Source organism: Natator depressus, chromosome 2, assembly GCF_965152275.1.
Source record: "Natator depressus isolate rNatDep1 chromosome 2, rNatDep2.hap1, whole genome shotgun sequence".
NCBI lineage: Eukaryota > Metazoa > Chordata > Testudines > Cheloniidae > Natator > Natator depressus.
Genome location: NC_134235.1, coordinates 174,116,166 through 174,404,523, shown reverse-complemented (window position 1 = coordinate 174,404,523; position 288,358 = coordinate 174,116,166). Strand labels below are relative to the sequence as shown.

Genomic DNA, 288,358 nt, shown 5'->3' with positions numbered 1-288,358 from the left:
GTAAGTTCTTGAGGAAGGTACATGGGTTTGATTATCCATTGCCTTGCACGTTGTATAGCCATTTATGTTTCTATAATTGTGGGGGGGAAATGGGTAAAGCCTCTATCTCTAGTGTGAATGAACAATCAATTTCTGTTTACACGTGGGCAAAGATGTTGTGAACAATTACACAAGGTACAGGGCAGTGAAGAATCAGACCCTGTATCTGTGAGCATCCAGGATTAATCTGTCATCCAGGATTATGATTTCCCCATTTCAGTACACCAGTTTATTTCAGTGCAATGCCATTGGCTTTATTTGGATTACACGAGCATCGAGTTGTTACATTGGACTCGAGATTCAGGCCCATGTTGGGTTTTTTTTGTTTTGAATAAATACAGAATAAAATCACTAACAACAGCTAATGTGTCCAGTAAACTTACCAGGGAAGAAGCAAGCAAAGAGGGCTTCCAGACATCCCACCATGTCTCCTTAACTTGCTGCACCTTTCAGGAAGGAGAGATATCAATGTTAATGGTGCTCAATTTGGTCAAAAGAAAAATACTGTTACCCAGTCCTGACTGAAGAAAGCAAGAAATGAGAATATTGCTGCTGTTCTTACTGTACTGGCTGGTTTCCTGTTAGGTTGGGGGTGGAGGGAAGAGGGGGAAAGTGTGTGTGTGAGAGAGAGAGCGAGCCACTAACCATTTTAGGTTCTTAGGTCCAGATCCTAATGCAGTGGTTAGGATGATTTCAATGGAAGTTAGGAGACTAAATACCGCTGAGAATTTCAGCCTTAGTGCATTCTCCTTCCAGGAAAGGGAAGATCCATATAGCGAATTGTAGTGTACTTTCCCACTATTAATGCTCTGTGGTTAAGGCACTGAACTAGGATACAGGAGGTCTGAACTCAATTCTCAGCAACGCCACAAATGCCATGCATGACCACACGCAAGTTACCAAGAGCCTGATTTTCAGAGGTGCAGAGTACCCACTTGTTCTGTCGATTTCTGCTGGAGGGAGAAGTGCTCAGCTCTTCTTGAAAATCGAGCCCATAGTTCTCTTTTTACAGCTGGAGGACAGGAGATTATCGTTTCTTTTTATGTCTTGTCTATTTAGACTATAACCTCTTTGAGGCAGGAACCATCCCTCACTGTGGTCTACAGTATCTAGCACAGTGGGACCGGGGACCCCTCTCTTTCAGTTGGGGCCTGTAGGCCCTAAATCATGAAAATAATAATTTTATTATTATAATGGAAATCAAAGGCCCTAATCTGTCTTTGGAGTTCCGAGAATTAAACCCAGGAATCCTGAGTTTCAGTATTTCTCTTCTTTCAGCAAATACCTGTAACGTGTATATCATCCCCCTTTAGTGCCTGATCCACATAGAGGATAACAGCCTAGTAGTGATACCAGTTACTCTGTTAGTAGAAGTGACAGAGGTCTATGAATGGAACCTCTATTTTTGTTTCTGTTTTTTAAATTAGGACACTGTATAAAAAAAGACTACTTTAATAGACTATTAAGGTTGCAAAATCAAGCACTCCGAAGTTAGCAAAGGCCAGACTTAATGTTGCCCAGGCAACCTTAATTTGGTCCCCTTATGTATATGTGTTACGATACAGTCTTTAATTACATGATCACACACTTTTTCTTCCGCTGGACTCCTGTTTCATTTTGTGCACAGGGTGGTTGGTGCTCTGGGGTTGAATCAGGGTTGTGTACTGGAGGAGGCTGTTGTATGTAGGACCCTGGACTCATTTGCTGCAGAATTTGGAAGGTGTCTGGTGGATGAGGGAGGGGCTTGCAGGAAAGGGAAGGCTGGTCTCATGATAAAGGCAGTTGGGTGTCAACAGGGATAATTGGATTCTATCCCTGCCTGTGCCTCAGAGTTCCTGTGTGATGCTGGGCAAGTCACTTAAAGCAAAATATTCACAGCTGGACACACATTATGTGCGTCTCCTTTTCTGGGTGGCCTCCTGGGACCTGATTTGCAGAAGTTCTGAGCGCTCATGACTGCAACTGAAGTTGGTCGGAGCAGTGCTTTGAACATATCAAGTGCTATGAAAATGTGAAGTACAGTGGAAAATCAGGCAGTAGATGTCTCAGGTTGAGCACCCAAAATTAGTGGACACTTTGACAATTTTGGCCACAATCCTTCTGTGCCTCAGTTCCCCACAGTAAAATGGGGTTAATAACACCATTTAATCTCACAGGGCTGTTGTGAAAAGAAATTCATTAATGTTTAAGTACCCAGATAGTACAGTGACCACACCATAGAAATGCCCATGTTTGGATGGTCTGCATTAAATAAGGCTTCGGGCCACATAATGGATGTAGAGGATAAAGAGAAATTCTGAATAACTACTGATTCACTGAATGAGGTAGGGATCCTATCCAAAAATAGCATGTGATCATGTAAGTAAAGACTCTATCATAATACCAGGAAGAGGCAAGCATATATTTCATATCACCCACATGCAACCTAGTTTTACTCTCACGTCCTTCATGTTTTGGGGTGAATATTGTCAAGCTTGGGGGTAGGTCTACACTACCGCTTAAGTCAAACACACCCCGAGCGACGTAAGTTAGAAAAAGCCACCCCCCTGAGCGACGCAAGTTACAGCAACCTAAATGCTGTCCACACCAGCGCTAGGTCAGCAGGAGATGCTCTACCGCCGACATCTCTTTCGCCTCTTGCAGAGGTGGAGTAATTATGCCAACAGGAGAGCTCTCTCCCTTCGGCACAGAGCGTCTTCACCAGACGCACTCTAGCGGCGCAGGTGCATCAGAGCATCTGCACTGATGTAGTGCCTCTAGTGTAGACTAGCCCTCAGATCTTAGCCTCAGTCTAGGGCTTTTATAAACAAATATGCCGTTCTACCAGCCAACACTCATTTGCACAAACAGTTATACGTATGCAATGTTTTGCTGCCATAGGTGACTGTCTGCTCTCCAGAGATGGTTGACTATCCAGATGCTTAAAGTTAAGCATGTGTGTAAGTGTCTGAAAAATCCCTTCCAAAATTTGTTTTGGCTCAACCCAAAATAAAACCTATTTTGATTATTCTCCCCAAAATGAAAAACTGAAATATTTTCATTTCAGATTGAATGAAACATTTTGTTCTCACCAAAACATTTTTTGTTTGTTTTGTGTTTCATTATGTTTTATTTTGGGGAGGGTTGTACCTTTTAGGTGTTTTTTTTTAAATGGTAAAATAAGTCTCTGACTAAATTTCAATACAAAATGTTTCAGAATGAAAAGTCAAAATGTTTCATTTTGAAAATGTTGAAATTTCAACTTTAAAAAAGTCATTTTTTTTCAGCAAAACTATTGGTAAATTCAACCCAAATTTGCAAATAGTTTTGGTCAAACTGAAATTGCATTTTTGAGGGGGAATAAACTATTTGTCAAAACAACTTTGGTCAGCTCTGAATTGTGTCGTGTTGATTTGTAACAAAATATAGTTCAAAACTGCAATTCTGTGCTGTTGTTCTTCCTGTCATATTGCAGAAACCAGTCAGGAGTTTGTGCAGCTGGTTCCAAGTTGAGAGGAAGGACAAGGGATGTGTCTGGTTTCATACACTTGGCTCAGAGTGCAGAGTGGGTTTTTGTATAGGCTGTCTATGGCTTTCTAGTTCTGTGCGATCCCAGGTGGCACAATAATAGGTAGCAGCATCCTCTCGGGTTAGTTGGTGTACTGTGAACTTAGAGGTGGACGCAGAAACATAATTATCAGCTTGAAACTTTTTTCTGTCAAAGCCTGTATCCATAGTAACTGATTCTGATCTAATATACAGAATCCTCTTTGGAGCTTCCCCAGGGGTCTGTCGATACCAGTGTATATAAGCACTGTTAAAATTAAAACTTTTGCCAGAAATTTTACACCACATATATGCACTTTCAGTTACCGCTCTGGTGACAGACAATGGAGTTTGTATCAGAGTTATTTGCGAATATCCACCTAAAAAGAAAAAGGAGAAATGATATTATAAACCTGAAGCCGAAGGAATTTGGAACGTGTCTGGTAGCTGAAGGAATGTGTACATGTGGGAAAGAACAGAATGGAAAAATGACTTACAAGACCATGTTGAAGTCGCAATAAGAACCTGCAGCAGTAACATTCTCACTGGTTGGGTTGAACTTGAAACAGAGGACTCTGAAGTAACCCCTCAGTTGGAGAGACAGGGAGAGAGGTGCACGTGGGGAGAGGAAATGGGTTGTTTAAGCCCAATGATAGCTCTCCTGGCTGCAGATGTGTGGGGGTAAGTTTTCAGAAGAGTCAAACTATGTGTGTAGTCAGGTGGTCAGAAGCTAAAATCCCAGGAGAGGGGAGGGGGCTGAAGTCTCATCTGTTTCCATAAACCAACTGGAGGGGTAAAAATGTTTGCAAATCAAGGATTGTGTCCTCCAGGTAATGCAGCCACATATACTAAAGCAGAAGTGAATGCAAGTACAGTAAAACTTGTGTAGTTGTTGGAAATCAGATGGGATTCTATGCAATCTGTCAGGTGTTTTATTTTTGGTTTGTTTTATAGGCACAGGAAGCAGGAGCATGCACAGGAATTTAAATTTGACCACTTTTGGATGGGCACATTAGAGCAGTGTCTGGGGTCTTGGGGCTGGAGCAGGGGCCGGGTCAGGGGCCAGGGCTGGGGCTGGAGCAGTGCATGGCCAGGGCTGGGGCAGTGAACAGTGATCAGCCGCAAGGGCTGGAGTAGCGGCCAGGGCTGGAGCTGGAGCTAGAGCAGAAATGCGTATTTTTTTTTTTTAGATGAATACTGAGGGGCGGCTGTGCCCCTGCTTGCCCCCACTTGTGCGTGCCCCTGAGCACAGGCATATTAAGAGAACATTAATGTGGTTATTAGCATGCTGAATTGCTGCTAGTGGTGCCTGAATCTGTGCTCAGTTGCTCACGTGGGCCAGCACCGATGTCCATGCTGGCTGGGCCGGAGCACGCTCCCTCCATTACAAATCTGAGTCTGCGTCTTCTCTCAGGCGTACACATAGTCACTGGGGTGCAAACCGGCCATTGTCAGTGCAACTGTGTGCTATTGGTGCCCTCTACTGAGATATGACACGTGCTCGTGTACATTAATAACTGACTTTATCCTTGCATAATGACAGGTTTCAGAGTAACAGCCGTGTTAGTCTGTATTCGCAAAAAGAAAAGGAGTACTTGTGGGACCTTAGAGACTAACCAATTTATTTGAGCATAAGCTTTCATGAAGTGAGCTGTAGCTCACGAAAGCTTATGCTCAAATAAATTGGTTAGTCTCTAAGGTGCCACAAGTACTCCTTTTCTTTTTGACTTTATCCTGGCTTCCAAAAAAGGCCATTTGTACACTTAACTACTGGTATGTAATTTTATTTCAAATGTGTAGGTAAAATGTTGCCACAAGGTTTCATTTTAAAGATATAATATAAGCACATACCTATGGCCTATTAAATAGCATATGTGATGGAATGTGTACCGCACACTGGCAAAGAAAGAGTTAACCTGGGCCCCTGCCAGACAGCAATTAGTGCATCCAGTTGCATCTGGAGGGTGGGCCAGGCCTAACTTAGAATTTATGCTCAGCGGGGTAGGTCTGGGTGGGTGAATTAGGGATGAATGAGATAAGCGGTATAAGGGTTATTGAGCCCCCAAGTTGGGCTGAAGATCTGTCATAAGGTCATTGGACTGTTGTTTTGTGTGACGCTCTGTAACTCTGGAAGGGGTAGGACTGAATGTGACCTGGTGGAGGGCTGAGGCACAAGGAGTAGACCACAGCAGGGCTGAAGTGGCTGTTGGTAGGGGGCACCACAGGAGAAGACTTTGCCAGCCGCATGGGGGCATTTTAATGGTGAGTTACCCTTTTACAGCATATTTAATTATTACTAATGTTAAGACATAGGTATATGTCGCACTTTAGAGAATGTATAAATTATTGTAATACAGTGGCAGAGATCATCTGAAGATTCACTGTTCTCTTTTCAGCCTTTGTAGCTGAAATACCAACATGAACTTCTTTCCCTACCCCACAAAGAGGTGTTGGGAAAGGGGTTCTGGAGACTGATTATAGAACTGATATGGGTTTGTAGTGGAGGGGACTCTGGGGATGGGTTTGGAGCTGGTAAGGGAACATATTATTCCTGGGTAGGGTGGCTAACATATAATGAATTCTTTTAATCTCTCATTATTCTCCTAACCAACTCAAACCCACCCTCAAATCTTTACACCCTCTCTTATAAAACTCCAAATGCACAATAGCTTTCCTCCAAGAAACTCCTTTATCTGTTAATGAGTTACAAATAAGCTGTGCAGGGACTGGGTAGCAGTTTCTCTATTTAAACAGCCTGTTTTGGAAAGTGTCATCTCTGGATCCACTTGACCTTTAATTCTGCTTGATTGCATTTGCACAAATTATTGACTTGTGCTACTGGGCCACCAGACTGTGGTATGAGAGTAGGATTTTCCTTCTCTGTATTCCTCCAAATGTTCTTAAAAGCCCTTGATAGATACTGTGATACCCTGATTAGTGTATATGTGCAAAGAACAAGGATGGTTCCACACAAGCTCAGCTATGTGGTATAAACCCAGTCCTGCTCGCAGCTAAAGAAAACTCTTCCTCAGCCCAAGTGGAGGGGGCTGTGCTTTGGGAGTAGAAGGATCTGAAATGTATACCTGCTGCTGCCAGGGAGTGCCAAGGCCACAGTGAGTAGCATCGTGACAATTTCAGTGGTCATGGATTTCTTTCTTTTCATTAAATGATGGAATGGAACTTCCACTCGGCTCTGCCCGGGACACTTTCCAAATGTCAGTTAGCCTCATCTGTCTACACTAAACTTTTTTCCCTAAAATTTCTCTCAGTTTCTACCCCTGGGTCAGTTCCACTGGTGGAAGCAAGTACGGGAACGCTGCTGTAGAAAGGTACCTGTGGCTGCCTGCAGATTTATGTCTTTCAGGGTGTGTTGTCACTCTAGATTTACGTTGGCTCTTACCCTGGTTTTAGCCAAAACCCCTCTCTCCTCACACAAAACCCTTATGCCCAGCCTTTTATGACTTTTGAACCTGGGCTTGCTTGCCTGGCTGGGAGTGTAGATTTACAGCCTGGATTTTGCTCTAAGGTAAGACCAAAGCTGCCCACTTTTCAGTGGGGATGCAGCTGAATGCCAGGTTGTGGAGCTCAGGTTTGATAGTCCTCTAATGCCATCCCACAATTCCCCGGGGCTGCATTTTCTGGCCTTCTATCTACAGTACTAACTTCCCATTCACCTCTACTGGCTTTTATACCAAGTCAGCATTTAACCCCTCATTTCATCCAGCCTGCTCCACCTCTGCCCTGCTCAGCTCAGTTGAACAGCTTGAGAAGATGCTGTCCCAGCATGTCCTAGCTGGTCAAATCATCGTTGCTCTCTGGTGTGAGCACGGCAAAGAACATGATTTTGGGAGGTGCATCTAAAACCAGCATCTGTGCGAGAGCATCTCGAAGAGGCTGGCAGAGGAGGGGATCCAGCAGACGGCTCTCCAGTGTTGGGAGTGAATCAAAAACCTTCAGGGTGCCTATCACAAGGCAAAGGATGCCAAGCAAAAGTCCGGCAGTGGCCTAATCTACCTGCCCTTACTCTGAGGAGATTAACTGGGTGTTCACCACCACCCTGAGTATGGATCCCTCCCTTCTTGCATGACAGGCTTTTTGAGCTGGGACAGTGTGAGTTCTAGACTGGTGCAGAGGGGATGAGGACAGCACCACAGGGTTCTCTGACGGCAGAGGAGCAGGAAGAGAGCCAGGACCTGGACTCGACCCTGGAACAGACTCTGTGGCTAGCGGGGCTGGGGAATGTCCTAGGTCTATGTTTTGAGGATCTGTTTGGGGCCAGGGAATACAGTGGAGAGGAAGCACCAGTGGAGCCAGAGCTGCAGCTGGGAAGTGGCCACTGCTGCCACCTTTGTTGTCACTATGGGGGGAAATTGCAGCATAAGTGGGATAGAGTTTTGGGTTACAAGCAATAAAACTATTGTTATGGAGGATATTTATATGGTATAGGGTGGCCTTAGAGTCAGTTGCAGGTGGAAGCCATGCCAGTTCCCTGCTCCCCCTTCCTCCAACCTTCCCACCCTCCCCATCATGTGTGATCAAGCGGGGGTGGAGGGGGATTTAAATGTGCAACTTTTGATTTATTCTAGCAACTGTTGCATTGATGGTGGGAGGAAATCTGATCTGGGACTACAGGTTTAGCAAGCTTAAGTACGTATTTCCACATATTCTTCTTTCTATTGCTGTCACACTGTAGTACAGTTATTCCAACACTAGTATTACAGCGCTATGGCAGGAAGACTGCATTATAATAAATCCCAGTGGCTGTACCATGTGAAAACTCTCCTGGTGACAATGGCATCTTGGTATTGAGCATGCGTGGCACAATGTCTGTTGGGTTGGGGTGGGGGTGGAGGCAGTTCCATTGTCAGCAAGTTTCTGCACCCTAGATCAGAATCATGGTGATGTCTGTCTGAATTTTTTCCCACTCCTGGTTAGTGATTTTTCTCCTCTATAAAAAATTCTTAAGCATCAAGACCATCAGGGATATTCCTGGGCAGGGCAAACTTCCAGCAGTCATCTCTGGGGGTGCTGGAACAATTTGTGTGTAGTCAGGGTGCTGAGAGCCATTGAACCGAACTGTAAAGCCTGCATATAATGGAAACCACTTCAAGCCAGATGGTGCAGCAGCATCCCTAGTTCCAGCTTTCTCTTCCAATCAGGGATCTTCTGCAGACCAACATCCTCCAAAGGTTGTCCCTGCCTGTAATAGTTTTAAAACCAATATTGCTAACAGCCCCCTGGTCTGAGTGTCCCAACCCCTGTATCGAGCCCCAGAAATGGTAGCAAGCATGTAGAACATTCAAGGAGGGACTTGATAGGAATGGCTTTCTAAAGATGATTAACCAGAAATGAAGGAGGAATTGGATATCTGACTTATACTATAAGTATCTCCAGGATGTGGTCAATGAGATGCTATGCTGTACCTATAAAAGTTAGCTTTTATTACACCCTTTCAAATTTATGCCTGCCATACTTAAAAACATCACTTGTATGTGATGGTCTTGTATCTAGCTCAGAGGAAGTGAGTATCTATTTGTGCTTTCAGGTGATTAAGATTAAGAAGGCAACTATGTATGTGGGTTGGTTTTTTTTTTCATTTGTACACTTTTGAAAGTCTGTGACTCAGAATACAGAGTGAGGTTATTGCACAGCCTGTCTATGGCTTTCTAACATTGTGTGATCCCAGTAGGCACAGTAATAGGTAGCCATGTCATTGTAGGTTAGTTTGTCTACTGTTAGGGTACAGGTGGATTTTTCAGTTGCCTTGTCAACGCTAAACTTGTTGTTGTCAAAATTTGATTTATCAGCTTGTGACTTAAAGTAGAGTATCCACTCCGGAGCTTCTCCAGGTCTCTGTCGATACCAGTGTATATAAGCATCACCAAAACTGATGCCAGAAACTTTACAGTCAATTCTTACTGTTTTCATTGTTTTCCTTGTGATGGATAACTGAACTTGTGTCAATTGTACTTGTGCAGCTCCATCTACAAAGAAAGGAACAAAAAATATCAGAAGCATGAATTTGGAGGCTCTCTGGTTGTCGCTCAGTAATCTGCATATTTGTAGGAAACTAGAGTGAAAACCAACTTACATGACCAAATTGAAGTCACAATAAGAACTTGCACCAGTAACATTCTCACTGACTTCAACTGAGCCTGCATGTAAGAAACAGAAGGCTGTAAGTTAGGATCTCGGATGGAGGGCCAAGTGCTTTTGGGGAGAGGAAATGACTCAGTTAAATAGCAGCCAAGAACAGTTCTGTTGGTTGTAGGTGTGTCATTTGCATGTGAGGTTAATTTGACTGACAGTCATTAAGACAAAAGTGAGCCATCATGAGTTTCAGCAATAAGTCTAGTGTGAAGCGGATGCTCCAGAGAACATAGGACCATATCCATTGTTTCTTAAGACGATGGACAATGAAGGGTTCATGTTGATTGGTGCAGTAGACCCCACCTTTCTTATTTAAGCCTTTATTCAGGAAAGCATCTGCATTAAGGCCATGTTTAATCTTAAGTGCTTTGCTGCCATCCCATTGAAGACAAATCACTGCCTGTTTCTATGTTAACGATTATTCTTTTCCTAGAATGAAAGCCTTCAGCAGTATTCCCTGTGTGGTACAGGGGACTGTGCCTGTAAGGTCTGAGATTCCCAGACAGAGTCTGGATGGGGCATTGATGCGTTTGTTGCTATGACTAGCCAGTTGGAATCTGGCGCAGAGAAAAGCAGATCTTCTGCAAACCCTTTAACACTGAGTGATCACTGAACACTACACTTACCTCCACCCTCCCTATCAGGGGTATTATAGGAGCTGTGGTCATGGTACTTGGTTTTTCTGGCCTTGAATCAGGTACGTTATATGTGTGGTAGCCTTAACTACTTCATAATAAAGATTTTTATTAATAATGTTGCTTTTTTTAAAAAACCTTTTAAAATAAGCTAGTGGGGAGTTTCTACAGCTGATGGCAAAATCAGGGACGTAGCTGTAGTTTCATTCATTTGATGGGATATAGCTCAGTATTCAGAGTGAGGTTTTTGTACAGGCTGTCTATGGCTTTCTAACACTGTGCGATCCCAATAGACACAATAATAGGTAGCTCCATCGTTAGGAGCTATTTCATTTATTACTAGGGTAGAGATGGGCTGGTCAGGCTTCTTTTCACAGTTAAACTTGTTGTCATCGGAGTCTTTGTCAAAGAGAGGTTGTTCAGATGAGATGTACAGAATCCGCTCTGGAGCTTCACCAGGTCTGTGTCGATACCAGTGTATAACAGCACTCCTAAAGTTCTGAATGCCAGAAGCCTCACAGACTATACGTGCAGTTTTAGTTTTTGCCCTGGTAACGGACAACCGAGATTGTCTCAGATGTATTTGTGCACATCCGTCTAGAAAGAGGGCAAGAAAAAAACCCAGAAATTAGCATGAATCTGGAGCACGGTGACTCTGTAATCTACACTTGTGTAGAAAAAAGGTAAAAAAGAAACTTACGGGAGAAAACCGAAGCCAGAATAACAACCTGAAGTAGTAACATTTTACAGGTTTTGCTTGGTGCTGCATCTATCAGAAATGTGACTGTTGTGTTGGGGTGGACAGAGAGCTACATTTGGGGACAGGAGGTGACTCATTTAGTTAATACGGGATGAGGTTTTGCTGGCTGCATATGCTAATTTAAGATAAGGTTGAGTTATGGTAAGTCATCCAAAGTTACTTTTATCAAAGAGCATTATCTGGCATGAAGCAAACTCTTCCGCTATCTTTAGACCAGTGTAGATTGTGGAAGTCTGGGTAATGAAGGATTGGTCTTTTAATTATTTATATTACAGTGGTTCCCAGAGGCCTCTGTGTGGATGGTGTCCCCATTATGTGAGATACTACACATAGCAATGTATGGATTGACTGTCCCAAAGATCTTCAGTCTACAAGGGTATTTGCACCAGTAGAGAATTTTTGGTACTTCATGTTTAAATATACCTTATCCCCCTGCCTTCGCCAACCAGAGTCATTATTTGCCAGTGGATTTCTTGTAGGAGTTGCAGCAGGAGTGTGTCTTGAGAAGGATTCGAAGAAGAAGAGGCTAGTCGTTTAGGGATTGGGGGGGGGCACTCCACACATAAGTGCTGGAAGAAAGCACGAAGATGTTTGTGGGCAGGGATGCAAACTTGCTTGTTGGATTGTACAGTGCCCTGTGCAGTGTGGACCAGATCTGTGACTGGGGTTCCCAGCTATGACTGGTTTCAGAGTAGCAGACGTGTGAGTCTGTGGCACCTTAGAGATTAACAAATTATTAGAGCATAAACTTTCGTGAGCTACAGCTCACTATGACTGAAACTAATAAAAAGATGAAGAGACTGGCAGAGCCATGTTGATGGCACAGTGAAGACTAATTTTCTTAGAGGTTATTTTCTTTCCCTGTTGGAGATGGGAGGTGCTGCCCTGAGGGGTGCTGTCAGCAGTACAGCACTCGGAACCCTTCTGAAGATATTAAGCACTTCCCAGGATCCTGCTCTCGCTGAGTTTCCCAGATGTGAAGTAGTGGAATATCGCTTCCTGCTTCAGTGTAATACTTTCCCTCTGTTCCATAAATAGAGTGGTGTACAGTGGCTATTATATCTGTGTACTAATGCCCTCTACTGAGATAGGATGGATCTGCAATTGTATATTTGCAGTCAATTTTGTCCTAGTTCTGAAAAAGGGCCAACTCTACACTTATGTTTTTGTTGAATTAATTTACCAGTAACCTTTCTTTCCTCAGACCGGTTTCTTCTTTAGCCGTTTGGTGCACTTCTGCCCAAGTCAGCTGAATCTTTCTAAATGTAAGCGGGGGAATAGTCCCGCTGTTGTGGGGAACTTTCCTGGCTTCTGCACTACCCCGGTGAAGTGGGCTAGCGAAAGGATCTGAGTCCTCGCTCCCACTTCCTTTACCCAGTGGCCTCCCTGCCCTTGAGGACTCCCCTTCCACTCTCCTGTCTGGCAGAATCCTTGTAACCCCAACAAGGCTGGGCCCAGGATTCCTGGGGGGCTCAACCCCCAACCTTGCTGTGGTCACCTAAGACAGGGGCTAGGGTGTCCCCACTCCGGGGTACTCTCTCTGCACTGGGCACTTCTCTGACCCACTGACAATTACATACAAGTTAAAGCAAATGCAAGTTATTTAATCAACAATTAATTTTAAAAAGAATAAGGAAAAATGGGACAGGTTAAAGGAAACACATCACCCCGCTCTGTGGCAGGGAACATCACAAACAGTGTCTCTGGAATGTCAGGGCAGTTCACAGTCTGTTCCTTGTAAGTCCCAGGCCTTCTTCTCAGGCCCTGGCTGTGCTGTAGGGATGCTGTGGGTTGGACACTCACTCTGGTGGTGGCCACACGCTCTCAGGCTCTAAGTGGTAGGATCCTTCTTCCCAGTGTCACCCCCGCCCTGTCGGGGTTACAATCCAAGCCTGGCCTGCACAGCCTCTTGGCTGAGGCGTCTCCCTGTGCTGGGCCTGCTGCCCAGGGTCCCACTCGCTCTCCCCAGTGGCTCACCGCACCCAACTCCGGACTGCTCCAGCCCCAGCTCCACCACTCTGTCTCTGCTGCTCTGCCTCCAGCTCCCTGGGCTGCTTCTTTGGCCCCTCTGGCTCTGGTTGCTGCCGCTCTGCTCCCAGGACAGGTCTGCCCCGCCGCTGCTTCTGTGACTCTGCTCCCAGCACTGACCTGCTTCCTGGGCTGCTTTTCTGGCCCCTCTGGCTCTGGTTGCTGCATCTCTGCTCCCAGGGCAAGTCTGCTCTGCAGGCTGCTTCTGTGACTCTGCTCCCAGCACTGACCTGCTTCCTGGGCTGCTTTTCTGGCCCCTCTGGCTCTGGTTGCTGTAGCTTTCTTCCCAGGGCAAGTCTGCTCTCTCTGGGCTGTGCCTCTGGCCTTGGGGCTGCAGCTCTGCTCCCAGGACAGGGTCTGCTCTCTCTGGGCTGCTTTTCTGGTCCCTCTGGATCTGGCACAGCTCTTCTCCCCAGCTTAGCTTGGGCCCCTACTTTCTCCTTAGCTCGGCCCCACTCTGTCTGACCCAGGCAAATCCAGCTCACACGGAGGATGGGACCTCCCTGGCCTCCTGACTCTCTGATTAGCCTGCCTGCCCTGTCATTCAGGCTGTCCTGGAGCATTGGCCTCTCCCCATCGTTCCTCGGGGCTGGCAGTCTCAGGGTCCTGATTCCCCATCGACCCTTCCCCCTTTTTAGTACTGGGAGCTAGCAACTAAAACACCCCTGCTGAATGTTACTAAGGGGGCAACAGTCCCCTTACATAAACCAAGACCTACCCATTAAGTCTGGGTAATTACCCTCTCACCACAAACAGTGGCAATTTAGCAGCCTGTCTATGCATTGAGCTCCACCTTAACATCAGTAATGCTCAACATGGAGACAGCTTCTCCCGTGTACATCTTCAGAACAGTTTTCATTGCCTTAAGTGGAAGATGCTGTTGCTTTTCTTTATACATGGTCTCGGAGACCAGCGAGACGGCTGCACCGGTGTCCAGTTCCATGCGTATAGGTTTGCCGTCCAACAACGGGGTTACCCAGTATTCATGTGAGCCCACTGCCAAAGACAAAACGTGGAGTGGCAGTTCTTCTTGTGATGAGGTGTCTCCTTGGTCATCCTGGGTCTGCTCTAGGTTATGCAGATTTCCCTTTTCGGTCAGCCAGACCACAGGCCTCTTTTTCTTTTGTTTACAGGCACACTCAAACGTGTCCCTGCTTGCCACAGTGTCGACACACCAGGTCCTTACACCAGCATTCTGATGCCTGGTGACCACAGCGGTAACACTCCTGACTCTGCACAGTTTTGTGGGTAGATTCTTGTGACACTTTATGCACCCTAGGGGATGCACCGATGTATTGCGCCTCCTTTGTAGCCAGTTCCATGGAGACCGCAATATCAACGCCTTCTGTAAGGTAAGTTGAGCCTCTGTCAATAGGCGCTTCCATATAGCTTCACTGTGCAGGCCACACACTAACCAGTCACGCAGGGCGTCATTTAATATCTCCTTAAATTCACAGTGATCTGCAGGCTTTTTCAAAGTTCCTACAAATTGTACAACTGTTTCATCTTCTTTTTGGTCTCTTTTGTGGAACCTATAGCTTTCAGCAATGACCAGTGGTTTTGGATTAAAATGGGACCCCAGGATTTCCACAATGTCACTGTAAGATTTGGTCTCGGGCTTAACAGGATGCAGTAAGCTGCATAGCAGAGAGTAGGTCTTAGTCCCTACAACACTTAAGAATATTGGCACCTTCTTCTCTTCTGTAATGTCATTTGCAATAACAAAAAGCTCAAAACGCTCAGTATATACGTGCCATTGCACTATAGTTTCCCCAAAAGGTTCCAGCGGCTCCGTAAGTGTAGCCATGGTTTTAGTTTCAGTTTGCACACTCAGTGCAAACAAGCCAGTTCTCACCCCCTTCCAACAGCTAAAAGGTGGGGTTTTTTGGTGGTTTTTGGTTTTGTTGTTGTTGTTGTTTTTTGGTACTTTGACTTCTACTTCCTTCTGTTGCTGGGGCAGCACAGACATCCCATCCTCGTTGCCACGTTGTTATATTCTGGGGGGCAACAGTTTTAGGAAGAAATCACTTGAGACACGAGAGCTGTAAACCTTAAAAGCAGCCATTTATTGCCACACACTGAACTAACCAAAAAGCAGCCAAAGCTGCCTGGGCTATCCCCTTATAATCTACCTCAGTTGCCATAGCAACAACAAGATTCTATTACCATGACAACCAAATACACAACACTACTGAGATCCACAACTGGAATCTATAGACACAAACATGAGGCTCTGTACCTGGGGAAGACACTATGCAGGATGAGCCCCAGTTACTAGAGAGTTATAAGTAGGTACATTATTGCACCTGCACACTGGGTCCAACGCTCCTGTTTTACTTTCACTTGCTTCCTGTTTCAGCAGATGAATGACATCTGGATTGGGAGACTGTAGTGTCAGGCAGTTATGGGGGTGAGAGCCTGGCCCCATTTCCTTCTGTGGAGCCAGATTTTTCACCCCAAGTGTTCTGCTCCTCTAGACTGATGACAAATCTCCACCCAGTCAGCCCATGATAACCCCCACAGACAACTACTTACTGTCGGCTTCACCTAATATTCAGCGGGAAGATTTTTATTTTTAAAAGGCCAAGGAAGGGGCAGCTAAACACACAACTCCCTTTGACTTGATTGGGTGCCTAGCTCCCGTTTGTGCCCGAGGTGACCTCGTGTTCTGCTAGACCTGACCCGGTCTTAGTGATTTATGTGGAAAATATGCACTAAATCAGCAGTTGCTGTTCATATCTAGCTGCAGAAGCCAATGAAGAGTTTCTGCCGCTGACTCCAGGCTGAGAGGAATTTTAAGGGAGGTGACAGTGGCCTCATACACGCAAAAGGCTGTGGCTCAGAATGCAGAGTGGGTTTTTGTACAGGCTGTCTCATGTTTTCTAACACTGTGCGATCCCAATAGGCACAATAGTAAGTAGCAATGTCACTGGAGGTTATTTTGTTTATAGTCAGGTACAGGTAGACTGGTCAATCTTCTTTTCAGCATTAAACTTTCCTTTATCCGAGACTCTGTCAAATTCAGACTGCGTTGAGATGAACAGAATCCGCTCTAGAGCTGCACCGGGTCTCTGTCTATACCAGTGTATAGGAGCCTTGCCAAAATCCTCCGATAGAGAAACAGGGCAGTCAATTCGTATGGCTTTATTTCCTTCCCTGGTGATGGACAGTTGAGGCTGGGTCAGACGCACTTGTGAGGAGCCATCTGTGGAGAAACAAAGAAAAAATATCAACATAAAACTGAAATAATGTGAAGGCTCTCCAGCTGCTGCTGTTATGTGACATTGTATGCGGAGAGCAGTGTGAATAGGGTGACCAGATTTCCTGATTTTAAAGGTTTCAGAGTAGCAGCCATGTTAGTCTGTATCCGCAAAAAGAAAAGGAGTACTTGTGACACCTTAGAGACTAACAAATTTATTTGAGCATAAGCTTTCGTGAGCTACAGCTCACTTCATCGGATGCATGCAGTGGAAAATACAGTTGGGAGATTTATATACACAGAGAACATGAAACAATGGGTGTAACCATACACACTGTAACAAGAGTGATCAGGTAAGGTGAGCTATTACCAGCAGGAGAGCGGGGGGGTGGGGGGGGGACCTTTTGTAGTGATAATCAAGGTGGGCCATTTCCAGCAGTTGACAAGAACGTGTGAGGAACAGTGGGCGGTGGGGGGAATAAACATGGGGAAATAGTTTTACTTTGTGTAATGACACATCCACTCCCAGTCTTTATTCAAGCCTAAGTTAATTGTATCCAGTTTGCAAATTAATTCCAATTCAGCAGTCTCTCATTGGAGTCTGTTTTTGAAGTTTTGTTGTTGAAGAATTGCCACCATCTTCAGCGCCCAACTAAAACCTCTCCAACGCATCATCAAGGATCTACAACCTATCCTGAAGGACGACCCTTCACTCTCACAGATCTTGGGAGACAGGCCAGTCCTTGCTTACAGACAGCCCCCCAACCTGAAGCAAATACTCACCAGCAACCACACACCAGACAACAGAACCACTAGCCCAGGAACCTATCCTTGCAACAAAGCCCATTGCCAACTGTGTCCATGTATCTATTCAGGGGACACCATCATAGGGCCTAATCACATCAGCCACGCTATCAGAGGCTCGTTCATCTGCACATCTACCAATGTGATATATGCCATCATGTGCCAGCAATGCCCCTCTGCCATGTACATTGGCCAAACTGGACCAGTCTCTACGTAAAAGAATAAATGGACACAAATCAGACATCAAGAATTATAACATTCAAAAACCAGTTGGAGAACACTTCAATCTCTCTGGTCACTCGATTACAGACCTAAAAGTGGCAATTCTTCAACAACAGCTAATTAAATAGCTTGAATCTTTTTCCTGTTTCCACTCTAGCAGTGTTGCAACATATTTTACATTAGCAGTCTAGTTTCCAGTGCACTTGAGTAACTAACTGCATAAAGATTACTGGAATATATAGGCAGTATTAAAATGAGTTTATGGACCAGGTGTTAGACGAACTAATCCTCCATACTGTCAGTAACCAGGAGATTTTTCATTAGATCTGCATATTGGATTGAACACCCTGGACTGACTTTCTTGTCTTTCCTTTTTCAAGGCATGTCCAATCTTGACCTAATTCAATCATAGTGTCAGGTCCCTTATGCAAACTGGTAACTGTGCACCCATATCAAACCTTTGTCACCCATAGAGAACAACTGAAAATTTAGCTGCCCTGTGAAACTACTTGGTCTTGTTGTTTGGCAGAGACAGGTGGGATCTTATTGTTCGCGAAACTTGTGAGAGCAACAGTTCTGTTGCTTTTTATCTCGTGTTGCAGAAACCAGTAAGGTGTTTCTACGTCTGGTTCCATTATGAGGGGCAGCATTAGGAGGTAGCTGTGGTTTCATACATTTGAAAGGCTGTTGTTGAGAATACGAAGTAGGTTTTTGTACGGAATGTGAATGGTTTAGTAATACTGTGCGATCCCAAGTGGCACAGTAATAGGTAGCCACATCGCTCTTGGTTATTTTCTTTGCTGTCAGGACACAGATCGACTCGGAGAGCTGCTTCTCTGCCTCAAACTTTCTCTTCTCAGAATCCTGACCAAAACCAGGTTTTCCTAATGAAAAATAGAGAATCTGTTCCAGAGCTGCATCAGGTCTCTGTTGATACCAGTGTATATAAGCACTATTAAAGATTATGCCAGAAACATGACAGTCAGTTCATCCAGTTCTATCTTCTGCCCTGGTGATGGATAGTTGAGATTGTACCAGTACTTGGGCCTCTCCATCTACAGAGAAAAGAGACAAATGCCATTTAATTTGAAATTGAATGAACATGGAGGATCTCCAGTCATTGCTCAGTAGTGTGCCTGTGTGTAGAAGGCTAGGGTGAAAAAAATCAACTCACAAGACCAAACTACTGAAGCAACAAGAAAAAGCTGCAATAGTAACATTCTCACTAGGTTATGATGAACCCACTACTGAGAAACAAAGGAATATGAATTCTGATCTTAGAAAAAGGAAGGGGTTCACTTGAGTAGAAGTGACTGATAGACAAATCGTTACTGGATATTTCTCATCTGCAGATGAGCATTTTCAAGGCAATACAGATTTTCATTTGCCTTATATTAATGTTCATGAATCTCCACTTTGAGATATGAACATCTCCTAACCTTCCCTCGTGCTATCCAGCAACTCTTCTGACTGCTCCCTTGTTTAGAACTTTTTTCAAAAAGAGTATGAGATTTTTATAACAATGGTTACAGGTACTGAGGTACTCTGCACTCCTTCCCTCTCCCCCTCCCAACATAAACGTCTGCAGATTTGATCAAGGAATAACCCCACTTAAGCCCTATTTTGAGGGTTATAGTGAGAAGTAAGTGCTGTATAAGCCTCGTCCTTGCCCCTCTACAAAGAACTGATTAATCTTTACAATAAACTATTGTGAGAACTCCTTAAAATCTGGAACATTTTCAATATACTATGAACACTATCCAAAGAAACATAGCAACAAATATACCATATTTCAAAAGCATAGTGATTAAGTATATAGATGGAGTGCTACCAGCACTGTCTCTGCTTTTTGGGGCTGGGATGGGGGATGGGGGGGAAATATACTTTTTCCCCCATCAACACAAACTTCTTTATAACCTTTCTTTGAACAGACCTAGCTGGGGAAAGGGAGTTAGGGCCAGATCCCTAAAGGAATTTAGGAGCCTGAACTTGGTCATCTGGAGAAACTTGGTCTGAATTCCAAGGATTTAAAAATCATAGTTTGTACACAAGCAGCCATTTTCTAATTATGAGACCAGGAATGATCTCACAAAGAGGGCTGTACTGGATGTGGATGAGTGCAGACGTTTAAATGAGACTGAAAGCCTCCCAGTAGAATTCTTGCTGATGATGAGAATTGTCTGAGCCGTGCCTTGTTAATTAAGGGCTAACTTACCTCTGACTCTTATGGGGATGTACAAGGGAGAGGAAGGTTTTGAGTAAGTTGACCCACATTAATAATCCCATTGACTGAAGTGGATTCATTCAGGATAGATGGTGGTTTTCAGAATCAATTCCTCAGGTAGTCTGATAATGCTCCATCTTCCTCTAGCTCAGTTATATTTAAACAAGAACATTCAATTTATAGTAATTCATTTGCTGTGCACTTATTTTCATACACATTTATATCCTGTTAAATGGCCTTGTGATAGAAATCTATAGGGTTCTCTGATTTTAATTTTACCAGATAGTTTCTATAGAAACATGAAGTTCTAGGATGGAAACACTGTAATGACTGCTGTAAATATACAATATTCCTGATCAAACAATCTTGCCCCTGAAGAATCAACATCATCCCTCTTCTTGGCATCTGCAGAGAACCCCTTTACAGATGTTGTAGTGCCTCTGTGAAAGGGTGAGTGAAAGTCTCCAGGGAGTGTGTTGTGGATGTCTGGGGGCCTGATCCAAAGCTCATTGAAGTGGCTGGGAGTTCTTCCACTGACTTCACTGGGCTCTGGATGAAACTTGAAAAGGCCTGTCCTGTAAGGTGCTGAGCACCTGCATCTCCCATTACAGGCAACAGGAACTCACAAGGCCAGGGCCTTATGGCTTTAAATCCCACCAACAGTAAAATGAAAATCCCATTCCTAATAGTAGAATGTGGAAAAAGATTCTTCTGGGTGTACTTGAGGTGTTTTTGTTGTTGTTGTTGCTTACAGAAAAGCTCATTGCAATAATGGTGAAGTAATTGGAATCCAAACCTGCTAGATGTTTAAACAGCAATTTGTTGGTTTCCTGTCTTGATGATGAAGCAGCTGAAAGGTGACACATCCTGTTTTGTTAAAAGGATGTTTGTGTTATGGGGAGGGAGGAATGGGGGGGTGGGAATTTGCTGTATAAACTTTTTATTCTCAAGACATTTTGTAGCTTCACAAAATAAGGTGTTAATGGTTCAATATGAATTCAGTTGAAATTTTTGGGTCATTTTCTCCCTTCACCATTTGCTCCATGTTACAGAAAGGAGCACATTCTGAAAAAGGTAGACTTGAGAAATCTCAGCTGCTAATGCCCAGGTCCATGTTCCAGATCTTGCTACAGCCCTTTGAAAATTCTTTTTTGAGGAACACAGTGGGATAACTTTGCATGAGGACTGGGTCATAACTTTTTAAAATAGATATTATATAATTACCATTCATAGAATCATAGAATATCAGGGTTGGAAGGGACCTCAGGAGGTCATCTAGTCCAACCCCCTGCTCAAAGCAGGACCAATCCCCAACTAAAACCGTTATAGTGTTGAAGAGACCAGGAGGAAAACAGTTACCCGACTCAAGTATGCAATCTTATTATGACTTGATTGAAATCTCCAATGGAAAGGTGCTCTATCCTGCCACATAGTGAGCTACTTCTAAAAGGTAGTGGGTGCTCTCATCATCATATGTAGGCACTAATGAGAGATGAGAGACCTCAGCACTTCCAGGGTTACATAGTACTTTACAGGATAAGCTCTGTCTGAGGAAGGTGTTCAGTTTATTTTTAATAGTTCTGACTTAGGTACAGAATTCAAAGTGCTTTAATTAATCTTTAATGCAAGAAAAAAGAAATGCCAAACATCTTCTTTGCTAATGCAGAGGATGGCATGCACAATACACTTACAAAACTTGCATATGATTCAAAACTGAGTTGAGTTGTAGATAACAATAAGGAGACATAAAATATGGAAAACTTAAAATATCAAGAAAACTTACCGACATTGATCTCAATCAGGCTTGGAATCCTCTCCCAAAGGAGATGATGGAAGCCCCATTTTGGAGACCTTTGAAATTAGACTCGACAAAACACTAGAAAATACTTTGTAGGGAATAGTTCTGCATTGGCAGGAAGATGGACTGGATGCTGTAATAGGCCTTTTCCATTTCAAACTGCTATGATTTTATGAACTTTAACCACATAGTAATGAATTCTTTGGAAATAAATATGTAAGTACCACACTTCTGTAAATGTCCCAGGTTTGTGATTTATTGTGGACCAAATGGTTTCCTTAACATTGATATTAACAGGAGCCCCACACATCCATCAACACTACAATAACTAGTTTCATTTGCTCATTTGTAATGATGATGAAAAGTTCTCAGTCAAAGGTGATTGACGGTGAAATGAGCTATCAGAGGACATAAGTGTGAACCAAAACCTATCCATTTTCAGAAGCGGCTGGAATTCCTGGAACCTAGGATATGGTATTCCATTTCCACTCTGCTGTAATGGACATGGCTAGAGAGAGGTTCTGCATTACACTGATCCCTAACTCCCACAACTCCCATTCCTAGCAGGGCACAACTAAATGTGCTAAGGTGTAGTGGGAGTAAAACAAGCCACGAGCTGACCCCAGCACTATGGAGGCACAGAGATGGCACCCAGCCACCTTTGTCACCAAGCTCAGTCTTGCACCGAGTGCAGTGCATATGAATATGAGCATCGGGCCCTTTTCCATGCGATGAAGCCCCCCACGATTTCCTGTGCCCTTCTCACATTTACAATGAAGAGCTTGTAAGCTATAAATTTTGCTGCTGTTTTCGTCTTAACTCCTCGAGCATGGCACACACGTGCACTCAGAGGAGCCAAGTTAGTGATTTTATGTTTGGCCACTGAAACTGAGTAGAAAACTCCTGTATTCTGTGTACACTACAGCTCCAGCCGTGGAGCTGTCCTGAAAATTCCCAGTGGAGTTGTAAACTGCTGTTTGTTCCAACCAAGAAAATGTCTTTCCCTCATCTTCCCTATTCACTTTACCCTCCCCCCTCCAAGTCTCTCCCCAAGTATTTATTGTGCCCACCCCATTCTCCCCCATTCTCCCACTCCCCAATGTCTCTGGTCACCCATTACTTTGTGAAGTCAAATGGGTAGTGCCTGCTCAATCACTTGTTCTGACTTTAGAGATGGAGCCAGTACTGGCAGGCAGTCCCTGGATCTCAGCTTTACCTAGCGGATGGCGCAAACTCCCACTTCCCTGGCTCAGGCAAATCCCTACACAACTGGGGCTGGCAGAACGGGAGTTCACACTGGCCGTGGTTTGTGGGACTGAGGCTCTGCCTGTTCTGAAGGCTGGTGTTCCTGGGCCAGGGGCAGGGCTCAGCCTGCTCTGCTGCAGCAGTAACATGAGACTTGAGCCCCACACACAGAGCTGTGGTGGTTTTTGTGCAGGGTTGCAGGAAGCTTGTGGCACTGTGTAAAATCCCATGTGGCACAGTAATAGCGCCCGCTGTCTGTCTCTTCCAGCTTGTGCACCAACAAGTTAGAGATGCTTTGTCTCCCATAGGCTGAGAATTTCTCACCAGAGAAGCCTGCCTCTCGCTTTAACTCCGACCCAGAGAGAGTGAGGTACAGGAGCCTGTGTGGGGTCTCTCCAGCTGGGGCTCGGTACCAGTGGATGTAGGTAGAGTCCGATTTACCAAACACCTTGCAAGTGAATTTGGCAGAGCTGCCTTGAAGTGGCTGCTTTGTGAGAGAGATCTGCTCCTGCTCCAGGTGAATGGCCCACAGAACAGCTGGAAGGCAAAAAGAGAGAAAGCAGCCAGGAGGAGACAGCACCTAGACATTTCCCTCTTCCAAGAGCAGTAATATGCACATGGCCTTGCCACCTGTAAGTTCCTGAGGAAGGTACATGGGTTTGATTATCCATTGCCTTGCACCTTGTATAGCCATTTACGTCTCTATAATTGTGAGGGGGAAATGGGTAAAGGCTCTATCTCTAGTGTGAATGAACAATCAATTTCTGTTTACACGTGGGCAAAGATGGTGTGAACAATTACACAAGGTACAGGGCAGTGAAGAATCGGACCCTGTATCTGTGAGCATCCAGGATTAATCTGTCATCCAGGATTATGATTTCCCCATTTCAGTACACCAGTTTTATTTCAGTGCAATGCCATTGGCTTTACTGGGATTGCACGAGCATCGAGTTGTTACATTGGACTCGAGATTCAGGCCCATGTTGGGTTTTTTTTGTTAACAATAAATACAGAATAAAATCACTAACTACAGCTTATGTGTCCAGTAAACTTACCAGGGAAGAAGCAAGCAAAGAGGGCTTCCAGACATCCCACCACGTCTCCTTAACTTGCTGCACCTTTCAGGAAGGAGAGTTATCAACGTTAATGGTGCTCAATTTGGTCAAAAGAAAAATACTGTTACCCAGTCCTGACTGAAGGAAGCAAGAAATGAGAATATTGCTGCTGTTCTTACTGTACTGTTTCCTGTTGGGTTGGGGTTGGAGGGAAGAGGGGGAGAGTGTGTGAGAGAGAGAGAGCCAGCCACTAACCATTTTAGGTTCTTAGGTCCAGATCCTAATGCAGTGATTAGGATGATTTCAATGGAAGTCAGGAGACTAAATACCGCTGAGAATTTCAGCCTTAGTGCATTCTCCTTCCAGGAAAGGGAAGATCCATATAGCGAATTGTAGTGTACTTTCCCACTATTAATGCTCTGTGGTTAAGGCACTGAACTAGGGTACAGGAGGTCTGAACTCAATTCTCAGCAACGCCACAAATGCCATGCATGACCACACGCAAATTACCAAGAGCCTGATTTTCAGAGGTGCAGAGTACCCACTTGTTCTGTCGATTTCTGCTGGAGGGAGAAGTGCTCAGCTCTTGTTGAAAATCTGGCCCATACTTCTCTTTTTACAGCTGGAGGACAGGAGATTATCGTTTCTTTTTATGTCTTCTCTATTTATACTATAACCTCTTTGAGGCAGGGACCATCCCTCACTGTGGTCTACAGTATCTAGCACAGTGGGACCGGGGACCCCTCTCTTTCAGTTGGGGCCTGTAAGCCCTAAATCATGAAAATAATAATTTTATTATTATAGTGGAAACCAAAGGCCATAATCTGTCTTTGGAGTTCCGAGAATTAAACCCAGGAATCCTGAGTTTCAGTATTTCTCTTCTTTCAGCAAATACCTGTAACGTGTATATCATCCCCCTTTAGCGCCTGATCGACATAGAGGATAACAGCCTAGTAGTGATACCAGTTACTCTGTTAGTAGAAGTGACAGAGGTCTATGAATGGAACCTCTATTTTTGTTTCTGTTTTTTAAATTAGGACACTGTATAAAAAAGACTACTTTAATAGACTATTAAGGTTGCAAAATCAAGCACTCAGAAGTTAGCAAATGCCAGACTTAATGTTGCCCAGGCAACCTTAATTTGGTCCCCTTATGTATATGTGTTACGTTACAGTCTTTAATTACATGATAACACACTTTTTCATCCGCAGGACTCCTGTTTCATTTTGTGCACAGGGTGGTTGGTGCTCTGGGGTTGAATCAGGGTTGTGTACTGCAGGAGGCTGTTGTATGTAGGACCCTGGACTCATTTGCTGCAGAATTTGGAAGGTGTCTGGTGGGTGAGGGAGGGGGTTGCAGGAAAGGGAAGGCTGGTCTCATGATAAAGGCAGTTGGGTGCCAACAGGGATAATTGGATTCTATCCCTGCCTGTGCCTCAGAGTTCCTGTGTGATGCTGGGCAAGTCACTTAAAGCAAAATATTCACAGCTGGACACACATTATGTGCGCCTCCTTTTCTGGGTGGCCTCCTGGGACCTGATTTGCAGAATTCTGAGCGCTCATGACTGCAACTGAAGTTGGTTGGAGCAGTGCTTTGAACATATCAAGTGCTATGAAAATGTGAAGTACAGTGGAAAATCAGGCAGTAGATGTCTCAGGTTGAGCACCCAAAATTAGTGGACACTTTTGACAATTTTGGCCACAATCCTTCTGTGCCTCAGTTCCCCACAGTAAAATGGGGTTAATAACACCATTTCATCTCACAGGGCTGTAGTGAAAAGAAATTCTTTAATGTTTAAGTACCCAGATAATACAGTGACCGCACCATAGAAATGCCCATGTTTGGATGGTCTGCATTAAATAAGGCTTCGGGCCACATAATGGATGTGGAGGATAAAGAGAAATACTGAATAACAACTGATTCACTGAATGAGGTAGGGATCCTATCCAAAAATAGCAAGTGATCATGTAAGTAATGACTCTATCATAATACCAGGAAGAGGCAAGCATATATTTCATATCACCCACATGCAACCTAGTTTTATTTTCACGTCCTTCCTGTTTTGGGGTGAATATTGTCAAACCTGGGGGCAGGTCTACACTACCGCTTAAGTCAAACACACCCCGAGCTGCGTACGTTAGAAAAAGCCACCCCCCGAGCGACGCAAGTTACAGCAACCTAAATGCTGTCCACACCAGTGCTAGGTCAGCAGGAGATGCTCTACCGCCGACATCTCTTTCGCCTCTTGCAGAGGTGGAGTAATTATGCCAACAGGAGAGCTCTCTCCCTTCGGCACAGAGCGTCTTCACCAGACGCACTCTAGCGGCGCAGGTGCATCAGAGCATCTGCACTGATGTAGTGCCTCCAGTGTAGACTCGCCCTCAGATCTTAGCCTCAGTCTAGGGCTTTTATAAACAAATATGCCGTTCTACCAGCCAACACTCATTTGCACAAACAATTATACGTATGCAATGTTTTGCTGCCATAGGTGACTGTCTGTACTCCAGAGATGGTTGACTATCCAGATGCTTAAAGTTAAGCATGTGTGTAAGTGTCTGAAAAATCCCCTCCAAAATTTGTTTTGGCTCAACCCAAAATAAAACCTATTTTGATTATTCTCCCCAAAATGAAAAACTGAAACATTTTCATTTCAGATTGAATGAAACATTTTGTTCTCACCAAAACATTTTTTCTTTGTTTTGTGTTTATTATGTTTTATTTTGGGGAGGGTTGTACCGTTTAGGTGTTTTTTTTAAAAATAACTCTGACTAAATTTCAATACAAAATGTTTCAAAATGAAAAGTCAAATGTTTCATTTTGAAAATGTTGAAATTTCAACTTTAAAAAAAATCATTTTTTTTCAGAGAAATTATTGGTAAATTCAACCCAAATTTGCAAATAGTTTTGGTCAAACTGAAATTGCATTTTTGAGGGGGAATAAACTATTTGTCAAAACAACTTTGGCCAGCTCTGAATGGTGTCGTGGTGATTTGTAACAAAATGTATTTCAAAACTGCAGTCCGATGCTGCTGTTCTTCCTGTCATATTGCAGAAACCAGTCAGGAGTTTCTGCAGCTGGTTCCAAGTTGAGAAGAAGGACAAGGGATGTGTCTGGTTTCATACACTTGGCTCAGAATGCACAGTGAGTTTTTGTATTGGTTGTCTATGGCTTTCTAGTACTGTGTGATCCCAGATGGCACAATAATAGGTAGCAGCATCCTCTCGGGTTAGTTGGTGTACTGTGAACTTAGAGGTGGACGCAAAAACATAATTATCAGCTTTAAACTTTTTTCTGTCAAAGCCTGTATCCATAGTAACTGATTCTGATCTAATATACAGAATCCTCTTTGGAGCTTCCCCAGGGGTCTGTCGATACCAGTGTATATAAGCACTGTTAAAATTAAAACTTTTGCCAGAAATTTTACACCACATATATGCACTTTCAGTTACCGCTCTGGTGACAGACAATGGAGTTTGTATCAGAGTTATTTGCGAATATCCACCTAAAAAGAAAAAGGAGAAATGATATTATAAACCTGAAGCCGAAGGAATTTGGAACGTGTCTGGTAGCTGAAGGAATGTGTACATGTGGGAAAGAACAGAATGGAAAAATGACTTACAAGACCATGTTGAAGTCACAATAAGAACCTGCAGCAGTAACATTCTCACTGGTTGGGTTGAACTTGAAACAGAGGACTCTGAAGTGACCCCTCAGTTGGAGAGACAGGGAGAGAGGTGCACGTGGGGAGAGGAAATGGGTTGTTTAAGCCCAATGATAGCTCTTCTGGCTGCAGATGTGTGGGGTAAGTTTTCAGAAGAGTCAAACTATGTATGCAGTCAGGTGGTCAGAAGCTAAAATCCCAGGAGGGGGAGGGGGCTGAAGTCTCATCTGTTTCCATAAACCAACTGGAGGGGTAAAAATGTTTGCAAATCAAGGATTGTGTCCTCCAGGTAATGCAGCCACATATACTAAAGCATAAGTGAACGCAAGTACACTAAAACTTATGTAGTTGTTGGAAATCAGATAGGATTCTATGCAATCTGTCAGGTGTTTCATTTTTGGTTTGTTTTACAGGCACAGGAAGCAGGAGCATGCACAGGAATTTAAATTTGAGCACTTTTGGATGGGCACATTAGGGCAGTGTCCGGGAGCTGGGGACTGGAGCAGGGGCCGGGTCAGGGGGCAGGGCTGGGGCTGGAGCAGTGCATGGCCAGGGCTGGGGCAGTGAACAGTGGTCAGTCACCAGGGCTGGAGTAGCAGCCAGGGCTGGGGCCGGAGCTAGAGCAGAAATGCAACATTTTTTATCAGAATACTGCGGGGGGGTGCTGTGCCCCTGCTTGCCCCCACTTGTGCGTGCCCCTGGGCACAGGCATATGAGGAGAGCATGAGAAGTGGTTATGAGCACGCTTCATTGCTGCTAGTGGGGCCTGAATCTGTGCTCAGTTGCTCACGTGGGCCAGCACCGATGTCCATGCTGGCTGGGCCGGAGCACGCTCCCTCCATTACAAATCTGAGTCTGCGTCTTCTCTCAGGCGTACACATAGTCACTGGGGTGCAAACCGGCCATTGTCAGTTCAGTTGTGTGCGATTGGTGCCCTCTACTGAGATATGACACGTGCTCGTGTACATTAATAACGGACCTTATCTTGTCTTCCAAAAAAGGCCATTTGTACACTTAACTGCTGGTATGTAATTTTGCTTCAGATGTGTAGGTAAAATGTTGCCACAAGGTTTCATTTTAAAGATATAATATAAGCACATCCCTATGAGATATTAAATAGCATATGTGATGGTGTGTATACTGCACACTGGCAAAGAAAGAGTTAACCTGAGCCCCTGCCAGACAGCAATTAGTGCATCTAGTTGCATCTGGAGGGTGGGCCAGGCCTAACTTAGAATTTATGCTCAGTCTGGGTCTGGGTGGGTGAATTAAGGATGAATGCTACCTGGGAGGAGTAGGCTGTCTGTAGCTGCTTGCTACAGGGTTCTTGTATTGAAACCCAGAGTAGAGGCCAGGCCTGCCTGATTGCCCATGTTGCCCTACTGGCTGTCAAGGAAGGTGGCATAAAAGGCCCCTGAGATAAGCAGTATAAGGGTTATTGAGCCCCCAAGTTGGGCTGAAGATCTGTCATAAGGTCAATGGACTGTTGTTTTGTGTGACGCTCTGTAAGTCTGGAAGGGGTAGGACTGAATGTGACCTGGTGGAGGGCTGAGGTACAAGGAGTAGACCACAGCAGGGCTGAAGTGGCTGTTGGCAGGGGGGACCAGAGGAGACGACTTTGCCAGCCACATGGGGGTATTTTGATGGTGAGTTACCATTTGACAGTATATTTAATTATTATTAATGTTAAGACATAGGTATACGTCGCACTTTGGAGAATGTATAAATTATTGTAATACAGTGGCAGAGATCATCTGAAGATTCACTGTTCTCTTTTCAGCCTTTGTAGCTGAAATACCAACATGAACTTCTTTCCCTACCCCACAAAGAGGTGTTGGGAAAGGGGTTCTGGAGACTGATTATAGAACTGATATGGGTTTGTAGTGGAGGGGACTCTGGGGATGGGTTTGGAGCTGGTAAGGGAACATATTATTCCTGGGTAGGGTGGCTAACATATAATGAATTCTTTTAATCTCTCATTATTCTCCTAACCAACTCAAACCCACCCTCAAATCTTTACACCCTCTCTTATAAAACTCCAAATGCACAATAGCTTTCCTCCAAGAAACTCCTTTATCTGTTAATGAGTTACAAATAAGCTGTGTAGGGACTGGGTAGCAGTTTCTCTATTTAAACAGCCTGTTTTGGAAAGTGTCATCTCTGGATCCACTTGACCTTTAATTCTGCTTGATTGCACTTGCACAAATTATTGACTGGTGCTACTGGGCCACCAGACTGTGGTATGAGAGTCAGGATTTTCCTTCTCTGTATTCCTCCAAATGTTCCTAAAAGCCCTTGATAGATACTGTGATACCCTGATTAGTGTATATGTGCAAAGAACAAGGATGGTTCCACACAAGCTCAGCTATGTGGTATAAACCCAGTCCTGCTCGCAGCTAAAGAAAACTCTTCCTCAGCCCAAGTGGAGGGGGCTGTGCTTTGGGAGTAGAAGGATCTGAAATGTATACCTGCTGCTGCCAGGGAGTGCCAAGGCCACAGTGAGTAGCATCGTGACAATTTCAGTGGTCATGGATTTCTTTCTTTTCATTAAATGATGGAATGGAACTTCCACTCGGCTCTGCCCGGGACACTTTCCAAATGTCAGTTAGCCTCATCTGTCTACACTAAACTTTTTTCCCTAAAATTTCTCTCAGTTTCTACCCCTGGGTCAGTTCCACTGGTGGAAGCAAGTACGGGAACACTGCTGTAGAAAGGTACCTGTGGCTGCCTGCAGATTTATGTCTTTCAGGGTGTGTTGTCACTCTAGATTTACGTTGGCTCTTACCCTGGTTTTAGCCAAAACCCCTCTCTCCTCACACAAAACCCTTATGCCCAGCCTTTTATGACTTTTGAACCTGGGCTTGCTTGCCTGGCTGGGAGTGTAGATTTACAGCCTGGATTTTGCTCTAAGGTAAGACCAAAGCTGCCCACTTTTCAGTGGGGATGCAGCTGAATGCCAGGTTGTGGAGCTCAGGTTTGATAGTCCTCTAATGCCATCCCACAATTCCCCGGGGCTGCATTTTCTGGCCTTCTATCTACAGTACTAACTTCCCATTCACCTCTACTGGCTTTTATACCAAGTCAGCATTTAACCCCTCATTTCATCCAGCCTGCTCCACCTCTGCCCTGCTCAGCTCAGTTGAACAGCTTGAGAAGATGCTGTCCCAGCATGTCCTAGCTGGTCAAATCATCGTTGCTCTCTGGTGTGAGCACGGCAAAGAACATGATTTTGGGAGGCGCATCTAAAACCAGCATCTGTGCGAGAGCATCTCGAAGAGGCTGGCAGAGGAGGGGATCCAGCTGACGGCTCTCCAGTGTTGGGAGTGAATCAAAAACCTTCAGGGTGCCTATCACAAGGCAAAGGATGCCAAGCAAAAGTCCGGCAGTGGCCTAATCTACCTGCCCTTACTCTGAGGAGATTAACTGGGTGTTCACCACCACCCTGAGTATGGATCCCTCCCTTCTTGCATGACAGGCTTTTTGAGCTGGGACAGTGTGAGTTCTAGACTGGTGCAGAGGGGATGAGGACAGCACCACAGGGTTCTCTGACGGCAGAGGAGCAGGAAGAGAGCCAGGACCTGGACTCGACCCTGGAACAGACTCTGTGGCTAGCGGGGCTGGGGAATGTCCTAGGTCTATGTTTTGAGGATCTGTTTGGGGCCAGGGAATACAGTGGAGAGGAAGCACCAGTGGAGCCAGAGCTGCAGCTGGGAAGTGGCCACTGCTGCCACCTTTGTTGTCACTATGGGGGGAAATTGCAGCATAAGTGGGATAGAGTTTTGGGTTACAAGCAATAAAACTATTGTTATGGAGGATATTTATATGGTATAGGGTGGCCTTAGAGTCAGTTGCAGGTGGAAGCCATGCCAGTTCCCTGCTCCCCCTTCCTCCAACCTTCCCACCCTCCCCATCATGTGTGATCAAGCGCGGGTGGAGGGGGATTTAAATGTGCAACTTTTGATTTATTCTAGCAACTGTTGCATTGATGGTGGGAGGAAATCTGATCTGGGACTACAGGTTTAGCAAGCTTAAGTACGTATTTCCACATATTCTTCTTTCTATTGCTGTCACACTGTAGTACAGTTATTCCAACACTAGTATTACAGCGCTATGGCAGGAAGACTGCATTATAATAAATCCCAGTGGCTGTACCATGTGAAAACTCTCCTGGTGACAATGGCATCTTGGTATTGAGCATGCGTGGCACAATGTCTGTTGGGTTGGGGTGGGGGTGGAGGCAGTTCCATTGTCAGCAAGTTTCTGCACCCTAGATCAGAATCATGGTGATGTCTGTCTGAATTTTTTCCCACTCCTGGTTAGTGATTTTTCTCCTCTATAAAAAATTCTTAAGCATCAAGACCATCAGGGATATTCCTGGGCAGGGCAAACTTCCAGCAGTCATCTCTGGGGGTGCTGGAACAATTTGTGTGTAGTCAGGGTGCTGAGAGCCATTGAACCGAACTGTAAAGCCTGCATATAATGGAAACCACTTCAAGCCAGATGGTGCAGCAGCATCCCTAGTTCCAGCTTTCTCTTCCAATCAGGGATCTTCTGCAGACCAACATCCTCCAAAGGTTGTCCCTGCCTGTAATAGTTTTAAAACCAATATTGCTAACAGCCCCCTGGTCTGAGTGTCCCAACCCCTGTATCGAGCCCCAGAAATGGTAGCAAGCATGTAGAACATTCAAGGAGGGACTTGATAGGAATGGCTTTCTAAAGATGATTAACCAGAAATGAAGGAGGAATTGGATATCTGACTTATACTATAAGTATCTCCAGGATGTGGTCAATGAGATGCTATGCTGTACCTATAAAAGTTAGCTTTTATTACACCCTTTCAAATTTATGCCTGCCATACTTAAAAACATCACTTGTATGTGATGGTCTTGTATCTAGCTCAGAGGAAGTGAGTATCTATTTGTGCTTTCAGGTGATTAAGATTAAGAAGGCAACTATGTATGTGGGTTGGTTTTTTTTTTCATTTGTACACTTTTGAAAGTCTGTGACTCAGAATACAGAGTGAGGTTATTGCACAGCCTGTCTATGGCTTTCTAACATTGTGTGATCCCAGTAGGCACAGTAATAGGTAGCCATGTCATTGTAGGTTAGTTTGTCTACTGTTAGGGTACAGGTGGATTTTTCAGTTGCCTTGTCAACGCTAAACTTGTTGTTGTCAAAATTTGATTTATCAGCTTGTGACTTAAAGTAGAGTATCCACTCCGGAGCTTCTCCAGGTCTCTGTCGATACCAGTGTATATAAGCATCACCAAAACTGATGCCAGAAACTTTACAGTCAATTCTTACTGTTTTCATTGTTTTCCTTGTGATGGATAACTGAACTTGTGTCAATTGTACTTGTGCAGCTCCATCTACAAAGAAAGGAACAAAAAATATCAGAAGCATGAATTTGGAGGCTCTCTGGTTGTCGCTCAGTAATCTGCATATTTGTAGGAAACTAGAGTGAAAACCAACTTACATGACCAAATTGAAGTCACAATAAGAACTTGCACCAGTAACATTCTCACTGACTTCAACTGAGCCTGCATGTAAGAAACAGAAGGCTGTAAGTTAGGATCTCGGATGGAGGGCCAAGTGCTTTTGGGGAGAGGAAATGACTCAGTTAAATAGCAGCCAAGAACAGTTCTGTTGGTTGTAGGTGTGTCATTTGCATGTGAGGTTAATTTGACTGACAGTCATTAAGACAAAAGTGAGCCATCATGAGTTTCAGCAATAAGTCTAGTGTGAAGCGGATGCTCCAGAGAACATAGGACCATATCCATTGTTTCTTAAGACGATGGACAATGAAGGGTTCATGTTGATTGGTGCAGTAGACCCCACCTTTCTTATTTAAGCCTTTATTCAGGAAAGCATCTGCATTAAGGCCATGTTTAATCTTAAGTGCTTTGCTGCCATCCCATTGAAGACAAATCACTGCCCGTTTCTATGTTAACGATTATTCTTTTCCTAGAATGAAAGCCTTCAGCAGTATTCCCTGTGTGGTACAGGGGACTGTGCCTGTAAGGTCTGAGATTCCCAGACAGAGTCTGGATGGGGCATTGATGCGTTTGTTGCTATGACTAGCCAGTTGGAATCTGGCGCAGAGAAAAGCAGATCTTCTGCAAACCCTTTAACACTGAGTGATCACTGAACACCCTCCCTATCAGGGGTATTATAGGAGCTGTGGTCATGGTACTTGGTTTTTCTGGCCTTGAATCAGGTACGTTATATGTGTGGTAGCCTTAACTACTTCATAATAAAGATTTTTATTAATAATGTTGCTTTTTTTTTAAACCTTTTAAAATAAGCTAGTGGGGAGTTTCTACAGCTGATGGCAAAATCAGGGACGTAGCTGTAGTTTCATTCATTTGATGGGATATAGCTCAGTATTCAGAGTGAGGTTTTTGTACAGGCTGTCTATGGCTTTCTAACACTGTGCGATCCCAATAGACACAATAATAGGTAGCTCCATCGTTAGGAGCTATTTCATTTATTACTAGGGTAGAGATGGGCTGGTCAGGCTTCTTTTCACAGTTAAACTTGTTGTCATCGGAGTCTTTGTCAAAGAGAGGTTGTTCAGATGAGATGTACAGAATCCGCTCTGGAGCTTCACCAGGTCTATGTCGATACCAGTGTATAACAGCACTCCTAAAGTTCTGAATGCCAGAAGCCTCACAGACTATACGTGCAGTTTTAGTTTTTGCCCTGGTAACGGACAACCGAGATGGTCTCAGATGTATTTGTGCACATCGGTCTAGAAACAGGGGAAGAAAAAAACCCAGAAATTAGCATATATCTGGAACATGGTGACTCTGTAATCTACACTTGTGTAGAAAAAAGGTAAAAAAGAAACTTACGGGAGAAAACCAAAGCCAGAATAACAACCTGAAGTAGTAACATTTTACAGGTTTTGCTTGGTGCAGCATCCATCAGAAATGTGACTGTTGTGTTGGGGTGGACAGAGAGCTACATTTGGGGACAGGAGGTGACTCATTTAGTTAATACGGGATGAGGTTTTGCTGGCTGCATATGCTAATTTAAGATAAGGTTGAGTTATGGTAAGTCATCCAAAGTTACTTTTATCAAAGAGCATTATCTGGCATGAAGCAAACTCTTCCGCTATCTTTAGACCAGTGTAGATTGTGGAAGTCTGGGTAATGAAGGATTGGTCTTTTAATTATTTATATTACAGTGGTTCCCAGAGGCCTCTGTGTGGATGGTGTCCCCATTATGTGAGATACTACACATAGCAATGTATGGATTGACTGTCCCAAAGATCTTCAGTCTACAAGGGTATTTGCACCAGTAGAGAATTTTTGGTACTTCATGTTTAAATATACCTTATCCCCCTGCCTTCGCCAACCAGAGTCATTATTTGCCAGTGGATTTCTTGTAGGAGTTGCAGCAGGAGTGTGTCTTGAGAAGGATTCGACGAAGAAGAGGCTAGTCGTTTAGGGATTTGGGGGGGGCACTCCACACATAAGTGCTGGAAGAAAGCACGAAGATGTTTGTGGGCAGGGATGCAAACTTGCTTGTTGGATTGTACAGTGCCCTGTGCAGTGTGGACCAGATCTGTGACTGGGGTTCCCAGCTATGACTGGTTTCAGAGTAGCAGACGTGTTAGTCTGTGGCACCTTAGAGATTAACAAATTATTAGAGCATAAACTTTCGTGAGCTACAGCTCACTATGACTGAAACTAATAAAAAGATGAAGAGACTGGCAGAGCCATGTTGATGGCACAGTGAAGACTAATTTTCTTGGGGGTTATTTTCTTTCCCTGTTGGAGATGGGAGGTGCTGCCCTGAGGGGTGCTGTCAGCAGTACAGCACTCGGAACCCTTCTGAAGATATTAAGCACTTCCCAGGATCCTGCTCTCGCTGAGTTTCCCAGATGTGAAGTAGTGGAATATCGCTTCCTGCTTCAGTGTAATACTTTCCCTCTGTTCCATAAATAGAGTGGTGTACAGTGGCTATTATATCTGTGTACTAATGCCCTCTACTGAGATAGGATGGATCTGCAATTGTATATTTGCAGTCAATTTTGTCCTAGTTCTGAAAAAGGGCCAACTCTACACTTATGTTTTTGTTGAATTAATTTACCAGTAACCTTTCTTTCCTCAGACCGGTTTCTTCTTTAGCCGTTTGGTGCACTTCTGCCCAATTCAGCTGAATCTTTCTAAATGTAAGCGGGGGAATAGTCCCGCTGTTGTGGGGAACTTTCCTGGCTTCTGCACTACCCCGGTGAAGTGGGCTAGCGAAAGGATCTGAGTCCTCGCTCCCACTTCCTTTACCCAGTGGCCTCCCTGCCCTTGAGGACTCCCCTTCCACTCTCCTGTCTGGCAGAATCCTTGTAACCCCAACAAGGCTGGGCCCAGGATTCCTGGGGGGCTCAACCCCCAACCTTGCTGTGGTCACCTAAGACAGGGGCTAGGGTGTCCCCACTCCGGGGTACTCTCTGCCCTGGGCACTTATCTGACCATTGCATGCAAGTTAAAGCAAATGCAAGTTATTTAATCAACAATTAATTTAAAAAAGAATAAGGAAAAATGGGACAGGTTAAAGGAAACACATCACCCCGCTCTGTGGCAGGGAACATCACAAACAGTGTCTCTGGAATGTCAGGGCAGTTCACAGTCTGTTCCTTGTAAGTCCCAGGCCTTCTTCTCAGGCCCTGGCTGTGCTGTAGGGATGCTGTGGGTTGGACACTCACTCTGGTGGTGGCCACACGCTCTCAGGCTCTAAGTGGTAGGATCCTTCTTCCCAGTGTCACCCCCGCCCTGTCGGGGTTACAATCCAAGCCTGGCCTGCACAGCCTCTTGGCTGAGGCGTCTCCCTGTGCTGGGCCTGCTGCCCAGGGTCCCACTCGCTCTCCCCAGTGGCTCACCGCACCCAGCTCCGGACTGCTCCAGCCCCAGCTCCACCACTCTGTCTCTGCTGCTCTGCCTCCAGCTCCCTGGGCTGCTTCTTTGGCCCCTCTGGCTCTGGTTGCTGCCGCTCTGCTCCCAGGACAGGTCTGCCCCGCCGCTGCTTCTGTGACTCTGCTCCCAGCACTGACCTGCTTCCTGGGCTGCTTTTCTGGCCCCTCTGGCTCTGGTTGCTGCATCTCTGCTCCCAGGGCAAGTCTGCTCTGCAGGCTGCTTCTGTGACTCTGCTCCCAGCACTGACCTGCTTCCTGGGCTGCTTTTCTGGCCCCTCTGGCTCTGGTTGCTGTAGCTTTCTTCCCAGGGCAAGTCTGCTCTCTCTGGGCTGTGCCTCTGGCCTTGGGGCTGCAGCTCTGCTCCCAGGACAGGGTCTGCTCTCTCTGGGCTGCTTTTCTGGTCCCTCTGGATCTGGCACAGCTCTTCTCCCCAGCTTAGCTTGGGCCCCTACTTTCTCCTTAGCTCGGCCCCACTCTGTCTGACCCAGGCAAATCCAGCTCACACGGAGGATGGGACCTCCCTGGCCTCCTGACTCTCTGATTAGCCTGCCTGCCCTGTCATTCAGGCTGTCCTGGAGCATTGGCATCTCCCCATCGTTCCTCGGGGCTGGCAGTCTCAGGGTCCTGATTCCCCATCGACCCTTCCCCCTTTTTAGTACTGGGAGCTAGCAACTAAAACACCCCTGCTGAATGTTACTAAGGGGGCAACAGTCCCCTTACATAAACCAAGACCTACCCATTAAGTCTGGGTAATTACCCTCTCACCACAAACAGTGGCAATTTAGCAGCCTGTCTATGCATTGAGCTCCACCTTAACATCAGTAACGCTCAACATGGAGACAGCTTCTCCCGTGTACATCTTCAGAACAGTTTTCATTGCCTTAAGTGGAAGATGCTGTTGCTTTTCTTTATACATGGTCTCGGAGACCAGCGAGACGGCTGCACCGGTGTCCAGTTCCATGCGTATAGGTTTGCCGTCCAACAACGGGGTTACCCAGTATTCATGTGAGCCCACTGCCAAAGACAAAACGTGGAGTGGCAGTTCTTCTTGTGATGAGGTGTCTCCTTGGTCATCCTGGGTCTGCTCTAGGTTATGCAGATTTCCCTTTTCGGTCAGCCAGACCACAGGCCTCTTTTTCTTTTGTTTACAGGCACACTCAACGTGTCCCTGCTTGCCACAGTGTCGACACACCAGGTCCTTTCCTTACACCAGCATTCTGATGCCTGGTGACCACAGCGGTAACACTCCTGACTCTGCACAGTTTTGTGGGTAGATTCTTGTGACACTTTATGCACCCTAGGGGATGCACCGATGTATTGCGCCTCCTTTGTAGCCAGTTCCATGGAGACCGCAATATCAACGCCTTCTGTAAGGTAAGTTGAGCCTCTGTCAATAGGCGCTTCCATATAGCTTCACTGTGCAGGCCACACACTAACCAGTCACGCAGGGCGTCATTTAATATCTCCTTAAATTCACAGTGATCTGCAAGCTTTTTCAAAGTTCCTACAAATTGTACAACTGTTTCATCTTCTTTTTGGTCTCTTTTGTGGAACCTATAGCTTTCAGCAATGACCAGTGGTTTTGGATTAAAATGGGACCCCAGGATTTCCACAATGTCACTGTAAGATTTGGTCTCGGGCTTAACAGGATGCAGTAAGCTGCATAGCAGAGAGTAGGTCTTAGTCCCTACAACACTTAAGAATATTGGCACCTTCTTCTCTTCTGTAATGTCATTTGCAATAACAAAAAGCTCAAAACGCTCAGTATATACGTGCCATTGCACTATAGTCTCCCCAAAAGGTTCCAGCGGCTCCGTAAGTGTAGCCATGGTTTTAGTTTCAGTTTGCACACTCAGTGCAAACAAGCCAGTTCTCACCCCCTTCCAACAGCAAAAAGGTGGGGTTTTTTGGTGGTTTTTGGTTTTGTTGTTGTTGTTGTTTTTTGGTACTTTGACTTCTACTTCCTTCTGTTGCTGGGGCAGCACAGACATCCCATCCTCGTTGCCACGTTGTTATATTCTGGGGGGCAACAGTTTTAGGAAGAAATCACTTGAGACACGAGAGCTGTAAACCTTAAAAGCAGCCATTTATTGCCACACACTGAACTAACCAAAAAGCAGCCAAAGCTGCCTGGGCTATCCCCTTATAATCTACCTCAGTTGCCATAGCAACAACAAGATTCTATTACCATGACAACCAAATACACAACACTACTGAGATCCACAACTGGAATCTATAGACACAAACATGAGGCTCTGTACCTGGGGAAGACACTATGCAGGATGAGCCCCAGTTACTAGAGAGTTATAAGTAGGTACATTATTGCACCTGCACACTGGGTCCAACGCTCCTGTTTTACTTTCACTTGCTTCCTGTTTCAGCAGATGAATGACATCTGGATTGGGAGACTGTAGTGTCAGGCAGTTATGGGGGTGAGAGCCTGGCCCCATTTCCTTCTCTGGAGCCAGATTTTTCACCCCAAGTGTTCTGCTCCTCTAGACTGATGACAAATCTCCACCCAGTCAGCCCATGATAACCCCCACAGACAACTACTTACTGTCGGCTTCACCTAATATTCAGCGGGAAGATTTTTATTTTTAAAAGGCCAAGGAAGGGGCAGCTAAACACACAACTCCCTTTGACTTGATTGGGTGCCTAGCTCCCGTTTGTGCCCAAGGTGACCTCGTGTTCTGCTAGACCTGACCCGGTCTTAGTGATTTATGTGGAAAATATGCACTAAATCAGCAGTTGCTGTTCATATCTAGCTGCAGAAGCCAATGAAGAGTTTCTGCCGCTGACTCCAGGCTGAGAGGAATTTTAAGGGAGGTGACAGTGGCCTCATACACGCAAAAGGCTGTGGCTCAGAATGCAGAGTGGGTTTTTGTACAGGCTGTCTCATGTTTTCTAACACTGTGCGATCCCAATAGGCACAATAGTAAGTAGCAATGTCACTGGAGGTTATTTTGTTTATAGTCAGGTACAGGTAGACTGGTCAATCTTCTTTTCAGCATTAAACTTTCCTTTATCCGAGACTCTGTCAAATTCAGACTGCGTTGAGATGAACAAAATCCGCTCTAGAGCTGCACCGGGTCTCTGTCTATACCAGTGTATAGGAGTCTTGCCAAAATCCTCCGATAGAGAAACAGGGCAGTCAATTCGTATGGCTTTATTTCCTTCCCTGGTGATGGACAGTTGAGGCTGGGTCAGACGCACTTGTGAGGAGCCATCTGTGGAGAAACAAAGAAAAAATATCAACATAAAACTGAAATAATGTGAAGGCTCTCCAGCTGCTGCTGTTATGTGACATTGTATGCGGAGAGCAGTGTGAATAGGGTGACCAGATTTCCTGATTTTAAAGGTTTCAGAGTAGCAGCCATGTTAGTCTGTATCCGCAAAAAGAAAAGGAGTACTTGTGACACCTTAGAGACTAACAAATTTATTTGAGCATAAGCTTTCGTGAGCTACAGCTCACTTCATCGGATGCATGCAGTGGAAAATACAGTTGGGAGATTTATATACACAGAGAACATGAAACAATGGGTGTAACCATACACACTGTAACAAGAGTGATCAGGTAAGGTGAGCTATTACCAGCAGGAGAGCGGGGGGGTGGGGGGGGGACCTTTTGTAGTGATAATCAAGGTGGGCCATTTCCAGCAGTTGACAAGAACGTGTGAGGAACAGTGGGCGGTGGGGGGAATAAACATGGGGAAATAGTTTTACTTTGTGTAATGACACATCCACTCCCAGTCTTTATTCAAGCCTAAGTTAATTGTATCCAGTTTGCAAATTAATTCCAATTCAGCAGTCTCTCATTGGAGTCTGTTTTTGAAGTTTTGTTGTTGAAGAATTGCCACCATCTTCAGCGCCCAACTAAAACCTCTCCAACGCATCATCAAGGATCTACAACCTATCCTGAAGGACGACCCTTCACTCTCACAGATCTTGGGAGACAGGGCCAGTCCTTGCTTACAGACAGCCCCCCAACCTGAAGCAAATACTCACCAGCAACCACACACCACACAACAGAACCACTAACCCAGGAACCTATCCTTGCAACAAAGCCCATTGCCAACTGTGTCCATGTATCTATTCAGGGGACACCATCATAGGGCCTAATCACATCAGCCACGCTATCAGAGGCTCGTTCATCTGCACATCTACCAATGTGATATATGCCATCATGTGCCAGCAATGCCCCTCTGCCATGTACATTGGCCAAACTGGACCAGTCTCTACGTAAAAGAATAAATGGACACAAATCAGACGTCAAGAATTATAACATTCAAAAACCAGTTGGAGAACACTTCAATCTCTCTGGTCACTCGATTACAGACCTAAAAGTGGCAATTCTTCAACAACAGCTAATTAAATAGCTTGAATCTTTTTCCTGTTTCCACTCTAGCAGTGTTGCAACACATTTTACATTAGCAGTCTAGTTTCCAGTGCACTTGAGTAACTAACTGCATAAAGATTACTGGAATATATAGGCAGTATTAAAATGAGTTTATGGACCAGGTGTTAGACGAACTAATCCTCCATACTGTCAGTAACCAGGAGATTTTTCATTAGATCTGCATATTGGATTGAACACCCTGGACTGACTTTCTTGTCTTTCCTTTTTCAAGGCATGTCCAATCTTGACCTAATTCAATCATAGTGTCAGCTCCCTTATGCAAACTGGTAACTGTGCACCCATATCAAACCTTTGTCACCCATAGAGAACAACTGAAAATTTAGCTGCCCTGTGAAACTACTTGGTCTTGTTGTTTGGCAGAGACAGGTGGGATCTTATTGTTCGCGAAACTTGTGAGAGCAACAGTTCTGTTGCTTTTTATCTCGTGTTGCAGAAACCAGTAAGGTGTTTCTACGTCTGGTTCCATTATGAGGGGCAGGATTAGGAGGTAGCTGTGGTTTCATACATTTGAAAGGCTGTTGTTGAGAATACGAAGTAGGTTTTTGTACGGAATGTGAATGGTTTAGTAATACTGTGCGATCCCAAGTGGCACAGTAATAGGTAGCCACATCGCTCTTGGTTATTTTCTTTACTGTCAGGACACAGATCGACTCGGAGAGCTGCTTCTCTGCCTCAAACTTTCTCTTCTCAGAATCCTGACCAAAACCAGGTTTTCCTAATGAAAAATAGAGAATCTGTTCCAGAGCTGCATCAGGTCTCTGTTGATACCAGTGTATATAAGCACTATTAAAGATTATGCCAGAAACATGACAGTCAGTTCATCCAGTTCTATCTTCTGCCCTGGTGATGGATAGTTGAGATTGTACCAGTACTTGGGCCTCTCCATCTACAGAGAAAAGAGACAAATGCCATTTAATTTGAAATTGAATGAACATGGAGGATCTCCAGTCATTGCTCAGTAGTGTGCCTGTGTGTAGAAGGCTAGGGTGAAAAAAATCAACTCACAAGACCAAACTACTGAAGCAACAAGAAAAAGCTGCAATAGTAACATTCTCACTAGGTTATGATGAACCCACTACTGAGAAACAAAGGAATATGAATTCTGATCTTAGAAAAAGGAAGGGGTTCACTTGAGTAGAAGTGACTGATAGACAAATCGTTACTGGATATTTCTCATCTGCAGATGAGCATTTTCAAGGCAATACAGATTTTCATTTGCCTTATATTAATGTTCATGAATCTCCACTTTGAGATATGAACATCTCCTAACCTTCCCTCGTGCTATCCAGCAACTCTTCTGACTGCTCCCTTGTTTAGAACTTTTTTCAAAAAGAGTATGAGATTTTTATAACAATGGTTACAGGTACTGAGGTACTCTGCACTCCTTCCCTCTCCCCCTCCCAACATAAACGTCTGCAGATTTGATCAAGGAATAACCCCACTTAAGCCCTATTTTGAGGGTTATAGTGAGAAGTAAGTGCTGTATAAGCCTCGTCCTTGCCCCTCTACAAAGAACTGATTAATCTTTACAATAAACTATTGTGAGAACTCCTTAAAATCTGGAACATTTTCAATATACTATGAACACTATCCAAAGAAACATAGCAACAAATATACCATATTTCAAAAGCATAGTGATTAAGTATATAGATGGAGTGCTACCAGCACTGTCTCTGCTTTTTGGGGCTGGGATGGGGGATGGGGGGGAAATATACTTTTTCCCCCATCAACACAAACTTCTTTATAACCTTTCTTTGAACAGACCTAGCTGGGGAAAGGGAGTTAGGGCCAGATCCCTAAAGGAATTTAGGAGCCTGAACTTGGTCATCTGGAGAAACTTGGTCTGAATTCCAAGGATTTAAAAATCATAGTTTGTACACAAGCAGCCATTTTCTAATTATGAGACCAGGAATGATCTCACAAAGAGGGCTGTACTGGATGTGGATGAGTGCAGACGTTTAAATGAGACTGAAAGCCTCCCAGTAGAATTCTTGCTGATGATGAGAATTGTCTGAGCCGTGCCTTGTTAATTAAGGGCTAACTTACCTCTGACTCTTATGGGGATGTACAAGGGAGAGGAAGGTTTTGAGTAAGTTGACCCACATTAATAATCCCATTGACTGAAGTGGATTCATTCAGGATAGATGGTGGTTTTCAGAATCAATTCCTCAGGTAGTCTGATAATGCTCCATCTTCCTCTAGCTCAGTTATATTTAAACAAGAACATTCAATTTATAGTAATTCATTTGCTGTGCACTTATTTTCATACACATTTATATCCTGTTAAATGGCCTTGTGATAGAAATCTATAGGGTTCTCTGATTTTAATTTTACCAGATAGTTTCTATAGAAACATGAAGTTCTAGGATGGAAACACTGTAATGACTGCTGTAAATATACAATATTCCTGATCAAACAATCTTGCCCCTGAAGAATCAACATCATCCCTCTTCTTGGCATCTGCAGAGAACCCCTTTACAGATGTTGTAGTGCCTCTGTGAAAGGGTGAGTGAAAGTCTCCAGGGAGTGTGTTGTGGATGTCTGGGGGCCTGATCCAAAGCTCATTGAAGTGGCTGGGAGTTCTTCCACTGACTTCACTGGGCTCTGGATGAAACTTGAAAAGGCCTGTCCTGTAAGGTGCTGAGCACCTGCATCTCCCATTACAGGCAACAGGAACTCACAAGGCCAGGGCCTTATGGCTTTAAATCCCACCAACAGTAAAATGAAAATCCCATTCCTAATAGTAGAATGTGGAAAAAGATTCTTCTGGGTGTACTTGAGGTGTTTTTGTTGTTGTTGTTGCTTACAGAAAAGCTCATTGCAATAATGGTGAAGTAATTGGAATCCAAACCTGCTAGATGTTTAAACAGCAATTTGTTGGTTTCCTGTCTTGATGATGAAGCAGCTGAAAGGTGACACATCCTGTTTTGTTAAAAGGATGTTTGTGTTATGGGGAGGGAGGAATGGGGGGGTGGGAATTTGCTGTATAAACTTTTTATTCTCAAGACATTTTGTAGCTTCACAAAATAAGGTGTTAATGGTTCAATATGAATTCAGTTGAAATTTTTGGGTAATTTTCTCCCTTCACCATTTGCTCCATGTTACAGAAAGGAGCACATTCTGAAAAAGGTAGACTTGAGAAATCTCAGCTGCTAATGCCCAGGTCCATGTTCCAGATCTTGCTACAGCCCTTTGAAAATTCTTTTTTGAGGAACACAGTGGGATAACTTTGCATGAGGACTGGGTCATAACTTTTTAAAATAGATATTATATAATTACCATTCATAGAATCATAGAATATCAGGGTTGGAAGGGACCTCAGGAGGTCATCTAGTCCAACCCCCTGCTCAAAGCAGGACCAATCCCCAACTAAAACCGTTATAGTGTTGAAGAGACCAGGAGGAAAACAGTTACCCGACTCAAGTATGCAATCTTATTATGACTTGATTGAAATCTCCAATGGAAAGGTGCTCTATCCTGCCACATAGTGAGCTACTTCTAAAAGGTAGTGGGTGCTCTCATCATCATATGTAGGCACTAATGAGAGATGAGAGACCTCAGCACTTCCAGGGTTACATAGTACTTTACAGGATAAGCTCTGTCTGAGGAAGGTGTTCAGTTTATTTTTAATAGTTCTGACTTAGGTACAGAATTCAAAGTGCTTTAATTAATCTTTAATGCAAGAAAAAAGAAATGCCAAACATCTTCTTTGCTAATGCAGAGGATGGCATGCACAATACACTTACAAAACTTGCATATGATTCAAAACTGAGTTGAGTTGTAGATAACAATAAGGAGACATAAAATATGGAAAACTTAAAATATCAAGAAAACTTACCGACATTGATCTCAATCAGGCTTGGAATCCTCTCCCAAAGGAGATGATGGAAGCCCCATTTTGGAGACCTTTGAAATTAGACTCGACAAAACACTAGAAAATACTTTGTAGGGAATAGTTCTGCATTGGCAGGAAGATGGACTGGATGCTGTAATAGGCCTTTTCCATTTCAAACCGCTATGATTTTATGAACTTTAACCACATAGTAATGAATTCTTTGGAAATAAATATGTAAGTACCACACTTCTGTAAATGTCCCAGGTTTGTGATTTATTGTGGACCAAATGGTTTCCTTAACATTGATATTAACAGGAGCCCCACACATCCATCAACACTACAATAACTAGTTTCATTTGCTCATTTGTAATGATGATGAAAAGTTCTCAGTCAAAGGTGATTGACGGTGAAATGAGCTATCAGAGGACATAAGTGTGAACCAAAACCTATCCATTTTCAGAAGCGGCTGGAATTCCTGGAACCTAGGATATGGTATTCCATTTCCACTCTGCTGTAATGGACATGGCTAGAGAGAGGTTCTGCATTACACTGATCCCTAACTCCCACAACTCCCATTCCTAGCAGGGCACAACTAAATGTGCTAAGGTGTAGTGGAAGTAAAACAAGCCACGAGCTGACCCCAGCACTATGGAGGCACAGAGATGGCACCCAGCCACCTTTGTCACCAAGCTCAGTCTTGCACCGAGTGCAGTGCATATGAATATGAGCATCGGGCCCTTTTCCATGCGATGAAGCCCCCCACGATTTCCTGTGCCCTTCTCACATTTACAATGAAGAGCTTGTAAGCTATAAATTTTGCTGCTGTTTTCGTCTTAACTCCTCGAGCATGGCACACACGTGCACTCAGAGGAGCCAAGTTAGTTATTTTATGTTTGGCCACTGAAACTGAGTAGAAAACTCCTGTATTCTGTGTACACTACAGCTCCAGCCGTGGAGCTGTCCTGAAAATTCCCAGTGGAGTTGTAAACTGCTGTTTGTTCCAACCAAGAAAATGTCTTTCCCTCATCTTCCCTATTCACTTTACCCTCCCCCCTCCAAGTCTCTCCCCAAGTATTTATTGTGCCCACCCCATTCTCCCCCATTCTCCCACTCCCCAATGTCTCTGGTCACCCATTACTTTGTGAAGTCAAATGGGTAGTGCCTGCTCAATCACTTGTTCTGACTTTAGAGATGGAGCCAGTACTGGCAGGCAGTCCCTGGATCTCAGCTTTACCTAGCGGATGGCGCAAACTCCCACTTCCCTGGCTCAGGCAAATCCCTACACAACTGGGGCTGGCAGAACGGGAGTTCACACTGGCCGTGGTTTGTGGGACTGAGGCTCTGCCTGTTCTGAAGGCTGGTGTTCCTGGGCCAGGGGCAGGGCTCAGCCTGCTCTGCTGCAGCAGTAACATGAGACTTGAGCCCCACACACAGAGCTGTGGTGGTTTTTGTGCAGGGTTGCAGGAAGCTTGTGGCACTGTGTAAAATCCCATGTGGCACAGTAATAGCGCCCGCTGTCTGTCTCTTCCAGCTTGTGCACCAACAAGTTAGAGATGCTTTGTCTCCCATAGGCTGAGAATTTCTCACCAGAGAAGCCTGCCTCTCGCTTTAACTCCGACCCAGAGAGAGTGAGGTACAGGAGCCTGTGTGGGGTCTCTCCAGCTGGGGCTCGGTACCAGTGGATGTAGGTAGAGTCCGATTTACCAAACACCTTGCAAGTGAATTTGGCAGAGCTGCCTTGAAGTGGCTGCTTTGTGAGAGAGATCTGCTCCTGCTCCAGGTGAATGGCCCACAGAACAGCTGGAAGGCAAAAAGAGAGAAAGCAGCCAGGAGGAGACAGCACCTAGACATTTCCCTCTTCCAAGAGCAGTAATATGCACATGGCCTTGCCACCTGTAAGTTCTTGAGGAAGGTACATGGGTTTGATTATCCATTGCCTTGCACCTTGTATAGCCATTTACGTCTCTATAATTGTGAGGGGGAAATGGGTAAAGGCTCTATCTCTAGTGTGAATGAACAATCAATTTCTGTTTACACGTGGGCAAAGATGGTGTGAACAATTACACAAGGTACAGGGCAGTGAAGAATCGGACCCTGTATCTGTGAGCATCCAGGATTAATCTGTCATCCAGGATTATGATTTCCCCATTTCAGTACACCAGTTTTATTTCAGTGCAATGCCATTGGCTTTACTGGGATTGCACGAGCATCGAGTTGTTACATTGGACTCGAGATTCAGGCCCATGTTGGGTTTTTTTTGTTAACAATAAATACAGAATAAAATCACTAACTACAGCTTATGTGTCCAGTAAACTTACCAGGGAAGAAGCAAGCAAAGAGGGCTTCCAGACATCCCACCACGTCTCCTTAACTTGCTGCACCTTTCAGGAAGGAGAGTTATCAACGTTAATGGTGCTCAATTTGGTCAAAAGAAAAATACTGTTACCCAGTCCTGACTGAAGGAAGCAAGAAATGAGAATATTGCTGCTGTTCTTACTGTACTGTTTCCTGTTGGGTTGGGGTTGGAGGGAAGAGGGGGAGAGTGTGTGAGAGAGAGAGAGCCAGCCACTAACCATTTTAGGTTCTTAGGTCCAGATCCTAATGCAGTGATTAGGATGATTTCAATGGAAGTCAGGAGACTAAATACCGCTGAGAATTTCAGCCTTAGTGCATTCTCCTTCCAGGAAAGGGAAGATCCATATAGCGAATTGTAGTGTACTTTCCCACTATTAATGCTCTGTGGTTAAGGCACTGAACTAGGGTACAGGAGGTCTGAACTCAATTCTCAGCAACGCCACAAATGCCATGCATGACCACACGCAAATTACCAAGAGCCTGATTTTCAGAGGTGCAGAGTACCCACTTGTTCTGTCGATTTCTGCTGGAGGGAGAAGTGCTCAGCTCTTGTTGAAAATCTGGCCCATACTTCTCTTTTTACAGCTGGAGGACAGGAGATTATCGTTTCTTTTTATGTCTTCTCTATTTATACTATAACCTCTTTGAGGCAGGGACCATCCCTCACTGTGGTCTACAGTATCTAGCACAGTGGGACCGGGGACCCCTCTCTTTCAGTTGGGGCCTGTAAGCCCTAAATCATGAAAATAATAATTTTATTATTATAGTGGAAACCAAAGGCCATAATCTGTCTTTGGAGTTCCGAGAATTAAACCCAGGAATCCTGAGTTTCAGTATTTCTCTTCTTTCAGCAAATACCTGTAACGTGTATATCATCCCCCTTTAGCGCCTGATCGACATAGAGGATAACAGCCTAGTAGTGATACCAGTTACTCTGTTAGTAGAAGTGACAGAGGTCTATGAATGGAACCTCTATTTTTGTTTCTGTTTTTTAAATTAGGACACTGTATAAAAAAGACTACTTTAATAGACTATTAAGGTTGCAAAATCAAGCACTCAGAAGTTAGCAAATGCCAGACTTAATGTTGCCCAGGCAACCTTAATTTGGTCCCCTTATGTATATGTGTTACGTTACAGTCTTTAATTACATGATAACACACTTTTTCATCCGCAGGACTCCTGTTTCATTTTGTGCACAGGGTGGTTGGTGCTCTGGGGTTGAATCAGGGTTGTGTACTGCAGGAGGCTGTTGTATGTAGGACCCTGGACTCATTTGCTGCAGAATTTGGAAGGTGTCTGGTGGGTGAGGGAGGGGGTTGCAGGAAAGGGAAAGCTGGTCTCATGATAAAGGCAGTTGGGTGCCAACAGGGATAATTGGATTCTATCCCTGCCTGTGCCTCAGAGTTCCTGTGTGATGCTGGGCAAGTCACTTAAAGCAAAATATTCACAGCTGGACACACATTATGTGCGCCTCCTTTTCTGGGTGGCCTCCTGGGACCTGATTTGCAGAATTCTGAGCGCTCATGACTGCAACTGAAGTTGGTTGGAGCAGTGCTTTGAACATATCAAGTGCTATGAAAATGTGAAGTACAGTGGAAAATCAGGCAGTAGATGTCTCAGGTTGAGCACCCAAAATTAGTGGACACTTTTGACAATTTTGGCCACAATCCTTCTGTGCCTCAGTTCCCCACAGTAAAATGGGGTTAATAACACCATTTCATCTCACAGGGCTGTAGTGAAAAGAAATTCTTTAATGTTTAAGTACCCAGATAATACAGTGACCGCACCATAGAAATGCCCATGTTTGGATGGTCTGCATTAAATAAGGCTTCGGGCCACATAATGGATGTGGAGGATAAAGAGAAATACTGAATAACAACTGATTCACTGAATGAGGTAGGGATCCTATCCAAAAATAGCAAGTGATCATGTAAGTAATGACTCTATCATAATACCAGGAAGAGGCAAGCATATATTTCATATCACCCACATGCAACCTAGTTTTATTTTCACGTCCTTCCTGTTTTGGGGTGAATATTGTCAAACCTGGGGGCAGGTCTACACTACCGCTTAAGTCAAACACACCCCGAGCTGCGTACGTTAGAAAAAGCCACCCCCCGAGCGACGCAAGTTACAGCAACCTAAATGCTGTCCACACCAGTGCTAGGTCAGCAGGAGATGCTCTACCGCCGACATCTCTTTCGCCTCTTGCAGAGGTGGAGTAATTATGCCAACAGGAGAGCTCTCTCCCTTCGGCACAGAGCGTCTTCACCAGACGCACTCTAGCGGCGCAGGTGCATCAGAGCATCTGCACTGATGTAGTGCCTCCAGTGTAGACTCGCCCTCAGATCTTAGCCTCAGTCTAGGGCTTTTATAAACAAATATGCCGTTCTACCAGCCAACACTCATTTGCACAAACAATTATACGTATGCAATGTTTTGCTGCCATAGGTGACTGTCTGTACTCCAGAGATGGTTGACTATCCAGATGCTTAAAGTTAAGCATGTGTGTAAGTGTCTGAAAAATCCCCTCCAAAATTTGTTTTGGCTCAACCCAAAATAAAACCTATTTTGATTATTCTCCCCAAAATGAAAAACTGAAACATTTTCATTTCAGATTGAATGAAACATTTTGTTCTCACCAAAACATTTTTTCTTTGTTTTGTGTTTATTATGTTTTATTTTGGGGAGGGTTGTACCGTTTAGGTGTTTTTTTTAAAAATAACTCTGACTAAATTTCAATACAAAATGTTTCAAAATGAAAAGTCAAATGTTTCATTTTGAAAATGTTGAAATTTCAACTTTAAAAAAAATCATTTTTTTTCAGAGAAATTATTGGTAAATTCAACCCAAATTTGCAAATAGTTTTGGTCAAACTGAAATTGCATTTTTGAGGGGGAATAAACTATTTGTCAAAACAACTTTGGCCAGCTCTGAATGGTGTCGTGGTGATTTGTAACAAAATGTATTTCAAAACTGCAGTCCGATGCTGCTGTTCTTCCTGTCATATTGCAGAAACCAGTCAGGAGTTTCTGCAGCTGGTTCCAAGTTGAGAAGAAGGACAAGGGATGTGTCTGGTTTCATACACTTGGCTCAGAATGCACAGTGAGTTTTTGTATTGGTTGTCTATGGCTTTCTAGTACTGTGTGATCCCAGATGGCACAATAATAGGTAGCAGCATCCTCTCGGGTTAGTTGGTGTACTGTGAACTTAGAGGTGGACGCAAAAACATAATTATCAGCTTTAAACTTTTTTCTGTCAAAGCCTGTATCCATAGTAACTGATTCTGATCTAATATACAGAATCCTCTTTGGAGCTTCCCCAGGGGTCTGTCGATACCAGTGTATATAAGCACTGTTAAAATTAAAACTTTTGCCAGAAATTTTACACCACATATATGCACTTTCAGTTACCGCTCTGGTGACAGACAATGGAGTTTGTATCAGAGTTATTTGCGAATATCCACCTAAAAAGAAAAAGGAGAAATGATATTATAAACCTGAAGCCGAAGGAATTTGGAACGTGTCTGGTAGCTGAAGGAATGTGTACATGTGGGAAAGAACAGAATGGAAAAATGACTTACAAGACCATGTTGAAGTCACAATAAGAACCTGCAGCAGTAACATTCTCACTGGTTGGGTTGAACTTGAAACAGAGGACTCTGAAGTGACCCCTCAGTTGGAGAGACAGGGAGAGAGGTGCACGTGGGGAGAGGAAATGGGTTGTTCAAGCCCAATGATAGCTCTTCTGGCTGCAGATGTGTGGGGTAAGTTTTCAGAAGAGTCAAACTATGTATGCAGTCAGGTGGTCAGAAGCTAAAATCCCAGGAGGGGGAGGGGGCTGAAGTCTCATCTGTTTCCATAAACCAACTGGAGGGGTAAAAATGTTTGCAAATCAAGGATTGTGTCCTCCAGGTAATGCAGCCACATATACTAAAGCATAAGTGAACGCAAGTACACTAAAACTTATGTAGTTGTTGGAAATCAGATAGGATTCTATGCAATCTGTCAGGTGTTTCATTTTTGGTTTGTTTTACAGGCACAGGAAGCAGGAGCATGCACAGGAATTTAAATTTGAGCACTTTTGGATGGGCACATTAGGGCAGTGTCCGGGAGCTGGGGACTGGAGCAGGGGCCGGGTCAGGGGGCAGGGCTGGGGCTGGAGCAGTGCATGGCCAGGGCTGGGGCAGTGAACAGTGGTCAGTCACCAGGGCTGGAGTAGCAGCCAGGGCTGGGGCCGGAGCTAGAGCAGAAATGCAACATTTTTTATCAGAATACTGCGGGGGGGTGCTGTGCCCCTGCTTGCCCCCACTTGTGCGTGCCCCTGGGCACAGGCATATGAGGAGAGCATGAGAAGTGGTTATGAGCACGCTTCATTGCTGCTAGTGGGGCCTGAATCTGTGCTCAGTTGCTCACGTGGGCCAGCACCGATGTCCATGCTGGCTGGGCCGGAGCACGCTCCCTCCATTACAAATCTGAGTCTGCGTCTTCTCTCAGGCGTACACATAGTCACTGGGGTGCAAACCGGCCATTGTCAGTTCAGTTGTGTGCGATTGGTGCCCTCTACTGAGATATGACACGTGCTCGTGTACATTAATAACGGACCTTATCTTGTCTTCCAAAAAAGGCCATTTGTACACTTAACTGCTGGTATGTAATTTTGCTTCAGATGTGTAGGTAAAATGTTGCCACAAGGTTTCATTTTAAAGATATAATATAAGCACATCCCTATGAGATATTAAATAGCATATGTGATGGTGTGTATACTGCACACTGGCAAAGAAAGAGTTAACCTGAGCCCCTGCCAGACAGCAATTAGTGCATCTAGTTGCATCTGGAGGGTGGGCCAGGCCTAACTTAGAATTTATGCTCAGTCTGGGTCTGGGTGGGTGAATTAAGGATGAATGCTACCTGGGAGGAGTAGGCTGTCTGTAGCTGCTTGCTACAGGGTTCTTGTATTGAAACCCAGAGTAGAGGCCAGGCCTGCCTGATTGCCCATGTTGCCCTACTGGCTGTCAAGGAAGGTGGCATAAAAGGCCCCTGAGATAAGCAGTATAAGGGTTATTGAGCCCCCAAGTTGGGCTGAAGATCTGTCATAAGGTCAATGGACTGTTGTTTTGTGTGACGCTCTGTAACTCTGGAAGGGGTAGGACTGAATGTGACCTGGTGGAGGGCTGAGGCACAAGGAGTAGACCACAGCAGGGCTGAAGTGGCTGTTGGCAGGGGGGACCAGAGGAGACGACTTTGCCAGCCACATGGGGGTATTTTGATGGTGAGTTACCATTTGACAGTATATTTAATTATTATTAATGTTAAGACATAGGTATACGTCGCACTTTGGAGAATGTATAAATTATTGTAATACAGTGGCAGAGATCATCTGAAGATTCACTGTTCTCTTTTCAGCCTTTGTAGCTGAAATACCAACATGAACTTCTTTCCCTACCCCACAAAGAGGTGTTGGGAAAGGGGTTCTGGAGACTGATTATAGAACTGATATGGGTTTGTAGTGGAGGGGACTCTGGGGATGGGTTTGGAGCTGGTAAGGGAACATATTATTCCTGGGTAGGGTGGCTAACATATAATGAATTCTTTTAATCTCTCATTATTCTCCTAACCAACTCAAACCCACCCTCAAATCTTTACACCCTCTCTTATAAAACTCCAAATGCACAATAGCTTTCCTCCAAGAAACTCCTTTATCTGTTAATGAGTTACAAATAAGCTGTGCAGGGACTGGGTAGCAGTTTCTCTATTTAAACAGCCTGTTTTGGAAAGTGTCATCTCTGGATCCACTTGACCTTTAATTCTGCTTGATTGCACTTGCACAAATTATTGACTGGTGCTACTGGGCCACCAGACTGTGGTATGAGAGTCAGGATTTTCCTTCTCTGTATTCCTCCAAATGTTCCTAAAAGCCCTTGATAGATACTGTGATACCCTGATTAGTGTATATGTGCAAAGAACAAGGATGGTTCCACACAAGCTCAGCTATGTGGTATAAACCCAGTCCTGCTCGCAGCTAAAGAAAACTCTTCCTCAGCCCAAGTGGAGGGGGCTGTGCTTTGGGAGTAGAAGGATCTGAAATGTATACCTGCTGCTGCCAGGGAGTGCCAAGGCCACAGTGAGTAGCATCGTGACAATTTCAGTGGTCATGGATTTCTTTCTTTTCATTAAATGATGGAATGGAACTTCCACTCGGCTCTGCCCGGGACACTTTCCAAATGTCAGTTAGCCTCATCTGTCTACACTAAACTTTTTTCCCTAAAATTTCTCTCAGTTTCTACCCCTGGGTCAGTTCCACTGGTGGAAGCAAGTACGGGAACACTGCTGTAGAAAGGTACCTGTGGCTGCCTGCAGATTTATGTCTTTCAGGGTGTGTTGTCACTCTAGATTTACGTTGGCTCTTACCCTGGTTTTAGCCAAAACCCCTCTCTCCTCACACAAAACCCTTATGCCCAGCCTTTTATGACTTTTGAACCTGGGCTTGCTTGCCTGGCTGGGAGTGTAGATTTACAGCCTGGATTTTGCTCTAAGGTAAGACCAAAGCTGCCCACTTTTCAGTGGGGATGCAGCTGAATGCCAGGTTGTGGAGCTCAGGTTTGATAGTCCTCTAATGCCATCCCACAATTCCCCGGGGCTGCATTTTCTGGCCTTCTATCTACAGTACTAACTTCCCATTCACCTCTACTGGCTTTTATACCAAGTCAGCATTTAACCCCTCATTTCATCCAGCCTGCTCCACCTCTGCCCTGCTCAGCTCAGTTGAACAGCTTGAGAAGATGCTGTCCCAGCATGTCCTAGCTGGTCAAATCATCGTTGCTCTCTGGTGTGAGCACGGCAAAGAACATGATTTTGGGAGGCGCATCTAAAACCAGCATCTGTGCGAGAGCATCTCGAAGAGGCTGGCAGAGGAGGGGATCCAGCTGACGGCTCTCCAGTGTTGGGAGTGAATCAAAAACCTTCAGGGTGCCTATCACAAGGCAAAGGATGCCAAGCAAAAGTCCGGCAGTGGCCTAATCTACCTGCCCTTACTCTGAGGAGATTAACTGGGTGTTCACCACCACCCTGAGTATGGATCCCTCCCTTCTTGCATGACAGGCTTTTTGAGCTGGGACAGTGTGAGTTCTAGACTGGTGCAGAGGGGATGAGGACAGCACCACAGGGTTCTCTGACGGCAGAGGAGCAGGAAGAGAGCCAGGACCTGGACTCGACCCTGGAACAGACTCTGTGGCTAGCGGGGCTGGGGAATGTCCTAGGTCTATGTTTTGAGGATCTGTTTGGGCCCAGGGAATACAGTGGAGAGGAAGCACCAGTGGAGCCAGAGCTGCAGCTGGGAAGTGGCCACTGCTGCCACCTTTGTTGTCACTATGGGGGGAAATTGCAGCATAAGTGGGATAGAGTTTTGGGTTACAAGCAATAAAACTATTGTTATGGAGGATATTTATATGGTATAGGGTGGCCTTAGAGTCAGTTGCAGGTGGAAGCCATGCCAGTTCCCTGCTCCCCCTTCCTCCAACCTTCCCACCCTCCCCATCATGTGTGATCAAGCGCGGGTGGAGGGGGATTTAAATGTGCAACTTTTGATTTATTCTAGCAACTGTTGCATTGATGGTGGGAGGAAATCTGATCTGGGACTACAGGTTTAGCAAGCTTAAGTACGTATTTCCACATATTCTTCTTTCTATTGCTGTCACACTGTAGTACAGTTATTCCAACACTAGTATTACAGCGCTATGGCAGGAAGACTGCATTATAATAAATCCCAGTGGCTGTACCATGTGAAAACTCTCCTGGTGACAATGGCATCTTGGTATTGAGCATGCGTGGCACAATGTCTGTTGGGTTGGGGTGGGGGTGGAGGCAGTTCCATTGTCAGCAAGTTTCTGCACCCTAGATCAGAATCATGGTGATGTCTGTCTGAATTTTTTCCCACTCCTGGTTAGTGATTTTTCTCCTCTATAAAAAATTCTTAAGCATCAAGACCATCAGGGATATTCCTGGGCAGGGCAAACTTCCAGCAGTCATCTCTGGGGGTGCTGGAACAATTTGTGTGTAGTCAGGGTGCTGAGAGCCATTGAACCGAACTGTAAAGCCTGCATATAATGGAAACCACTTCAAGCCAGATGGTGCAGCAGCATCCCTAGTTCCAGCTTTCTCTTCCAATCAGGGATCTTCTGCAGACCAACATCCTCCAAAGGTTGTCCCTGCCTGTAATAGTTTTAAAACCAATATTGCTAACAGCCCCCTGGTCTGAGTGTCCCAACCCCTGTATCGAGCCCCAGAAATGGTAGCAAGCATGTAGAACATTCAAGGAGGGACTTGATAGGAATGGCTTTCTAAAGATGATTAACCAGAAATGAAGGAGGAATTGGATATCTGACTTATACTATAAGTATCTCCAGGATGTGGTCAATGAGATGCTATGCTGTACCTATAAAAGTTAGCTTTTATTACACCCTTTCAAATTTATGCCTGCCATACTTAAAAACATCACTTGTATGTGATGGTCTTGTATCTAGCTCAGAGGAAGTGAGTATCTATTTGTGCTTTCAGGTGATTAAGATTAAGAAGGCAACTATGTATGTGGGTTGGTTTTTTTTTTCATTTGTACACTTTTGAAAGTCTGTGACTCAGAATACAGAGTGAGGTTATTGCACAGCCTGTCTATGGCTTTCTAACATTGTGTGATCCCAGTAGGCACAGTAATAGGTAGCCATGTCATTGTAGGTTAGTTTGTCTACTGTTAGGGTACAGGTGGATTTTTCAGTTGCCTTGTCAACGCTAAACTTGTTGTTGTCAAAATTTGATTTATCAGCTTGTGACTTAAAGTAGAGTATCCACTCCGGAGCTTCTCCAGGTCTCTGTCGATACCAGTGTATATAAGCATCACCAAAACTGATGCCAGAAACTTTACAGTCAATTCTTACTGTTTTCATTGTTTTCCTTGTGATGGATAACTGAACTTGTGTCAATTGTACTTGTGCAGCTCCATCTACAAAGAAAGGAACAAAAAATATCAGAAGCATGAATTTGGAGGCTCTCTGGTTGTCGCTCAGTAATCTGCATATTTGTAGGAAACTAGAGTGGCAACCAACTTACATGACCAAATTGAAGTCACAATAAGAACTTGCACCAGTAACATTCTCACTGACTTCAACTGAGCCTGCATGTAAGAAACAGAAGGCTGTAAGTTAGGATCTCGGATGGAGGGCCGAGTGCTTTTGGGGGAGAGGAAATGACTCAGTTAAATAGCAGCCAAGAACAGTTCTGTTGGTTGTAGGTGTGTCATTTGCATGTGAGGTTAATTTGACTGACAGTCATTAAGACAAAAGTGAGCCATCATGAGTTTCAGCAATAAGTCTAGTGTGAAGCGGATGCTCCAGAGAACATAGGACCATATCCATTGTTTCTTAAGACGATGGACAATGAAGGGTTCATGTTGATTGGTGCAGTAGACCCCACCTTTCTTATTTAAGCCTTTATTCAGGAAAGCATCTGCATTAAGGCCATGTTTAATCTTAAGTGCTTTGCTGCCATCCCATTGAAGACAAATCACTGCCTGTTTCTATGTTAACGATTATTCTTTTCCTAGAATGAAAGCCTTCAGCAGTATTCCCTGTGTGGTACAGGGGACTGTGCCTGTAAGGTCTGAGATTCCCAGACAGAGTCTGGATGGGGCATTGATGCGTTTGTTGCTATGACTAGCCAGTTGGAATCTGGCGCAGAGAAAAGCAGATCTTCTGCAAACCCTTTAACACTGAGTGATCACTGAACACCCTCCCTATCAGGGGTATTATAGGAGCTGTGGTCATGGTACTTGGTTTTTCTGGCCTTGAATCAGGTACGTTATATGTGTGGTAGCCTTAACTACTTCATAATAAAGATTTTTATTAATAATGTTGCTTTTTTTTTAAACCTTTTAAAATAAGCTAGTGGGGAGTTTCTACAGCTGATGGCAAAATCAGGGACGTAGCTGTAGTTTCATTCATTTGATCGGATATAGCTCAGTATTCAGAGTGAGGTTTTTGTACAGGCTGTCTATGGCTTTCTAACACTGTGCGATCCCAATAGACACAATAATAGGTAGCTCCATCGTTAGGAGCTATTTCATTTATTACTAGGGTAGAGATGGGCTGGTCAGGCTTCTTTTCACAGTTAAACTTGTTGTCATCGGAGTCTTTGTCAAAGAGAGGTTGTTCAGATGAGATGTACAGAATCCGCTCTGGAGCTTCACCAGGTCTATGTCGATACCAGTGTATAACAGCACTCCTAAAGTTCTGAATGCCAGAAGCCTCACAGACTATACGTGCAGTTTTAGTTTTTGCCCTGGTAACGGACAACCGAGATGGTCTCAGATGTATTTGTGCACATCGGTCTAGAAACAGGGGAAGAAAAAAACCCAGAAATTAGCATATATCTGGAACATGGTGACTCTGTAATCTACACTTGTGTAGAAAAAAGGTAAAAAAGAAACTTACGGGAGAAAACCAAAGCCAGAATAACAACCTGAAGTAGTAACATTTTACAGGTTTTGCTTGGTGCAGCATCCATCAGAAATGTGACTGTTGTGTTGGGGTGGACAGAGAGCTACATTTGGGGACAGGAGGTGACTCATTTAGTTAATACGGGATGAGGTTTTGCTGGCTGCATATGCTAATTTAAGATAAGGTTGAGTTATGGTAAGTCATCCAAAGTTACTTTTATCAAAGAGCATTATCTGGCATGAAGCAAACTCTTCCGCTATCTTTAGACCAGTGTAGATTGTGGAAGTCTGGGTAATGAAGGATTGGTCTTTTAATTATTTATATTACAGTGGTTCCCAGAGGCCTCTGTGTGGATGGTGTCCCCATTATGTGAGATACTACACATAGCAATGTATGGATTGACTGTCCCAAAGATCTTCAGTCTACAAGGGTATTTGCACCAGTAGAGAATTTTTGGTACTTCATGTTTAAATATACCTTATCCCCCTGCCTTCGCCAACCAGAGTCATTATTTGCCAGTGGATTTCTTGTAGGAGTTGCAGCAGGAGTGTGTCTTGAGAAGGATTCGACGAAGAAGAGGCTAGTCGTTTAGGGATTTGGGGGGGGCACTCCACACATAAGTGCTGGAAGAAAGCACGAAGATGTTTGTGGGCAGGGATGCAAACTTGCTTGTTGGATTGTACAGTGCCCTGTGCAGTGTGGACCAGATCTGTGACTGGGGTTCCCAGCTATGACTGGTTTCAGAGTAGCAGACGTGTTAGTCTGTGGCACCTTAGAGATTAACAAATTATTAGAGCATAAACTTTCGTGAGCTACAGCTCACTATGACTGAAACTAATAAAAAGATGAAGAGACTGGCAGAGCCATGTTGATGGCACAGTGAAGACTAATTTTCTTGGGGGTTATTTTCTTTCCCTGTTGGAGATGGGAGGTGCTGCCCTGAGGGGTGCTGTCAGCAGTACAGCACTCGGAACCCTTCTGAAGATATTAAGCACTTCCCAGGATCCTGCTCTCGCTGAGTTTCCCAGATGTGAAGTAGTGGAATATCGCTTCCTGCTTCAGTGTAATACTTTCCCTCTGTTCCATAAATAGAGTGGTGTACAGTGGCTATTATATCTGTGTACTAATGCCCTCTACTGAGATAGGATGGATCTGCAATTGTATATTTGCAGTCAATTTTGTCCTAGTTCTGAAAAAGGGCCAACTCTACACTTATGTTTTTGTTGAATTAATTTACCAGTAACCTTTCTTTCCTCAGACCGGTTTCTTCTTTAGCCGTTTGGTGCACTTCTGCCCAATTCAGCTGAATCTTTCTAAATGTAAGCGGGGGAATAGTCCCGCTGTTGTGGGGAACTTTCCTGGCTTCTGCACTACCCCGGTGAAGTGGGCTAGCGAAAGGATCTGAGTCCTCGCTCCCACTTCCTTTACCCAGTGGCCTCCCTGCCCTTGAGGACTCCCCTTCCACTCTCCTGTCTGGCAGAATCCTTGTAACCCCAACAAGGCTGGGCCCAGGATTCCTGGGGGGCTCAACCCCCAACCTTGCTGTGGTCACCTAAGACAGGGGCTAGGGTGTCCCCACTCCGGGGTACTCTCTGCCCTGGGCACTTATCTGACCATTGCATGCAAGTTAAAGCAAATGCAAGTTATTTAATCAACAATTAATTTTAAAAAGAATAAGGAAAAATGGGACAGGTTAAAGGAAACACATCACCCCGCTCTGTGGCAGGGAACATCACAAACAGTGTCTCTGGAATGTCAGGGCAGTTCACAGTCTGTTCCTTGTAAGTCCCAGGCCTTCTTCTCAGGCCCTGGCTGTGCTGTAGGGATGCTGTGGGTTGGACACTCACTCTGGTGGTGGCCACACGCTCTCAGGCTCTAAGTGGTAGGATCCTTCTTCCCAGTGTCACCCCCGCCCTGTCGGGGTTACAATCCAAGCCTGGCCTGCACAGCCTCTTGGCTGAGGCGTCTCCCTGTGCTGGGCCTGCTGCCCAGGGTCCCACTCGCTCTCCCCAGTGGCTCACCGCACCCAGCTCCGGACTGCTCCAGCCCCAGCTCCACCACTCTGTCTCTGCTGCTCTGCCTCCAGCTCCCTGGGCTGCTTCTTTGGCCCCTCTGGCTCTGGTTGCTGCCGCTCTGCTCCCAGGACAGGTCTGCCCCGCCGCTGCTTCTGTGACTCTGCTCCCAGCACTGACCTGCTTCCTGGGCTGCTTTTCTGGCCCTTCTGGCTCTGGTTGCTGCATCTCTGCTCCCAGGGCAAGTCTGCTCTGCAGGCTGCTTCTGTGACTCTGCTCCCAGCACTGACCTGTTTCCTGGGCTGCTTTTCTGGCCCCTCTGGCTCTGGTTGCTGTAGCTTTCTTCCCAGGGCAAGTCTGCTCTCTCTGGGCTGTGCCTCTGGCCTTGGGGCTGCAGCTCTGCTCCCAGGACAGGGTCTGCTCTCTCTGGGCTGCTTTTCTGGTCCCTCTGGATCTGGCACAGCTCTTCTCCCCAGCTTAGCTTGGGCCCCTACTTTCTCCTTAGCTCGGCCCCACTCTGTCTGACCCAGGCAAATCCAGCTCACACGGAGGATGGGACCTCCCTGGCCTCCTGACTCTCTGATTAGCCTGCCTGCCCTGTCATTCAGGCTGTCCTGGAGCATTGGCATCTCCCCATCGTTCCTCGGGGCTGGCAGTCTCAGGGTCCTGATTCCCCATCGACCCTTCCCCCTTTTTAGTACTGGGAGCTAGCAACTAAAACACCCCTGCTGAATGTTACTAAGGGGGCAACAGTCCCCTTACATAAACCAAGACCTACCCATTAAGTCTGGGTAATTACCCTCTCACCACAAACAGTGGCAATTTAGCAGCCTGTCTATGCATTGAGCTCCACCTTAACATCAGTAATGCTCAACATGGAGACAGCTTCTCCCGTGTACATCTTCAGAACAGTTTTCATTGCCTTAAGTGGAAGATGCTGTTGCTTTTCTTTATACATGGTCTCGGAGACCAGCGAGACGGCTGCACCGGTGTCCAGTTCCATGCGTATAGGTTTGCCGTCCAACAACGGGGTTACCCAGTATTCATGTGAGCCCACTGCCAAAGACAAAACGTGGAGTGGCAGTTCTTCTTGTGATGAGGTGTCTCCTTGGTCATCCTGGGTCTGCTCTAGGTTATGCAGATTTCCCTTTTCGGTCAGCCAGACCACAGGCCTCTTTTTCTTTTGTTTACAGGCACACTCAACGTGTCCCTGCTTGCCACAGTGTCAACACACCAGGTCCTTTCCTTACACCAGCATTCTGATGCCTGGTGACCACAGCGGTAACACTCCTGACTCTGCACAGTTTTGTGGGTAGATTCTTGTGACACTTTATGCACCCTAGGGGATGCACCGATGTATTGCGCCTCCTTTGTAGCCAGTTCCATGGAGACCGCAATATCAACGCCTTCTGTAAGGTAAGTTGAGCCTCTGTCAATAGGCGCTTCCATATAGCTTCACTGTGCAGGCCACACACTAACCAGTCACGCAGGGCGTCATTTAATATCTCCTTAAATTCACAGTGATCTGCAAGCTTTTTCAAAGTTCCTACAAATTGTACAACTGTTTCATCTTCTTTTTGGTCTCTTTTGTGGAACCTATAGCTTTCAGCAATGACCAGTGGTTTTGGATTAAAATGGGACCCCAGGATTTCCACAATGTCACTGTAAGATTTGGTCTCGGGCTTAACAGGATGCAGTAAGCTGCATAGCAGAGAGTAGGTCTTAGTCCCTACAACACTTAAGAATATTGGCACCTTCTTCTCTTCTGTAATGTCATTTGCAATAACAAAAAGCTCAAAACGCTCAGTATATACGTGCCATTGCACTATAGTCTCCCCAAAAGGTTCCAGCGGCTCCGTAAGTGTAGCCATGGTTTTAGTTTCAGTTTGCACACTCAGTGCAAACAAGCCAGTTCTCACCCCCTTCCAACAGCTAAAAGGTGGGGTTTTTTGGTGGTTTTTGGTTTTGTTGTTGTTGTTGTTTTTTGGTACTTTGACTTCTACTTCCTTCTGTTGCTGGGGCAGCACAGACATCCCATCCTCGTTGCCACGTTGTTATATTCTGGGGGGCAACAGTTTTAGGAAGAAATCACTTGAGACACGAGAGCTGTAAACCTTAAAAGCAGCCATTTATTGCCACACACTGAACTAACCAAAAAGCAGCCAAAGCTGCCTGGGCTATCCCCTTATAATCTACCTCAGTTGCCATAGCAACAACAAGATTCTATTACCATGACAACCAAATACACAACACTACTGAGATCCACAACTGGAATCTATAGACACAAACATGAGGCTCTGTACCTGGGGAAGACACTATGCAGGATGAGCCCCAGTTACTAGAGAGTTATAAGTAGGTACATTATTGCACCTGCACACTGGGTCCAACGCTCCTGTTTTACTTTCACTTGCTTCCTGTTTCAGCAGATGAATGACATCTGGATTGGGAGACTGTAGTGTCAGGCAGTTATGGGGGTGAGAGCCTGGCCCCATTTCCTTCTCTGGAGCCAGATTTTTCACCCCAAGTGTTCTGCTCCTCTAGACTGATGACAAATCTCCACCCAGTCAGCCCATGATAACCCCCACAGACAACTACTTACTGTCGGCTTCACCTAATATTCAGCGGGAAGATTTTTATTTTTAAAAGGCCAAGGAAGGGGCAGCTAAACACACAACTCCCTTTGACTTGATTGGGTGCCTAGCTCCCGTTTGTGCCCAAGGTGACCTCGTGTTCTGCTAGACCTGACCCGGTCTTAGTGATTTATGTGGAAAATATGCACTAAATCAGCAGTTGCTGTTCATATCTAGCTGCAGAAGCCAATGAAGAGTTTCTGCCGCTGACTCCAGGCTGAGAGGAATTTTAAGGGAGGTGACAGTGGCCTCATACACGCAAAAGGCTGTGGCTCAGAATGCAGAGTGGGTTTTTGTACAGGCTGTCTCATGTTTTCTAACACTGTGCGATCCCAATAGGCACAATAGTAAGTAGCAATGTCACTGGAGGTTATTTTGTTTATAGTCAGGTACAGGTAGACTGGTCAATCTTCTTTTCAGCATTAAACTTTCCTTTATCCGAGACTCTGTCAAATTCAGACTGCGTTGAGATGAACAGAATCCGCTCTAGAGCTGCACCGGGTCTCTGTCTATACCAGTGTATAGGAGTCTTGCCAAAATCCTCCGATAGAGAAACAGGGCAGTCAATTCGTATGGCTTTATTTCCTTCCCTGGTGATGGACAGTTGAGGCTGGGTCAGACGCACTTGTGAGGAGCCATCTGTGGAGAAACAAAGAAAAAATATCAACATAAAACTGAAATAATGTGAAGGCTCTCCAGCTGCTGCTGTTATGTGACATTGTATGCGGAGAGCAGTGTGAATAGGGTGACCAGATTTCCTGATTTTAAAGGTTTCAGAGTAGCAGCCATGTTAGTCTGTATCCGCAAAAAGAAAAGGAGTACGTGTGACACCTTAGAGACTAACAAATTTATTTGAGCATAAGCTTTCGTGAGCTACAGCTCACTTCATCGGATGCATGCAGTGGAAAATACAGTTGGGAGATTTATATACACAGAGAACATGAAACAATGGGTGTAACCATACACACTGTAACAAGAGTGATCAGGTAAGGTGAGCTATTACCAGCAGGAGAGCGGGGGGGTGGGGGGGGACCTTTTGTAGTGATAATCAAGGTGGGCCATTTCCAGCAGTTGACAAGAACGTGTGAGGAACAGTGGGCGGTGGGGGGAATAAACATGGGGAAATAGTTTTACTTTGTGTAATGACACATCCACTCCCAGTCTTTATTCAAGCCTAAGTTAATTGTATCCAGTTTGCAAATTAATTCCAATTCAGCAGTCTCTCATTGGAGTCTGTTTTTGAAGTTTTGTTGTTGAAGAATTGCCACCATCTTCAGCGCCCAACTAAAACCTCTCCAACGCATCATCAAGGATCTACAACCTATCCTGAAGGACGACCCTTCACTCTCACAGATCTTGGGAGACAGGCCAGTCCTTGCTTACAGACAGCCCCCCAACCTGAAGCAAATACTCACCAGCAACCACACACCACACAACAGAACCACTAACCCAGGAACCTATCCTTGCAACAAAGCCCATTGCCAACTGTGTCCATGTATCTATTCAGGGGACACCATCATAGGGCCTAATCACATCAGCCACGCTATCAGAGGCTCGTTCATCTGCACATCTACCAATGTGATATATGCCATCATGTGCCAGCAATGCCCCTCTGCCATGTACATTGGCCAAACTGGACAGTCTCTACGTAAAAGAATAAATGGACACAAATCAGACGTCAAGACTTATAACATTCAAAAACCAGTTGGAGAACACTTCAATCTCTCTGGTCACTCGATTACAGACCTAAAAGTGGCAATTCTTCAACAAAAAAACTTCAAAACCAGACTCCAACGAGAGACTGCTGAATTGGAATTAATTTGCAAACTGGATACAATTAACTTAGGCTTGAATAAAGACTGGGAGTGGATGTGTCATTACACAAAGTAAAACTATTTCCCCATGTTTATTCTCCCCCACCGCCCACTGTTTCTCACACGTTCTTGTCAACTGCTGGAAATGGCCCATTTTGATTATCACTACAAAAGGTCCCCCCCACCCCCCCGCTCTCCTGCTGGTAATAGCTCACCTTACCTGATCACTCTCGTTACAGTGTGTATGGTAACACCCATTGTTTCATGTTCTCTGTGTATATAAATCTCCCCACTGTATTTTCCACTACATGCATCCGATGAAGTGAGCTGTAGCTCATGAAAACTTATGCTCAAATAAATTTGTTAGTCTCTAAGGTGCCACAAGTACTCCTTTTTTTTTTATTTTTAAAGGGACAGTCCTGATATTCAGGGCTTTGTCTTATATAGGTGCCTATTACCCCACCCCCCAAACTTGCTGTCCCAATTTTTCACACTTGCTATCTTGTCACCCTAAGTGCAAGCAACACACTTACAGGAGCAAACCATAGCCAGAACAAACGTCTCTAACAGCAACATTCTTCCTGCTCTTGTTAGAACTCCAGCCAAGGTATGTAAATGACGGTCTTGAATGGAGAGAGACATGTAGACGGGGAGAAGAAGTGACTCATTTAGGTAATCTCCAGTTAAGTGGTACTGGCTGAAGAAGATTTATTGCAAGCTGAGATAGTTACTGCTGCTTAGTATGACAACTTTCAGCTTGGGTGAGTGACAACCCAAGCACTGGCGTCAAATAGATTCCTTGGGTGTGTTTCAGGATCAGTGTTCATGATTATTATTACTGGTGTTTATTACTTATATTACAGTAGCAACCTGAGATACTATGCTGGATCTAGGCTCGGGGTGAAAACAAAGAGGCAAAGTCCTGCCTCACACTGCTGACAGCCTATAAAAGGAGTGACCTCTCAAGCTTGTGGGAAAGTGAAACTTCAAAACCCCTTTTTTCTATATTTTTTTTACCATGTCATTGTTTATGCACAAATACACTGTTTTTTGTTTTCTCCTCGCTCACCCCTAAAGCTTCAGTCACTGTGTGTTAGCAGATTTTTTATACATCCTGTGGAATAGAAATCTTGCAGAGGAGAAGGTAGTAATTTTCCATATGAGACAAGGGCCCTGTTCCATGAGTATGTGACAGTATGGAAGAAAGCCTGTATGAATTTGTTGGAGAATTGAATAGGCAGGTGGTGGACACGATGGGGGAGGACAAGAGCTGCTGACCGTGCAGTTAAAACTGTAGTTGTCTTTCTGTCATTCACTTATCACTTGCCCAGAGAAGCTGCTGAGCCTTTCCTGATGGAGAGAATGAGTCAGTGCCCTCAGATTGCATGGATACCAGTGGAAGTTGATGGTGTTCACGACGTTTCTGGAGACACTGAGCATCTGGCAGAATTGAGCTGTAGTGTATTTCTCAGTCTTAAATTCTTCAGTTTTTCTCCTACTTAATTGTGATACTTGGCCATTTTACATCTCATTACTCATAACAGTGCTCATAATATGTGTACTAATGCCCTGTACTGAAATAGGATGGCCCTGTTCATGGACATTTAGTTTCATCCCAGCTGTGAAAGGGGGCCAATTTATACCTGAAGGTGTCTTGTACAATTAATTTACAAGCAACTTCTTTCTTTTATTCAATATTCGTTTTTATTATCTTGCAGTGAGGACTAATCCACTGCAGAGAACTCTGCTTGAAGAAGAGAAGAACTCTGTTCAGCTCTCATTTAGTGATCAAAGGGCCACCAAGAAGGTGATGTTCTGTATATTTCAAGAGCCATTTTTGTTAACCGACAATTCATTTATCTATTAAACACAGAATAAAACAGCATGATCCCCCCCCCACACACAAAGGAATTTGTTTAGCTGTATAGGGCCTAAGTCACATAGTTGAGCAAATCTAGAACCATCCACTAGAGGGTAGTGTGCATGAGCGCACACACACCCCTTCACAGCCTCCAGTTAATTAAAGCATATGACAATTGCTTTTAATGTTCTACACTATAGCACTGCTGGTTTACATTTATACCATTATACCCTGATCCAATCGGTCATGTTTTCACTATCTCCCCTCAAAATTTCTGTCAAAATGCACTCTTTCCATGGGCCTTCAAAACCTAATTCCTCTTGGTGCTGCGTGCGGTGTTTGTTTGTTTTGTTTTGTTTTGTTTTGTTTGCTTTTTTAAAGGGATGTCACATCACTTGCAGTCCTTGTTTTCCTTCCTTCGTTATCCATCCAAGCATTAATGCACATTTCTCTAGTAACTCCTCTCAGTTTAGGGGATCAGCTCTGTGGGGCTGGGACTTTGATCATCTATTTTCTCATAAGGTGCATTCACATGTATTGCTAGATAGAAATATCTGCTCCAGGAGAGCGTAACTTTTAGATTACATCTCATCTAATAAACTGGTATCACAGACTAAGTATGAAACTGTTCTTTAGAACTGAATTTTGTGGTTTTATGAGCAGGCATCTGCTGGACTAACAAGCTCTTCACTGGTAAAATGCTAATTAAATAGCTTGAATCTTTTTCCTGTTTCTACCCTAGCAGTGTTGCAACATATTTTACATTAGCAGTCTAGTTTCCAGTGCACTTGAGTAACTAATTGCATAAAGAAAAGGAGGACTTGTGGCACCTTAGAGACTAACCAATTTATTTGAGCATGAGCTTTCGTGAGCTACAGCGCACTTCGAAGTGAGCTGTAGCTCACGAAAGCTCATGCTCAAATAAATTGGTTAGTCTCTAAGGTGCCACAAGTCCTCCTTTTCTTTTTGCGAATACAGACTAACACGGCTGTTACTCTGATAACTGCATAAAGATTACTGGAATATATAGGCAGTATTAAAATGAGTTTATGGACCAGGTGTTAGACAAACTAATCCTCCATACTGTCAGTAACCAGGAGATTTTTCATTCGATCTGCATATTGGATTGAACACCCTGGATTGACTTTCCTGTCTTTCCTGTTTCAAGGCATGTCCAATCTTGACCTAATTCAATCATAGTGTCAGCTCCCTTATGCAAACTGGTAACTGTGCACCCGTGTCAAACCTTTGTCACCCACGGAGAGCAACTGAAAATTTAGCTGCCCTGTGAAACTACTTGGTCTTGTTGTTTGGCAGAGACAGGTGGGATCTTACTGTTTGCAAAACTTGTGAGTGCGACAGTTCTGTTGCTTTTTATCTCGTGTTGCAGAAACCAGTAAGGTGTTTCTACGTCTGGTTCCATTATGAGGGGCAGGATTAGGAGGTAGCTGTGGTTTCATACATTTGAAAGGCTGTTGTTGAGAATACAAAGTAGGTTTTTGTACGGAATGTGAATGGTTTAGTAATACTGTGTGATCCCAAGTGGCACAGTAATAGGTAGCCACATCACTCTTGGTTATTTTCTTTACTGTCAGGACACAGATCGACTCGGAGAGCTGCTTCTCTGCCTCAAACTTTCTCTTCTCGGAATCCTGACCAAAAACAGGTTTTCCTAATGAAAAATAGAGAATCTGTTCCAGAGCTGCATCAGGTCTCTGTTGATACCAGTGTATATAAGCACTATTAAAGATTATGCCAGAAACATGACCGTCAGTTCATCGAGTTCTATCTTCTGCCCTGGTGATGGATAGTTGAGATTGTACTAGTACTTGGGCCTCTCCATCTACAGAGAAAAGAGACAAATGCCATTTAATTTGAAATTGAATGAACATGGAGGATCTCCAGTCATTGCTCAGTAGTGTGCCTGTGTGTAGAAGGCTAGGGTGGAAAAAAGCAACTTACAAGAGCAAACTACTGAAGCAACAAGAAAAAGCTGCAATAGTAACATTCTCACTAGGTTATGATGAACCCACTACTGAGAAACAAAGGAATATGAATTCTGATCTTAGAAAAAGGGAGGGGTTCACTTGATTAGAAGTGACTGATAGACAAATCGTTACTGGATATTTCTCATCTGCAGATGAGCATTTTCAAGGCAATACAGATTTTCATTTGCCTTATATTAATGTTCATGAAGCTCCACTTTGAGATATGAACATCTCCTAACCTTCCCTCGTGCTATCCAGCAACTCTTCTGACTGCTCCCTTGTTTAGAACTTTTTCAAAAAGAGTATGAGATTTTTACAACACTGGTTACAGGTACTGAGGTTCTCTGCACTCCTTCCCCCCCCCCGGCCCCCCCCCCCAACAAATGTCTGCAGATTTGATCAAGGAATAATGTTGTCAGCATGAAAAAGCCAACTAATATAACTTTTTCAAGCAGTGATGAAAATAGATCACTAGGGGTCTGATGCAAAATCCATTTAAAGTCAATGGGAAGTTCTTCAATTGATTACAATGAGCTTTGGAATAAGCCCCAATTCCTAGGGAGAATTTACTCAGGAATTCTTCATCTTGTCTTAACTCAGAGTCCCACCAAGTCTACAGATCTGATAAAATTGTCAAGAAAAAAAAATCTCTTAACACATTTTCCTTGCACTAAAATCTGGCTCTTGTGTCCTCCAAACTCAGAGTTGCTTCAAGGATTAACTTTTTGTTTTCACCTAAATCAATAGTTTCCCATTGTTTCATTAGGGGTTTCATATGCTGTTAGTGAATTCTGTTGCTATATATACCCTGTCTGTGAGTTTGCCTTTGGGTATCTGTTGGTGTCTATTCCCCCTCTCCACAAGAGTATGTAACTTTTATTGGGTGACCTTCATCTCTGTGCAGAGAGCCAGAACGAGGTCCTTACACAGTTTTAACCCCACTTAAGCCCTATTTTGAGGGTTATAGTGAGAAGTAAGTGCTGTATAAGCCTCGTCCTTGCCCCTCTAGAAAGAGCCGATTAATCTTTACAATAAACTATTTTGAGAACTCCTTAAAATCTGGAACATTTTGAATATACTTTGAACACTATCCAAAGAAACATAGCAACAAATATACCATATTTCAAAAGCATAGTGATTAAGTATATAGATGGAGTGCTACCAGCACTGTCCCTGCTTTTTGGGGCTGGGATGGGGGGCGGGGGGGGGAATATACCTTTTCCCCCATCAACACAAACTTCTTATAACCTTTCTTTGAACAGACCTAGCTGGGGAAAGGGAGTTAGGGCCAGATCCCTAAAGGAATTTAGGAGTCTGAACTTGGTCATCCGTAGAAACTTGGTCTGAATTCCAAGGATTTAAAAATCATAGTTTGTACACAGGCAGCCATTTTCTAATCATGAGACCAGGAATGATCTCACAAAGAGGGCTGTACTGGATGTGGATGAATGCGGACGTTTAAATGAGACTGAGAGCCTCCCGGTAGAATTCTTGCTGATGATGAGAATTATCTGAGCCGTGCCTTGTTAATTAAGGGTTAACTTACCTCTGACTCTTATGGGGATGTATAAGGGAGAGGAAGGTTTTGAGTAAGTTGACCCACATTAATAATCCCATTGACTGAAGTGGATTCATTCAGGATAGATGGTGGTTTTCAGAATCAATTCCTCAGGTAGTCTGATAATGCTCCATCTTCCTCTAGCTCAGTTATATTTAAACAAGAACATTCAATTTATAGTAATTCATTTGCTGTGCACTTATTTTCATACACATTTATATCCTGTTAAATGGCCTTGTGATAGAAATCTATAGGGTTCTCTGATTTTAATTTTACCAGATAGTTTATATGGAAACATGCATTTCTAGGATGGAAACACTGTAATGACTGCTTTAAATATACAATATTCCTGATCAAACAATCTTGCCTCTGAAGAATCAACATCAGCCCTCTTCTTGGCATCTGGAGAGAGCCCCTTTACAGATGTTGTAGTGCCTCTGTGAAAGGGTGAGTGAAAGTCTCCAGGGAGTGTGTTGTGGATGTCTGGGGGCCTGATCCAAAGCTCATTGAAGTGGCTGGGAGTTCTTCCACTGACTTCACTGGGCTCTGGATGAAACTTGAAAAGGCCTGTCCTGTAAGATGCTGAGCACCTGCATCTCCCATTACAGGCAACTCACAAGGCCAGGGCCTTATGGCTTTAAATCCCACCAACAGTAAAATGAAAATCCCATTCCTAATAGTAGAATGTGGGAAAAGATTCTTCTGAGTGTACTTGAGGTGTTTTTGTTGTTGTTGTTGCTTACAGAAAAGCTCATTGCAATAATGGTGAAGTAATTGGAATCCAAACCTGCTAGATGTTTAAACAGCAATTTGTTGGTTTCCTGTCTTGATGATGAAGCAGCTGAAAGGTGACACATCCTGTTTTGTTAAAAGGATGTTTGTGTTCTGGGGAGGGAGGAAGGGGGGGAAAATTTGCTATATAAACTTTTTATTCTCAAGACGTCTTGTAGCTTCACAAAATAAGGTGTTAATGTTTCAATATGAATTCAGTTGAAATTTTTGGGTCATTTGCTCCCTTCACCATTTGCTCCATGTTACAGAAAGGAGCACATTCTGAAAAAAGTAGACTTGAGAAATCTCAGCTGCTAATGCCCAGGTCCATGTTCCAGGGCTTGCTACAGCCCTTCAAAAATTCTTTTTTGAGGAACACAGTGGGATAACTTTGCATTGACGACTGGGTCATAACTTTTTAAAATATACATTATATAATTGCTGGTGTAGTGGTTAAGAGACTGGAAGGAAAACAGTTACCTGACTCAAGTATGCAATCTTATTATGACTTGATTGAAATCTCCAAAGGAAAGGTGCTCTGTCCTGCAAGATACTGAGCTCTTTCTAAAACCTAGTGGGTGCTCTCATCATCATCATCATCATCATCATCATCATCATCTGTAGACACTAATGAGAGTTGAGAGACCTCTTCCAGCATTACTTACTGCTTTACAGGATAAGCTCTGTATGAGCAAAGTGTTCAATTTATTTTTAATAGTTCTGACTTAGGTACAGAATTCAAAGTGCTTTAATCAATCTTTAATGCAAGAAAAAAGAAACACCAAACATCTTCCTTACTAACGCAGAGGATGGCATGAACAACACACTTACAAAAGTTGCATATGATTCAAAACTGGGTTGAGTTGTAGACACCAGTGAGGACAGAGAAAATATGGAAAAATTAGAATATCAAAAAGACTTACTGACATTGATCTCAGTCAGGCATGGAATCATCTTTCAAAGGAGATGATGGAAGCCCCATTTTGGAGACCTTTAAAACTAGACTCGACAAAACACTAGAAAATACTTTTGTAGGGAATAGTTCTGCATTGGCAGGAAGATGGACTGGATGATGTAATAGGTATTTTCCATTTCAAACCTCTATGATTTTATGAACCTTAACTACATGTTAATGAAAACTTTGGAAATATATATGTAAGGACCACACTTCTGTAAATGTCCCATGTTCATGATTTGTTGTGGACCAAATGGTTTCCTTAACATACATGCCAAGAACTTGAATGGATATTAATCAATATTGGATATCCTGAACAGTGTCTATAAGTGACATGCATATGTATTACTCTCTAAATTATATGTGAGTGAGTACCATATACAATCCATTGATATTAACAGGAGCCCCACACGTCGAATAACACTACAATAACCAGTTTCATTTGCTCATTTGTAATGATGATAAAAAGTTCTCAGTCAAAGGTGATTGACGGTGAAATGAGCTGTCAGAGGACATAAGTGTGAGCCAAAAACTATCCATTCTCAGGAGCGGCTGGAATTCCTGGAACCTAGGATACGGTATTCCATTTCCACTCTGCTGTAATGGACATGGCTAGAGGGAGGTACTGCATTACTGTGATCCCTAACTCCCACAACTCCCATTCCTAGCAGGGCACAACTAAATGCGCTAAGTTGTAGAGGGAGCAAAACTAGCCACTAGCTGACCCCAGCACTATGGCAGCACAGAGATGGCATCCAGGCACCTTTGTCACCAAGCTCAGTCTTGCACCGAGTGCAGTGCAGATGAATGTGAGGATTGGGCCCTTTTCCATGGGAAGGAAGCCCCCCAAGATTTCCTGTGCCCTTATCACATTTACAATGAAGAGCTTTTAAGCTACAGATTTTGCTGCTGTTCTTGTCTTAATTCCTTGAGCATGGTGCACTCAGAGGAGCCAAGTTAGTGATTTTATGTTTGGCCACTGAAACTGAGTAGAAAACTCCTGTATTCTGTGTACACTACAGCTCCAGCCGTGGAGATGTGCTGAAAATTCCCAGTGGAGATGCAAACTGCTGTTTGTTCCCACCTAGCAAATGTCTTCCCCTCACCTTCCCTATTCACTTTACTCCCCCCAGTTATTTATTGTCCCCACCCCATTCTCCCTCATTCGCTCACTCTACGGTGTCTCTGGTCATCCTTTGCTTTGTGAAGTCAAATGGGTAGTGACTGTTCGATCCCTTGTTCTGCCTTTAGAGATGGAGCCAGCACTGGTAGGCAGTCACTGGATGTCAGCTTTACCTAGTGGGTGGCGCAGACTCCCACTTCCCTGGCTCAGGCAAATCCCTACACAACTTGGGCTGGCCGAACGGGAGTTCGCACTGGCCGTGGTTTGTGGGACTGAGGCTCTGCCTGTTGTGTAGGCTGGTGTTCCTGGGCCAGGGGCAGGGCTCAGCCTGCTCTGCTGCAGCAGTAACATGAGAGTTGAGCCCCACACACAGAGCTGTGGTGGTTTTTGTGCAATGTTGCAGGAAGCTTGTGGCACTGTGTAAAATCCCATGTGGCACAGTAATAGCTGCCGCTGTCTGCCTCTTCCAGCTTGTGCACCACCAAGATGCAGGTGCTTTGTCTCCCATAAGCTGAGAATTTCTCACAAGAGAAGCCTGCCTCTCGCTTTAACTCTGACCCAGAGAGAGTGAGGTACAGCAGCCTGTGTGGGGCCTCTCCAGCTGGGGCTCAGTACCAGTGGATGTAGGTAGAGTCCGATCCACCAAACACCTTGCAAGTGAATGTCGCAGAGCTGTCTTGAAGTGGCTGCTTTGTGAGAGAGATCTGCTCCTGCTCCAGGTGAATGGCCCACAGAACAGCTGGAAGGCAAAAAGAGAGAAAGCAGCCATGAGGAGACAGCACCTAGACATTTCCCTCTTCCAAGAGCAGTAATATGTACATGGCCTTGCCACCTGTAAGTTCTTGAGGAAGGTACATGGGTTTGATTATCCATTGCCTTGCACCTTGTATAGCCATTTATGTAAATGTGAAGGCAAAATGGGTAAAGCCTCTATCTCTAGTGTGAGTGAATGATCAATTTCTGTTTACACTGGGCAAAGATGGTGTGAACAATTACACAACGTACAGGGCAGTGAAGAATCAGACCCTTTATCTGTGAGGAACCATCCAGGATTATGGATCCTGATTTCTCCATTTCAGTACACCAGTTTTATTTCAGTGCAATGCTACTGGTTTCATTGGGATTGCACCAGCATCGAGTTGTTATATTGGACTCGAGATTCAGGCCCAGGTTGTGGGGGGGGGGGGTTGTTAATAATAAATACAGAATAAAATCACTCACTACAGTTAATGTATCCAGTAAACTTACCAGGGAAGACGCAAGCAAAGAGGGCTTCCAGACATACCACCAAGTCTCCTTAACTTGCTGTACCTTTTCAGGAAGGAGAGTTATCAACGTTAATGGTGCTCAATTTTGTCAAAAGAAAAATACTGTTACCCAGTCCTGACTGAAGAAAGCAAGAAATGAAGTTATTGCTTCTGTTCTTACTGTATTGGCTGGTTTCCTGTTGAGTTGGGGGTGAGGAGAAGGAGTGTGTGTGTGTGTGTGTGAGAGAGAGACAGAGACTCTCTCTAACCATTTTAGGCTCTTAGGTCCAGATCCTAATGTGGTGATTAGGATGATTTCAATGGAAGTTAGGAGACTAAATACCTCTGAGAATTTAGACCTCTAGTGCATTCTCCTTCCATGGAAGGAGAGATCCACGTAGCGAATTGTAGTTTACTCCCCCACCGTTAATGCCCTGTGTTAAGACACTAAACTAGGACTCGGGACATCTGAACTCAATTCACAGCAACGCCACAAACGTCGTGCATGACCATAGACAAGTTACCAAGAGCCTGATTTTCAGAGGTGCAGAGTACCCACTGCTTCTGTCGAGTTCTGCTGGAGGGAGAAGTGCTCAGCTCTTCTTGAAAATCTGGCCTATAATCTCCTGTTCTCCATCTGTAAAATGAGAACTATTGTTTCTTTTGGCTGTGCTTCCCCAAACAGCCTGGCCCCACCCCCTATCTGACCCCTCCCAACCCCCCTGCTCCTTGTCCCCTGACTGCCCCCTCCCAGGACCCCTGCCCCAACTGCCCACCCAGGACCCCACCCCCTATCCAACCCTCCTTGTCACCTGACTGCCTCGATCCCTATCCACACCCCCACCCCCTGGCAGGCCCCCCAGGACTCCCACACCTATCCAACCACCCCCTGACTGCTCCCTGGAGCCCCCCGGTCCCTTTACCATGCCGCTCTGACCCAGATGTGCTGCCCTGTGGGAGTGCGCAGCCCCGCCACCCAGAGTGCTACCCGCGCCATGGCGTGGCTTCGGGGGACAGCGGTGGCAGGGGCCGGGGGCTAGCCTCCCTGCCTGGGAGCTCAAAGGCCGGGCAGGACGGTCCCGCGGGCCGTAGTTTGCACATCTCTGGTCTAAAGCATCTAGCACAGTAGGACCCCCTCTCAGTTGGGGCCTGTAGGCCCTAAGTCCATGCAAATAATAATTTTTCTATTATAGTGGAAACCAAATGCCCTAATCAGGATTAGGGTCCCACTGTCCTAGGTGGTGTTCAGATGTGCAAAAAGACATGGCTCCTGCCCCAAACAATTTACCATCTAATAGGAAAGTTATATCCCTTTCCCTCCATCCTTCATATGGAATCAAATAAACATGAATACATGATTTGTAAAACTCTCTTAGAGCAGGGAGTATTTTTATGATGATTGTACAGTTCCGAGCACAAAGAGGTCTCCATCAGTTTGGGTGCTACCTCAATAGAAATAATATTACTATATTTGCATTTAAAAAATGTAACTAGATAAAAAATGTCCTGCTGCAATTAAAAGAAACAACTGCAAGCACTTGGGTGTTCAACAGATATATATGCAAAGAAGGAAAAGCAAATAAAGCTTCATAGAACCTGGGAGATGCAAAAGGCAGGCCCCACTTTGATGTCCTCTTAGTGCTGTCAGAGTCCACATTACTGTGTTCAGTGCTCAGATACCATGGTGATGGACATTTTAGGAATGCCTTATTCAAACAATTAGGTACTTAAATAGATTAGATAAAAATAGATTAGATCTGCAATATAGAGAATAGAGTAAGCTCACTGAATTACCAATGTAACATAAAATGGATGTGCAGCCAACCTGCTCATTAGGGATTTGATAAGTGACAAGGAAGCTCCCCGTGTCTTTCTTGTTTGGTTTGAAGAGCTTGAAAGTTGTCAGGAATTGTACTGCTTCTCTTGCATAAATCCACTGAGGGCTTCTCTGGGTGTGTATAACGTGCAGTAAAGTTAGTTCTGTTACGTTTCATTGTCTACCCTTGACCCCTGCTGCCATGGCCACAGAATTCCTGCATCCTGTGTGTACTAGTGCACCCACCATTGCTGAGTGTGAAACTGGGGTAAAACTGGTTCTAAGGCCTTGTCTATGTTAGTGTAATGTCATGTCCCTGGGTGGGTTGAGGGATCTGGGAGTGAAAGCATGAGCTCAAAGAGCCAGCAGTGTTAGCCAAGGCTGTAGCAGGCTATTCAGTCTCTTTCTGTTGCCTAACCATGGCTAGCAAGAGATAGAGCATCACACTGAGGGGATTCAGTCAGCACCTTTCTGTACCTTTGTGTTGTATCAACCAGGCAAGTTACTAACAAGCTTCAACAGGACTTTATTTTCAAAGTGGAAACCTCTTTACCAAGCTGCTGCTGCACCCTCTGTAGCTTTCTCTCAGACTCAACTCCTCCCCCTTCCTTCCTGTTTCCTGTCCTTTCAGACTCCCAACACCCAGTGCTCCCAATTTTAATAATTACAAGCAACATCTTAACACCACACCTTGTCTACCATTGTTCTCTTGGCCAGCAACGTTGCAACTCCAGTGATGGTGACAGCAGTAGGAGGGAGAGAGCACAGTGGATGCAGGTGTTTGTACCCTGCATGATTCAGACCTGGTTTGAATAGGGTTAAACAGTGAGATAGCAAAAACTCCTGCACCCTGGTTAATGCTCCAGTTATTGCTAAAAATTCTCAGTGGACATGCATTCAGTGACTTGCTCATGTGAGCAAACTAGAAATTCTCTTCCCCTCAGCTTCCTCATTCACCTACCCCAAATTCTCTGCAGTTTTTTATCCTCCCCACCCTGTTGTCCCTTATTCTCTCCTCCCCCGCCATCATTCTCAAGTCTCTTGTGAAAGAGTCACATCACAAGACAATTGCTTGTTCTGCCTTTAGGGATGGAGCCGGTATTGCTAGGTAGACGCTGGGGAAGTGGGCCCAGTGCCACTCACTAGGAAAGCTCCTCCTTCCAGTTCCTGGGATCAGCATCAGCGTGGCTGGGTGGATCTGGGGCAGGAGTCAGTCTGCTGTATTGGCTATGGTATGTGTTTGAGAGGCTGTCTGTCCCATAGATAGGGTTGCCAGGCATCCAGTTTTCCACTGCAACACCCAGTCAAAACTGGACCCTGGCGGCTCTGGTCAGCACTGCCTGCCCTGGTTCCATGCAGCTACCGGGAGTGGCCAGCATATCTCCCTGTGGCTCACAGGCTCAGGGACAGCCAGAGGGGCTCCATGCGCTGCCTCCACCCCGAGCGCTGGCTCCGCAGCTCCCATTGGCCGGGAACCCCCCTCCGCCTAGGAGCTGGACATGAGCCGTACAGAACTGAGATAGGCAGCGAGCTTGCTTTAGCTCCGCTGCACCGCTGACCCGGAGACGTGTGAGGTAAGCGCCACCTGGCTGGAGCCTGCACCCCGAACATCTTCCCACACCCCAACCCCCTGCCCCAGGCCTGAGCCCCCTCCTGCACTCATACTTCTTATCCTGACCCCATCCCAGGGTCTACACCCAGAGGCGGAGCCCACACCCCCTCTCCCAGCCTGAGCCCCCTCCGGCACTCCGAACCCCTCAGCCCCAGCCTGGAGCCCCCTCCTGCACCCCAAATCCCTCATCACTGGCCCCACCCAAGAGTCCACACCACCAGCTGGAACCCTCACTCCATCCTGCACCCCAATCCCCTGCCTCAGCCCGGTGAAAGTGAATGAGGGTGGGGGACCGTGAACCATGAAGGGAGAGGGGATGGAGTGAGTGGGGGGTGGGGCCTCAGAAGGGGCGGGAAAATGGTGTTAGGGTTGCTTTTGTGTGATTAGAAAGTTGGCAATCTATAAAGTGGGCTGAGGGTGGGTCTCGGTGAGCTCTGCTGCAGCAGTAACGTGAGAGCTGAGCCCAGCCCCCGCAGGCTGTGGTGTGTGTGGTTTTGTTGTTTTGGAGTTTTTTTTGTGCAGGGCTGCAGGAGGTTTGTGGCACTGTGTATAATCCCATGCGGCACAGTAATAGTGGCCGCTGTCTGCCTTTTCCAGCTTGTGCACCAACAGTTTGCAGATGCTACAGCCTTGAAAATGAGCGGTGAGTTTCTTGCTGGAGAAGCCGGCATCCCAGCTAGGGTCAGGCTTGGAGTAAGAAAGGTAGAGCAGCCTCTGTGGAGCCCCTCCAGTTGGGGCTCGGTACCAGTGGATATTGGTAGACTCTAACGTGTCAGACAATTTGCAGGTGAATTCAGCAACGGTGTCCTCATGTGGCTTCTTTATGATGGAGATTGGTACTTGCTCCAGGTGAATGGCCCACAGCATAGCTGGAAGACAAAAGGAGGATAAGGAGCAATGAGGAAATGGCTGCTAGAAATAATCCATCTACATGGAGCAGTAATGTCTCTCTATGCAGAATCCATGCTGCTTAGACTGAAGGGACGCTGGGGTTGCTTCTCTGCTGCCTTTCACCTTGTATGTTCATTTAGAAGTGTGCATGGTGAGGGTGAAGTGTGTAATTTCTGACACGGGTGTGAGTGAGAGGACAATTCTGATCTCAGGGTTTTTTTCTTTCCTAGGCACAAGGGGCAGGGCAGTAGAGAATTGGGCCCGTTGTCTGTGGATTATCTGTAGAGCTCCATACACACTCAGGGGTGTTGAGATTCCAGTCTTACTCCATAGCTTTCACTAGGGTGGCCCTGGAATAAAACTGTTGTAACTCTGGGGATCCAAGCCCACAATGCTGGATAAATAACCATAAATAATAAACAGAACTGAGTTAAACAAACTTACATGGCAAGAGGCAAGCGAAGAGAATTTCCAGAAACCCCACCATGTCTCCTGAAATTGCTCTGGCTCCTGAGGAGAAATAAAAGCACAAGAAGTCAACGCTGCTCAGTCTTGAGCAGAAGAGATGAGGTGCTGTCGTTCTCACTGTATCAAAGAGTTTCCAATTTTATTTAAGAGTGTGAGAGGGGACACGTGTCAGCCCAGTGTGTGAGCCACTAACCAAAAACACACTGCTCACTGCATTCTCTTCACCCTGTACTAGAGAACTACACAGTCATACATCTTGATTAGTTGAAGCATACAAACTTTAAATAGTTAATTTAGTCAGTTAAACTGGAAGGGCCAAACCATGACTGACTCTCAAAAACTCCACACCAGATCCCTCCATCGCAACAGGCAGGGGGTGCTGTCATTGGAAATAAAACACAAACTCATCCCTTCTTGGGAACATCACTGCCTGCTCACATGCTTCCTTTATTCCTTTTTTTGTTTCAGTGAAATGTAAGACAAAGGTCATGTTAATTTCCCATCATTAAAGATCCCATGGAACCTTTTGTAAGAATAGGAGCCTGTGCCCAGTGCTGAAAGTATTTCTGAGCCTAACTCCAATTAATTTCAATTCATGTTAGACACCCATAAACCTGGAAGATGTGGGCCCTAGTGTCCTTGTCAACTTCCAATTTGAGTACTTCCATTCCGCTCACCTCAACTTCCCCCTGGAGTTTCAGTTTGAGATGGTGTAATCCTCGCTTCCTCTCCAAGCTGTTGTGTAGGCTCATTACATTTCACCACTGAGACAGCTGCATTACAATATAGATAGGCTTGGAAGGATTAGATTTTTATTGTTAAATGGAGGGGTCTCTCTCTCTCTCTCACACACACACACACACACACACACACACACAAACACACACGTATTTCCATCAATGATGATCAATTTACAGATAGATAAAGTAAGAGAAGTGCAGCTTGAGAACTTACTAGTTTGATTTAAGGATATTTACTTTTTATATTTTGACATGCGATGTCGAAAAGTTGTACTTTAACAGCCATAAAGCTTTTAACATTTTGAATCTGAACATCTACTGTCCTTAAACAATTGTCTGATCTCCCATAATTTCCCACAGCTGTGTAAAATTGATCAAATTGAAAGGTTGTTTTAAAATAAACTATCTTTTAACATTACAAAAAATCTACCTCTTCTAACACTAAATATAGGATAAAGTGATTCTTGGCTGTAAGTTATATATAAATTTGTTAAAGGTACACCACCTGTTAAAACTCACTTAAGCATTTTCAGATGGCATACCTACTATTGGCCCAGAGCATCACCCTGGGAAATATGTGGTAAGAAGCTCAAGGAGAGGAAGTGCCCGTGAAATTGCCCTCACTGAGCTTCTTGCACATTATCCATTTTGGGGGACTAAAAATATTCTTTTGCAGCACTTGCAACTCAAACATTGTAGCTTTGGGCCAGGGCGTGAAAACCAAACAAAAAACCAAAAACCCCTGAATAATTTGTGGTCCTTGTCCAAGTGGAAACAAACAGAAAAGGTAGATAGATCTAAAAAGACTGGGACCATAAAGTGGGTTTATGGCTGTTTTGCATTGCCAAAGTAGTGGGAAGCGCTCTGAGCATCGTAATGAATCAGGCGGTGGATTAAAAAATGTCTTTCGTTATTATAAAATGATGACTTGAGGTATTTATTTGAAACAGTTAAAAATAAGCAGGATTTATTTATTTTATTTTTTACCCTGACAGCTCCTCTTTTAAACCAAATTAGCTGTATGCTGGTAGCTATTCATTACAGAATTGCTAAGGGGAGCGAGTATGGTTTGATTGCTGGTGTATGTTTTAATATGCATATGTGTTTCCCAAGGTGGTTTGCTGTAATGTATGATACTGTGCATTGAGTAATCTACTTTATATTTGCCTGCAAGTCTCAATAGCCAATTACTGTACATGCAACACTGGTTTTGCTTCTATAATTTCACTTAATTGGCTCTGTGTACCTGCAAAGATGACCCTTCCTCCATGTTGATAAATATTGCACCCAATTCCTGCTTGAAGACTGAACAAAATAACAGCTCAGGTTAATGAAATACAAATCCAAGCTTCTGGTACCCCCTTGTGGCGATAAAGGAGTAAAAACTCTTGGGAATCAGTTTGAATAGGCTAGAACTGAAATATGAAGACATTACATTGTATCAATTGCTCTTTCTTCAGTGTTTTTTTTTAAAGACATAGATGAGGTGGGTTGTTTTTTGGTTTTTTTTGAGCTGTTACGCCAAGGTAAGGCTGTCATATTATTCAGGGTTCAAAGCAGAGTTGTGAACCAACAGCAGTTCTTTGGCGTCATTACTATATTCAGGCAAATTGAATGTATTTCAGGGGTCTGGGGGAGCAGAGCTGGTGCCACAGCTCTAACTACCTCATCAGCCCTCAGAGCCTCACTCCTCCGTGACGGAATTATTAATTTCCACTTGGGCAATACGGCTCTCTCCAACCTCTGAAAGTTCCACTTTCCATGGCCTCCAAACCCCTCTGTAGTTCTCTGAATCGCTAGTTCTTGGTGTTTGTGGATGGACTGAAAGTGTGTGCATTTCTACCTGTTAACCCTTTCATTGGTTAGAACTGCTTGGGAACTTTGTTTCACCAGGATTTCTCATGCTGAGAATCCAAACCTACAGTATTATTTCCTTCCAAAATGACTTCAGCTTTGTAGAATTTGCATTCATTGGAACTGCATCCCCTTTAATCTCAGAAAACCTTCCATAGTGTGTTTCTCACTTGTTCTTCCCTTTCAGTGATTTAAAATGTTGGCTTCTTGACAAACTGAAAAGAAACAGGCTTATTTTAAATGCTGCTGACCAACTGGTGCACACAACAAGAATCCACGGTGTGTTTCCATGGGGTCTGGATATGGGTAATTATTCAAGATCTGTACATTTGGGAAGACAGAGTCCAGAGGAGTCCAGAGTCCAGAGGAGCTTTACTATTTGCATTTTAACCTGGGATGACAATTTGCTATGGCCTACAATTCCTGTCCCTGCGGCTTCATTTTAAACGAAGTTTGATTTTTAAAATTCAGCGTTCCATGTAACTAAAGCAAAACTTTATATTTTGCAAGAACACAGACTAAGGGGTGTTCGTTTTGTGTAATACACTGCTGCTTGCTTATTTGCATCAAGTCCATTCCAATCACTTTGACTCCCATAAGCAGCTAAACTAGTTGCCCATGTGATCAGCAGAGTGCATAGCAGAGCTTGCACAGTGAATGGTGCTGGTTATAATCTTGTTAATGCCTGACTGACAAACATAACGTTAGATGTATTCAGTTCTCATAATCACATGGGTCTGTTGTTGTTTTTTTCCTATTCCATGCAACAGTGTGGCTTTATTTATTAAGCAACAACTTATTGTTATTCTTGATTGATTGGATTATCCACCAATACTTGCCTAGAGCAATCAAAACAGATACTTGTGTTGTTTGTTTTTTAAATACAAGTAATTTGGTTCTTGAGCTTTTGATGAACTTAACGAGTGAAAAGCCAAACCCTTCTCGAAGTGCATTGTGTAAATAGCTGGGTTCTGCGCTGTGGCAGTGTGAGGATCAAGGAATCCTCTTTTTATTCAAACACTGGGGAAGCAGTGGAGCTATGGGGGAGGAGTGGAACTGCTCCTGTGACTTCCCAAACTCTGGTATATGGGCGGGTGGTTTTTGGGGTGTGAGGAAGTGAGAGGTTGGGAGTGCTTAATGTGGGAAAGGGAAGCTAAAAGAGTTTTTCACTTAGTTCTAAACCCAGTAAAACCTCTGGTCATCCTTCACTCTTGCAGTAGTGAGCCCCGTAATCTAGGTCCAGCCCCTGTGAAATGACTCTCATGCAAGCCTCTTCTTGTTGGCTGATTAATACTAGTGTTCTGATGGAATATGGTTTTCATGACACATCTTAGTTGCAGAAAGAGGCAATGTCTTAAATAGGGAGAGCAAATCATATGGAGGGCTTTGAATGTCAGGCCAGAGACTTTCAACAACCCTTGGTGACATCCTGCTGTGACCCAGGAACCTTTTGGTGCCAAGTGGCAGAGGGCACAGGGGGTTACAGTAATCCCCTGGGTGTGATGTCTACGTAACAGTGCACCAAAGGGTGGCATGTGGGGGCTCTACTACCAGCCACTAATGTACTGGTCAGCTTAGTCACCATGAAATGCATGTGTGGGTAATGGTTAAGAAGTCCTGTATCTATACTGGAAATTAAAGCCTTGAAGTTTTAAAAGCAGGTCACCAGGAGGTGACAAGCCTTGGCCAGATTCTGTTCAGGCAGGGGATAGGTAATGCTTCTCTTGTATTGTGCATTGTATCTCTCACAGTGCAAGCCTATCTGCATGCAAAGCCAGATGCCAATTTAAAGATTTCAAGGTCAGCAAGAGCGGGAAGGCCAAGAACCATCAACAGGGGGTTTCCTGATTATGACCAAAGTTGAAGGTATGTCTGGGATTGCAAAGAGGCACGAGATCTTACCATGGAGGAGACAAGAGGCAGTGTGACTCGTCTCATGAACGGAACATCACAGCTATGCCTGGCTGTAATACACTGGGAGAACTTTAGGTGACCTTTTGCTCCATACAACGTGACAATAACTAGTTAAGTCAGTCTGGGTCCTAGAATACATGTTATGATTTTATTTTGTATGTAATAATTTGTTTCCATTAATTCTACTTGCTTCTCAATCTCTGTTCTTTCTTCTGGTTACAAGAAGAACAAATAATTTATTTCTTAGAGCTGTGTGTTAAGTGGTGTGGTGATCCTGAGGTGTAACTGACAAGCTGGTGTATGCTATTCGTTTGGGAGTAGCAGATCTGTGAATTCTGTGAGTGTCCAGTGGAGGCAGATTGTCCTGATTTGGGAGGCCGTATAAAGGGGTGCGAGATCTGCTGCCATAATTTCCTTCTCACTTGCCTGCAGCTCAAGACAGAGCAATTGCATGCCTCTCAGCCTCTCTCCTTTCTTAATTTTCCTCTTTATTATTTTTGTTTTATTTTTTAGTTTCATACAGTTGTATTTAAAGGGGTGTATTTACAATGTATTTACAATACAGTTGTATTTAAAGTGCCCCTCATGTCCACTAACACTCACTGGGTTATGCTGAACACCTCAGGCTTTAAGCCCTACCAGAGATCTTCTCCCTGTAGTGATGGGCATTCAAGCTGTCTTTGCTGCCTCGGAGACACCCATGTCCTATCTAAGTGTAAGGTCTGTATGGGATTTAGAGGCAGGTTGGGGAAAGGCAGATGCTAGACTGATGCTCCTTCTAATGGAGTGTTTGCTAGCCCCAGTGGAGTCTGCTTCCCCCAGCCCCAGACACCAGCCTCAACATCCCAGCCTGCCTCCATGGCAGCAGCACCTTCAGAGGCTTGGAAACCTCTTTCTCCTTCCAGAGAGCCTAGGAAGAGGGGTAGATGGCCCCATAAATCCCACTCTAAGGAGACCTCATGTCTCTCAAGGGGTTCAGCTGAGGCTCCATCTGAGCTGGTATTGAGCCATCAGTACCACACAAGAAGCAGTGTACAGACAGGTCTTCTAACACTGGGGTTCCAAAACTTTTTTCCCTGTCACCGATGTGTGCAGCTGCAATGGGCAGTGTGGCCCACTATTAACGCTTCTTGAGGAACAGTATTAACTTTAATTATTACATGTATATAAATTCTATGTACCCACAGGGAGCCATCTTTCCTCTCCCCTATGAATCCTGGCCTGTCCACCTTGCAGCCTGAGGGCAGATGCCACCCGTCCTCCCAAAAGGCAGTGTACCCCATTTATGCCCAGCATCCCTTCCCTTGAAGAGCCAAGGCCAAAAGCACCGTTTTTAGGGGGGAAGGCAGCCTGGGTGCTGCCCATTACTGTTATTATCATTACCATATCATTCTTATGGACTATATTTATGTGCTATAGGGTGGCCTTAGCTTCAGTTGTGGGTGGAAGCCAGGCCAGTTTCCTGATCCCCCTTCCTCCAACCTCCCCACCATGTGTGATCCAAGCGGGGAGGGGAGGGATTTAAATGTGCAACTATTGATTTATTCTAGCAACTGTTGCATTGATGGTGGGAGGGAATCAGATCTCGGAATGCAGGCTTAGGAAGCTTAAGTACATGGTCTTCGCTTCCTATAACTGTCTCACTGTAGTACAGTTATTCCAGTCCTAGTATTTACAGCACTGTAGCAGGAAGACTGAATTATAAATCCCAGTGGCTGTACCATGGGAAAGTCCCTTAGTGACAATGGCAAACTTATGTTGTCCGTGCATGGCACCATGTCTGGGGGATGGGAACATGGAGGCAGATTCTAGTTTCTGCATCCTAGTTCAGATAATGTTTGTTAGAATTTTTTCCCACTTCTGGCTAGTGATGCTTAAGAATTTTTCATAGAGGAGAAAATCAAGACAGTGAGTGATATTACTGGCAGGGAAATCTTCCAGCTCTGTATCTTAGCTCTCTCCGTTCATTTGATGTGCTGTTCAGGCCGCCATGGACAAAATGTCTTCTCGTTGAAAAACAGATCTTCAGCCATCGGCCTGGAAAATTTGCTTTCTCTTCTAATCAGGGGACTCCAGCAAACTAACATTCTCCAAAGGTTGTCCCTGCCAGTAATCGTGTTGAAACCAACATTGATAAGAGGCCAAACAAATGGTAGCAAGCATGTAAAACTATATTCAAGGATAGATTTGATAGGAATGACTTTCCCAAGATTATTAACCACAAATGAAGGAGAAACTAGATATCTGACTTATAGTATACATTTCTGCAGGACATGGTCAGTCACATACTGCATTGTACCTATAGAAGTTTGCTTTTACTACACCCTTTTAAATCTATACCTGCTATACTTAAAAACGTCAGCTGTATGTGTTGGTCTTATGTCTAGCTTAGAGAAAACAGGAAGGAGTGTTGCCATAAATATAAAGGGAAGGGTAAACACCTTTAAAATCCCTCCTGGCCAGAGGAAAAACCCTTTCACCTTTAAAGGGTTAAGAAGCTAGGATAACCTCGCTGGCACCTGACCAAAATGACCATTGAGGAGACAAGACACTTTCAAAGCTGGAGGGGGGGGAAACAAAGGCTCTCTCTGTCTGTGTGATGCTTTTGCCGGGAACAAAAAAGGAATGGAGTCTTAGAACTTAGTAAGTAATCTAGCTAGATATGTGTTAGATTCTGTTTTGTTTAAACGGCTGATAAAATAAGCTGTGCTGAATGGAATGTATATTCCTGGTTTTGTGTCTTTTTGTAACTTAAGGTTTTGTCTAGAGGGATTCTCTATGTTTTGAATCTGATTACCCTGTAAGGTATTTACCATCCTGATTTTACAGAGGCGATTCTTTTACTTTTTCTTCAATTAAAATTCTTCTTTTAAGAACCTGATTGCTTTTTCATTGTTCTTAAGATCCAAGGGTTTGGGTCTGTATTCACCTATGCAAATTGGTGAGGATTTTTATCAAGCCTTCCCCAGGTTTGGGGAGGGTTTGGGGAGGATTTTGGGGGGAAAGAAGTTTCCAAGCGGGCTCTTTTCCCTGTTATATATTTGTTAAATGCTTGGTGGTGGCAGCAATAAAGTCCAAGGGCAAAAGGTAAAATAGTTTGTACCTTGGGGAAGTTTTAACCTAAGCTGGTAAAAATAAGCTTAGGGGGTTTTCATGCAGGTCCCCACATCTGTACCCTAGAGTTCAGAGTGGGGAAGGAGCCCTGACAAGTGTCTACTCCTTAATCTTGCCTTTGAGCTGAAGCCAGGAGGCAGCTGTAATTTTTGTACTCTTTTGAAAGTCTGTGGCTCAGAATACAGAGTGAGGTTTTTGTACAGGCTGTCTATGGCTCTCTAACACTGTGCCATCCCAATAAGCACAATAATAGATAGCGCTGTCGTTAGGGTTTATTCCATTTACTCTTAGGGTAGAGATGGGCTGGTCAGGGTTATTTTCACCATCAAACTTCTTATCGGAGTCTTTGTCAAATTGAACTTTTTCAGATGAGATGTACAGAATCCGCTCTGGAGCTTCACCAGGTCTCTGTCGATACCAGTGTATAACAGCACTCCTGAAGTTCTGAATGCCAGAAGCCTCACAGACTATACGTGCAGTTTTCTTTTCTGCCCTGGTAACGGACAACCGAGCTTGTCTCAGATGTATTTGTGCACAGCCGTCTAGAAAGAGAGCAAGAAAAGAAAACATGAAATTAACATGAATCAGGAGCATGGTGAATTGTGACTCAGTAATGTATAACTGTGTAGAAAAGGGTAAAAAAGAGACGTACAAGACAAAACCAAAGCCAGAATAACAACGTGGAGCAGCAACATTTTACAAGTTTTGCTTGGATCTGCATCTATGAGAAATGTGACAGTTGTGCTGGGGTGGAAGGAGAGGTACATTTGGGGACCGGAAGTGACTCATTTAGTTAACATGCAATGAGGTTTTGTTGGCTGCATGTGTTAATTTAAAGTAAGGTAGAGTTATGGCTGAAACTCACCAGACTTTACTTTTATAAGAGAGCATTATCTGGGAAGAAGAAAATTCTTCAGCTATTTTTAGACCAGTGAAGATTGTATCATAGAAATTTTTTTTTCTTCTCTTTATACCACAGTGGTTCCCAGAGGCCTCTGTGTGGATGGTGCCCCCATTGTGTGAGGTACTATACATAGAAATATATGGAGTGACTGTCCCAAAGATCTTCAGTCTAAAAGGGTATGTCTACACTGCAGCTGGGAGTGGTAGTGGGGCTCTGTCTCGCACACTAAAAATAGCAGGGTTTGGTCTGAGCTCGGGGGCTAGCCTGAGTCTCCAGTGGAGTCATAACATCCATGCTGGTATTTTTAGCACACTGGCTCAAGCCCCAGTAGGACAAGTCTGTCTACCCAGAGGTGGGAGTGTCTGCCAGTTGCAGTGCAGACACTCTCACTGGTTTTGGGGAAAAGAAACACTAACATATACACTATATATGCAATGTTTAAAGCCAGTTTCTCTGCTGGTATCAACTGGCACAGCTCCATTGGTTTGTTTTTGTTTTTTAAATGAGGTTTCAACCATTTGTACCAGCAGACAGTTTGGTACGTAATGTTTAAATATAGCATTTCCCTCTTCCCTCCTCAGCCAGAGTCGTCATTTCCTGGCAGATTTCTTGTAGGAGTTGCAGCAGGAGTGGATCTTGAGAGGGATTTGAAGGAGAAGAGGCTAATGGTTTAGGGGTGTGTGTGTGTGTATGTACCAAGATGTTTGTGGTCAGGGATGCAGTCTTTTTACTTGTTTGTACAGTGCCCTGTGGACCACATCTGTTATTGGGGTTCCTAGCTATGACTGTAACTAATACAAAGTTGAAGGGATAGGTAGAGCCATGTTGATGGCACAGTGAAGACTAATTTTCTTGGGGGTTATTTTCTTTCCCTGTTGAAGATGGGAGGTGCTGTGTTGAGTGGTGCTGTTGCCAGTTAGGGTGACCAGATAGCAAGTGTGAAAAATCAGGACAGGTGAGGGGTAATAGTCCCGTATATAAGACAAAGCCCCGAATATCAGGACTGTCCCTATTAAATCGGGGCATCTGGCCAGTAGAGCATTCAAACCGTTCTGAAGATATTAAGCACTTCCCATGATCTTGCTCTCGCTGAGTTTCCCAGATGTGAAGTAGTGGAATATCGCTTCCTTCTTCAGTGTGATACTTTCCCTCTGTTACATGAATTGAGTCTTGTAAAGTGGCTACTATATCTGTATGCTAATACTCTCTACTGAGATAGAATGGACCTGCTCTTGTATATTTGCAGTCAGTTTTGTCCTAGTTCTGAAAAAGGGCCAATTCAACACTAAGATGTTCTTGTTGAATTAATTTACGAACCTCATTTATTCTTAAACCCTTCTTTATTTCCTTGTGATCAGAGCTCATTCAATCCACGATATCTTTTCTACATTGTGGCTCCATTAGTTTTCTTATGTCTTTCTAGCTTTATTCAGCAAGCAATGCTTCCACCTCTGCCCTTCTTTCACATGCTTTTCCCACGGGTACTAAAAATCTGACTCCATTTATCCTCATTGATCTAGCAACTCAGCTTAGACTATAAAAACACTGGGGCAGGGACTGGATCCCTTATTCTGTGAAGTTCCCTGAACATTCATGCTAAGATTGAAATTATACAGCATAATATCAGTTCAAGTAGAGTGTGGCCTGCTGTTGCACGATGTGTTTTCTGCTGAACTGGCATCAGAGACTCCCTTAGGGGAGGATCCGTTAATCGAGATTCTCTATATCTTAGTAAGGAGGAGAGGATGGAAGATGATAAATACAGGGAGGATATGATGAGAAACAGCCAAATGAAAGAGTCCAATTCAATTACATCACGAAATGGAAGACAGCTAAAAAGTGACAATTTTTAAAGTTCTTATATACAAATGCTAGAAGTTTAAATACTAAGGTGGATGAACTAGACTGCCTCATATTAAATGAGGATATTTGATATAATAGACATCATAGAAACCTGGTGGAATGAGGATAATCAATAGGACTCAGTAATACCAGGGTACAAACTATATCAGAAGGACAGAATAGGTCATGCTCGTGGGGGAGTGGCACTATATGTGAAAGCAAGTGTAGAGTCAAATGAAGTAAAAATCTTACCTATTCAATGTGCAGCAGCAGTCAAAAAAGCTAACAAATGTTGGGAATCATTAGGAAAGGGATAGATAATAAGACAGAAAATATCATATTGCCTCCATATAAATCCATTGTACGCCCACATCTTGAATACAGTTTACAGATATGATTTCCCCATCTCAAAAAAGATATATTGGAATTGGAAAAGTAACAGAAAAGGGCAACAAAAATGTTTGGGGTGTAGAATAGCTTCCATATGAAGAGCGATTAATAAGACTGGGACTTTTCAGCTTGGAAAAGAGGCAACTAAGGTGGGCTACGATAGAGGTCTAAAGATCATGACTGGTGTGGAGAAAGTAAATAAGGAAGTGTTATTTACTCTCAAAAGGCTGTGGCTCAGAATGCAGACTGGGGTTTTGTAGAGGCTGTCAACAATTTACTAATGCTGTGGGACCCCCCCCAGTAGGCACAATAGTAAGTAGCAATGTCACTGGAGGTTATTTTGTTTATGGTCAGGGTACAGGTAGACTGGACAGTCTTTTCAGTATTAAACTTTCCTTTTACTGAGTCTCTGTCAAAGACAGACTGCGTTGAGATGAACAGAATCTGCTCTGGAGCTGCACCGGGCCTCTGTCTATACCAGTGAATAGGAGCCTTGTCAAAATCCCCAGATACAGAAGCACGGCAGTCAATTCATATGGCATTACTTTCTTCCCTTCCTATCAGGTTGGGTCTGATGCACTTGTGAGGAGCCATCTGTGGAGAAACAATGAAAAAATATCAACAAAAAACTGACATCATGTGAAGGCTCTCCAACTGCTACTGTCATGGGCCTACGTATGTGGAGAGCAGTGTGAGCAACACACAAGAGCAGACCGTAGCCAGAACACAAGTCTTCAGCAGCAACAGTTTTGCTGCTCTTGTTAGACTCCAGCCAAAGAATGTAAATGCTGATTTTTAATGGAGAGAGACATGTAGGTGGGACAAGGAAGGTACATATAAGTAACCGCCAGTTAAACGGAACTGGCTGTAGAAGACTTATTTCAGTATTTACTGCTCAGTATGACAACTTTGACCTTGGGTGAGTTTCAGCCCTAGCACTGGCATGAAACAGATTGCTTGGGTGTGTTTCATGATTGTTTAATGAACCATGAAGGATCAGTGTTGATGATTATTACTTGTTTATTACACCCTAAGGTACTACGCAGGATCTGGGCCCTGGGGTGAAAACAAAGAGGCAAAGTTCTGCCTCAGACTGCTGACAGCCTAAAAAAAGGAGTGACCTTCCAAGCTTGTGGGGAAATGGAAGAGTCAAAACAAATAACCATTTTTCCCCATGTCCTTGTTTATGCACAAATATACTGGGTTTTGTTTTCTCCCCACTCATCTCCAAGTCATTGTGTTGTGGGCAGTTGGGAAAAAGAGTGGGGAGAAGAAACACTGTTGATGGTGCAATTAAACTGTTGTTGTCTTTAAGTCATTCACTCATTGCTTTCCCTGCGAAGCTGCTGAGCCACCACAGAAAGAGAAAGAGAGACAGAGTGCCCTCAGATCCCACAGATGCCAGTGGAAGTTGATGGTGTTCACAATGTTTCCGGAGACACTGAGCATCTGGCAGAATTGAGCTGTAGTGCATTTTTCAGTCTTAAATTCTTCAGTGTTTCTCCCTGTGACATTACACTCCATATGTTTGAGTGTGAATATAATGTAACTGGAATATGCTTTATGCAAAAGGTCTATTGTAAGGTATCATTACAAATCTTATAATCTACTGAGCGTGTTCATCCTATTTGTATGAATGTATCATTCTTGTATCTGAAGCTAGAAATATGAAGTATTAGTCTGAAGTCCTATTGTAATTATGCAAAGTGTGGGCCATTAATGGTGGCTTGGAATCTTGATGTCTCCCATTAACTAGGACAATTGATTGTAAATGGCTCTGTTTACTTGCAAGCCTTCCTGCTTTCATGAGAGGCCAGAAAGAGGAGGCTTGGGGTTTCACAGGACATGTCACCATGTCACCTGGTCCTGGAATCCATCTTAAACCTGGTGCTTTTCCATTTAGAAGGAGGGGTGGTGACCCAGAGAGACAAAAGATTCCCGCCTTATGCTAAAGCTATAAAAGGGGCTGGAACAGAACAAAGAAGGTGGCCAGTCATGAGAAATCCCCTAGTTACCACTTGAGCTGGAACTAACAAGAACTATACCGGGGAAAGGATTGGGCCCAGACTAAGAAGGAGCCTAAGTCTGTGAAAGAAACTTATTGGAACATCTTTGAGGGTCAGCTTTACCTGTGTTCAGTTTCTTAATGTATTAGGCTTAGACTTGCGTGTTTTGTTTTATTTTGCTTGGTAACTTACTTTGTTCTGTCTGTTATTATTTGAAACTGCTTAAATACTACTTTTTATACTTTTGTTTATTAATTAACCCAGAGTAAGTGATTAATACCTGGGGGAGCAAACAGCTGTGCATATCTCTCTCTCTGTGTTCTGGAGGGCGAACAATTTATGAGTTTACCCTGTATAAGCTTTATACAGAGTAAAATGGATTTATTTGGGGTTTGGATCCCATTGGGAGCTGGGTGGCTGGGTGCTGGAGATAGGTAACTTGCTGAGCAGTTTTTGGTTAAAGTCTGCAGCTGTGGGGGCGTGGAGCAGATCTGGGTCTGTGTTGCAGCAGGCTAGCATGTCTGGCTCAACAAGGTAGGATTCTGGAATCCCAAGCTGGCAGTGGAAAACGGGCTCAGAGGTGATTCCAGCACATTGGCTGACAGTCCCAAGGTGATCTTTGTGACTGAACCCATCACACTCCCTACTTAATTGTGATAGCGTGGCCATTTTATATCTCACTACTCATAACAGGCCTAACATCTCTGTGCTAATGTCCTCTACTGAAATAGGATGGTCTGCTCCTGTACACTTAACCCTGGTCTATAGTACAAACTTATGTTAGGGTAACACATCACTCAGGTGTAGAAAATCCATGATCCTGAGTAGCAGTTATACTGACCTAACTCCCGGTATAGACAGCATTATGTTGATGGCCGGGGGAAGAGGGGCTTCTACCGTTGACATAGCTACCATGTCTCAGGGAGGCAGAGTATCTACGCTGACAGAAGAATCTTTCTTGTTAACATAAATAGTGTCTTCACTAAGCACTACAGCAGCGCTGTAAATGTAGACAAGTCCTTAGTTTCACCCCAACTCTTAATTTACAAGCAACTTCATTAATTTTTCATTATTAGTTTTTGTTGGCTTGCACTGAGGACTAATCCAAGGCAGAGAACTCCATCTATTTGAAATGAAGAAGAACTCAGTTTCGCTCTCCTTTAGTGATCAGAAAGCCATCAACAAGGTGATGTTCCGTATAATTCAAGAGCCCTTTTTTGTAAACAGACAATTCATTTCTCTGTTAAACACAGAATAAAGTAGCATAATCCCACACAAAGGAATTCATTTATCTGTATAGGGCCTATGCCACATAGTTAAGCAAATCTGGAATCGTCCACTAGAGGGTCGTGTGCATTAACGCGTGCACACACCTACACAGCCTCCAGTTAATTGCTTTTAACGTTCTACACTATGGCACTATTAGTTTACATTTATACTGTTATACCCTGATCCAGTCAGTCATGCTTTTACCATCTCCCCTCGTTCAAATTTCTGTCAAAATGCACTGTTCCCGCAGGCCTTCAAAACCTAATTACTCTGCTCTGTGTGTGTGCTCTGTGTGTGTGCATGTGAGAGAGAGAAATATATATATACCTCACCATATGGCAGAGAGTAGAAAAGAAGTAACTAAATAGATTTTAAAAAAGCAAAAAAAAAAAAAAAGCGTGAGTCTGAAGATGTGTCCAGATTCATGTCACATGACTGCAGTCCTTGTTTTCCTTCCTTCATTATCCATCCACACATTAATCCACGTTTCTCTAGTAACTCCTCTCAGTTTCGGGTGTCAGCTCTGTGGGGCAGGGACTTTGATCATTTATTTGCTTGTAAGGTGCATTTACATGTGTGGCTAGATAGAAATATCTGCTCCAGGAGAGTGTAACTTTTATATTACATCTCATCTAACAAACCGGTATTGCAGACTAAATGTGAAACTGTTCTTTAGAACTGAACTTTCTGGTTTTATGAGCAGGCATCTCCTGGACTAACAAGCTCTTTGCAGGTCAAATGCTAGTTAAAGAGCTCAAATCTTTTTCCTGTTTCTGCTCTGCTAATGTCAAAATGTGTTGTAACATTGCTAGTCTAGTTTTTGTGCTGTGGAATATGTAGCTGTCCTGTGCAACTACGTGGTCTTATTGTTTGTTTGGCAGAGACAGGTGGGATCTTATTGTTTGCAAAACTTGTGAGAGCAACAGTCCTGTTGGTTTGATCTCTTTTTGCAGAACCCAGTAAGGTGTTTCTGTGTCTGGTTCCATCGTAAGAAACAGGATGAGGAGATAGCTGTGGTTTCATACATTTGAAAGACTGTTTTTGAGAATACAAAGTAGGTTTTTGTACAGAATGTGAATGGTTTTTTGATGCTGTGTGATCCCAAGTGGCACAGTAATAGGTAGCTGCATCACTCTTGGTTGTTTTCTTTACTGTCAGGGTGCAGGTCGACTCGGAGAGCTGCTTATCTGCCTCAAACTTTCCCTTCTCAGAATCCTGGTCAAAGACGGGTTTTCCTGATGAAAGATAGAGAATCCGTTCCAGAGCTGCATCAGGTCTCCGTCGATACCAGTGTATATAAGCAGTACTAAGGGTTATGCCAGAAACATGACAGTCAATTCGTGCAGTTCTATCTTCTGCTTTGGTGATGGATAGCTGAGATTGTACCAGGACTTGGGCCTCTCCATCTGCAGAGAAAAGAGACAAATGCTATTTAATCTGAAATTGAATGAACATGGAGGATCTCTGATTATTGCTCAGTAAGGTGCCTGCATGTAGAAGGCTAGGGTGGAAAAAAGCAACTTACAAGACCAAACTACTGAAGCAACAAGATAAACTTGCAATAGTAACATTCTCACTAAGTTATGATGAACCCGCTACTGAGGAACAAAGGACTATGAATATGTGATCTCAGAAGAAGGGAGGAGTCACTTGAGCAGAGGAGGTGACAGGCAGATCTGAAGATGAGAAATGTCCAGTGACGATGAGCTATTTCAAAGCAATATAGATTTGTGTTTTCCCTCTATAAAAGTTCATAAGGCTGGACTTTAAGATAGGAACCTCTCCTAAGCTGCCCCAGTTTCCCCCATGCTATCCTACAACTCTTCTCTGACGGCTCCCTTGTTTAGATCTTTTTCAAAAAGAGAGTGAGATTTTTATAACAATAGTTACAGGTACTGAGATTCTCTGGACTTGTTTGTGTTGGGGAAAAAATCAACAGATTTGATCAAGGAATAATGCTCTCAGCATGAAAAAGCCAACTAATAACTTTTTTTTCCCCAAGCAGTATTGAAAATAGATCACTAAGGGTCTGATGCCAAGTCCATTGAAGTCAATGGCAAGTTCTTCAATTGATTTCAGTGAGCTTTGGAATAAGTCCCAGTTCCTAGGGAGAACTTACTCAGGAATTTTTCATCCTGTCTTAACTGGGAGTCCCATCAAGTTTATAGATCTGACAGAATTGTTGTCAAGGAAAAGAAATCAGCACTCTCTTAAATAAACACATTTTCCTTGCACTTAATTTGACTCTTGTGTCATCCAAACTCAGAGTTGCCTCAAGGATTAACTCTTTACTGATTTAGGTGAAAACAGATTCCCATTGTTTCATAAGGGGTTCATATGCTGTTGGTGAATTCTGTTGCTATATACACCCTGTGAGTTTCCCTTTGGTTATCTGTTGGTGTCTATTCCCCTCACTCCACAAAGGTATGTAACTTTTATTGGGTGACCTTCTTCTCTGTGGAGAGAGCCAGAACAAGGTCCTTACGCTGTTTTAACCCCACTTAAGCCCTATTTTGAGGGTTTAAGTGAGAAAGGAGTGCTACATAAGCCTCATCCTTGCCCCCTGCAAAGGGCTGAATTGAACCCATTAAACATTACAGCGAACTATTCTATCTGACAGGTTTCAGAGTAGCAGCCGTGTTAGTCTGTATTCGCAAAAAGAAAAGGAGTACTTGTGGGACCTTAGAGACTAACAAATTTATCTGAGCATAAGCTTTTGTTCTATCTGAGAACTCCTTAAAATCTGTAATATTTTGACTGTACTTTGCAGACTATCCACAGAAACATAGCAACAAATATGGTACAAATATACCACATTTCCAAAGCATAAAAGCATAGTGATTAAGTTTATAGATGGAGTGCTACCTGCACTGCCCCTGTTTATTTGGGGGGAGGGAATGTATCCCCCCAACACAAACTTCTTTGAACAGACCTAGCTGGGGAAAAGAAGTTAGGGCCAGATCCGTAAAGGAATTTAGGAGCCTGAACTTGGTCGCCTTGAGAAACTTGGCCTGAATACCAAGGATTTAAAAATCATAGTTTGTACACAGGCAGCCATTTTCTAATCATGAGACCAGGAATGATCTCACAAAGAGGGCTGTACTGGATGTGGATGAGTGTGGACGTTTAAATGAGTCTGAAAGCCTCCCACTGGAATTCTTGATGATGATGAAAATTGTCTGAGCCCTGCCTTGTTAATTAAGGGTTAACTTACCTCTGACTCTTACAGGGATGTACAAGGGAGAGGAAGGTTTTAATTTGAGTAAGTTGACTCACATTAATAAACTCATTGACTGAAGTGGGTTTATTCAGGAGAGATGGTTGTTTTCAAAATTGACTCCTCAGGTAGTCTGATAATGCTCAATCTTCCTCTAGCTCAGTTACTAGAATTGAATTTATTTCTGTGTAATGCATTTGCTATGCACTTATATTCATACACGTTTATATCCTGTTCAATGGCCGTTACAGAATTTTATCACAGGGTTCTCTGATTTTATTTTTACCTTTTAGTTTATATAGAAACATGCAGTTGCAGGATGGAAACACCGTAATGAATTATGTAAATATACAATATTCCCGGTCAAATAATCTTCCCTCTGAAGAATCCACATCAGTATTTATATATTAAATTAAAACTTGGAAAATATGGGCCCAACCCTGCTCCCATTTATGTCAATGACAAAGCTGTTACCAACTTTCATAGGAGCATGCTGAGGCTGTAAGGGTCAAATCCAGCCCTCTCTTTGGCACCTGAAGAGAGCTCCTTTACAAAGTAGTAGTTCAGTTCCACTGCAAAAGGCTGAGTGACAATCTGGGGTGGGAGAGAGCGCGCATGTGTGCTTGCCTGATCAAAAGCCCATTGAAGTGGCTGGGAGTTCTTCCATTGACTTCATGGGGCTCTGGACGAAACCTGACGAGGCCTATCCTGCAAGGTGCTGAGCACCTTCATCTCCCATTACAGGCAACAGGAACTCACAAATCCAGGGCCTTAATGCTTTAAATCCCACCAAAGTAAAAAGCAAATCCCATTCCTAACACTAAAGTTGGAAAAGATTCTTCTGAGTGTACTTGGGGTGTTTTTGTTGTTGTTGTTGCTTACAGAAAAGCTCATTGCAATAATGGTGAAGTAATTGGAATCCAGACCTGCTTGCTGTTTAAACAGCAATCTGTTGGTTTCTTGTCTTGATGGTGAAGCAGCTGAAAAGCGACACATCCTGTTTTGTTACAAAGGATGTTTGTGGTTATGTGGGTGGAAAAAATGTGCTGTATGAACTTATTTGTGAAAATACAAGATGTCTTGAGAATAACAAGGGATTAATGGTTCAGTATTTAATTCAGCAATTAAATGTCCTTGTCCCTGGCTTTATACATATCAAATGGGTTTGTCTCCCTTCACCATTTGCTCCATGCTACAGAAGGGAGCACATTCTGAAAAAAGATTAGCAGCTTAGATATCTCAAGTCTATTTACGTCCAGGTCCGTGTTCCAAATCTTGCTACTGCCCTTTGAAAATTCTGTTTTTCTGAGGAACGTATTAGGAGAACTTTGCATTGAGAACTGGATCATAATTTTTTAAATATGTATTATTGCCACTGTAATGATCAAGAGAGTAGAAAGAAAAAATACCCAACTGAAGTATGAAATCTTAAGTCTTTCTTAGTTACTGTATTGTGTACATAAATCTACTAAAAATAAAAAACTGAACACTTCGCTCATACAGAGCTTATCCTGTAAAGCACTAGGTAACCCTGGAAGTGCTAAGGTCTCCCAACTCTCATTAATTTCTATAGAAGATGAATTCACCCACTATCTTTGGAAATTGCTTAGGATCTTGCAGAATAGATCCCCTTTCATTTTGAAGATCTCAGAGTGCTTTAATCGGTCTTCCTTACTGATGTGGAGGATGGAGTGAACAATACATTTAAAACATTTGCATATGATCCAAAACTGGGTTGAATTGCAGCCATCAGTGAGGACAGAGAAAATATGCAAAACTTAGAAAATCAAGAAAACTTCCTGACTTCTCAGTCAGGCTTTGGAATCATCTCCCAAAGAACATGATGGAAGCCCCATTTTGGAGATCTTTACAAATTATTTTCTAGTGTTTTATGTCTAGTCTATTTTTAACACACAATCCTGCATTGGCAGAAAGTTGGACTGGATGCTGGACTCCATTTCTAATCTTTATGATTTTATGAACTTTAACCACATAGTAATGAATTCTTTGGAAATAAATATGTAAGTACCACACTTCTGTAAATGTCCCAGGTTCGTGATTTGTTGTGGACCAAATGGTTTCCTTAACATACATGCCAAGAACTTGAATGGATATTAATCTATATTGGACATTCAGAACAGTGTCTGTAAGTGACATTCACATGTATGTCTCTCTAAACTATATGTGGTGATTTAGTACCATTTACAATCCATTGATATTAACAGGTGCCCCATACATCAGTCAATATAATATCCAATTTAATTTGCTTATTTGTAGTGATAATTAAAGATTCTGTCAAAGCTGTTTGATGGTGAAATGAGCTATCAGAGGACATAAGTCTGAGCCAAAGCCTACCCATTCTCAGGACAGGCTGGAATTCCAGGAACCTAGGATAAGGTCCATTACAACAGAGTAGAAATCAAATACATGGCTAGAGGGAGGTACTGTACTTCTGTGAATGTACTTCTGTACTCCCAGAATGGCTCCTCAAGGCCACTCCTAGCAGGGCACAACTAAATGCACTAAGTTGTAGTGGGAGCAAAACAAGCCACTAGCTGACCCCAGCAGTATGGAGGCACAGAGATGGCACCCAGCCACCTTTGTCACCAAGCTCAGTCTTGCACTGAGTGCAGTGCAGATGGATGTGAGCATCGGGCCCTTTTCCATGGGAAGGAAGCTCCACAAGATTTCCTGTGCCCTTCTCATATTTAGAATGAAGAACTTGTAAGCTACAAAGAATTTAGCTGCTGCTCTTGTCTTAACTCCTCGAGCATGGCACAGAGGTACGCTGAGAGGAACCTAGTTAGTTATTTTATGTACGGCCATTGAAACTGAGTAGAAAACTCCGGTATTCTGTGTACACTACAGCTCCAGCCGTGGATATGTGCTGAAAATTCCCAATGGAGATGCAAACTGCTGTTTTGTTCCAAATTAGAAAATGTCTTCCCCTCACCTTCCCTATTCACTTTGCTCCCGCCTCCAGATATTTATTGTCCCCATCCCATTCTCCCTCATTCTCTCACTCCCCAGTGTCTCTGGTCACCATTGCTTTGTGAAGTCAAATGGGTAGTGACTGTTCAATCACCTCTTCTGCCTTTAGAGATGGAGTCAGCACTGGTAGGCAGTCAGCTTTGTGCCACCCACTAGGTAAACTCCCTCTTCACTGGCTGAGGCAAATCCCTACACAACTTGGGCTGGCCACACGGGAGTTCACACTGGCCGTGGTTTGTGGGACTGAGGTTATGCCTGTTCTGTAGGCTGGTGTGCCTGGGTGGGGGCAGGGCTCAGCCTGTTCTGTGGCAGTAGTAATAAGAGAGTTGAGCCCCACACACAGAGCTGTGGTGGTTTTTGTGCAGGGTTGCAGGAAGCTTGTGGCACTGTGTAAAATCCCACGTGGCACAGTAATAGCGGCCGCTGTCTGTCTCTTCCAGCTTATGCACGAACAAGATGCAGGTGCTTTGTCTCCCATAGGCTAAGAATTTCTCCTTGGGGAAGGCTGCCTCAAGCTGTAACTCTGACCCAGAGAGAGTGAGGTACAGCAGCCTCTGTGGGGCCTCTCCAGCTGCGGCTCGGTACCAGTGGATGTAGGTAGAGTCTGATCCACCAAACACTTTGCAAGTGAATTTGGCAGAGCTGCCTTGAAGTGGCTGCTTTGTGAGAGAGATCTGCTCCTGCTCCAGGTGAATGGCGCACAGAACAGCTGGAAGGCAAAAAGAGAGAAAGCAGCCATGAGGAGATAGCACCTAGATACATTTCCCTCTTCAGAGAGCAGTAACATGCACATGGTCTTGCAACCTGTAAGTTCTTGAGGAAGGCACATGGGCTTAATTATCCGTTGCTTTGCAGTTTGTGCAGCCATTTATGTAAATGTGAGGGCAAAATGGGTAAAGCCTCTCTCTAGTGAGTTAACAATCAATTTCTGTTTACACCTGGGGAAAGATGGTGTGAACAATTACACAAGGTACCGGCAGTGAAGAATCAGACCCTTTATCTGTGAGAAACCATCCAGGATTACGAGTCCCGATTTCCCCATTTCCGTACACCAGTTTCATTTCAGTGCAATGCTACCGGTTTGATTGGGATTGCCCCAGCATTAAAACTGTGTTATTGCACTGGAGATTCAGGCACATGTTGCTGTGTGTGTGTATATATATATATATAAACAATAAATAAGAGAGAATAAAACAATTAACTACAGCTAATGTGTCCAGTAAACTTACCAGGGAAGAAGCAAGCAAAGAGGGCTTCCAGACATCCCACCATCTCTTCGTCGCTTGCAGCAGCTTTTCAGGAAGGAAAGTTATCGAAGTTAATGGTGCTCAATTTTATCAAAAGAAAAATACTGTTACCCAGTCCTGACTGAAGAAAGCAAGAAATGAAGTTGTTGCTTCTGTTTTTACTGTATTGGCTAGTTTCCTGTTGGGTTGGGGGTGAGGAGAAGGAGGGAGAGTGAGTGAGTGAGTGAGTGAGTGTGTGAGAGAGAGCCACTAACCATTTTAGGTTCTTAGGTCCAGATCCTAATTCAGTGAAAAGGATGATTTCAGTGGAAGTTAGGAGATTAAATACCTCTGAGAATTTTGGCCTTAGTGCATTCTCCTCCCATGGAAAAAGACATCCACGTAGTGAATTGTAGTGCACGCTCCCACCATTAATGCTCTGTCGTTAAGGCACTAAACCAGGACTCAGGAGGTCTGAACTCAATTCACAGCAATGCAAAAAACTCTATGCATGACCATAGGCAAGTTACTAAGAGCCTGATTTTCAGAGGTGCAGAGTACCCACTGCTTCTGTCGATTTCTGCTGGAGGGAAAAGTGCTCAGCTCTTCTTGGAAATCTGACCCATAGGTCTCATTTTACAGATGGAGGACAGAAGATTATCATTTCCTTTTATGTCTTGTCTATTTAGACTGTAACCTCTTTGAGGCTCTCGCTGTGGTCTAGAGCATCTAGCATAGTGGGACCCCTCTCTTTCAGCTGGGGCCTGTACGCCCCAAATCATGAAAATATCAATTTTACTATTATAGTGGAAACACCAAAGGCCCTAATCAGGATTAGGGTCCCACTGTCCTAGGTGGTGTTCAGATGTGCAAAAAGGCATGGCTCCTGCCCCAAACAATTTACCATCTAATAAGAAAGTTATATCCCTCTCCCTCCATCCTTCATAGGGAATCAAATAAACCTGAATACATCATTTGTAAAACTCTTAGAGCAGGGAGTATTTTCATCACATGATTATACAGTTCCGAGCACAAAGAGGTCTCCGTCAGTTTGGGTGCTACCTCAATAGAAATAATATTACTATATTTGCATTTTAAAAATGTAACTAGATAAAAAATGTCCTGTTGCAATTAAAAGAAACAACTGCAAGCACTTGGGTGTTCAACAGATACAGATGCAAAGAAAGAAGCAAAGAAAGCTTCATAGAAACTGGGAGATGCAAAAAGCAGGCCCTACTCTGATGGCCTCAGTGCTGTCAGAGTCCACATTACGCTGTTCAGTGCTCAGATACCATGGTGATGGACGTTTTAGGAATGCCTTACTCAGACAAACAGCTACCTAAATAGATTAGATCAAAAATAGCTACAATATAGAAAGATCACTGAATTACCAATGTAACATAAAGTGGATGTGCAGCCAACCTGCTCACTAGGAATTTGATAACTGGCAAGGAAGCTCCCCGCGACTTCCTGGAAATGTCAATGCCCTTCCCTTGTTTGGTTTGAAGAGCTTGAAAAGTGGTCAGGAATTGTACTGCTTCTCTTGCATTAATCCATTGAGGGCTTCTCTGGGTGTGTATAACATGCAGTAAAGTTAGTTCTGTTATGTTTCGTTGTCTACCCTCGACCGCTGCTGCCATGGCCAGAGAATTCCTGTGTGTACTAGTGCAGAGGTCCTCAACCTTTTTTTTTTTTTTTCCCCTGAGGTGCCCCTCCCCCCCCATGCTATAAAAACTCCACGGCCCTCTTGTGCCACAACAACTAGGTTTCTGCATATAAAAGCCAGAATCGGCATTAGGGGGTAGCCAGCAGTGCAATTGCCTGGGGCTTTATGCCTCAGAGGCCCCCAGGAAGCTAAGTTTCTCAGGCTTTGGCTTCAGTCCCAGGTGGAAGGGGTCAGAGCCCCAGGCTTTACCCCCAGGCGGTGGGACTTCAGCTTTCTGTCCTGGGACCCAGCGGGTCTAACACTGGCCCTGCTTGGCCGACCCCCTGAAACCAACTTGCGGCCCCCCCAGGGGTCCCTGGACTACTGGTTGAGAACCACTGTACTAGTGCACCCACCATTGCTGAGTGTGAAACTGGGGCAAAACTGGTTCTAAAGGCGTGTCTGTGTTAGTGTAATGCCATGTCCCTGAGTGGGTTGTCAGAATCAGGGACTGAAAGCATGAGCTCAAAGAGCCAGCAATGTTAGCCAAGGCTGTAGCAGGCTATTCAGTCTCTTTCTGTTGCCCAACCATGGCTAGCGGGAGATAAGAGCATCACACTGAGGGGGTTCAATCAGCACATCTCCGTACCTTTGTCTACCATTGTTCGCTTGGCCAGCAACGTTGCAGATCCAGGGATGGTGACAGCAGTAGGAGAGAGAGAGCACAGTGGATGAGGTGTTTTTACACTACATGATTTAGACCTGGTTTGAATACGGTTAAACAGTGAGATAGCAATGCACCTGCACCCCGTGTATGCTAGTGCTCTGATCATTGCTAAAAACTCTCAGTGGTGATGAATTAAGTGACTTGCTGATGTGAGCAAACTAGAAATTCTCTTCCCCCTCGTCTTCCCCATTCACTTACCCCAAATCCTCTGCAGTCTTTTATCCTCCCCACCCTGTTGTGTCTTACTCTCTCCCCCAAAACCTTCATCATTCTCAAGTCACCTCTCTTGTGATGTGATTATTTAACAATTGCTTGGTCTGCCTTTAGAGATGGAGCCGGTATTGCTAGACAGACACTGGGGAAGTTGTCCCAGTGCCACTCGCTAGGTAGGCCCCTCCTCCCACTTCCTGGGATGAATGGGCATCAGTGTGGGTGGGTGGAGCTGGGGCAGGAGTCATTGGCTAGGCAGTGTATGTGGGAGAGGCTGTCTGCCCTAGAGAGTGGGCTGAGGGTGGGGCTTGGTGAGCTCTGCTGCAGCGGTAACGTGAGAGCTGAGCCCAGCTCCCCCAGGATGTGGGGGGTGTGTGTGTGGTTTTGTTGTTTTGTGCAGGGCTGCAGGAGGTTTGTGGCACTGTGTATAATCCCATGCGGCACAGTAATAGTGGCCGCTGTCTGCCTTTTCCAGCTTATACACCATCAGTCTGCAGATTTTGCGGCTTTGAAAATAGGCAGTGAGCTTCTCATTGGAGAAGCCGGGCTCCCATCTTGGGTTAGAGTCTGAGTAAGAAAGGTACAGCAGCCTCTGCAGTGCCCCTCCAGCTGGGGCTCGGTACCAGTGGATAGTGGTAGATTCCGACACGCCAGACACTTTGCAGGTGAATTCAGCAGTGGTGCCCACATATGGCTGCTTTGTGATGGAGATTGGTACCTGCTCCAGGTGTATAGCCGATAGCACAACTGGAAGGCAAAAGGAGGGTAAGGAGCAATGAGAAGACAGCAGCTAGAAATAATCCACCTAGATGGAGTAGTAATATCTATCCCAGTGGGCTTCTCTGCTGCCTTTCACCTTGTATGTTCATTTACAAGTGTGCATAGTGAGGGTAATGTGTGTAAATTTCTGCCACAGGTGTGAGTGAGAGGACAATTCTGATCTCGGAATCTTTTCTCTCCCAGTCACAGATGCCAATGACTGCACAAGGTGCAGGGCAGTGGAGAACTGCGGCCCTGGTGTGTGGATTATCTGTAAAGCTCCATACACACTCAGGGGTGCTGAGACTCCAGTCTTAATTCATTGGTTTCACTAGGGTTGCCCTGGAATAAAACTGTTGTAGCTCTGGGGATCCAAGTTCACAATGCTACATATTTAACTAACAATAAATGATAAACAGAACTGAGTTCAGCGAACTTACATGGCAAGAGGCAAGCAAAGAGAATTTCCAGAAACCCCACCATGTCTCCTGAAATTGCTCTGGCTCCTGAGGAGAAATAAAAGCACAAGAAGTCAATGCTGCTCACTCTTGAGTGACAAATACTCAAATGCTCAAAGAAAAAGGTGGGAGCAGGCTGCCCAGTCCTGAGCAGAAGAGATGAGGTGCTGTCGTTCTCTCTGTATCAAAGAGTTTCCGATTTTATTTAAGAGTGTGAGAGGGGACACGTGTCAGCCCAGCCCAGTGTGTGAGCCACTAACCAAAAACAAACTCCTCATTGCATTCTCTTCACCCTGTAATAGAGAACTACACAGTCAAACATCTTGATTAGTTGAAGCATACAAACTTTAAATAGGTAATGTTAAAAGAATTCTTAGTCAGTAAAACTGGAAGGGCCAAACCATGTCTTTCTCTCAGAAACTCCACACCAGATCCCTCCATCGCAATAGGCAGGAGGTTCTGTCACTGGAAATAAAACACAAACTCATCCCTTCTTGGGAACATCACTGCCTGCTCAAATGCTTCCTCCTTCCCTTTTTTTTTTTTTCAAATGAAATGTAAGACAAAGGTCATGTTAAATTCCCATCATTAAAGATCCCATGGAACCTTTTATAAGAGTAGGAGCCTATGCCCAATGTTCAAAGTATTTATGTGCCTAACTCCAATTGATTTCAATTGGTGTTAGACACCCGTATATCTGGAAGATGTGGGCCCTAGTGTCTTTGTCAAATTCCAATTTGAGTACTTCCATTCTGCTCAGCTAAACTTCCCCCTGGAGTTTCAGTTGGATATGGTGTAATCCTCACTTTCCTCTCCAAGGTCTTGTGTAGGCTCATTAAATTTCACCCCTGAGACAGCTGCATTACATTATAGCTAGGCTTGGAAGGATTCGATTTTAACTGGAAAATGGAGGTAAATGTTGATTTCAGTGTACGTGTATGTGTATGTGTGTGTGTGTGTATATATATATATATGTGTATATATATACACACACACACACACACACACACCCCCCACAAACAGTATTTCCATTAATGGTAATCAATTTACAGATAGATAAAGTAAGAGAAGTGCTTCTTGAGAACTTCTTAGTTTGATTTAAGGATATTTACTTTTATATTTTGACATGCGATGTCGACAAGATGTACCTTAACAGTTATAAAGCTTTAACATTTTGAATCTGAACATCTGCTGTCACTAAATAATTGTCTGACTCCCGCATAATTTCCTGCAGCTGTAAAAATTAAATTGATAAAATTGCTGAAAAATAAACATTGCTATTAGCTGTCACAATTACAAACAAATAAAAATTGAATTATTCCAAGCCTAAATCTAGGATGAAGTGAGTCCTGGATGTAGTGTATATATCAATTTAGTAAAGGTACACCACCCAATTGAAACACACTTTGCCGTCTGAAGATGCTGTGCCTACTATTGGCCCAGAGCATCCCCTCCTCTGGGAAATCCATGCACAGGAGCTCAAGGAGAGGATGTCCCTCTAAAGATGCCCTCACTGAATTTCTTGCACATTATCCATTTGGGGGGGAGGGGGAAACTATATGGAAACAGCTATGGGGGCCCACCTGTCCCCAGGCTGAGAGGGGCTTCCCAAGGTTCATTATAGGAGAGGCAGGGCCATTTGATTGGAGTCCCATCTCCCTAGCAGCCCTCCCCTCAGCTCCCTGGCAGTGCCATTCTATTGAACTCTGAGAGGCAAAAAGGTGGGTTATACACAAAATGGCACAGGCTGGAGCTAACTTGAAATCAGACACTATTCTGCATTTCCCTTGCCGTGATAAAAGAGCCAGGATTATAGAGGAGAGAGAGAGAGAACTTGCTTATTTGGGTTGTTACTACCCTTTCCTAATTCTCTCCTTCCTTTTCCTTTTTTCCTTTCCCCGACATATGATGCTAGACAACTAAGGCTGTGTGTAAACTATGTTGCTGAATACTGAATTATGAAGAGTGCTTTATATGGGAGAGTCAGTTTGTGTTATATGTTTTGTGGAACTAAAAGGGTCACTATCGGACAGATGTGAGCCAATATTTGGGGGTCAGCTGCTGGGTAAAAAGTGGGGAGGAGGGAGATTTTTACATACTCTAATGTGAATAAAATGAGAACAATTTTGTTTGTGATTAAAAGCATTCTTTTGCACTGCTTGCAACTCAAACATTGCAGCTTGGGACCAGGGCACGTAAACCAAGAAGTGAAACTAAGTAGTTTGTGTTCCTTGTCCAAGTGGAAACAAACAGAAAAAGTAAATCTAAGAAAACTGGGAGCATAAATTGGGTTTATGGCTGCTTTGCATCGCCAAAGTAGTGTGACGCTCTCTGAGCAGCAGAGTGAATTGGGCAGTAGATTTAAACATTGCTTTCATTATTGTGAAATGATGATTTGAGTTAGTTTTTACCTGTTTCAAATAAATATCAGACTGTTTTTTCCCTGACAGTGCCCCTCAAACCAAATCAGCTATATGCTGCTAGTTATTCATTGCAGAATTGCAAAGGGGAGAGAGTATGGTTTGATTTCTGGTGTATGTTTTAATATGCATGTGTTTCCCAAGGTGATTTGCTATAATGTGTGATACTCCATGTGCATTGAGTAATATACTTTTATTTGTCTGCAGGTCTAAATAGCCAGTTACTGTACATGCAACAAATTCAAGCTTCTGCTACCCTCTCGTGGTGATAAAGGAGTAAAACTCTTGGGAATCAGTTTGAATAGGCTAGTACTGAAATATGAAGAGAGGTGGTTTCTCTAACTGTAGCTGACAATTTTCTGTAATGTTACATTATATCAATCACTCTTTCTTTAGTGATTTTTTAAAAGACATAGATGAAGTGATTTTTTTTTTTTTTTAGTGCACATTCATGCCAGGAAAGTACATGAAGAATGAAGTTTGTAATTCCAGTGTTGGGAAAGTGCTGTACCCAGGATAGAGGAGATCCTATTGTGAAATATGCACAGACCGCTATAGGCCAAATGCTGATTGTATTTACAAAGGTGTAAGACCACGGCTGGCTCTGGCATTGCCTGTATGTAACTGGTGTCAGAATTTGGCATAATTCTAATAAGCTGGTGATTGTACTATACATCCAACAGTGATATTCCTGTAGCTGACATTATTTTCTAGGGCAGATTCTGCCCTTCATTACAGCACATGTTTATCCCCATTGAGTTCAAGACAATGATGTAATTTTGAGTAGAATTTGATCCACTGTTCTATTAATCTGTAAAACACCTTGCTTACAGGATGTATGCCAGCATCTCCTTCCTGATCTCTAATGGTGGTGGTGGTAGTTTGTTATAAAATACATATGCGTCTTGAAAACCTGTTAACCTCCTCTTTTACAAGGTGACTTACCTCTGCAGAGTACTGGCATTCTATCTATTCCTGTAGGTACGATATACACAAATGAACATGGAGCTGAAGCTTGCACTGACATACTCAAGATTAGTCTATGGGTATGTCTACACTACAAAATTAGGTCGAATTTATAGAAGTCGTTTTTGTAGAAAGCGGTTTTATACAGTTGATTGTGTGTGTCCCCACACAAGTGCTCGAAGTGCATGTAGTCGGCGGAGTGTGTCCACAGTACCGAGGCAACCGTCGACTTCCGGAGCGTTGCACTGTGGGTGGCTATCCACAGTTCCCGCAGTCTCTGCCGCCCATTTGAATTCTGGGTAGAAATCCCAGTGCCTGATGGGACTAAAACATTGTTGCGGGTGGTTCTGGGTACATATTATCAGGCCCCCGTTCCCTCCCTCCCGCCGTGAAAGCAAGGGCAGGCAATCGTTTTGCGCCTTTTTTCTTGAGTTACCTGTGCAGACGCCATACTACGGCAAGCATGGAGCCCGCTCAGCTAACCGTCACTGTATGTCTCCTGGGTGCTGGCAGATGTGGTACTGCATTGCTACACAGCAGCCGTTAATTGCCTTTTGGCAGCAGACAGTGCAGTATGACTGGTAGCCGTCATCGACGTAGTCCTGGGTGCTCTTTTAATCGGGCGCCTGGGCAAACATCGGAGTGACTCAGCCAGGTCATTTCCCTTTTAAGTTTCGTCTCGTGGCGATTCAGTCCTACCGGCAGTGCGATGTCTTTTAGCCTCCAGCCAGCAGAAGATGATGGCCAGGAGTCATACTGCACCTTCTTCTGCCAAGCACCCAGGAGATGACGATGGCTAGCGGTCATACTGCACAGTCTGCAGCCAGCAAGATGTATAAAGATAGATGAAGTGGCTCAAAACAAGAAATAGACCAGATTTGTTTTGTATTCATTTTCTCCTCCCTCCCTCTGTGAAATCAATGGCCTGCTAAACACAGTTTTGAGTTCTATCCTTGAGGTTTTGAGTTCTATCCTTGAGGGGGCCATTCAGTTTCTCGCAAAGCCACCCCCTTTGTTGATTTTAATTCCCTGTAAGCCATGTCGTCAGTCGCCCCTCCCTCCGTCAGGGCAACAGCAGACAATCGTTCCGCGCCTTTTTTCTGTGCAGACGCCATACCATGGCAAGCATGGAGCCCGCTCAGATCACTTTGGCAATTAGGAGCACATTAAACACTACACGCATTATCCAGCAGTATATGCAGCACCAGAACCTGGCAAAGCGATACCAGGCGAGTAGGCGACATCAGCGCGGTAATGTGAGTGATGAGGACGTGGACACAGACTTCTCTCAAAGCAGGGGCCCTGGCAATGTGGGCATCATGGTGCTAATGGGGCAGGTTCATGGGGTGGAACGCCAATTCTGGGCTCGGGAAACAAGCACAGACTGATGGGACCACATAGTGTTGCAGGTCTGGGACGATTCCCAGTGGTTACGAAACTTTCGCATGCATAAGGGCACTTTCATGGAACTTTGTGACTTGCTTTCCCCTGCCCTGAGGTGCAAGAATACCAAGATGAGAGCAGCCCTCACAGTTGAGAAGTGAGTGGCAATAGCCCTGTGGAAGCTTGCAACGCCAGACAGCTACTGGTCAGTCGGGAATCAATTTGGAGTGGGCAGATCTTCTGTGGGTGCTGCTGTGATGCAAGTAGCCAACACAATCAAAGATCTGCTGATATCAAGGGTAGTGACCCTGGGAAATGTGCAGGTCATAGTAGATGGCTTTGCTGCAATGGGATTCCCTAACTCTGGTGGGGCCATAGACGGAACCCATATCCCTATCTTGGCACCAGAGCACCAAGCCAGCGAGTACATAAACCGCAAGGGGTACTTTTCAATAGTGCTGCAAGCACTGGTGGATCACAAGGGACGTTTCACCAACACCAACGTGGGATTGCCGGGAAAGGTACATGACGCTCGCATCTTCAGGAACTCTGGTCTGTTTCAAAAGCTGCAAGAGGGGACTTTATTCCAGACCAGAAAGTAACTGTTGGGGACGTTGAAATGCCTAAATGTATCCTTGGGGACCCAGCCTACCCCTTAATGCCATGGCTCATGAAGCCATACATAGGCAGCCTGGACAGTAGTCAGGAGCTGTTCAGTTACAGGCTGAGCAAGTGCAGAATGGTGGTAGAATGTGCATTTGGACATTTAAAAGCACGTTGGCGTGGTTTACTGACTCGGTTAGACCTCAGCGAAACCAATATTCCCACTGTTATTACTGCTTGCTGTGCGCTCCATAATATCTGTGAGAGTAAGGGGGAGACGTTTATGGCAGGGTGGGAGGTTGAGGCAAATCGCCTGGCTGCTGGTTTTGCACAGCCAGACACCAGGGCGGTTAGAAGAGCACAGGAGGGCGCGGTGCACATCAGAGAAGCTTTGAAAACCAGTTTCATGACTGGACAGGCTACGGTGTGAAAGTTCTGTTTGTTTCTCCATGATGAAACCCACCGCCCCTTGGTTCACTCTGCTTCCCTGTAAGCTAACCACTCTCCCCTCCTCCCTTCGATCACCGCTGTCAGAGGCAATATAGTCATTGTTACTTCACATTCATGCATTCTTTATTCATTCATCACACAAATAGGGGGATAACAACCAAGGTAGCCCAGGAAGGGTGGTGGAGGAGAGAAGCACCAGGAGGGGTGGTGGTGGAGGAGGGAAGGACAAGGCCCCGCAGCACTTTAAAACTTATTGAATGCCAGTCTTCTGTTGCTTGGGCAATCCTCTGGGGTAGTTTTAGTTATGTTTAGTTCCTATAATCACATGGGTCTGTTGTGGTGGTGTCTTTCTATTCCATGCAACAATTTGGCTTTATGTAAGTGGACAGTTGCCCCCTTACTCACATTCAGTGGGGGTGTTTCAGTTGCTAGCTCCCAATACTAAAAAGGGGGAAGGGTCGATGGGGAATCAGGACCCTGAAACTGCCAGCCCCCAGGAACAATGGAGAGAGGCCAATGCTCCAGCCTGAATGACAGGGTGGGCAGGCTAATCAGGGAGTCAGGAGGCCAGGGAGGTCCCATCCTCCGTGTGATCTGGATTTGCCTGGATCAGACAGAGTGGGGCCGAGCTAAGGAGAAAACAGGGGCCCAAGCTAAGCTGGGGAGCAGAGTTGTGCCAGATCCAGAGGGACCAGAAAAGCAGCCCAGAGAGAGCAGACCCTGTCCTGGGAGCAGAGCTGCAGCCCCAAGGCCGGAGGCACAGCCCAGAGAGAGCAGACTTGCCCTGGGAGGAGAGCTGCAGCAACCAGAGCCAGAGGGGCCAGAAAAGCAGCCCAGGAAGCAGGTCAGTGCTGGGAGCAGAGTCACAGAAGCAGCCTGGGAGCAGAGCTGTAGCAACCAAAGACAGAGGGGCCAAAGAAGCAGCCAGGGATCTGGAGGCAGAGCAGCAGTGTAGAGACAGAGTGATGGAGCTGGAGCTGGGGCTGGATCAGTCCGGAGCTCGGTGCGGTGAGCAGCTGGGGAGAGCAAGGGGGACCCCGGGCAGCGGGCCCAGCACAGGGAGACACCTCAGCCAAAAGGCTCTGCAGGCCAGGCTTGGATCGTAACCCCGACAGGGCGGGGGTGACACTGGGAAGAAGGATCCTACCACTTAGAGCCTGAGAGCTTGTGGCCACCACCAGAGCAAGTGTCCAACCCACAGCATCCCTGCAGCACAGCCAGGGCCTGAGAAGAAGGCCTAGGACTTACAAGGCACAGACTGTGAACTGCGCTAACATTCCAGAGACACTGTTTGTGATGTTCCCTGCCACAGAGCGGGTTGATGTGTTTCCTTTAACCTTTTCCATTTTTCCTTATTCTTTTTAAAATTAATTGTTAATTAAATAACTTGCATTTGCTTTAACTTGCATGCAATGGTCAGATAAGTGCCCAGGGCAGAGAGTACCCCGGAGTGGGGACACCCTACCCCCTGTCTTAGGTGACCACAGCAAGGTTGGGGGTTGAGCCCCCCAGGAATCCTGGGCCCAGCCTTGTTGGAGTTACGAGGACTCTGCCAGACAGGAGAGTGGAAGGGGAGCCCTCGAGGGCAGGGAGGCCACTGGGTAAAGGAAGTGGGAGCAAAGACTCAGACCCTTTCACTAGCCCATTTCACTGGGGTAGTGCAGAAGCCAGGAAAGTTCCCCACAATAGTGTGACTATTCCCCTGCTTACATTTACTTATTAAGTAACATCTTCCTGTCATCAGTGATTGATTGCTCTAAGCAAGTACTGCTGGATAATCAAATCAACATTGATACTGGTGTTTTTTTAAATACAAATAATTTTGTTCTTGAGCTTTTGATGAACTTAACCAGTAAAAAGCCAAACCAGTCTCAAAGTGCGTGGTGTAAATAGCTGAGTTGTGTGCGGTGGCAGTGTGAGGGCCAAGGAATCTGGTTCAAACACTGTGGAAGCAGGTGAACCAGGGAGGGGGAGTGGTGTTGCTCCTGTGACTCCCCCTACCTGTGCGGGGAGGATCATAGAGGAGAGGAGTGGGAAGCTAGCAGAACTAGCAGCTAAGGCCTACTCCCTCGCCAGCCACATTTGATTAAGTAAAAGACACCGTAAAGACACTATCCTCTACTTATTTGGGCCCTGATCCAGCCAGGTACTTAAGCACATGCCCATCTTTAAGCACAGGAACAGTCCCTTTTGATTTCAGTACTTAAAGATTAGCACTTCAGTCAAGCAATCAATGTCTCCGAACTGGAAGCTGTGCAACCCTATTAGCACAGGTCTGTGTCCTGAACAGTTTACCCTCCCCCACCTCAGAGCCGATCTCTGGGGAGAGGAGAGAAAGCAAATGGACATCTAATTTATTTACAAAAATGAACGTAAAGGTAAGGGCTGAAGACCAGATACAGCTACCTAGTACAGTGTATATTTGTATCTTAGACTATATGTTACCCCCCTGCCAGTTATACTTTCAAGCCCACCTGGTGCATAATCAATGCACAGTAGTGGGAGGCCCATTAGGTCTTTCAAGGGTTCATTTTATTCAGACTTAGAAATTATCGCTGTTATGGAAGGTTACTAGACTCAGCATGTGCTATTGCTCCAGCATAAATAAGTCATTAGAGAAATTGAGATACAATGGGTTTGTGTTCCAGTGACGCAGAGCCTGAAGTGCAGCAACTCACCAAACCCAATCCTGTGCATTCATCAGAAATATAAAGCAGGATGTCATTCTTAACCAACCTACAGCTGGCAGAAAGTCATTGCAGTGTGCACAGCTTCATAAGAAAGTATTTCCTGGCGTACTCTTGGGCGGGTGTATGTACACTGGACAAAATGTTAAATTTCATGTATCATTTATGGAGCTGCAGACAGGAGAATGCCACAGAGAAAACTGTGATTGCATAATCACACTTGAGTACGAAGAAATTGCGTATTGAAAAAATCAGTGTTTGCCATCTACAGAGACACACAAGATTCATATTCACAACCTGCACTTCCTAAAGGGAAAAGCAAAAATCATTATGTATCTGTCCATCTATTTATCACAATAGTGCCCATCACCGTAGTATTTAAGCATCTCCAAAGTATTTTAAAGGTATAACACTTCCTTTTGAGTGGGTTGAAGTTAATGTTTGATTAGAATTGTTTTTGTGGTGGGGTGTGTGGAAGTGAGAGGTTGGGGGTGCTTAATGGGGGGAAGTGAAGTCAAAAGAGTTTTGTGTTCAGTTCTAAACACAGTAAGACCTCTGGACATACTTCACTCTTGCAGTAGTGAACCCCATAATCTAGGTCCAGCCCCTGTGAAATGTCTCTCTAGCATTAATCAGCCAACAAGAAGAGGCTTGCATGTGTTCTGGTGGAATGTGGCTATCCTGACACATCTTAGTTGCAGAAAGAGGCAATGTCTTAAGTAGGCAGAGCAAATCATATGGAGGGCTCTGAATGTCAGGCCAGAGACTTTCAACAACTCTCGGTGACATCCTGCTGTGACCCAAGAACCTCTTAGTGCCAACTGGCAGAGAGGGCACAGGGGGTTATAGGAATCCCCTGGGTGTGATGTCTACATAACAGTGCACCAAAGGGAGGCACATGGGGCTCCACTATCAGCGAGTAATGCCCCGATCAGCTTAGTCACTGTGAAATGCATGTGTGGGTAATGGTTAAGAACTCCTGTATCTATACTGGAAATTAAAGCCTTGAAGTTAAAAGCAGGTCACCAGGAGGTGTCAAGCCTTTGACAAATTCTGTTTCGGAAGGGGATGCTCCTGTCTTTATCTGGTCAGGTGTGTATTGTGCATTGCGTCTCTCGCAATGCAAGCCTATCTGCATGCAAAGCCAGAATCTAATTTAAAAGTTTGCAAGGTCAGCAAGAGAGGGAAGAACAAGTAGCAGGGGGTTTCCTGATTATGAATAAAGATCAAAGGTCTGCCTTAGGGACACCCCCATCCTGTCTAAGTGTAAGGTCAGTATGGGATTTAAAGGCAGGTCAAGGAAAGACAGAGGCTAGACCAGTGGTTCTTAACCTGCAGCCCAATCAGCACATAGCTATAGCCACGTGACATCCTCAGGGCCATACAAGTAGTATTGGATGCAGCCCACAATGGTAAATAGGTTGAGAACCACTGGGTTACACTTACGCTCCTTCTAATGGAGCATTTGCTAGCCCCAGCGGAGTCTGCTTCCCACAGCCCCAAATATCATCCTCAACATCCCAAGCTTCAGAGGCTTGGATTTCTGAGAGGAAGAAGCCTCTCTCTTTACAGAGCACCAAAGATGAGGCATAGATGACCCCATAAATCCAACTCTAAGGAGTCTCCATGTCCATCAAGGGGTTCAGCTGAGGTTCTGTCTGAGCCTGGTATTGAGCCTCCGGTACCACACAAGAAGCAGTGTGCAGAAAGGTCTTAGAACAGACAGCCCAGGGAGCCAAGAGGCTGCCTACATATGCCCTGGTACCATCACCTCCCTTACAGCAGGGCTCTGAGGCTAAAGAAGCTCCACTACAAGTCTCACAGGTACTGTACTCACCATCTCACAATGCCAGGCCCTGGTACTGACTTGGTCTTCTGGATACTATTGTTAGGGGATATTTTGTCAACTCAGCATTATGCCTAGGCCACTACCACTAACTGGAATATCAGTCACACTTATTGCCAAAAGCAGCTATAAGGCCTTTATAGCAGCCTTAGCATAACCAGGTAGAGGGGGTTGAATGCAAGAAACTCTGCTGCCATCCTGTTGAGCATTCTTTTAAAATTGCTGAAGCATGCAGCTTTCAAAAACAGGAAGTCTAAATATACTTGTTGGTATGTAGAAATACAGCTGCACAACGAATGGCTTGAAATGGCTTGCTTAACAGTTTTGGGGTTTTTTTTAAATGTATATGTATGTTGTTGTAATGCTTAGAAGCATAAAAAGGGCGAAAAGGTCTGGGTTGAGTGGACTCTTTTGTGGACTCATCTTAAGACCCTAGGCAGCAGACAGAAGGCTGGTCACCGGAAACCTACCACTGACCACTCAAAGACTACTCCAGACTTTGGGTAATTATAGATTTGGGGTGCTCTAACCTGTTGCTCATGTGTTTGTGCTTGAGACTGACTAAAGGAAAAGCTTTAAGCGAAAGTACTCATGTTTGGTTTATTAGACAGATGTGCTGTGTCCGCATTGATTCATTTCCTGACACTGCCTCACAAAGAGTAAGGTTACCAAGAGATTTGGGTTCAGAAAAACTCCAGGTAACACCATAACCCTCCAGATTTTTTTTCCTGGAAGACCTATTTATACCAGAGGTACTGGAGTCTCCTGTGCTATGATCTTCTACCAGGGCCCTTCACTGGCACTGCTCATCTATGTCTGAGGCTGCCCCATTCAGCCCAGTGGATGATTCTTAGTCAGACGCTCAGATCTCAGCACAGGGCTCTCTTTTGGCACCTTACCACCACGTCCTGCAGAGCCGGTATTCTGAAGAAGCTCTTTTGAAATATCACTCCACAGGCTCAGGAAATGGAGAATTCTTTTCCCATTCCACTCCCAATTCCCTGGTGGTGGATGTAACTAATGAAATTAATAGACAAGCCCATTCCAGACCTTCTTCTTGTGATAAGGAGTCTCACTGTTTAGATTTCCTGAGTAGGAAAAGCTACTCCTTGGTAGCTCTCCTTTTTTGCGTGATACATTTTGCCTACAGGGCTTGGTAGTTTGACTTCAACACACGTTCCAAGTTCACGCATTTTAGTCAACATCTGCTACACAACCAGAGGGAACAATTTCAGGCCTTCATTTCAGAGGGTCAAGTGGTATCCAGAACCTCCCTCTGAGCTGTCCTTGAGGCTGCAGAAACAGCCATGATTGTGTAGAGAGCATCCAGGCTCCAGTCTTCCGCTCTCCTCAGAGAGATGCAGGGTTCTCTAGAAGGCTTTCCCTTTGAAGGCCCCTAGCTCTGGCACAGACTGCTCCCTCCACACTCTGAAGGACTTAAGAGCTACGTTATGGTTGCTGGGAATTTACATTCTTGAAACAAAGACCGTTTAGGTCTCAAACATCACCACAATCTAGGCTGTTCCAGTACAACCCCCAACAGCCTTTTCCCAGACCTTTGGAATTTCAGAGTAGGAGATCTAGATGTGCTATAGAGGGGGATACTCCCCTTTTCTGACATCAGTTGCTCCTCCCTTTTAAAGAAACAGTTTTGACTTCTTAGTTGAGGGCCTCAAGAAACCTCCCTCTCGGGATCACGTGCTGAACAATTCCATCCAACCCTCTTTTGGAAATCGGCTATCCCACTTCCTCCCTGCACACCAATTATATTTGTGGGATGGGTGGATGGCTAAATGAAATTAGGTGTCAAGGGCAATGAACCAGTCTCCCAGATCTAGGGATGAAACTAGAATGGCTGAAGGTGATTGACATGGAATACTCTATCCCCTTCCACATGATCTCCCCTCCCTCCCACACCCCTGCCCTGTCCCTCTTCCAATCTCTCAATCACCCCCAAGAATAGGAGACAGTTTCTCCCAGAATTTGTTGGAAGAGAGTTCTACTCCAACTATTTCCTACTTCTGATGAGGGGCAGAGGATGGGGACCAGGTTTCTTAGATTGATGATTGAACACCTCTATCCTTTCCCAGCACTTCACGATCATGAAGTGATTCACACTTCACTAATTTCATCCCTAGATCTGGGAGACTGGTTCATCACCCTTGATCTCCAGGATGCGTACTTTCGTATAGTTATCTACCAATCCCACAAACATTTCTTACACTTCAAATTAGACTCAGAACATTGAGTACCGAGTCTTTCCTTTCCAGTTTACTGCTGCTTCTAGGTTCTTCTCTCAGCATTGGTTGCCCTTTTTCAACAGTAGGGCATAGCATTATTCCCTGCCTGAACAATTGGCTTCTCAAGGGTCAGTCACCTCTAGAGGTCCAGTCAGCAACCTCCAGGGCTGCAGGCCCGTTTCAGTCTCTGGACCTTTATATCACTTGTAAGAAGTCTACATTGACCCCAGTCCAAAGAATAGACTTCATCCGAGTCACTTTAGACTGCCTAACTACCAATCTCCCCAAAGAGATTATATTCTCCACTCTGTTCAATCTAATCTCAACAATGCAACATGGCCTGCAAACAACTGCAAGAACCGGTCTAAAACTCGTCCGCATGTCAGCCTCCACGTTCGTCATGCCTCACGTGAGACTGCACCTCAGATGTGCACACCCCAAACAGACAGTCTCTCCACCAGCATCACAGTACTTCAAAGTTCTGGACTCTCTCTGGTGGTGGAAGGAGCCGCTGAAGGTCTGTGTGAGAACCCATTCTCAGATCCCCCATCTTCAAAGATTCTCACAACAGATGCTCCTCTTCTGGGATGGGGGGGAGAGAGGGGAACTCACCTCCAAGGAAAAGTGGTCTGCACAAGAGGTCATGCTCCATATCAATATTCTGGAGCTGAGCAATTTTTTACGCATGCCAACATTTCCTTCACATAATACAGGGCCACTCCATCAGTGTGTGTATGTATATATGTATTAAACAACAGGGTAGAGCAAGATCCCAGTCTTATGTGCCGAGTTGCTAAGGCTATGGAACTGGCACATTTCCCCATTAGATAGAAATCTCAGCTGTCTGTCTTCCAGATCTCCAGAATACAATTGCAGACACTTCCTTCAGGGTCACAAATAAAAACTCAATGGTTCTGTCTTCCACAGAATTTGCCAGACTTGGGGCTTAGCAGAAACAGACTTCTTTGCCACTCCCAACAATGTGAAATGCTGTCTTTTCTGCTCCAAGGGAGGATATGGCCACAACTCATTGGGAAATGTCCTCATAACACTGTGGGACTCATATCCTATTGTAGGCTTACCTGCCTCTACCTCTACTCCACAAGACCTTACTCAAATAGTGTCAGGAAAGACTGTCATCCTCCTAGCACTGTCTTGGTCAAGACAAGTGTGGTATTCGAACCTCCTACATCTCTCTGTGGCAATGCCTCTCAGGAAGGAGCTCATGTTGCAAAACCCAGGGACCCTGATCTATCACAACTACTCCTTGAACCTGTGAGCATGGTTCCTAGATTGCTCTTGAACATGGAACTAACCTGTTCAGATATGGTCCAGTCAGTTCTCCTATTTAACAGGAAACCAAGTACTCACAAAACTTACCTTCAAAAGTGGAAATGCTGCTTCCACTCCTGGTGTTCCCTTTGCTCTTCCCAAGCCTCAGCTGTTCTGCTCTCCAAAATCCTGTACTGCCTGTTGGCTTTAAAGATGCAAGTTCAATCAATTGGCTCAGAGTACATTTTGGCCATTATAACAGCCTTCCTCTCACCCATCAAAGGCTTCTCAGTCTTTGCCCACCCTATTCAGCTAGATTCCTCAAGGACTTACAAATCTTGTCTCCCCCCTCCCCCGCCCCCCAATACAGAATCTGGCCCCTCAGTTTGGTTCTCTAGACCCAGAGGAAACCTCCCTTCAAACTGATGTCTACCTGATCTCTCCTTCACCTCTCCCTCAAGACTTCATTCTCCATAGCCATCGCTTCAGCTAGACAGCCATAAGTGCACTATGCTCTCCCATTTGACCCACTCTATGCCACCGTTTATAAAGACAAAGTAACACTGCACCCCATTCTCTTTCTCCTGAACTTCTCTTTAGGATACCACATTAATGAAAAGATTTGCCTGCCAGAGTTCTACCCAAAACCTCATACCTCTTAGAGACCAGTCTACATATGCTAGATGTCAGACCTGTCAAGGTAGAAGGTGAGGGCCCTACTAAGACCTTCTGGGCCTCTCCTAGGCTATTTGGATCATTTGAGAAGAGGATGAAGGATCAACCCATTTCCACTCAGACTTCAAAGGTGGGTTTCGAGTTGCCATCTTAACTTGCTATGAATCTAGTGGGATGCAGCCCCCTCAGAGAGAGAGAGAAAAAACACATTTCACTCAAGCTCAGTACATATCTACAGCTCTACTGAAGGAGGACCCAATAACATAAATTTGTAGGGCTGCAAATTGGCCTTCCCTTCATACTTTTGCCAAGCACTATGCCATCTTACCTGCTTCCAGGGATGATGCTGCTTTTGGTGTCCCAGCACCCTCCTCCCAAGCAGTAACGCATTGAGGAGTTTCCTATGATGGAGCACCCATAGAAACATATACTGATGGAGGAGGAGAGGTTATTTACCTTACAGTAACTTGAGTTCATTAAAGATGGTCTGTTGCTATGGGTGCTCCTCCTGCTCTCCTTCTCAGCTGTGTAGGGTCTGCTTTGCAGTTGAGAAGGAAGTGAGTAGCGGTGGGTTTGCACCTCCCTTATGTCCTTACTTGGAGACAAGAAGTGCTACTCTGCGCAGGCACTGGCTTGCGGACACTGCTTTGCACTATCCACTTGAGACCCCACAGGCACATACCATCCCACAGCAGAGCACCCACAGGGACAAAACATCTAGAAGAACTCAAGTTACTATAAAGTAAGTAACTTTTCTCCTTTAAACCTTCAAAGCTAGCTACTGGAACCCCTTCCTCCCCCCCAATAAAAAAAATTCCCCCTCATTCTAATTTCTCCCTTCCCTCTACTGCAACCCCTGTCTGCATCTAAAGGGCCTTTTAAATACTGCAGCACACATGTTACCACCTTCCACCTCTCCCTACCTTTTTCCCTGTCAGGGAGAGAAAATGGTGATGGACTCCTGCTATTGGACAGATTTTACTCCAGACCTTCTGAGTCCTTCCTGGGTGACCGCAAGCAGTAATAGTTCACAGATAGTTGGATGCCCCTTCATCTGCCTCTGGCAGGGCTAATCTGAAATTAGACTTGTCAGAGGCTGGCACACTTCAGGCAGGCACCTGAAGCCTTCCTCTGCACCTGTAACTCTGGCTGCCAGCAGCCCATGTACTGCATTGATTTAGATCGGAAAAGGCTCTACTCCAGCAGGAGGAGTTCCCCCATGACATATCAGCCACACTTGGCAGTAACCTGCAGCACATAATCCATATGTAGATACTAGAGTCATTATTAGTGGGTCTTATCATTTCTGGTATCCTGTTGACTTATGAACTGCCATTTTTCTTTTAAAAAGGGAGGCAAAATTGCAACATGAAGAAAATAGTCACATAGTATTTACGTGGGGCAAAAGTATCCATGATGGCTGTTTACTCTGGATCAGAGCTTTCCCGTTTTAATATATATGTGCTTTGTGTAAATTCTTGTGTAGGCTGCATACCAGATACCAATGGTAGTGAGACCAGCACCAATGGCATTGAAGTAGCCATGGCATGAGACAGTCTCAGGTGTACTTAGCACCCCAAAGCCATCGAGTGCACAAAGTACAGTCAGCATTGGTTAAATTAAGACATTCAGCTGATCACTATGTCCTCCTGCCTCTTATCTCCTCTACTGTTCTGAAGCAGCAGGGCCTGGAGTCCTCAGTCTCCTTGCTGTCAGGAGATGAGGACAACCGTGGTTCTAGGAAAGAGGTGAGGATGCTCCCTTTAATGCAGGGGGTTTTTTTGTTTTGTTTTTACTGTTTTACAGAAAATTAATGAAATGTAGATGTCAAACACCATTTAAAGCAATGTGGGGCATAAGGACATCAAATCTGTGACATACACCAGCAACACTGGGTCTCATTGACCACCTCAAACTTGTGGAAGCAGAATTTGGGGTCTACTGCACCAGACCAAAACGGAGGAACAGTTTTGGTTCCCAAATGAGATCCTTTACTCTGGATCACTCAAAGACAAGGACTTCTAGGCCTGTGGGAGCTACAAGATCAAAAGTCCTACCAAGTCCACTAATGGATGTGGAACCAGGCGTCAAGAAAAGGAACTCGAGGAACATCCTATATGTTCTTAAAGATACACAGCCCCACAAACAATGCAGTTCATGAAAGATTTTTCTTTCCAAGATTTGGATTCAAAGGACAGTACATGGACAAAGGATGCAGAGTAGAAAATGTGAACTGCAGTTGTGCGTTAACCAAATCCCAGGTAAGCTCCTTCTCTTGTGGTCAGAAACTAATTGGGGGTTAGAGCGCTAAGAAAAATTCATTCTGTTTGAAGAGCAGGTATGAGATGGTTTGTGCTAGAACTCATACATATGCGTGGGTATCTGTTGTGCTGAGTATCGTTTGGGGGTGGGGGTGTAAGGGAGAGTAACTGGTAGGATTATATTCATTCCAATTTAACCAAACTTCAAAAAACACTCTTAAAAACAGCTTCTTTTGGATCAAAGGTTTATTTTGAATGACACAACACTGAAAAACATAATAGTTTACAGATGACTTCTTGATACAGGATACATTATATACCTTATTTTAAAAGGATCTGTGAAGGTGTGCTGCATAAATACATATAGTGAAAATATATTGTTTGTTTTTGTCCTCCTTAGATATTTTTTGTTTTCATAATTCAGCCAATTAAAGTATAGATTAGCATTATAACCACTCCATCCACACAATCTCAAACTATTGCAGCTAGAAATAGAGGAGACTGAGCCATGCCTTCCAATGTTTTAGCAGCTTTGAACGTGATAGTAATAATTGTTCATCTCAGAATGAAAATTTCACATTACAAACACAGATACTGTATAATGTTTTGGCAATGGAGCAGCTAGCTTTGTTTTGGAACAAAGCTATTGACTAATGCCAGACCTGGTAAGAGCAATGCATCTATCAATGATACTACAGAGTCAAAGAACTACAATGGAGGGTAACGTGTTAATGCATATGTATTTCTATGCACTTATATACACACAAGCATATATGTGTATATACGTTCAAAAATAACATTGAAAACCTTTGCAGCAGTTCATTTTTTTAAACACATAATTTAATAATTTGACCTCATTACTAAAGGATTACTAATAAAATCTTCTGTAGTGCAGCAACTCAATACAATACACTTAGTGCAGAGAAGTTAAGGTTCTCGTAGTGAGGAGGCTAATTTTAGATTTCATGGGAAAGGATCAAATACAGGATCACCATAGCTCCGACAAAGCACAAACAAACCTTTTGCCACATACGTGTGAACAAAGAAGGACATTTCTCTTAATACATTTTTTCATATACTGCTTCAGACGAGGCTAGCTTAACTGTTTGCATTCATGCTCATTTGATATGTTTCACCAAGCTTTGTCTGGCACCAGTCTGTAAACCATTAGCAGTTTAACTACAAAAGTGGGTTCCTGTGTTTCAAAGAGATTTAAAAACCTACCAACTGAGCTTCTTTAAACACTGTTATGCCTGAGCTGAGAACTACTCCAAGGGCTTTGTGAAGTTCTCTGGGAAAAGTCCCTTATAGGTTACTGCATCTCTGTACTGCAGCCAATCAGATTCTTTAATGCCTGTCAGCCATCCAGCCTCCTGCAAGGTAAAAGGGAGAATTTATAGGCAGACAGCATTTTACAGGTGCAAAGTGGGAGGATGTGGTGAGGTCCTTTTAAAATTCATACTGTGTAATATTAGGTAATAGATGTTTGGGGTGGGAGAGAACCTTCTAACCCCAACAAGCTAGAGAAAATTACATGTTTTTTCCTTTCCAATCACCCTAAATTCTCCCCTTTTTATGCAGGATAGTTCACTATGGTTCCTGTAGTGGAAGTTGGTGATGGCAATAGTTCGGGGCTCTTCCCTGTTAAAGTACCTCTAAGATTCCAAAACCATTACTTGAAACTTTTCCAAATATCCAGGCCGAGGCAGACACCTGGCACTGAAAACTTCACACCAAATTATTATAGTTTGGCAGTTAAGTAACTGAAAAGCAGGGTCTTACAGGGCCTGGCTTTGGGGAAACTTAACTTGCTGTGGTGCTAACCCGCTCTGCTTAGAATAAAATTCATTCAATGTGTTTCAAAATATATCCTCTGCTCTCGCTCCAAATCTTTTTGGCTAGGTCAGCGCTGCAGCTGGGAGTGAGCCTCCCAGCCTGGGTAGACATACTTTAGCTGTGCTCTAGCTAGCATGTTAAGAATAGCAGTGTGGATGTTGCAGCTCCAGTGGAGACTTGGCCTAGCCCCCTGAGCTGCAGTGTTCACACGGTGAGCTAACATGAAGCAGTTCAATTGACCACTAACAGGCCCATGAAATACAGTACATTGAACCGCTGCTGTAACTTAGGGCAGCAGAGATTGCTAAGCAAATAGCAGGGAAACGTTGAGACCTGTCCCAGCTTTCACGAAAGAGACAAAAATAGATGGTGGGAGGGTGGGAGGAGATAGTAGGCCAAATTTTCAGTGTCTTCAACTACCCTATAACTTTGCAACTACACTGTTGTTGTTGCACATTAGACTATAGCAGCGAGACCTGCACAGACGACACAGAATTGCAGTGCCTAACTTTAGGCATCCTTCTGCCTAGTGGAATCCACAGCCCCTAGTAAAGCACCCAGCCTTCCTATATAATGAATGAGGAGAGCCTGACACCTAGGAATGGGGTTTACAAACACCAGCATGCTGATTTGCCTAAGCCAGCCAGTAGGAAATGCCAAGGAGGGATGTGTGGCCTAAGCCCTGCTCCTAACAAGGGACTACCGGCTAGTCCACACTAGAATCACTACAGCAGCGTAGCTGTGCATGCTTTCACAAAATAAAAAAAGAGCAGAGGTGGTCTCTTATATCCATAGCCCAGTGGTGAGCGACCTCACCCAGGATGTGGGAGACCTAGGGTCAAATCCCCACTGTGCCTGATTTGGAGTAGGAACTTGAATCCAGGTCTCCCACCTCCCGGGAGAGTGCCTTCACCCCTGGGCTGTGGGATATTCTGGGGCAGGGTTCTCTGTCTCTATGGTTTCACTTTGTATAAATAAATATTCATTGGGCCAGAGAGTGACTAAGTACCTCAACCACTAGCTTTAGGTGGGAGATGTGGCTTCAAGTCCCTGCTCCACCTCAGATTGGGACAGGTGAGATCTAAACATGACTCTTCCCATATTGTGTAGGACTATGCTCATCACCGGGCTATGGGCTATAAGAGGACAATATCCTCCTACTGTGTTTTGTAGGGGGCCCAATCCGCTAGATACGCACTCTGGCAGTCTTTGAGCAAGTCCACCAAATCGCTCTAACATCTGAACTTTAAGATTTAGAGCTAGATCCACAAAGGGATTGAGGTGCCTGATCTGCATATGCAAGTGTCTGTATCCTGGCCGTTTAAATTTAATCATTTTTGCCCACAAGTGACTACACTTGCAGAATGGTGGGCACACTTAACTGAATCCATAATAGTGTAGGTCCCAAATTAGAGGCTGTTTTTCAGAAATATGATCCAGACAGTCACAAAATAATGAGACATGGTGGAAACTCCTGCCATTGCATTGTGATTATTTTATCATGTACATGTAGAAGTTGAATGCTGTTGATAGAACTTCAACACAATATAAAATTACATCAAACTGTGATTATTTAATGGCTTTCTGAAGCTTTTAGTCAGTGGTGAAATGACTTTCTAATTAATCAAGATTGAGTACCACTGAAGCAGGTAAGGATGACAACATTTTAGACTGGCAGTGAAATAAACCAGGGTAAATTTAACTGAGAAAATATCTTTCAAGCATGTGGCATGATTGAGACAGAAGGGGCAGTAGTAAATGACAACTTCCTGATCATAGGAGGCAGCAGATTCTGCTAGGGACAGGTGCTGACTAGAACTAATCTTAATCAATTTCAACTCAAGTATATTAGAAAAAGTGGAGTCACCAGGATCAAACAAGCACAAAGTGTTCGTGTTTGGTATGATCTGAAACTATGAATCGATACTACCAAATATACAAGAAATATGGCTTTAGACAGGCCACTTTTGAAGGAAGAAAAATGAACAGCTGAGAAGAAAAAAAAAGAAAAAACTCAATCTTTTTTGTCCTTCACTAGAGTACTTTGTGGTATTATATTAAGTTTAATGATGATGATAAACATGAAGGGCAAATGTGCACTGAATAATAATAGATGTTAACTGAATTCAGAAACATGAATATATAAAAAAAGTCTATTTTCTCCATCAATACACACAATTTACTCCAATTAATGCTAATAGGATTTACATGAAAACAACAAGAGAATAATATACCTTTCTAGATTAACCCAGAAAAAAATATTAAGTTTACATTTAATACTCCAAGAAAAAAAGAGCTAAGGCATATGGCCCAGAGCCTCAGAAGTATTTGAGTGCCTAACTTCCATTGACTTCAATGGAAGCTAAGGGCTTAAGTAGCTTTGAGACTGATTCTGTCATCCTCACATTTAGCACCTTACTCTGTGAATAATGCCATTGAAATAAATGGGACTCAACTTGAATCAGGATAGCACAATCTAGCTTTATAAGAAGAGTGTAGGGTCATGCTGAAAAAGTATCCAGTACAATATACCAGAAATGTAAAACAGACAAGATATCCTGCTCATATATTAAAGCAAGAGATCAGCTGATAACATTAGCACTGCTTAAAAGGAATATTACAAGGACTCAATGTTGCAAACACATGCTGTCAGGAATAGTGCTTAGCATTCTGAATAGTCCCATAGAAGACAATAGGATTATTTAGGGTGGTAAGGAATATTCCCAGCACTACGTACTTGCAGGATCAGGCCTCGAAATGACAGAAATAGAGGCATGTTCTTCATATCTTCCCCTACCAATGGGGAACTAACCAACAAGAAGAAGCTTGGTAAAATAGGTACAGTACCTTCCTTGAACCCTTTGAAAAGGTAAAATCATTTCTCCACTGCCTATGGAAGAAGGGGGGAGGGTAGATCCATGTTTTAAGCAAAGCTGAAGACTGCTTTTTGTTCAAATCAAATTGTGATCTGGAGCTATGATCTCTTTTGGGCTTATCCTTTGGGAGTCTTTCCATTGACTTCAATAGGCATTTTATTTAGCGTATAAAATTGTATCTTCTATTTAAAAACCATTTTATTTTATTATTGCAAATGTTTAACATTTAAATGAAATTAAAACATCTTTCTGTGTTCCAGCAAAATTAAAGCTCTGTTGCCAACAACCTGAACACTTTTGGGGGCCTGGTCCTCCACAGCTAATACCACTGGAGGTTTGGCTGAAGCTGCCAGATCTTTTGCCTGGGTAGGGAACTGCAGGATTAGTAGAAGTCGATATTTCCAAAACCAATACTATAGGAGATTTAGACTTCCAGAGGGCAGAGTTAAAGCTACAGAGTTACTACACATAATTTGGTTGTAGGGTTACACAATTTGTAAGCAAAATACTCTGTGGCCTAATTTGTATTGATTTGATCTGTTCCAATCTATATGTATAAGCTCCAGACACTAGACAACGATTTTGCTGCAATGTTAAAACAAGATTTACAGTGACTTAATGCACTATTTGTATGCATCTACTATGTGTAAGTGAGTGTGTGTGAGAGAGAAGTAAAACCATGATTTAAAGCAGCCAAATGAAATCTAGAAGAATGTTGGTTCATAATGAAGGTTAAATCATGCTATCAATACATCTACTGCATTTCCAGGTTATAATCAACATTGCCTTTTACTCTTAGATGAAAATGAAGTATGAAGACCATTTTAGTCTTAATATGTTCTAACAGTGCCATTTTAAACGACTGCATTTCTTATTAACTCTAGACGGTTAGAAATATCTCCAGGAAAAGAAAAATAGCAAAAGAAATGGTTCCTCGGTTGTTTACCTGGTCATCTGTGGCATCAGAAGGGATTACTAGTACAGTATCTCCTCGTTTTAAGTTAAGCTCATCAGTATTAGCTGCCTCAAAATCATGTAGAGCTTCAACCTGAAGAAAAGAAACAAAACATGAGGACGTCATCTAGGGAAAGTAGTAAGAAAAATTAAGTAGAAACAAATTCTCTCTTTCACAACTCACATTTAACTATGTGCAGCTGTACTGTGCTTTCAAACTCTCAAACACACTGCCATGGCATTGCCTCTTTCAACTGATATCATTACACATACACTCCATTTTTTTGTTTGATATGTTTGTTAATTCCATGTTTTTCTATTCTCTTCCATGAAGAAATTCACATATTAAATATGAATTTAATTATACACTCATTCCTTCAATGACAGGTGGGTACCCTCAACTCACAGGGATCTGGAGGATCGGTGATGCTGCAACATCCCATAAGTACTGCTGCTTGGACAAATCCTGTTGTCCTTATTCAAAGACTGGCATAATTGGAGGCTTTCCCGAGGAAGGGTGAAAGCATTTGGCTAACCTATCTTAGGCAAACTGAGTGTGGAGTTAGAGTGATGCTAATGCCCTAATGATATCTGTGGTTCTGGGGTTTTGATCTTATTCCTGAAGCAATTATCTTCCTGAAGCAATCCTCCCTGTAAATAATAGTGAGGAAAATGGTATAATTCCAGTGGTAAGTTAAAGGTGTGGGTAATGGGAATCCTGCTGCGTGGACTGGGAAGCACTCTTGTTTGCTGGTAAATTAGGGCTATGATATTTCTCACTTCATCTAGTAATTATTGATAAGATAATCTGTTTGCAGAGCTAAACGGTCCACTTAACTAAATAATTCCATCTCCATAAATAGATACCCTATTCTAGTTTCCTTGATGGCAACTAATCCCATGGCATCACTGCAGCAAAGGCAGGAATGGTAGCTGTGCATTCTCCCTTAACTCACAAGAGTTTGGTGAAAAAATAGAGGAACACTATCAGTGTGTCTTAAGTCATAGTCACATGACATGTCTCACTCTGACCTGTTACTTTTAAAGTTTGCAAAGAATATTTGTGTATGAGAACAGAAAAAAAACAATCCAAAATAACTGGGCATAACCATGGCTTGTTATGGGACTAGTTAGACTGAACTATCCAAATTATAATACAGAGCACATGAACTTCATTCATCTTCGTTCAGCTTACCTACTAGTCAATCATTCTGAAATAAGAAATATCAGGTACCTGGGAACCAAGAAACACAAAGGTTCTTAGGAGCCAACACACACTTAGGGCAGAATTTCTCAGACCTGTTCACTGAACTACAATGCTTTTCAACATGATCGCTTTAAACGATACTCTAATAATACGTGGAATCTTGGTTGCATTGAAGTCAATTGCAAAAGTTTCATTGGATTTCAATGGGACCATGCTTGTACTGGTAGATTTTCAGGCCAGAAAGGAACAGTTTGATCTAGTCTAATCTGCTGCATAATGCAGGCCATAGAAATTCTCCCAACATATTAAAATATTTTCACTGCTCTGATTAGATTAGTGTACTTGCACATTTGACTGAACGCCATACTTCTACATGGATCATGTTTCCACATAAAGAACAGTACAAGTTTTATTTCCCCCTTTATGTAGAAAAAACAATTCAAGGAAAAATAGCTTGACATTTTTGCTATTTAACCACACAGCCATCAGCCTAAATAACCTGTGCCCTTGGATATACTTACTTACACTTGATGCTAGGTTTAAAGGAATGTTTAAAATAAGAGTGACTAAATACTGAAGTAAACCTTAAAGAGAAAGCCAGGTGGCATTCCATGGGCTGCATCATCTGCTGACACAGGCTGTTCTTCAGAGGATGTAGTTTGGGTTTCCTCAATGGTTTTCTGCTCACTTACAACCTGGGAAGTTTCACTGGCATCACTTTCAATGCCCTGAGCGCCAACGTCTTCCACAACAGCTTTGGATTCATTCACTAGGACTTCGTGTTCCTCTCCCTCCCCTTCGTTGTTTGATGCTGGCTCTATTACTAGTGAAGGGATGCTGCTGACTTTCTCCTGGGGAAAAAAAAAACAAAAATGTTTTGAGAGTGATTAATTGGCCTCGTTAGCACTGACCCCCTACTTGGTAAGGCAACTCCCATCTTTTCATGTGCTATGTATGTATACCTGCCTAGCGTATTTTTCACTCCATACAGCTGATGAAGTGAGCTGTAGCCCACGAAAGCTTATGCCCAAATAAATTTGTTAGTGTCTAAGATCCCACAAGGACTCCTCATTGTTTTTACTTCTAAAAAGTATGGAACAAAACTTACTTTATTTGCTTTTCTGTTTATGAGAGAAAATACGGATGTATTTTCCTCTCATCCACAGCTGATCTTCTCATTGAGAAGAGCTATGCTAGCGCATCTAGGGGATAATATCCTCCCAGCTTGTGACTGCCGGTCTCCATTCCTCCCCATGTCAATTCTCTATCTTACTCCCCATGGATTAGAACTGTCATCATAGCAGGTAAAACATTCTACACCCTGTTCTGTTTTCATTTAGGCTCCTGTCAAACTTCCAGTGAAATTAATGGGAGTACTTCCACTAACTTCAAAGTGCTTTGGATCAGGCCATAACACTGCCCTAAATCAGAAGTAACTCCACTTACATCAGTGGAGTAACACTAGTTTAAACCTTGTGAGAGATCGAAATCAGGCACGCTATATTCACTTGCAATAGTTTAAACGCCAATTAAAATTTCTCCTGATTTACACCAGCATAAATGAGAGACGAGACCATGTGAAGCTCATTACAATCATAAGAGCCCTATTCAGACAGTATTTTAGGCAGCTGTCTGGGGCATGCAACCCTCTAAAGGCCGCATTGGCTAGCTATTCACCTGGCCAACATATCCAATTCAGCCTGGTTCTCAAGGGAAATACCTCTCCCCCAATTCTGTAGCATTGTTCATTAACGTGTGGGTGTGGGAGAGGTTGTGTAAATGAGTTCCCCATTTCCCAAATCTCAATCTGTACCTCTTCTCCCATCCCACCATGAGGAAGCAGGTACAATGGAGGATGACCAGGTCTATCAATTGCTTATTTTATATAGTCTGGGTTAAAAATACCCCCAAACCCTTCATAGAGAGAGAATTTTTATTGATGGGTCAGGGACTGTTCTGATTATTATTAATTATTTGTACTGTGGTAGCACCTAGGGGCCCCAGCTTCATTGTGAGAGGCATTGCATAAGCTCGTAACAAAAAGCAATCCACAACCTGAAGAGCTTGAGACAACAGGAGGGTGACTGAAACAAATGGATATGAAGAGCCTAAGGTAATCATGACATGGAAGTCCTTGATCTCTAGAGTGCCAGAGTACCACTTGGGGTCTTTTCTTTGGTCTCCAGCTGCTAGAAAGCTGAAAGCCAGCCTGACCACACACTAGAGTATCCTTGCAATTTATTGCTTCTAGAGTTACATGAGATTCAAGGCCTGACTTTCAGCAGTGCCGGAGGGGGAGGCGGGGGGAGGAGGGGAGGGGATTTTCAGAGGCACAAAGGTACCGAACTCCAAATGGAAATCAGTGGGAGTTAGGCCTTTGCTACCCTTTGTGCCTCTGAAAATCTCCCCTGTTGAGCACTCACCACTCATATTGACTTCAAGGGGAATTACATGTGCTCAGCATCTCTGAACACCAGTGCACTTGATCTTATTTATCATTGGGGGGGGGAGAAAAAGAGCAGTTAGATAAAAAAACACATTTGAAGAGAATCAAAGCTCTGTTTAACAAGCCACTGCTCTCCAGATTTATAGCTAATGGAATGAAATAGCTTCTGCTTATCTTTAGGATTAATTGAGCCTGTTATAAACCCCAGAACACATCTGAGAGTGTATCTATCAATTGTAAAGTCATCAGAAATTATTTTGGGTATACTGGGCCAGATTCCCAGCTGGTATAAATTGGCATCGCTCCACTGAAGTTATGGTGCTACTTCATACCAGTGTCACTTAAAACAGAATGGGGGCCAATATGGACAGATAAGTCACCGCTCTCCTGAGAAGGGGTGTTGTGGTAACTCAGGCCAGGAGACATGAACAGTCCAATATTTTCTTGTGTAGTGCTTCAGAAAGCATCTTACCTGAGCCACCTCTGCTTCCTTCTCTTCTGTTTTAAGTTTGTCACCTTCATCAGACGTTTCAGATGCAGCAGTAGCTTCACTGGCTTCAGTTACAACAGCATTTTCTACTGCACCAGCATCTTCAGTTATAGCTACCACCTACAGCCAACAGAAAATGGAAACTGTTCAGCCACATCCATCATTCTGGACAACAGCTATTCACCAACTGCACCCAGGCCACTTTAAAGAGCTCCAGTCTTTAGGTAGGTAGATAGGTGAACTGGCATCAGTTCGCTTATTTAGATCCATTAGACAATGCAGTGGGCTTTATTGTGATCCCACACTGGTTTTATACCAGGGTAATGCCACTGATTTCAATGGAGTGTCTCTGTATTAACAAAGTAAATACAAAGAGAATCATGCCATTAGATGCTATTCTGCACCTTATGATAAAAGGTGGGAAAAACCTGTTATGATGCTTCCTTAGTATATTTAGTAACAAAAGTTACTTCTTCAGGGAGGGTTTCCTAAGGCATTAACTAAAAGAAAAATGGATTAAAGGCATCCTGCTGCATATTGGGATGGCTCCTTACTGAGCACAGATATAGAACACACTCCACAATAAAAAAAAAGTTTTAGAGCAGAGTTTGAGGGTTCATTTGCCTTAAAGCCGCATTGCTGGAGGATTTGCCTTGAGGAGAGGGCAGAATGGGTCTGCGCTGCACTTTACAAATAGGTTCTGCTGGAGAAGGGCCACTTGCAACAGGGCTGCGGCTCTATAGGAAACCAGCAGTGGAGGCTGTCCATGGAACATAATGAATGGCTGCCCTGGCCACATCCCCTCCCCAGCTAGTGTCATCTACTTTGGGGGCTGGGCAAACGGAAAATTCCTACTCTAAATCCAAGCAGCTTCATTATGGTATTTCTGATTATCATGCAATAGTGAAATTGGGGGTAAAAATGAATCACTTTCCCCTCCACCACTGCATCTAAAAAGTTACATTTAACAGAATTGGCTTTGGTGGCTAAGAGTCTGATAACGCTTGTTGCCTCAGATCAGATATCTGCTTCATAGATGAGGTTGATCACATCCTATCTGAGTTGCTGGACATTGCATTGGTCCCTGCCATCACGAACTCTTAATGAGACTGGTAAACAATTTTTTTTTTTAATACAGAGGAAAAGAAAAGCTAAAATATATTGTGTGAATTTAGAGAGACTTTTTAATTGCATTCGACACAGAATCAAGTATACACTGCTTTAATGGGTAGCCAGATAAAATTATACCAGCAAATGTCACGGGATTTGTGAGTAAAGTCTTCAGGTCAGGACTTCATTGTACTACCGATTTCAGCAGTCTTGCTTCAATAAGAGATTTAAATAAACAGTAGTTGTAAAAACCCAGAAAGAAGCTCGTGGAGGAGAGATGGGGGAAGCAGTGCATATTAGATTGCTTTATACACTATGCTTCTAACAAAATGCTACAGAAATTGATCCTATTATCTGATGTGATCAGAATCAACACTTCGTTTCTATTTATTGGATTTGTGCAGTCCATGGTCCATGAAGGAAGCATGTTCTAATTTTACAAATATCAGTCCTAAAATACAGTACACTGAAATGGTCAGACTCGGACAGCTCTTTGTCATAAGTCACCATATGTACAGCATGCATCAAAATGGTATGATAATTCATTCTTGTGACAGACTATAACAAGAAAAGAAAGAAAATCATAAATATGGGGTTTTGCCGATATTACAAGGGTAAGTGGCAAAAATGAAGCCATTTCTTTCTATCATATCTCAAAATCTTGGATTAGCCCCATAGCTATTTAGGATGAAATCCTAATCCATTTACGTCAATGGTAAAATTCCCATTTACTTCACTGGGACCACGACTTCACCCTAGATAGCAGTGGTGAATCATACAGGTACTTGTATATTTACATATGCTACCTGATTTCATATTGTAAACAAACCCTCCTGTATACAAAAGAGGTGTAAGTAAGAGGAGAAACACGGCCCAAGGTATTTACTGCTAGGGGAAGTCTATGAGTTAATAGGATCTAGTCCACAATGTTTGACCTGAATAGTGCATGCCAGTTTTCACTAACTTAAGATTGGTCCCAATGGCTGGATTTAAAAAGGGACTGGATAATTTTTATGATCATTAATTATAATTGTAGCTAAGCAAGCTAATATAATGCTATGGGGAACCGAAGCTCATGCTTTAGGGAATAAATCCATTGCCTGCGGAGGTCTGGATGGATTTCCCATATACGGAACTGCACAATTGGCTAAACAAATAATGGTGAGTGTGTGGGTCTCTCTCAAGCATCACATACCACCTTCTGCTGAAGGCAGGATACAAGACTCGATGGATAGAGTTTGGCAGCTGTTATACATTGAACAAATATTGCCATTGTAAATATGAGATTTTTAAAAACTGATGCATGTGTGTGATGGGTGAATATGCCATGCAAGAGAGGTTGAGTTTACATATACACTATACTAGAGAGCTCGATGAACAGTTACATTTTGAAGACATTAGTCAGTTTGCACTTTATGGACAGTAAAGGATTTCTTGAATACAAGCTGCTGAAACAGACATATCAAGAGTGACAAGCCAATTGCTCTAGAAGAAAGATGGTGGTGTATTTGATACTATTTCAACCCTCAGATTTAGAAAAGTAAGGCTTGATTGACCACTACATTACTCCAGTGTCATGCCTGTGTAACTCCACTGATTTCAATGCAGCTACGCTGGTGTAAAATTGGAATAAGCACTGGTGAATCGGGTCTATAATTTTCTGTTTAAATGGAAAAAAAAATCAGCATTACACTGCAGGGCCTGGTTCTCCATTCACGCCAAGATAAAGCAGTAGCAACTTTCATGAAGTCAATGAACCAAATTCTATCCTCAATTACCCTGGCGTAAATTTGGAGTAACTTTACTGTCGGTAGTAGATTTCCTCCAAATTTACACCAGTATAACCAAGAGCAGAATTTGGCCCATTGGAGTTACAATCATCCAAAACCAGAATGAGTAGTGAATCGGTCTATGATATTTTAGCAAATGCTTACATACCAGAGCTTGAAAACTTATAAAAAGAGAGGTAGTTAGCACCATGCAGGATTGGACCCAAATTGAGGAGTTACCGGAGTTACCGGTTTCCTTATTTTTCAATCCTTTTTCCTATTTCTGAATTTAATTTCCAGTCTCTAGTGCTGAAATCCTCATGTTACTTTCACCATAATTTAAAATGCATTGTGAAGGTTGCACTTTAGTAAAAAAGGATCCAGAATAAATAGTATATGTTCTCTCACCCATATGAGAACATAACCTAAAACAGTCGATCAGAGGGTACCTGGTCTTAAAGAGAAATTCAATATTTCATTGAACTTTTTAGTTGTTTTTAATTTGATTTTAATCATATCTAATGAAATGCCCAATTTGTGCTTTAGAAAATAAAGTTGTAAGAATTATATTCTAACTTCTGTTTCAGTTTAGGGCTTAGCATGCTAGAAAAATGGAATGATGAATGAAAGCTTTTTTTTTTTTTTTTTTAAAGACACTATTAGGAGCCCAGACAAACAAATCCACAGGAAGTGTTAAAGCCTTTCAGACTCCATGGCAGTATATTTTCTGTTCACTCTGAATGTCGACAGAAACAACATCATATCACCTTCTACCACATAACCACATTCTTCCCTGTCCGAAAATATTTATGATAGTATACTACTGCAACAGATAGGTTCTAAAATAGGTCTCCATTGAATTGAGAGATGTTCTAGCTAGCACATATTCTATTGGCCAACATATTCATAACACGGAAACAAAAAACCAAAGCACACAACTTTATGACACTTTTCTTGATATATTAAAGAACATATACCCTCCTACGGCTGTTCATATTTACCTCACTCTCCTCCTCAGCAATCCCAGCTGTCTCCTTTTCACCTGTTGTGACAGTCTCCTGCTGAAAAAAGAAATATGGTCAGCACATTAGAGTTTTTAGCAACAGAAAAGTATGCATTAATAAAATGTAATGGAAGCAGGGCATGTACCGGATGCAACAAAATGAATAGCTGAAATTTAATGGCATAATATATGGAAGCTAATTCAGATATTGTCTGGCAAAACAAGCCATTCTTATTCTAACACAGCATCAGACCAACAAGTCAGCATGGTCTAAGAACTAAGAAAATTAATCCTTTCCTCCCTTTTCATCATCAATCACCACCACCACCACGCTAGGAATTTGGAGAGCTCCATTATTAACTTTTTATGGTTATTCTCATGGTAATGTTAGCTTTGAAAAGTTTTTGATAAGTACCTTCCCGGGAGTACTATTGAGCTTTTCCTATAGCTGGCTACAACTGTCCTGCCCCCGCCATGTACCCCAACAACATTTAACGTATTTTCCTCTTGGAATTTCTCAAAAATGAAAGACTTTTTTTGATGTGGACAGTGATTCATTTAAGTGAACTGTGCAGAAAGAGATGTTGTGCCACAGAATGTATTGTTTTTCCAAATTAACCAAGGACTGGTCTACTCTCCAGTTGGGTTGGCTTAACTACATTGCTTAGGGCTGTGAAAAATGTCATGCCCTCTAAAACATAATTAAGCCTCTCAGAAGAGCCTCTTCCATTGCTGTAGTAATTGTCCACACCACAGCGGCGCATCTGTAGCCATGGTGCTGTATTGTTTCTAGTGTAGACATACCCACAACCTACTTTAAGGCCTGATTCAATGGGCCTCAAACACATGCCTAAAGTTAAAAGTTAAGAATGTGATGAAGTGCTTTGCTGAATAGGGGCCTCAGATCTTTGCATAAGGTACTCAGATGTGTTAGGTTTTAATTGAATTAAAGAACTACTATGATGTAACTGGCTCCCCATACCTGGTATTTTCTTCAGTGTAGATGGGACTTAACACTAAGGCCCTCTAGACAGGAGGAGTAAAACTGTACTAACTGCAAGACCTGCTGGAAAACAGATGACAAGTACATTTCTTCCAGAACTTTTCTGGACAACCATTTCCTAGCTGTTTTCTGGTTCTACTGTAGCAAGCACAGTTTTAACACCAAGGTAGATGCAGCTGTGGACAGGGATTATTTAAAGACAGGCTATAAAATCTACCCTCTTAGCAAAATTTTAGCATGCTTTCTGAATGTGGGGGGTAACCCAGTCTGCAACAGTAATGTGTATGAACACAAAGCATGTTACAGTTGTGTTTGGCTACAGCCATAGCTGAAACTGGTTTACACATAATAACGTAGACAGAGTCTCAATTAGCAACCTTCACAAGCCTGTAACTGTCACTCCAGAATTGCACAAATTTCATTGGAAATGGTTGTATTTTTTCCCCTAACAAAAGGATGCTGAGTTATTTCTGAACTTCATATCAATCATGTTTTTAATCTAATCTTCTGGTATTGCCTGCAGTCACATCATAAGCCCCAAACATGTCCAGATGCCAGGGCAAGTCAATTGCTATCAGCAGCGTTACCATGGAAACCTCTCACAGCTTTATCCTGTTAAAATTAGTGTTATATAACTTTATTATTATTCTCCTTTGAAGCTACCAAAGCTGACTTCTTGAATTTTTTTTACCTATTTACACCACAAGCTTGAGTGAGACTTTAGATGCATGAATATATGAACAAAGATTGATCATAAAAATGATAATTTCTTTTAAGACGTAAACACACACACACACCCCCACCAAATGCAATTTTCTGCTGAGTCGACTTATCAATATAAAAAAAGTGTGTTATATAAAAATGGTCTCTCTCAAACTGGCACTTTTGCTGCCTAGTACCCTGGCTTTTTGTATGCTTACTGGGAAACTTCCACGGTTTAGGTACCTTCAGTTGTTTATGTCGTCCAATAACCTGGCTTTAGCCCTCTTCCCAAAGTGCTTTATCATATGTCCATAGATAAGGTCCAGTCCTTGGGATTTGCTTGGTTCACACTTCTATTGCATCTTGGACCTTACATATGAGAGAGATCTTTCTGAAGCCAAGATTCTCAGTTGGATATGTATCCACGGTTTTAGATTCTCTTGGTCTGTCCTCTTGAATAATCCATCTTGTGTTTTGCACCAGTTCTGTCCTCATCTTTACATGTCAGCATGCTATTTCTCTGTCACAATCTCTAACATATATGTCCCAGAACCCTCAGTTTTAAAAGAGCCTCATGCTCCAATTTGGCACCTGCAATTAGGTGCAAGCACAAAATTTTAGCCACAGTTAATTGCAGGTTCAGTCCATAGCACTTCCATACCTAACTACCTCATTGCACTCCCAAGTCAGCTAGTGAGGCATCTACATGCCATAAATTGCGTCCACAACTAGATGCAGCCACAATTTTGTAACCTCAGATGGAAGGCTGCTTTTTAAAATGAAGCCCAGGGTATGCTGTACTCATTTTGTGCTTGCCAGGAACTTAGCAGGTGAGAGTCTCATGCATAGTTGAATAGAACTATGAAAAAATATAGAATTTAGTTTAGACTTTGATTAATTTAAGGGAGGGGGCACCCTGCAAGCAGGCATTACCAGTGGTTCTCACAATAAAAATTTTGGTGGCCTCAGAGTGCGGGCACCAACTCTGGCTGCTGGCCTCACTGACACTTTTTCCTAAAATACTTATTAACTTGAGGAAAAACAAATAAATATGCACGTATGTACACATCCAGATCATTGTCATTTATTTATGTAGGTTATTTTTACGGACTCAATAATAAAAGTAATGCTGTGAAAAATACTTGTATGTTAATATCACTTTTCACAGTAAGTTCTGGCAAACTAAGACCTGGATGGAGGATGGCGGGGGGGAGAGGCTGAGGCAGCAGAGGCCGGGGCAATGGATGTGGGGCCCCGCCACCGTGTGGGTTGGAGGCATGGGTCGGCGTCTGGGGCTGGGGGTCGGCACCCTGAGCTAGCACCCACTGGAGTCCATAGTCAGCGCCCACAGTTGTGTGGCCAGGGCTGGGGATCAGCACCCACTGCCACGCAGCTGGGGGTCAGCACCTGGAGCTGACACCTTCTGCTGTGCAACTGCTGATCAGTGCTTGTGTTCCATGCCCATTGCTGCACAGCCAGGGCTAGGAGTCAGTGTCCTGAGCCAGAACCTGCTGGAGCCTGGGGTTGGTGACTGCTGCCACATGACCGGAGCTGGGGATCTGCACCTGGGGCTGGGGGATCAGCACCCATGGCCAGCACCTGCCAGAACCCAGGGTCAACATCCAAGAGCAGTGCCTGGGGTCAGCGACCAGGGCTGGGGGTCTGCTGACACTGGGGTTTGGGGTCTGCGCCTGCTGCCACACAGCCAGGTCTAGGGGTCAGCATCCAGTGCCAGCACCTGCCAGAGCCCAAAGCCAGTGCCTGGGATCTGCACCCAGGGCCAGCAGCTGCTGTAGCTCAAGGTTAGCGCCTGGGGTCAGTGACTAGGGCTGGGGATCAGAGTGCATGGACGGGGGTCAGCGCTTGGGGCCAGCGGCCACCAGTGGGATTGGGGGTCGGTGCCACACAGCCAGAGTCGGGAATTGGAGTCTGAAGCCCCATGGCTGGAGCCCTAATCTGCAGACAGGCTCCTTAAGTCCCTGCCGCCCAACCACCCCAGGGCGGAAGTCTGAGCCCCACTAAGTCCCCCATCCCCCTCACAGGTAGAGAACTCACCTTGCTCCTTCAGCATTGTGCCCCACCTGTCTCCAGAGACGTGCAGAGTGACGCATCCAGGGACAACAGGGAGGAAGGGGAAGAGCCCAATGCTTTGCCACCCACACCCCTCTCCCCCATCACCGCCCAGGAAGGTGGTGTGGACACAGGAAAGCCCCCTGGTGGCCGCATTAGACCCAAGGCACAGGAGAGTTCTCTCAGAACTACTAAGTGTAACTAATAAAACAGGGATCTCTGAATAGCCCCCATAAACATCAGTGTGTTCCATACAACATACAAATGGCTAGGAAATGAACATAACACGGTTAATTAACTTTCACATTAAGACACCACATTGTTGCCTTCATTTCAAATCCAATCTCTTATTTTCCCCTACGTCTTGAATATGAATTACTACTATATTTGGTGGCATATTCTGACATTTCAATTAATGCACATCTTCCCCACACGTGCAGCAGGACATCTGCCCAAAACATACAGCCATACTCAGAGTTGTGGTCAGTGTTTGGCCGAAGATGTACTGGAGTTTGAATGAAAAATGGACACAGTGGAAGGAGCATTTTTTAAATCAGAAAAAGAAACAGCACAATGGCTAGCGTATTATGTGCTTTTTACATGGTATTCTACTGCTATCTTTGACTAGTGCATAGAAATAGGTGGCAGAACGGTCTCCAAAGAGCTGCATTAGTGATGAGACTGCCCTTCCTATATCAACATAAGCTGATGACGCCTCTACTTTCCCTGGTTCTACAGAACACTGTTAGAAGATAGCATAAGTGTACATGTTGCACCTTGGAATGCCAATCACTTTCTTCCCCACAAAAATGAGAAAAAAAAACACAACAGATCAATTGTTGCCAACAACTAATAAAAAGCTGCAGTTGGTCTATGGCACTTGAGCCCTGAAGGAGAAAGGAAGGAGCATGAAGCAAGTTCCTGTACTGCACTGACATAATGAGACACTGGAATGAGGACACAGGGGAACACAAATGGAAGAATGGCTTGTTTTTTTCTCCTTTCACTCCCCACATTAAGTATTTTGTTGAAGAAAAATGGAGGAGGAAAGAATATACCCATGTGTCTGACACAGCAGAAAATACCAGACTGATTTTTCAAGAACTATTCACATCTAAGGGCCATTTGTGTTAGTAGGAGTTATGCCTGAATAACAAGTACTTCAGGATTTGGCCTTTGGAAAATATACTCTTATATTACTGAATGAGACCTATTGGTAGGGACCTGAAGCTTACTATAAGCTAACATATTACTTAAATCAGCTACTTACAGCTGGTTGAAAAAACAAATTTAGTCCCTTCCTCCCCACCCCATTTGCAAATCATTAAAGTACCAACCTGGATTTCTGCAAATTCATTTGTTGTTTCTAAGTATTTACTAAACAATTTGGGCAATCAATTTTCAGGCAAAGGATGGTTTTTGAACAGTTCCCTTTGTCTACTTGCTATTCTTTGTGTGTGTGCGCAATTTATTACTTAAGCCATGTCATACTGATTCTGTTCACTCACTTGGTGACTGAAACATTTTAAAACAGGAGACTGAGGATTAAAGAATCACAAGTAAACAACAACAAGGCCAGATTCTGACAGCTACTACTCACTAAGAGTTCATGCTGCACAAGAAGCCCCTTTGACTTACATGAGAATATTCAGATAGCAAATTTCCCAAGATATGCATTCAATTATAGAGGGACTTATCCATAAATCACATCTAAGGTACCTCTATCCCCATTTTACAGATGGGAACTGAGGTACAGAGAGACTTAAGGGCCAGATTTTTAAAGGTACTGAGGTACCTGACGCTACAAATATGAACCTAGTGGGATTTACAGAAGTGTCTAGATGCCTATTGGCCATTGACATAATTGACTTCAGGTGCTTCTGTAAATCCCACTAGCTGCCTATATGCATCTTTAGACACTTAAATAAATACCACTGAGAATCTGTTCCAGAAGGTACGTCTACACTACAGCAGCGAGGCTCCCAGCCCGGACTGAGAGAGACAGGCTAGTGGGGCTTGCACTATCATTCTAAAAACAGCTGTGTAGACAGCACTTTAAAGTCGTGGCTTGGGCTGGAGCTTCAGTGCCTGACACAACTACTTCTAAATGATGTCTACACAGCTACTTTTACAGCACTAGTGCAAGCACTACTAGCCCGAATCTTCTGACCTAGGTGGCTCGCTGATGTGAGCAGTGTCAATACCCTAAGCGACTTACCAAGGGCACACAGGAAGATTGTGCAGGAGCAGGGACTTTAAGCTCTGACTTGGTAGACTTGGGTTCGTGTCCTGATAACTGGACTATCCCTTCCCTTCCTTCAAATTAAATGAGACCCACATTATGCTGGAAAATTTACCCTAGCCCCACAAGGTTGGCAATACATGTCCAAGGTACATTTTCTGGCATAGCATGGTCTGACAGGAAATATACTACAAGCAAATTACACCTATCGATGATGCCACAGTAATTGGAGTATAATGTAAAGCCAGAAGAGATACATAGTGGGAGAAAATTTACAAATATTTTATAACACACATTTTTTAAAAATTCACATGGATAAACTGAATGCAGGACTCCTATTGAGGAATGTTTTCATATATGGTAGCCTTATCAAATGTTGGCCTTTGACCTTTTGTCTATTTCTTCTTTAATCTTAATCTTCAAAAACTCTTCTTATATCACATATTAAAAGCTATTTTTCTAAAGTAACATTTGCTTCTCCCACTGGAGCAGATTCCAACAGTAAACCTACCGCATGTGTTATTAAAATCAGAATGTTTCGTTTCTTATTTCCCAGAGGACTTTTTTTCAAATGAGCAAGAACTTAGTTTCATTTACAAAATAAAACAAAGCAGAGAAAACCTTAACAAAATCATTTAACTGCTATTTAATATCTATCATCTATCTTCTGAATTGCTACTAAGTCGCCCTCATTCTGGCTGTGAAGAATGCTTTCTGCATGTGAACTAATGCAGTGATACAATACATTTACTTGAGTCTGCAGAGAGACTGCGTGAAACAGCAGTTCTAAAAAAAGGGTGAACGTCCGCATTATGACTATTTCAATATAAACAAACCTCCAGCTATTCTCTAGTCAGTGGCCAAAATACGGGTTGGTAGTATGATTTTGAGTAGAGTGCCATGGCACATATGATAAGGCCTGTTCACCGCAGTACATATGCCATAAATAAATTCTATAGATAATACGTTTGTCTAAATGGAGACAAGTGCTGTTTTGATTTCATATAGTCAAACAGGAAAAAGCAGACGTCCACTTCATCTACCCCTAGTGAAACGGTGGATGAAGAAAGGCCTAATCCTAATAAATACCTAACTTCACAAAGTAGATAGCACCAGAAAATGAGACACAGAAACTTGTCCATGTCACCCATCAGGCCCTCTGATTCCCCAACCAATGCCCCTATCTCTGGATCAAACTGCTTCCTGAGGGTCATAAAAGATGAATGAAACACTCATTGACTTCAATGGCAGAAGGACAGGCCCATAAAGCAGTTCTTTTCCTGTCTAATTCTGGTCATGTGTCTGTAACAGTCCACAGGAAAATTCCAGACTCCGTTTTGGGCCTCACTGAACTGAATTTTTGGAGTAGCCATGAGGAATATCAAATAATTCTTTGGAGTATTTTACTAACTCTAAAAAGGAGTAATTAAGGTGCCTTCAAAATGAGGGTGATGCCTCAGATGTCTTCCAGACAAATTCCTCTCTTCCCACACAATGTGAGTAAAAAGCAATGGTGATATAATCTGATTTAATAACCTTTAATGTGACTTGTAGGAAGTCAGGACTTGGCCCAGTGAATACCTGTTCAGATTCTAACAGTGACAGACCACTAGTTACTGACCTGGAGAAAGATAATAGGGCCTGTGGAAGCAGATACACGATTAGGCTGGCAATCAACAGAAATGTCATTTTTTTTTAGATCATGGATTCTCAGCACTGGGGTGAAACCCTCCTGGCCTTTCCATATTGCTAAATAGAAAGGATGCCCTGGCTAGATGGAAGGGGGCATCAATGGTGGCACCATTATGGAAAAAGGGAGATCCAATATGGAAAAGACTGAGAACCACTGGCTTAGAGTACCTCTTGAAATCTAACAGCTTGGCTGGGGAGGAGAGGGAAGCAGCTCAGGCAACCTTGTTGAGGTTTTCTTTGAGAGCTATCATCTTTTCCCACAACATTTGAGTCCCAGTTTTCTGAATGTTGACTTTGAGACCTTCAATTGGATACCCTCAATTGGCTTTGGAGCTCAGTTCTCTGGCTGACTTCCAACCTTAGGAGACTTGTATAAACCTGTGTTTTGGTTTCTATTAGGAAGCAGTTCAATGCTCAGGCAAACAACATTCAAGGTGTACATCAGCCCAGTACTTCTCTCTCCACTTGATCATCTTGAAAAGAGAAAAGCATGAATAGTGTCATTTATAAATGGTATCAATTCATTTCCCTGGTTATGTTTGTCTGACAGTTACAATATCTGAATCCACAGTAGTTCAGTTGAACTTCACTCTGAAACGTCAGCCATAAGAGGAAGGACATTTTAGGGTAAAAAGGCACACACAGCTTTTGGAAAGCCTGTTGTGACATGGGAGGCTAGAACGGAAACCAGCCCTAAAAGTAAAGAGGATAAAAATGGAGAGGATGGCTGCAATATGGTGGACATATACGCAATGATGAACAAAAAAAATCAGATGAAAGCTGGGGCATATGAGGTAGTGGTCACTCACCACAGCTTCCTCTGCTGGCTCACTAGGCTCAGCAGGCAGAGCTTCCTGTTCAGGAGCCGCGGCCGGAAGAGAGAGGGGTTCTTCAGCCTGGGGTTCCAAAGATGGAGCTTCTTCTGCCTCAATCTTATTTAGGTTTTTGTTTTTTTAAATGAAAAAATCATTGAACATTTGAAATTGGGGAACAGGAAAGTGCACAACTACAGTTCTGTATTTATTATAATTCTCTTTCCCTGGTAGCTGTCATAACGGGCTTGATCCTGCAGACCCATGCCTCAGAGGATAGCAGAACTGGGCCTCGTAACAATAATTAACACCTAGCATTTTCATCTTCAGAGCACTTTATATATATTTAACTGATCCTCACAACATCCTTCTGAGGTAGGGAAATATTATCATCCCAGTTTTAGAGGTAGAAAATGAGGCACAGAGAAATTAGATGACATGAACAAGGATATTCTGAAAGTCTGTAGCAGAGCCAGAACCTGAACTCAGAGCTCATAAACCCCAGTCCAGTCTCTAAACCACAAGGCTATTGTTACTATGAGATTTTAAAACAATCCCTTGTTCTTTTATAGGCAGTTTTGTCTGTTCTGAAAATATATGGTCCCTGTTCTGTCTATTTATGCTGGATGTAATCATACCAGACAGCCATTTATAGGGAGCAAATATCATGGACCGAAACAATTTGCACTCCTGCTCTTTTCCAGATCCATTGTCTACCCTTTTTCCCATTAACAGTTTATTTAAATCTGGCAGAATGAAAATAACCAGATTGTGATGAACAAGCTCTCCCTCTACCAGTTAACTCCAAACCAACTATGTGGAATCCATCTTCTGAGCCATGTTACCGCGATTCAGAGTCTGACGAATTTTAGCATACATTTGTTGTTAGCATAAGGATGCATCCAGGAACACCAGTCCTGGCACAACCTCAGCAGCAAAGTGCCCCCCCTCAAAAAAAAAAAAAAAAAAAAAGAGAGAGAGAAAGCTTTTCCACCGTTTGTAAGACAGTTTCCAAGCAATTAATGTAACAGCGGTTAGTTTGGGGGTAAAAATACTTAGGGCAGGATTTGTTCCATATTGAAGGAGAGCTACAGGTTGGGATCACTTACACAGAATAGCTAGCTCAACCAGACAAAATAACCTTAATGGATTAGTCCACCATGAACAAAATTACTCTGTACATTGCAAAGCTCAGAAGTTATTGAGTTCAGTCAAGCATCTTCATTCACATTTAATAACACTTTGGGTGAAAAGTCTCTTGTGATATAAAAGGCAGCCTCTATAAAAGTCTCTAAGATTAAAACATTTTCTTTTTCAATATTTTTCAAGTAAAATCAAGAGGTCTTTACTTATTTTTCACTCATTCCTTAAATAGGCCAATTCCCACTGCAGTCAATGGAAGTTTGCCTAAGTAAGGATGTCAGGAGTTGGCACAGTATAAAGACACTCATTATATTGTACCATGCTGTGCAGCACATTTCTATGTAGTGAATTAATATTAGCTGTACGGTATTTCACAAAGAAGACATCAGAAACTGAAATGAAAAACACTAGGCAGTTCTATCTAGGGAGTCCACTAATAAGTTTCCTGAGGTTTAATACTATAAGTAATTGTAGCTACTTAGACAATTGTTATAATGCAGATTATATTGATTTTCTTCAAGTTGCTTGCACACAACAGGATTTATCAAGTAATCTGCAGTCTATTTGCCATGTTTGAACTTCAGCTAAATACTGCCCAGAGTACACTTATTGAATGATGGAAATACACTATTTGATTATGTTTCTGGATATATGCATATGCACATGCACTGTACAAAAGCCACACCAAATAATATTCTCAAACTTTTCCTGTTTGCCAGCTGACATATATAGTGCATGTCTATTTCCTACTATGCTGATACTTCATATTTTTACATCACCTTTAGCTAAATCAAGACTGCAGTAGAGTATTGGTGAGAATAAGTTGTCTACCAGAGCATGGTCACTTGCACAAACATTTCTAAACCCCCATATGATAATAAAAATGAATGTGTCTGATTAAATATATGAAAAACCACTAATCAAAAGTAATATTTCCAGCTGGATAAATTGTGACAAAGACAATGTATTATTGTACCAGAATAAAGTTGGTGACATTTTGGGCCAGCATCTACTTGGTTAACATTGCACAGTGGTGTTTATTAATACCCTTTCTTGGTTGAAATGACTGCACCAGTTATAAAAACAAATATAAATTATGTGCAAACTGACCATTGCTGTTATATTATAAAACTAAAATTCTAGAAATTAAATTTGGAATATTTAAAAACATTCCTTTTTAAGATGCTGGGTGCGGGGCAATATTTCTGGTTGTTGTGGGGTTTATTTTGTTTTGGTTTGCTTTTGTAGAAAAATGTTTGAGTGGGGAAAAGTTCACAGCTACACAGAATCCTTAGCCCAATGTTGCAAGCAAAGGGTACAGGATTTAAAAGATGGAAGCACATCAGTGCAATAGAGGCATTTGCAAAAACACAACACAACAATATTTTAAGGGATATTTTAAAAAAGGAATAAAAGCCACAACTTACCAAGTTATCTACCACATTCTGATTTGATTGCACTGTGAATAGAGAAGTATCCTAGGGATATACAAGAAGGAAGCAGGAAAAAATATTTTAAGCAAGCTTGTAGAAGTCTACCAAAGGCTTGATTCTGTAAGGCTTAGTCAGGCAACCCTCTCATTGATTTCAGAGCTTTACCTAAGTAAGTGATGGAGAATCAGATTCCCAGACAGATCATTTTAATAAGTTTACCTCAAATGTAGACAGTTAAACATTTTTCATTCTTCCATAAAGTATTTCTAAAAATCTATTAAACATTATCCTGATGAAGGCATAGAAGTGTAAAACTGAGTTCACAATCTCACAATACACCTAACTTACAACAGCTCCATTAGAGAGACAAGGTGGGTGAGGTAATAGCTTTTATTGGATCAACTTCTGTTGGTGAGAGAGGCAAGCTTTCGAGCTTACTCAGAGCTCTTCTTCAGGTCTGGGAAAGGCACTCCACGTGTCACAGCTTAATACAAGGTGGAGCAGATTGTTTAGCATAAGTAGTTAGCACATACTGTAAAGGACCATTCAAGGTAGAGGGATAAGCGTCTGGGGGCAGGTCTACACTACAGCGGGGACTGACACTCTGAGACCCATCAAATTGACTGCAGATCGCTCTCCAGTCAACCCCTGTACTCTACCCCCGACGAGAAGAGTAAGGTAAGTAAACGGGAGAGTTTCTCCTGTCGAACCTTCCCCCCCAGCCCGGTGTAGACCCCGCGGTAACTCGACCTAAGGTACGTCGACTCCAGCTAGCCCAGGGAGTTGCATAGCATAGGGCAACTTACCGCCGTAGCGTAGACAGTCTATGATATGCTTTTAAGGACAGAAACACAGAATAAGCAGTCCGGGGGGTGGGGGAGAGGAGAACTAAGGTGGCTATAGCTCACCACTGTACTTTCCTGATTCTATGCTGTTCTGAGGCCTGGACTGGCTAAATTATGGCAGCCTGCCCCCATCTTTCTATGGGAGGCAGCTTTGCTCAGAATCTCCACAATGTTGTGCTGTGGCTCTGCCTACCCCTAGACATGCTCTCAGCACATCCCCTATATAAAAACCAGGATTCATGATGGGGTTCTTGGAGGATAATTTGAATCCATCTTCCTCAGTTCCTGCACTAAAGGAATTCTCCTTCAGCTGGACCTGGGGTTGTTAGGGCTCCTTTACGTGGTTCTGGCTCTTTTCCACATTGTAAAGTGGCTGGAGCAGGGATGAGAATCACAATCACAGAGCCCAGTTCTGCCTTCCCGCGCACCCTAGCAACATGGTCTATTCGTATTTACCAGAAGACAGTTTGGTAAAATGATTGGTTGTTGTCAGCCCAATGATTATGTTACATTTTATGTCACATTACAGGATAGTTTCAAAATCAATGAAGACATCTTTAAAAAACTGAAAAGAAACTCATAAGAAAAAAAGGAATTTAAACAATGAACCATACACTAGCACAGAACTTTCAGACAGTTAAAATCTGCTTATCCACATGAGATGGGGGATGTGAAAGAAAGTTAAATAGGTTTTTTTCACATAAGTATGGAATTTTGGTACGTGTATCAGATTTTAGTATTTCACATAACAGATTTAGATAACTAATGTTTTACTAAATCTACAAATGTTAACTAAGCACTATCTGGTCTTCTGACTTCCTCTGGGGGGTTATAATATAAAATAGACATTGGGCTGTTTTACAAGTTGAGTGCATTGTGTGCAATAACTTTTACATTTGTTAAATGTTTATTATAAATACACAAATTCTCTTCTGCCTTTCTTTGGCAGATGATAGCACTAGCTAGACAGCTCAAGCTGTACAGCTGTTCCAAAAAAAAGGTTAGTATATTTTGTGAAACATTTTCAAAGAGTGGATTTTTTTATTTCTTTCAAGAATTTTCATGCTTTTTTTGATGAAAGTTTTAGAATTAGATTTTTTTTTAAATTAAAGAAAATTTTTTGTTTTGGTGGGGAAACCTCCCACTCTCCCCCTTCTTTGCACACTTTCTCCCATTTTCTCCAATGGAAAAAAGTTTAAAAGGGAGACAAAGTATGGATTTTTCTATCACTGTCTCACCAGCAAAGGACAAACAAAAAGCTTTACAGATTAAAAAAAAAAAAATCAAACACTTACAAAAATGTTCAATTTGAATTTTTACTGACATTGAAATGTGGTAAGAAATACCTCAAATTTGTTGAAACAGCATTCTTCAACAATTTTTTTTTAAATCAAAAAACATTTTGACCAGCTCTGCATGGCTGTTTTATAGGTAAAGTGCATTGGATTCAATAGCTTTTAAGTTTTCTAAATACTTCAGCAAGAGAAGAGTCTGGCCAACATTCATTTGAAAATCCTATCCTAAAATTTCAGTGTCAATTTAAAATCCACATGTAATGAGGCAGATTTTTAAGTACTGGCCTCCATTTTTGTGTTTGTAATTATTTGCTCTATTCTGTTCTACCCTGCTTAAGTTCTTTTCTGCTCCCATCACAGAGTTATCTTAGCAGGTGAAGATGCATAGATGTCCCTATGATGTAAACTGTCCCACCAAATAATTGTGGATTTAAAATTGCACCCATAATTTGCAGGTGCAAAGATGGAAGACCACTTTTAAAAATCTGGTCCTTTATATGCAGTCAGGTCATTCACAAAATACTAAGGATAAATTCTGGTCCTCCTGAATTCGATGAGAGCTTTGATTTAAGTGGTACAAAGATTTGGTTCTGTAAGACATTAAGGGTGAGATTTTCTTATCCACTCCAGACCCATTGTATGGGTAAAAGGGCTGGAGCAGCATTGAAAGCCCCAATTCTAGCTGTGGGAGTTGGAAGCTAAGGTGCCTTCTGAGGGCCACACCACAAGACTTAGTGTAAGGGGGGATGAGTGTGGGAAAGGCATCAGGAGAGGGGCCACAGCACTGCAGAGATTCCAAGCAGCATGCTGTGGCCCATAGGGTAGCCCACGGACGCTGCTGTATCTCAGATAGGATCCAGGGCTGACTAAGTTATGCTGGGGGCCCTGGAGCAGCCCAAGATTGTGAGGGTGCAAAGGTCACTTAAAGCAACTTTTCCCCATCATACCCCCTTTTGCTTCACCTCTCAGAGGCCCAGCACTGAGTAAACACTAGTAAATTTCTGTGGTTAACAAATCTAGAACTAACTTCCTTACTGAAAATCAGATTTAAAAAAATGAACACAAAGGTGTACACAAGTATAAAAGTTGGTGGAAGAATATGAAACCCACACTTAATATTTTGCGGTCTGAGTAAACTCACTTCCAAAAAATTCAACTAGAAATCTAACACACAGTAGCTTACTGGTGGAAACCTTGGCCCATAGAAGTGGTGGGAGTTTTGTCATTAATTTCTGTGGTGCCACGATTTCACCTGAAATATTGGGGCCATATCAATGACATTTAGGGTGACCAGATAGCAAGTGTGAAAAATCAGGACAGGGATGGGGTGATAGGCGCCTGTATAAGACAAAGCCCTGAATATCGGGACTGTCCCTATAAAATCAGGACATCTGGTCGCCCTAATGACATTGGGTATGTCTACACTGAAGTCATGGGATGTGATTGCAGCTTGTACAGACGTACCGGTGCTAACTTTACTCAAGTTGGACAAGCCCACCCAAAACCCTGGTTAATTACTCATGGGGCCAGCCTATGCTGAAACCCATCTTGGAGCAGTTTTACTGCTCCAGTATCCGAGCTGGCTAGATTAAAGCTAACTTGGGTATAGCAACATGAATATGCCCATTATGTACGATGTTTGGAAATGGAAGGGGTAACTCATGGTCTGGTATTGTCCTCTGCTCTTTATGCTTCTGGCAGTTTGAGACTCGCAAAGCATAAGGCCAGTCCTTGTCCACTCTTGACAGCCCAGAAAATCTCTCAAACATATTTATTTCTTACCTGTGTGAATCCATTAAATGTGCTGCTGGATGCCTAATAGAAGTGGAAAGCAGAACAAATATTATTAGTTTATTAACTCAGAGAATAAGTCAATATATTCTTAGTTGAAAATTTTTTTAAAAATGCAAAAAATACACCAAAAATATAAAATTAAAAAAAAAGATGAAGGTCAAGACAGTGAGAGAAGCTACTTGGTAACTTTTTAATAGGCTAAAAAAGGCAGAATGATTGATTTTAGGATTTTGAAAAGACTGTAGGTGTATTTTTTTTTAGAAAATATAAAATACAAAAATGGGCCTTGATGGTTTAGTGCTGCACCACATTTTGGATAGTTGCATGAGAAATTTTCAACAAGATTAGCAAGGGGTTTAGAGAAGGCAGGGGGAACAAGTAAATGGATTGTTTATAAAACACAGGGTTATGTACAACCTAAGGAACTCTTTTTCTAGACTATGCTACACACTGGGGTAGGTACCTCTTCTTTATCAGCCTCAATTTCCTGGTACAATAATCCATATCTCCGGTTAGCAATTTCATCTTCAGATAAATCTGAGTTGTTGGTCTCATTGTCTTTGGGACTAGTTGAACTCTCGGTGCTAGCGTTTCTGGAATTTCCCACTTGAAACAGAACCAAGGGTCTAGCTATCTCCTTGCTTGGTCCAGAGTTGCTAATGCTTGCCTGCTCCCCGGATGAGCCTTGTTTTAAAGATACCTCCTGATTTTTATTGCTTGTGGTTACACCCATATCTTGCCAGCTATTATCTATACTTCCCAAGTCTTGGGTAGACCATTTATCACTAAAGCTTGGCCACGTGTTTTCCATATTACTTTCCTCTGAGTCTTGTTGCTTAGGGGAAAAGGGCCAGTTATCAAATCCATTTGTTTGGCCATCTGACAGACTAGAAAACCCCCAGGGATCATTATTAACTGTGGGATCCCAGTTTGCCAACCAGGGATCTGTTTCCAAGGCTCCTTCAGGGACACTAATGTTACTACTATGGTCTTCGATCACTGCAGGTGCTGCCCTAGCTACCAATTTATCTCCCACATTATCTAAACAAGAAGCACTGCACTTTGCACTAGCTTGGTCAGCTGTCTCAGGCTGCAGTGCCAATTCTTTTTCAAAGGGTATAAAGTCAGCTTGACCTTCATCAGCAGCACTACCATTTTGGAGGGTGCTGAAGCTATTGTCTTCAGTTTCTTTAACAGACTCTTCCGCACTGAATAATTCAGCATCACATAGAACTTTCCCAACATCTGCAGTGTCCTTTTCAGAGTGGTCTGTAACATCTAGGACAACATGTCCCAAAACATTTATGCGCTCCATGGCTGTACTCCCGCCAGCAACACTGCCAGCGTGGTCTACGTCATCCAAAAACTCTGTTTCATGGTCACGATTCCAGTTATCTAAGACATTCTCAGGTTCAACATCGGCACATTCTACATGTTTACATGTGTTCTCTACTATGTTAGCCCCATCTTCCAACCCTGCACTCAAACTTCCAGGAACCATTCCATCTATCTCTTGAATGACATTTACCCCTTTAAATTTTATTTGCCCATGATTTTCCAGGCCAGTTTCCTCAAGGTAATTGTCAACAGTTGTCTTAGTTTGCCCACTATTATATTCTGACTCCCATACAGTTTCTATCTCAGTATTTTCTACAATTTCATGGTCTCGTTTTGCTAAGCCCTTAAGAGGTTCTACTTCACTGTGTTCTTTATTTTCATAATCTGTCTCTTCAAACTCCTTTGTATGTTTTATCTCCTTGAAGTTAACAGCTCTGGTCTCTACCTTTTCACATGGCTCCACACCTGCCCACATAGACTCTTCTTCCTCCTGCTTCTTCTCCTCTGCCTTTTCCACATCACACGGGGATTCATCCAATAAGCTATCAGTTCCAATTATAGGCATCTCACAACTGGATTCATTTGCTAAAGGCTGATCAGGCTCCAAATCTTTGCATGGGATATTTCTAGCATCTGAATGTGCCTTCAGTGAAGTCCTCTGATTTTCATCTATAGAAGAGGACCCTGGTGCATGATCCTCCTGTTCACCTACAGCAGGCCAAACACTAACAGACAACGTGCCAGTGGATTCTCTTGAGGTTTGCTCCGCCTCAGGGAAAGGCAAAGAACCACCTGCAGTGATCTCCTGGCTGACACTGGCTGTGCTAAGTTCTAGGCCCCAGTTGAGTGAACCTAGATCAGTTTGGGATCTGTTAATATCTTCTGTTGACCCATTGTTTGGGTTTTCCTCCATGACCAGGTTACACAGGGAAAGACTTTTTGAAGAATCAGGCTTTAGGCAAGCAGAAAAGCAAAGAAAAGAACAAGATGAAAAAGATAACGGCGGACTTGATGAGAAAACACAAAATTCATATTATACTATAGTAATTTTAGTTTAAAGATAAAGAATGCAAAATAACTAAATCAAACAGCTTAAGGAAAAGTTATGTGGTTTGTAATATTTGGAGACAATTGCTACAATCTAAAGAATGGTATTGATAGATGAAAGAGAGAACACTAATTAAAAGATTAAAACAGAGTTTTAGTAGGTTTGCTTACCGGCTGCACCAGTTCACTGCTTGTCTGTATGGAAGAAAACCATATAAATAAATAAATGTAAAACTAAACCCTGTGGTTCATCTAAACTAGTGGCTTGTTTTTGTTTTTTTTTTGTTTGTTTGTTTTTTTTTTAATCAGTGCCACATAGATTACCAGTGGTTATGGAGCTGCTCAGTGGCTGATCACATGGTGCTGGCTCTCTTCCATGTTTCCAGTTGCTAACTCATTATAGCTAAATTAATATTAAATAGTTCCTTAACATTGTTGTTCCATGTAAGGAATTTCTGTGCTTGTCAAAAGGATCTTATACAATCACCAACAGAAAGGGAGATTGCTCTGCATGATCATGAATAGGATGGGAAGTGATCCAAAAGACAATAGTTCTGGTCTATACAGTGTAATTGTAGCCTTGTTGGTCCTAGGATCCTAGAGAGACAAGGTAATACTAGAGAGACCGACAATGGGTCTGATGTCATTAACTCTAGGGCCCTTTACACAACTCTGGCAGGGGCCTTACTGTAAAATAGGTCTGATTCCCTGTTATCATCCACCTTGCATAGACATTTGCATCAGTGCCAAATGGGTGTAAAATGCTGCCAAATTAAAATGCCAGCTATTTACAAACACTTTGCACTGGTACAAATGACTACACAAAATGCAGGGCAAAGGTGAATCTGGCTCAGTTTGTCTGTTAAGAGGAAGTTCACAATGTAATAAAGCTTGTGAAACCTCTGATCCAAACTATTTAACAGTGAAGCCCTTGTCAAGCTTGTTACTTGTTTTAACAGGAGTGGAGAGAACTAGAGTTAGCTATAAAAAAAAAAAGAAAAATATTGACAAGCTACAAAGGAAAAATGTGAGACAAGCAGACTTATATAAAACATCTACTATTCATTCAGTATTATAACTTCAAGAGGTTCTCAAGAGGTACACTGGCTTTGAAATTAAAAGTAAAAAATTGAATTCTAACTAGTGTGTGTAGATGAAACCTTAATTTTTCTTCTGGACTCTGTTTAATCCTCCCTAAGAAGCAGAGGTGAACATTATAAAAGCATCACACTTGCTATCTATTCATGCAACACGGCTGTAAAACTTTGCTACTTAAGGCCTTGAGTCAACAGAAAAGTTCCACAGATTTGTGTGCTGTTTAAGTCTGCACAAGGTCACAGATTAGAGTTCTTTGCTTCCTCAGGAGGTCTAGCCAGCCATCACTTTGACATAAAGTAGGAAGAAAGCTCAAGAAAACTAGCCCTCTTCTTGAACACCATTATACCTGATTCAGCAGCAGGAGATGGGAGAAAGAGCAACTGCATCTTCTACAGCAGTGGCTGCTTTTCTAAATGATACCAGAGTATGGTATGTCCACTGTTACTTTTAAATTTACTGTATTTAAAGATCAATTCTCTCTCCACCCCCTGAATTTTGAAAAATAAAAAATGAGGTGTCTATTGAAAGGAAGTTCAAAGGAAATACAACCTCAGAAAAGAGGTGACCAGTAGCACCCATTACCACCCTCCCATAGCTATTAAATACATGAAAATAAAAGCAGAAAATAGCAGTCATCAGCTTGACTGAGTGAACCCATCTTGGAACAATTCCTCAATATAAATACATCATCTTTGTTAGCACTGCCCCTTCTGTTCAGAAGCTGAGTCTCTCCTTCCCTTCATATAGGATTGCCTTCCACCTCTGTGACCAGATCTCGTATTTCTGGCCCCAGAGCTCTGAAACCCGGTTTGGTTTCCTTGCTGGCCTGTAATGCACCCTCGAAGGCTTTGCATGTTGTGCCTGAAGCAGTGGACATGAGGCAAAACTTTCTGGGGTCTATTGCTGCTGCTGCTGCTGGAGGGCAAACAAATGGGTTCAGGAGTGCTGAGGATATTCATGGAAAACTAGCACAGCAGAGATGTAGCAAAAAGATATAAGGCCAGATGCTCAGCTCATATAAATAAGTGCAGCTCCCAGGAAACCAACTATGCTAATTGACACTGGCTGAGGTTCTAGACCATTTACTTTTGTCTCTCTGTGCTTTACATGGGATGGGTGAGGAATTGTACATATGAATCCCCAGCATATGAGACATCTGCTCAGCAGGTAATGCAGGATTTAGAGAGAAGGTTCACTTTAAATCATTTAAATCCAGGAGTTGTTTCCCTCTTGAGATGAAATTTAACTCCACCTCCAGTGTGATGTGACCATAAATGGCAGCTGGGTACATATCTAGGCTCTTACCAAAACAGGCCGTCTAGGTCAGGACCTCATTCAAACTTATTGACTTCAATGAGCTTTAGATCAGATCCCTACTGTAAAGCTTTCTGACCTGGATTATGGCTTTGCATCAGATTGTTTTACATGTAGGTATTTAGACAGGTAAATCTTATTCTGGCTATCAATTAAGAACAGCCAAACCTTCCTTATACCTGTCAGAAAGCCTCTATGTGCATCGTCAAGGTGACTCCCAAATAACATCCCCTAATGGCTTTATACGGGACTCAGGATGGGATGAGCAACAAACACCTCTTGGGAGTGGAGCCGTGGCAGCACCAATGGCATAAAACGCACATTGTTAAAATAGGGTTTTGGCCGATTCATTCAGCTATAGGGCTCTGGCAGAACTCTGGCTGAAGATCCTATTTCCTTTTAAATTAAACCTCCAGAAAGATTTGTTGTATATGAGCTAGATGATAAAGGTCATAAAACCTTGTTAATATACTGCAATTTGTTGTTTGCACTAATACGCAAAATAAATCACTTTAAATTACATTGGTAAAAATGACTTTATCGGACCTTGAATCACCAGCATGGCAATTTTAAAGCCAAAAAATGTCACAAGTAGCAGAATCCTATTAACCTGGATGACAGTAGCTGTTTGTTTTTTGTTGTCCAAATAATACAGACTTTTTTTCCGTTCGTTCCTAATGGTGTTAGGTGGGCTTCACATACTTTAAAATATTCTGGCATTCTCTGTAAATGCTTCATTTTGCCTTATGTGAAATCCTCTAGAGTGCTACAGAATCAGAGGCACAGAAAACATCTCAATACGCAATGATAAATATCAATCTTACCGTCCATAAATCCCAGGGCAATGTCTGGAAAAAGGGCGAAAAAAGACATTGTTGAAAATATTGTTTGTACACTGTATGTTAGAACTTATCTATATAGTGCTGTAACTATACCCGGTACTTAAGCACAGCCTTAGTATATTTTGGGGGCTGGGGGAGGGCAAATGGAGGGTTGTGATAGTTCCTACTACAACAAAACTGCACTTGTCCAGTGAGATCACACCACTATGCATATGACTGGCATGTATGGAGAACTTCAGGTAGGAAGGATAGGTCCACCAATGGCTATTAGCCAGGGATGCAACACCATGCTCTGAGCGTCCCTGGCCTCTGTTTGCCAGAAGCTGGGAGTGGACGATAGGGGATGGATCACTTGATGATTGCCCGTTCTGTTCATTCCCTCTGAAGCAGCTGGCACTGGCCACTGTCGGAAGACAGGATACTGGGCTAGATGGATCTTTGGTCTGACCCAGTATGGCTGTTCTTATGTTCAGATCTCCCCAGTCTCCTATTACTGCAGAAATGGAGGCCAGCTACTTGGATCATCAACAGTCATCAACAGGTACACAAGTTTTGCGAGGGACAGTTGCTCATATAAGCCAGAGATCTGGCTTTCCAGTAACTGTAGGGTCTTGTCGCAATCCCTGTGCAAATCAGGGATGTACTGTTTTATTTTACAAATGGGGAAACAAAAGCAGAAAGATTGTGACTTGACCAATACCATAGAGAGAATTAGTAACAGAACCAGGAATTGAATTCAGGAGTCCCTTGCTCTCAATCCCTTGCTCAGCACGCTGGATTTCTATACCTCTGAATCTATTAAAATATTGATAAAATTTAGTGGCTTATCAGAAGGGCCAGCCTAGCTGCATGGCACAGCTGGGAGAAATTTTGTAGTGACTTTAGCAACATCAGAGGCAGGATGGGTGTCTCTGCCTCCCACAGCTATTAAATGATTAAGATTCCTTTCAAAAGATCAAGGAATATGTGGCCCTGATTCCCACAGACCCTAAAGAATAATCTTGTGTGACTGTTGTAAGGACCCAAGAAAAACCTATAGCTTTACGTGAAATTAAGTGACAAACTTTATACCCTCACAATTGGTTTGCATTGGTTTACATTCTGAACGTTCTCACCTTAAGCAAAAGGGCCAGAGAAAGATGGACAGACAAATGGATGAAAGAAAGCTAAGTTTAGTCCTGACATTAATATTCCCCCACATCCAAAGGGTGGCTGGGACACTTTACAATAGATAAAACTTGTGCTCCAAAGAGGTTACAAAATAAAAACACAACTACCAAAAAAAATTCAAAAACTGTTTTGAGAACTGCTACTAAATATTTGCCTAACTTTGAGGATGGAGCATTTTACATTTGCCTTCCTGTCTTGCTAAATGCCTGCACCCTAAATCTTCTGAAGGCCTGAAGCAAGTCTGCTGCTTATGTAATGAACTACTTCAATTTTTTATGACTACAAACCCCTTTCCATAAATCAAAATCAAGTAATTCAGTACCCAGCTTTCCTGTGGATGAACATCATCATCCGGTTCTCAACTAGTTTCTTCCCAGATAAGTATCTCTTTTATGGACATATCCCAATTGATATTTATCTGCATGCATCTTAATAGTCTATTAGCTAAATATCAGTACTTTCCTGAAAAATTATGGGCCCAGATCTGCAACCTTTGCTCAAGGAAACGATACGACTTATTGACGCTAAAAGTCCCATTGACTTTAGTGGTACTACATATGTGAATGAGAAGTAATTTTAAAGTCAAAGTTGGAGGGTTGCATCCCATGCTGTTGTCTGACATTAATACTACAATTAAGGAGCTGCCAGAATTTTCATTAGAAACCCTGTTTTGAGTTGTGGCTTTGTTGTTAGTGACAATAGTGGTGTTTGGGAAAATTTCTTTGCATCCCTTTATCTCTCTTCCCCCACAATGTCATAATCTTCCCCAATCCTTAAAACTCCATGGTGTGATGGCAACACAACTCTGGCATGTCAGCAGAACTATTTCTCCCAATTCTACTATTTTAAAAAGCACAAAAATTAAATTCCACAGTGCTGGTCTCTTTTAAGCTGATGGATGTGTCTCTAAACACTAGGGTAACCAGATGTTCCGATTTTATAGGGACAGTCCCAATTTTTGGGTCTCTCTCTTATATAGGCTCCTATTACCCCCCACCCTGTCCCAACTTTTCACATTTGCTGTCTGGTCACCCTACTAAACACACTCAAATAGCATTAACTTGACTGTTCAGATGCAAAATACCAACAGCCAAAAGAATTTAAAGTAACATTAACCCTAAGGGATGTTATCTCATTCCCATGCCAGTGGCACCTGAGGAAAAGGTGGATTTAAGATGTTAAAATCAGGCACTTGTGGGTGATATGGAGATTTGACAGCTGGGAGGTGGGGCAGAACTGTGTGCTCTAGGAGACAGGATACCAGCAGGACTCAGAATGAAGGTCAGAATGTTTCTTGGGTTGGGTTTATTAGCTAGGGGGGAAGAGACTAGGTGCTTGTGGGGTGCATGTGTAATAATAACTGGGGAGAGAAGGGACAGAACACAGAGGGTGGTCTGGACTGTGAGGATGTTGGGAGGTGGGGAAGTTACTGCTGGAAGAGTGGGATAGGCAGAGGGAGAATACTGCCAGGCACTTGTGGAATGAGGGTTACAGAGATCGAAAGGAGGTAGGGGCAGAGACGAGAGCAGACGGGCACTTTTCAGAGTCTGTTTGCAGTTGAGGGCATGTGGTGGGAGAATTAAATGGCAGGTTGAGAAGGCATTTGGGAGCCACTGCACAGAAGACTATGTTTATCTTCAGTACACTTCCTCAGTGCACTTTACTGAGAGGGGAAAAAAACCCCACAACAGTAAAACCAACACAAACTCAGAAAATGCACTTAAGGCAGGAACTCCATCCTTAGCGTCCCCCTCCCCTCCAGTATTACAGGGCTCTCCAAACACAGATCAGATTTCATCCAGTTACATCTAGTCAGAATAGTGGATTGTAAGTGAATTGTAATCCTCAAAGATATCCTCTGAGTGGGGGTAGCCACTATGTCTCACCCACACACAAGATAACCCCCTTCTGCATGTTTATGGGGGGGGGACGGGACGGGGGCGGTGGGAGAGTGTTTAGTGAATGCCTCCTATGCACCTACTTGGGAATACACAGACAATGTACATAGTCTCTGTTTAATAGTTCTCTATATTTCACGTGGGAAAATATTTCCAGCCACTGCAACAATAAAACCTACTGCAATTTGTACATTATCCTGTCAGTGCATGAATGCTCTTTTATGGAAGTTTCATGTTGTGTGTTTAATTCTCCCATTTCTCTAATCACATTCAGGATTATTAAATGAGGAGCTGAAAGGGCAGAGCTTGCAGAGTCAAAGCTGTGTGAATTTTCTGTCAATACTGAACGCATAAATCTAAAACCAAGGATTCTATTTTTTTTCAGGGAGGGGAATTAAACAACAAGCAGGATGTGACAAAGCTCCATGATAATTAAACATTGAAAACTGCAACTAGAAATCTGACTTGGAGTTTGGAGTGCTGATAGTGTGATGTTTTTCTGTCCCCACATGTATCAGTGGAAATCACCACAGGTCTATTATGTAACCAGGCATGCTCATCAAATAAATTAATTCATAGAGAGAAAGATCAGCAGAAAACCTGGATTGTCTCAACAACCTGGCTTGTCTTCTCACTTCTCCACCACTGTTGAGCTCCTGAACAATTGATTTAGACTCTAACTACATTACAGTTCAAATCATGTCAGGCCAGAATCACACTGAAACATGGTCCTTGCTAGCAGTGTTAACATGGTTTCTCTGGCTGCTGTACAAGAGACAGGTCCATGCTGGCCGGAAAAATTCTTATCACCCAACCAGAAGTAAGTGTATTTAGAAAGGATTCTATTAACATTATTTAGTACCAGTACAGACAGAAACTTAAAATTGCAGCTTCACTAGGTCAAGCCAGCAACTCCCATGTTGCCCATAATTCTGCTGAGGGAAGCTATCTTCGGTCAACATGGCATAGAGTGTTATATAGTACAGAATAATTCTTCCCTATAACATCCCACATGAAAACATGTGAGACAGTTTTATTTTATTTTTCTTATAATCATAACTAAAACAGATTTATGAAAAAGAAAGTCAATCAGGTCATATTCTGTACTTAGTACAAAGACTATCACAGCATAGCGGTAGTATGCTGCCCCTATAAGACTAAGTGTCTCCTGAGCCACAGACAGTCATAGCTGGATTTTAAAAAAGAACCTGTCAGCAAAGCAGGCTTGGGAAGATTACAACATTTTTTCTGAGTTAGTCTATGGTTTGAGAAAAAGGTAGAACATCAGAGTCAAAGCCATCAGTTACAGGTGGCTGCTCTGCTTAACTATAATCTCATATTAGCCTGACGCTTCTCTCTCTTCCCCTACCCTATCATCAGGTTGTACTGGTATTGCTGAAGTAGGAAGATGGATGGCTAATGAGAACTATGAAAGATCAAGTTTTTCAGAAATTGTAAATCCATCATTCATTAATTCATGAGGCAGATGTTTGTTACCAAATTCAACACACTCTATTCCTGTATAGCATACCTCTAGCAAAGAAATACCTGAGACATGGGAGAGTGTGTTAGGGTTATTCCTGTTGATACCACTTCTGGCTTGAAAGGATCAAAGTCCAGATCTAGCAAACATTCCTCTTTCTTCACTTCAGGAGCTTCATTCTGTTGGAGAAGAGATGCTCACTTAAAACTCATATAGAAACCACACCGTACAAGCAAAATATGAAGGTTTCCCATCTACCTGCAACCAGAGGGGAAAAGTTCTCTAAAGACTTCAGAGAATTCTCCATAGAATTCAGTGTTCACGACTGCCAGCCCTGATAAAAAACAAAAAAACACTTTCCCTTATAGCTTTAAGTTAAAGAGATTTGGATGCCTAATTCCCATCTGACATCCAACGTCCAACGTCCTGGGGTCCTCGGAAAATCCCAACAATAATGCTCGACTGTTTGTGAAAAGTTAACATAAAAGGACAATGAATATGTGTGAATCAAATTTCACTCTAATAAATGTCTGTGACTCCAAACTGTAGAGTCATCCACAGCCCTGCTTAAATCTTGCTACATTGATCTGTCCAAAAGTCTGCATTAACTACAGTAGTGCCTTTCTTATTCACAATTAATTGTCAAGCAAGGGCCTGATCCCAAGCTTAATGGAGTCAATACAAACATCTTTTTTGACTCATTGGGCTTTGAATCAGGCTCTGTGTGAACAAACATGAAAAAATAATTAGAATACTGCATCAGAAAGTGCTTCTTTTCACTAATTTCACAGTTACAACTTAGATTTAATTATTTTTCATAACTGTCCTAGTTTTTGCAATAAGACCTCACTAAAGCATTTGTTTTTTAAATTTTGGCAGAAAAATAGGGAGAGAAACCACTGGTTTTTTACATATGAATTGTGGAGTATGCAGGTTACTGAAGTGTTAATTTGTGAGGCTCTGGTGTATTGTTTTTAAAGGAATTCAGGTTAGCCACACCAGTGTGGTGAATGATAAAATACCACACACAAACACCTCTCTGGTGGCTAATGGTCTAAACAGATAGATCCAGAGAGTTTTAAAATGTTAAGGGTGAAAACACTGTAAATGAACTCTACTACTGGGAAATGGCAGGTTCAAATGTGTCTGACTAGATAATTTCTCATGAAAAAAGCTGACCTGCATGCACAAGCATGTCAACTGTCCCACGGAAATTAGGTGCATAAATTATCTGAAAATCAGGCTAATAATATTTTCTATGAATTCATACACTTCATTTTAAAGCTGTATATACATAGAATTTATTGACCTATTCAGTGCAAGGAATTACACTGCTAAAAAAAAAATCCCTCGGCTGTTGATTTTCATATGAACTGGCTCACAGTTTTACACAGAGGAGTTCCAGTTAAATTTGAGCATAATCCTAGGTCACATGGATATATTGAAAATATAGTAGATACCATGACTCAGGTAATTAACACTCCTCCCCACCCCTGCATACACACTAGGATTATATCCTTTGTTAAGATTTGTCAAGTCAGCTTGTCAGCAACATTTAGATTTTATTATACCATAATCTTGAGGCACTAGCAGGGCCGGCCTTACCTAAAGTGGTGCTCTGGGCGAGGCTGAAGGTGGAGCAGGGTTGGGGGAGTGGAGCTGGGTGGGGGGGCGGGAGCTCGGCTGGGGGCGGAGCGGAGGTGCAGGCAGAACAGGAGATGGGGTGGAGTTGGGGATGAGGGAGGAGCTATACTGGAGGTGTAGCTGGGCAGGAGGGCAGAGGTGCAGGAGGCGCAGGGGATGGGGGCAGACCAAGGCTAGAGGTGGACCGCAGCTGTGAGGTGAACAGGGCTGGGGGTGAAACTGCGGGGGTTGGCAGAAGGCTGTTATTGTGACACTCTTGATGCCCCTCTCCTCCCTCCCCCGCCAAGCACAGCACCCTATGCAGTCGCCCATGTCAACCATCCATAAGGCCGGCCTTGGGCACTAGCATTCATATAGTTATACAGCTTCATGAAATAACTCAGAGTGTTAACCAGTATGTAATCAGAATCAGATTGAGTACAGAGAAATTATCTTTTACTGAGATTTGGGAAGGAAGCTGTTATTTACGAGAACTGAAACACATGAGTGGGAGTCTTATTTAATCCCTGCAAAGTGACAAGGTGAAGTACCTGTTGTGATAGGATACGGACTGTTCAAGAGATTGTTACATCATCAGCTACCTTTAGGTCAAAATGAACAGCATGCTCATTTTAACTCTAGAAAAAAACATCTCAGAAGAAAGCTATATAGTTTAATTTAGATACTGAATTATATGAAAACTTAGGAAAGTGGAAAAACTAAAAAAAGATGTGAAACACATAGAAATGTCTAACAGATTACTCAGTATATTCTATAGATTAACACCTGTAGAATGGGATGAAGCATGAACAAACAATGGCATGATCTACCTCTAAGAAGGCTTGAACTGGGAGTGTATTGCAAAGGCAAGATTGTGCCTGTCTAAGCACAAGTGTGCAAGGGAGGAGGAAGATGCAAGAAATATAGGCACTCATGCTAGGGATCAGCATGATGTGCCCTTTGCCACCCTGTGAGTACAAAGACTATGTAAGGCCACTGTCAGTACTAGCCTCTCCAAAAGAGAGAGATATAAAGGCGTGGAGTGGAGACAGGGCCATTGCTTTGCTTCCTCACCAGGAAGAGCCAGTGGAACTAGCTCGGTGCAGTGGGGAGTGCATGCTGTAGCCTCTTCAAGCTTGACTCAACAGCCATGGTCCCCAACCCTCACTGGAGCTCGGAGCATTGTGTGAGACATTTTCAAAAGTGCTCAGCATTGGCCTCATGCTGCTCCCACTGAAACAAGCAAGAGCGTTCCCACTCACTGCAAAGGAAGCAGCGTTAGGCTAAAGCAGAGTATTGTCGAAAATTCCTCCTCACACCTGCTTCATCTCTCCAACAAACGTATCTGGCACCCGGAAACGACAGTGATGGGAACAAACGTGGGAACGGCTCAAACATTTTCTATTTGGTTTGTCTGGCAGTTGAAATCCTGAAAATAAAACAATTATGTGAACAGCAAAAAGTATTATTATGCAAGTATTGTAGTGACACCTAAAATCTCTAAATTGAGTCAGATGCCTTCAGTATGTCAACCTAACACTGTCTGAGACCAGGGAAGAAGAGAACACACATAACAGCAGCAACAAAACAATTCTAAATTATCACCTTCCTCTGGTCTCACAAGATGTCAGTTTTCTTGATGTCTGTCTTTTAGTCAATGGGAATTAAATGCTGTCCTGAAAAGGGATGGACATAAGCATGTCCTTATCTACTTTCCTGAATCAGAGCCCTAAATTTTAAACTCTCTCAGGAAGGACTGTCCTTATTTTTACATCTTGTGCAGCACCAAGCACATTGTTGATGCTTACTAAATAAACAACCAATAACAAACATGACCAATCATCATAATGGATTTTTTTCCCTTCTGCTGGAGGGAAAGGAGGAGGTGGGCTCTGAACTACTGAAAATCCTTTTTGAAATGTGTAACCAGTGCAGCATGACACCACTCATCAATCTGTGGCTTTGGTGTTTCTTAACAACATTAAAAATGTTTTAAAGCTCTGCACCAGTAGAGGGCCTTGTAGGCTTGATGGCATTCAGACTACTTGGCACTGCACTGCCAAATCAACTGGAGTAACACAATACCGCATACATAATATATAATGTAAAAGTGTATGAGGGGCAAGTATGCTTTCTATTCTTTTCATTTATTATATTTGCAATAATTACTTCCCTTATAGAAACCTACAACACTCAACACCAGTAGTAAAAACACATCGTATTCTCTCTGTGCGTGCATATATATTTACCCAAAATTCTTAGTTACATTAAAAACCCTTTACACCATCTGGCTGTGTAAAAGGGTCTTGAAAGTGGTAGAAATATGACTGACCTTCATTCAAGGCCCTTTTACACCATTAGATCTTTGTGTAAATGAAAATCAGACCCACAGCTATCAATCTAGAAAGATGCACATTAGATAGATATGATATTTAATGCAGGGGGTTATATTCAGGAACAGGTTAGACTGGCACCTTCTGCGTAAGCCAGGACTCAATTTCCCCCGCAGTGGCAAGTCCACATGAACTCAAAATGCTGTGGTGCAAGGCACCTGAAACACTCACTCTGTCAGGGCCCTTACAACCTACCTGCAAAGGCCTCACAGTTAGTGGTTTCGGCCCAGCACAGGTGTGTGGCCATGGTGACCAAGGCATGCACTGTGTCACTACATCCCACTGCCAGCAAGGCCCCATGGGGCACTGACTATAAGGGGTTGTCTATACAACAAGCGCAACAGCAGCACAGCTGCAACTGTGCCATGGTAGCGCTATGGGGTAGATACCTACTACGGCAACAGAAGGGGCTTTTCCATCACTGCAGTAAATCCACAGCCTCCAGAGGTGATAGCTAGGCCAATGGAAAAATTCTTCCATCGACCTAGTTGTGTCTGCAGTGCAGTTCGGTCAACCTCACTACGTCACACAGGACATGACATTTCTCACAGCCCTGAGCGATGCAGTTAGGTTCAAGGTGACCTAAGTTTAAGGTGTAGGCCAGGTCTAAATTAACGCGGTCTTCGCCAGGGTAGAATCCTTGCGAAAGGTGGCACTGCATTTTTGTCAAGAAACTCAAAATATTACTTGAACTGAGTCTGGAATCTAATTTTGTTTTTCTTAGTTCTGTTTACACCCTCTTGATCTTGTATAAATTTAGGTGAAAATATTAACTCTCAAACACATACCACATCAATTCATACTTTATATATTTGTACACAGCATACCAGACCTAGGCTCAGATTTCAGACTATTTGTACCTGTAATTACATGACTGCCTGCAATCACAACTACTAAGTGAAATTTATGCATGCACATTTTGCACAACTGATTTTTGTTATAAGTATTTGAACCTACACCATTTTTTATTTTATTTTACAGTATAATTAGACTAAGAAAATCACATTATCTTGTACAGTGCGCTGTTGTGTAATTAATATTCATACAGGTCAAAACCAGAGAAGTACCTGATTCAGTTGGGGATGCTTTACATGAATACATGCAAATATATATTTTGCTTTCAATACACACAATCATGGAGAAATCTGCACAAAAACATAACTGAAATCACAGTGTCAACCTCCCCTCCCACCTCCCCCTGCTTTCCCCAGTCAGAATCAAGAGAAAAAGATTTTTCCCCCCCCTCATTATTTTGTTGGAAGCCCATAAATTACCCCAGGATTACTCAAAAGTGGATTTTGGGATATTTGGAAGTATTAGGCTTTAAAAACAAAGTAGGCTGATTTTTAATGAAACCTGAAATCAGATGAATGTCAAGTTTAGTTGCAAACATTGCACAGGCTTTTTAGTTGTAGCCATCCTCAGAACATCGCATTTCTTCATTTTTCAATATGCCACCACTTCTAATCCTCCTGAGATGAACAATGTGTATAAATCATTCAACGATACTATAAAAGATGAGCATTGTATGCCCTCTGCACTCAGAACCCCAACTGACATTAATAGTAGTTCCCCTCTTGGAGAATTGGAGGATTTGCAAGATTAGACTCATATTGTAGCAACCCATCATCTCCGAGACTGACCTGTGAAGGAGTCGTCACACTGATTTCTGGTACGAAGTTGTCTTCAAAGAAGCTGATGATATTCTCCTGCTGCAGCTCCTTTGTGGGTGTGAGTTTAGGCATCGGTGGGACAGGAGGCCCTTTCCTCAACTAAGCAAAGAGCAAAAATGTCACAAAGTAAAACCTTAAGGCAGGTATAGTTGAATGAATTTTAGGTTTTAAGTAGGACTAAAATAAAGAGTTCATCTTAAATATTTTGGGGTTAGATTCTGATCTCAGTTGCTTCAGTGCAAATCTGAAGTAACTCCGCTGACCTCAGCAACTCCACTGTGGTAATTCAGATCAGAAACTCACTGTCTGTTCAAAATCATCTGGTTTGAGGGAAGAAAACATTTTTTAAAATAAATCTCATGTCTACGAGGACTCCTGTTGAGAGGATTAATATGACAGCATTTCTTGGCTGAAGATTCAAACTATTAGGGTAATAGGCTGGAAGACACTTCACCTGCAACACAGTAGCATCATTTGCACTGCAGGGTTGCACAGAAACTTAACTCTCTCATTACTTGTTTTCTTGAACTTTCTTCAGTTTATTCGTTTTTCGGACCCATGTTCACCCATTATTTAAGGCTAATAATGGTTAGTTCCCAGTGCTGCCAGCTACTTATGTCCTTTTTCCCTAAGACTAAGGGAATGTCTATGCTGCCCCCGAGTTTGGCCCATGGAGGCGTGAATAGCAGTGCGTACCAAAGTGCTGTGTTGTAACTCGCCTGTGTGGACGACAAAAGGTGCCAATCATCTACATCAATTACTTTTTTCTTGACTGTGGCTTCTTATCCAATAGAAAATATGTAAGTTTTTCTTTATTTAAAACTACAAGCAAGCAATCCAGAATGAAACCAATTAAAGGCCAGCGATTTAGCCAGAAGTTGCCTAGTCCCCAATTGATAAGATAGGTACAATACTGTATATTGTATGTTCAAGAGGAAACTTGAGTGCCTATAGAAAAATCTTATTCTACCTTTGTGCTATTATACTCTAATCTGCATAACCTGGGCTTCACCCTGACACAGGATTTGTTAAATTTTGCAGTTACAAAAGTTACTTGCTGTAGTGACAGGTTTCTATGTGGAATAATCTATTGGTAAAACATATTTTGGAATTTTCTGTTTTCCAGGGAAACCATCCAGTATATTGTCTGGGACAGAGTATACCACAAAACTACAATTACTTTTTTTTTAAAAAGTAATCTTTTTACACTTAAAATTAATTTTAGGGGGCTACAAATTTCAGATGCAGCCATCAGAGGCTTGTGCTGCTGAAATCCTCAAATATGAAAGAATGAAAAATATCAGGTCTTTTAGGATAAGTTTTTAATCTTTGTCTTGTGGGTCCTGATCCAAAGCTGAGTGAAGTCAATGGGAATCTTTCTATTCACTTTGCTGGGCTGTGATTATAATTGTGATAAACAGCATCAAGCAGAGATGGCAGAAAAGATAACATTCAGGGTCTGCTAAAGCAGGGGCGGGAAAACTTTTTGGCCTAAGGGCCACATCAGGTTTCCAAAACTGTATGGAGGGCCAGTTAGGGGAGGCCCGGCCCCTGCCTCCTATCCAACCCCCCTATTCCCTGTCCCCTGACGGCCCTCCCGGGACTCCTGCCCCATCCAACCCCCCTATTCCCTATCCCCTGATGGCCCTCCCGGGACTCCTGCCCCATTAACCCCCTCCTGTTCCCTGTCTGCCCCCCCCGGGACTCCTGCCCTATCCACCACCCCCTGCTCCCTGTCCCCTGACCACCTCTGGACCCCCACCCCTGACTGCCCCCCGTCACCCCATCCAATCCCCCCTCTCATTCCTGACTGGCCCCCCCAAAACCCCTGCCGCACCCCCCCCATTCCCTGCCCTCTGACCACCCCGACCCCTATCCACCCTCTCTGCCCCCTAACCACCACCCCGAACTCCCCTGCCCTCTATCGAACCCCCCCTGCTCCCTGCCCCCTTACCATGCAGCACAGAGCACCGGGTCAGGCCACGGCTCTGCAACTGCGCTGCCCGGCTGCCCAGAGCGTTGCGCCGGTGGCACAGCGTGCTGAGGCTGCAGGTGTGGGGGGGGACAACAGGGGAGGGGCTAGCCTCCTGGGCCAGGAGCTCAGGGGCCGGGCCAGATGTGGCCCGCGGGCTGTAGTTTGCCCACCTCTGGTCTACAGTCAGAAACTAACAAAGTCTAAGGACATCTACTGTACAGTTGGCCTGAACAGCATTGTATCCTGCACTGAGGAGAATCTGATGGTAGATAGTACTGCACTTTTTCCAGATGCAACAAGCATGCTGTGATGACACATTTCTTACAACGTGACACAGAAAAAGTGACAAAACAAATCAAATCATATTTATTCTTTAGGAAACTATAATCCCTCTGATATCACAAGGATAAAAATAGCCATGGTAAATCCATAGTTTGGACTAACACCTAATAGGATATCCGTGCCTATGAAAATGTCAAAAACAGGCATATAAAACTTGGGCAGACCTCAGATGATGTAAAGCAATGTATCTCCAATGAAATCAATAGGGCAACATTGAATTACAAGTAGACTGAGTTACAGAGGCAAACAGTGTGCAAACACACTCTTCAGAGACAAATAATTTCATGAAAATACAATGATGTTTAACTGTTCCCCATATAAAAATAGGGATTGCCTCATACGCTGCAGTACTACTATTTTAACATATAGTATATCAAACTACTATCATATTTTTACTGTAATTTTAAAAAATATAATTCTGTAATCTTTCTTTTTATAAGGGTTTTAGCAGTGTTGTGCTTGTTTTAATTAAAAACTTTAAATTCTGCCTTACTATAGAAAGTATATGCTTGATATACATGTAAACCATCATGTACAATTCTTACACTACTCAAGTTGCCATTAATGAGCCGGATTCTTATCTCACTTTCATGATTCTCCATCGAGATCAAACTTCTCAATCTAGTATAAAAATCAATATAATAGGACAATCAGGTCCAATAAGTGTTTTGCCAAAAATTACCACAGTAGTATAGTATTTGAGCTACCACAAGTATTCCTTATCCCAAGGAAAGGAAAAATTATGGTATCTCAGATAGCTCTGTGTGGTGACAACTCTTGGTTAATGTTGACTTTTTAATGGCAATGCTGAGCATAAATAGTCAATAAACAAACCGTAATCTACAATTCTATTTTTGTATTAATACACAAATGTTTTTTAAAGTTTTTCATACAGTAATTTATGTGCTGGATAGATCTAATTCCCATGAAAAACCCTGAATATACATTCTTTTAAAGGTCCTATACATAAAGTATCTCAACACACACATAGTTCAATCAGCACCACTTTCTAGTCTCAATCCATTCTCCCTTCTCCTCTTATTAAGATCAATTTCAAACAAACACCTGCAACAGGGGAATGAGCAGCTGGGGCAACTAATGGTGTTACAGCCCTTCCTGACAAAGCCACATCAGTGCTGCTCACCATCACTCTTCATTTTAATGTAGAAATCACTCCTCCTGCACTCCAGCACTCACCACCCAAATGTAAATCTCACCCGATTTATCTCTGTGGAATCTCCCACAATAGCTCAGCTACATCTGTGTAAGAGGCCCACTCCCCAGGTTAGCTTTGCTCCTACCTGTGAAGGTGATTTAGGTCGAGCTGGTGCAGGAGATGAAACAGGTGCCAGTGTATGATTGGGACTAGATGAAGGGCTAGGCAGAGGAGAGGCCTCCTCAGGGGGTGATGGTGTTTTCGCAATGCGGAGAGGACCTGAGTCACTGGATGAACACAAAGTAACAAGTTCTGAATATATCATGAGGCTTCACTGACTTTATACCACGAGTTACATTTCTGAACCCTTTGAGAAATGTAGGTTTCCAACTCTATAGCCTCAAATGATGATATTTTTGACACAATAGTTGAAATGCATCCCTGGCATCAGGGATGTATTTGGCCCCTTATGTGATTAAATAATTAAAACAGTGATTAAATTCAACCTATCTATGAACTATAGTGCCAAAGGAAATTCTTATTTTCTAAAGGTTGTTTTCTAGAACATCTACTGTTCTCGTGCCTTTATCTTCAAAAAATAGAGTCCTTACATTTCAGAAGGTTCTGTATTTGAAATGATTTCTCGTGTCAGTTTGAAAGCATAAAATGTGAATGACAATTATTGTCTTCATTAACCAATTTACTTTACACAGTTCACAATCTAAAAGGCTCTAGTGATATACAATCCCAGTTCAAGGGGCAATAATAATTAATAGTAATCATACAGAACAACAGCTATAAGAAGAAATTTAATCAAAAACCAAAGACTACTACTAATTATAGGGCCACATGCTCAGCTGGTGTAAATCAGCATAGCTCAGTTGATTTTGTCAGTGCTATGTCAATTTATACCAGCTGGATCAAGCTCAAAGTCAGAGGGACATTTTACTGTCTAGAAATTTCTAACATCTAATATTGAAGAAAACAGATTTTTCCTTCTATAATTAATGAGCCTACAGTCTACAGCATTCTATGAGCACAGTATTCAATAAGAAGAGAACTGGCCCTACTTATCTTTAGGGAGAAGTGAAGCATTACATGATTGAGGAGACCAACCACAATCATGTTTTTAACACTAAAGCAAAGCAAATTTATTCTTTGGCAAGAATATATTGTAGCTCACACTCACCACCTCTTTCTGTGGAAATATTTTAAAAAAAGGAATATGCAGTTATTAACAAGCTCCTTCCTATCTATTTTATTTCCCTTCAAGGTAGCATATTCAATTACATGCCCCTTAAAATTGTTTTGTTTTGTTTTCCTTCTCCCACTCTGAAGAAAAGTCCAAACTTCAGTGTGTTCTTTATTTACTTCTTAATAAAAAATATTAACTGTCTTATTCTGAAATGACCCTTTCCTGAGTTCCTGAACAAGCTTTTCAAATGCCACTAAAAAAAACTGCCCTCAAAGAATCCTTCCAGGTTTGACACAAGATCTAGTGCATGTTGGGGCATAAGATATTTCAGAGTGTGCACGGTAGTTAATTTTATGCAGGCTTTCGGCAAAACAGTTAGACTCAAGTAAAGCTGTTCGTTCTTCATCTTAATGCTGAATCTTAGCATAACAATGAAAAGCTTCCAAACCAGGGTTATGACAGTATTCACACAACAACATAATGTAGTGATGCCCTTATATATACATATATACACACACACAAAACTTGTCATACCAGAAGGTCAAAAATACAAGGTTATTTAAATAAATTAGAAAATAGCCCATACTGTATTAACCACTCTCTCTCATTCATTTCTGAGAAGAGTAACTTGGCAAAGGAAGAGCAGGGGAAGCATGTGTGTGTTTGTGGGGCTACAGCTGGCCAGAACATGGGTATATATTAATGCTAGTTTAAAAGTATTTTGATGGAAAATTCCTAACGGCAAGTGTGGTTTCTGTAAAATCAAAGCTTCTACAAGTGCATCATGGGAGATGTAGTCCAAACAGGGAAGTCCATAGGGAAGAATGGGACATTAAGGAACTAAAACTCCCATGCGGCACTGTGGCAGCTCAGGGAGATGCAGATTAAGGTCGAATGAACCCAAAATGAAATGTTTGGATAATTCTGAATAGACATTTTTCTAACCTTTGCATTTTGTGAAAAGTTCCAATATTTCAAGTTTTCCTTCTGATTTAGGATGAAAACAAATGTTGAAATATTGGAATCTCCTTTGGGATAGAAATTCTGGTTTATGATGAGCTCTAATGAATGCTAATGTGACACTGTTTTGGGGGGAAATTAGCACATTGGTCAGAATTTAGTTCCACGATTGCTTATGGAAGGGATGATGGTTATAAATGAAGGAGTTATGTATTCTGTCTCTCTAAAACTTAGATTTTTTTTTCTATAGATCAGTACCATTCTTTACACACTTTGTGCCTTTTCATCCCATCATCATTATACAACTGAAAGCAGAAAATCCATTTCTGTCTATGCCAGGCAGAGAGGCAGCTGATCAAGCTGTGCAAAGTAAAAGTCAGGAGATAAAGCATCAGTATCACCAACCCAAAATGTTCCCAAAATGCATAAGATTGGCTTAGAAATCATAATTTAAAAATATATATATATAATTTTGGGATTCCTTTAATTTGCCTTTTAGTTTTTGAACCTTTAGGGGGCACTTGGGCAATGTTCTCAGGCTTTCCTTGGCCACCATGAGGGTTAGAAACAGACTTTGTTTTTAACTAAATCTACATGCCTTCAGGAGCCATGGCTTTAAGTAAAACACCATATATTACAAGATTTGTGGTAAAATAATTAGACAAGGCAACACTGTTGTATATTCCACCTATAAGAATGCAAGGGCCAGATCCTTAGCTGCTGTACACTGGTGTTCATAGATGAAGATGTAGCAGTACCACATGCTATAGCTGGGCTGACTGTTTTAGAAAGGTGAAAGCCCATTGTAATTTCATAATTTATTACCTGGGTGCTCCTTGGATGGTGAAGGCCTTGTCAGCATGCTGATCTCCCAACTTGGTCATCACCTCATACAGTTTGTGGCATAGCTGAGAAGAAAAACACATGCCTATTAAATGTGATATTAGGTTAAAGGTTGCAATATTAGATAAAAGTGCAGATGGTAAGCCTGGTTTAGAAATTGCTGACTTCTCTAAAACAATATAGACCTCTTCAGGTATACCATAGTGTCATGTTCATTTAGGGCCTGATTCAAAGCCGACTGAAGTTGTGATGATTTGGGGAGTCTATATATAATTTATTCATTCTGTATGTGATTACGAATTCCATGTGTTGCTCTAACCTGCAATGTGTAGTGAATGAGCTGTGGCTGTCAAGGACACTCGCATATTCACACCATATCTGGCTGAAGCACCAGAACAAAAAAGAAGTGGTTAATATGAATGGCTCTCATGCAAATAAGACCATCATAGGACATTGGGTTGTCTGAAGCCTAGGAAAACAAGTTTTCTTCAACTTCTCTGAAGGGTTCCTTGGTTTGAAGAAATGGAATTTCCACAGAAGCAGGACATAGAACCAAGTTGCTAGTACTAGCTTTTAAAAAAACTACAGACTGAGTGTGTCAGGGAGCCAAAGGGAACCTTAGGGCAGGAGAGATGAACAAAGGGACAGGCTTTTGAGGGAGAGGGGACTTTTTTGATTACAGAATCAGCCAAGGAAGAAGGGAGCTGTCTGCAGGAGGGAGAGAGAAAGGTTCCATGATTCAATAATTAATTGACATTTGTAAAGTTCTATGGGGTGTTTCTTAGATGAAAAAGAGGCCAATTTTATGGCATATTTTGGTTTGCGTGGAGAGCTCCTGAAGGGAGCCAGTCTTAAGCTAACTTTATTAACAGTAGAGAAAACAGGTCACAAACACCTCCTGTAGCTTGTTGTGTCTAAAAAAAACAAACCGTAAAACAGAGTGCTGTTAATTACCAGGCTTAATCCATAGGTTTGCCCTTAGTCCACCCTGACATCCTACAGATATGAAGCAGAACTCACCCTGTACCAGTACTGTAGAAGGGTGTGGGTTTTATCATTGCACACAACTAGAATGCATACCTCTGGAATTCACACTCAAAGGAACAGGCTCCTTTTTTATTTTTGGAATGTGGTGGGATCTCCAACCTGTAAGAGGACAGTGGTTGGGGCTTTCAAGTGTGAGGCACAGTCAAGGTTACTGTTGGACCCTTGCCTGAAAAGTTGGTTAGTTTCTAATATTTCTTTAACTCTCTGTCTCTCTCACACACACCCAATCTGGTCTGCACACAGTTATTGTACCAGTCTAACTATTTTTAAATTTAACTGATTTTTGGGTGTAGACAAGCTCTTAGGCATTGACTTGGTGAAGTATATAAGCATACGGTCATAAGTAGCTTACTGAAGTTACTCTATTAGCTTGAGAACCATGAGCATATTGATAAATTGCTGGCAGTGTAGGAATTCACAGAGGTAGATCTTGAAAGGGGAAGCCTCTACCATTGCCTCTTGAACCTGTTGAGTTGATGCCGTTTGAAAGTTAATGCTGGCACAAGGTGCTCAACAACCTTGCCCCATTAATAATGTGTAAGAGGACAGTGTGAAGGGGGAAAAAAAAAGAGGGAGGACATTCTAAAAAAAAAGAGAAAGAGCTTAACATTGCAATTGCAGTTGGATTTTTATCCAACAATGTCAGGGAAATTACTTTTGTATAGTGCGAAGAAGTGTAGTGAAAACTCATGTTAATACTACACTGTCACCAGAGATCAAGGCAGTAAGGACAAATTCTCAGACACATCGCTGCAATATTTTCCACTGCTCCCAAATAAGACATTTGTTTGTTGCATAATTCACACAGCACATTTAGTTTTACTCACCAAAGCTATTTCCTTGTGAAACTTGGATTCAAGGCTGGATATATTTTTGAAAGTGTTCACATAGAAGCCAACTCGTCTGAAAGAAGATGAGAGAGAGAAAGGAAAAAAGGAGGGTGAAGAGAGTGAAGGAGAGAAAATGAGCTGTTCATTTCTTTCAAACAACAAGCAATGTTCTTCATTGTGTCCCGACGATTGAGAAAAGCAAACAATTGAACTGGAATATTAAACAAAAAATTGTATCTTGATTCACTGATCATGTAACAATTCCTGAAGTGCTGCAGCTGCGGGGCCAGATTCTGCCGCACTTGTTCATGCTGAGGGTTACTTTCTTCCCCATATGGTCCCATTTATGTCAGTGGAAATACTTAGGGAGTAAGTTAATACTCATTGTGAATAAGGGTGGCAGAATCTGTCCTGTAGGCATTATCACTGAAGATAATATCATCAGTGCCCAATAAAACAATTATATTTATGTATTGTACATAAGCTCCTACCATGTTAGTACAGAATTATTATTATGTATTTGTAGTACAGTAGCGTCTACAGCACTCCAATGGGAGCAGGGCCCCACTGTGCTAGGCACTGTACAAATACATAGTAAGAGACTTAGGGCATGAGAGAGGAACAAAAGGGACAGGCTTTGGGAATTTACAGTCTAAATAGACAAGACAAAGTGGGGGGAGTGGAAAGGCAAGGCAGTCAGAATTGAAGTGACTTGCCTTAGGCCACACTGCAAGCCAGTGGCAGAGCCTAAAACAGAACCAAGATCTGTTGGATCTGAGTCCAGTGCCCTATCCTCTGGACCACACTGCCTGTTCAAATCATGCTAATTTCAGATCCAAGAGATGAGAAACATGTTCCCCAAATCTGGAATACCAATCTAGTTGCTGGCCTTACTGAAACAAGAATATATGATGTTTAAAGCATCCAGGCTTTAAGCAAGCAAAAAAAATTTTCAATGTCTATTTTTCACAAGACTCTTACTGAGCTCTTCCAGTCTCACTATAGTAACACTGTGAGACAGGCAAGATTAGCAAATACTCCTGTGCACATAGAGATTAGTGCATAAGTATCTTATCTCACATAGGGCTTCTATGGTGGAGAACATTACAGCATCCGAGTGCTTCAAAAACATTAATGAATATATTTTCACAGCATCCCCGTGAGATGAGGTGGCATTATTTCCATTTTACAGATGGTGAACTAAGGCACAGGGACATTAATGTCAAAAGCACACACTAATATTGGGTGATCAATTTGAAAATCTGAGGGGTTTTTGAGGGCATTTAACATTGTACAGTTTTTTTGTTCGGAACACAGTCTCGCAGACTTCAGTTGCAGTCAGCACTTCTGCAAATCTGATCTCCAGGGTATCAAATTGGGCATCCAGAAAATGAGATGCATACAGTTAGTGACCTCCTGTGAAAAGTTTCATTCAAATGACTTGCACAGAAACTCTGTGACAGAGATAAGGATAGAATCCATTTCTACAGACCGTTAAACTGTCGTAATCACAAGACTGTCCTTTCTCTTCCTGCATTACACCTTCCAACTTCTGGAACAAATGAGCTTCATTCACTAAACAAACCTGATTCATTCTCCAAGCACCATCCATCACCTCACAGGCTGTATACATACAAAGTTTTAAAACACAGATGCCTAAATAGAGCATGCAAAATATGCACACATGTAAAAGAAAATAATTATGAATGCAAAAATACATAATTGTACATGCATGTAGGTATCTGCATATAGAAGTTTGTGAGAGCAATTAATTGCACTGTGTGTGTGTATGCACATTTTCTGAAATTGTTTGAATTTTTTTTAATTTGGTCCTGAAAACGTGTCTTTGGTTTATATTAGTGCAGAAAACTTTGAATAATCCTAAGAGCATAAAAACTTAAATTTTACACCTGTTTGGAAATTCCACGTGCAATTTCTCTAAATTTTCACCAGCAAAAAATCGCCTTTGGGCCGAGAATAAGCCTGAGAAATTTCATCCCAACGGGTCATTTTTCTGTAAAGTGATAAGTATCTAAAAATAGGGGCTTTGAAGGAATGTGGTTCCTGAACCATGACTGTAGGCTCAAATGTACATTGAAATTTTATCAACCATGTAGTCTAGTTAGAAGGTAACAGACACACTGTAATGCAAATAACATGTATGCCAAAGTGTGTGGTGTGGACTTTTGGGGGTTTTTCGGGCAGTTGGTTGGGGTTTTTTGTTTGGTTTGTTGTTTCTTTTGGTGCCTGTAAAAAGAATGTATTGAGGTGATAAGTGCCTGAAAGGACTAACAGCACAGAAAAATCTGAACTCATCCTCACTTCAAACAGAAGTTTAGAGGACAACAGCAGACAAATTCTGGCCACCCAAAGCATCCTTTTTTCAAGTCTCATTTGTCAAATAATGTAACACTCTAATGGAACATTTCTCTGCCGTTCTTGTTGACCTGCCTATTAAATCTAAAATAGAAACAGAATACCTGCATTTTACAGCTATTTATCTCTTTCCAGTTCTTTTTAAATTGTAACTTGTAACACAGGGACTGCCATGCAATTTTAAAGAAAGCAAGCTGCTAGAGATGCTCAGAAATTATGGTTCTGATACTAGTTCAGACATTGGGGAGTTGGACCTACTTCATTTACTGGGCCAGCCATCCTGTGACACACATTCAAATTCAGTGGAAGTTGGGAGACTGATTCTGATTCTTTGAAAATTCTAGCCTATATATGCAAGTTGTTTTGCTTACCTTGACCATAGAGATGGCAGCTCTTCTTGTAAATCAATATTGAAGTCTTCAAACACTTTCTGTGCTTTTTGAAACTCTTCTTCTGCCTATAACAAAGCAAGACATGTTGGCTTTTATTCTCCAAATAATAGAAAAACAGATTTGTGCATTTTCACTGTACGAATCTGTTTTTCTATTAACAAAAGAAGAGCGTGGTTCAAACTACTGTTGTTTACTATTGCTTGTTTCATTTCGCAAAGGCTACTGCAAACATTTTTGTTTAGTTTGGCTTGCATAGGTTTGAATCCCAGGCATTTCTGGTTCCAAAGAATACAATCAACACTGAAAGAAAAAGTTCTCTTTTTGTGTCAAAATGTGCAAAAATCACAAGTTCCATGAGGTTTCAATACAAACAATAAATTGGCCCAGCTTTACTGTATAGGTTCAGAGCTTCTCTAAACCTTTGGGTGAACCTTTGCCGAGTCTTGAATTTATAACAAAACTGAAAACCAGCAATTTTCCAAAGAACTCACATTGTAACGTCATTTCTCAGTTTTACTATTTACACTCTTTTCTTATTTATTTACAGAGCGATAGACAATATTTTGAAGAATTTAATAATCCAGGGAAAGATCCTGCAACCCTCATTCATGTGAGCAGATGCTGTTAAATCAGTGGGACTACACATATGATTGATAATGGGCTGTAGGATGAAGCCCCTCATGGTGGTCTTTCATCTCATAAAGGGCACAACTGATCCCCGTACAAAGGGCAAGCACAAAGCCTATGAACCCCTTAAATCCCATTGCAACTCAAAATAGGACTCAGTCCTTCAGGAAGCTGAGCACTCTGGCCCTCATCTAGCAGAATGCATAATGTGTTTAAACGTCAGCATATGAGCAGTCCCATTTTCTGGAATGGAAGAGAACAGACTTTATGCTATCGAGTGTGCAGAAATAAATTTCACCCAAACTCGGGACATCTGCGCCAGTAACATTATTATTTAAAGATTTACCCTACCTTTGTAATTCTGCTTTCATCTCTTCTTTTTGAGCTCTGCAAGGCTTCCAAGTGATGTCTTGCACTGTCATAGTCCACCAGCTTTCTGCTTCGCTTTGCAATGCGAGTCTGCAAAAAATTCAGCACTATTGCCACACAGCCAAGCAATCGGAGATGGAACTTTCATTTGCTTTAATTTGTCTTTGATTCTTTATCCTCTCACTTGCAATCTAAATTTTATTTATCATAAGATTGTACAGTGAAAGACAATTTAGGTAATTTATTATTTTAATAAGGAACCTATTTATTGAGAAATAAGGGCATGACAAGAGATGTCTGTGTGGAGAGCTTGCAGGACTGGAATCTCACATATCAATTTTATAATATATGAACCCACGCATCTTTTTCTCCAGCAGTGTGAATGGACTCATTAAGCTAGACTATAATAGTATCATAAACTATCTTCCCTTTCACATTACACAGTGTGTGAATTTAATGATTAATATATATTAATTTTTTCTTTGAGTTAGGGAAAATGCTGAAAACACACTTCTCAGTATGACTTCTTTGAATATATAACAAATCATCTAATTTTGACATCACATAATGGGAATTCCAATTAAGCTACTGTAGGTATCATAGGACCGCTCATTATACTAAAAAGGTGCCTTGGAAAATTGCTGACACTACAGTAATGCATATGGTATATGAATTTCTTTTTATAATACTGTGGACCAGATCCCAGGCTGCAGCTAATGAGAACCAGGCAAGCTCAGGATCAGGAATGGGACTCTCACACCTTTGAGCACTCAGGACTCTAGGGTTGTCCTGGTGCGAATGTCAATTATAGCAGGGGCTGAATGTACAACCCAGACACTCAGCTGAAGATCATCCCTTCATAAGGAATCTCTGGTCATGTCCCCCTTTCCCTGGCTATTTTTCCTGTGTCAGAAGCCTGGGGAGTGCTGAAGTCACTAAGCTGGCTCTATGCCCCACTAAGATGCCTCAGTACTACCAGAATCTTCTAGTGGCTGGCTAAAATGACTTCAGAGCAGCTTTTTACCAATGGCAAGATGTAAAGTTGACCCCAGCATATCAGAGGATCTGCCCGTGTCTCAAATGAGACTAAGTAAACTTGCCAGTTACGGTGGTGATTTTTGCAATATGGCCACCTGTTTTATAGAAAGTCATTGAGTCCACTCTTTCCTTTCAAATAAGCACTGAACAGCCCTTAGATGACAATTTTGAGAGTCACAATTAGCATAGGCCTGATTCAAACCAGCAACACAGAAGCAAAAGGACTAAATTAATCACAGGCACGAGTGGCTGCACCTTAATCACTCATGGGTGAATTTGGCTCAGAAGTCTTGAGCTCCAATTCCCCAGTATCTGAAGCCATCCAATCTGGCTATGGCTCTTAAAATGGATGGTGTTAACATAAGCTGGCTACACCTTTGATGGTACTTACAAAGGTAACACATCAGGATGTTTGATTACAAAGACTGCTCCAAATTCAGTTCAATTCCCAATTTCAATACATCTTGACATGCTTATCACCTCAATAGCATTTCATTGTGAAAACAAAGCTGAACCCAGCATTTCTTGAAATATCAGAACACATGCCTTTAACAAGTACCAACAAGAGCTGTAGCCAACCTTGACTGGCTGCAAATGCCACAAAATGGTAACCTTAAATTTCAGCCAATCACCGTCTGTAGAAACTGACAGGTTTCAGAGTAACAGCCGTGTTAGTCTGTATTCGCAAAAAGAAAAGGAGTACTTGTGGCACCTTGGAGACTAACCAATTTATTTGAGCATGAGCTTTCGTGAGCTACAGCTCACTTCATCGGATGCATACTGTGGAAACTGCAGAAGACATTATATACACAGAGACCATGAAACAATACCTCCTCCCACCCCACTCTCCTGTTTCTGCCCTTCTGAACAAAGGTGAAATCTTTATTTTTTGATGCTTTGGAATAAGTATCCAAAGGATGGCATCTACATGGCAACTAAATGTGAGTCAGGATTGCTTTGAAAATTTACGGTATCATCCAGTTATAACATTCTCCTTCCTCATCATCTGTTGGGTTAATGAGTTGTTTTCTTTAAAGTCCCATCTCTTCTTTAGTCATGTACTTATTATGTACTCCTCCACTGCACACAGTTGATCATAGCCATGCTCCAGGGCCCCAGTCCAACAAGGCACTTAAGCATTTGATTAACTTTAAGCATGTGAATAGTCCCATTTCTCTTCAAGTGTTAAGCTTTGTGCTTCAGTGTTTTACATTATTGAAATTTCACATGATTTGGGTACATGCTACTTCGAAATCCTTACAGGGAAGACAGAATTAAAAGGGGACTTGGGGAGTGTATGTTGTGATTTGTATAATAGCAGTCTCTTTTGTGATTGATCAAATCACAGAAACCATTTATTGCTTCAAATTCAACAAAGAAAACAATTGACTTTTAAACATCCAGAGGTGCATCTCACCAAGAAAAGAATAATGGCAGAACTCTTCTTATTCTAATAATTCTGCAGTAACACTTTGGGCCCAAGGGCGTGCTCCAGCACTGCTGAAGTCAGTGGTAGTTATGCCATTGACTTCAGTGGGAGCAGAAAAGACCTACATAAAAAAGTCTGATACACAAAGGCTAATTTAAGAAAATCAAATGGTGCTACTGCATAATACTTAATTTTGTTCACTCAGGAAAATAGCATAGGCTATGAATGGAATTTGCTTACAGAATTAGATGTGTTACATTCCACATGAGAGCTGGCTTCCTGTATATTCTTTATTTCATTTATCTCATGATTTTGACTCAGTTGTAATAGGTAACCTTTTAAATCTTCCCTGTATAGAAATGTATTACTGTACTTTGATATCAGGAAACTGTCCCAGGTATGTATCCAGGGTCAGCAGTGATCCATCCACCAGCTTTTGATGAAAGTCTTCCCAGAGCACATCACATTTCTGTAAAGAAAGAGATGAGATACAGAGAAACAGTTGATAATCACTTAAATTTCACTCATAATTTAGGGGAAACACTTCTGTAAATGGAAAAACACTTATGTAAATTGCAAATCTTAATTCTCATAAGAAACAATCTTATGTTTTTCCTGCAAAAATCAGAATTTAGTTGTGAAATGGATAAAAAATATTCAATGTGAGTTTTAATTTGCAATAGAATAGATTTAACTCCAGTAATCAATTCAAAAATGTTGCAGTCTTCAAAGTAGTGGCAGTCTTGGAAAGTCACGAATCCAAGCTTTGCAGGATTACTATTGATTCTAGCAGGTCGGTAGTCCCAAAACCAAAGTTACTCTATTTCCCACCTATAAATAGGTTCGCTGATATGTACATCATAAACTCTCCTCTAATGAGCAGCAAAATACAACTAAAACCAAAATAAAACTAAATGAATAAAGGGTGGTTCCTTCATTCACTAGAGTAATTTGTAACCTCAGTTTTGATTTTTCAATAAAATGTATGGACAATGGAGAAACTGGGTTTATTTTATTTTAACGGTTGTTTTCTGGTTGAGTATCCTTCCAGACCAGGGGAAGTCATACATTCCCCATATTTGTTTCTCTCTGCCTATCATTAATAGAGCATTTTGAAGGCAAATAGGTGGCCTTCACAAAACTCAATGGATCTGTAAGTCAGAAAATTGCATTCAGGATACAAACCACTGCTACCCCAACAGACAAAAAGACCCATTCTTCACATGAACTTCACCTCACATCCATTCTTCGCGTCAGCTGGGGGCCGTCTCACTCCCATGTAAAGTCGTGGGGGGACTGCCAGAGCATGCTCCTTGGAATTCTCTTGTCATTGAGCACGTTAATGCAGCTGGACTGATCAGGAATACTATGGAGAAAGGCAAAGTTCTGCTTCTGGTAGAGATCAGTGCCCTTATGAAAGTCTCCTGGGACTTGGTTTCCCAACGTTGGGATTTGAACAAGTGTTGGGGTGCTCACAATCACCTTGCTCTTCTCATGTTTCCAAATGGGAGGGAGGCGCCAGCTAGATCTCACCTAGATAAGAGGGAAGTTTTGGGGGGTTCCTGGTATGGGAAAGGTGAGAACCACTGCCCTACAGGATCCAAGGGCAAGCAGCAGTCCTGAAGGCTATTTTCTAGTGACACTGTTTACTCATTCTGTGCCACAAGGCAGACTTATTGTAAATGCAGGATTACACAAGATGCCAGAATTTATTTCATCCATTTCCTATCTTAGTTGAAGACTCTAATGAAGAATATTCCATTAATAATCCATCACACTTTAAAAAGTCCATATTTATTAACACGATTTAATTACAGTTGTGTAAAAAGCAGCAAAGCATTAGATCATAGCAAGCAATAGCAATTATGGTACATTGGCATTTGAAAATAATTTGCAGTGACACATTTTAGATAAATTAAAATCTTGGAGATTTTCAAAAAAGCTAATGGGACTGAAAAGCACTTGCTAAATAAATGATTAGTGCCTCAAATCACCTTCTCTCCTCACATAAAGATCAAGGTCAGTTAGATGGAACAATTTAGGAATAATTGCCTGTGGACTTGACAAAGTAAGCATATTCTCCTAAACTGTATTTTCAGCAATGAATAAATCTATAACATCACATCCAAACTTCAGATTAAATTGGAAAAGACTCAGCTGTAGAAACTATAGTGTGTCATGTGTTACCCTGATTGAGACCATCTTCACACAGGTGGGGAGATAGAAGATTCTTCCTGTATGTAACAGAGACCAAGACCCGGCTGTGTTCTCAGGTAAACTACTGTGACTCCAAGGTAACTCCTCTTAAATCAGCAGGAATACTTTGGATCTACACTAGTATGTGATGGATCTGCTAAGCACAGGACAACAACTAACATCACCCTCTCTTCACTGCACTTCCCTACCTATTTCCATTATTGGAGCTCAGGGGGAAACTTAGATCATCAGGGTTGTTCATTTCTACCCACCAAGTAGCCCTCGTGCCTCTGGCTCCTGCCCTTTACATCCTGCCAGCCAAATTTGCCTTTTGGAATCCCATCTCTGACACCAGTGTAAATTACTGGGGTTTCTCATGACAGGACTACACCAAATCCCTAAGGTTCCAGTGGCATGCCAGGTGCACCACGATGCAGAGGCAGGCACTGCAGGTGCTTCAGCATCTAGGCCTTGTAGGTGCTAGCCCTCGTGGGATTCAATAACCACTCAGACCCATGGCTAAGTGAACAGGTATTTTACAGGGCTAGTAGGCAAGGAAATGGTTGCAAATACCCTAGTTTAAGCCTAGAGGCTTAAAACAGTCACAGTTCAAAGTGAGCAATAGTCGTTCTTATTCAAGATCCTGGGGCAGTCCAACTGAGACACTGGGCTCTCCATTCCTAGTGCCTGAGGTGCCGTCTCCAGTTCAGTTTCCATTCAAGCAAATAGGAGCTTGCAGACTAGTCTCAGTCAGTGTCCGTCATTGAGACCCTTCTGCACTGGCTTCCTGCCCAGCTGCTGCTGTTCCTTATGCATACCACACTAATCTGCACCTGGCTGTAATATTAGCAGCCACAATCTGTTCCACATGCAGCTCTGTATGCAGTTCTTGAGGAATCTGCTCTGAATTCAGCTTCTCTGCAGTTCCCTTCTTGCCATGTGGCTACTGCCTCCCAGCAGAGCCCAAACAGCTCTTGGTTCAGGATCTTTCTCCTTACCTGGCCAGGGGAAATGGAAATGCAGTGGGATGGGGGACTGATGAGAGTTGTAGTCCCCTGCTTAGCAACTCTTCTGGAATCAGTGGTAATATTTTGGATTTACAATAGCATTTATGAAATAAGATTCTGTCCCCAAGTCCAAAATTAGCAATGATGTAACTGGTAATAAGTTATATGTCAGATGTAAGTTGTTCAGACAATAAATTTAAGTGGGTATAAGCAGTGAAGTAGTATAACTTACATTAATTTGGCATTGTGTGTGTTTACAACACAAATGTAACTTGTATTCCATTGGCAGGGAGCAAGGTGGGAGGAGAATAGCAAGAAAAGCAATTAACAGGAGATTTTGTATTTGTTTTTCCTGCTACGGCTCCCACACTTAATGCCAGATCAGTACAAATTACATTTGATTATAATTTACATCATTTTCTGACCAACTTACACCCTTGTCATCAATAAATTTGCCTATAGACTTCCATGAGATTTAAACCGGCTTACACTAGGTCCTAATTTGGCCTCTAATATTTATTACACCCTAAAGAAAGAAATTCAATAAAAACACCACCACCACAAGGCTTGGTCCAAAGATAAAAGAGTCATATTCTACTCTTACAATGTTGTAAATCTGGAGTAATGCTTCAGTGGAGTTACTCCAGTCTTGCACGACTAAACAAGAACAGATTCTGGCTAGAGAGCAGTCAGGTATTCTCTCTCTTATAATTAGTCCTACCATTATTATGAAATACTTCGGGATGATCATGAACATTCTAAATCTTATAAACGTGCATATAAGATGCCTCGCAGTAGCTTGTCAAATAACTATTATTGAGCCTGAATCTGCTTTCACTTCCGGTACACTGAAGTAATTCTGGAGTAACTCCAGATTAATGAAGTTAATAGAATTACCTGGGTTTTCAATGAGCGTGAGTGAGAGGAGAGTAAAGGCAATTATGCATAATGGTTTAGAATGTCAACCACATTTTTATTTTAAAAATAATTATTTTAAGAACACACTTTTCCACTATCGTTGCATTTTATAAATATGGTTCATGGAGTGTTTTCTGATTACCATGAGATGCTCTCTAGGAACCTTACAATTACATTCTGCACCAATACATTAGTACAGTAAATGAGGAACTCAGTGACTTAAGTTTAATATTTCCATTCTTTGGTTCAGATTAATCTATTCTCAACCATGTTTCTTCACATTCACATCTCTTACCTCTCCAACCATTTTCACATCTTCCCGGCCATGCCATTCGGGCTCGTACACTTCATGAAGAGACTCTGTAAGCTTCTTAGAGGCTTCTTGCATGCCTAGGATTTTGTAGAAAAACAATATATTATTCTACACAACACAGGGAATAGTGGGTCAAATCTTTATTTACTTCCACATTTTTCTCCTTCTATATAAATAGGACCCTACCAAATTCATGGTCCATTTTGATCAATTTCATGGCCAGAGAGTTTTTAAGTTGGTCTATTTCACATTTTCAGATGTGAACATCTAAAATTTCATGGTGTTGTAACTGTGAGGGTTCCAACCCAAAAGGTACCCAGAGATAGGACTGACCTCCCCTGCCCCCCGAGAGTGGCCAGTCAGGGGAAGGACAAGTCCTGTCCTCCCCTAGCCTGGCCAGGACTCACAGCTAGGAGCCCACCTCCACAAGCCTCCTCCGGCTGCAAGAGCCTCTGAGGCTGCTGCCCAGCCCCAGAGCTTCCTGCAGCATGTGGAGGCACCCAGAGATGATCTCCTCCCCAACAGTGGCCGGAACTCGCAGCTAGGAGCCCCGAGCTGGGGTGCTCAGATTTCATGGGGAAGGGCTTATTTCATGGTCTGAGACACGTTTTTCACAGCCATGAAATTGGTAGGGCCCTGTATATAATGCTTGTTGGTGTGGTAAGAATGTAGCTTTCAAAGAGTTTAAACAAAAAGTAAACCTTCGTGTTCAAGGTATAAACCAGCTACTAACTACCTGGAGTTAACAAGAAATGCCCTTTATAGTCTATTATGAGTGTGACAGAGTAGGGTATCTTTGTATACAATTATGAACTCCATTTTGTATTATGTGCTGAACGGGTCTCTAAACTGTCCCAAGGCAGTGTATTGAATTACATTCAGATAGCTGCTCTGCCCATTCAGATTGTGGCTCTGCCCAGGAAAATCACTTGAAAACTTGAAGGACTGTCACTGAGAAGCCAACAAAATGGCGATCTGTAGCTATCAACTTTGAATGCTCTCAGCTCCTGGCTCACCCCCATGGAACAACGTTTTTCTATGCAGGTGGTGCCAGCATGAATGGGGGATGGGGCTGAAGCATGCCAGGGGAGCACATGGCAAGCAGGCAGAGACACTGTTCAAGAGAGCATGCTGCTGTGTGCAAGAGGCCAGCCACTGTAACACTTAAGCAGGATGTGCAGGAGAGACTCTACCCAGCCTGAAACACTGACTCGCAGAAGGGGTGAGATCAGACTGGGGTAGGCAGCATCCCAAGACCTTTTGTCATTTTAAAAATCTGTAAGTCTTGAGTGCTTTTAAGAGTAAAGTGACTTTGGTTAAGAAATTCCTTTGCTAAACCTGTGTTCCTTGCTTTCTTGCCACATTGTCCCTGAAGGGGTTAAACAAGTATTTCAGAGAGACCACAACCTCAGCAGAGCTCTAGGGGAGCTTGTGTACATGACTGATAGTTGGGAGCTTGGGTGGTTTGAGGCACAGGTTTCAGGGTCTAGGGTAGTTGCATTGCAGTCCCATGGAAAGGATCAGACAAAGAGTCTGAGCCTGGAAACGTGCCTAACAAACCCAAAGCTAGAAACAGTGGCCATAATTCTGTCCAGACCCAGCTGGCTTGAAAGCACATGGGACCCAGTGATGGAGTCCACTCGCAACAGACTGCTGGTCATACTGAGAGGTACTGTGCCAGGTTGTAACAATGAGATTCTTATGCCCTCCTTTGAACCATTGGCTATTACTGGTGAGAAGATAAAATGGTCTAGCTTAGTCTAATCACTCTGTAATATACAAAATGTCTGCTTTCCTCTCACTTACATTGAAGTAAGTAAGAAGTAACTCCACTGAAATGAGCACAGGTAACATCAGTCTAAACCTGTGAGAGGAGAATCAAACCCAGATCAATGGTCTGACTGAAGTAGATGGGAGTGTTGCTGTTGATTTTAATAGTGGATGAAAACCTGGCTCTATCTGCAGAAGTGATCTGACCCTTCCTGAGATACCCATAAGGGTCAGGCCAACATTATAGCTTTCTTGTTTTAAAATTACAGCCAAACTTTATTTAAACTTTTACATAAAACCTGCTGAAACGAGCTGAATTCCAACGACAACAAAATGGAATGGTTGAAAAAAGTCCAGCTTTTCAATTACAAAAAAATTGCCAGCCAAAATCTTTGTTTGCAACAGCACATCTGCTCTGCCTTGGAAATATCTCTAGTGTAAACTTTAGAATAAACCCTTAATGGACTGAATTTCGGAATAGCAGTGAAATTTCTATTTTCCCTGGAAAGAAATAGAGATGTTACCCCCAAAATCTGGAATAGCCTGAAACCCCTGTTCAGATACTCCAAGGAAGGTATTTTGTGACCTGCTCAGCGACCCTCCCACTCATTGCCCACTCTTTGAAAAACACACGGGACATTAAAAGTAAAACAACAAAGTACTCTTCTGTTTACAAAAATGATTTTCTATGTAGAAAAGAAAAAAAAGATCTCTCTTTTCTGGCCTCTGCATGGAAACTTAAGGGAAGGAGGGGCACAAGGGTCAAGCACAATGGGAGTTCTTGCATTCAATCTTGCACTATTAAATCCATGGGTGTCTTGCCACTATGAGCAGGCTGGGACCAAGGAATGCTTGAGCACCTCAGGGCTCTGAGTGCTAATAGGGGTTTGTGTGGAAGAGGGTAGGAGGGCAAGGAAGGGCAGAGAGCAGGATCAAGCCTCATCCTAGAGCTGGCTGAATGCAGAGTGGCACTTTCACTGCACTCACTTTAAAGATAGTGCACTGTCTGTGTGCTTCCCCAGAGCAACAGGAGACACTGTGTACAATGCTTCACAATGCTCCAACTGGGCGTGCTGCATCACTCCCAATGAAGGACGATTATTTAATGCCACAATCTAGCCCAGAGTGTTCAAATTGATGGTAAGGGCTTACGGAAGATTTCCCTTCCTCTGCTGGAATTCACTCCCCTCTCTAGATATGGCTACCTGATCCTTGCTAGGAATGATGCATCAATGGACCTTAAAAGGTATTACTGATTTTTTTAAAATGTGATTTAGAATTTACCAAACAAAATGAAGAGGATTTTCAAATCTTTTAGTAGAGCTCTATTTCAAATCCTCTTTCTACTGCCACAAATTAATTCAGCCGATAAAAAAAAAGAAACAAAGCAGCATTGTTGCTTTTAGGAATACTGTGTTCTGACCATTCACTCAATAAAAATGCACGTCAGGGAGGTTCAGACATCCTTACTCACACTTTGATGCACTCTGAATCATCATTCTTCTGCTCTTGTGCCCTTGAGCACACTGCGTGTTACACCCCCCAACATATGTTCCTGCCAACAAAGCCCTTCTCTTTATATCTATCTGCTGTTTACATTCAACTCAGCCACAGATAAGATACTGTGCAAACAAAAATCAGTGCTGGGTATAAGATCTCAATTAAGAGAAAGTATCTGTCAAACATTTTATATAAAAACAATAAAAATAAGCACATAAAACAATATATATATAAATACATGCACAAGAAGGAAATAGCAAACAAAATTCAACATTCATTATTTGTAAAACCTGAAAAAAAAAAAAGAAAACCAACCAAACCAACCCTGAACATGCAGCTATCATGCAAGGCATCAATTATTAAAATGACTAAATAGATAAATAAGTGAGAACATAACCTATGAGTATCGTGGATTAATACACACAAAACTGACCACACATTCTCATTCTTTCCAAGCCAGTCATTATTTTTCCCATTAATGCAGTAGTAGAAAGGACAAATATTATCTAAATGTTGCAGATCCTAGTTATACGTCTGTTTTTAAAAAATGTAAAGGACTCTTTATCTTGCTTGGCCTGTATCAAAAATACACCAGAAAAGTGCAAACATAATATTTTTTATCAATGCCCAATAATCTGTTCTTTCCCCATATTGCTGTAGACCCCATAGACCAAATTCAGATGTAACCTGAGATAATGGGAGTTGTACTTTAGGGCTAAATTTGGCCTCGTGACTATGATTCTTGCCTCCTGACTATAGTTTTTATGCTATATTTATTGCTATATTCTTCATGTGTGTATGTATACATGTACAATGATCTATGGCCAGGCTTTCAGCTCGCGGCTTCCCATTTGTATGTGTGTACACATCTGTCTCAGCATGAACTCACAATGTCCAGGGATTATTTATTTCTATTCGCATTCAATATTTGTCAGATACTGATAACTCTTATGTGTTTTTTCAATACTGAAATTAAGAGAATTAGTGCCTTTCCTAGGCTGTGTGCTGTCTCTTAACTGCTGTCACTGAGAAAGATAAATTGGTTTTAAAAAAACCATTTAAGTTCTGAGGAATGGTAAAATAATTTGTACCAAAGATGAATGGTTAGCAATTCATATTTAATATCAATTGCTTGTTCTTGGTAATTGGATCACTTACTATTTAATCACTAGAAATGATGAAATAATTGAGTTACTTAGTAAAATCTGTGGTAAATAATCCAGGTCTTGAGGGTTGTATCTTTCCCCTGAAAACTTCACACGGATGAAATCGACTCCCTCTTTCCATGCAGAAGAGTCACCTTCCATGGATCTTGCAAGGGCTCTTAGCAAGATTAGGGATCCACACACGGAGAAGGGCAAGCCTGAAGGCAGCAGGCCAGGCATGGGAGGGAACAAGTCTGCCCCTACCTACTCTTGGAGTAATTTGCTTTAAACATTATAAAAGCCTGAAGAAGTGGAGACCTTCCAAGATGTGATGCTCCCACTGATGGGTGTTTCCAGGGGCAGCAGGGAATCAGAATCCATAATGGCACAGCATCCATGAAAACAGGCTGCCAGGGAGCCCAAAGCCAGCAGAAAGCCATGGATAGGGTTCAGAGGAACAGGGTTGCTGTGTGTGGTGGGCCCTTAACTCCAGTTGCTCCCTTGTGATTGACACATTCTGGGGCTGACCTCCTTGTGTTCCAAATGGAGAGCCCTGCTCAATCTATGAGAAATTTCCGTACCTGTGGCTTGAGCCGAACAATCTGGCCTGGCTCCTAGTATTTTATTACTCAAGAGGGGACGGGTTTTTTCCAAGGGAGGTTCTCAGAGGAATTAATGGAGTTCATTAGTAAGTCTTATCCAAAAGACAAATTCTAAGAAATGAAATGACTAACGTTAAGTAATTTATGTTTTGGGTATGTGTGTGATAGGAGCTCATATGTCAGCCTCAGAACGTGTGAGCTTTCCTACAGCTCTTCTGAAGACCAGCTGTCATTTCCATGCCATATCAAAGATCAAAGAGACAGGGCTTGACTGCGTCAATTTGCATCCACAAATAACTGCAGGTAAACATCTACATGCCTTTGTGTACCTTGCAAATAATTTAGGGGTGCAAAAAGGGAAGTTGATTTAGGATTTATTTAAAAATCATGACCATTAAACCCAAAATTGATTAAAGCCAACTACAACTCTGTGGCTTTTGAAGAGCTCAGAGATAAAAACCCCCAGAGAGCCCTGAAGGCACTTGATACTAGAGAGGCTTGAGGGAAGGAAGGACCCCAGCCATCAGATGAAAACTATAGTAAACAGGGACATTTTATCCACTCCCTTAATCCTCTGCTCTAAGACAGTCCTAATACAGGTTGAATAGATGCAGTGAAATGTAGCCAGAATGATACAGAAATGCAGGTGAGGTGTAGCATTGTCTTATCAGCATCTCATAAAATCAAATATTCTACACATATTTAACACAATTACCTTATTCCTTCCAATGGTCACCAGAAAAGAGCAAGAGCCATAGAGGGACAAGAAGGGCCTGAATAGGCTAAAGCCAAGAGATTTAGGAAGCACCACAGAGCCCAGGGAGGTGCATGAATTCTGTAGAAACTTTTCTTTTAGGAATGTGCATTACTAAATTCAGAAATGATCTTTTTACATTAAAATGAATGAAAAAAATGGTCAAAGATAGTCATTTGACTACACATAGTTTGAAGCATACAATGATCTGCTAGGGCTTTTCCACATTTAATTTCTAGAATCCTGAGATTCCAATGTCATGGAGTAAAATTAAGTTTATTACTAGAGTTCATACCATGGCAGCTTACTGCCAAATAAAAGAGAAAAATCCTCTTAATTAGAGATTAAGTGTTTCAGTTTGTCTACTTCCTGAGACTCATGATGCTGGTCTGCTGTACTTATATCTTTGAAAACAGCTACCAGTGTAATCCGTTCTATAAGGATATCAGCCATCTCATCAAAAATGTATCCATAATTAAAGAGCAATTGATGCAGGCTCCGTAATTCTGCTCAGAATTTCAAACTTCTGTTTCTGCCTACCACATCAACTGACAGTATTTCCTGACTGTTGAAACACATCTAAATATGACTAATTATTAATTGCTATTACTGTAGTACCGAGGAACCTCAGTCACGGACCAAAATCCCATTGTGCTAGGCACTGTGCAAACACAGAACAAAAAGACAGTCCCTTCCCCAAATATGCCAAGTCACAGTATACATTCTCTGTTAATATGGTTAGAAAGTGCTGACTTATCTCCTATGTATAAGTCCTTATACTAAAAGGTAACAATTGTTTGTTTTGTTATTTATTTGTTGAATTCCAACAATGTGCTCAGCACAGTAAAATACACAAAAAGACAGTACCTGCCTTGAAGAACTAACCATTCAAGAACAGTTGTACTATTCAGCAAGTGCAATTGTGATAAAGTAGCAGAATTCCCATATATGCCTCAAATGTCAGTTACAAGATATCATCATCATTTTACAGTGGAGGCACTGACCAGTTCAAGAACTATACACTAATCTGTTATTTGCTGTGCAGCGAACACTCTCAACTCATACGTGTGTGGGCTGGAATGTTGCAGTTTCAACAAATGCAAATTTTGGCATTAGGTTGAAGAATGTTCAGCAGTTTCCTCATCACTGAGGTGACTGGACAATCTTCTGCTGGTTTTTCTAGGAGCTCATCTAAACCTTTCAGCACAGCTACAAGCATAGGGCAACACAGAGCTCTACAGCCCTTGGAGGAGTATTAGGGCACAGGTGTCTCTCTGAAGTACAATTCCTCTGGCACTCCCCGTTCTCTGCGGATGGAGGAGCGTACTGCATGGTGGGGGGGAGGAAATGAGGGGAGATGAAGGGAGGGGATTACTCCTGACTCACTACACATTGTGCTCAGTTGCTCGCTTTTGAGTGAGCAGTTCCCCACCCACACCCACCCACAACAAGCTCCACATAAAGAAAGTGTTGTATGGCCAACAAGGGGAGAAGGGATTATTTCCCTTTATTGCCCTGTGTGGCCATTCAGAACCCGGGCACAATTTAGCCCAGTGTAAACATGGGGTGTTGTTACCTTTATGAAATAATAGGTTTATTCTTTGCATAATCTTAGTATAGTACATTTACAGCAATTCCTCTTTACATATTCAATATCACAGTCCCTCGTATGACATTTGTAACAAGAGCTGCTATATGTCTGCCTTGGCAAAAAAGATCATTTTGGGCTCAATAGGATTCCCAACAAGGATGCCATTTGCCACTAGTTGTGATTATGTCACTTCTTGAGATGATCACTGGGAAGGTACTGAGCCACCAAACTTACTTCATTCATCACATTGGTAATAAATGGAGTTCAAGAGACTTTCAAATTTAGATGACAAGCAACATTATGAGAAACAGACTAGTATTGCCGATAAAGCGAATCAAGAACTTTCACGTAAAGTTAAAGTAAATTTGGTGCAAAGAGTAGTCTTCATTAAATAATGTAGTAAATAAAGTGGCAAAACATTAAAAAAATAAATAGAGATGAAGAGGAGGATTGTTGTCACCAGCACAGAAATCAAAGCACCATGAAAATAATCATCCTACATTGAGGAAAGATGACCTGGCTAACAAACAGCTGCATCAGAATTTCTCACTAAATATATGGCTGGTAATGCTAGGGGTCTGAGTAATGAGGATACAATACTAGCACCAGGCAATGCCAAAAGGAATTCATATTCCTTCCAACTGTAAAATAGTTTGTTCTGATCTAGATACCAAGGAATATCACATGACTATTATATGACTTTTCTGTACAGTGCCTTGCACAATTATACAAACAATAAATGGTAAATAATAACTTGAGCCATTCTTTTTACTCCTATATTGTGATTCTCATCAACAAGAATTTCCTAGCATATCCATGTCCTCTGAAACCTTGTTATGACTTGCAGTAACTGCAACAAGACATCCTTTGAGCACTGTTGCTAACTGGTCCATGTTAGAGCATCCTGGGGATGGGGCCGGATAAAGAATCAGGAAACCATCATCATCTCTCTAATGGCCTACTTCTTTTGCTATCCCCCGAGAATCAGGCTTCAAAGGTTTTCTAGAAGAGGCAATTACAAGACAGAAACCTCTCTGCAGGGAGTAACTGTGTTCAGTCAGTTAGATTTACATGTCCGCTAGGATTTAAACAACTCTGCTTTATCCCCAACGTTTGGCTGATGTGCAGTGAACTTCTGAGGAGAACATAGAAAACAACTTTGATCCCAAAAAGAAGAAATGATTTTTTCTTTGGTAGATGAAAGATAATGTATTATGCACCTGACAGTCAGAAAGCTGTGATAAACCTCAATGCAAAGACTTAGAGCCTGAGTCAGACTGACCGGGATTGAGAGGAAGGGATCCACTGCCTGAGCAGAAAGGTCTTCAGGCATTATGGCTGCAGAGGTCAAATGCAGCGTTCACAAGTGGTAGCATGTTCACCAGTGGCCTCTATTTGGGCATAATATTTTTGGGACACTATCATTTGTGAAGGTGAGTCACAGAATGCAAGCCCTGTTTTTGCTTGCTCTTTGAGTTCTGCGTGCTCAAATGGGAGTTTGTGCATGTGAAATACATCACTTGTCTGTATAAGAACTAGCATGGGAAAAATGTGTGCAAGGCTGCACGTATGTAATGAGGGGTCACACATTTTGAAATTCAGAGCTTAGACCACAATGTCTATGCAAGATGACAAATCAGAAATGAGGCACCATGATAAGAAAAATGATCTCTCATTGACCTGGTCTGTTGGACAAGCCACACAACTACACACTGATTCCACATTGAGTTTTTAAAATTATTTCAAAACAGCCTATTTGTTTGAGAGTAGCAGCCGTGTTAGTCTGTATCCGTAAAAAGAAAAGGAGTACTCCTTTCCTATTTGTTTGGGGATCTTTTTACAAAAACTGTTAAAAAAATAAATACAAATATTAAGCCTGTTAAAAAATTACCTTTGATGGCAGCTAAATATCCTCTTAGCTCTCTCTGGAGCCTGGAACCTTCCGCCTGAAAAAAAGAAAGACATGAAAATAGAGGTTGTATATCCAGAATGTAGCTGAGCAAAATCCACGTACCTCCAGAATGGGCATTTCCCCACATCGTCTCATGTGCTTTAAAATACATACATATAACAGTCATTTAAAATAACTGAAAGTGCCTCTAAAGCTTAATTAGCAATAAAAACCAATTTCAGAAAATATCCATCAGATGATGCCACATTATGACTCATTCTAAACATTACATACACCCTCTTTCTGCATGTGTGTACATGAATACACACAAGCAAATGTTGGCTCATATAAATCTTATGCGCTACTTAAACTATAATTTGAGGTTTTAATTGGGGCATAGCTCTTGTGCTCCACACAAAGAAGAATTCGAATTAGTAAGAATCACATATTTCAAAGCCAAGGTCTGATTGACATGTATGATATCCTATCTTTTCCCTAACAATAATGAACATGTAATTAATTAAAATCCCATAATCACCACCTGCTCTTGAAGTCAATGGAACTACGCCAATTTATACCAGTTGAAGATCTGGCCACCAACTGTAAATCTCATAATAGTTTGGCAAAGGGATTTCAAAAATAAATTTAGAAGAAGTTTTTTTTATTGGCTATTGTAAAAAAAATAAAATAAATTTACCCTTTAAATTTTTGCCTAAAGGTCTTCTCAATCCTTATTGCACTATTAGGAATTTTTCAGAAAATTTTAGTGCCATTATGGCACTAAATAACCACAGAAATATTACTGGAAACTTAATATCGTTCCAAAAGGACAAAGCAATCTTAAGAAAAATACTTTGGCAATAAAATCCTACAGTCTGCTCTGAAATCTTAACTGTTTCCTTTGCAACTACATCAAAGGTATCTTTCTTTATCTATTATCAATATCCTTTGAGAATCCCAAAGATCATATGTAAGAATACTGACTGGGTGTACTTTAGCGGTGATTGTAACACAGTTCATGCTTCACACTTCAGTGGAGTATTTACAAAAATCTGTCATATTTCAGTGCCCTTAAGCGTATTTTAGATCCAAAAAGCTGTTCTTTAGGATGCTTTTCATATTCTGCAGAATTAGGAAAATCTTAAATGTATATTACTGCCTAATATCCTTTAAATAGTTCTTTTGAAGCTATTGTTTAAGAATATTAGCTTGCGCTCATATTTTCTCATGTATGTCTGAGCACTGCCTAAATGAAGCATCAGTTGTGTGTTCTGAGCTTTAATCATGTTTTTAATATGAAAGTTAGCTCCCAAGAGAGGTGCCTATCTGAACATTCGGGGGAGGGGGGATCTCAGCTGGTGTACACTGAAGTCAGTGGAACTATGACACTTCACACCCATTGAGGATCCGCCTTAGGTGCCTATAGTGCTCAGGTAAGGGGCACATAAATGGCTGGGATAAGTGTCTCTTGTGATTTTGTCAGATTAGATAAATACACAATTTAAATGTTTTAATACAAATTATTCTCACTGAAAAGGGTCACACACCTAGGAGCATTACATTCATTTAAAAAGGGAATAAATAAATGTACTGTTGGAGTGGGAGCCATGCAGATTAAAGTTTTCAGCAGAATTGGGCACTATGGGTGGCTACAAATGCACAATTTTCCATACTGCCTCTAGATTGAAACTGGTGGGGAAGTTGCCATCACAGTATCAAGGAGGAGTGGGAGCTATGGACCACACTACTTACCCAAGCCAGGGAGAGGAGGGGAGTTTGTCCTCTGCTTTTAGCAGAGAAAGAGGAGCTGTGCACTTCCTCCAATTTCACCCCACCACCACCAAGTCTCAACCCAGTTCTGGAAGGACAACCTGTCTAGTAAGAGGACAATTCAGTTCCCATTCATGGTTTCTTTGCAGAGACAGTTAGCATGGGTTCTAGTCCAATTGTAATAGTGGGAGTTTGGCTGTAGACACACATCTACTAGGAACCAGATTAAATCCACCGCCTTGTATTGCAAACAGATGGTTAGATGGTAAAGACTTTTGATCATTCATGAACTTGATGGATTTGACTCAGTGACAAACTGAAAGGTTCCATAGCCTTTACCAATCCTCTGAGCTATCCAAGTCCCATTTTAAGTACAATGTCTATGTACTGTTCAGAGGTAAACTACAGAATGGTATATGATGTGCTACCACTGTTGTGAAACAAGCAGCACGTAACAAAAGGTGCAGTAGTGACAAGTTATTCAGGAAATAGTTTTTGTGATGTTACCCTAAAATAATATGTGGAATTAGAATTGGAAACTATGTAATATTTTATGATCAATCAGTAAATGTCATGGAGTTGCCAGTGGCCACTGGACAGAGACATATGAAAAAAGGTCATATATTTGATCATATTGACAGTTAGCATTATCCTTCTATATGAAGAGTCAGAACTTACAATGTGCAGCGCTCTCAGTCTATGCTATTTTAGGGCTCAAGTCACTGAAGTATCTAAGCAACACAGAACTCCACCAGCAAATATTCTATAACACACAGCCAGTTCCAGCTTTCATCATCATCAATAGCAAAAGGCCCACAGACTTCAATGATAGGAGAATTAGGCCTTACTAGACAAAAAGGCAAATTTGCTTCAGAAATCCTCTGCCCTGTCAATCTTACAATGTAGCTATTGGTGAAGATATATATAATTTGATCAGCTAACAAACTGTTTTTTCACATATGGTAATCAATGAACTCCTCTTTTGTCCCTACCCTCTTTGGCATATTGTTTTTCAATTTTGACCACATCTCATATTTTTCCGCTCTATTCTTTGAATGCTCCCATAGTCTTGTCTTACAATTTTAAAGGGTTTTCTTTTCTATTCTTCCAGATTATGCTTATGGTGCTAGAAGCCCTGGGACACTGCAACACCTCACACCAGACATGAAACCACAATTTAAACAATGCACTTAAGGACGAAGTCTAGTGAAAGAAAAAAAAATACAACTACAGCGAAAGAAACCCCCCCACCCCAAATCTTATTGCTATAATGAATGTGCTATGACAGATATATGCCGAGGATTCCCCCTCCTTTCTGAGCCATCACACTAAAGCATTTGCTAGCTCTGAAATCATTGTTGCATGAATTTGCATTAAGACAATCAGTCTATCAACTTTGTTAATTGAGATATAGCTTCTTGAAGGCAAATGACTGCCATGTACCAGTCTGCTGCTGTACGCATCTGTAAAGAGTGCGCCTAAAAGAGACTTTAAAAACAAATCATGTCCTATTTATTCTCAGACACCGATGCCTATTTTATCCTTATCATTGTATACAATAAAAACATGACAGCAAACAAAGTAATAGTTTTAGAATACAGAAAAACAGGAAAAAAAAACTCAAAAAAGATATCAGAATCGTCACAATCCAGTAGTTTGATGTCAATGAGAATGTTACCATTAGGCCACACATTGTCAAAGTTAATATATATGTCCACAATAATCTCACAGGCAATCTCATTAGATTGCACATACTAGTGATATGGGATGCTCCACATACAAAATACTACCATTTGACCTATTCCGTACTAAAAAAAAACACCACAAAGCTCTACTGTGATGTCAAAAACAGTAACTTACAATAATTATCCAAAACACCATTTTTATAAAAATCCTTGGTCTTGTGGTCACATCACCCTTCTTCTTCTCTTTTATTCACCAACCCTGGTGTCCTATTTTATAAGCATCAATATCCTGTGGTCAACAAAGTCATGAGCACCTCAGGGCAGAGGTCAAGCACAGGCAAAATGTTGAGGGAGACCAGGAAAATTCTTGACTGTTTAAGGAGCCCCTAACGCTCCATAGCCATGGGGCTCCATGGTCCCTTAAACCATTAATCAGCCCTTTTAATGAAAAATATAAATATGGTACAGCAGGTAGGCATATTTTAATCATAGATTAAAACACTAAGGGCCAAATTCAGTCACTTGAGGGATAAAATTGGCATAAGACTCTGGAAACTTTTCTAGATGTGGAGGAAGAAAATTAGAAGTGGAGCTGCCAACAGACACATTAGGAACGCCTTTTTCCACCCCCACCCCCCCCCCATTTAGAATGTGAAAGTCACCTCTTCGTGAATTTAGGAAAATTCCTTCGTATCAGCTTATGGAATTGTTTCAAAGCATCATTGGTTCACACTGTCACTGAACAAGAAAGATAGGGACATGATTTTCTTAATCATTTCATTTACAAGATGCAGCTGCAGTGCAATTTATGCAGTGAGGCTGAAAGTATCATGTACTTTATTTCTGAAAGAAATAAATCACCTGAACTTGATGAGAGTCCAGAGCATTGTCTACCACCTGATTGCCACAGGTGCAGATTTGTTAAACTGAGAGACAGAATTACAAAAGGGTTAATCATTTATGTAATTCTAAGCCTAACAGAACATTGTCATTTCATAACTAAATATGTCTGGTACAACAGTTCAAATTAAAGCATTTCCTATATCAATTGGCTGACATGCTTTATTGAAATATGCAGTTATTAGTCTTAGCAAAAAAACCTAGGCTGTCATCAAGAGCTCTAATTTGCATACATTTTAGATAGGGATTGACATTCTTTAGAGACATCAAAGTACGAATTTAAAGAACTGTTAACACCAGGGAAAGCTTGAAAAAATATGAAGGGCCAAATCCTACCCATTGGTATGCACAGGTAAGTCAATGGGAGGTATGTGCGCATATCAAATGAAAAAAATTTACACCAACCCTGTTTTTAACATTATTTTCTATCTATCTAGGCTTGTGTATGGTTCCTATCACTGTGGTATCTGACTGCCTCCCCAAATTAGGAAGTGCACTCAATGACATATTCTTCTGTTTTTCTCTTATTTTTCTTTGGTGATGTAACTGTAAGAAGTCTAGGTTGAGAAAGGTAGGTTTTGAATGATAGAATCATGGAGTTTAAGGCCAGAAGGGACTACCAGATGATCCAGTCTGACCACCTGTGTACCACATGCCTCTGACACCACCCAGCACCTGCACACTGAACCCAGCAACTGAAATCAGAGCATTGGGAGATGAAACTATTGTGTGCTACAACAAGTCTTTAAACCACGATTTGAGGACTTCAAGAGCTCAGACATAGGTGAGAGGTTTTTCACAGGAGTGGGTGGGTGAGATTCTGTGGCCTGGTGGTGTGCAGGAGGTCAGACTAGATCATCATAATGGTCCCTTCTGACCTTAATATCTATGAATCTAAGCACACCTATGCCCAAGACCCACAACAGCAGGGAAATGATTAAGTGAGAGATACCCAGATGATCCTAGCAAGCAACCCACGCCCCAGGCTGGAGACAAAGGAAAAAAACTGGCTAAGTCACTGCCAATCTGATATAGGGGAAAATTCCTTCCTGATGCCACATATGGCAATCAGTTAGACCCTGAGCATGTGATCAAGAACGAGCCAGGCAATCAGCTGAGAGAATTCTCAGTACCACCTCAGAGTGCCAACTCACCCTGTCCAGTGTCCCCCCCATCTCCAGTTTGGTCCTTTCTGATGCTTCAAAGGAAGACAAAAAACAAAAACAAACCCACAACAGAATATGCAAGGGAAAAAATCCCCTTTGGACCTCTGCAGGCAAAGAGCTATGTAGTATAAGATTTTAGGAACATAAGATATAAACCGGAAGAGACCTGCCAGGGCTACTGAGCTCAGCACTCCTTCCCCACAGGCAACCCCAGCATACAATCATAAATTTGTCAAGCTCTCTCTTAAAACTAATTAAGTTGTTTGCCCCCACAACTCCTAGTAGGAGGCTGTTCCAGAACCTCACTCCTCTGATTAGAAACCTTCCTTTATTTATGGCCAGTTTGTATCCATTTGCTCTTGTGCCATCATCATCTTTTAGCTTAAATAGCTCTTCTTCCTCCTTGGTATTTACCCCCCCACCCCCCGATGTATTCGCACAAATCAATTGTAGCGCCCCCCCTCAGCCTTGATTTTACTAGGCTAAATAAAGCAAACTCTTTTAGTCTCCTCTCATAAAATAGGTTCTTCATTCCCCTGATAATCCTAGTAGATCTTCTTTGTACCTGTTCCACTTTGACTTCATCTTTCTTGAACATGGGTGACCAGAATTGTACACAGTATTCCAAATGAGATCTTATCAATACCTTGTTCAATGGCATTAATAGTTCTCTATCTGAACTGGAAATACCTCACACAATCCATCCCAGGATCACATTTGCTTTTTTGGTAACCACATCATATTAGTGAGTCATCGTGATCCTGTGATCAACTACCATACCCAAGTCTCTTTCCTCCTCTGTTGCTTTCAACTCACGAGCCCCCAGCTCATAGGAGACATTTTTATTTTTAAACCCTAGATGCACGACCTTGCACTTTGTACTATTAAAATTCATCACACGTCTGTTGCTCCAGATAGCAAAGCTATCCGGATCTTACTGTATAATATTCCAATCCTCCTCTCTATTGACGATGCCCCCCCTACCCCACATAGTACGATCAGTAAATTTCATCAGTGCAGTCCTACTTCTTTTGCCAAGGTCAGTAATAAAAATAATAATATAAATCCCAAGATCAATCTTGGAGGAACTCCACTAGTAACCTCCCTCCAGTACGCACATCACAACCTTTCAGCACAATCCATTTTCTCTCCATTTTAGCCAGTTCCTTTACTGTGTTACAATTCTTGTACTAATCCCTAACTTCTCTAACAACTAATAATTTCCTGTGTGGTCCCATGTCACCTGTTTTACTGAAGTCAAACTGATTAATTTGAGAACTTGTCTGAAATCAACAAGATGAAATTCAATAAAGACAAGTGAAAAGTACTACACTTAGGAAGGAAAAATCAAATCCAGAACTACACAATGGAGAACAACTGGCTAGGCAGTAGTACTGAAAAGGATTTGGAGGTTATAGTGGATAACAGATTGAATAGGTCAACAATGCGATTCACTTGTGAAAAGGTTAATGTCATTTTGGGTTGCATTAACAAGGGGATTGATTGTAAGACATGGGAGGTACTTGTCCCATTCTTCTCAGCACTGGTGAGAAGCTGGAGGCCTGTGTCCAATTCTGAGCACCGCACTTTAAGAAAGATATGGACAAATTGGAGAGAGTCCCAGGAAAGAGCAACAAATATGATAAAAAGTTTAGAAAACCTGATCAATGAGGAAAAGTTAAAAAACTGGGCATATTTAATCTTAAAAAAAAAGAAGACTGAGGGGTGGGGGATAACGGTCTTCAGATATGTTAAGGGTTGTGTGACAAGATGGCCGATATTCGTCTGGTGGGTCCTGCGCTTTTCTTGGCAGGGAGCTAAGATGCCACCCCTTACCCGGGTTCTTGGGGTGTCGATGGCCCTGCTAGTGGCCTAGGAAGGTGCTAAAGGAGGGAAGGGGTCTGGGTTTGCTCCTCACTCTGAGCCCCAGCCCCTCTCAATCCCTGCGGGTTCTTACCCTCTTCCCCCTTGGGTGGGGTACCTGAAGTCCTTACATGCTGGGGCAGGGTCCCCCTTACTTTGAGTCTCTGATTTTCCGAGTCTCACAGCACTCCTCCAAGCTCCAGTCCTTCCTCCTCCTCTGTCTGCCTGAAGCAGGGGGTTTTATTAGGTTCCTAACAGGGCCTTAATTGATTGCAGGTGCTCCAATTAACCTGCAGCCACCTTCCCTAGGCTACAGGGAACCTTAATTAGCTTTGAGCTTTGACATCAACTTTTCCATTTTCCTCCCTAGATTTAATTATTCTTTCCTTCAAAATGTCTTCTAAAGCCATGCATGCTATTGATATCAGACTAATGGGTCTGTAATTGCCCAGATCTGTTATTTCCCCTTTCTTAAACATAGGTGCAATGTTAGCTGTTCTCCAGTCATATAGTACCACCTCCGAATAGATAGATTTATTGATAATCCTTGCTACTAGACTAGGAATCTCATGCGCCAGTTCTTTCAGTGTCCCGGGTTGCAAATTATCCAGTTCATCCTCTCCCTTCCTGCTCCAACCTAATTTCAGTGCTTAAGCCTTTTTCTTCTACTTCAGGTCAGGTAATTTCTATTTCTATACATGCCTTTCAATTGTCAGGCCTGTCTTCATGGCCTGAGCTTTCATCCTTATTGTAACATGAGGCAAAGTATTCATTTAGTTTTTGGACCACAGATTATCTTTAATCTCCACCCGATTCATACTGCATAACAGCCCAACCTCATTCTTCTTCATTCTCTTTTTATTTCTATAACTAAGAAACCTCTTATTTATTTTAATTTCCTTGGCAAGATCTACTTCAGCTTGACTTGTAACAATTCTCACTTTATTCCTCCATTTTTGGATCTTTAAGATGTAGCTTTCTTTGCTGATCAATCTGTTTTCTCTTCCCCTATAGCCTCTTTGCTACTCCTCATAACCTTTTTGAGGTGGATATTCCTCCAGTTCAGTATAAAGCCCTTCCCTACATGTTTTTTCCCCTTGCTTGGGATGCAAATTGTAGGTAGTTTCTGTATCCTTGACTTAAAGAAATGCTAAGCCTCTTCCACATTTAAGTCCTTCACACTTTAGTTGACTTCTCAAACTAATTCCCTTTTTTCTCAAAGTTCACCCTTTTGAAATGAATAAAACCCATAGTTGTCAACCTGGTTTTGATTACCCAGCCATTTAATTTAAATGTAATCAACTCATGATCACTTGAGACAAGATTATTTGATGAAGAAAATTGTCAGCTATCACATTCAGGAATAACTGAGCCCTACCATTATTAATAGCATTTATCTTCCAGTTTATATCCAGGAAGTTATATTGTCCCATTATAACATAATTCCAAGTAGTATTTCTCTCTCAAATAACTTTAAAGAACTCTCTATCCATGTCAGAGTCTGAGCCTGGGGGACACTATAGAAGCACTTTTGCAATCCTTTCCCAAAGTCATTTAGACCTCAACAGATTCTGTTTTATACTATCACTTCTCATTTCTTTATAGTTTACCACATCGCTGACATACAACACTGCCCCACTACCTTCACTTCTATCCCTCTCAAGCAGTACATACCTGTCTATACCCATACTCCAGTCATGACTGCTATTCCACCATGTTTCTGTAATCCCTGTTTTAATGAGGAGAGCAGACACCCGCAGTAGAAGATGATCTTATAGCAGTGCTCAGTTCTTCTAAGCGTTACCTTCTCTCCCCCTACATCACCCCAGACTTTCCAGTCTTGATTTTTGTAAAACAAACCTACATGCAAAGTCTAATATTAAAGACGTGGCATTCACATTGCTTGCACTTCCCTTATCCATTATATCCCACTAATTAATTATCTCATAAGATTCTTATTTCTTTATTATATATGAATGGGAAAAGTGTGGTGCTTCACAGTGTAACAGTCTGTGATTAGTGTAATGAAAGAAGTGGCAAATTCGGGCATCTAGAAGACGGAATGAGCTGATACAGAGAGAGCCTTGTTCAAACACAAATATCTGGGATAATTAAGTAAAAACAAAACAAAACAAAACAAAACAAAAAAACTCCCTTGACAATGTAGAAAAGGCACAAATGCACTAGTACATCTTAGAATATGAAACAGGTTTTCCTTGATTTGTCCTGATAGAAGTTAACCACAGAAGTCAATTTTTTTTCACATCTTATGTTTACTGCTTACCATATATTGTTCCATTCAGGATATTCTACTCGTGGTATTTTTTGGTCTCTAACGTCTATATCTTTTTCCTGTTTTCTAATGGAGATTACTAGAGGTGTGAGCCTGCATTATTTATATACCTCAATCTTACACTGGAGTCAAAGGAAATGTTGAGTATGTGAGGAATGCAGGATCAGACTCTAAAGTGTGTGCCTGAATATATAGATCTGTACTTTCTATAACTGTACTTTGCCTCTGTCTGTATCTATACTTATATCCTACCTATATCTGTACCTATATGCATTTATGATCTATATCTAAATGCTGTGTGTTAGCGGACTTCTTAACAAATGTACTTTTTATGTTCATTTGATTTAATATGTTTTAAACATTGAGTAATTGGCCCATGTTGGGAGGCAGTGTTAAATCATTCCATATCCCCCAGGGTAGATCTGCTGGACGGCATTCCCTCCATTTGTCAAAGCCCAGATGTTGATGAAGTCTAGTGTCTCAGTGGGCAGATATTTGAAGGGTTCCTGAAGTAACATACAACAGTATGTTTGATAAACACTGAATGATAGTTTGACTTAAAAAATCACAGCAAGGTTTTGTCTTAGAGAAAGCAACTAACAAACAGTCATTTAAAAAGGCTGAGATATAACAGGTAAACACAACCAAGAAGTGTCAAGATGCAATCTAAACTAACCCTAATTTGATTAATTAAGCTTTCCATTTTAGATTTTGTCGGAGTGAACATCTAAAAAAAAAACCCACCCAAACCCAACCAACTACTGTCTCATGTGAATTGTGGAATTCATTAGAGAATAGACAGGTATCTCCTGAAAAAATAAACCTATGAAAGTACAGATTCTCCACCTTCCTGAGATCACGCCTAGTTGGAAACTAGTGGGACTGATATGGGATTTAATTGTACACTAGGTCACCTAGTAGTCCTGGTGAAATCCACAAACAGGGCGTGTGTTTTTGAGTATTCATAGCTCATCACTGTGCCCATCATGATCACGCATACATTTTAGGACAAAAGGATTCCCAGTGGCAAGCAGGAATGCATTCCTCCTCCTTCCCTGATGACTTGCAGTGTTTATTCCCATCCTCATTGGGCTTAGTGGTCAGCAGACATCTCAGCTGTGCCACAGGCTTGCTCCAGGGAAGGTGTCCATTAGGTGAACAGGCTCTGGGAGTAATGTTCACATGATCCTTACTGGAATGCAGGGGACTTTCACTGATCACCAGTTTTGAGATTAGGGAAAAAAAATCCCCACTGGAGACTAGATATTCTTTGGAGAGTCTAGCTTTCTGCAGAGTATCCACTGGGAATCACTTTTGGCATCAACTCTGTTTTAGGAAAGAAGGCTCCCTGAATGGAGATCTGTATTAACAGACAGAGGTACGGGAACCCTCATGTAATTACACATTTTTCTCACAAAATACTAAGTGTCAGGAGTTCTCTGCAGTTTTATGCTGAGATTTTCAAAACTGTAAGGGACTAATACCAGCTAATGGGAATTAGACTTCTAAATCACTCAGGCAGCTTTGAAAAATCTTGTTTATTGACTGGTCCCTTTTTCCATCCCAAGCCCAAGCACAGGAGTGAGTGCCAAGGGAAGGAGTGTGAAATGGGCTCTATACTCATCATGATGCAGTACAGATTAAAGATCCATATGTGGGGCACCAGGCATTCCCGCAAGAAAAAGGCTGCTGGAGAATTTCAGTTCAGATTGATTCCAGGTGACTAGGGTACATGTTGTGGTGCTCCTTCGCCTTCATACCTTTTAGTCTCTGACTGGTATTGAGAAAGGGGCCACAAGGACCCTTAGTTAGCTACCAAGTGATAGTTTGTTACTGTTCATTCTCTTAACAAAAAATGTGGGCTAAGAACCAGATTCACAGCTGGTGTAAATCAGTGTAGCTACATTGCCTTTTCATCAGATGAGGATCAGGCCCTAATACTTTCACCAAACGATTTGTTTATCGAGTGGATTTTCCTACCACAGGGTGGCAGCAACAACAAATGATAGCATAAAGCACGAGAATGGAAATTCGGAGCTAGATCCTCTGCTGGTGTAAATCATCGTAGCTCCAGTGTAGTCAATGAAACACCACCGAGTTACACTAACTGAGGATCTAACATTCCCCCTCACACACACCCCGGCCCCCAAGCCCAAAGAATAGACCAACTAGGGAGCTTTCAGGGATCCCATAGTATGTACACCAGGCAAGAACAGCAGCTGCCCCAACCTGTCCCTCATGTGCATAATGTGAATTCTGTAAGTCAACTAAAGGAGCAAGCTTTGCTCACTGCAGAAGAGCCTCTTGATTTTCTCATAATTTTATAAACCAGCACCCGGAACACTGGACATTCTACTTAATTTTTATCCAGGCAACATTTTATTTTATAACAGTGAGTGGTGGATAGGCTATTTTTTTTAATACCCTAATGAAATACCTATAACTTGCTTTTTGTTTTCCATCACAGAAATGGTCTCACATACTGATGGAGCAACTGAGCAATTAAAGATAAAGATGCACAGGAGACATTAAACAGAATATTGATCTGTTATGAATTATAATGCTGGCATTATTCTGATTAGAATACACTTAGCGACAAGGGAATCACTGTTTAACTTTGCATAATACTAGTCAGCAAGTAATAAATTCTTTCCAGGAGACTGGGATCAGAAAATAAAAATAAAGTGCAAGATGCACTTGCTTGAACAATAGAGCAGAGAGAAAATTTAGGCCCAAATCCTTCATCATGTTTATTAGTACAAACTCCCACTAGAATCAGTGATATTTTTGCCTGAGAGAGGAACATGCAAGATTTGACACTTGTTTTTTTTTACTTTAGGCTGAATTAAAAAGCTAGGCATGTTCACAATTAGCTTATGCAGAAAAGAAGAAATAAAGCTTCAGGAATTGCTATCTTTTAGTATACAGAAAATGTCTGTGTTCTATATGAACCTATTCACAGTACATGAATTCTATTTAATAGTGACAAGTTCCTTGCAAAGCAAAATAAAGCTAAGATATGAATATGTTTTATGTATTGTTTAAAATCCAAATCTCGTTGCTCTGTGCTAAGAGACCCTGGTTCAGTTCTGGTATCTGGCTTCTTCTGATTCACAGAACTTGGAAACTACGTAAAGGCAGCCTGCTCAGTGCCTGCCAAAAATGAAGTGACTCGTGTTAGCCTGTAGTGATTCATCTGGCCAATTCAACAGCTGGTTTGATAGGCCCAGAAGAGGATTCTATTCTGTAGTCCTCAGCCAAGAGGTGGATGGTGGTGGGTAAACCTGAAGGAATCCTCAGGAATACTAAGTCAGATGAAATTCCTCCATGGGAAAAAAAATTAAAAAGCTCAGTTCAAAGTGCGCTAGAAAGACCATACAGTTGACTTTTTTGTTCAGTGACAGCTCTGTTTTATCAAGGTGCACAAGGAGGTGACTAAACTTAAGCATGTGGTGATACTCAAGTGGTTAAGTATCTTGCTGGATCTGAACCTGAAGAAGAGCTCTGTGTAACTCGAAAGCTTGTCTCTCTCACCAACAGAAGTTGCTCCAATAAAAAGATACTACCTCACCCACCTTGCCTCTCTCATATCCTGGGATGACAGAGCTACAACACCATTGCATGCAAGAAATGGTATTGGCTAAAGATTAAATGGCCCATATGTAGATTTTGATGAATGTATGTATCGATGGCAATGAGGCTGCCTAGCAGATCTCAGTACGGGGGAGACAACTTCCTTTCCTGAGTTTGTCCGTGCTCCAAAGGACTGACTTTGATGCTTAATGAAAGGAAGATTATTTCTTCCATCTATTTTGGGAATGAACACTGTGACAGTTGTGAGAAGTGCTTCTCTGAGTTAAAACTAGTATACTGGAAGTCTTCTCTGAGAAGACCCAACTTCAGAAACTCATCTGATTGGAAATAGTAGCTATTGGGACATCTATTTTAATGGGTAGAAAGTATAGTGATACCTCTGGCAGGGGTCTGGGTAGTGCTGTATGGAGCAGAATGAGGTCCCAAGGCAGTTTTCTGTGAGCTTGTGAAAAAGGGTTGTTGCCCCCAAGGAAGCATTTAATGTTGGGATTCCTTTTCTTGAGCATGCTGATAACAGAGACTTGGCCTTTTTGCTTGGTATTCTGATACACCCACATTAAAGTCCTCCTGGCTGCTGGTGTGAGGAAGTGGGGTTCCTGAGAGAGGTGGAGGGTCAGGCAGGGAATCTCTGCCACCCCTTTCTACTTTAAATAGTACTCTGTAGCTTCTACCTCAGTGAATCACTATGTTCCAGCTGGTGGATGCTGTGCTCTGTCTCTGGTACCCATTTCCTGGATTGAAATGGGATCTAAATGAACCTTCCTCCATTATCCTCAGTTGGCCTCTGACCTAAAGATCGCTCTGCCTGGTTTGCTAATCAGTGAATCCCTTAAAAATGTCTGATTCTCCGCATTCACCAGTTGAGGGAGGGGAGAATTTACAATGGGACTGTGGTCTCTGCCCATGGATGTGATAGTGTGAGATGTGGAAGAAACAACAGATAATACTGGACAGGTCTCCTATGCACTCTGGATCACTGAAGCATGCCTGTGTCTGAGATCAGAATTCCCAATAGGCTCCAATAGTAATTGGATTTTTGTTTCTGGCTTTTGTGGCCATTTTCAGTTAATATTCATCTGAAATAAGACTTTGTACCAGATAATATTCTTCCTCATCCCAGGCCTTTGATTGACTTCCCTGGTACCACGTGTCTGTATTTATTATGAATCCAACATATTCCAGAAACCATATGACTCTGTGGTTAGATTCAACTCTCGCTGTACAGAGTTCTGATAGGAAAAATTATCCAGAAAAAGATAGAAGTGATTTTTCTTCTTCCTTAAGCCAGTATTAACACTAACACAATCCTGGAAGAAATGTTAGCATAGCTTGTGACAGCATGTGCAGGAGCTTAGAGTGTCATAACTGATCATAATTTTTTTTCCCAGAGGGTGGGGTGGTCTGTTGCCACCTGAGAGTTTTCATGCCCACAAAGGAAACTGAGGTGATGTCTTTCTGGAACTGGCTGCCTGTGAAGTGCCAGTGTATTGAGAAGGCCATTCTTTCAGTTAACCATCTTCCTTAGTTAGAACCACTGGGTCTTCGACCATCAGAGGAGATAGTGTAACTACTGAAGGTAAATGTGGCTATCTTGAATTTGGACTGATATGCACTGAGGAACGTTCTGGCCTTATAAAATGTGGGCTAAGGGTTAGAAGTAAATAAATGGTGGGCCAAAAAGAGATCCCTTGCTGCCTTGTTGTTCTTTCACATCTGGGTTTCTGCCCCTCTTCTCACTCCTTGGCCAGCTGCTTGGAGGAGGTGGAAGCATGGAAACAAAGTGGGCATTGGAGAATGGTGCTGTGTCCAGTGCTGTCCATCCATGATTTATGGGGAAAATGGATGGGTAGGAGGAGGATGGTATGACCATCAGAGGCATGGCTGCTAATGTAGGCTATAGGAACCCAGGCACAATCTTCCATCTGGCTTCACTGCTCTAACACAGATAGAGGCGGGGTGGTTGCTAGCCCCTATAGCCAGTTCTTTCCTGTTAGGGAATGGGGAGTGGGGGAAGATGACCCTGCCTGGATAAGTAGGGGTATGGACTGCATTCTGCTCACAGAACTCATCAAGATCCCCCAATGAGACACTTGATAAGGGAGGGAGAAAGTGAAACAGACCTTTCTTTTATTCTCTGGCATTTTTCAATTTAGCTCACTCGCTGAAGCCTGCAGGGGCATCAGTGGCTGCAAACACCCCAGAAGGGGAAGCAAAGCTGAAGGGACAATCTCCCCAGAATCTCCCCAGAATTCAAATGCAGCCCTAGGGCATAGCTGGGAATCAGATGGATGCATTATTGAGCCAAGTTGCTAGTCAGAGATTTTAAGTAAAGTTTGGAATTTCCCTTAAAATGTTCTCTGACTGGGAGGTTTGGTTGAGCTGCTTTGAAAGCTGAGAAATGCTACATTCATCAAAATGGGTGTTAATTCAGATGCACAATGATAATATTTTATATCTGAACTTTGTCAACTATTTCACTGTTGATCAAAGCAAGGACAAACCAAGAGGAGGCATATTATGAAGACCTATGCAAATGGACAGGCTTTTGTTTTTCCATAATCAAGCACTAGGAACCAAGCAGAGCCTATGGGTACATCTGAACCCCACTGAGGGGGAATGCAGCCCAAGGAGCCCAATCGAGCTCAGAGAGCATGCATGATCAGATTTTGCACATCTGCACTATCTACTCAAAATGGTGTCAATTTGGAACATCACATGGGCAGGGCTTATTTTGTGGGTGGAGTTTAGAAAAGGAACTGAGGGGGAAAGTATTAGCATTCAACCTCTTGCCCTATGTCATGGTTATGTCCTGATTTAGTGCTATCTAGATTCTGCTGTGCCCATGACTGCTCATTATTTACAGTCTGTCCACCAAAGACTGAGAAGATAAATAAAATTAGCATCATCAGCCTTGTTTGCCCACAGCAAGACTTCCAGCAGAAAAATACCACTACAGCAAATTCTTCAAAAACAAATTATCTTAGACAAAATTTTGTTGAAATAGGAGATTCCCCCCACTCCTTTCATCTTCCTTCTTATTTCTTCTTCTATTACTAGGATCATTTGGCTAAAAATTACATCTTACAGGAACTTTGTTTCTTAACAGGGCCTCATTCCTCCCACCTTTGCTCCACCAAAGAGAAAACATATACCTCTGCTTTTTGACATCACAATTAGTTGCCATGCAAATGGCACTGACATTACCAAGAAATGATTATGGCTTCCCACTCGACAATAAGCAGCTGCAGAAGAGGAAGTAGAAAAATGTCCCATGTTAATGTAAAGGTCCCTGTTAAAAATCTTAGAAAAGAGAAAAATACAAGATCCTTGCATGGCCCAACAGCTCCCAGGTCTGCTCTCTGCTTTGGGCCCAGTGGCTCACGGTATCTCCATCTCCCTCCAGGCCTCAGGAAGGTAGTGAAGAACCACCCTCCCAGAACAGTGACTGCTGCTGTCTCCCGTCCCTTGAGCCTTGGGATGGAGAAGTGAAGATCCACCTGGACAAGCAATTCCTGAATTGCTCCTGGGCCTCACGGAGTGGGGAGTGCAAATCCTTTACCTCAGTGGCTCTCTGCACCCCTCTCCATTAATTGCAAGGACACTGAGCAAGAGCCCAACTGGGGCTGGCCAGTCTGGAGCAAGTGAGGCGGGGGGAGGAATGGGCAGTGTCTGTATGGGAGATACACCAGTGAGTGGCATGGGTAGGGACTGATTCAGGGAGGGAATCACAAACACAGACAGTTTCACGCTCCCAAAGCCAATTCTCATGTGCCATACTAAAATGTGGAGGACCAACCCTGATGCTCCCCCAGTCCTAGTTACCTCTCCCATGAGTGAGTTTCTGGATTGTAAGAGAGGGTATGAACAACCAGAGGTGATGGAGATACAAATCGGTCCCTAACGGCTTCTCGTTTAAAGTGACCATTTCACCATGTTAGCTCTTTTCTAATGGGGCTGTTTTTATAGAAAACATCTTGATACAGGTGAACTTTTAAAAAAATAAATGTGTTATTTTCACTTACATGTGAAACATTTTAGATAAATAAAACAGATCTTTTGTATCCCAAGTACATTCAACAACAGATGGAGAAATAACTTCTTGGGTCTGAACTATTTGAATGTCTTTACATGTGAGCTAAACCGCAAGCAAAGGGAAGAACAGAAAGACTATGGTTAAACCTCTGGAGACCTGGATTCATACTTGTTTTACATAACAAATGAAATAATCTTGGTAGAATTCATCTAATTCTTAGTGGGTATTAATTCACACTAGAAAGGTGCCATGGAATTCAGTATAATTAGTCACCTCTGATCAGTACAGCAAGGAGTAATGGAGGTTAGAATTTAGAGTACATTGTAAGCAGAGTAGATAATAAGGTCTTTGGGACAGAGAGTATCTCATCATATGTGTACCTACAGTACCTAGCCCAATGAAGCTCCAATCTTGATTGGGGTGCCTGTGCGCTGTTGTGAAATAAATATTAACAATAATAATAATAATAATTATTATTATTATTATTATTATTATTAATAATAATAATACATCAATAGGGCAGTGCAGGAAGAATACATACTATAGTCTAATGTTCATGTTCATCTTCAGACTTTGACAACTACTAAGAAAACAAGCAAAGAAATGCCTCCCCTTTGTAAAATACAACTACAGTTTTGCATTTGCAATATTAATTTGGGTCAGATTCTGTTTTCAGTTACACTGTTGTACATCCATAGTCACTGCAGTGAGTTACATGATATTATGTTCAAGAGAGTGCCTGCAGTTTCAGAATGATGTTGCATGAAATCAGAACCTGGCACTTTATTACAAATGTTGGGCCCAATCCTGCGGTCCCTTTGCAAGCAAAACTTGAACTGAGTTTTGTTTACACGAGGACTGCTGGATGAAATCCTTTAACTGTAAATCTTCGCACAATGTGTCTGAATTGTTGCCAGAAAGCATGTTCATCACAGTCAATGAATTCAAATACACCCCAATTTTTGGTGTTACACAAACCAAACAAGAAACTGACCTCTTGTCGTTTGAAGTTTTGAATATATTCTTCAAATTGTTCATCTTTTGTTTCATCAGCTTTCCCTAGCTTTTGAAGTACCTAAATTGGAAAGAAGAAGAAAAAAAAAGAATTGCATTATGTCTAGTAAGGAGAATATTTGGAGTCACAATAGAACAATATCTTGACTTTAACTGCCTCTGTTCTCACCAGAGCTGCTGTTATGTTTTAATGGCATTTTACTTTTTAGCTGTGGTATGCACTACAATGTATAATCTGTCTCCAAAGTACATAGATGATACTACTACCTTTGCAAAAAATAAAGGAAGATTATAGACACAAAACTCTAAAACATTTTGTGTGTGTGTGGGAGGAAGAGTGTGCATACATGGAATGTGTAGAGTTCTTGCTCCCTTTTTATGAAGCAATACCTATTTCTGACGCTGAAATAACCCCAAGGTTCAAAGAAAGAGAGAGATTTTCTGGAAACATCAGCTTCAGTCTGAGTGTGATGGAGCAAAGATCAAAATTCATAGACCTTTTCTACATCTTATGGCTCACCCTATGTTACACTATTAACATGATCCTGATTTGTATGGCTTTTAACAAGAAATATAGAGTGAAAAACTGAAAATCACAAATAACTATTTTAAACTTGTACTGGAATTGGTACTTAGTCCTCCCATTCATTCAAACGTACTTTATTATGAGTGTTATATATAAGAGATTTGTAGCAGGGCTAGTCATGTGATAATAATTTGGAAAACCATGCAATCCTGCTATACTTGTCATCTGTTTGCCTACCTACATGCACTCGATCATTAAAATCCCTCTCCTCAGCTCTTATTTTAATATTCTAAACAAAAGTTTAATTCTTTCCCCCAAAATGTGGAATTTCTCTACAATTTAATTTATTTATTTATATACACACACACACACACGAGGGGTGAAATCCCGGCACCATTGAAACCAATGGTAAAACTTTACTGACTTCAGTGAAGCCAAGATTTTACCAGAGGTGTGTAGCTGTTGGCCCTGCCACTAAAAATCTTCCAGAGTTTCCTACATCAGGGGACAAGCACAAATGGCAGAGACAGGGCAGAAATATAAACAATTAATTAGCAACATCTCCTAGTCTGCGGGAAAAAAGTACTTTATGCACCTGATCCACTCATTATCTTCTCTCTAATTTCCACTAATCATGCCTTGGACTGGTTAGAGGCCACAAAAACTGGGCCAGTAAAGGAGAACAGAAGTGCAGCATGGCTGGTAATAATGATAAAGGTGAATGTACTGTATGACAATACCTTGCAATATCCTGGACAAACCTTAAACTTAATTCAATAAGTATTTTAGGAGTTCACTGTATTAAAAATGCAAATGTTCATGTACTATAGAGGGATTGTATGTATTTCCATGGGGGCGGGGGACCACAGCCTCCCAGGAACTAAGTGGAGGTTGGTCAGGTAAATGGTTTAGGTGGGTGGTTAGCAAATTCACACAGAGAGCCTCCAGAGAGCTACAACCACCTGAAGAGAATCTCACCTATACTGGTTCAAACTGGATTTTTGGGGACCAACAGACAAAGAAAGGAATTTTGGTTAAATAGCTTGAGTTAAAAGTGACTTGGGGACTTCCTTCTGATCCAGCAAACAGACAGGACCTCTGGTTCAATGGAGGGTGTATCCCCCAATCCTTAGGGAAGGACTTTCAAATACTGAGATCCCATAAGGCTGATGGTGCTTGTTCTGAGCTGAACCTGTGATGAACTTGTGACCACAGGGAGAACCCCTAGGTAGGGTTTGAAGGACTGTTCACTGGCCAGAGACCTTGTGTAGTTGGGGTGATCTGTGGTAAGCTTATTAGCATGCATGTATTGTGTTAGTAGGTTTTCTCTGAATGCTTTCATTTTAAGAATAAATGTGCTTGCTTACATAGAGCTGTGTGATAACCTATCTGTGGCAATCATGCTGTGTACCATCTCTGAGGAGAGAAGTGAAGCAGGCCTGCTTAGGCAGTCTGTCTTTTGCTGGGGATATCACAGTATAGTCAGGGAACTGTGCAGCCTGCAAATACCCTTGGGAAGGGAGGCCCAGGTCTCCACCCAAAAGAGGTGACAGCTGACAAGCCAGGGGCCCAGAGTAGATGCATTTATTGGACCACAGAAGGGGAATACAGGTGCAGCTGCCCTGAACTGTGACACAATGATGATTATGATATTGTTAATGCACTGAAGGTAGTTTTTGACATATCCACTATAGGCAGATACTGAAGAGATAGGAGTAAGGACAATTAATTTTAAAAGCTAGTAGTTTACTGGTCTTAAGCACGTTTTAGATTTCTGTTAATCTCAGTGGTATTTTTTAGCCTGTTATGACTGGTCACTGGTCAACTTTCCTCACCAAACCTCACCAACTTCCTGTGCAGCACATCTTTATGCATGTTGACAGAAGAAAACTGAATCTTTGACAAAGATGGAGCAAATGAAGCCACTTGAATCAGGTCTAGAAGCAGTCACATGCTAGCTACCAAAAATAATTATATAGCCCACATTACTGTAGTATCTGAGTGCCTCAATCTTTCAGAACATAAGAATGGCCATACTGGATCAGACCAAAGGTCCTTCCAGCCCAGTATCCTGTCTGCTGACAGTGACCAATGCCAGGTGCCTCAGAGGGAGGGAACCTAACAGGTAATGATCAAGTGTCTCTCCTGCCATCCATCTCCACCCTCTGACTAACAGAGGTTAGGAACACCATTCCTTACCCATCCTGGTTAATAGCCATTAATGGACTTAACCTCCATGAATTTATCCAGTTCTCTTTTAAACCCTATTATAGTCCTAGCCTTCATAACCTCCTCAGGCAAGGAGTTCCACAGGTTGACTGTGTGCTGTGTGAAGAACTTCCTTTTATTTGTTTTAAACCTGCTGCCCATTAATTTCATTTGGTGGCCCCTAGTTCTTATATTATGGGAACAAGTAAATAACTTTTCCTTATTCACTTTCTCCACACCACTCATGATTTTATATACCTCTATCATATCCCCCCTTAGTCTCCTCTTTTCCAAGCTGAAAAGTCCTAGCCTCTTTAAACTCACCATGTATTGGACCCATTCCAAACCCTTAATCATTTTAGTTGCCCTTTGCTGAACCTTTTCTAATGCCAGTATATCTTTTTTGAGATGAGGAGACCACATCTGTACGCAGTATTCAAGATGTGGGCGTACCATGTATATATCCTCACCACATGCCTGTGAGGTGGGGAATGGGGGAAGTATAATTATCTTAATTTTACAGATGGGGAGCTGAGGGATAGAATGCTTAACGACTTGCCCAAAGTCACACAAAATCTGCAGCAGAACAGAGAATCAAAATTGGATCTCCTGAGTCCCACGCTAGAGCCCTCACCATTGGACCATCTATCCAATCTCCCTTTCTTCAGGATTAGCATATTTTCCTGAAAATAAATGGTATTGCAGACAAATAGGAGAGGGTGCATGGGAGACCCAGAGGTACCAGAGAGCGACATTTTAGTGGAACCATGTATGGGATTGCAAAGTTAGGGAAAAAATTCAAAATTTTTAAGACTATCTTGATCTATGAAAGAATGTCACTCGGGAAAGCCACATTTTCTACACAGCTTGGACTACTGACCAGAGTAATATATCCAAGTCATACAAATATGAAGTTAGCAGGTAGAATAAACAGAGACTCAGTTACTTGTGGTATGAGTAATAACCAAGTGAAAGCAAGGTTATTGCAGGAAATTGACTTGCCTTTATAAAGAAAAGTCGAAATTTGCTTTAGACTGTGTTTACCAAATGACAACAAACAGTTAACAAACAGTGAAAAAAATGAAGTGCGTCCAATTAAAAATGTATAGCAAGGACAGAATGTTAAAAAAATGGGGAATAAAAGGTTAGTTTGCAATAAATACAGGAAGCAATCATGAGTGCACTGTCATCCAAGGCATAAGAGCAACCATTTTCTAAGTGTGTTGCTCAGCTCCAAGCACAACTTTCAAAGAAATACAAAAGCAAAATACTTTCACAAACATATAGCATTGATGGTGAAAATGATGATATTACAGAAACAAGAGGCATTAAGTTGAGCCTCTTTGTACATTTACAAAACAAAGCAAGAGTCTAAAACAGATTGGTGTGTGACACCAGTAATAAATGAGCAAAAAGTGAATTTAAAAAAAAAAGACTAGCACTTGCAATGTAATCTCAGGAAAAGTATACAAAATAATCAGTGAATATCCAATTTTATAAGGGGCACAAAGGTGCAAAAGTAAAACCATGCAGGCATGTCATATAAGGACAGATACCACTTAAAAGAGTTTGGAACAGTGGAAAAGGAAGTCCCAGACTCTGCTCAGGTTAACAGCAATTTGCACATGCAGATGACCAAATAGGCATACAACTTGTAAAAACAAGGATGCAAAAGAAATTATTAAAATATTTGATGAGATGTTTAATGGACTAGGTTCAGGATATAACTCATTAATAGGACTGTCAAGAGATTAAAAAAATTAATTGTTATTAATCACACTGTTAAACAATAGAATACCATTTAAATATTTTTCAATGTTTTCTATATTTTCAAATATATTGATTTCAATTACAACAATACAAAGTGTACAATGCTCACTTTATTTTTGATTTAAAATATTTCCACTCTAAAAAACAAAAGAAATAGTATTTTTCAATTCATCTAATACAAGTACTGTAGTGCAATTTCTTTACCATGGAAGTTGAACTTACAAATGTAAAATTATGTACAAAAAATAACTGCATTCAAATGTAAAACAATGTAAAACTGTAGAGCCTACAAGTCCACTCAGTCTGACTTCTTGTTCAGCCAATCGCTCAGACAAACAAGTTTGTTTACATTTGCAGGAGATAATGCTGCCCATTTCTCGTTTACAAGGTCACCTGAAAGTGAGGACAGGCATTCGTATTGAACTATCATAGCCGGCATCACAAGATATTTACATGCCAGATAGGCTAAAGATTCATATGTCCCTTCATGCTTCAACCACCATTTCAGAGGACATGAGTCCATGCTGATAACAGGTTGTGCTCCGTAATGATCCAAAGTAGTGTGGACCAATGCATGTTCATTTTCATCCGCTGAGTCAGATGCCACCAGCAGAAGGTTGATTTCTTTTTTTGGACTTTTGGGTTCTGTAGTTTCTGCATCAGCGTGTCACTCTTTTAAGACTTCTGAAAGCAAGCTCCATACCTAGTCCCTCTCAGATTTTAGAAGGCACTTCAGATTTTTAAACCTTGGGTTGAATGCTGTAGAAATCTCACATTAGTACCTTCTTTGCATTTTTCAAATTTGCAGTGAAAGTGTTCTTAAAATGAACAACATGTGCTGGGTCATCATCCAAGACTGCTAAAACATGAAATATATGGCAGAATGCGCGTAAAACAGAGCAGGGGACATATAATTCTCCCCCAAGGAGTGCAGTCACAAATTGAATAAATACATTATTTTTTTAATGAGCGTCATCAGCATGGAAGCATGTCCTCTGGAATGGTGGCTGAAGCATGAAGGGGCATACGAATGTTTAGCATATCTGGCACCTAAGTACCTTGCAATGTTGGCTGCAAAAGTGCCATGCAAATGCCTGTTTTCACTTCTGGTGACATTGTAAATAAGAAGAGGGCAGCATTATCTCCTGTAAATGTAAACAAATTTGTTTCTCTTAGCAATTGGCTGAACAAGAAGTAGGACTGAGTGGACTTGTAGGCTCTAAAGTTTTACACGTTTTATTTTTTGAGTGCAATTATGTAACAAAAACCCCCCTACGTTTGTAAGTTGCACTTTTACAATAAAGAGATTGCACTACAGTACTTGTATGAGGTAAACTGAAAAATACTATTTCTTTTGTTTATAATTTTTACAGTGCAAATATGTGTAATCAAAAATAATACATAAAGTGATCACTGTACACTGTGCTCTGTATTGTAGTTGAAATTAATATATTTGAAATTGTAGAAAAACATGCAAAATATTTAATACATTTTAATTGGTATTCTATTATTTAACAGTGCGATTAAAACTGCGATTAATTGTGATTAACTTTTTTTAGTCGTGATTCATTTTTTTGAGTTAATCACGTGAGTTAACTGTGAGTAATCAACAGCCCTACTCATTAATATAGATATCAGCATGCCACATAAAGTCCCATTAGTACTGAGAATAAAGTAAATGCTGAATTTGATCAGCTAGTAAAACTAGACGTTATTGAGTGAACGGACACCAACTGATTGGATTAGGAGTATGGTCACCATAATAAAACCAAACAGTTTAACAATCTGTATAGACCTAGACAATTTGAATAATGCCATCAAAAGAGAATGCTGTTGCTTGCAAACAGTTATAAAGAGGACACGTCTAGTCTTCAAAATGAAAGATTATTTTCATTTTTGGATGCAAGCCAAGGGTTTTGTCAGGTTTAACTCAATACAGTAATGTAAAATTCTGCATCTCCAACTAACCTTTTGGTAGATATATGATTGAGCAACTGCCCTTCTAGATTCCCCGAGCAACTGAGGTCTATGAAATTTAGAGCCACCCTCTCTTGCACCCAAACCCCAACCAAAATTTACAGCCCGAGATCTTAGTTGATGCAAACTCACATCGGTTGGGGGCTGCCCCAATACAAAACATATTTCCAATAGGATACACTTTCAAGCACTGACTAAAATACAAAAGAACAAAAGAAATTCTAAGATTGAAAAAGAAATTCTGGCAATAGTTTTGGGTTGTGAGCAGTTCCATGAATACAGTTATAGGCAGAAATTGGTTAAGGTCAAAACAGACCATATGGAAGCCATTTTACAGAAACTAAAGTGCAAAGTATCACAAATACTGCAGAAAATAATCACAAAACTGTAAAAGTATTTCTTCGATGTGAAAAACAGGTTTGGAAAGGAGCTTCTTATAATGGACATGTTTTCAAGAATGCCTATTCATTAGAAAAGGAAGGAACTGCAGGAGAAGGAGTTTGAAGTAAATGCGGGGTGAAAGTAAGGCGGTATGAGCCGCTACGGCATACCGGTAAAAATTGGCTGCCGGTACAGGCCCCTACCGCCTTACTTTAAAGTGCTGCCATGGCAAAGGACCCTACTTAAAGCACTGCCATGGCAGCGCTTTATTGTCACTGCCCCTTTTGCACCCCCCAGGCTGCCAACGGAGGGTGGGGGCAAAAGAAGAAGCTGCCCCGGGAATGGTGATTTAAAAGGGCCCGGGGCTCTGGGCCCTTTAAATCGCCACTGGAGGGCCCTTTAAATTGCCCAGCCCCTTCTGCCTGAGGCCCCGCCCCTTCCAGGGGGCCGGAGCCAGCCCCCATACCTGTAAGTTTTCAATTTTACTTTCACGCCTGAGTAAATATGACTGTAGTTCAGTTGTACCCATTGCTAAACTAATGTGTGACATCTCAGAAGGAAAACACAAAACACAAAATGACTCAATTTCAAAGCAGCCTAAGAGTAACTCTAAATCAGTGGACACCAACCGGTAGATCACAATCGACTGGTCGATCCTGCAGCCTCTGACAGTCGATCGTGATCTCCAGCCACTAAAAGTCTGGCGGCGCAGCGGGGCTAAGGCAGGCTCCCTAGCCCCGCGCTGCTCCTGGAAGCAGCCAACCCACCCCTAAGGCCCCAGGGGGGCAAGGGGTCTCCACGCATTGCTCCTGCCTGCAAGCACCGCCCCAACAGCTCCCATTGGCCGGGAATGGGGAACTGTGGCCAATGGGAGCTGCGGGGGCAGTGCCTGAAGAGAGGGGCAGCACACGGAGCCACGTCCCCTCCACCACCAAGGGGCCGCAGGGGTGTGATGGCCACTTCCAGGAGTGGCATGGAGCCGGGGCAGGCAGGGACCCTGCCTTAGCCCCACTCTGCCACCGACTGGAAGCTGTCCAAGGTAAGTGCCACCCTGTGGGATCCTACACCCCTCCCACACCCCAACCCTCAGCCCTGAGCCCCCTCCTACAGCCAGAACCCCATACCCCCACTTGCATCCCAACACTCTGCCCCAGCCCAGAGCGCCCTCCTCCAAACTCCCTCCCAGAGCCCGCACCCCGCATCCCCTCCTGCATCCAAACCCCCTCCCCCAGGCTCAGCCCAGAGCCCCCTCCCACACTTGAAAACCCTTGGCCCCAGCCCAGAGCCCACACCCTGCTCCCACACCCAACCCCCCGCCCCAGCCTGATGAAAGTGAGTGATGGAGGGGGAGAGCAAGTGATGGAGGGAGTGGGGATGGAGAGAGTGAGGCGGGACCTCAGGGATGGGGCGGGGTAGATCCTGGATTGCACTCAAATTCAAAAAGTGATCTTGTACATAAAAAAGTTGGAGACGACTACTCTAAACAGATGACCAACAGAACACCTTGAAACATAGCTATTTAGGACTATGGAGATGAAATGGTTTCATATGATTGGATTCTGCACAAAGGACCCAGTATCATAAATCCACAAAGAATCAAGCTAGAAAATGCTATGCATAATCCACAGTGCCCATGTGGTATTGAGAAGCATCAGACTAAAGCCAAATGTGGCCTGCTATAGCCAGGCATAAATGCTGCCTTTGAAGACATTCCATCCAAGCATGAAATCTGCAAAAAAACCAGATCCAAAGCCCATCATCTCTCATTCACTTCAATGGACATTGAATGAAGCCCTAAACAGAGAAAACAGAATGCAAAAGAGCCCCTGAAATGACAGGAAAATCCTGATTTCTGACAATTGACTTTGGGGCAACTACAACAGAACTATACAACAGTAAACAAGCACAAAAGAAATATTACAACAAGATTGTCACACACTTATCCCTACTGAAAAGGGGAACAGGACAAGGCAGTTTGTGACGTGCTTTGGGGAACCATGTTACGGTATCTAGATGTAAGGTATATCTATATACATAGAGTGCAACAAGACACTTATTTCAATTGTCTGCTTTTCTGTTTGGCAAATTTCAGAAAAATGTCATGTTTTGGCATGATGATTCCAAGAACAATTTTGTCCAGGTCTGTTATGTCTCCTGGCCCTGATTCCTTGCCAATAATGATTCCTCAACGTGGAAAGAAAGGAAGATGTAAGTTTCCTGATTGTTTTGCTTTCATTTATATGTTAGGATTAAAAACAATTACTATACCATTACTCTACAGATTTAATAAAAACAGTCCCTTAGACATCTGCTTAAATTCTTCCTGCAATTGTTTATTGTGGGCCTTATGCAGTATAAAATATAAAAATAGGTATACTTCAAATTTCTGTAACAACTTCCACTGAAATATCTCAAATCGTTTTAAAAGCATTATTGAACTGTACTCCGATATGGGGAGTATTATTTGTTATAGATAGGGAAACAGACACAGAGAGATCAACAAGGCCAATATTTTCCAAATTAGGTACCAAAAGGAAATCAAGTCATTTATTTAAATGCCTACATTGAGGCACCATCATTTAAAATTTTTGGTCTATTGGCTGGATCGCATAAGAGAGTATCAGCCTGCTATTACTTCCAGCTAATCAATTTAGCCTTTTAGCTTAAGTGGTAGAATCCTGTCCTTTGGAGTTTGATTCAATCCCAGTTCATAGCTGAACCAGGAGGTCATTACATCATGTTTTATGTAATGTTAATAACTTAATTAACTGGCTCTTAGTACCCAAAATATATCTAAATGAGTTAAAATGTTCATTATTTAATTAGGAAAAAATACACACATATGCAAATAGCATTTTATCTTCATTTCAACTATATAAATATAGCCTGGTTTCATCAAGTACAGCTTCCATTGCCTGGAATAGGAGTTGTGTTTGATTATCCCAGGGCTGAACTTCATCCTTCGTTTTCTTCACTCCTACCACCTCCAAGAGCACAAGGTTATTCTTGGACCATATTATTATGTTGCCGTTGTTTTTTGGCAATGCCATCAGCTGACGACTGCAGAATGTTTGCACAGGCCTCAATTTTCATTAATTCATACGCCATGGCTGTGAAAAAATCCATTTGTCATTTATTCAAAGCTAACATCTGAAAAGCTAACATCTGTCAAACCATTTAAAACACAACACCATACACTTCAGTATTTATCAAAGGAGAGCTGTGGAAGGCTTGGAAGAATATCACAGCAAACCTCTTCACTGATAAATAACTGCTCTTTGTCCCCTTGATATTTTATCAAGTGACTTCCTATAATAGAGCTACTTCAGGCATGCTTGAGGACTGCACTTAGCAACCCTGCTAACAGAGTAGCTGAATCAGCAATGATGATGCACTGGACTGTTTTTCAAATATCAAGAAGAACCATTGACATGTAAAGCACAGAACTAATCTGGAAAGCCTGCTCCGTATCACTAATAAACAAGCAATAACCCTCCAGTCCAGAGTGTGCAGGAGATTTTCCTGATTTCCCCCCTCACACACACACACAAATTATTACATGTTCAGAAGATGACACCGAGGAGCAAAGCTGACAAATTTACACCTGCTCAGTCGCATAAAACAAAGAAATGGAAAATTTAAGAAAAGCAGCTAACCTCACATGCCCTCCTCCTAGACATCATACATGCAAAGCAAAAAATTGTTCTAAGGCAGTAGTTCTCAACCAGGGGTATGTGTACCTCTGGGGGCTCACAGAGGTCTTCCACGGGATACATCAACTCGTCTAGATATTTGCCTAGTTTTACAATGGGCTACATAAAAAGCACCATCAAAGTCAGTACAAACTAAAATTTCATACAGATAACGACTTGTTTATACTGCTCTAAGTACAATATTTATATTCCAATTGATTTATTTTATAATTACATGATAAAAATGAGAAAGTAAACCATTTTTCAGTAATAGTGTGCTGTGACACTTGTGTATTTTTATGTCTGATTTTGTAAGCAACTAGTTTTTAAGTGAGGTGAAACTTGGGGGTACACAAGACAAATCAGACTCCTGAAAGGGGTACAGTAGTCTGGAAAGGTTGGGAGCCACTGCTTTAAGGAACACTCCCAATAACCTATCTTAACTGACCTGTTTACACTGAGCCCAAGGCTTCCAGTACAATTTTGTTTGACTTTTAGCTAAAGATTCCTTCTACCACAGCACCAAGTTTGCTGAATTAATGCTGTAGAGAAAACCTGACTTCTTTTGATAAACAACAGCAAATCCCTTTGCTACTGAATGTAGCAGTTCATGCTGGGCTTCTCTGAGCTTTAGGACACCAAACACTGCAGTGGCCATCCAGGAAGCAGTTATGCCCCTGCATATTTCACTGCAGAGGTATCTGCATTTCAATGGTGTTATATGAACATAATTTGCAGAGTACCATGGGAAGCTCCAGGATAAAAGGCTCTGTACAAATGTAAACCAATTGGCTGATCCATTCTCCTGAGTCAGGAAGCCTGAAAACTTACTTTACTGAAGGCTGCATTTCTACTGTTAATTTTATGCCACCCTTTGTTAGTGTTTTGTGTATCATAAAGGGCCATGGGAACAGTTAGTTAACAAACAAGAACAGCACTTCTATACTATTCATACAAGCATAAAATACTGTGATGTAGAACTGTTCTATTAATCAAAATAAGCACTGAAAATTTGAGCTTTGTACACAGCCTAAATGACAAAATGTGCAAATTATGCCATGGGAAAACTAATGACTATGATAACCTTTTATAGGAATTACAAAACACATTTATAGATCATTCTGCAGATGACATAAGGATTCACTAGGGAGCAATACTGAACAAATGTCATCAACAACACACAAAAAGTAAGGCACAAGCTTTCTTGGCTAGTGATTGATTGGTATACGAAATTATCGACGTCATTTTTTGTACGAGAGTAGAGCAGCAGTATGGATTCAGAATACTTTGGAAGATGGACTTGAGCCTGATTAATTTTTGATGGTAATGACAATCGATACCTGTTGGTATTTTCAAAGGTTTATTTGAAAGGTGGTTACGGATATTTTTTTTTAAGTTAAAGATGCGTTTAAGGACAGTAGTCACTTGTTTAACACAACAGTGTATTGTTGGGCTGTGATGGATAGACCCCAAAACACATATGCAAACAGGGGGTTAACACCTGGTCCTGTGTAAATAGACACCCTCGTAAAATCTAACTGGATTATACAGGATGGCAGCCACCTGCTAATGTGATTGTAAGAGATCCAGCAGGACAGCTTAGCTGGTCAGCAGGAATTCAAGGAGAATCGGGAAGGGGATGAGCCTCAGACCTGGTTTCCAGGTGAGAGGGCAGGGATATATACAGTAGTAGCAGTGTCTCCCCAGCAACTTTTTCTGTTCACTGTCTTTCTGATGGCTGCCCCTCTGTGCCTTTTTACAGCATTTAAAATAGTACTCCCCTCTCATCTGCTAATGTTTCATCAAATACTTACCACATGAGTGCTGTGAGTATGCAGAAGGGTGCTGTCTACAACAAAATGTTAAGACTGAATTGTAAACCCTGGATGGCTTCAAAGAGTTCCGGTTTACTCTGAAAAGTAGCATAAGGAACACAATTTTTTCAAACTGCTTACCTAATCAATGTTCCCCAGCCAGTTGTGTCTGACTTGCCTGTGAAAGGCAGAGCAGAGCACCCATCCAAAGGAGGAGGTGCTGGAATGGAATACAGCTGAGGAGTCTCGCAGGTTTGTGATTAGGAGGAGGATGTCAACCAAAATGAAGAATATCAAGGCATTGTAGGTAGCGGAAAGCCAAGAAAAGATGTGAGAGAGGAAGAACCCTGTGCAGGTTGGGGTAAAGCTAGTGCAGAGAAGCCATCATGAGATTTAGGAAGGAAGAAAGAGATAGGTATAAAAAAAGTCACAGAAGGGCTTCAGGGTCCTGAAATCTGCCAGGTTCAGAATGCACACATTAGGAAGAGAGAGCTGAATAGAAGAGAGAGGAGGATGAGGAGTCATAGAGGCATCTCAAAGAACTGGAGAAGCTGCCTACCCTGCTTTCTTTTGCTACAGCTGTTTCTGCACCTGTAGGTCCTGCCACTTCATACAAAGACTTATTCGATCCTTTTTGACTGAACAAGAGCATGCTGTGATATCCCAAACGTAACTGCCCAACCACATAGTAACAGCATAACCAACTGCATTTCTATGCCTTTCACTGCATCCCAAACAAATCACAAGACCACTCTTGTGAATTAATGACTATCCAAACAAACGATCTCACTCCTGCCTGATATTTGCTCATTTGGCTGAAAAGTGACTTGGATGTTTCCCATTAGCGTGCCTGCTGAAAGACTATTTAGATCAGCAGTATATGTAGTCTCACCACACTGATGTTTAAATCCACCCAGCACAGCACATAGTTCTTTTATCCAAAAATTCAATATCTTCCCACTTGATACTGACCAAAACCAAGAACAAAAAACTAATAACCTAACCCAGCTACTCTGTGCAGTCTTAGCAGCACATTTCCATTGCTTTGGACAGAGCATTCTGTGGAAGAGACACTACTGCCAAAGTCTCCGTCAAAGACCATAGGAACATTGGCAGGAGGATGGAGTATATGATCTTTATAAAACTTGTCCAGCTCTCAGTTGCATGGGTCTGGGACTAATAATTTCATAACTGAAATGAAACCTAGTACAAAGTTTCTTTTTTTACAGCAGTGTACCATGAGGAAAAAATTAACAGACTGAAATATTGTGTCTCCTCCACAGTAAGGACCCTTAAGTTTATCCTACTACAATTAACTTAGTACAGTTTATCTTCCTGTGGTTCACAGTAGCAGTACCTGACTGGGAAGATGTTATCTCAAAATGAATCAAGTTTCTCTTGTGCCAAGAACAGAACACCAATTATAAAGCCTTAATTTAATTGTGGCTGGCATAGTTTCGCTCTCTTAATTAGACATTCAAATTCTATTCGGGGGGGAGGGGAGGGGAAGAACTCAGTCATTTCCAAATTTTATCTCTGAGTTAAAAACTTCAATGTACCAAGCATAAGAGGTTTCCTTATCTCAGTTGGGAGACAAATGAAACTGTTTCACTTGGTCTCTTTTTTTAAATAACTAGTCAAAACTAAAGAATACTTTAATGATGATGGACCTTGAATTTAAAACTCCATTGTTGATCATACCAGTCTCTACTGAATCACAATATCTATTTTGCACCTTCATGTTACTTTCTGCAGTTCAGCTGATAACAGTTTTAGTGGACTAAGCAATCTGTAAGTAAACCAATCTTTAGATCTGAAGTAATGGTGCTTTTTAACATATATCTGGCTTAAATCCACAATGTGGCATCTGGTTCTTAACAGCCAAACCCTTTCCCTTAGTTTTAGGCAAGTCCACCAACCTGATCTAATTTATGTCCAAGGTACCTTGGGTTTGGCACTTACAAGAAGAGAATCTGAATATGTGGTTTCTTTCTTAGAATTACATGAAGTTGGGACCAACGCAGCTAGAACCACACCGCATACATGAAGTTGGTAGTCGGCATTCAGTAACATCCTATTCATCTTTAGGACATTTCCAATCGTGTAAGAGCTGGAGGTTGTTAGGAAGGTATTCATGTTATTCAGTTGCTAGAGAAGGTGAGCTATGGTAGTCTGGTGGTAGAACTGGTCAGAAAATTTCAGGAAGGTCAAAATTTCTATGAAAATTGGCAAAAAAAACATTTTTTTTATTAGCTGTAACTGAAGGTGACTTTTCCATTTCCCAAGATAGTTCTCTATAAGACTGTCTGCAAGCATTTGGGGGAGTGCTCAGATTTTAATATTATCAGATCAGAGATCCATATTCTTGGATCTAATCAGATGCCCCTCATTAGCTGCTGTGTATTGTGACTGGGTTGGGTCAGATGGCTATAGGAGAGTAATCCTATTGGGATCCGGGAAGTGGGTGGGCAAAGCCTGCCCACTGCACCCGAGGGTGGGGGGTCCAGCAGCCAGCCAGCAACTAGGTAGCAGAGAAGGAGGTGTGGTGTCTGGCCCAGCCAGGGGAGTAGCTGGAGCAGTAACAGCAGCAGGGAGAGCCCAGGGCCTAACAGCAGCAGTAGCAGCAGTATCAGCAGCGGGAGCAGCAGCTCTCTCCCTCCTTCTCCCTCCAGGTCAGCTGGCTATAGGAGAGTAATAGAAGGCCGATATATTAGGGCTAATCAGGGCATCTGGGTTTTAAAAAGGAGCTCACTTCAGTTTGTGGTCTGCGTGTGAGGAGCTGGGAGCAAGAGGCACTAGGACCTGAGAGTGAGAACGCGGACTGTTGGAGGACTGAGGTGTACAAGCATTATCAGACACCAGGAGGAAGGTCCTGTGGTGAGGATAAAGAAGGTGTTGGGAGGAGGCCATGGGGAAGTAGCCCAGGGAGTTGTAGCTGTCGCACAGCTGTTCCAGGAGGCACTCTAGACAGCTGCATTCCACAGGGCCCTGGGCTGGAACCCAGTGTAGAGGGCGGGCCCAGGAGTTCCCCCCAAACCACCCAACTCCTGATCAGACACAGGAGGAGTCGACCTGGACTGTGGGTTCAGAAAAACGGCTGCCGTGAAGCTCCAAGGTGAGCAAATCCGCCAATAAGCACAAGACCCACCAAGGTAGAACAGGAACTTTGTCCCAACTGGTGTCAGATGTGGGATCTGGTGTCCACAGCGCGGCAGAAGAAGGAGGGTGTTTGGAAGGAAGAAAAAAAAAGGGAAGAGGGTCTTTTTTTATTTTTTTTCAACACAATGGAGGAGGTAGTGCGGGCACTGACACAAGCCACGGCTGCCCAGCAGGAGGCTACTCGTGTCCAGGCAGTCGCCCAACAGGAGACAGTGCGGCTGCAGCAAGAGACTAATCACCTGCTGATGGACCAGGCTGCTCAAGACCGGGCTATGTTGTGGGAAACTGGGCAGACCCATGCTCCCTAATCCACCTTGTGGGGGTCTCACTAACCCCTCATATGTACACCAGACCAGTGAAGCTAAATGGGGTAGAGACCACAGGTTGATTTGGGGAGTGCTATCACGCTTGTCTCGGGGAAGCTCGTGAAGCGTAGTCAGCTGCTGTGGGCTAAGCGTACGGGGATAACATGCGTCCATGGGACAGTTGGTTATTACCCCACCATCCCAGGAAAAATCGAGATTCTGGGGAACACTACTGAGGTAACAGCAGGTGTAGTCCCTATACTCCCATACCCATTGCTCATAGGGAGGGATTTCCCAGGGTTTGGAGACTTACTCCCGGTAGGGGAATTGGAGAAAGGGGGAAGCCTTGAAAGTAGTGCGGCATCCACAGTAGACTGTCAACCCCCAACCTTCTCTGAAATATCCCCAGATTTGTTCTCCATTCCCAGACAGCGTAGAAAGACGAAAAGGGAAAGAAGGGCAGCTACAGCCTTGGGAACCCGAATACTGACCCAAAGCCAGAGGGTTGCTCTCATAGGTAGGCAGACCCGAGCAGCTGAAAAGGAGGCCACCCAGGAGGGAGAAGAACCCGAGTCTGACCCACACCTAACGCCTCTGAACCAGTAGAGGCAACAGTGACCGGCCCCCTAGATCTCGGGCAGATTAGTCCCGGGAGAGGAAATTTTGGATGGAACCAGGCTGAAGACTCAAGGTACAACAACATTAGGAAGGAGGTGACCGAAATAGGTGGGGTCCCTGTGGAAGGGAAAACCCAGGAACCAGGACCCTACTTCATAATGAAGAAGAATCTCTTATACCGGGTTGCACCAGTACAGGGGTAGAAAGTACAGCAGATCCTAATAGCTCAAAAACACCAGAATGCTGTATTAAGTCTGGCCCATAGTCATCTTTTTGGGGGCATTTGGGGGTAGAGAAGACCCTGGCACGGGTCCTGCGACGATTCTTCTGGCCCGGAGTACATGAAAAAGTGCGAAGGTACTGTGCGTCCTGCCCGGAGTGTCAGCTGCACAGTTCCCGTCCCCACTTGAGGGCACCTTTAGTACCCCTTCCCATCATAGAGGTCCCCTTCGAACGAATAGACATGGATCTAGTGGGACCCCTGGAGAAGACAGCCCGGGGCCACCAATATATACTTGTCGTTCTGGATTATGCTACTCGCTACCCAGAAGCCGTCCCCCTGTGGAACACGGCCTCTAAAACGATAGCTAAAGAGTTGGTGGGGATCTTTTCCCGAGTGGGGCTACCAAAGGAGATATTAACAGACCAAGGTACCCCATTTATGTCGAAGCTAATGAAGGACCTCTGTACGCTGCTCCATATACATACCCTGAGAACTTCAGTCTATCATCCGCAGACTGATAGGCTGGTAGAAACGTTTAACCGAACTCTCAAGGCAATAAGGAAAGTGGTAAGTCAGGACGGGAAGGATTGGGACACCCTACTACCCTACCTTATGTTTGCAATCCAGGAGGTACCTCAGGCCTCAACTGGGTTTTCCCCCTTTGAATTATTATACGGACTCCACCCCCGTGGCATATTAGATATTGCAAAAGAAATCTGGGAAGAGGAACCCAGTGAGGGGAGAAATATAATTGACCATGTGTTGCAGATGCGAGAACGGATAGCCCGGGTCACCCCTATTGTACGGGAACATTTGGAAAAGGTGAAGGAGGCCCAGTGAACGCATTACAATTGCCAGGCAAAAGTCCAACAGTTCCAACCAGAGGATCGGGTGATGGTGTTGGTACCCACGGCAGAAAGCAAGCTTTTGGCCCAATGGCAGGGGTCCTATGAGGTGGTTGAACCCATGGGGGAAGTAACCTACAAGGTGCGGCAGCCAGGATGCCAGAAATAAGAACAAATTTTTCACATTAACCTCTTAAAGCCTTGGCACCAACGAGAGGCATGTGTAGTGGCCCAAGAGACCCCGATCCAGGGAAATAATATGCAGGAGCAGATCAGGATATCCACTGATCTGACACCAAAGCAAAAGAAGGAGGTAACTGAGATGATCAACCGATACCAGGACATGTTTTCAACCAAACCAGGCCGGACCACCGAAGCATATCACCAGATTATCACAGACCCTGGGGCAAAGGTAACTTTAAGGCCCTATCGGGTCCCAGCAGCAAAAAGGGAGGAGATCAAGGCAGAGGTAAAAAGGATGTTGGAGCTGGGAGTCATCGAAGAGTCCCACAGTCAGTGGTCAAGCCCAATTGTGTTGGTGCCCAAACCCGATGGCACCACTAGGTTTTGTAATGACTTTCACAGGCTGAATGAGATATCCAAATTCGATGCATACCCCATATCGATGAATTAGTTGACCCCCTGGGCAATGCCTGATTTTTGACCACCCTTGATTTAACAAAGGGATACTGGCAGATTCCCCTTGCCAAAGGTGCAAAAGAAAAGACGGCATTCTCTACACCAGAGGGTCTGTTTCAATATACTGTTCTTCCTTTTGGACGGCATGGGGCACCTGCCACCTTCCAGAGTCTTATGGACAAGCTCCTACGGCCCCATACCAGTTATGCAGTAGCATACCTGGATGATGTGATTATTCACACCCCCGACTGGGAAACCCACTCAGGAAAGGTGGAAGCAGTTCTGGACACGCTAAGACAGGCTGGCCTCACAGCCAACCCAGCCAAGTGTGCCATAGGGCTAGCCGAGGCTAAATACCCTGGCTACATTGTAGGAAGGGGTATGGTCAAGCCCCAACTAAATAAACTAGAGGCTATCCAAAATTGGCCCCAGCCGAGTCAGAAAAAGCAAGTCCGGGCATTCCTGGGTGTGGTGGGGTACTACCGACGATTTATTCCCCATTTTGCTACCAGAGCGAGTCCCCTGACAGATTGGATAAAAGCCCGGGGTCCAGACATGGTGAAGTGGACAGATGCCACAGAGAAAGCATTCATGGATCTACAGACAGCCCTCTACAGTAACTCCGTGCTTATAGCCCCAGACTTCAAAAAAGAATTCATTTTACAAACAGATGCATCTGAAGTAGGATTGGGAGCTGTCCTATCGCAGATGGTCAGAGATGAAGAACACCCAATGCTCTACCTCAGCAGGAAACTCCTCCCGAGAGAGCAGAAGTATGCCGTGGTTCAAAGAGAGACATAGGAGGAGTCGACCTGGACTATGGGTTCAGAAAAACAGCCAAGCTGAGAGCTGCTGTGAAGCTCCAAGGCGAGCAAATACGCCAATAAGCACAAGACCCACCAAGGTAGAACAGGAACTTTGTCACAGTATCTACAGAATTGGCCACTAATTTTCATGGTCTATCAGTACAACCTGGTCTAGTTGTCACCTCCAATCCGAGTGTGCCATTTTTAGAAGAGACTCCCACTTCTCTAGAGACATTAGCTGAAGCTATTAGGAAAGATACAGTATTGGATCCAGAATATATTTATTCTGTTTCACCAAAATGTTGTCTTGTGCCCAGTGGTGATGGAAAATCTCAGCCAAGGACTGAGTTGTGCTTTGGAGATTTAGGGTAATCATTCCTGGCACCTTCCACATATACAGCTGAGGTACATAATGGACGTAGGGACATTGTGAAAATGAAGGCAAGAGTCTACAGCATGGTTTGGGGCCTAGCTCTACACTCAACAGTTAGCTGTACGCCATGCCAGCACAATCTTCCACCAAACACAGACTTGTTCCAGCCAAGGCACCTTGATTTCGGAGAGAGAACAGATGACCATTTTGTTTACTAGTCTGGGATACACATTTCAAATGTACTGAAATTTGATGCTTTCCCTACGTTACATCTCCGACTCCTAATGCTGCATAACATCACTTTCTCACTCACTGTGACTTATCTATGAAGTAGTATCAGGTAATGAGTTTCCTTTCACGTCTGGGAATTTACCAAACCTTTTTTTCAGAGTAACACTATCTGAAGTACCACCTTGCATGCTATCACTCACCGCTGAATGAGATCGCAAATTAGTACAGCCTTTCAGATAGCCTGGGGCAAATATCCCAGAGTGAAAAATTAGATGGAGCACATCCATTGATTTAAACATATAATTGATTTAAATCCATTGACTTAAATATATAAGAAATCTTTGAAATCACAGGCCCAGATCTCCAAAGGCATTTAGGCATCTAACTCCCATTGATTTTAACAACAGCTAAACGCCTAAATATCTTTGAGGATTTGCGCCTGTGAGATTTCTCAGAGCATTCTCAAAAAAATATACTGATCCCTATGAATGTTTGTTGATTTATTGTGTGTTGGAATATTTTCATAGCTATCCACAAGCATCTTGAGGCATAGTGCCTATGAAGCAGTAATTACAGTAGCAAACTTGTATTATATAAAGAAATAATTTTTTATTTCTGGGAAAGGATTAGTCTTCTCAAAGATTCATCAGAATTCACTTTCACTACTTTATTACTTTAATAAATTCCAAACACTGAACAATTTTAAAGGTCAAATGACACATCGAGGAAACAACAAAGGCAATTGAAACAGCTCCATTAACATATATTTCTTACGGTTCTACTCTTCACATTACCTGTTACTAAGAATATTTGTGTCAAAAGAGTATTGCCTTTTCTCAAGAGTTTGTGCTCTTGCTGCTTACTCTTCACCTGAGATCATAATCTTCTGGATATTGGAGAAATTATTACAATGTTACAGGGAGGATTGTGACTTCAGGCAGGGAATAAGTGGATTAATTGTTAAGAAAGATTCTATTTTCATATCTATGGCAACAACATAAAAAAAATTAGAGCAAAAACTGTAGTTTTAGTAATAGACAATGTTTTCATAGAATATTTGTACTTGAGGGACAAGACAGTGAAGAGAGTGATAGAGAAAGGGTTGGAATCTTGTCAGGACGATATGGCTCGTGTTGCCTTGTTGAAGGGAGACGGGGTGGAGGGCGGGGGGTGGACAGTGAGGGGCCTAAGTTCTTGTACATTGGCACAGAATGGGCACAGAATGGAATTTTATTATTTTTATTGCAGTAGAGCCTATTTCTACCACAGCAGGCACTCCTGTGCATATGTATTATGACTGACACCATCTTTAATTAGGTGATGACCTCATATTTTTTCCACAGGACCCTCGCCTCATTCAGTGCACTGTATGGACTTGCTCTTGGGATGAATCAGGGTTGTACGGTAAAAGACTGTTGTCTGAAGGACCCCTGACTCATTTGCTGCAGAAGTAGGAATGTGAATGAGGAAGGGGATTGCAAGAAGAAAAAGGAGGATCTTATGGTTAAGCCCATTGAATGCTGCCCTAGAGAACTGGATTCTTTCCCTGCCTGTGCCACAGAACTCCCACGTGATGTTGGGCAAGCCACTTAAATTAAACTTTTCACTGGTTGTCATTAACTGTGTGTTCCTCATTTTCAGAGTGCTGAACTAGAGACCCTGAGGTCTGATTTGCAGAAGGGCTGAGCACTCACAGCTGCAACAGAAGTCAATGTGAGCTGAGCCCTGAGCATACAAGTACTATGAAATGCCAAGTACTCTGCAAAATTAGGTCCTAGAGGTCTCAAATTGGGCACCCAAAATTAGTGGATACTGTTTATCTTAATTTCTTGGCCTCAGCCCCTCATCTCACAAGGGGATTATGAAAATAAACTAATATTTGTGATGCACTGGGATACAACCATGACAAGCACCATAGAAAAGTCTGTGAGGAAATAAATAATTCTATCTTCAGATCAGGGTTTGCATTGTGTGCAGTAAATAAGGCCTGGAGACACATACCGAACAAGGAGAAAACAAAATATTGATTATTAAGTGAGCACTGTCTATTCTGTGTAGTGAATGAGGCAGGGGGTCTGTGGGGAAAAACAGTATATATGTAATTAAAGACTATATCCTAATGCATATACACAAGGGGGCTGAATTAAGCAGGTACTCTTAATTCTGGCATTTCCTAACTTTGGAGTGCTTGATTTTGCAACCCTAATAATGTTCTTTTAATGTGGGAGTGTGTGTGCGGAGAGGTAATTTTTAAAAATTTTCTCTGTGTCTGTCTGTCTCTGTCTCTCTCTCTCACACACACACACATTAATCCTTGTCAGTCCAGCCTCCTATTTCCCCACCTATTACTTGTAGCTCTCAGTTGCATGATTTCTAGAGGAGGTTTTGGAATTAATTGAGAAACTTAACAGTACTATAACAAGTCACCGGGACCAGATGGCATTCACACAAGAGTTCTGAAAGAACTCAAATGTGAAATTGCGAAACTACTAACTTTGGTTTGTAACCTGTCTTTTAAATCAGCTACTGTACCCAATGACTGGAAGATAACTAATGTAATGCCAATATTTAAGAAGGGCTCTAGAGGTGCTCCTGGCAATTACAGACCGGTAAGTCTAACGTCAGTACCAGGCAAATTAGTTGAAACAATAGTAAAGAATAAAATTGTCAGACACATTGAAGAACATAAATTGTTGCACAAAAGTCAACATGGTTTCTGTAAAGGGAGATCATGTCTTACTAATCTATTAGAGTTCTTTGAGGGGGGTCAGCAAACATGTGGACAAGGGGGATCCAGTGGGCATAGTGTACTTGGATTTCCAGAAGGCCTTTGACAAGGTCCCTCACCAAAGGCTCTTACATAAATTAAGTTGTCATGGGATAAGAGGGAAGATCCTTTCATGGATTGAGAACTGGTTAAAAGACAGGGAACAAAGGGTAGGAATAAATGGTAAATTTTCAGAATGGAGAGGGGTAACTAGTGGTGTTCCCCAAGGGCCAGTCCAAGGACCAATCCTATTCAACTTATACATAAATGATCTGGGGAAAGGGGTAAACAGTGAGGTGGCAAAGTTTGCAGATGATACTAAACTACTCAAGATAGTTAAGACCAAAGCAGACTGTGAAGAACTTCAAAAAGATCTCACAAAACTAAGTGATTGGGCAACAAAATGGCAAATGAAATTTAAGGTGGATAAATGTAAAGTAATGCACATTGGAAAAAATAACCCCAACTATACATACAATATGATGGGGGCTAATTTAGCTACAACTAATCAGGAGAAAGATCTTGGAGTCATCGTGGATAGTTCTCTGAACACCTCCACGCAGTGTAAAGCAGCAGTCAAAAAAGCAAACAGGATGTTAGGAATCATTAAAAAGGGATAGAGAATAAGACAGAGAATATCTTATTGCCTTTATATAAATCCATAGTATGCCCACATCTTGAATACTGCGTACAGATGTGGTCCCCTCATCTCAAAAAAGATATACTGGCATTAGAAAAGGTTCAGAAAAGGGCAATTAAAATGATTAGTGGTTTGGAACGGGTCCCATATGAGGAGAGATTAAAGAGGCTAGGACTTTTCAGCTTGGAAAAGAGGAGACTAAGGGGGGATATGATAGAGGTAAAATTAGTTAGATGAAATCATGAGTGGTGTGGAGAAAGTGAATAAGGAAAAGTTATTTACCTGTTCCCATAATATAAGAACTAGGGGCCACCAAATAAAATTAATGGGCAGCAGGTTTAAAACAAATAAAAGGAAGTTCTTCTTCACACAGCGCACAGTCAACCTGTGGAACTCCTTGCCTGAGGAGGTTATGAAGGCTAGGACTCTAACAGGGTTTAAAATGGATAAATTCATGGAGGTTAAGTCCATTAATGGCTATTAGCCAGGATGGGTAAGGAATGGTGTCCCTAGCCTCTGTTTGTCAGAGGGTGGAGATGGATGGCAGGAGAGAGATCACTTGATCATTACCTGTTAGGTTCACTCCTTCTGGGGCACCTGGCATTGGCCACTGTCGGTAGACAGGATACTGGGCTGGATGGACCTTTGGTCTGACCCAGTATGGCCATTCTTATGTTCTGCAAGAGGTTATTGTGGACAATTTGCAACAATTCATCTATCTCAGTGTAGGTGCCATATTTCAGTAGTCTTATTTAGTCAAGACTTTGGAGTCTGGCTTTTCTTGGCCAGCTACTTCCTCATGCAGTCGGCCCTCTTCTGTTACTTATGCTCTGGAAATGCAGCCCCAGAATCTACCCCTTCTCTGGCTGCTTCCCTGCAGCCACCATTGCCATTGTGTTCCTGGCTGCTGAATGTGGATGAGGACAAGTTTAGGTTTGGATCAATGGAATGCAGAAAATTCAGGCAGGTTCAGCTTTTCAACCAAGCTGATTTTGCACCTAATAAAAAGGCTTTCTGTCCTATCCAGCATGCTTTTCTGAACTACAACCTATTAACAAGCCCTCTGGTGAGGATACATTTTCTATACAGAGAGGCATTATGAGGAGGGGTGTGTCTAACCATGCTGGAAAATCTCTGCCATTCCATGAGCTTCTCCTTAGCTCAAACTTGGCTTGCTGTCGTTCTCACGGGGGAAGAGGTCACTCTCCTGTACACCCTCCTTCAACAGGCCAAGTCCTGAGGTTTCTACTTGGATTTAACTGTCCTTACTCACGCAAATTCCACCTGACCTAGGGAGAGCTCACCTGAGTGAGAACAGAGTTAATAGGGAGCAGGGAGCTCCGGATTTGGCCCCTCATTCACGTTCAATAAACAGGGGTTTAGAAAGAGCTGGTGATGATATTACTGTATGTTTCTCTAAACAAAAACTCACTGTTGTAATGATAGTTTGGCCTCTGATAGTTACATGGCAAGGATTTATAAACCCATTAAAATGTCCTAAATAGTTTTAAAAAATAATGTACGAAAAATGCACCAAACGGATTCATCGTAATGCTTTCAAACAAAAATTCCAGCCATGGGCCAGAGAGTAACTGATGCATGATTCCAATGTTCTTAAAGCACTTAGGTTGGCCATCCCCAATGCCACTCCTTAGAAACAGCACCAACTGTAACATTCAGGAAGAAAAAAGTCTTTCATTAGCCATCCTAAATGTAGAGGTGCCTCTAACTGTTCAGCATACAATCTGTTCACGCTGATGCTACGGCAAGGCTTGCTGTCAAAGTGCTCTGGCTGTTCTTCAATGAACAGAAGTCTGTATCAGACAGGTAATATCAAACAGCAGAACAAGAAATCCTTCAATAAGATGCAGCCACAGACAAGCTGTCATTGAAAATCAACAGGGGTAGGGTATATAGCTGAACTCTATTAGTTAAATTTGACTGAAGGAGACATTCTCCTCCTCCTCCTCCTCAACCATTTACTGTAACAGCAAGATATCATGTTAAAGTCCTCCATCCTTCACTTTTGGACACGGTGCTTTATTTATCCATAGCTCAGAACAATCAGAAACAATCCATGTATTTTGCACTCAGCAGTGAATGGCAAAATTGGGAGAGAAATGCCACTTTTTGCTTTCTATGGTAGTTTTGTGTGCACATTTTTGCCTTACAATGCTGCCCTCCTGGATTTTCAGTGCTTTTACAAGTCAGTCATAATTTAAAAAAAAAAGATCTGTGGTACTTAATTCAGTACTGAGAAAAACAGTGGCACGCACTGAAAATGAGGTTAGGTGTGAAGGGGGGTTAGGCATGTATAAGCAGCAAAGCAGCACAACCTGCATCAAAATAAATATTTGTCATTTCTGCACACTTCTAATCAGAAGATATTAGTTCTTCAGTGCCTCAATGCTTTTAATGCCTAATCCAGCAACACTTCAGTATATCTAGGTACTTATATGGCCCCATCACTGTACTGGATCAACATCTCCTATGTATTTTTGCTCACAACCTTCCCTTGAGGTTGAGAAATATCTCCATTGTACAGATGGGAAAGTGAAGTACAGGACAGAGTGAATGATTTCCCTCTCCAGTAAATCCCACACTGAATCATCTGGGAAATGAGCTCAGATCTCCTGTGTCACAGTCCAGTGCCTTAACCACAAGATCATCCTTACTCATTTAAGGACCAGCACCGCGCCTTCTCAAAGGTAGAGGTTCACTCCCAACAAGTAGTTCTCACTTGCACACACAGTCCTGCTCAAGGCAATGCAAGTGAGGACTATGTGAGTAAGGATTTTCAGATCCAGTCTCAGAATACCCCATCATCTCTCCTTGACTTGACAAACACCGAGCATCTCTCAGGAGACATTCCACACCTCATTGGAGTGGGATCAAATCACCAGAGCTACACACATGAGTAAGGATTGCAGGACTGAGCTCTCTATGAATCTTTGTGAGGGCTGATTCTCCTTCTGATGGAGCTGTGACATTTAGACAAGTGAGAGAAAGTTCAGAGACATAACAAGACTCAGTACTGCTCACCTCACTCATATGAGTAGATCCGCTTAGTGGATCTACTACAAGAAGGATTTAGTTCTATATCAATTGCAGAAATTATTATTAATAAAGTAATGGTAATTATTTAATTTCTGCTGACATGTAGCAAAAACTTTAAAACCAATTTAATTAAAGTTATGAGTAAAAAATTAATAAAAGATTATAGGTAGCGAATATGGTTTTTGTATTTATGCAACTTAGGTTATTATTATTATAATTTTAAACTAATAGCTGAAACTTTCAACTGTGCAAAATGGCTCCTGCAGCAGGTAGCTACTTTGCAAAGACATTTTTAAAAAGATATTTTGATTCTGAGCTTAAATACAGCATGCTTTTCTTATAAACCATAATGGCTTTGAAGGGCAACCAGAACTGTACCTGTTTAAAAACAATGATAAATACATATTTAACCTCTAACAGCCACTAACAGATTAAAAATGCAATGCAAATCCCAGCATTTTGTTAATTTATTCCTACATTTCCTTCCTGTAGGCACTGAAGCGCTCAGAGGGAAGTACTGTAGGAAGCATACCAGGCACTTAGGCATATATTGGTTTTTATTTAAATCTATAAAGAAATAATTAGAGTCTATCCTGTGATCCCACCATACTCTGTGACATTACAAAGACTTGTTTAATTGAGAGACTAGTTTATATACCTGTAGGACATGCTCCATCAAGGCTCATATGGTTGGGATGTATAATTCAAGTAACTTCCATATATTTCCTTCATGACACATAAGGTCCTAATTCAGTCAGGTACATGACTAACTTTAAGCACAAGATGCACTGAATTCAATGGGATTATGCATGTGGTTAAGTACCGGCTAAACTGGGAATTAACCCCTTCCCAGAAGGATCAATACACCTGCTAACAGAGTAGAGTGTTTCAGGTAAATACTGCCAGACTTTCAAAGACTATAGATTTATACCCTGATTAGACTGGTTATATTGTTGCAAGATCAAGTGGTTTGGTATAAAAGAGAACAAGATCTAGAACTCAGTGTCAAAATGAAAACATGGTCAAAATAATGTCTGCATAGGAAAGAAGGAATTTTTATCCTAAAAACATGTACTAAAACCAGATTTGGGTTGTATAATACAGAGTGGTCACCTGCAAAGACTTAACAGTGTGAAGAGCTACAGTGTTTTGGTGAAGATCCACATTTGTCATTCACTGTATCTGTCTTGTTTTCCCTCACAAATTAATGCAATAAGCTCTGAAACATTCATTCCAAAATGTGTTCTGAATGACCTTGCCTGACAGTGGTCCTCAGGTTTAGGAGTGTTACCTTCTGTAAGTAAAGATAGCTGTTGCCCTTGGCTCCCTTATTAGCTGGATATTGTGGGGTGTGATTTAAAGGGTATTTAGAACAACTGACACAACCTTTTTAAACGTCAGGATGAAGGTGGATATATAGCCAACCTTGGTCTTTATTTCAAACAGTAATAATTGTAAGGGTTTGGGCGCCCCTCATAGCCCCACTTTAACCCCTTTTGACCCTGGAAACCTAATCTCCTGGTGAGAGATATTATCTACAGCAACAAGAGCAGCAGAGTATGCCTGCAGACAGAAAAGGGAGCATGGTGTGGGATAGAAAGCTTTAAGACAAGCAGCCCCCAGGGGAAAATTACTCTTTCCCTCAAAGAATCTGGCAGCTGGGGTATAAGACAACAATGCTGGAGGGCTACCCATTGGGAGAGACAGGAGGAGAGAGTTGGGACAGGTCCCTCTATCAGCACCCTTCCCCGATAGCCAGCTCTTCCTACATCCAGGTTACCTGATTCTTGTCTTGGTGTGTGGATGTAGATCTTCCCATTATCCCTGCAGCGGCTCCTCTCTGAAGCAGCAGATGCTTGTGGAATCTAAAGAAGTTTCAGCTTCTCTTTTTTGCTCACTTTACCCCCTTGCTGCTGATATTGGCATCAACCCTACGTTAACTTAAATGCAATCAGGACCACACCTATAGACAGCAACTTTTGGAAAGGGATCCCAAGAAAATAGGTGGCTAGCCTCAAAATCCTACCATATGAATTATATGAATTATGGTAAAGCAAATACCAACAGGATTCCAGCTTTTTTCAGTATTTATCCAGCTCACCCCAAAGTGAAGGTCTGGAAAGATCTCATCCCAGCCATCCTTTTCAAGATACTGTAGTTGTAGGAAGGTAGGGCTGGAAGGGATCTTGAGAAGTCATCAAGTCCAGCCCCCTGCACTGAGGTAGGACCAAGAAAATTTAGATCATCCCTGACAGGTGTTTGTCCAACTTGTTCTTAACTAAGTCCAGTGATGGGGATTCCACAACCTCCCTTAGAAGCCTGTTCCAGAAGTTAACTACCCTTATAGTTACCTAATATCCAACCTAAATCTCCCTTAGCAGATTAAGCCAATTACTTCTTGTCCCAACTTCAATTGTTCTCCATGTCAACTGATCACCGTCCTCTTTATAACAGTCCTTAACATACATGAGCAATGAGGTGTCACTTTTTTTGCAATTAGATTACCCAATTAAAAATGCAGTCTATTAAACTTCACATATAGGTTTTGCTGTCTTTGCTATGTCTACACTATGAGGTAGGGGTGTGATTCCCTTGCTTATGTACACATACTTGTACTAGTTCTTATCCAACTAGTGCAAGTATAAATAGCAGCGTAGCCATGGTATCATGGGCATCAACAGCAGCAACATGGCTTAGCTCTGCCAAGTTTGTATTCACCAGTTGCAGACAGGTTTGTACTTGGCAGGGCTAAATCATGCCACCGCCGCTCATACTATCATGGCTATGCTGCTACTTATATTATACTCACATTAGGTCAATGAGAGCTAGCACTATATGTGTACACAAGCTAGGAATCACACCCCTACCTCATAGTGTAGACACAGCCTATATGGAATGTGAGGCTGATGATACAAGTAAATTATAATTATAATTCCACTGAAGAGATTGGTGGGGGGAGGAGAAAAGAAAACACGGCTTATTTCTGTTAATATTGCCGAAAGAAATAATCCTGGCATTTGTTACATGAAACTCTAAAGATCCTAGTTCCTTCCATGCCATCAGTTAATGAGTGATGGATTCCTGCAATATCCTTTGCCTAACACTACTTGGGGAAGGGAGGTCCTGTTTCCCTCCAGCTACACAGGCTATGTAATTTGCGGTGAGCATTCCTGCCATATGTGCATTTTTACTACACTCTTCAGACTATGCCTCTAGATAGAAAAAAAACCTTTTACAAATCTGGCAGAGCAGTAACCCTTTTATGGGGAAAAAAATGCCAATTAGCAGGACTGCTAAAGAGGTGAATAAACAGGCTGACAGCAAAAACTAAAAGAGCTCTCCCTCCTTTATAAGCTCTTCACTCTATAGCAGGGTAATCAATTATTTTTTGTCAAGGTACAAACGTCTTGGTCAAGGTCCAGACTCCAGAGAAAAAGAATATCAAACCAATAAGAATACTGATAAGAAGAAGTTGCGGTCTGTTCAAAAGCATCTGGCGGTCCGGATTTGGCCCACAGTCCACCTATTGACTACCCCAGCTCTATAGTAAAGCTAGGGCAGCAGTCCTCTGACTCCCAGCTTCATTTGAAGTTCATTATATATAAACTATCTCTTTACAACAAGTAACATCATGAGCCTCCAGTATGGAGGAGGAGTTGGCCAATATCTTTTTATCAGTAAAATTACAAGTACTTCAAATACATAAATCATAAACAGTCGAATGCGTCATTAAATTGATGTCCAAGCTCAAAACAGATTAACATTAACCAATTGATTGTTCTCATACTTTAACTCTAATAAATCTCATCATAATATTCAACCCCTAAATGTATGCAACATGCTTTAGCTGCCACAGACCTGAATGTTGTAGATTGTTTAACACAGGGTTGAGCCAAGTGTGAGCCAAATGTGACCCATGGGATTACAGGAACCACAGTGCAATGATGCATCCAAGTGCCCTAGACTTTGTTGGCTCCACTAAAGATTATGCTGGCTGCAATCTACACTATTTAATGCTAATTAGTAATTTAACAGGATCCTGAAGGTTGTATCCGATGTGGCCCTCCACTGGGCAAGGTCTGGATGCCACTGGTTTATTACATTAGCCATTCTCTCAATATCCTGAACTCAACAGTTTACATGGCATCTCTGATACAGGTATAATATGATGTATTCTGCTTTAACTTGCGTGCAGTGTAGTAAACAGCTAATGTGTTGCTTTGAAAGTACTCTAAGGAACCACTGATGGCCATGGATTATAAAACTGTCATTTTACCATTCACCTGCCTATCAAAGACTCTCCAGAGGTATTTATTTGCTCACCTCTAGATTATGATAGGAGCGGACACATAATTTACACACAATAGTGTCTTGGATGATCTCTTTTAAACCTGTCTGGCCCTTACAATTTATATAACAACTGTTCCAAAGTGAGGAGGAGTAACCCTTCAGAACATATATCAAATCCATTTCAATTCACCTTGAGCTAACTTGTTGCAACCAAAATTAATAGTCATTGGAAATAATCTCCCTGTCCCGTTCTACACAGGGATGGTTAGAACACCTTTAGACATATGTCTCTGACAATGTTGCCACTGTTGTCTGCCTCATAAGTATAACCTGCCAGGAACTCCTTCTCTGTATAGGAATATATAAGCTCTGGTTCCAACATCAAACCAAGTTTTATCCCACACGGGGGGGGAATCTCCCTAAGGTGTCTCCCAAAACAGTTTCACTTCTGCTCTTGAGGAACTTAGGCGAGCAGCGATACTAGAAGAACCTAACAAACCACCCATTTTTTAAAATTCATGATAATTTTTCCTCTCCTACGATCAAATGCAAACACTGTCAAATACAAACCAAAACAAATCGAAAGCTCCTGCATTTGTTTGGCCCCACAAGTAGAAAATGTGAAAAGCCCTTGAACACGCAGCAGGACTTTTACATTGGCACACCTAGCCGGTTCATTTTCCACCAATCTCATTTCAGTTTGACTCATACTAATTTATCCATGTGACTGACGTTCAGCTGCCAACGTTCAAGCAGCTTCGAAGAAAGATGAGGAAAATAAAAGGAGGTAAACTGTTATATTAGGGCAGTGTTACTCAACTTGCCAGTCACAATAGGCAATCACAGAAAGGTTGCAAGGTATTGAAAATTTAATTACCATCTAAAGCAAAGAAAATTTAGCTCTCCTATTCTCACTACACCCTTATCCTTCAAGGTCAACCCCCCACCCCATCTTTCTCTCTCTCACACACAATTATATAGGGTTATCAATGTTATCACTGATAATTGTATAGTAAACATAAGACTAAAACATGCAAGGGGGTCATGAAAATATTTGAGTTCGAACAAAGACTTGGCAACCTGAAAAAGTTGAGAAGCACTCCATTACGGCACCTCTGTCCATCCTTCTGAGACAGACTTGCAGCCACACCATTTTATGCTGTGAACTTGTCAGACTGCATAACCTAAGCATGGTCAGGCCTGGTCAGTACTTGGATTGGTGACCTCAGTGGAAATCCTCAATGCTGCAGGAAATGGTATTGGTCATTCAGTAGATGACACTATTCTTCCGAGTAAAACTGAACCCTATGCCTCAGCATATTATTAGAAAGCTTGGGTCACTGGAGGTGTCATTTTTCTGATGAGATGTACAGCTTATGTCCTGACCATTTGTATTTTCACAACAGTAAGGATGGTAAACAAGTTCCCATTTGGGTAGTTACATTATCTGCCTTTCTACCCTTTCTCCTGTGGTTCCAATATTATGTTCTTTCTTTTCTCTTCCTGTTCTAAACCACTGTACAGCATACAGTGTACATGCTGTTAACCATTTGTCACATCCCCTCCAGAAGAGCCTGCATTTAAGTAGTGAATGAAGTAATTCCTGTATAGAACTTTGTGGTCCTTCTGGACAATAGGCCCTATAGAAATGTGAAGCTGTATGTTTAACGTAAGACTGTGTTATTAAGTGCAAAGCAGCCTGATTTGGGCTGGAACATACTATCCTCTGCTTTCTCCTTCCATAATAATTAATTCTAAATAAATTCTGAAATTAGGAGGATACAGTTTAAAGCAGTACAAACTTTTCCACTCCAAAGCTCCATGTCAATGCAGCATCTCCAATGTCATAAATGTTCATCTTCAACTATTTATTAAATATTTCAGAATAAATAAATAGATCCATGAATGTTTAAAAAGTCTCTCCCAGATTCACAGCACAGTGCCAGAGACTTCACAGCCTGTTTGAGCAAGAGACAAAACACCTAAGAACAATTTTGACCCACCAAACAAGACAACTTCTGCATTAACTAAACAGTATTTGAAAGTAATCATGCATGCTATATCCAGACTTTAACAAAAATCAGAATGGATGAGGAACTTCACCATTCCTGCTCTTGACAAGAGATGGGAGGAGTTTGGCTAAGGTTTTCAAGAGGGACTAGGGATTTGGGGTACCTTGATTTCTGTGTGCCCAACTTGAGGCATCTTAAGAGGCCTGATTTTCTGTGAGTGGCTGCTTACTACTACTGAAAATTAAGCCCCTTTAAACTGTGTCAAATTGGGCACCCTAAAATCATGGCACCCCAAAGCACTAGTCACTTTTGACAATATTCGTGCTTATTTTTGACAAAAGTTGAAGTTCACTGGTGATCTCAAACCCTGTTTCTTACGGATTCTCTCTGCTGCCCTTCTTCCTGCACCCATCATGCTGTTCATTTCAATGGAAAGTATTGACAATTACAAACCAGTTTCTAATACAGCTCTAAGCAACATGGGGCACTATCTTGCATTCCTTGTTCATGCAGGACTCCCCTCAATGTCAATGACAGTTTCGTTTGGTGCACAAGGAATGAACGCAGAATCAGAACCATTAGGTAACATCATCAGATTTTCATTCCAGCATGTCACTATACCAAAGAGAATTTTTTTAAAGTTACAGAACTTAAATTAAAATTAGGGCTGTTGATTAATCGTAGTTAACTCCCGTGATCAACTCAAAAAACTAATTACAATTTAAAAAAAACTGTGATTAATTGCAATTTTCATTGCACTCTTAAACAAAATTATTAAATATTTTGGATGTTCTTCTACATTTTCATATATATTGTATTCTGTGTTGTAATTGAAATCAAAGTGTATATTATTTTTATTATAAATATTTGCATTGTAAAAATGAAACAAAAGAAATAGTATTTTTCAATTCACCTCATACAAGTACTGTAATGTAATCTCTTTGTTGTGAAAATGCAACTTACAAATGTAAAGATTTTTTTGTTACATAACTGCACTCAAAAACAAAACAATGTAAAACTTCAGAGCCTACAAGTCCACTCAGTCCTACTTCTTGTTCAGCCAATCGCTAAGACAAACAAGTTTGTTTACTTTTACAGGAGATAACCCTGCCCTCTTCTTATTTACAATGTCACCAAAAAGTGAAAAGAGGCATTTGCATGGCACTTTTTTAGCTGGCATTGCACGGTATTTACATGCCAGATATGCTAAACATTCGTATGCCCCTTCATGCTTCAGCCACCATTCCAGAGGACATGCTTCCATGCTGATGACGCTCATTAAAAAAATAATGCATTAATTAAATTTGTGACTGCACTCCTTGGGGGAGAATTGTATGTCCCCTGCTCTGTTTTACCTGCATTCTGCCATATATTTCATGTTATAGCAGTCTCGGATGATGACCCACCACATGTTGTTCATTTTAAGAACACTTTCACTGCAGATTTGAAAAATGCAAAGAAGGTACCAATGTGAGGTACCAATTTCTAAAGATAGCTACAGCACTTGACCCAAGGTTTAAAAATCTGAAGTGCCTTCCAAAATCTGAGAGGGACAAGATGTGTAGCATGCTTTTGGAAGTCTTAAAAGAGCAACACTCCGATGCGGAAACTACAGAACCTGAACCATCAAAAAAGAAAATCAACCTTCTGCTGGTGGCATCTGACTCAGATAATGAAAATGAACATGCATTGGTCCACACTGCTTTGGATTGTTATTGAGCAGAACCTGTTATCAGCATGGACGTATGTCCCCTGGAATGGTGGTTGGAGCATGAAGGGACATATGAATCTTTAGCACATCTGGCACATAAATATCTTGCGACGCTGGCTACAACAGTGCCATGAGAACACCTGCTCTCACTTTCAGGTGACCTTGTAAACAAGAAGTGGGAAGCATTATCTCCTGCAAATGTAAACAAACTTGTCTGAGCAATTGTCTGAACAAGAAGTAGGACTGAATGGACTTGCGGGCTCTAAAATTTGACATTGTTTTATTTTTGAACACAGGGTTTTTTTGCGCATAATTCTACATTTGTAAGTTCAACTTTCATGATAAAGAGATTGCACTACAGTACTTGTATGAGGTGAATTGAAAAATACTATTTCTTTTGTTTTTTTTACAGTGCAAATACTTGTAATCAAAAATACATAGAAAGTAAGCATTGTGCACTTTATATTGTGTTGTAACTGAAATCAATAGATTTGAAAATGTAAAAAACATCCAAAAATATTTATATAAATGGTATTGTATTCATGTTTAACAGCGCAATTAATTTTTTTAATTGCTTGACAGCCCTAATTAAAATATCAGTGATTTAAAATAATAAAAAGAATCAGTGAAACAGAATGTCAGGAAAGGAGGAACACAACAATATCTGGGGTGGGCTGTTCTTCCATACTGGAAATCACTTAAATAGCGTCTAGAACCCCATTCATGTTTGTGCAAGTACCTAAAATTACTGCGTGCAAATCACATTAATCAAGAAACAGCTTGATAAAAGAAAGTAAAAAGATAAAAGCATTCAGTGTCCAGATCACAGCAATGTACTGAAGATCTCTGAGACACTGTGCCCTAATCAGCGTTAAGAAATGTCAGCTGCATGGGAATCACAGTGGGAATACTCAGTATGCCAGCTTCACTACAAGAACACTTACATTCTAAAGTGCCTTGCACATTATATGTGCTCCACAAAAAAAAAAATGAAAAGGCAACTCCTGTGTAGATGAATGTTTAGGCTGATAAATCACGCACTCAAAGGCCAGGGAGGCTAGAGTGAATTATATTTTCCTGCATCAGCTGGAGCCATTGTGAAGGGATTCACTCTGGAGAATCAGAAGCAATGTCAGGATTTGTCAAGAGCAGCTGTAAATTGCAGGTGGTGATCAAGGGATATGCTGACTCAGCATTTTGGAATTTGCTAGTCCTCTGGCAGATAGAGTTTTTCACCACCACAATCTCCCTCCTCCCTCCTTAAGTACTGTACATGTTAAATTTTAAGTTTACAGGTTATGCTGTTTTTGAGTTGAGTTATCCCTCCACTGCCACAAAACAAGATAAAGCATATGAACATTAGAGGGCATTTTTACAACGGGAAGAATGTTTGGGCTTCCTGCCCCACCTCTGAACTCAAACTGGCTGAATGGATTTTGCCCAAAACTTTAAAAACAAACAAACAAACAAAAAACCACGTTTGGATAGTGGCCAAACAAGGAAAATTCCACCCCAAATCAGAATGATTTGGAAAATTGTCAGTGCATGAAAAAAAGGAAGCTACCATGGAAACTTAAAAAAAAAAAAAACAGAAGGGAAGCGACCATTTGCTCATTGTATGAAGAATAATTTCACTCACTTCACTAAAATGCAGCTGCTTCTAGGGTGCTAAAAAGCAGCAGTTTAACAGCGTGCAACAACACCTCACAAGAGCTTAGACCCAAAAGTAAAGATTATCACATCTAATTAAAAACATCAGAGAGAATGACCAAGATCCTGAAAGGTATATAGGCACCTAACTCCTATTTAAATCAATTGGAATTAAGCACCTAAATACCTCTGAGGATCTTGGCCAATGTAATTACCCATACTAGAATTTGGTCAGTTCCTTTTCAGCTGCTAACGTAAAGCTGATTAGAGGAACAACAGGGAGAAAGTAAAGGAACTATTGTGTACGCCGAAAGTAGACATTTATCAGTTCTGTATTAATGTCATAAAATGCATGAATTTGATTATATTGTCATTTCTACTTCAAATGCGTGTGTGCTTCAACCTCTCACTGAAATACAGCGCTATCAGCGCAGGTTAATCTGAATACAATTTTTCTCCTGCGCTGCCACTTCCATCATTTTGCATTCCAAGGAGAGAAAGAAGCTTACTAGTCATACCTATGAGGCCAAAATTTAGGCTCCTACCTCATAATTAAGTACCTAAGTTAAGATATTTATGAATCTAAATATGGATGTAGAAGTCTAGCCAACCATCTCCCCCACAATTTTAATTTTGTTTGCCATTGTCCCCCTTCCCGATGTAATTTACCCCTGCACAGACACACTTTTCAGATTTTTAATTTGGAATTTATTACAGCAAAACTTGCCACTGCCAGAAAAAACTGAATAAGAACTTGACCTTTGAGACAGAACAGCTTGCACAAGCATCAATCAAAATCCAACTGTGCCATTCTGAACCATAATTTAAAAATGAAAACTTGTTAAAGCATTGCTATTCAAGAAGCTCCTTACTTCCCCATCATATAATTCAGCTCCTCAAATCTGCACATGAGTTCAACCACAACTTTCAAATACTTGAAAAGCCCTGGCAACATCTGGGGTTGGAAAATTAACTGCATTCATACTTCAAGGATGTCGTACTTACTTACTGTATGGACTCTGCAAAGTAAAAGGAATTATATTTTTGTTTCCTATCGATGACCCTTATTGCAGTTAAGTTTTCTCCTTACCATGCCACTTGAACATCTAGCTTTGTCATTAGTGCAACATCACTGCTGAGTCACTTCTCCATCTTAAAGATGGATTTCCATAGCTTACCTAGTTTGCCTAGCTCAAATAAGACTGACCACACCACCAAATAGCAACTGAGAGGCAGAGTGACTATAGTAGCAACACAAGCTGCATTAGCAGCTGATGAGTTGTGCTAATTCCAGCTGTAGCCCATACTCCCTGATGGTCCAGCCAAGTTGAGTTAAAAGCACCACCACAGTTGAGTGAAGGGGTTGTGTGTGTGTGTGTGTGTGTGCGCGTGTGGGACTCAAGATAGGGGGCAATACTTGGGTTATAATTCAGGTTAAGATTAAAATGAAGACAAGCCCTTAGTCCTTTTGGAATCAGATCTCCTCTCTTTGCTTATTATGAAGTACTGCAGAGCGGCACGTACGCTGGGAAATCTAAATACAGTTGACCCAGCAAACAGCACATAAGGACACGGTGTTTCAAAAACATATGGCAGAACAGAATTTTCAATAAGCAATAAAGCATGACAGAAAGGGTGACTGGTTCCTAATCCCTCCCAGAAGTACCACATTGCTAAGTCTTTATTGTGGCATCAAGGGAGTCTGTGTTCCATGTATTGCAAGATGTTACAGTGGCATCTCAGAATGTTAACAGAAATTTGAGGTGAGAACTGCATCATTCACAGTGATTAAATTATTTTGGGACAGACCAATCTGACCAGCCAACCATTTTAATACATTTTAGTAATCTATGAGAGAATCCATGCAAGATTCTGTAACAGCAATCATAATTCCCCAGTCAACCAAAGACGTGAAATTTATAGTCTATAGCATGTTTTGCTTTTTTTATGACCAACTGTAGCTAGTTGATCTTTTTTCTTAAAGCATAATTCTAGGGTACAAATGGCATATTTTTACTCAACCGATCTGCTCTCTGTGGCTTTCAAAGTCATAGCTGCTTATTTTTCTCAATAAAATACATTTTCACTATATTACATTCCTCTTAGCACTGCAGTGCTTATACAGCTGTGGGAAGGAGTACACTAGATTCTATTCTGTTCTGCGATTGTTCACACACTTTAATCACATTCCAATTGCAGAGTCTTTATTGCTGTTAATGTGTAAACAGAAATAACCCAGTCTGACTTTCAGATTAAGTATGCCATGCTGTCAGTTAGGAAAACTATTGGTTTTTTTGTAAACTGAGTAGATTTAATCTGAAAATCATAGAGACACAGCAAGCATGGAACTCAACTATGGCATTTTCACAGAGTGGGCTGTTTTTTTTCAGAATACAGCCACACTTTCAAAAATTTCTCATGTTTTCCAACTTTATCACAGGATACATATCGGTGTGCGAGATTTTTATGCGATAACAGATGTATGGCCACAGTGAGAAATATACAGTTCTTCTGAAGCACATGCTGCTGTCTTCACACAATTATTTATGGAGCCTTTAATGTTTTCCCTAACTCTTTCCCCACAAAATAAGAGGATAACGCTGGATGACAACAACACTGATCTGGAATTCGGTTAGAGTTTTTCATATCATACAAGATGGAAAGAGAATGGTATAGAATCAAATCTTTTACATCCAGAAGAGACCTCCTAGCCTATCCTTCTTGACAATGCAGGATTGCTCCCTCCAGTATGTTGTCTGTTGTTCAGTCAGTCTAGTTTTAAATGCTTCAAGTGATGGGCTCCTACCCCTTCCCCTGAAAGGTTATTCCGCAGCCTTAGAGGAAGGAGAAACACGTATTACTGCTCCAGTGAGTAAACTATCATTCTGAAAATGTAGTTAAATGAAATGAATGCCTCAAGGCACCTTGAAGGAAGAAGCACAGGAGAAATGGTACCTTCAAAACAGAGGCTGTATTATTAAATAGGAAGCAATCACCACATCTGTGAGGAAGAGATTATTTAAGAAAATAAAGACAAAATGTCTTAATGCCAAACTGTAGACCAACTGTCACATAAACACTGGAAGCTCTCTCTTATCTTGATTATGTTGCAGTCATGTCACACAAATGCTCCATAAACAAGCATTCCAGTAAAAGTTCATAATGTAGAATGGAATTTTTATTCTGTATCTAAGATATGCTTTCAATATTTTAACAAGGTTCTCCCACAACATTTTTCCCCCTTTACCTGTGATAAACCCTATATAAAAGGGAGTGTGCTTTTGCAAAACAAATGGTGAGGGACTGAGGAATCTATTCAATTGTTTTCCCAGTTACACAAAATAATTTTTTCTGTAACCAAGGAGAAAGGCAACATCATGTGGCAAACAAATATACTGTGTGGGTCTGACAGGTGTCTGGTGCTAGGACCCTTCACAGAGGTGCAGAGCTATTTTGCTGATTCATCCTATTACTGTACCAGGTGGGTTTCATTACTTAGTCAGGAATATAAAAGGGTTTCTCAAAGACTGAAGGAACTATAGACAGAGGATTCCTTCAGGGAAGAAAACATAGGAACAGCTAAGTTCTGACTATGGTTTATCTTCTTATTGTAAGTTAATTTAACAAAGGCACGTCCCAGGAAAAGGATATGTTTGGACAATAACCACGTATGAAAAGAGTTATTATAGAGTTCTCTTGCTGGAAGTGTGTGTCCTTTGTTCCTGAAAAAGGTACTGGCTCTACTGATGGTGGAGCATAACATTCCATTTATAGACTGTATTACTACAACAGAGCATAAAATGGAGTCCAATTAACAATATACAGATTATAGAAAAAGTCTAATTTGTACAAGATGCAAGACTAGATTGTTGCTGAAAAGTAGAGTCCAAAAGGATCTCCAATTATTTTTGATGTTTTATAGTTTCACATTTTAGGAACTTTCAAGTGTCTATAGTTCTCACTTGCCTTCAGCATTTTTGGGCTTTTGCAGCACAGTAAGGTGACAGATATGAGAGCTAAATGAGTATCTTAGTTACATACCAAAACAACAGCCAGTTAGACAAATTCCATGTCCATCTAGTTCAAAGAAAGGTCTTATTATGAAAACAGGGCCATATTTTTAATTCAGCTTTACTGAGACCTCTGTTTTGAACCTTCCAAGCTTCACTCATCACAGGACTGGACTGGAGGGAGGAGATCAAAGATAGGTTGGGGCTATGGCACAACTTAGAGCAGCCTCAGGGCTATTATATCTTGTGCCCAACTAAATATGACCTCAACAGTCTCCAGCAGCTGGAAATTGCAGGGATGTAGACCACATCCCTCTTCCTCCTAGAAACAATCTTGTACTCTGGGGGCCAAGACAGGAAAGTTATGTGCCACTGTGCCAGATCTCCCTTGAGGAATCTTTAGGAGATAGGGTAAGCTAGTATTATGCCTTGTTACCCCATCATAACAGAGAATGGTCCAGATTCTTTGCTCCACGGTGGATCCCCTTCATAACTAACTGTGCTTGCAAAACAGGCAGTTACATGTCTCAGTGACATTAATTGTGCCCAGAGATTGAAGTCACAGAAAGGAAGGCTGGCTTTTAAAAATCTGTCATAGTATCAACAAAAGTAAGGGAATGGAACAAAATGGGGAACTGTGTTATTAAAGTAATAGAAAGTCAAAAAAGAAAGTCAGTTAATGATAACTAGGGTTTTAGCTGAGACTTTTACTAACCCTAATTCAGGAAAAGCATCTCTATTCAAGAAGGGCACTTAAGCACGTGCTTAAAAGTTAAGCACATGCTTAAGTGCTTTGTTGAATCAGAGCCTTTGTGATTAATAATCATGCAGACTTTATTCATAGGAGTTATTCCACAAACTTCAAATGAGTTTGTACTCAGTTTGCACATGGGTAAATGATAACACAAGCTGCCAGGCAGGGGAGAATCAGGCCTCATGTGTAATTTTAAAGATGGTATATGCCATTGGGATACTTGTCTTATTCACATATATTACAAGTCATGCAAATTTTTCAGTGAGTGGAGGTGTTTCACTGTGAATTACTTGGATCACAACAGCAAGTGTCATTCCTCCAAAATGAAATCACTGTCAGGATGGTTTCCTGTCTAGGATAGGATTTTCAAAATGCGCTAAGTGTCTTGAGAGCACAAGTCTCACTGACTTTCAATGGAACTTGTGCCATTTAGTTAAATCACTAAGGCAATTTTGAAAATCTCACCTCTAGTGTCCGGGTTGGGTCCATTTCTAGTATGTGTGTGGAGGTGGGGCGTATATGAGTTTTTATATAAACTATGTCTATAGACCATGCCAGCAACCTGGTATCTGAGCACATAATGACATGGACAGTTTCAGCTTATGTAAGAGATATTTCACTGGAAGAATGAAAAACATATAGCACAGGGGTGGGCAAACTTTTTGGCCCAAGGGCCACATCTGGGTATGGAAATTGTATGGTGGGCTATCAATGCTCACGAAATTGGGGGTTGGGGTGCAGGAAGGGGTGAGTGCTCCCGCTGGGGGTGCGAGCTCTGGGGTGGGTCTAGGGATGAGGGGTTGGAAGTGCAGAAGGGTGCTCTGGGCTGGGACCGAGGGGTTCTGAGGGTGGGAGAGGGGACTAGGGCTGGGGCAGCAGGTTGGGTCATGGGAGGGGGTCAGGTTGCAGGCTCTGGGTGGCGCTTACCTCAAGCAGCTCCCGGAAGCAGCAGCATGTCCCCCCTCTGGCTCCTACGCGTAGGGGCAGCCAGGGGGTCCACATGCTGAGCTGCAGGGACAGCACTTGAGGCGGGGGCAGCGTGCGGAGTCCCCTGGCTGCCCCTACACATAGGAGCCAGAGGGGGGACATGCTGCTGCTTCCGGGAGCCACATGGAGCCACAGCACATGTGGAGCGGGGCAAGCTCCCAACCCCACTCCCCAGCTGGAGTGCCAGAGTGGGGCAAGCCTCAGACCCCACTCCCCGGCAGGAGCTTGAGGGCCAGATTAAAATGTCTGATGGGCCGGACATGGCCCACGGGCTGTAGTTTGCCCACCCCTGGTATAGCACATCCCATAGTGATCATTATGCAGTATATGGGGATGATAGACAACGCTGGTTGGAATAGTGAATAATGAAATAATTCAGTTAAAGACCTTAGTTTACATTAAAAAATTAAAAATTGTTGCAGAAACATCTAGCCAGCTGATAGTGTTGTTAGCATGATTGAAATCTTTGGGTTTTTGTACACAGAAACTTAGTGCGTGGCAAGCCAAAGTGTGAATGCATTTGGATGTTCCTGACAGCAGACAGGTATGGCACCTTGGTGTTCTGATTTGTTCTGAAGCCTGCAGGGTTTTAAATTAATAACAAAAAATACTATTTTGGGCTTGTCTACATGGAGACTTGGTGCACAACAAGCCAGGGCATAAATCTACAGCATGCTAGCCTGCCACACGCTAACCTGCTGTGTGGACCCTGCTACGACTCACTAAAACGTATGTAGAGCACTTTGACATACTGCAATGGTTTACGTAAAGATGTGAATTTAAACTGATTTAGCTAAACCAGTGTCTGTGGATACACTTATTTCAGTTTAAATCAGGCTTATTTCTGGTTAAATTAAAGTTGATTATTGGTTTAAGATAAACCAAAATAAAACGGTCCACACAGGGTGGACACCAGTTTACGTAAACAAGTTTAAAAATCAATTAAAGTCAAACTGGTGCAATTATCTCACGTAGACAAGGCCTTAAAAGATGAAGCAACACAGCAATCAAGAAACACAGAATGAAATTTGGACATTAACAATCTGTAGCTGGAGGGAAAATTTTGAGGAGTTAATTGAAAAATACATTTGAGTAATAAGTAAGTGAAGAAATCACATATCTGGTCAAGCATATTATGCTGGTGGAAAAAGAGACTATATTATTCACAATGAATTATTCACTCAGGTCTAATTAAAACACACATTTGCATTCTCCAGTTCTCATTTATACCTACTCTAAGGCCTATTTCCACTCTCAGGGAGGCGAATGTTAGCCTTAGTATAAATGAAAATCAGGTCCACAGAGAGGTAAAGGAAAGTAATTTCAGATTTCTCGTGAGAATGATTCACAGCAGTCTCATATTCTTTGTACATTACTTCCCTAAAGTTTGATTCAGTTAAGTTTCCTTTTCAGAAGGACAAGATATTGTTTTAATGTCTCTCTCCCCATCTCTCTCTCCCTCTCCCAATAGGGTCAAATGATCAATAAACTACAATTTGGTAATATGGAGAAACATCTGAAAGAAAATAGCTGCAAGAGATCCAGCCACTGATACAAAATATGCCTATTCCATCCTTAGTAACAGCCAACAGCAAGAGTAACAATTAATTGATGATGGAATAAGGTCTCACGTAAAATCACATTTTACATCATACTTTTACCGCCCACCCTCTCTCTCTCACACACACACACACACACATCCATCCATAAGGGGGTGGGGGAGTTATGGATTAAGTACAACTGTATATTGAGGCTCTTATTGTGGGATTAGGAAAGGCCTGAATATCAAGGCCATTTATTCAACAGGCTTTTCAGACAACTCTCCACAGCCTAAGGTTGCCACCTGTTCAGGTTTTCCCAGCATCATCCCTTTTTTTGAGGTAACTGTCCTGGGAAATCTGTAAAGGTGCTCAGTACACCTTCCCAGTGGTCCAGTTTTATGAGCTCAGGATGATCCCAGATGTTCCAGGTTTTTTGTACCTCCCAGAACCAACCCTAGCCACTCACACTTACAGCATTTCATTAATGAGTTATGAAGTACTAGTTGCCAGTGATTCTGAGCTAATGATTGCTAGCAAAAATTCAGATCATATTCAGTTACAGTAGAAAAGAAAACTGTTAAAATTTATCTCTCTCTCACCCCCACCCCCAAGATGAAAGCGGTAGAGATTCACTGACACTTTGAAGTCTTAGCATGGAGGGGAAAGGGATGCGGGGGAAGGAGGGGGCGGGGAGCCAAGAGGAAGGAAATACCGTCTTAGGAAAACCAGATGAGTGAACTCCCAGATCACATTTTTTCTCTCAGGGATTTATGTAACAGATGTGTGAACCAGAGCTGTGAAAATCTAAACTTTTTCTCAATCTCAGGGGTTTATATTAAACAGAATACATCACTAGCCAGGTCATTTAGCTCTAATTCAGCCGCATATTGCAAGTGCCCAAAAAGAAAAAAAATGTTTTGTTTTGGGGTTTCTCCTCCTCTCTCACATTGTGTCTCCCTCACATGCACAAACGCACACATTCTTTCTCTCTTTCAGCACTCAGCAGGGTGACCAGATGTCCCGATTTTATAGGGACGGTCCCAATATTCAGGGCTTTGTCTTATATAGGTGCGTATTATCCCCCAGCCCTGTCCTGAGTTTTCACATTTGCTGTATGGTCACCCTAGCACTCAGTATGTTCTGAAATGGAACACAAAACCAAAAAGTTTCTCCTTTTGGACTGAACCTCACAATGTTAAAAAGCATAAGAGGACTAAGGAGGGAAAGCGAAGGTGCAAGCCCAAGCTGGCAATGAAAACAAACACCAAAAAGTGTGTTGTGTTTGAATTCAAACTTTCAGTGCATGCACCTGGCATTGGATCACTGAGGTGTCACAGATCTCTTCTCGTCTCACAAAGCACTGCCCTTTTCCATCCTACAGGAACTTAACTTGGGAAACAGCAGAAAACAAAATGGGTCAAGAAATCATACTGAATGTGATTATGAAAATACTACTTCAAAGCAGAAATATACCATTGATCTTTTGACTGTTATAGGCTTTTTCTTGAAACTCTCAAGGAAATTAATAAACATCAAGGGCCAGATTCTGGCTCACTCTGCTCAAATATGCAAGGGGGAAGAGTTTGGAAGGAAACTTTCTCCTTCTTATTCATCCACACAAATGCCAACTACAATCCTGGTTTTTGTGTCACTTGGCTGCAAACACAAGGCAGCAGAAGGGGCACTGGATAATCCAAAGGAGGCTATAGGCCTGCCCCTTTCTAAAATCAGCTGGTGGTTCTCAGGGCTGGCACTGTGGGGTGGTGGTGGGGAAGGCTTGCTGTAATTCTAACGCACACATACCCCATCTATCCCCTCTAGGCATGCTGCCTCTATCTCTCTCTCTCTTCTCTGCAGGTGGAATACCTCCAGCTATTGATGTAATGATTGGTCACAGTCCTTTTCATGCAGTAGTGGCTCTGAAAGCTGCAACATAGCCTTTATTAAGCCTCTCATCATCCTGTAAAATACCTAAGGACAAGTCATGACATGCATTTTACAGATGGGTAAGCTGAGGAACAGCGCGTTTAAATGACTTGCACAGGGTCACACAGCATATCAGTGGCAGCATCAGAAACAGAACTCAGGGGTCAGTCTACTTGAAACACTTTCTTTTTCAGTGCAATTTACAGCCCGATTTCAAACGGTATTTCTATGCTACAGAGACTATACCGACATAGCTACATTGCCACCTCCCTGAGCAACAGCAGCTAGGTCCACAGAAGCATTTTTCCACTGACCTAGCTACATCTATGCTGGGGGTTAGGATTTTCACATTCCTGATTGACATCAATCTAAATTTTAAGTGTAGACCATGCCTAAGTAGATTTCTAAGTGCAATCTATTGTACCTGAAATAAAAGATTTAAATTGCGGTATTTCTCCACTAAATACAGTTGTTTATTAATGATCCTTTGATCCCTGTTTTCTTTTCTCCTTAAAATGATCTGAACATATTCCATTGAAATCAGAACATTTTGGAAAAAACTGAAGATGAAAAAACAAATTAATAAAGAACTAGACATTTTAAGATTAACAGACACTTAGTTAAAAGTGCCCCAAACATGTTTCTTAGACTTTTTTCCAACAAACATACCAAAAAATAAACCCATTGAGCCCTCTTAGCTCTGTACAATCACAAACCTACAACTGCTATTTCCTGGCAAGGATTCTTCATTTAAAAATAAATATGCTGCTACTGAGAAAACAGATCATTCTTTTAGGGATAACTTTTTTCAGAGGCGCTCTTTCAGTTCGAACTGTGTACTCAGTGTACTCACTGGCTTTGCTTTGATGTTTAAAAGAAAGCAAGGAAAAAACAGCTACGAACTATCAACAACAAAAGCATATGAATATACTTCACTCCACAGCAACTAATACAATGAAAATTAAGTATGATGATGACATGCAGAATATGCACTACCTACGTTCTTTTGGATAACTCTTTATAATCTAACCTGTAGCGCTGAAAATATTCAAAGACCTATTAGTTTTAGCCATTTACTTCAATAGTTTTGGTTTAACTTGGCATGTCTATAGAAATATATAATTAAGTGCTGCATTTTCATTCAGGATGGAAACATACTTGGCCAAACTCTGCCCTCATTTAAAGTGAGGTCAGGGAGATTGCAAGGACATCAGAGGGCACCCAGTCAGTGGGGGACTGGAGAGGAAGAGGCACGGCTGGGGAGAGGACGTGACTTGGTAAGGGGCACTGGTGTATTTAGCCCTGGTGAGAATGCTTAGTTTTTGAGCTGGTAAGTGTTGGTTAAATTGTTCAATGACTGGAGCCAATCCTGAGAGATGCTGAGCATTTCCTGTAAAAGTCATTTTGCACTTTCATGTGGTACTTATCAACTTGAATAATCAGGCCCTTACAACTGGGCAACTCCATTGAGCCTGGCGAGGTTACCCTGGTGCAAGTGAGGGAAGAATTTGGCCCACTGTAGCTATGTATTTTGTAATCAGTTAAACAGTTTTATTCTGCTTCCAGGAGCAGATGGGGTGGCTCAGTGATTTTACCACCAAGGGGGTATTTGCCCAATAAATGTCAAACTCCCTCTGCTGGAGATGGTTACAGGCCATGCATTTAGGTGCATCCTGATCTTGATGCCCACCAGTAGGTTGTTTGGTTTAATGGGCCTCACACATGCATCAAAATAAGAGTGATATCCCTTGGATTCTGACTTCATGAACAGGGTTGAGAGGAAAACCTTCAGTACTAAACCAGCACACTCATGGCAGAATCAGTAGCATGCCATTTTTGCTATGCAAGAAGTAGTTTACACTTGACTAAATAGTTAAGTGCTCCATTGCGCCTTTAAGGTAGAGCCCTACACTGGGTGCAGCGTGATGATGCACCATCCTCAGACTGTCTGTTGCAGCTCCAAGGAATTGTAAGTGTGGGGGGAGGATGGTCCCTTTAAAAGGGTGCATTGACCACTTCCCTTTCTGCTCTGCCATCTCCACTAGCCAATAAGAAGTGGTGCCTGACCACCATCTTGCCCCTTCGCTATCACAATCTGGACATTATAGATAAACCAGCTACAGCAGTACCACACTGTGCCTTGTGAAAGGATATGAGAGAGTGGGGCATTGCATTGCACTACCTTTGTGCTTCTCCAATCCCCAGCACGGAGTGGTTTGGACCCCCAGCACAAGTTTGAGGCCAAGTCAAGGTTAGGGTGGTTTCCCTATACCAGGAGAATCACCATCTGTCCAATTTGGGCATCTTTATGGTACCTGTGCATTACCAGAGAAGCACACAGCGACTATATCTGAGGTCTGCCTATGGTTTTTTGTGCCCTCCTCTCCATCTTTGCATAACAATGCAGACCCAGACCGAGAAATAGTCTTAACTGATCTTTCTTTTCTGTTAGAGAAAATTATGGAGAGAAAAATATTTTTACAATTCATATTTAAATACTAGGTTTTGTTTACCAGTTATAGTTAAAACAATTTCTGATTGGAGAATATTATGGTCATTACAGAGGGTAAATGATCTCTCTGGATGCGAGTACACATAGCTTCCATTAGCATTAAGGGGAGCTATGCAGGTGCACCCAGGGAAGAATAGATTCTATCAGATATGCAAAAGTCACACAATGTTTAAAAAAAAACGGTATTTCGTGACGTTTCCCTGCAGGGATCAATTATTCTAATGGTGTATCTCTTACCTAAAATGGGCACAAACATAATCTTGTTTAAAAACCAGTGCACAGTCATGACAACATTCAATTTCAAGAGTATGAGGGATAAATATTTATAGATTTTTTTTTTTTTTTTTTTTACATTTTGCAGTATTCATGCTCAGACCTTCATTAGCAAACCATAATGTCAATGCCGGAAGAAAAGGTTCAACAGAGCTTCCAGAAAACACAGTAACATCCCATTTCATTTCATTAACACTTTAAAAGCTGTGCACTAAAAAGACAACTCACATAACACAGTCTTACTGGTGATATTTTTGGACCAATTCTTATCTCACCCCAGTTTTACACTGGTGGGACTTCAATGAAGAATTACTTCTGTTACCTGTGAGCATGCATACCTGACAGTTTCCCATCTGTACAATAAGATTTTTGCTAACTCTGTACTATAGAATCATACAGTCCTTCACCATAACAGATCAAAGACATGGGAAGGCTAGGGGATATCATCCAATCTATAATCTTTGCCTCCAGAATAGCATTTTCCTTGCTGCAATTATTATTTGTATTACTGCAATGCACGGAGGCACCAGCTGAGATAGGCTCTGTCCATACACACAGTAAGAGATGTGTAGGCCTCCGGATAGGACACTGGACGGGCAGTCAGGAGTTGCATTGTATTCAATGTGTTGTATTCCCAGCTCTGCCACTGACCTGGGCAAATCACGTTACCTCCTTCAATTTTCCCTTTCACCTTGGTTTCATTTCCAATGACATCAGCACATCAATAGCCTGAAACTGTTTGTTTCATGATGCGATAGAACCTTGCTAGTCCATACTTTGCTAAACTTCACACCTGGACAAAAAAAATCTGTCCATCTTTCTTTATCTCTCAGAAAAGATTCAACAGAAATAACAGAGGCAATAGGGATTTGCTATAGCCCTACGGTCTCTCTCTTTTTTTACACAATTCATTACAAAACATTAACTTGTACATTATAAAGTTTTATAATAAATAATTAAAACTGGCCTATATTTGTCAGAATCAGTTAAAGTAAATTTGGTGATATTTATTACCTTTGCTGTGTTATGTGTTGATGTTCTCATTACTTTGCAAAATACATAATTTGCAGTGGGTTTATCTGTCTTTACTGCATAACAGCCGGGTTCTACTGAAATGCTAATATTGCGCCTTTACTTTATATCAGCAGGGTGGGTCAGAATTCATGACTATGCAGTTTTAGAGAAAATAAACTAGCAGGTTACAAAATGTCTTTTCTCCACAGCGCTCACCTCCAGCTCTCCTTCCCCGCAGGAGAGCAGCCAATAGTGAGACTTCAAATAAAATAGGAACAAACATCAAAGTCAGGAAAAATACTCAGATAATTAAAATTTCTTCTCAGACATAAAGAGTACCATTATATATAATAGAACTAAGGACCAACAATAGCCTGGAGTACAAATTCTGTATTTAATAAAGGTTGCAAGTCCAACTTGTAGCATCTATGGGAGACATAAGATTGTTCCGCTCATAAAGCCTTTGCCTGTTCAAATGGCCTTTTCTACCTTCAGTGGGTTAAAGCCTTTTATATCATTTGCCTTTGAAAAAGAGGTTTTGATCCATTCTCCTAGACATTATTTTGATATTTTCATCTCTCTTGACCTGGGGTGAAAAGTCACATGACAGACCATATATTTTCTCAAATTGTTTGTTCTTCTTATAGTCTACTAGCCGAATTCTGCCCTCACACCCATTCAGAATCACTGAACTCACTAGGTCGATCAAAGTAAGTGAATCTAAGCCTGAGTTAGTGTAACATATCCTTCCCTCCCTCCCATGTGCTGCATTGACTTAGACACTCACACATTTACACCTCCACATAGACATCACCTCTGATCTTGGCCCACTGAGTCTCACTGTGTGAAATGGGGTATAAATGGGTGTAACTCACAAACCAATGGGGTCCTAAGACAGGCGGATAGCTAGCAGGAGGCTCTGAGAAAGTGTATTTTACAATAATCCTCACCAACACGTTATTCCAGACCCTCAGAGTGTAAATTACACCAAGTTAGATTAGAACTCAGTCATACCTCAGTAAGTGTAAGTAGATCTAAGGAGGTCTAATGTATATTAGCTTATACATAACCTTTTCATGTGGATCATGAATGCAAAAGTGAGGTAATTTTCGCCCTTTTGTGGTTTTGCGACTCTGCTAACACTGAGATTGTGCCTGATCTTTCTTTTTTATGCTTCAGAAGAGGGCAAAACAGGGAGCTCCTTATCTTCCATGATCAGCAGAATATTGCATTCACCCAGAAAAGCCTTCAACAACTCTTTATCATTATCAAATATGCAATCCTTGGCCTAAGGTAATTCTTGGTGCTACTGACACCCCAAAGTGAGTTGAGTTTGGCCTATGGTCTATCAAATGTCATAAAGGTAACTCCAAAATTCTTCTTGCTAATATAATGGATAAGAAAACTAATGTAAAAGGATAAAGAACGTAGAAAAAATAACTGTATTGGTTCAGAGGACAGTTTAATCAGAGACTGAAGAAGTACATTCAGATACTATAAAAGGCTGTCCTGATTCTGGTGGCTATAATAAACTTGACATCCCCATAAAACAAGTCACAGATGGGTGAGTCCAAATGGGAACTTCTCTATCCACTTGAAGCACACAACTAAGGGGTAGATTGTGACCTACAGCTGCAGCCTGCGTTGAAGAGAACATAGAGGGCTGCTCTGCAGATGCTGCCACACTTTTTCCTGGGATTCATGCTGCAGCTGCTTCTCCACTGCCTGCCTTTCATAGGTGTAATCATGAGAGACGGGGGTACAAAATCACGAAGATGGGTCTCCCTTGGTTTTACTGTTTGGCTTATGTCCTTGTCAATGCACAGCAGAACCCATGCACTCCCATTCTTGTCCCCTTCCCCATCCCCAGTCAACTATTTTTGTATGGCTGCAACACTGCTCTCCTATCCTGGATTTCAGAGATGTGGGGTGACACGGCTTATGGGAATCAGTTCTGGTTTTACCTCTTGTGATATAAGATATTTACCTCCTGGTGCCCCCTTCCCTTTTGCACATAAGAGAACACCGTAAATATTTTCCAGCATTACTAATGCATGTGGGTGTAACATCTGAGAAACACTGAACTACATTAACCATCTATTCATCCCCAGAAAACCAATGCTAATTTTATTTTCTCGTTGATTCTAAGTTCCTTGAGCTGAAGCATGACGTACATGGGCTCAGTCGTCTTTCAAACTGGAAAAAACTATGATAGCAATTTGCTTGCACAGTAACTGAAGGGAAGATTCTTTTGGTACGTTGACTTATTTCATTTCAGCCTAATGACTGTGCAACCTGATGTGGAAGAACTATACCAAATTCTGAAGTCCTCTGTGGGGCACTAATAAGATAAAAGGAAGCTCTGAAGGAGGCACACTTTTGCCCATGATACCACATCTATGCTGAATACCATTGTGCCTGGTGTACACCAAGTGATATCTTGCTTCAGTATCTGACGCACTCTAACACATCTCAGAACTCCATAAATTCTTATGTCTGAAATGCTCTATTTGTCACATACTCTCTTCTTAGCCCGTTTAACCTCCTGATGTTTACTTAGGTGTTCCCACTCCCTTCGCCCATATTGTCATGTCCCCTAAAAGGAGCAGCGATATATCACAGTCCAATGCATAGTCCAACCTGTGGCTGGCCTGGGGATCATTTGCTGCTCCTGAGGTTCCAAACTGTGGCCCTTGTGGGCAACTGGGGTAAGAAAAAAAATTGTGAATTAAAAATGCACCCCAAGCAGTGACTTGTGATTCAGCTGAAGATGTTTGGGAAAGTTACAAAGTGGTGAAAGAAAGAAAGAAAGAAAGAAAGAACCTTTCTCACTTTATTGCATTAAATGACAAAAAGGAAAAAGGGGGGAGAAAGGAGAAAAATTGAAAAGCCAGAAAATGAAGTTTTGAAATGTCTGGTTTTGACCCAAAAAATTGAAAAACTGGAAACTTTTCAAAGAACTTTCTGGTTTTGAAAAAGGTTATTTTTTCACTAAAAAAACAGATTTGAACAAAACATTTTGAACAGTTCTCAAGTCAGTTGGGCTACAGAAGTAGAAGTGAGAGCAGAATCTTTCCCTTGTAAGCCATAATCATTAAAGAATGGGTTTGTTTCAATGGAAACTTTGACAAAATGAAAAGAAAAGCCATTTTCTTTAGACTTTTCATTGAAAAACCCAAAACTAGAAAATTTCAGCCAAAAACCAAAACCTTCCCAGTTTGGGGTTTATGTTTTTTTTTGACAAAAACTCAACTTTTTCCACACGAAGCAGACACTTTTATAGAAATTTTCATTGTGTCAAAAACAATTTTCTGTAGAAAAAAAACTTCATAGCTTTAACATTTCCTGACAAGCAACCACTGTACAAGTACTTATCCCCAGTTCTGTAATTTAAGAATGTAATAGGTTCATGACATTGCATGGTGCCTCTTTGTACTCTCCACAATGTGTCGGGTGCAATGGAATGCTTAACTATATAACACTGAGTTTTAATGACAGTGGGAGCACTGTAACAGTGGTGTGCAAATTTAAATAAAAATAATAACACCAAAATTTCCCATGTTCCCAAAGGGAACCCAATACTACTCTACAGAAATAAACCTCAGAGCTAGAATATTACCAAAATTTAAAAGACAAAAGCTTTTTTTGAAAATGGGAACTGAAGAAAGTTTCCTTCAGCCCCTTCACAGCAGAGGTGGAACTTCTGTGATTGGCAGAAGTTAGCATCTGGGCTGCCTATGGTTGACAGCTTTGTACGGCCTCTCCCTCCCCAGAGAGAGAGAGAGACAATGTCCCTATACTGAAAGTTATATGGATAGGCACAACAGAAGAACAACTCCTTTCTTTGTCCGTGATACGACTCTCCACTCCAGAACCTTACGATATTTCAGGAAGGTAGTATTTTTATTACGCAACAGAAAAAATGGAGAGCAGGAACATTCTATTCTTATTCCAGCTGCCCTAACACATATAATAGCCCAGTGGTGTTCAACCTGTCATCCGCGGACCCCTGGAGGTCTGCAGACTATGTCTAAGGTTTCCACAGGGGCCCACACCTCCATTTAAAACTTTTTAGGGGTCCACAAATGAAAAAAGGTTGAAAACCACTGCAATTAAAAGGCCTTTTTTTAAATAGAAAAATATTAATTTTTTAAAGGAAGAGAGAATAAGAGGCATACTAATGTTAACTTAAATTCTGAGGGAGAGATCCTGAGTGAGACAGGTGAGAAAACTGTCTCTCTAAGACAGCTTTCTGCTTCCACGGTCCTAGGGACACCTAAGGGCTACTCTCCATTACTTCAGCTAGAGCAATCTCCCAGAGTGGCACTCTGCCACATGAGGGTTAGCCAGACTGTGCCATGAGCAGTCTTGGAAAACAGCAGGGCTCTCTGAGGACCTTCAGATGTCAAGAGGTGAACAAACAATCTCAATTCTCCCCACTCTACCAAAACAAAAAAACACAAAACACAAAAGCTCCAAACTAGAAATAGACCAAAGAAAGAAAATGAACAAACATTTGAGTTACTCCAGGGCATTCAGCTCTTGTAGGCAATCCCTCCAAACAGAAAGGAGTGTGGAAAAATGAAAATCTGCATTGCTCAAAATCATATCTGAATTTCTGCTCTGGGATGATGTTAAGAGGACAAATGGAAACTCAAATATAAATTGCATTGTTCACAGGGACTTTGTCAAATAAAACTGGTTTACTATGAATAACAGCTCCCAGCAATTTATGGTATGTATCAGTCATTACTGTACCCCACAAAACACTATGAGGATTAGTTAGTAGTACAGCACGTCTGCCATCTAAGCATCTACATATGTGCTGCATAGTTTTTACTATTATATATCCTCGTTACTGATGTTCAATTTATTTGAATTGGTGGAAGGAAACGCTCCAAACACGATGCTGGAGACCAACTTATTGGTGCCAAATACATTGAAAAAATTTCTAACAAAAGTTAATCTCTGTGAAAATACCATCCCTTGTGTTACTGATGGTCAGTGGGACCTTGGCTGATGTGCTGTGTAATTGCTGGTTTGCGACCACATTCTGACACTTCCATGATAAGAAATACCTTACTCCAGGAGTACTCCCACAAAACCAATGGAACTACTCATGAAGTGAGATAGTATTTAATAATGGCAAAGGTAAGGTTATCAGAAGCTGGCCTTAGTAAGCTAAAAGTCTGTGTGGGCTTCATTAACTTACACGTTCAGTTAAATAAAATAAAATAAAATAAAAAGAGCAGCAAATTCTGCTTTCAGTTAAATTCATGCAACCCCACTGATTCCAGCAGACTTCTGCAGGTGAATCAAAGATAAAATTTGGCCCACAGTCTGTGTAACTTATTCATTGGCCCAAATTCTCAAGTTTTCCTACAGTACTACTTCCACCCCCTTTTGAGCACACACCCTTGTATCTGATACCCTTTTGAGGAAGCACATAAAATCCAGCAGAATGCCCACATTTCATAGCTTTAGTAAGGGAACCCTGGACCAGCCTGTGTATTTCACTTTTTCAGCTCAGTGACCTATCCCATGAAATCAGTGTTCAAGCCCTGAATGTCAAGTGTTGTGTTATCAAGATATCCAACAACTGTTTCCCTTTTCTAGTCTTCGGGCCAGATCTTCAACTGGTATAAAGTGGCATCATTCCACTGAAATCAGTTCCATTGAAATATGCAGATTTACACCAGCTGAAACTCTGACACAGATTAAGGAAAGCTGCAAATTCTTAGGATTTGGCTCACATGCTGCACATCTCTGACTATGCAGCAAATACAATGTAACAAGTAAATACCATGGAAGTACTTCTTAAATGACATGAAAAGGGAGCAATCAAACTACTCATGTAGCATCAGGCAAGCACCATACAACTGATTGGTATAAACAGGCAAAGAAAAATTAGCAAGATTAAAAACAGTGACAGACGGCCCCAGACTGATCTATTAAGCCCTCTGCACTTGTGTGTGGGCGTTTGTTGGGGTGGGGGAAGCAAGCAATAGGCTGATGCGAGTGAGTTGCATGCAGTCCTTGGAAAATTTTAGCACAAAGTCAACGTTGGGCATTTCCCTGCAATGGGATGTGATGGGTTTGCACATTCACTTAAGTCTGCTGGCACAGGTACAATTAGCTGACTACTTCATGGTATCAGCAAAATATAAAACTGCTGATGAACAGAATGTGCATTTTGTCTTATTGTGATTGCCTGTATAAATCGATACTAAAAGGGGAGGTCAATGAGGAACTATTTAACCCTGGGTCAGATCCGCGGCTGCTGTCACTAGCATAATTCACACAAGTTAATAGAGCTCCATTAATTTACAACAGTTGAGGATCTGGGCCCTTACTTTTAACACTGACTAAACAAAAAAAGAAAAGGAGGACTTGTGGTACTTTAGAGACTAACCAATTTATTTGAGCATAAGCTTTCATGAGCTACAGCTCACTTCATCGGATTTTTGCGAATACAGACTAACACGGCTGCTACTCTGAAACCTAAACAAAAAATGCTTCTGACTTTAGTGCATGTGTGTATACACATTTGTAGGTACGTAATAGAGACAACTCTGTAACAATTAAAGGTTAAACTCAGCCCTGTGCAGAGAGCTAGCACAAGACCTATGCACCATTTAAATCTTTAATGGTCCATCGGTCTTATGTGAGCTCTCTGCATTGGGCTAAATTTAACACAAGGAAAGCTTGATCCTGCTGCCACTGAAGACAACAGGAGCAGAATCAGGCCTTTAAAAGGTAATCCATACTATGAACACTACTAGATAACATCAAGTGCACTTCTGTTTACCTTAAACCTAGTTTGTAATAAGCAAAAGCTTAAATATTGTGAGGGAGGTAAGTATTATTTCCCACTATATGACCCAAAACTTCCCCCTTTTATTCAGACAACACTCCCATTAATTCAATGGACGAACTGTCCGTGTGCAAGATCAGGTTTATTTTTTTTTAAAATGCAAAGCACAAAGGGAAAAAAATATATTCGCTGGCTGAAAAGTTAGTCTGGACCATATGCTGCCACTCTTACATTGAATAGTACCTTAATCTACATATAGATGCTTTTATTTCAATGGGACTACTCAAGAGTAAGATCCTTACTCACATTGAGAGGTGTGGCAGAATCCAGCTATTAATGTTTAAAACTATAGAAAAAGATCATTTATATGAGGAAACATTTTCCTGGCTTAACCAATACAAACAGATCACTGCCTTTACTGATGAGTGAGTATGAAAAACAAGAATGCCACCAGTCCTGCACTAAAGGATCAGAGCCCAGATGGGAGCACATGCATTTTATCATGTCTCCGGTAAAAATTAACTACTGCAGGATTTTACAGAACAAACAGAAATACACACCCACATATCAGAGATTAGAAGCCAACACATTATTGAATATATCTCATGTTTACATAGTATGAGAGTGGAGTAAGTGGGCATGACATTTGCAGTACATACAGATTCTGCTGACAGAGCTATTAGATATTAATTGTTGACTTTTTAAAAAATGTTACTTTTTCAGGTACAGCAATAAGAACATTTTGACACCAGACATGTCAGTGTCGACCTGACTTTTTTTCTCATCCAATGGCATATGCAGAGATTAACAAGAGACCAATGCACTAGTAGTTTTCTTTAGTCTTAGATAGCTTTGCAACTACTTTAGTGAATTCTCAACCAGACTATTTATATGTGCTAGGCCTCATTTGCCAGAGCACTATTCCAGTTTTATACTAATCTGACTCCACTTATATCAGACCCATCATCAATGCCTTCTAAATTTTACACGTTTAAGCCTCTTATTTAATGATCATAGCATCAGATATTACAGTCACCTGTTCATATCCAACATGCGTTATAAAGTACATATGGTTATTCTCCATATCTAATATATAGAAATAGGGTGGAAATGTTTACAAGCAATCGAAGTATATGTGCTGTTCATAGATTTGCTAACCCAGTATTTACCCCTTTTTTTCATCCCAATTTCTAAACAATATATAAAAAAAAATTAAGGAAATTCTGTGATTTCATAACAGCACACCTCCTGTTAGTAAAGGAATTGCACTTTGCCAGGGAGTCAGGAAGACCCGTGAAAAGTTTGGCTGTGCCCCATCAGACTTTGATTCCTCCCCATGGCATGAGTAGGAAAGCTGAAGAATTTGGCTATTGAGTTTATATTTTGCCAGTCTCTTGGCTGTCCACAAGCTTCCCCTCTTTGAGGGCCCAGTCCAACTACAACTACTGTCAGTGGGAGTGGTGTATTACAGGGCAGGAAGGAGACAAGTGATTTGAAATTGTGACTCTGAAACTGCATTTTCAGCAAATTTCATTTCCATTAAAAAAAAAAATTCATGAAAACCAAGCACACACATTACAATCCACCAAGGATGGTTTGGACGAGGCTTAGCGGCAATGCCTTGCCTGAAGCTGAGCTCAGAATACTCTATTTCAGGCAGAGCAATAGAGGGATAAGGAGTCCTTTGTATTTGTGACCAACTTTCTGCTTACAGAATGATTTCAAGGGCAGTGGATCTAAAAAACAGCAGTCTTCAAGACACATTAACATGTAGTCAAATCTGCTTCAGTGGTATTTCCATTAATCAGTGACTGTGTGAAACAGAACACTTATATAATGGAGGGTAAAATTATTTCCTTTTTCAGCTGGTGGAGAGAAGTGGTTACAGTGGCTGAACACTATAGTCTCCATCCTTGACTTCCTTCTGGGTTTAGTGTTTGCTACCGAGAGCAATCCCAGTGATATCACTGAGACTACGTCCATTAGTAACTACCAGACCCCAGAATCAATGTTTTCAGGACAGGCCCTATGATAGGAATTAGCAAAGAGGCGCTGTCTGGTCACTGTATGTCACCCGGGAATTTAAACAGCGTGAGAGAGGATTAGTTGCCCCTAAAATGTATGCTTGTGATCCTGATGGTATCCCAATTTTAGGGGTTTTAACAAACCTGATAGAATAGTATCCCCTTTAAAATACACGTTTAAACGTTGCCCAGTTAGTATTCATTCTATATTTTTCACATGCAATTAATTCAATTTTTTTCACAGTAATCACCATAACAACAAAGCCCTCACAGCAAACCTTTCTATTCCAATATCACTCAAGACAAAGCTTACCAAACAGCCTACTTCTGTAGTATGAGACAGAGTGTTTTTCACTTGCAGTGTCACTTCCTATGCTGACCATGGCCATGGCATGACCAGATAAAAGCTTGCACACACTGCTCTACCAGAGTGCTTCAAACTTGGAATCAATATTAAGATTAAGAGACTGATTCAGTTTCCCTGCCCATGGAACAGCTATTGAGTTTGCCAACAAGGGATCCATTTTTGGTGGAGGTTCCTGAGTTGGGCATAGCTGTTTACTAGGTACAAGAATGAGACTAGTAACACATTTTACATAGGCCACCAAACAATTACCCACAGGCAATTAAAATTCTCCTGAGTCCTGCAGTCACACTTAAAAATGACTCTTGACTTATGAAGATGTCATAGAAACCAACACCTGTTTGTGTGAACTAACAACTGCCTACGGTCTTTCCTTAATTTTTATTCAATTTGGCAATCAAAGCAACTTACATTCTCAGCCAACTTATGAATCACCTTTTGGATTTTATTCTAATAAGAAATTTAGCAACAAAAGATATAGAAACTATATTTCAGTGGTTCCCAAAGTGAGGTCTCCAGACCCCTGGGGTCACCGGTGGTTAAGCAGGGCTCTGTCCCTTGAACCACGGCCAGAATGCACCAAAACAGCATTCCAGCACTTTTGCCACATGGAGGATGCCATTTTGTTCTTGGGCAGGGGCATTTCAGTAGTACTGGAAAGGAAAGGAGTCTAGGACAACTAGGTAGCTGCCAAAGGTGTCTTTGGTGGAAAAAATTTGGGAACCACTGCTACATTTGAAACAAACAATGCTGGAAATCTTATATAAAATATATCAGCTCAGCAAAAGTTTCAGCCTGTTTAGTGTCTTTGGAACACACTATTCTAAGCCCGGCATTAAGATCTCATAGCAACTTTTAATGGACATAAAATCAAAAGCGGAAAACATATTCAAATGCTGTGGAACAGAGAGTGCCATCTACACAGTGTTGAATCTAGGGAGATGTTGCCATTGAGCCAAATTCTAAACTGCTGCATCAAGCAAAACTCCACTTAAGTCAGTTGGACTTTTCCTTAGTTTAGGACCAGACTTTGCCCCCCAGTTCACCGTTGAAAGCCTTGACTTACCTGTTTGAACTCCTTCCACTAAACTTCCCCGCTTCCTAGCTAACTTGCTCACCTTTCAATAGCTTCCCCTTACCTTTCAGAATTCCACCCAAGGTGTATGTGCACTGTAGATTTTCACAACATATTTGGCCTTCCATCACATTCCCAATTAGTAGACCTCTGCCCACCCAAATATGAAACTGTGGTAGCAGAATATCATGGGTCAAGAGAACCAGGAGCAACCAGACTTGCCAACTCTCACAATTTTAGGGCTTAATCCTGTGTCCATTGCAGTCAATGGTAAAGCTGCCATTGACTTCAATGGGACAGAAGCAGGCACTTATTGCAAATCTTATGATATTTAATTTATTTCTTAAAGCCCTGGCTGCTGGAATCAAGAAACTGAATGAAAATCTCAGCTTTCATGGGGAAAAAAGTTTTTAACTCCCATAGTTGCAGAGAAAAGTTTGAAAATGTGAAGTAAGTGCACTTTTAACTTTTAACAGAATGCAGGAAAAAAAATAACCCAACATTTTAAAAAATCTCATTATTTTGTGTGTCTGACATGACTTTTGAAGACTTAGGGTTGGCCATTCTGCAACCAGCACAGAGCCGTGCAGCACAAGATAAATAAATAGCCCTAAATAAGCCAGTTCTAGCTGTAAATGGTTTTTGCATTTGAGCTCAGAAGTACTTTTGCTACTAATCCTACAAGAGAAGAGTCAGATAGAGAGGGAGAGACTCAATAAAAGAACAAAGGATAGGAGAAAAGACAGACAAAGAAGAGGGTGGGGTAGGAGAGAAATTTGGAAGATGAAGAGATAAACACAAAAGGGAAAATTTAACAGACTAATCCTAAAAAAATGGGCATGTTTAATCTTGAGAAAAGAAGACTGAGTGGAGACCTGATTGCAGTCTTCAAATATGGTAAGGGCTGTTAAAAAGAGGACCTAAAACATAAGAGCAATAGTCTATCTAGCCCAGTATCCTGTCTTCCAACAGTGGCCAATGCCACATGCTTCAGACGGAATGAACAGAACAGGTAATCATCAAGGGACCCATCCCCTGTCATCCACTTCCAGCTTCTGGCAATAAGAGGCTAGGAACACTCAGACCACAATGTTGCATCCTGACCATCCTAGCTAACAGCCATGGATGGACCCATCCTCTATGAATGTTTCTGGTTCTTTTTTCAACTAGATAAGTTTTAGTCTTCAGAATGAGTTCTACAGGTTGACTGTGAATTGTGTGAAGTACTTCCTTTTGTTTGTTTTAAACCTGCTGCCTATTAATTTCATTGGGTGATAGGTTTTGTGTTATGTGAAGGAGTAAATAATATTTCTTTATTCACTTTCTCCACACCAGTCAAGATTTTATAGACCTCTGTCACATATCCCCTCTTAGTCATCTCTTTTCCAAGCTGAAAAGTCCCAGTCTTTCTAATCTCTCCTCATACAGAAGCTGTTCCATACTCCTAATCATTTGTGTTGCCCTTCTTTGTACCTTTTCCATTGTACCTTTGTACCTTTTCCATTTTTTTTTTTGAGATGGGGAAACCAGATCTGCATGTGGTATTCAAGATGTGGGTTTACCATGGATTTTAGAGAGGCAATATGATATTTTATATATACATATATATGATATGAGGAGGATGGTGATCAGCTGTTCTCCGCATCCACTGAAGGTAGGACAAGAAGTAATTGGCTTAATCTGCTATAAGGGAGATTTAGTTTAGATATTAGGAAAATCTTTCTAACTACAAGATAGTTAAGCAGTGGAATAGGCTTCTAAGGGTATGTCTACACTACGAAATTAGGTTGATATTATAGAAGCTGATTTTTAGAAATCGATTTTACACAGTCGATTGCGTATGTCCACACTAAGCACATTAAGTCAGCGGAGTGCATCCTCACTACCTATCGATGACTACAGCATCGATTTACGGAGCAGTGCACTATGGGTAGCTATCCCACAGTTCCCGCAGTCTCCGCCACCCACTGGAATTCTGGGTTAAGCTCCCAATGCCTGATGGGGCAAAAACATTGTCGCGGGTGGTTTTGGGTACATGTCGTCAGTCGCCGTGAAAGGAATGGAAGACAATCGTTTCGCACCTTTTTTCTGCGCAGACGCCATACCATGGCAAGCGTGCAGACCGCTCAGCTCAGTTCACCGACACTGCCGCTGTTGTGTCCTGGGTGCTGCTAGCAGCAGACGGTACAGTAGGTCTGCAAACCATTGTCATCCACTGCTTCCGCTGCAACTCAGCTCTCCTGCAGCTCGGAGCATCCGTTCTGGTCCTCCTGGGTGCTGCTAACCGTCATCATACACCGCTTCCGCTGCAACTCTGCTCTGCTGCTATTGTCTCAATAGCGAACTTCTCCATGCTGTCTGTCATGGGCTCCCGGGTACGTGTGTTCTTCCTCGGGAAATGTGTGCGGTGCTAACCGTCGTCCTCCACCACTTCTGCTGCAACTCTGCTCTCCTGCTCTCATGAATCCACCTGGCAGGTCCTCTCGTCGTTCTCTATAAATATCTATTCTTGTGGCATCCATCTTTAGCCATCACTTCCGCTGCAACTCTGCTCTCCTGCAGATGCCATCCCACGGCAAGCATGGAGGCCGCTCAGATCACCGCGGCAGTTATGAGCATTGTAAACACCTTGCGCATTATCCTGCAGTATGTGCAGAACCAGAACCTGCAAAAGCAGGTGAGGAGGCGATGACAGCGCGGTGACGAAAGTGATGAGGACATGGACACAGACTTCTCTCAAAGCACGGGCCCTGGCAATTTGGACATCCTGGTGGCAAAGGGGCAGGCTCATGCTGTGGAACGTCAATTCTGGGCCCAGGAAAAAAGCACAGACTGGTGGGACCACATAGTGTTGCAGGTCTGGGATGATTCCCAGTGGCTGCGAAACTTTCGCATGTGTTAAGGGCACTTTCATGGAACTTTGTGACTTGCTTTCCCCTGCCCTGAAGCGCAAGAATACCAAGATGAGAGCAGCCCTCACACAGTTCAGAAGCAAGTGGCGATAGCCCTGTGGAAGCTTGCAATGCCAGACGGCTACCGGTCAGTCAGGAATCAATTTGGAGTGTGAGGGCTGCTGTGATCCAAGTAGCCAATGCAAATCACTGAGCTGCTGCTATCAAGGGTAGTGACTCTGGGAAATGTGCAGGTCATAGTGGATGGCTTTGCTGCAATGGGGTTCCCTAACTGTGGTGGGGCGATAGACGGAACACATATCCCTATCTTGGGACCGGACCACCAAGGCAGCCAGTACATAAAGGGGTACTTTTCAATGGTGCTGCAAGCACTGGTGGATCACAAGGGACGTTTCACTGACATCAACGTGGGATGGCCGGGAAAGGTACATGAGGCTCGCATCTTCAGGAACTCTGGTCTGTTTGAACAGCTGACCAGATCAGAAAATAACTGTTGGGTATGTTGAGAAGCCTATAGTTATCCTTGAGGACCCACCCTACCCCTTAATGCCATGGCTCATGAAGCCATACACAGGCACCCTGGACAGTAGTAAAGAGCTGTTCAACTATAGGCTGAGCAAGTGCATAATGGTGGTAGAATGTGCATTTGGACGTTTAACAGCACGCTGGTGCAGTTTACTGACTCGGTTAGACCTCAGCAAAACCAGTATTCCCATTGTTATTGCTGCTTGCTGTGTGCCCACAATATCTGTGAGAGTAACGGGGAGATGTTTATGGTGGGGTGGGAAGTTGAGGCAAATAGCCTGGCCACTGATTACATACAGCCAGACACCAAGGCGATTAGAATAGCAAAGCAGGGCATGCTGCGCATCAGAGAAGCTTTGAAAACCAGTTTCATGACTGGCCAGGCTACGGTGTGACAGTTCTGTTTGTTTCTCCTTGATGAAAACCCGCCCCCTTGGTTCACTCTACTTCCCTGTAAGCCAACCGCCCCCCCACCTTCAATCACCACTTGCAGAGGCAATAAAGTCATTGTTGTTTCAAAATCATGCATTCTTTATTAATTCATCACACAAATAGGAGGATAACTGCCACGGTAGCCCGGGAGGGGTGGGGGAGGAGGGAAGGACAAGGCCACACTGCACTTCAAAACTTATTGAATGCCAGCCTTCTGTGCTTGGGCAGTCCTCTGGGGTGGAGTGGTTGGGTGTCCGGAGCCCTCAGCGTTCTTGGGCATCTGGGTGAGGAGGCTATGGAACTTGGGGAGGAGAGCGGGCGGTTACACAAGGGCTGCAGTGGCAGTCTGTGCTCCTGCTGCCTTTCCTGCAGCTCCACCAGACGCCGGAGCATATCAGTTTGATCCCCCAATAGCCTCAGCATTGCATCCTGCCTCCTCTCATCACGCTACCACCACCTCTCCTCTTGCTCATCCCTCCTGTCCTCGCGTTCATTTTCCGCTTTCCTGGACTCTGACATTGTTTGCCTCAGCATTCTCCTGAGGTCTTTCAGTGCAGGAGGACTGCATGAGCTCACAGAACATTTCATCGCAAGTGCATATTTTTCACCTTCTTATCTGCGCTGGCCTGTGGGACGGAGATGATAGTGGGAGCATTGAAACATTTGGAGCTGCGGGAGGAAAAAAAGGGAGAGTAGTATTTTAAAAGACACATTTTAGAGAACAATAGGTAGACTCTTTCACCATGAACCAAGCTGTTAACATTACATAGCACATGTGCTTTTGGTACAAGGTCGCATTTTGCCTCTCTATTGAGGGCCTGCCGATTTGGTGTGAGAGATCACACACGCAGGGCCAGGCAACAGAATTTGGCTTGCAGGCAGCCATGCTAAGCCACAGTCTTTCGGCTTCTTCAACCTTCATAACATGTGGGAATGGTTTCAAACAGCAGCGCCCTCCTTTCCCATACCAAGCACCCGTTGGGTTGGCCATTTGAAAGGAGGGGCTGTACTGGCCGCGAATGCATCCCAAGTCTTCAGGGCAAATTAATCATTAAACATGCTTGCTTTTAAACCATGTATTATATTTACAAAGGTACACTCACCAGAGGTGCCTTCTCCGGCTTCATGGTCTGGGAGCCCACCTTGGGAGGGTTGGGAGGGTATTGGCTCCAGGGTGATAAACAGTTCCTGGCTGTCGGGGAGAATGGTTTCTCCGCTTGCCGGCTGTGCGCCATCCTCCTCATCTTCCTCGTCCCCAAAATCCTCATGCCTGTTGCATGAGACTCCCCTCTTGCAAGTGTCCACAGACAGGGGTGGGGTAGTAGTAGGGGCGCTCCCTAGAATTGCATGTAGCTCATCATAGAAGCGGCATGTCTGGGGCTCTGACCCGGAGCGGCCATTTGCCTCTTTGGTAGGCTTGCCTGAGCTCCTTAATTTTCACGCAGCACTGCTGCAGATCCCTGTTGTAGCCTCTGTCCATCATGCCCTTGGAGATTTTGGCAAATATTTTGGCATTTCATCTTTTGGAACGGAGTTCTGATAGCACGGATTCATCTCCCCATACAGCGATCAGCTTCAGTACCTCCCATTCAGTCCATGCTGGAGCTCTTTTGCGATTCTGGGACTGCATGGTCACCTGTGCTGATGAGCTCGCCACTCTGGCCAAACAGGAAACGAAATTCAAAAGTTCGTGGGGCTTTTCCTGTGTACCTGGCTAGTGCATCTGAGTTGAAAGTGCTGTCCAGAGCGGTCACAATGGAGCACTCTGGGATAGCTCCCGGAGGCCAATACCGTCGAATTGTGTCCACACTACCCCAATTCAACCCAGCGATGTCAATTTCAGCACTAATCCCGTCGGGGAGGAGTACAGAAAAAGATTTTAAGAGCCCTTTAAGTCGACAAAAATGGCTTCATCATGTGGATGCATGCAGGGTTAAATCGATCTAACGCTGCTAAATTCGACCTAAACTTGTAGTGTAGACCAGGGCAAAGGGAGGTTGCTGAAACCCTTCTTCAATGGAGGTTTTTAAGAACAGGTTAGACAAAGACCTGTCAGGAATGATCTTGCCCTGTCTCAGAATAGGGGGCTGAATTAGCTGACCTCTCGAGGTTCCTTCTAGCCTTACATTTCTATGATTCTAACCTCTGCCAACTCATTTTCACTGAGAATAATTTGGGGGAAAGTTTAGAGATGAGCTATCAGAAATTGTATTTTGGCAGCCTGTAGACTACAATGTGATAAATAATTTGTTTGGTTTCCGCTCACTAATCCAAAATGAGTTTTAGGATATAGTGGGGAAAACTATAGTATTTTTGTTTTAATCATGGGAATTCCCTTTGCATGATTAGAGATAAGATGGGTGAGGCTCTGTGTGGCTCAAAACCTTGTCTGTCTCACCAACAGCAGCTGGTCCAGTAAAAGACATTACCTCACTCACCTTGTGTCTGTAATATCTTGGGACCAACATGGCTAGAACTCCACTGTATACAACTTTGCATGGTTACACTTTCAGGTATTTACACACCAACTTTTCTTGAAATCCAACTAGTGACACTATATTTCATCTTAGAACTACAGCTGATGTTTCTGACTTCCTTCCAAATAACTTAATATCTGGACATAAGACCCAACACTTTCCATTCTATTTTGATGATTTTCTGTCTGCCTTTTCCTCAGATAATGAATCTGTTCCTCTAGCATCATCCTTTTCTGACAAAAGAATCTAGCACCCATGAACTCACTGTGGTTGCAGTAGCCTTCTCTGTATAATCAGGCATGCCATATCTGGAGTTCCGGTTCCTTCAGTTATTAAGCCTTGGTTTCAAATCCCACTGGCTCTGCTGCTCTCTCAGAGTCTCTGAGTTATGCTAAAAGCAACTTTTAGCATCATTACCCAGCCTTCCCTGTTTCTTCTTTTAGATGAGCCACAACTTTGGAAACAATAGTCCCTAACCATCTCTGAAGTAACTTGCTTTACTTCTCTTCAGATCTGATGATTGAACAACCCACTGAGGTTTTCCAATTCTTTGCACTGACTTTGATCCTCGCTCCTCAGTTTCCTCTCTGTTGTAAGTATCAGTCTGATGTATATCTAAACATGGTGTACATGGTGTAAGCAATTCAATTCTTACCTCGCTAATCAGGACCATCTACTTTCCTTTGTGTTTTTAAAAATAAGGCAAAGTTAGTGTTTGTAATTATCCACCACTTCTACTTCAACAAAACAATGCCATGTTAACAATAGACTTGACTTCAGTGGAACTACCCAAGTGCTTACAGTTAGGCCCAGCCTACACACACATGCTGCATCTGCTTAAACAAAGATGCAATTGTACATTTTTAAACCTGGTTAACAGGAGCAAATTAAACAACCACAAGCCAGGTTTAAAACTACAAAACACTGTCCTCTCACAAAGTTACACAAGTTTAACCAAACCACCCCACTTTTAATTACACAGGTGTGTGTAGACAAGCCCTTAGGTATGTAGAATCACAGAATCACAGAAGTACAGGACTAGAAAGGACCTCAATAGGTCATCTAATCCAGTCCCCTACACTCAAGACAGGACTAAGTAATAACTAGAGCATCCCTGACAAGTGTTTGTCTAACCTGTTCTTAACCTCCAAAGACAAGATTCCATAACCGCCCTAGGCAATTTGCTCCAATGCTTAACCACCCTGACAGTTAGGAAGTTTTTCCTAATGTCCAACCTAAACCTCCCTTGCTCCAATTTAAGCCCATTGCTTCTTGCTATCCTCAGAAGTAAGGAGAACAATTTTTCACCCTACACCTTGTAGCAACCGTTTATGTACTTGAAAACTGTTATGTCCCCACTCAGTCTTCTCAGACTAAACAAACACAGGTTTTTCCATCCTTCCTCATAAGTCCTGTTTTCTAGACCCTTTAATCATTTTTGATGCTTTTCTCTGGACTTTCTCCAATTTGTCCACATCTTTCCTGAAATGTGGAGCCCAGAACTAGACACAATACTCCAGTTAAACCCTTATCAGCACAGAGTAGTGTGGAAGAATTACTTCTCGTGTCTTGCTTACAACACTCCTGCTGTTACATCCCAGAATGATGATCTTTTTTCTTTTCTTTTTTTTGGGGGGTGGGGGGATTGTTGTTGGGTTTTTTGCAACAGTGTTACACTGTTGACTCATATTTAACTTGTGATCCACTATAACCCCCAGGTCCCTTTCTGCAGTACTCCTTCCTAGGGAGTCCTTTCCTTTGGTATGTGTGCAACTGATTGTTCCTTCCTAAGTGGAGTACTTTGCATCTGTCCTTGTTGAATTTCATCATATTTACTTCAGACCATTTTTCCAGTTTCTCCAGATCATTCTGAATTCTAATCCTATCCTCCAAAGCACTTGCAGTCCCTCCCAGGTTGGTATCGTCCACAAACTTTATAAAAGTGTACTCTCTATGCCATTATCTAAATCATTTATGAAGATATTGAACAGAACTGGACCCAGAACTGATCCCTGCAGTACCCCACTCAATATGCCCTTCAAGCTTGACTGCGAACCATATGCTTAAGTACCTTACTGAATCAAGACCTATCATACCCATTTTACAGATGAGATAACTGATCCATTTTCCCCAAGACTTAAACATGATTATTCTCTGAAAAGTACCATGTACAATGGAAACTTACTCATCAGTTCTGCTTCCCATGTGTATTCAGAGTCATATCTGCTTACGTCATAGACAAAATCAGTTTTAAGTACTTTTGAGGTATTTTTATTCATGTTAGCTCTGCAGAGCTAGCATATATATGGGACAGTGAAATGGACTATACTATATGCAGGACTGTGAATCATCAACAGAATTAATTGCAGTTTAATGCCACTGTGGACCAATTTCAGCCTTCAGTTACACCTGGGTCATCCCTTTGTTTTCTGTGGAGTCGTACAGATAAGATGAAGGCAGAATACCTGCCTTGAATGGCCTGCAGAATACTTATTATTGATGACAATGCATTGGACAAAAAGAAAACAGCGTTCACTCGTCTTCAGAGAACTCAGTTTTTATTCCCTCAAAATCCTAATTTGTTAAAAATATTTATTTACCGAGGCAGAATTTTACAAGTCTAGACCCGGTAGTAGCAAAGTTGACAGTTTCATAAAACAAAGAGAAAGAGAGAATTGGAAATATGTGAACTGCTCCTGAAAAATACCAGCTGCTTTTTGAACTATAGTAATAAACAATAATAAATACAGCTGGTTTTATTGACAGTATCACTTTTGCACAGGCCTCCCTCTCCCTATACATATAAAGTGTTAATTCCTGATTGCACGATTGAGTCACTGGACCGTGTGATGCTCTAAAGCACAGCTTAAAAGCTGCGGAAGCTACAGGAAAGGAAGTTTGACTATAGCTCCACGGGGGCAGGGCTGTGTGTGTGAATGTGACTCAGAACTGAAGATTAAAGGGAATGGATAGCAATGAGGATGCCGAAGAGTTGGGGAGAACAAGGCAGAAGGTCACATCAGGTGAGTAAGTTACAAAACAGAAACAACCAGAGAAGAGGTAGTGGAAGAGAGTGGGAAAAAAACAAAAAAAGGTAGTGGTGAGGGCAATGGACAGGACACTGGACTGAGAGTATGGAGACCTAGTTCTAATTTAGCCCTGCCACTGACCTGCTGTGTGACCTAGGGCAAGTCCCTTTACCTCTCTGTGCCCCTGCTTCACCTGCCCTCTTTTGCCTGCCTTGTCTATTTTGATTGCAAACACATAATAAGAATTATGCCCAAAGATCTCACAAAGTGCTTAGCACAATGGGCCCTGATCTTGGATGGGATGTTTAGATGCTGCCATAATACAAGTAATAAAATTAATTAATGAAGAGTCAGAATCTCAGGACAGTGTGGCAAGCAGGAACAATAGAACATTTTGGTGTGTGAGCTCTCTCACAGTGACATAGGTACTTTAGAAATGTATTGCATGCATCTTTAGAATATGCCTATGTTTTCTATATACAATCCCATTGGCCAAGACAGGTTAGTGTGACATAAGACAATATAGCATTATTGCCTTCCTAGTGGATCAGTGGTTTCTGATTCTGGACACTATTCACCATCTAGCTGTTCTCTGAGACAGGATCAAATTATGTTGCATTCAAAACCAGACAAGGCTCACTATGGTACAACACAACACTCACTATGGTACAACACTCAGCATGATTAGGGAAAAGAGACCCTGCCTTTGAGATGCTGAGGACTGGATTCTCCAGGTCACTAAAGTTTACTTTGTTTCAGCACAAGTTGAACTACTTAACCCTGCTGGATATTCCCCATACAGAATTTCCCTACATAGGGGGAACTCTCTGGCAGTGTAAAGCTGACAGAGGCAGTATTACGCTTCCTACACCAGCTGCCCCTCCAATCCCTGGTGTAAGTGGGAGAAAATGTGTGGGAGATACAGGCCAGGGGTAATGCAAGGGTGGAACAGGGTAGGGTGGAAATGAGCCCCACTGTGTCTGATCCCCCAATAGCATAAGCACTCCTTACTTATGCCAGCAGCAGAAGTTAGAGCAGCAGGGGGGCCTACTCTAACTGGTTTGTGGGGCTGAGCATCAGGGAACCACGGTTAACTCCCTGTGGCCACCACTGCAGAGGAGAACCGGGACCTTAATGTTTTCTGCACAGTGATGGATTGGAAGTACATTTCCCTCTTGCTTCTAATGCTTATTAATCAAAGTGAGACGTGGAGGGCTGGGATGGGATTATGCCAAATGGCCTGAAAAAAAGATGTAAAGAAACATACAGCAACTGTCAGGCACTAGCAGATACAAACAGCAATATTCTCAGAACACATGAAGGGCTCTGTTGTGGCTTTTACAGTCAGACCAGTGATAGAGGAGATGGCGCAGCTGCACTGCAGCAGTAGCTGGAGGCATGCTGCCTACAGGGTGCTGAAGCAGACAGAATGCCCCCATAGCCACAGAGGAAAGAGTGCTCAGAAGCATCTTTTACACTTCCTTTTTTCCAAATGCAGCTCATCTGCCCCTCCAGCACCAGCTTCTAATCACTAGCCAGTTCCTCTGGGGTAAGGGGGGCTCACCATGCTCCCACGCAGTGCCACTCTCTTGCTGTGCAAGCCCACCTCATTTGCACTCAGGGAGCCAGAGCACAAGCATTTTCTTTGCCCCCTGCATGCACACCCACCCAATCACATCTTTGCCCCTGCTGTCTCTCTGTCACCCATCCCAACAGAAATGTCACAGAGAAGCAGGTGGTCAGCAAGGTTCCATTTGCAGTTCATGTTCCTGGCTGCTGGGGGCAACTCAGGCTACTGAGAAAAGATAGGTTTCAGAGTAGCAGCCATGTTTACTCTGTATCCGCAAAAAGAAAAGGAGGACTTGTGGCACCTTAGAGACTAACACATTTATATGAGCATAAGCTTTCATGGGCTACAGCCCACTTAATCGGATGCATAGAATGGAACATATAGTAAGAAGACTAAATTTGTTAGTCTCTAAGGTGCCACACGTACTCCTGTTCTTTTTGAGAAAAGAGACTTATTCATCACTCCTGCTCCCACTAATGGTTCCTTCACCCACACAGTATCTGTCAATCCAGTGCAGTAAGGCAGGCAGTGGAGAGCAGAGAAGTGACCAGATCCCACTTTCAGGAGAAGAATGTTAGTTGTTGGGGTTAGACAATATGTGAGGACAAGAGAGATGGAATCTGATGGTGGAGGGGCCATATTTAGTGGAGAGGGAAAAAGATAGGATATGGGTTGGACAAATTGGTGGAAGTTAGACAGAAACAGAGGGGTATCATTGAAATGCATGGCGGGGGGAATACTTAGGAGGAGAGGATCAGTTGAAATTTTGTGGAGAAGAAAGAGCAAGATGAGGGCAAAGAGGCAGACAAAGAATTAAAAAGCACATAATAATAGTACCCAACCACTTGTTATCATTAAAAACAAGTTAACCACTTGTTATCATTAAAAATCCAAATCACACTTTTGGGTATTAGCCTGAGTTTGGGTAATTATGTTCTACCTCTACCTACATTTCCCCTACAGTTTTAAATGGACACAGTTTCTTTCTCTTTTTCTGTCTTGAATCGTTTTGTAATGTTACAGCACAGTGTCAAACAGCTGTCATATTACACTCCAGATATGGGTGTAGTGATTAGTTTGCAAAGCTTTTTGGAATCCTTTAAGAAACAAGGCACGATATAAAACTTACAGTATTGCTGTTGATATTATTGAGTTTACTGTTCAATGGCCAAAAGTTTACTATATCACATACACTTTTTTTAAAAACGATTGAGACTGCTGAATCACATAGTATGTACATTTACATTGGAGCTACTGTTTAACATTTAAATAGTGATATATCGATAAATAAAAGATTGATTACCTAATATGAAGAAAGACAATATACTAATGTAACAAGAAAATATTTACATATCAATTTGAATTTAGTGAATAAATACACATGCACGCACACATACATTTTTATATTATATATATATATATATTATATATATATTAGGGCTGTCAAGCGATTAAAAAAATTAATTGTGATTAATCGCACTGTTAAACAATAATAGAATACCATTCATTTAAATATTTTTGGATGTTTTCTACATTTTAAAATATATTGATTTCAATTACAACACAGAATACAAAGGTTTCAGAGTAGCAGCCGTGTTAGTCTGGAGTACTTGTGGCACCTTAGAGACTAACAAATTTATTTGAGCATAAGCTTTCGTCTAGCTCACGAAAGCTTATGTTCAAATAAATTTGTTAGTCTCTCTATTTGTTAGTGCCACAAGTACTCCTTTTCTTTTTACAGAATACAAAGTGTACAGGATTCACTTTATATTTATTTTTGATTACAAGTATTTGCACTGTAAAAAACAAAAGAAATAGTATTTTTCAATTCACCTAATACAAGTATTTTAGTGCAATTTTTTATCATGAAAGTTGAACTTACAAATGTAGAATTCGACAAAAAAAACTGCATTCAAAAATAAAACAAACAATGTAAAACTTTAGAGCCTGCAAGCCCAAGCCTGCAAGTCCAGTCAGTCCTACTTCTGGTTCAGCCAATTGCTCAGACAAACAAGTTTGTTTACATTTGCAGGAAATAATGCTGTCTGCTTCTTCACCAGCAGAAGTCTTGATTTTCTTTTTTGGTGGTTTGGGTTCTGTAGTTTCTGCATCGGAGTGTTGCTCTTTTAAGATTTCTGAAAGCATGCTCCACACCTCATCCCTCTCAGATTTTGGAAGGCACTTCAGATTTTTAAACCTTGGGTCGAGTGCTGTAGCTATCTTCAGAAATCTCACATTGGTACCTTCTTTGCGTTTTGTCAAATCTGCAGTGAAAGTGTTCTTAAAATGAACAACATGTGTTGGATCATCTTCCAAGACTGCTATAATATGAAATATATGACAGAATGTAGGTAAAACAGAGCAGGGACAAAATCTCCCCCACGGAGTTCAGTCACAAATTTAATTAATGCATTATTTTTTTAATGAGTGTCATCAGCATGGAAGCATGTCCTCTGGAACAGTGGCCAAAGCATGAAGGGGCATACGAATGTTTAGCATATCTGGCATATAAATACCTTGCAATGCCAGCTAAAAAAGTGCCATGCAAATGCCTGTTCTCACTTTCTGGTGATGTAAATAAGAGGGCAGCATTATCTCCTCTAAATGTAAACAAACCTGTTTGTCTTAGCAATTGGCTGAACAAGAAGTAGGACTGAGTGGACTTGTAGGCTCTAAAGTTTTACATTGTTTTGTTTTTGAGTGAAGTTATGTAACAAAAAAACTACATTTGTAAATTACACTTTCACAACAAAGATTGCACTACAGTACTTGTATAAGATGAATTTAAAAATCCGATGAAGTGAGCTGTAGCTCACGAAAGCTTATGCTCAAATAAATTTGTTAGTCTCTAAGGTGCTACAAGTACTCCTTTTCTTTTTGCAAATACAGACTAACACGGCTGCTATTCTGAAAACTTTCTTTTATCATTTTTACAGTGTAAATATTTGTCATCAAAAATAATATACACTTTGTATTCTGTGTTGTAACTGAAATCAATATATATGAAAATGTAGAAAAACATCCAAAATATTTAATAAATTTAAGTTGGTATTATATTGTTTAAGAGTGCAATTAAAACTGCAATTAATTTTTTGAGTTAATTGCATGAGTTAACTGCAATTAATCAACAGCCCTTATGTGTGTGTGTGTATACACACACACACACACACACAGGGAGTTGAAAGTTATGTCATTTATCATTAAAAAGATATTTTTCCATAATCTGGCTATTAGGTCTGGGATTTGACCTATGGCATTAAATATCTTGTAACATCAATGTCCTTGGTACAGGTATTATAGGAGTAAAACAAAAACAAAACAGAGCAGAAAATACTTATACTTTTGCTAGAATGTCAGCAAATCACAGGGATAAACTGAATAAACAGAACTCATTCATTTCTAACATATTGCTCTTTTATACCAGATAGCACACTGAAGTCTACGCATGTTGTACAGTATGTACATCACACAATCACATTGTACCGATGAAGTCAGAAATCAGACTTCCAATCATTTAAAATGTGTGATATCACACCAGTGAAAAGCCTGTATAAAAATGTATAAATATCTGTTAATTTCTGCAACTCCCACCCCTTTTATTTTAAAAACTTAAATAAAACCTAAATAGCTGCACATGGAGCTTTTAGTATTCTCAATTATGCTTTTAAAAATATTAGCAAAAAAATGTTAAGAAATTTTGCCTCACATAACCATTATGGAGACCCAGAGCTAACTGGTGGTTTAAGTATGAGAGAAAGGTCTGGGGAATGGGAGATAGCTGAGAAGAGATCCCTGTAGCCCAGAGGGAGGGTCTGAGGCAGAACAAAAAGTCAGCAGAAGCATGAGACAAATATGGAGGTAGAGGAAAAAATAAGTAGATGTTGAAGGCAGAATAGCAAGAGAGATTTTGTGAGGGACAACAAGGAATGGGTGTAGTACAAATCTGTGTATTTTAAGCAACAAAACCATATGCAAACCTTGAACAGAGAAAAGACATATCTCTATCTGGCAACATCATAATCTACTCTGGCTGCACTTTTGCACTTTATGTTCTTACCAGACCCACTGATAAAATTTAATTTCCTTGTAAACCAAAAATATATGGTATTATTTCTACATTCTATCTGTGATATATTTTTTCTCCCTTGAAACTCTGTAGCGTTGAATACACGGTACAAAGGCAGCGAGCTATGAAAAATAGCATCAGTAAAATAATTTTTAAAAACTCCCTACAGCTCTTATGTAAAATGTGTAGCAAATGCAGATAGTGCGGGTTACCGGTTTTATTGGCATTCAACTGGGATGACTTTGCCACTCACATGGAATATGGCTATCACAAACTCATGCTGGTAAAACCTTCACACTGCCAACATATATTTTCTCCATATATACATTTTGCACAAATATTTTTTGTGCCCAAATTCAAGGTTTGTATTTATATTTCCATAGCTGTAAGAGATTTAAAGCTGGAAAAATGTGTGTGGCACATTTATACCCACTGGGTTCAATTAATAAGGCTTAATGTGGATATCCTGCAATACCGACTTTTGCAAATTCCCTGTTAACTTCAGTGACAGTTTTCTCTGATTAAAGACTGGGCTCTAAATCCTTTAACAACTGAAATGTGATCAGCTTCATGAGTTTTCAGTATCATGACTAACATTTTTTTTAAAATGAGGAACACAATTACAGTTCCAAACTCCAAGCAATTGCTAATGAAAATGCTGACATGAGCCCTTAAAGCAGTCTATGCTGTGGTCACTGTGGATTACTGACATGAGTGATTTAGAAGGTAGCTAGAACCACCTCTTTCATAGGAAGGTTCAGCTGCCAAGTGAACCTGGTGAGGAGGATCACTTTAGTTCAAGAGGAGCTTGGGAGGATATTAAAGGAAATACAATCCTCTTAGAGTATTGAAAGTGTGCATGTGTGGAGGTGGGGACAAGAGACAGCCAAACCTTTATTTCTGTGAACAGATCAAGGCGACGGATGTATTCCTTCTACTGTGTTGCATTCTACTGTGCTGCCATTTGGCCTAAAATTCTCCCGATATTTTGCCTCTCTTTAATTACAAAACACACGGACCAGACCCTCACCAGGTGTCAAACAATGTAGCTCTACTGCTGTTGAGGGAGCCACGGCAGAGAACATGCACTGAGGATCTGACCCAGTTGTGTTCTCTGAATGCCAAAGCAAGATTATTATCCAGTAATTTTGCAAGTAGATGAAACCCTGGAATATTCAGTGTGTGAGGGAGGGGAACAATGGAGTAAAACAAAATAAATCCACTTTAGTTGCACAATATTTATTCTGAGAAAACTAAGGTTGATTGATCTGCACAATGGTATAAGAGTATTTCAGTCAAGCTGAAGAATAAATGGGCCAGTTATATTATATAATATCTGACAGCAGTAGCTTTCCTGTCCTTAAGGCAAGAATACCCCATGTTACTTGGTAGTTATCCAAAGTATTTTGTTATACAGGCATTTAAAATTAAAATGATAATGGTTCCCTGGATTATTTTACATTCCATAATGAATCGAGATGCATTTACACGTCCCTTCTGTCATTGTACAGGATTCAAAGAAAGCCTAATGGAACAAGTATATGTTAAAACAAAGGCCATTCACAGTATGTGTGTTGTAATTACTGACTTTGTTTCACTGGAAACACTGTAGTGCACGCATCGATTAGAGTTTACACTTCCCTCCTGACCTTCTGAGGAAGGGCATACAATATTGCTTCTAACAGGCCACACAGGCATTACAAGACAAGACAGCCCCCATTAGATTTTTAGCCATTGTTTAGGGATCTTGCCTGCTTACGATTAAAGAAACGGGTTCTTTCCTCTCTTGCCCTAAGAGGGTCAAAACAGACATCATTTCCCCCCCCCCCGCCCACTTCCTGCTTTTTAATCCCACCACAGTGAAGTCCACAAATACATCCGACCCCCTAGATATGAAACCAGCTGCAGCCCCGCCTCCTGCCCGCCACAGGCACCCGCCTACAGCTAAAGGTGAGCCCTGACAGCACAAAGGGGGGTCGGGGGTGGACCTTTGCATGGTCAGCAGAGGGGCTGGACAAATAGGGTGACCAGACAGCAAGTGTGAAAAATCAAGACACTTATTTTTTTTTGGGGGGGGGGGTATAGTTACGTATATAAGACAAAGCCCCTAATCTGGGGCTGGTCACTCTGTGGAGGAAGGAACCCTGCCATGATTGAGCTGTCAGGGCGGAGCGCGGGGGCTGCTGCAGCGGCCCCAGCTGTGTGTGGCTGCCAGTGCGGTCTTCCCCGGTGCCATTGCTTCTGCAGCCCTGCCAGCCTGCGTACCCCCGTCCCCCCAGAGCGGTGCATTTCCCAGTCCCCAGCCCGGGATGCTCAACCGCAGCCCCTTGCTGCTGCGGCCGCTTCCCCTTCGCATCCGTCCCGGGAGGATGCAACCCTCCCATTGCACCTGTTCCCCCCCGCCCGAGGGTGAACAAGCCCCCTGCCGGCCCCGGCCCAGGTTTCCCGCCTCCCCCCACCCAGCTCTGCGCCGACCTTCTCCTGCGCCCTGTTCAGCCGTTTCTGGACGTTTTTGGCGAAGATGCCCGTTTTCATGTCGGCCATGGCTGCTGGTCCAGGGAGCCTGGCGAGGCGGCGAGTCAGGCAGAGCCCAGCGGCTGAGACACAGCGCGAGCGAGGGAGCGAGCAGGAGATGGGGGAGGGAGGGAGGGGCCGACGGCACAAGGTGGAGGAGGGGATCTTAAAGATACAGAGAGAGAGAGCCTGGCCCCACGGGCCCCCTCAGTGCTCAGGGGGAGCCGGATCTGAGCTCCAAGCACTTTCCCTGCCTTTAAAAAACATCTTCCTTCCTGATGCTCTTGAAGGAGAAGAAAATGGTACAAAATATTGAAAGACAGAAACAGCAGGCAAGGCTAGCATTAGGAATCTGGAGGTTAATTTAGGGGGGGAGGCTATTTACTCCAAATGATGTGCATTCTTCCTTGAAGGGACGCTATTGATTTCTACAGCGGGAAGAGAAAAAGAGGTGGGGTGGGGGAAGAAGTATATAAAGCAGCACCCACTGCT

General features: G+C 42.3%; 1 protein-coding gene across 3 annotated transcripts; it reads right to left on the bottom strand.

Annotated features, from left to right (window-relative positions):
* Positions 1 to 120,409: 120,409 nt before the first annotated feature.
* On the bottom strand, positions 120,410 to 287,994 carry AMPH (amphiphysin). Of its 3 annotated transcripts, none has more exons than XM_074945325.1 (22): positions 287,828 to 287,994; positions 211,334 to 211,414; positions 193,036 to 193,090; positions 183,765 to 183,859; positions 179,722 to 179,817; positions 176,864 to 176,971; positions 175,865 to 175,950; positions 173,115 to 173,190; positions 171,223 to 171,305; positions 168,388 to 168,529; positions 164,740 to 164,868; positions 159,146 to 159,259; positions 154,512 to 154,535; positions 151,447 to 151,470; positions 148,879 to 148,911; positions 144,951 to 145,001; positions 142,378 to 142,500; positions 133,858 to 133,917; positions 129,960 to 130,097; positions 127,626 to 127,892; positions 125,827 to 125,928; positions 120,410 to 121,541 (listed from the first exon to the last, which is right to left on the bottom strand). In XM_074945325.1, exons 1-22 carry the CDS (start codon positions 287,894 to 287,896, stop codon positions 121,434 to 121,436), a joined length of 2,064 nt encoding a protein of 687 aa, XP_074801426.1. In that variant the 5' UTR covers positions 287,897 to 287,994; the 3' UTR covers positions 120,410 to 121,433. The 3 variants fall into 3 exon arrangements, with proteins under 3 accessions (XP_074801426.1, XP_074801427.1, XP_074801428.1); XM_074945326.1 differs by having other exon boundaries at positions 133,858 to 133,914; XM_074945327.1 differs by lacking the exon at positions 142,378 to 142,500.
* Positions 287,995 to 288,358: the final 364 nt, after the last annotated feature.

Bases quoted from the DNA above. Each gene is read 5' to 3' on its own strand.
- AMPH (XM_074945325.1), bottom strand. From the start codon at position 287,896: ATGGCCGACATGAAAACGGGCATCTTCGCCAAAAACGTCCAGAAACGG. The intron at 164,869-168,387 runs GTAGGAGCAAAG...CTCTTTGCTTAG, and splicing joins GACCTAAATCACCTTCACAG to TTGAGGAAAGGGCCTCCTGT. The intron at 121,542-125,826 runs GTAAACAACCGA...TTTACCTTGCAG, and splicing joins CTGATGCCACAGATGACCAG to GAGGCTGGATGGCTGACAGG.